At 42.2% G+C, this 288,358-nt stretch overlaps 1 protein-coding gene, 1 long non-coding RNA gene, 1 other non-coding gene and 2 pseudogenes across 7 annotated transcripts; 3 read left to right on the top strand and 2 right to left on the bottom strand.

The window, feature by feature from the left end:
- Positions 1 to 9,252: 9,252 nt before the first annotated feature.
- LOC134735613 (uncharacterized) lies at positions 9,253 to 13,420 on the bottom strand. Its single transcript, XR_010118886.1, has 2 exons — positions 13,302 to 13,420; positions 9,253 to 12,783 (listed from the first exon to the last, which is right to left on the bottom strand). It is a non-coding gene; the product is annotated as an uncharacterized lncRNA (long non-coding RNA).
- A 60,077-nt stretch (positions 13,421 to 73,497) lies between these two features.
- On the top strand, positions 73,498 to 224,604 carry SGK1 (serum/glucocorticoid regulated kinase 1). Of its 5 annotated transcripts, XM_055264593.2 has the most exons (14): positions 73,498 to 74,223; positions 130,738 to 130,953; positions 183,380 to 183,455; positions 218,959 to 219,034; positions 219,444 to 219,519; positions 219,966 to 220,070; positions 220,180 to 220,263; positions 220,383 to 220,514; positions 220,763 to 220,875; positions 221,530 to 221,653; positions 222,112 to 222,207; positions 222,674 to 222,829; positions 222,937 to 223,026; positions 223,415 to 224,604. In XM_055264593.2, exons 1-14 carry the CDS (start codon positions 74,155 to 74,157, stop codon positions 223,580 to 223,582), a joined length of 1,581 nt encoding a protein of 526 aa, XP_055120568.1. In that variant the 5' UTR covers positions 73,498 to 74,154; the 3' UTR covers positions 223,583 to 224,604. The 5 variants fall into 5 exon arrangements, with proteins under 5 accessions (XP_055120568.1, XP_055120574.1, XP_055120583.1 ...); XM_055264599.2 differs by lacking the exons at positions 73,498 to 74,223; positions 130,738 to 130,953; positions 183,380 to 183,455 and adding an exon at positions 212,908 to 215,565; XM_055264608.2 differs by lacking the exons at positions 73,498 to 74,223; positions 130,738 to 130,953; positions 183,380 to 183,455 and adding an exon at positions 217,458 to 217,999.
- Positions 91,746 to 95,227, top strand: LOC129473757 (keratin, type II cytoskeletal 8-like; annotated as a pseudogene).
- LOC129477384 (uncharacterized) lies at positions 134,875 to 134,983 on the bottom strand (annotated as a pseudogene).
- Positions 184,306 to 184,409, top strand: LOC129478185 (small nucleolar RNA U13). Its single transcript, XR_008656339.1, has one exon. It is a non-coding gene; the product is annotated as a small nucleolar RNA U13 (small nucleolar RNA).
- Positions 224,605 to 288,358: the final 63,754 nt, after the last annotated feature.

Below are 288,358 nucleotides of genomic sequence, written 5' to 3'. Positions count from 1 at the left end.
GCATTTGGTTAAAGTGACTCTGCTTTTGAATTAATTTTTACTTCTAGCCTATTGAAATCAATCAGAACTGACTGAGTATACAGTTTACCAGTGCCTCACCTAGTCTGTGCTTGGCAACAGCTTCATCCTTAAGATGAAGATGAGATGTGGGCAATAACAGCCTAGTCTTATTCTAGATACTTAGTTCCCATACACATAAACTTACAAGCATAGCCCAAAACACTCAGAAGCATCTGGAAAGCGCAGTTCCTATGTCTGCATCACCTGTTGGAGTATTGTTTTTCCTGGCCTTTTTTTCAGAAAATAGCTTCGATGTAACAGAGATTCAAGAGGACAAGTGACTATATCTGCTTCTGACCAAAGTCTCTTTGGGCAGTGCAGTGTCTGATTTTGATTCTGATAATGCAGCAATTTCTCAAGTATGGCAGAGCATGTAAAAGGCTCTAGATATTTAAGCTTGAAATGCTGAAAAGAAATATATGAAACTAGCCCAGGTTGAATAGTATATGGGAAGAGAAAATTAGTGGGCACACCAGCAATATATTACTTTTTTAGAGACAGGTCTTTCCGTGTTGCTCAGGTTGGATGCAGTGGCTATTCAAAGGCAAAATCACAGGAAGAAGATCTTTTTCCTCAAGTCAGGTCAGTTAAAGCCACTCTCAGTAGAAACACTGCAGTCCCAAAAAAGGCACTGATGTCAGAGAGTAAATAGAGTCCTTGGAGGGATAATGACACTCCTGACCTAAGCCTTCATTGGCTATTGTGGAAGCCATCAATATTACTGCTGATTTTATTTTATTATTTTATTTTATTTTTGAGACAGAGTCTAGCTCTGTTGGCCAGGCTGGAGTTCAGCGGCACTAACTTGGCTCACTGTAACATCTGCCTCCCAGGTTCAAGCAGTCCTCACACATCAGCCTCCTGAGTAGCTGGGATTACAGGTGTGCACGACCATGCCCAGCTAATTTTCTGCATTTTTATAGAGACGGGGTTTCACTATGTTGGTTAGACTGGTCTCAAACTCCTGTCCTCAAATCATCCACCTGCCTCGGCCTCCCAAAGTGCTGGGTTTACAGGTGTGAGCCACTGCACACGGTCTACTGCTGATTTTAAAAAGCAAACATTCACAGTAGAACTGTTCCATTATGACATGGCTGATTGATACTTACAGGTATCTACTCTAAGACCAAACAATTGTCTGTGTGTGTTTGTATTACTGGTTTTAAGCCATATTTTTCAAACTGCAGGTCACCACCTATTAGTGGGTCATAAATCAATTTTGTGAATTACAGCCATCACTTGAAAAAAAAAATAGAGGAGTTTTTTTTTAAGTGTCAGAGCACATTACACACACATAGTAAGAAAAAATATTTTTAGTGAAACTTTTATTCAGATACACACACACATATATTCTGGATCACAATGAGAAACACATATTCCTTACTATGGGTCATGGCAAAAGACATTTGAAAAACCCTGGATCATAAGGTAAATTGATATTCCTGTTCCTACTAAAAGCCAGTTGTAAAGGGGAGTTTTCAGGTGGTTTTTTTATCAAGAGATGATCTATGCATTCTTTCAATTTGATCTACCCCAGTGTTTATGTTTGTTAGGATCAGTGTTGTATTTTTGAAGATGGACACTTGGCAACATTTACTCAGAAAAATACACATATATTTAGTACATAATAACTGTATTTAGTGAAAGGCAACACCCAAATTAAAAAAAAAAAAAAAGAAAGCAAAAACAAAAATACAATAAACAAAAGAAAATCAACTGGAAGAATAAATCCAACAAAGGAGATGAACCAGTGGCTTAAAAGGATCTATCACCAAATTTTACTTTCTCTATGTCAGTAACCCAGACAACTGGCATAAATTCAAAGGCCTGACCTGCCATTGCTCCACCTGAGCAATGGTTTCTAAGTAATATCCTGATGACAGTCAATTTGGTTTTGAAAAAAAAGAAAACAAATGCATATTCTGTTAAATAATCTTGTCCATCCACCCCAACCATTCCTTATCTAAATGACTCTTTAAAACACACACACATACACATTCATACACACACATATACACACACACACAGAGCCTACAGGTATACATATATGATTAGGTGAAGCAAAGGGAAACTTGATACAGCCAATCCTCTCTGGGATCCAATTTATTTATCAGCCCACCAAGGTCATAATAGTTATCAAAATTCTGTTTGGTAATTAGAATAAATACTATGTAGTTAATTAACAAAGCTACCATTAGAAGACATTTCTCACTGCTTTTCATGTTTATTGCATCATGACAGAGTAAGAACATGGTGATGGTACTGTTTCAAGAGTCCAGTTTGCTAAGGCATACCTGAGATGAGCCTGATATTTATTTTTCTAATGTGGCGTACCCACAGGCAATACAGTGTAGAGCTTAGGGCTGTAAGGGACCCACAGGTCATACAGCTCGAACTCTTCATCTTTCTGATGAGAAAAGTATGTGGTAAAGTGGGCTGGGCGCGGTGGCTCACACCTGCAATCCCAGCACTTTGGGAGGCTGAGGCGGGCAGATCAAGAGGTCAGGAGTTCAAGGGCAGCCTGGCCAACATGGTGAAGCCCCATCTCTACTAAAGATACAAAAACTTAGCCAGGTGTGGTGGTGGGTGCCTGTAATTTCAGCTACTTGGGAGGCTGAGGCAGGAGAATCACTTGAACCCAGGAGGCGGAGGTTGCGGTGAGCTGAAATAGCACCACTGCACTCCAGCCTGGGGGACAGGGCAAGACTCTGCCTCAAAGAAAAAAAAAAATTACATGGTAAAGTGACCCACTGCATCCATCAGTCGTGCATTTGCTGTTGCTCTGTAATAACACCCATGTTTGTGTGAGCCTGAACCCCTGTGTTCCAGAGAGTCTGCAATTCTACTTTTTGGAGAGAGAGAATGGGCAAAATCTAAGCAGCTGGGACTGCCTTTCACCAGACCCGCTGTGTCCAGCCTGGGGAACTGAGCAGCCATCTTGATGCTTCATGCAGCACATGCTCTGTTGTACAAGCAAAACCGAACGCAGCGAGGCAGGTGAACCACATAGATGGTCTTCTGATACACTTCACTTTCTACATTAATCCAAGGACAGCCTGAATCTCCACTCCTGCATCTTAAAGATAAGCTATATAAGTACTGTGTGTGCCTAAATAGGCACATGCTTGCTTTTATACATGAAACATTTATGATGTACTGTGCACACGCTATGCACCAGGCACAGTGCCAGACCATTCAGAGATAACAATAGCAGTGAAAAACAGTAGATTGTTGTAAGTGACACCCTTAAGGTACACACATACCATAGTAACTTAAGGGTGTTAGTACAGTATAAAATAGTATAAAATACTGTTTCACGATTTTGCTATTTTAGCATTTAGGATTTTAGTATAAAAATTTATAAAATACATAACATAAACAGTATAAATATAGAATATAATCATACATAGATAAAATTAAATTATATTTATTGTATCTATGTACGTAGGTCTTGAAGTAGGATTCAAAGACTTCAGATTCACACCACAATTATTGCCAGCCACCTGAATTTTCACCAGCTTGTCCCATATTTTCCAGTCACAAAAAAAAAAAAAAAAAAAAATGTCACTAGAAGCAACTTGGAAGAATTTAGAAATCTAAACCAGGCTTTGTGCCCCAGTTTTACTGTCTACTAGCTGAGTGACCTTGGGTACATCCCTCAATCTCCCTGATCAGCAATTGCTCTTCTCTTAAGCAAGCAGCAGATGGTATCTACCTTATATGCTTGTCAAGAGGACTAAGAGGATGCTTGAGTGCAGAATGGCAGCATAGCTAAAAAGCAGGTTACTTCATCTCTCTGTGCTTCACTGCCTTTCTTGTAAAATTAGGGTAATAGTAGAATCCGTGAATCCATGTCATCCAATTGCTGTGCAAATTAAATGAGATAATGACACCTCTAATACCAAATAAATTGTAGTCATTACACGAAAGTGTTATGTTAACTATAAAATGCTAGATAAAAGTGAAATACTACTATTAAAGTTGAGCTCAGTCAAAAGAAGAATAGGAACAAAAATCATTCCAAGGTGCTACATATCCATGTGGTGCCTCAAATCTCAAGTTTTCAGGCTCAGCACTATTTTGGAGGTTTAAATACAGTAGCTGGTTTTGCTCCGGTTGTAATGTCATACAGCTCCCTGCTGAAGGTATCTTCCTTTTTGTAGCCTCTCCCCTCATCTTCTCTATTTCTTTCTAAATCACTTCTCAAAGCATAATTCCTTAAGGCTCAGTGTAACTATTTATGTTAGTCCTGCGCATATACAGAAAGAGCAGGTGAGGTAATGACACAAGGCTGTCCATCTTAGAAGATGGATGATGTTTATTCTTCCTATTCTTTAAAGCAGTAACTTTTTCATCTTTAAAATGTTGCATCCTCAAAATGAGTTAGGGCAGCATGAGAATACTTTGGAAACTGAAAGCTTATCTGGGTAGAAGGGATGCAATTACCTACAGAATTTCAAATTACAAAAAGAAGGCTCCATATTTTTTTCTTGGATTTGTGTTTGTTTGTTTATTTCTGAGCACTAGAGAATTCGTGCTCTAGTGGGCATTGAAAATTGAGTGTTAGGCTATCTTTAAATTCATTTTTTAAAAATTGTTCAATTTAGGTAAATAATTCATTGGTGGCTGGACAAGTGGCTCACGCCTGTAATCCTAGCACTTTGGAAGGCTGAGGCAGGCAGATTGCTTGAGGCCAAGAGTTCGAGTCCAGCTTGGCAACATGGCGAAACCTCGTCTCTACAAAAAATACAAAAAAATTAGCCTGGTGTTGTGGTGAACGCCCACAGTCCCAGCTACCCAGAGGCGCTGAGGTAGGAAGATCATCTGAGCCCAGGAAGTTGATGCTGCAGTGAGCCGAGATCACGACACTGCACTCCAGCCTAGGTGTCAGAGTGAGACCCTGGCTCAAATAAATAAATAAATAAATAAATAATCCATTGGCTATTTTATTTTATTTTACCCATTCAAATCATCATTTTAAAAATAACCAGTTTTTTTTTTTTTTTTGCTAGAATTCGTTTTGTTTCTGTTTATACAATAGTTTGTATATGTAGACAAAACTTAATACCTTGTTTGGTAGAAGAAAATGGGCATAACTAGAACATTAGCGTTCCTCAATTCCAAACTTGTTCAGTCAATAGTAAGCAAGAGTGTATGAAGATGCATAGGTATTTAGCTTAAACTTGCATAAAGAAAAAGACTACCCATGCTTTAAATTACTGGCCTTATGATTTTTGAAATACAAGAAGAAAAAAAGACAAAAAAGAAGAAGAGAAGGAGGAGGAGGAGAAGGAAGAATAAAAAGGTTGTTTCAAATCATGGAAAGAAGCAAATGAGAGTCAGGTAAAAAATTTCAACTTCAGTAATCCTAATATGCACTTCTGTGCCTGTTGCATATTTGGAAGACAATTACTTTGACTTTCACACTTTCTAGTGAAAAGAGCTATTCTGACTTAGCTGTCCTGGAAACACCTGCATTTGTTGTGTAATATTAATGAACTTGAATTTGGAGTGCTAGCACTGTACCTCTCTCTATGAATAATAGGGCACACATAAATGATTAAAACAAGGGAACCAGAAACCTCCCTAGGATCAAATTCATTTATCAGCCCACCAAGGTCACTGACCTCAATAACCCAGGGCCTAGCTACTAAAATGATTAATTGATCTATTCTTTCATTTCACTTATTTAATTTGAAGAGAGCTGAAGTGAAAATATTTTCAATGAATTGACCTGTAAGCAATTGTATTCAGCTTGCTGCATCATCCAAAACACATATTAGTGGCAGTGAGAAGCATGAATACATGCTATTAAACAGATAAAGGTGAACAAAGAAACCACAGTGAGGCAGGAGAATAGGGTGTGGAGGCGGGGAAACTGAGGCCAATTTGTGCTGACTTCCTATAACTGAATCAAAAGGAAAACCCCACCTCTACACACTGAAGTAACAAAAGGATCAGAGGCTACTCCCTTTGCACTGTGTGGCAGATGATAAATGGAAAGTGCCTCTGATTGGCCCCCTCGCATAACCAATCAGACTGGTTGTGGGCCTAGTCTTCATTTGCGTAAGAGTGTAACTTTGTTACTTCACTTCAGCCTCTGATTGGTCACCTTCTGCAACCAATCAGACTGGTTGTGGGCCACTCCTTGATTCACATGGGGTGTAACCAAGTAACCAATGGGGAAATTCTAGAGGGTATTTTTAAACCCCAGAAAATTCTGTAACAAGCGCTCATCAGCTGCTTGCTTCTGCAGCTCCCTCTCTGTGGAATGTACTTTTGTTTCAATAAATCTGTGCTTTCGCTGCTTCATTCTTTCATTTCTTTGTGCATTTTGTCCAATTATTTGTTCAAAATGTCAAGATCCTGGAATACTTGTAGTCAAGACCCTCCATCAGTAACAATTGCTTTTCTTATACATCTTCCTGTTACTTAACTTGTTATCCCTAGTTTAGAACTCTCCTTATAATTCTCCATATTATTATAACCTCAAAAGGTGTACTCATAAATGAATTGAAAGAATATACTGGTAGATACAGAGATTAAATTGGATTTCTATAAAGAAAATATTTAAGAAACTTTAAAAATGTGTTTATATTTACAGTCATTGTGGGGTGGAGGGTGGGGGTAGTGAACTTGAGCAGAAGGTCATTTTGTTTTTGTATATAGCTGACAACTTTCATCAGATATTGGTATGGCAAAGATAAGCCTGGGATTCTGTTTAGAGTAACGGTAAAAAACCTGCAGTGATCAACAAAGTCATAAAATTAGGAACATGTAGGCTTATGGTTAGGGAGAAGACATGATTAAGATAAGCTTTAGAGAAGAGGCTATGAGGAGGAAGCAAATTTACTTAATTTTTAAAATTTCATAAATAAGTAAATTGATAACTAAACAAATAAAAAAGATGTCCTTCACTTTAGTCAACTAGTATGCTCAAAAGGACTTTCAAAATCAATTTTCTTTTTGACATTTGAGACATTCCTATTTCATGGAAAAACCTTGAATTATCATCCCATATATTCAAGTATTTTGTATCAAGTTGAGTTTTATTTTGGGTTTTCTTCAAGTGAGGAACCCCTAATACAAGTTATATTTTACATTATAAATGTTTGTATATTCTAGTTTAATTTGCAGTGAACATTTGCCCTAAATGAGAACATAAAATTTATACTAAAAGTAACATTAAAAACATTTGTTTGCATTTTATGTCACAGCCCATCCTTGACAAAGGTATCTGCATGAAAAGCAGCAAATTTGGATAGCAATACCAGTAACCAGCTATAAAGTTCTGTAAGTTAGTTCCTTTTGTGAATTCTCTGATTGACTGATTGATTGATTTTGAAACAGAGTCTCGCTCTGTAGCCCAGGCTGGAGTGCAGTGGGGCAATCTCAGCTCACCGCAAGCTCCGCCTCCCAGGTTCAAGTGATTCTCCTGCCTCAGCCTCCTGAGTAGCTGGGATTACAGGGGTATACCACCATGCCTGGCTAATTTTTGTATTTTTTAGTAGAGACAGGGTTTCCCCATGTTGGTCAGGCTGGTCTTGAACTCCTGACCTCAGGTCATCCACCCGCCTCGGCCTCCCAAAATGTTGGGATTACAGGCGTGAGCCACTGTGCCCAGCCCCCTCATCTATATTAGAAAATTATATCACAGGCTGGGCGTGGTGGCTCACACCTGTAATCCCAGCATTTTGGGAGGCCAAGGTGGGAGGATCACAAGGTCAAGAGATTGAGACCATCCTGGCCAACATGGTGAAACCCCGTCTCTACTAAAAATATAAAAAGTAGCCAGGTGTGGTGGCACGTGCCTGTAATCTCAGCTACTCAGGGGGCTGAGGCAGGAGAATCACTTGAACGCAGGAGGGGAGGTTGCAGTGAGCTGGGATTACGCCACTGCACTCCAGCCTGGCAACGGAGTAAGACTCTGTCTCAAAAAAAAGAAAAGAAAATTATATCACAAATAGGAATCGTTACTGAAAACATTTGAAGTCTCGTCTATTAATTTAAACAGTAACTCAGTAAAATATTTCTATAGGGTCTTTAAAATTGCTTATAAACTTTATTTACTTTTTAAATTGAGTTTTTATTATACCAGAAAGTTGTTATATTATTGAAAGTAATTGAACTGAGGAGAATTAAATTATTTCACTAGTATAACAGAGTCTTAAAAGCTTCTTCTAACTACTTGATTTAACTGGTATTGATTAGCTCAAAGGAACAATCTAAAATTATTATTAAAGATTGCATCATTTGTCAAACTCTCTATTACCTAGGATGCTAAGTGATCAAAATTAATCCTCCTAGGGTTTACTTTTATAAGATAAAATTGAATTTATTTCCATTTTCTCAGTGAAATTGAAATAATTGTGCCAAATAGAAATGCAAAATTAATTCAAAACTTCAAGTAAATGTTTCATGGAAGGTGTGAAGGAAATAAAATGGTAAAAATACAAGAGAAAAGCAAAAAGATATTATTATATTCGGGACATTCTCTCACAAATACAGTATTATTGTTGTTGCTGTTATTTGCTGCCACTAATTTTCATCTAAACCTACGAAAGAGCATTTACTATCAGGCAACAAAGAAAATAATGAAAATGTAACCAAATCATAACCAAGAAGCCCAAGTTCACCAACCAGCTGCGTGATTTTGACAAGCTTGCCTCTCTGGGTCTGTTGCTTCCCCTCACTTCCTTTCTAAAATTCTAAGATTCCTACTTAAAACTCCTGTGATGCTGAACTCAGACATCCAAGCAGAAGAGTCAATGCCTTAAATGACTCAGCAACTTGCATGCATGAAGGATGCTGAGTGACAAGATTCAGCAGCTCTTTTTCACTTTTGTTTCATAAAACGAAAACTTCATTATTTTTTTCTCCAATAAGAGCTTTATAAGAAATCAGAATATTAACAAATGTTAATTCTTGTTCTGAGTCCCTTCTGGCAAAAGAAAAAAAAAGTTAATTTAATAGGGTTGTTAGGGGAAAGTGTTCCATATTTATGAGAAACTTATCACCATTTCCATTTTAATACCAGAGCGATGGATTTGTTATCCAGTCACAAACACTTTGCAACAATTTAACCCTTTGATTTTAAAAATAATATGTTAATTAAAACATATGCAAGGGGGTATGTAGTTTTTCAAAATTACTTCGGGGAGCGTACCAGAAAAAAAATTGAAGATTGCTGCTTGGAAGAGTCTTGTTCAGTGCTTTATTCCTAATGCCAAGCATAATGCCAGGTACACAGTAAGCCCTTAATAAATTTATTAAAATAAAATTGGTAGAGTTTCTGATGTGTCTGAATGACTTGAGAGATGTTAACAATGACAGACAGTTCGTGGTTGGATTAATAATTAGTATAACACATAGCCAGGTACAGTGGTATGCACCTGTAGTCCCTGTTACTTGGCAGGCTGAGGTGGGAGGATCCCTTGAGTCCAGGAGTTCAAGGCAAGTTGGGCAACAAATTAAAAATAAGAATTAGTATATAGAATAGAAAATTAAGCAAATAAAAAATAAGACATTTACTTATGAAGGAACAGAAAGTAGTGTAGGTACATAAAATTAGTAATAACCAATAAATTATATAATTTTCAAAAAAAGAATATGCATGGCATATTATAGAAGTGTTGAGAAAAATACAATAATAAGGCATTTTAGGACATAATGAAAATATGGTTAATTTAGATTTTTAGATCTAATAAAACAAAAGCAGATGGTAGGGTATGATTCCAAAAAATGCTTCTCTTTCAAGTAGTTACACCTGTGGATACAATGTCTATCACCATAACTTCCACTCCTGAGCAAAATGAGAGCAATCGTAAGTGGGATCCCTAGTAGGTGTATCAATCAGGGTCCCAACAGGAAGCAAGTGGCATACTCCAGGAGGGCTGAGTAAAGGGACTGTTGATAGGGTATAGGCAGATGTGGGAAAACCACAAACAGTGACACGCTGGGGCTAGTCACAGCAGATGTTACCACCCTGAGGTCTAAAGGAGCAAGAGGAGAGAGTGTGAAAAGGGTCACCTTGAAAGGAGTTATGGTCTTTGCTCATGATCATGCAGCCAGCCCAAGCCAACTCAGTAGGCAGGAAGCAGGGGAATGTGGGACTAGACCTCACTGTGATCTTCCTTCTGACCTCCTGCAGGGGCTCCCCATTGGACAAAGCCAACCAGAAACCAGAGGGCAAGTGAGATTATTAAAGTAATTACACAAGTCTGCCTCCAAGACAGACAACTTTGGTCCAGAAGGCAGCAAAGAGGCAAGGGTGGAAGGGTGGAAATACAAGCTATTTGGCACCATGAACACGGCATGTACTAGTCCATATAATGTCTTTTATCCCACTTTTACTGCTAATTATCACATTAAAAAAAAAACCTTGGCCTGGCATAGTGGCTTATGCCTGTAATACCAGCATTTTGCAGGGCCAAGGGAGGAGGACTGCTTGAAGCCAGGAGTTTGAGACCATCCTGGGCAACATAGTGAGACTTTCCATCATCATAGAAAATTGTCCACTTTAATTTGCTTCAGATATAATGAAGCCTAATAATAATAATAATAATAATAATAATAATAATGTCAAACTTCCTCAAAAACATTGCAATGAAGAATTCTTTGGGCACATTCTGATCACATTTGGAAATAAAGAAAAATACTTATGAAGATAATTAGTTCATTGCCTTTTGGATGTGACTACAGGCAGAGAAGACAACATAGCATAGAGAAGGAGCATGGACAAGAGAAGCTTTTGAAATGCATTTGAAGGACTTGAATTGAATATCATTTGGAAAGGAAAAGAAGTTGTTTGATTTGGTTTTGCAATTGGACTGAATGGATGGAAGAAACCCTCATCATATGTGATAGGTAATGCTACCAACGTTACCTGCAATAGGACAGCTTCACTACTTCCTGATCCTGAAACACAACAGAAATCTGATCCTAGCTTTGTAAATATCTTTACCACAAGTAGGTTACCATTCATAGACAGCAACACTCAGTGCCAGGCACCATTCTAGGAGCCATTGATACCATAACCAATAAGATAGACACTGTCAAAGCCTTGGTATAAGCTTTGTTCAGACAAATCCTATGCAGAAATTCACTATATTTACATAAAAGATAGAAAGTGGATAATGATAGGCTGGGCGCGGTGGCTCACACCTGTAATCCCAGCACTTTGGGAGGCTGAGGTGGGCAGATCGCCTGAGGTCAGGAGTTCGAAACCTGCCTGACCAACATGGAGAAACCCCATCTCTACTAAAATTACAAAATTAGCTTGGCGTGGTGGCACATGCCTGTAATCCCAGCTACTCAGGAGGCTGAGGGAGGAGAATCGCTTGAACTCGGGAGACAGAGGTTGCGGTGAGCCAAGATTGCACCATTGCACTACAGCGTGGGCAACTAGAGTGAAACTCCATCTCAAAAAAAAAAAAAAAAAAAGGGAAGAAAGAAAGAAAGTGAATAATGATAAAAGTCTAGCAAGTAGAGTTGCTATGGTTTCATTAGTTGCATGGAGCCTGGAGCCCTCTTGGCTTCCCCATTCCTTCTGCCCTTTAGACCTAGTACAGTAGTATGACATCACTGTCATGAGCTTCCCATGACACATCATCCTGAGGGTTCCGGGATCTCAGTGTCTCCTGGAAGGACTAGGCTCAAATAATCTCAGAAAAATGTTTGCCTATAATTCTCATTTAAAGCTTTTAGAGAATTATTTATGTCACTAAGCTTTAGAATACTTTAGCTTTATCATTCATCCATTCAATCATTGAGTGCCTTCTATATGAAAACACTAAGAATGTAGTGGCGAAAAAGACAAGAGTCCCTGCCCTTTTGGAATGTCCATGCTGGCCGGGAATATAGACTTTAGACATGTAATAACACAATTAGTTATTTAATTGCTGTTGTGATGAGTGCTATGAAGGGAAAGTACAGGATTTTTTGTGGGGCTGTGAAAGCTTTTGTGAGGAGGTGGCATTTGTGCCTTACTGGTTGATTAGTAGAAATTAATTAGTCCAGAGATTGCAAACTCAAATTCCTTTAAGAGATCAGGCAAGTAACACAAATGTGTGCATCTGGCAGGGGTAAGACAACAAGAAATATTAGAACTGAAGGCCCACTGGAGGAAGTCTGCTGGCCTTAAGGCATTCAAGTTCAAACTTCAGTCATCTCTTGGCTGGCCAAACAAAAGAAGTGTGCAGCCAAAGACAGCAGAAGGGCTGGCAGTCTGCTGCGATGATTCAGGCAGGAGGACAGCAGGAGCAATGGCCCTGAGGCAGGAAGAAGCCCATCTGTTTTGATGAATTAAGAGAGCAACTACAGGTGAAGTCTGGAGCCCTCCGGAGAGAGAGTGGCTTCCACAGGCAGGTGAGAGGAGGAGAGCCATGTCACTCAAGGCCTCCAGGGCAGGTGAGGGCTTTGGTCTTTATCTCAAGTCCCCTCGGATGCACTGAAGGGTTTTAAGCAGAAAAGTGAATTACTTAGACTGGCATTTTTGAAAGCTCACTGAGCAGCAATGTTGGAAAAGTTGGAAGCAAATAAATCGATTGGGAAGCTGTGATGGCTCTTCATCTCTTCTTCAGTTTTTCACCTACATTATTTACATGACTGTGTTTGTCTTGATGCAGTCTCAACCCTGTATTTCTCACTCCAGAAAACCAAGCTGAATATTTTCCTCTTAGTTCCTGACTCTAAGGAAGGAAGTAGAGTCCGGGGGTCTGTGGCCTGGAATGAAAAGAAGTGCAGTGCAAACTCAGTACCCCACACACAGAACCTTCTATCTCCTGGCTACGATTAAGTGCTGTAGTGTCAGCAATGATCATGTAAATCCTAAGTATTACGGGAGCATCGAGAACAGTTTCCAACCTGCTGGAGGTAGGAAGTCACCTACAAACCTAAAAACTTGTGGACTTTATCATTTGGTTTAGCATTTTAAAAAGCAATTCTTGCTTAAAATAATTCTTAATTAGCTGGGTGTGGTGGCGTGTGAGCCTGTAAGTCCCAGCTACTCGGGAGGCAGAGGTAGGAGAATCACTTGAACCTGGGAGATGGAGGTTGCAGTGAGTCAAGATCGAGCCACTGCGCTTCAGCCTGGGTAACAGAGTGAGACTCCATCTCAAAAATAAATAAATAAATAAAATAAAATAAAATCATTCTTATTGTTTAGGGATTATCTTGTTCAGACTTTTGTCAATTAACATAAATGTACACGATTATATTACTTGTGTGTATAAAGAACTTACATGGTTAGCTTGTCCGCTTTCCTGGGTAGCACCATACTTGTTTCTTCAAGAACTAAAGAAAACGGAAGTGCTGCCCCAGAGGCTGACTGTGAGTCAGCACGTCTCCCTGATGGTTATATAAACATGAAAGTTGAAGTTAGGAAAAAATTGAGTAAGCTAGACACATTTGCTTCTCCTTTTAAAAATGGAAATGACAAGCTCTTGCCACTTTCATATGCAGCCGGACATGGTGTATTTGTGTTTCTGAGGTTATTGTACAAGATGAATTGGGTGAGTGATTTGAAGTTAAAATTAGCTCATTTTTGTCAACTTATTTATTCACTGGTATATTTAGGCTCGAAATTAATCTCTTCCCTTTTTTTGTCTCCCTACAACTTTGTATAAAACAGGTTCATATGACATTAATCCTACAAATAAACCATTTGGATTAGAAGTCATTTCCTTCATGAAAATTACCTTCCTTGACATAGTAATCATTACTTTTTATGATCTCTAAATCTAGATTAAAAATTCTCTAGGCTGGAAATAAGATTTAATTTTAGAGCTATCTTGTCCTTGATTATTGACACAGAATCTTGTGGTGTTGAGCAAGGCAGAGGCTGTGTGCTGCAATCTCTGTTGAGGAGGGAGACTCCCAGTGCTCTGCATAGTGAACTGATCACATAGAAGTTTCTTTAGCACTGGAATGTGCTTCCATGTTTTCCTGAAGAGCGAAGTACAGCGGTAGAATGGCAGATCAGTCCAGAAGTCAGTCAAAAAAGATAGATACCATCATGCTGACTGATTCTTTTTCACAATGTTGCTGTGATACCTCAGACACAAGCCCAAGCATCTGCCAAGCGCTTCTTCCCTCCAAGTGACAAAAAGAAAAGAAAAGAAAATGACAAGTATCATCAGCCCACTTTTTACCCTGATCTATGCAGTCCTTAGCAACCAGAGTATCTACACTGAGGCACGTTGCAGTGGTTGTCATAACTTTGAAGAAAACAAATCTTCAAAGATCTTTTTTATCTTTTCCAGGAAGATGTGTCAATCCTTTGATGGCAAAAAGCATTAAAACTCAAAATTGAGAGGCAAAATATATCATATCCCACTAAAAACTCCTTGAGCCAGATAACTGCCAGCATGTACAGTTAGAAGGGTAATAATAGCTAGTGACTGCTGTGTGGAATGTGTTAAGACTTCTAAATATATTATTTATTTTAATTCTTGCAACTATTTATAGTAAAAAATAACGGGACTGATGTTAAACATGTTAGTTTCACCTGCACTAAAAGCTTAAAAGAATTAATAACGAGATACGGAACTATCATATACAAAGCATTCGATGTATTCATTTTTTCAGAAAAGTATTTGTAAATGAATATCTTAAAGGTGTCTTTCAACTGACATTTCTTCTGATATGGCTACTTAATTGTCTCTAAAGCAAAAAGTACATGTCGAGAGGTACTAAGTAAGATAAGAGTTCTCCTTCCTAGCTCTTGCAGGCCTATATATTTAATTTTACAAACACATTGTTCCAAAAGTAAGCCATGGGAGCTGGGCATCATGGCATACACCTGTAGTCCCAGGTACTCAGGAGGCTGAGGGGGGATGATCCCTTGGGCCCAGGAGTTCGAGGCTGCAGTGAGCCAGGATCATGCCTCTGCACTCCAGCCTGAGTGAAAGAGCAAGACCCTGTCTCTAAAACAAAACAAAACAAAAGTAAGCCATGGGAGGCAGATGTGGTAGAATGGGAAAAAATGGAAATACTAGCTTTGAAGCCTACACTTACCTTCTACTCATGAGTCCCAGACAGCAGCTGGGCATTTGGGTACAGGAGAGAGGGACAAGAATACTTCCCCCAATAAGAGTGAAATGGAATGCTAGAGTCATAGCCTGCTGGGCAGAGATGGAAGGCAGAGCTTCAGGCACCCAGACAGTATATGTGGGTGTATGGCCTTTCAGAATGTGGCTTATAGCAGTCGGGTGTTAGTGGCTCACCGCAGGCACAGCAGGTCCAACCTAGGGAAGGCCAAGGCTGTCAAGGTATTGCCTGCCCTAAAAAGACTTTGCTCAATGTCTCTCTGAACCTAGGCATCTAAACTGGTAAAGTTCAGACTCCTTAGTGCTTGACACTACAGTACTCTTGGGATCTTGCTAAGATGGTGTTGTGAGTTGAATAGTGTGCCCCCAAATGTCATGTCTACCTGAAACCTTAGAATGTAACCTTATTTGGAAAACGGGTTTTTGCAGATGTAATTAGTTAAGATGAGGTCATCTTGGATTAAGGTGGGCCCTACACCCGATTTCACTGGTGTCCTTAGAAAAAGAAGAAAGGACACACCAAGGTACACAGATGTACGGGGAGGAAGGCCCTGTGAAGATAAAGGTGAAGACTGAAGTGATGTAGCTACGAGCCAAGGAGTGCCAAGGATTGTCAGGAGCCACCAGAAGCTGTTGGAGGAGACCAGGGTGGATTCCTCTCTAGAGCCGTCAGAGGGAGCATGGCCCTGACCAGCACCTTGATACCAGGCTTTCAGCCTTCCAGCACCATAAGAGAATATATTTCTGTTATTTTCAGCCACTTTGTTAAAACAGCCCTAGGGAACTAATATAACTGGTGAAATTAAAGAACTTTCAGGATCTCGCTCTAGAACTTACTTCTCACAGCTCCACATCACAGCCAAATAGCCTTTTTAAGGATCCAGATTCCGTATCTTGTCAATCAGTTAAAAAATAATAATAATTTTAAAAAAAGGTCCAGAAAGTGCTCAGCACTTTCCCAGGGGTACTAGCCCACCACCTGGAGTGCCCCATCTCTACCCACCCACCACTACATGTCCAAAGCTCCCTCCTTCTGAGCCCAGTACAGAAGGCATCCCACAAAACACTATCTGATCCCCCAAATCAGACATAATCTTACTGTCTTCAGAAACCTCGCAGCACTTTCTTTGTATTTCACATGGCCCATTTCTACTTTGAATTAGTCATGTGTATCTGTAGCTTAATCTGGGAGAGTGATCAGGTCTTACACATTTTTATATTGACCACAGCACCTGGGATCAGTGCCTTAAATGAAGTTGTTACCTAGTACATGCTATTGAGGCGATCAATGTCTATTTTGCTGGCTTGCCTATTCCTTGAGAATGAATAAGTAACCATAATCTAATTGTTTACATATATATATATACCAGTTTATTAGGGAACAACGGCAAAGTGGAGAAAGCAGACCTTTATACTACAAAGTCTAAATGGAGATACACACACACACCACAAACACACACACACACCCTAAATACACAGTATATGTGTTTAAATTGATATAAAATATGTCCCTAAATAATAAGGTTCTTACTAAAATGTAACAATACATCAATTTTTTATTAACCACAGTACTGCTTTTCTGAAAATCTCAAAGGAATAAGAGGAATGAGGTGAGTAGAAGGTTTGAAGACAGTAATTTCAGACTCCCAGTGGAGTGGGCGTGCTGAGAGGCAAGGCAGCCTGATTCCCTCCTGCAGTGGAAACATGTCCATATCACCCTATCATGAAATTCACTGCTGCATGGCTCCAATCATTCCTGCTCTACTGAGAGCAGCAGAGTGAGAAATCACGAGGAGCCTGCTGCCTACTTCACCCCGTCCTGGGGCCTCCACGGGAGCCACACAGGGACTGCCTCCCTCTCTCATTTCCTTGCCTGACACACTTCTACTTTCTTTTTCTTTTTTTTCTTTCTTCTTTTTTTTTTTTTGAGACAGAGTCTTGTTCTGTCACCCAGGCTGGAGTGCAGTGGCATGATCTCAGCTCACTGCAACCTCCGCCTCCTGGGTTCAAGCAATTCTCCTGCCTCAGCCTCCCGAGTAGCTGGGACTACAGGTGCACACCACCACGCCTGGCTAATTTTTTTTTTGTATTTTAGTAGAGAAAGGGTTTCACCATGTTGCCCAGGCTGGTCTCAAACTCCTGAGCTGAGGCAATCTGCCTGCCTCGGCCTCCCAAAGTGCTGGGATTCCAGGCGTGAGCCACCGCACCAGGCCCGCACTTCTGCTTTTAATGGAGAGAAACATCTAGGCAAAGGGATATTCAGATATAAGTCAGGAGAAACTCACCGCATCATCAGCCTAGCTAATCATCAAGTCTAACTAGTATGCTCAATTAATCTGGTTTCTGTGATTCAAATAAAGTTCCCTGTATGATTGTGCAAGGCGGATTTTCATTCTGGAAATGACAATTTAGTTGTTGCGGGATGTGTTGTCAAAGTCCACCAGCTTTTGCCCTTGGGAGTGTCAGATGCCCTTGAGAAGCTATGGCCTATGGCACAGGTAATGAAGGCTCCTGTAGCTACTCAGAAAGCGGAGCCTACCCTGCTGCTAGGGAGAGGACCAGGGCAGCATGAGAGCTTTAAAAGCCCCCTCAGGTCCTCCTGTTCTATGACTCAACCAACCAATGAAAGAGATTGCCTTCGGAGGGACCTGGGTCAGTTGACCCTGGCTGACGCAGAAGCTCATTTTTACCCTGGCTGATGTAGAAGGCTCTGAAGGAGAAATGAACAGATCTTCATTGCTTCGTACAAGGAAAATTTTGCCTATTGTCTAAAGGCCAGGAAGTCAAAGCATACATGGGAACACAGATAATTTAAATGAGATAATCTAAAGTACAAGTCTAATGAAATTAAATAAACCCGATCCCACGCACTTTCATTCTAAAACTCTATATCCATTAAATCCAATTACTTCCCCCTGTGGCTTTGGCTTTAAATGGATGTTAGCAATGATCACATTGGATACCTGCTCTCTGCCAACCTCCAACAGCTTTTATGGCAAAGGTGCAGTTATTAAGTGATTGCAGCTGCCAAATGCAAGTGCCCGGTTCCACAGGACAAGGTACAGGGGCAGGCTATAGATAAGGACACCATCTAAATGAATGCCTTTTAGAACAGAGTTTCTTTGTTCTTTTTGCACTCTTATTCCCCTTGTCCCTCACCCTCCAGAAAAGGTGTATTCCTTGGGCTCTCCAAGAAGTTCACAACTTTCTCTCATAAATTATTTACATTTATCCTCCACCAACATCAGAATCTAGCAATCGAACTCACACACTCATTACATGAAATTGAAGAGAGACAGCAGTCATCAGACAGAAAGGTCTCACTACAGCTCTCCTCGCAGCTGAAGGTGTTCAATGAACCTGCCCTCCATCAAATGGAACCTGGTGGAATCATTATCCGAGGCAGTCACTGTCCACAAAAGCCAAACCAGTCTCATCCTTGCCTGCTCTCGCTCTCATGAAAGTTATTAACTTAGCCGGGTGTGGTGGCAGGCGCCTGTAATCCCAGCTACTCTGGAGGCTGAGGTAGGAGAATTGTTTGAACCCAGGAGGCAGAGGTTGCAGTGAGCCGAGATTGCCCCACTGCACTCCAGCCTGGACAACGGAGTGAGACTCTGTCTCAAAAAAAAAAAAAAAAAAAAGAAGGAAAGAAGAAAGAAAGAAAGTTATTAGTTTTATCAAGTTATTAGCTTTATTTTATTAAAGGATATAAACATATGTGGCAAGAAAAAGGTTTCACAGCTTCAACTGGTTCTGTGGGCATAGATTTGCTGCAGACTGAAGTCCCCGAAATCAATTAAATGTAACCTAACTGCAAAGATATCACGGCTGATGTTGTTACACTTGTTGGATTTCATAGAGGCCAAATCCTGTAAAGCTTTGAGGTTAGAAATTTTATGAACAAATTGCTTTCTCTAAGCAATTTTGCTGACTGAATTTCCTGTTGAATTCTGCTAGTGAAAAATATGAATATATAAATTTGGGGGCTGGGTACAGTGGTTCATGCCTGTAATCCCAGCACTTTGGAAAGCCGAGGTGGTCAGGAGTTCAAGACCACCCCGGGCAACATGGAGAAACCCCATCTCTACTAAAAATACAAAAATTAGCCAGGCATGGTGATGGGCACCTGTAATCCCAGCTACTCAGAAGGCTGAGGCAGGAGAATCGCTTGAACCTGGGAGGTGGAAATCACAGTGAGCCAAGATCACACCATTGCACTCCAGTCTGGGCAACAGAGCTAGACTTTGTCTCAAAACAAAAACAAAAACAAAAACAAAAACAAGTGTGTGGGGGGGATTGTTATTACTGTGTCACCATAGTGTGAAGGAAAATCTGGAATTTTACTTGTGTCAATTAAGTTGTGGAATGTAGTCAAATCTCCCAAAAATCTCAAGACAAGAATAACGCCTGTACAAGCTCTTCAACTATTTGACAGTATCAACTATTGATACTGTCAAATCAAATAGTTTTCTTTGTTGATGGTGGTGGATGGTTTTGATAGAATTGACTTTTATAAGTCTTATATCATAAAGCAAGCAGTGGTTCTCACTTTTGGCTACACTTTGAATCACCTGGGAGATTTGAAAAATATGATGCCCTGGCCCCACCCCAGACCAATTAATTTGAACTCTCTCTAGGGGTGGGGTCTGGGTGTTGGAATTTCTCAAAGGTCCCCAGATGACTATAATACTCAGCCTGAGTTAAAAACTACCAGTCTGGGCTGGGTGCAGTGGCTCAAGCCTGTAATCGCAGCACTTTGGGAGGCCGAGGCAGGCAGATCATGAGGTCAGGAGATCGAGACCATTTCGGCTAACACGGTGAAACCCCGTCTCTACTAAAAATACAAAAAATTAGCCGGGCATGGTGGCAGACGCCTGTAGTCCCAGCTACTCAGGAGGCTGAGGCAGGAGAGTGGCGTGAACCCAGGAGGCGGAGCTTGCAGTGAGCCGAGGTGGCGCCACTGCACTCCAGCCTGGGCAACAGAGCAAGACTCCATCTCAAAAAAAAAAAAAATTACCAGTCTGTAGCCTGAAATGCAAATTTAAGAGGGGTTATATGTGAAAAACAGGAAAAAAAGCACAATTAACTGAACTGAACTCTATCTTAGGTACTTCAAATAAATTCCTAGATATCCAAGTCCCCAAATCAATATTTTTGGGAACAAAAAGAGAGCCAAAGCATTTCACTTGTGCAGACTATGTGGTGGCAGAGTAAACTCTTTATAGAGCTAAGTGAGGCCTTCTATTCCAAGAAGACAATAGGCATTCCCTTATTCAGTTTTCTCCTTCCAGTGTTTGTTAGAGCTCAACTGATCAGTGGGAATTAGGAATCTGGTGAAGTGGTTAAGATCATCCCTTGACTTGAGATGGTGCCACTTGCAGAAGCTCCACCATTTTGGGCAAGGTCAGAGTTACAAATGAGGGCTTCATCTGCTTCCAGCAAAGGGTTGAATAGCATCCACAGGATTTAGCTAAGGAGTTGCTGTTATTTCATATTTTAAGAGAACTCCTTTTAAAATTAATCTTATTAATAACTACAGTTATAAAAGTTGATTTTGAGAAATGATAAGACAACTAAAAGTTTAAGTAACATTATTGATATATGTGTAACATCTCATTGTAATAGTATAGTCAGCCCTCTGTATCCAGAAGTTTTGCATCCAAAGATTCAACCAACTACAGATCAAAACTATTTTAAAAACAATAACAACAACAATAAAAAGTAACAATACAACAAAAAATACAAATAAAAAATGTGAAAACTATTTACATAGCATTTACATTATATTAGGTATAATCTAGAGACTATCTAAAGTGTATGGGAGGATGGTGTATGTTATATGCAAATACTATGCCATTTTATAGAAGGGACTTGAGCATCTGCAGATCTGGTTTGGGAGGAGGCCCTAGAACCAATTTCCTCACTGATACCAAGGGACTACCGTATTTTCTTGAGCAACTCCAATTTTACTGAATGGCACTCTCAGACAGGGAATAGGCCCTATTCAGGCCCAAACTCCAAAAGGCATTGACTCTCTAACTCTAGGGTGCATCAGAATCACCTGTTGAATTTGAAGCTGCATTTTAGAGGCATACCCCAGGTATTCTTGATGGAGTAGACAGTCCTCAGATTCCTGTTTTAGTAACCCATAAAGGAACATTGGGCATTTTGAGCACAAGGGCAATGACTGCAATATCAGTTACCTCTGCAAATTATCTCCTAAAAATGATTAGAATTATTTGTCAGGACTTTATTATTAATATTAATAATATGGCCAGGTGCGGTGGCTCATGCCTATAATCCCAGCACTTTGGGAGGCAAAGGTGGATAGATCACCTGAGGTCAGGAGTTTGAGACCAGCCTGACCAACTTGGTGAAACCCCGTCTCTACTAAAATAATAATAACAATAATAATAATACATTCCTGAGGCATCATAGCCCAGCTTAAGTCTCTAAGGGAAATAGTAGGAAAACCATTATCTTCAACCGAGGAATGCCTACAAGGCCCTTCCTTCATTACTATAAATTCCTTTCTGTGTTGTCCATCTCCCCATCAATCCCCCAATCAAGTGTTCCATGTCTGCCTCCTTTGGCTATTGGATAAGAAATTTTAACAATAGGCCAGGCGCAGTGGCTCAAGCCTGTAATCCCAGCACTTTGGGAGGCTGAGGCAGGCAGATCATGAGGTCAGGAGATCGAGACCATCCTGGCTAACATGGTGAAACCCTGTCTCTACTAAAAATACAAAAAAATTAGCTGGACATGGTGGCGGGCGCCTGTAGTCCCAGCTACTTGGGAGGCTGAGGCAGGAGAATGGCATGAACCTGGGAGGTGGAGCTTGCAGTGAGCCGAGATCGCGCCACTGCACTCCAGCCTGGGCGACAGAGCGAGATTCCTTCTCAAAAAAAAAAAAAAAAGAAATTATAACAATATGCGGTGTCATTAGAGTTTTCCTTTAACTGTTTCACTAACTGACATGTGAGTCACAAACACATTGTTAGACATTTTGTAATTTGCATTTAAAAACCCATGTCTACATATATAGTAGTTTAATGGAGTTTTTTTTTTAAATTATTATCACAGTTGCCTTGAAGTATTGCTTTTGTGGAGCCAAGTAGGGTGCAGTTTCTGATGGCTTGAACATACGGACACTAATACAAATGTTCGTGCATTGATTGCTTGTCAAGTTAGAGGTTTGACTAAATGTTTCATCTGACATCTGAAGGGACTCTATAGACCAGGAACTGCAGAAGTCCGGGACCTGATTGTAGAAAAGATCAGGAGGTGAAGAAAAGCTCATGGTGTTAAAGAAAGAAGTTACTTGTGAAGTCGAGAGACCTAAACAGGATGCTAAGGTGCTCCAGAAACCAAAAAAGCTGTTTTTCCTAATGAAGAGGGAACAAAATGGGGTTCATGAAAGCCACTCAGGGATCACTAGCAGGACAGGAGGAAGCCTATTTCCCTCAGCACATCCCTGACAAGTGGATCTGAGGGAAATAGGTTTGGAAGATCAAAAAATAAAGAGTTGAGCTACAGATAGAGATGGAGATGTGAGAGAAAGGGAGAGAGAGAGAAGGATAGTTGGTAGATAAAATAAAGATTCTAGAGCAAGACAGCTAAACCGATTACATTTTACTGTGGACACTAACAGTCATATGATGCAGGGACTTGAAATAAGGTGTGAAAAGCTTAAGCAATTTGCCCAAGGTCCTACTGAGCTGCAATTCTAATAAGCCAGGCGATCTGACTCCAGAGACTACTCGCTTAGCCACTCTGCTTTAGGACTGAGGAAAAGATAGCTCACAGAGCAGTAATGCACTACTGTGTGCCATATTATGGTACCCCTGCTATCAAACTTATCATCATACCAGGGCAAAAATAAATGGAGAGGATTTAAAAATAGTGATAGGCTAGTTTTTAAAAAATGTACAGATTGGTAGGATCTAGCAGCTATTAATTAAACAAACAAAATAAAACAAAATAAAAAGCCTTCTTCCTGCATCCCAATAATTTCAAATAAGGGAACAGGCCAAGGTGGTGGCTCATGCCTGTAGTGCCAACACTTTGGGAGGCTGAGGAGGGTGGATCGCTTGAGTTCAGGAGTTGGTGACCAGCCTGGGCAACATGGCGAAACCTTGTTTCTATAAAAAATACAAAAAAAAAAAAAAAATTAGCCTGGCATGGTGGCCCATACCTGCAAGAGTTGCTTGAGCCTAGGAGGTGGAGATTGCAGTGAGCCAAGATCTCACCACTGCACTCCAGCCTGGGCAACAGAGTGAGACCTTGTCTTAAAAAATAAAAAAATAAGGGAACAGATCTCAAACCATGAAGTGACGATGCTTTGTTTACCCAGACATCATCAAGACAGTTAAAACTGGACAGTTAGACATTTATCATATTCTATGATGAATGAATACTAACAGATCATGTTTGTTTATTCTAAATCAGTAACCCATGGAGTTGATTTATATGATTTTTTTCTTAACATTTTATTACAGAAATTTTCAAATATACAGCAAGTTTAAAATAATTTTTCATCAAACCTTTGGCATACTCAGCACCTAGGTTTCTGATGCTGATTTATCCAGCACAGACCTTGGAAACAGCATGATTGATCCTCAGCTTCATCTCTGAGTCATCTCACTGTGCCCAGCATGATGCTTGTTATTAGTTGAGTCATTTGGATGGATGCTGACAATTTACTCTGCCTTAGGCAGAGAGATAAGTGATGAGCAACTGATCAAGTATAGAATCCAAAGAAGCAAAACAAAGAATGCTTTGAATGCTGTGCATGTTATTACTAGTAAGCTCTCTATGCATACTTATGATCAACAATCACCTGGTGGTACAAGTTTTGAAAAGAGATCAAGGTTATAACATTTGCACATCAAGCTAAGATTTCTTAGAACTCTTTTTCTCCCTTACTTTCACTCTTGCTCTTGCTTTTAGGTCACACTGGGTAATGGAATGGATTGGAACTCACATGGTGGATAAAGGGACATTAGCTTACACATGTATTGGCCAAATAATCCCAGTGCACTTGAACTTTTATTTCAATAATACTGTATTAATCCATTCTGACATTGCTATAAAGAAATGCCTGAGACTGGGTAATTTATAAAGAAAAGAGGTTTAATTGGCTCATGTTTCCATAAGCTGTAGAGGAAGCATGGCAGCATCTGCTTGGCTTCTGGGGAGGCCTCAGGAAACTTACAATCAGGGTGGAAAGCAAATGGGGAGCCAGCACTTCATATGGCTGGAGCAAAAGGAAGAGAGAGCGGGGGGAGGTGCCACACACTCTTAAACAACCAGATCTCATGAGAACTCTACCATAAGAACACCATCAAAAGGAGAAATCTGCTCCCATGATTCAATCACCTCCCACCAAGCCCCACCTCCAACACTGGGGATTACAATTTGACATGAGATTTGGGTGGGGACACAGATTCAAACCATATCAAACACTCCCCACTTGCAGCAGCCATTTGAACATAGAGGACATATTTATAGACATCTCAACCTCCTCTCTTTGGAGGTTGACATGATCAACCTCATTGAGTTACTGGATATATTTCCAGGATGACACACACTATGGACCACGGTTCTGAGAGCCGTTGCCTGTCATTCAGTGTGATTATTGGCTAGGCGTAGATAAGGATTGTTATAAGTTGAATTGTGCCCCCTTCACCAAAAATACGTGTTGAAGTCCTAACCCCTGGTTCCTTAGAATATGGCCTTATTTGGAAATAGAGTCTTTGTAGATTTAAACAAGTTAAGATGAGGTCAATTGAGTGGATTCTAATCTGATATGACTGTTATCCTTATAAAAAGGGGAAATTGGGATGCAAACACAGACCCAGCAGATAAGGAGAATGCCATGGGAAGTTAAAGGCAGAGATCGGGGGATGCATCGGCAACTACCAGAAGTTAGGCTTGGAACAGATTCTCCCTTACAGCCTCTGAAGGAACCAACCCAGCTGACACCTAGATCTCAGATTTCTAGCCTCCAGAACTGTGAATCCATACATTTTTCTTGTTTAAACCACCCAATCTGTGATATTTTTTTGTTGTTGTTACAGTAGCTCTAACAAACAAATATGGGGATGTTGGCAGGAGTTGGAAGAAAATCACCTTTGAGGATATCACATCTGAGGCTAAAAGCAGCAGTGAGGAAAATAATCAATTAGAGAAAATCTAATTGTACAAATTTCCTTCCAACTGATGAACCAGCATTCTGAAGATCACCTTTAGAATGAAAAATGTTAAAAATATATTTTAAAGTGAGTTTTAGAGACCATATACAATAAGTGCGTTTTGTTTGTTTGTTTGACCTCTTTAGCATTTGAATGTGGCTTATTTCTGTTTTAGCCGAACATGTGAATATGCAATGTTTTCTCATAAGAATAAAAGACTAAGTCCCGTGAAGTACAGATGTGTAATGGGCAAGTAGATCTGAGTAAGACATTCTGCATTCTTCCAGCTCAGCAATGTCACTCTTTCTTATGGTATACACATTACCACTAGCAGGAAGCAAGGTGCTAGACATTTTTAAAATAGATAATTCTTCACCAAAAAGCTTCAGATGATAGTAGAATTGAATTTCCAGATTTTCCTACCTCTACGCCTAGAAATCAGGTAAAACAGAACAATTCTAATGGCTGGTGCTTCAGAACTGGAAGGCCTTGAGGTCTTTAGTTACTACCAATTATTACAGTGGAATCAGAGTCCCTCTAGAATGGCCCAGATAGTTCAGGTTCTTTCTTCATTCTTTTGGCTAAAACTGTATTTGCTGTTTAGTCTCCGTCCCCCTCCTATGTCCTGTGTGCCCCAGCTGTTAAATACTGGAACTTCATTCAAAGCCATCCAGCTCATGAAACAGCTCTAATTCCATGGGATGCCCTAAGATAATCAGAGTTTGACTGCGGAGAGCCAGTAGTGGAGCCTGGAGCAGGTTACTACAGGCGCTAATGCTGTCCTAGCAGCCATCACAAAGAGGATGTGTCCTGGGAAAGTCAGAGCCCCTGGTCCCGAGAGCCAAGTCTGCATTACACACATAAAGGGAGACACTCCTGCGAACCCCTTCATCCCCAAATGTTACATAAACTGGGTCAGAATTTACTGTTCAGCCTCTGTTGAGTTTTCTACAACAGTGAAGAAAATTTCAGTAATTGATCATTTCAATTATTATTTGCCTTTATGTCTTTTTTCTTTTATTTCTTTTTTTTTTTCTTCTGAAGACAGGGTCTCGCTCTGTTGCCCAGGCTAGAGTGCAGTGGTCCAGTCACAGCTGACTGTAACCTCAGGCAATCCTCCCACCTCAGCCTCCTGAGAAGCTAGGGCTACAGGTGCATGCTAGCATGCCTGGCCAATATTTTAAATTTTATTTTTGTTAAAGACAGGATCTCACTATGTTGCCCAGGCTGGTCTTGAACTCCTGACCTCAAGCAATTCTCCCTCCTTGGCCTTCCAAAGTGCTGGAACTATAGGCATGAGCCACTGTGCCCAAACTGTGTCTATTTTGAGTGAATATAAAATTATATTTCATGGCTGGGCTCAGTGGTTCATGCCTGTAATCCCAGCACTTTGGGAAGCTGAGACAGGTGGATCACTTGGGGTCAGGAGTTTGAGACCAGCCTGGCCAACATGGAAACCCCATCTCTAGTAAAATAGAAAATTAGCCGAGTGTAGTGGTGTGCACCTGTAATCCCAGCTACTCAGGAGGCTGAGGCACAAGAATTGCTTGGACCTGGGAGACAGAGGTTGCAGTGAGCTGAGATCGCACCACTGCACTCCAGCATGGGCAAGAGAGCGAGACTCCCTCTCAAAAAAAAAAAAAAAAAAAAAAATTATATTTTATTTATGTGTGTGTATGCACATACTTTAAAAATAAAAATAAGCTCAACATTTTGCTTTTGATTGTCATGTGATTGTTACCAACAGATATTTACTAAGCCATGTACTCAGCACAAGGCTAGGTGTGGTGGAAGATACAAAAGAAAACTAAAGAACAATTTCTGCCCCAGAAGGGTATTCACACTAATTGAGTAGACAAAACGAATTCTCCTGTCACACTCAAAGTCAAATTATTGCCAGAAGCTATGACAAGAACTATATAGAAGTATTTAGCTATAGATAGAACGGAAGCCAAAAGAAAGAAGTTGGCTTGACTTCAACCGATAGTACGAGTTCTACCAAGGACAAAAGAGAAAATTATAAAGATAGGCTGAGGGAATATTACGTTGTGCAGAATACAGAAGTGAAGACATGGAAATGGGACTGGGCACCATCTGTGCTGGGAGGATTAATCTCTCAGATCTAATAAGGCTCCAGATCTGGATGGAGGCAAGAGGGAACAGGTGTTTCACAGATATTTGTCTCTTTCTTTTATTCTTCACGTTCTTTGTTTCCTTCAACAAATATTGATTGAAGGCTTGTTAAGTGCCTGGCACTTTTCTAGGTACTGGGGATAGGAGGCAACATCCTCTCTCTTACAGCCTACGTTCTGGCCAGGTAGACAAGCAATGACAAATATACAATGTTAGACAGTGGTAAATGCTATGAAGAAGTTAATCAGGGTAAGGTGATGGAGATAGGGTCTGCTCTTTTATAAACAGGATAGTGAGAAATGGCCCCTCAAAAGAGGAGATGTTCAGTGAGAAGAAAACGAGGAAGCAAGCATAGTCAAGAATCTAAAGGAAAAGTATGTTAGTCAGGGGAAATAATACGGAAAGACAACATAATACAGAAGAGAACTTCTGTGATTAGGGAGTAACAGCGAGTCCAGTGTGACTAGAATTGAGTGAGCCGGACAGGGGAGGTAAGAGAGGAAGTCAGAGAAACTGACAGGGGCCTGATCACGCAGGAGTTTGGAATTTGTTCTGAGTATGACGTGAAACCATTAGAGGGTTTTATTTGTTTTACAAGTTTATTTTTATTGAGACAGAGTTTTGCTCTTGTTGCCCACACTGGCGTGCAATGACGCAATCTCGGCTCACTGCAACCTCCGTCTCCCAGGTTCAAGCGATTCTCCTACCTCAGCCTCCCGAGTAGCTGGGATTACAAGTACCCGCCATCGTGCCTGGCTAATTTTTGTATTTTTAGTAGAGACGGGGTTTCACCACGTTGATCAGGCTGGTCTCGAAATACTGACCTCAAGTGATCCACCTGCCTCGGCCTCCCAAAGTGCTGGAATTACAGGCGTGAGCCACCGTGCCTGGCCTGTTTTACAATTTTAAAAGATTGCTCTAGCTGCTTATCCAAATAATTTATTTCAAGTTACAAGATATCAGTTTGGATTTTTTTTCAATATTCTAGGTGAGAGATGATGGATTCTGGCACTAGGGTAGTAGAGGTGTAGGTGGTTGGCTGAAGTCAAGGTAATTTAAAAAGTCGACAGGAGTTGTTTATAAACTGGATGAGGAGAACGATGAGGAAAAGACAAGAGTCAAGGATAACAACTAAGTTTGCGGTTGAGCAACTAGGTGAATAGTGGCGGCATTTACTGACATGGGAAAGCCTGAAGGAGAAGCAGGCCCAGGATAATGGAATTAGGGTTTATTTTGGAAAGAAAGGCTCTAGAAGCTTTCCTGTATTCATGGAAAGCTCCACCCAAGATGCATCTAAAAGGACCAGCACTAGCAAACAGACAGGCTACCCCAAGATACTGGAGCCATGTCCCAAAACTTTCAAGTCTTCTCATTAGCTCCTCCAAGCTTTTTATTTTTTGCTGCTTCTAAATTGCTAAAAGTGGGTAATTATTTGCAAAAGTTAAAGTGCATCCCAGGAATAAGAATTACTCCTCCATACACCAAATTCTTCAAACTACTCATCCATTGGACCATAAACTACATTACCTAAGCATGAGGCCTATACTGAGTAATCTACAAAGCAGTAGAGTCTATTCTTTACAGACTCTCATATGCATTTATCTTATTTAATCATCACAAGAATCCAGTGTGAATAGACAGATGGAGAAACTGAGGCCAGGGAGTTAAGTCACTTCTCAAATTCACACAGACCCACAGATAGATATCCTGCGGAGCTAATGAAAGTCAAACATCAGGGCTGTCTTCTTGCCTGGGCTTCTTCTAAGATCCTGGAAAGGGCAGAGGCCCACCAATGCGTTCATGTCGTCATAAAGTTTTTATAAAATCTGAAAGAGTGAGACATTCTATTCTCAATTTATGACTAAATCACAATTGGTAAATATTACTTTTCTTTCCCCTCCGATTTCCCCCGCATCAGATTTCTCTTCATGTTGATGGCCTTGAGCATTTTAAGGAGCCAGCCAATTAAGTGTTAATTTGAAGGCAATGTAGTTTTATAAGATCCATTTAAGTGGCCCAAAGTCACTTATATGTATAGTTACAAAATTGTAAGCCTTTCTTGTATAGGGCTGGCTTTGAAGAATGTACTTCCCAATACTCTATCCACTCTGACCCTTTCTGTGCCAAGTCCTCTGGCTTCTACACAAGATTGTAGGGCTACAGGTACTCCTATAGCATCTGGCACCAGAAGTGTAAGGATATGGGTAGTGGCAAAGAAAAAAGGTTTTACTGACTTCTCATTCCATGCCATCTCCTGTAAAAAAAACATTACCAAATCATTATCTTTTGAAGAGGCATTAAGGAGTATGCAGCCAAAAATGTCGGGAAAGAGTATTATAGAAGTGTGTCACTGGGCGCAGTGGCTCATGCCTGTAATTCCAGCACTTTAGGAGGCTGAGGTGGGTGGCTCACTTGAGGTCAGGATTTCAAAACCAGCCTGGCCAACACGGTGAAACCCTGTCTCTATTAAAAATACAAAAATTAGCAGGGTGTGGTGGCACATACTTGTAATCCCAGCTACTCAGGTGGCTGAGGCAGGAGGATCACTTGAACCCAGGAGGCAGAGGTTGCAGTGAGCCGAGATAGCACTACTGCACTCTAGCCTGGGCGACAAGAGTGAAACTCCGTCTCAAAAATAAATAATAAATAATAATAATAAATATAAATATAAAAAACCAATTAAAAAAAGTATGTTAGGCAGTTGCCTAATAAAAGTGTTGTGTTGTTTTTATGGATTTTGTGATAAACTTTTAAAAATTGTATTTCTTTTCTCATTTTAAATAGATATTCCATTTCAAATCTAATTTTGTATTTCTAATTTATATTCTTTTTCTTAAAGAAGACCTTCCCCAAGTGGTATAAACCCTCACAATGCTTGCAAAGAAATGAAGTAGTCTACCTCCTACTTGGACAAACCTTGCAGCCTTTCAGATCTACCCAGTCCATTTATACCATGTTAGAACCAGAAATTACAGTGAAGAATCTGAGCGGTAATTTCCACTAAGAGTAGGCCTTTTCTTTTTTTTAATGATTTATCCATGTTGAATACTTTGATGCCATAAAACGATTGAGAAATTCTCCCTTCCTTACCCGCAAACCACTACCCCAGTAGTTTTCCCTTTCACAAACGCCTCTTCATTTCCTGATTCTGGCCTGGACTTGAAGCAAAGGTACCTGAGTCCAGCCAGAAACACTGTTATTACAATAGTTTTGGCCTAATAGGGGCAGGAAATACCAACAGCCTTACGTGAGCTCTTCCCCAATGGAGAGCCAACCTAAATGCATACACTTAGGGCCCTTGCATAATTCAGACGATGCTCAGATAAGAGCTGGACATTTGGAAACACTTTTCCTCCTAAGCGTCTGAGGTCACTGGATAGATAAGGAATTCTCATGATGAAATTATGAAATAAGAGACTGTAGTAACATTTTTTAAAATGTGAGTCTCTGAAGAACAACACAACAAATATTTCTCCTAGGAATATTGTTCCAAATACTGACTTTGTCAAATATATAGAAAAAAAATTAAGGTATTCAGCAAAAACAGAAAAGATTCAGGTCGTCTTACTTAAGAAAAAGCATCAGATTTATGGCCAGGTGCAGTGGCTCATGCCTGTAATCCCAGCACTTTGGGAGGCTGAGGCGGGCGGATCATGAGGTCAGGAGATTAAGACCATCCTAGCTAACACGGTGAAACCCTGTCTCTACTAAAAATACAAAACATTAGCCGGGCATGGTAGCAGGTGGCTGTAGTCCCAGCTACTCGGGAGGCTGAGGCAGGAGAATGGCGTGAACCCGGGAGGCGGAGCTTGCAGTGAGCCGAGATCGCGCCACTACACTCCAGCCTGGGCGACAGAGCGAGACTCCGTCTCAAAAAAAAATAAAAAATAAAAAGCATCAGATTTATTATCCAGTCCTTACATAATTATGTTTACTTCAGTCCCTGTCTCCCAAGTAAAACAAAATAGAGTTCCTTTTTCTGGTTATTATTATAAAGAAGAAATCAAAAAAGGGGGAGAGAGAGAGAGAGAGAAATTACCCATGCAAACTACCTGATCCCCCCTCAAAGACCATGAGCCAATTCATAAAGTACATACAACATCCCGAAATGCTATGCACCTTTCTTTCAGTTAACCATGTTAATGACAAACTGAAGTCCCCAGTATCTGTGTTATAAAGTCTGAAACTTAATTCTGCTTTTCAACATTACCTTAAATACCCAACGACGCAGGTGTTTATGATAAGCTCCCTCTTACTTCCACCTTAGGCAATTTTGAAATCTTGATTGTCCTTTGCACTATTTGACATAGTTGTTTTGTAGTTCTGTTTACTGTACTAGTAAATATCATTCTGGTGAAACAAACATTTCAGAATTTGAATTGGCCTTGTTGTGACCTGCCTAATGAATCACGCTGGGTTCCCAGCATTGACACACGGCTATTTCCCTCATTAATTGGGGAACCCTGTTTACACAAATTCAAGTACATGCCTGGGCTGGGCTGTTGGAACTGCTTCAGGGAGGAGCACTAAGGCAAGACTTGTAGGTAGTTTAGACTCCCTCCTAGAAGTCTAAATGGTAGTGGTGGGAAGGAGTATGGTACGGGATTTTCAAAACCACTCCCTCCACAGGAAGCCAGTGCCTTTTCTCCTTGTATGATTAGTTCTGAGTATAATTCCATGACTTCTACTTGCTTAACTCCCAAATATTTTGGAGTTGATGTATCTACCATTGGGGATGGTCACAGAGCAGACAGTGGGATTGGCCAGAGGGATGCCTGGTGACTGGAGGTGGCCCAGCTATTGTCCCTCTCCTGCAAAGTTCCTTGTGCAGAGTAAGAATCCAGCTCCATGTCTGTGAATAGATGATTGATTGAATAAATGAAGGAACACACTAAAGAATGAGCAGAAATAGAATAAGGAGTTGAACTTCGTGGGCAATGAGGCTCTACCAATTCCAGAGGCTCACTTAGACAAGAGCCTGCTAATCCTAATGGCATCTTGGTGTGTGATCAGGCCCCAACAAATAAGCCAGGTCAGAAGTAAGGAAGGGCATTTCTCTTCTTGATTATATTTTGGTTAAATCAATATGACTATCATTGACCATCAGTTCTGCTGAACATTATATGATTCATTTCATAATTTATGGCCCCTGGCTGCTGTTCCTCCACCTTCCCACTACCTACCTTTCATCCTTTTGACGATTCATTCCAATCTCCTCCCAAGTTAAAAGGGTTAGGGAGGGGTTTTTAAACCAGTTTTTATCTTCATTAGAAACTCTTATGAAAATGAGAACAGGAAATGGAGGGGGTAGGGTATCAGGGGGAAATTCAGCCAGATATCGGGCAAAATTCACCCCCGGTATTTCACATAGGTTCTTTTCTATTTTCCCTAAGCAACGGCCGGTTTGAGAAATAAAGGAACAGAGTACAAAAGAGAGAAATTTTAAAGCTGGGCAGATATCGGGGGAAATTCAGCCAGATATCAGGCAAAATTCACCCCCGGTATTTCACATATGTTCTTTTCTATTTTCCCTAAGCGTCGGTGGTTTGAGAAATAAAGGGACAGAGTACAGAAGAGAGAAATTTTAAAGCTGGGCGTCCGGAGGAGACATCACATGTCAGTAGGTTCCGTGATGCCCCCTGAGCCATAAAACCAGCAAGTTTTTATTAGTGATTTTCAAAAGGGGAGGGAGTGTACGAATAGGGTGTGGGTCACAGAGATCACGTGCTTCACAAGGTAATAGAATATCACAAGGCAAATGGAGGTAGGGCGAGATCACAGGACCACAGGACCAGGGCAAAATTAAAATAGCTAATGAAGTTTCGGGTGCCATTGTCATTGATAACATCTTATCAGGAGACAGGGTTTGAGAACAACTGGTCTGACCAAAATTTATTAGGCGGGAATTTCCTCGTCCTAATAAGCCTGGGAGCACTATGGGAGACTGGGGCTTATTTCATCCCTACAGTCTTGATCATAGAAAACGGCCACACCCAAGGGGGCCATTTTAGAGACCCACCCTCAGGGGTGCATTCTCTTTCTCAGGGATGTTCCTTGCTAAGAAAAAGAATTCAGCGATATTTCTCCCATTTGCTTTTGAAAGAAGAGAAATATGGGTCTGTTCCGCCCCGCTCACCAGCAGTCAGAGTTTAAGGTTATCTCTCTTATTCCCTGAACATTGCTGTTATCCTGTTCTTTTTTCAAGGTGCCCAGATTTCATATTGTTCAAACACACATGCTGTACAATTTGTACAGTTAACGCAATTATCACAGGGTCCTGAGGCAACATACATCCTCCTCAGCTGACAGGATTAAGAGATTAAAGACAGACATAGGAAATCACAAGGGTATTGATTGGGGAAGTGATAAGTGTCCATGAAATCTTCACAATTTATGTTTAGAGATTGCAGTAAAGACAGGCATAAGAAATTATAAAAGTATTAATTGGGGAACTAATAAATGTCCATGAAATCTTCACAATCCACGTTCTTCTGCCATGGCTTCAGCCAGTCCCTCCGTTTGGGGTCCCTGACTTCCTGCAACAGTAGGGAAAGGCAGTGGTAAAGAAAAGAGGTTGTAAAGCAATTTTGATGTAGCTGTGAATTTCAGGTTGTCATAGGGCAACTTCTCTCTAGATGCCAAGTTAATTTAAAATGGAAGAAGTGGCCAGGTATGATGGCTCATGCCTGAACTCCCAGCAATTTGGGAGGCAGAAGAATACTTGAGGTCAGGAGTTCAAGACCAGCTTAGGTAACATGGCAAAAGCCCATCTCTACAAAAAATACAAAAATTAGCCAGCTGTAGTGTCATGCACCTGTAGTCCCAGCTACTCCGGGAGGTTGAAGTATAAGGATTGCTTGAGCCCAGGAGGCAGAGGTTCCATCAAGCCATGACTGTGCCACTGTGCTCCTGCCTGGGTGATAGAGCAAGACCCTGTCTCAAAAAAAAAAAAAAAGAAAGAAAGAAAGAAAAAGAAAATAGAAGAAGTAAGGAATATACAATTCATTTACCTTCTTTAATAAACCTAGAGTTTATCCATCAGTCAGGCTCAACTTGGCTATAATCTCAATCCTACTAAACCTGTTGGTGGGATGGGGTGGGAGGATGATGGGAGGAAAATGGAACTCACTTTATTACAAATGAATAACAAAACCACACCAAAGAGGTGGGGAAGAAAAGAATTAACCTGAATTAGGAAATAGAATTTTGTCTATATACTAAATGGTTAAAGACAAAAGAACTGTACATAAACATTATACTCGGCCGGGCATGGTGGCTCATGCCTGTAATCCCAGCACTTTGGGAGGCTGAGGTGGGCAGATCACTTGAGGTCAGGAGTTCGAGACCAGCCTGACCAACATGAGGAAACTCCGTCTCTACAAAGAATACAAAATTAGCTGGGTGTGGTGGTGGGCGCCTGTAATCCCAGCTACTTGGGAGGCTGAGGCAGGAGAATCACCTGAACCTGGGAGGCAGAGGTTACAGTGAGCTGAGATCGAGCCATTGCACTCCAGCCTGGATGACAAGAGTGAAACTCCATCTCAAAAATTAAATAAATAAATACTATACTCAGGTAAATTTGTGTCTTTCATGGGTATGAGTTAGCAGTTCTGAAACTATTTTATGTGTATACTAGGATTGAACAAAAGTAAACCTATTATAGATAAAGAAGACCAGGTTTCTCACTGTGACACGAAGGAGTTACAAATTAGGAAAGAGGAGAGGAGGCTAGAATGAACCCTGTAGATCAGAAACAGGTATCAGGATCAGGATGAACGGGTGGATTTTAGCGTGTGTGAGTATGCACAGATGGACTATTGTAGCAGCGATGACCTACGGCCCAACTCCCTTACTCCACATCCTTTTTGGAGGACTCATCTAGAATCCTCAGACAGAGAAGAAAAACCTATTTTGTCAATTTTTTAAAGGAAGTAGATACCAGGCTCACACTGAGAAATGCTATTCCAGGTGGGGCCGGCGAGGCACAGGGACTGGAACAGAATGGCACAAAGGAAGAGGGAAGCTGGAAAATACCAATCACAGATAGGAAGCACTCTGTTCCCAAGATATCTTCATCCAGCAATCATGATCTAGGCACTACAAGCTGCATTTACTGCATTTCAACTCTCACAAACTGTCATAAGTTTAGAGACTACAGCTTAATTTTAGGACATACTCTTGGTCTGTCAAACTTGTGTAAAGAGAAAAGGTCTCCTATTTAAAATTTGTGGGAGAAGAGCAAACCTCAACGTTTAGGTCACATTTAAGCCATTTTTGAATTAATGAATGAGCAAGATGAAAAGCACAGCTATTCGAAGCAGATCTCAAAAAAGGAAAGGTCTCCTGTTTAAAATTTGTGGGAGAAGGGCAAATCTCAATGTTTAGGCCACATTTAAGCCATTTTGAATTAATGAATGATCAAGATGAAAAGCACAGCTATTCAGAAGCAGATCTCAGAGATTCCTCACACAGAAACTCACAAGCAAGCAAGTTACTTTCTCCAGGGAACTTTCCCATCTATTAGCCACTTGAACATCTTAAATGAGAGATTAGTCAAACAATACCTCAATACCACATGGAGTGACTCACTCCTGGTTCCACGGAGTCTCTGAGGGGCTGACAAGCAATCCACTCCTCTGTTCCAAAGAAGAACTTATTCATGTGTGAGTTCAAGAAGGGAAGATAACTTCACATCAAACTGAGACTTGAATTAGAGAATGGGCAGATACCCAAAGACCTATGTTGATGGAGAGTGTGATGGCAGCTACTCCCTGCAACTGGAGCACCATTATTTCTCTGACCTAGGATTTTCTCATTTCTGACTTACCAATGTGAGAAGTTCCTACTTTACAAAGTCTCCCTGTCCTGTAACTTCTCAATCTGACTTACAGCTCCAAAAGACCACAAGGGTTTAAATCAGACTTCAATGTGTTTCTTCCCTTTGCCTGATTGTGGTTAAGCTGCCTGAGAGATTGACAATAGAAATATAATGGGAATTCAAAAGATATAATCACATCTAAATTGCAGAGTCAAAGACTTAGCCAGGAGCTAAAGTGATTGTGCACAGCCCTGTTTTAGATCTTTTTTTTTTTTTTTTTGAGACGGAGTCTTGCTCTGTCCCCCAGGCTGGAGTGCAGTGGCGCGATCTCGGCTCACTGCAAGCTCCACCTCCCGGGTTCACGCCATTCTCCTGCCTCAGCCTCCCGAGTAGCTGGGACTACAGGCGCCCGCCAACACGCTCGGCTAATTTTTTATATTTTTAGTAGAGACAGGGTTTCACCGTGTTAGCCAGGATGGACTCGATCTCCTGACCTCGTGATCCGCCTGCCTCGGCCTCCCAAAGTGCTGGGATTACACGCTTGAGCCACCGCGCCCGGCCCCTGTTTTAGATCTTAAAGCTACAGACCTAGGGAGAGCATCACTACTTAAAAAGTTTACCCTACAGTACAGCTGGGAGTTCAGATTTTTGAAATGTATTGATGAATTAATTTCAATGAAATACATGGAAATTTATTGAGTATAGAATAATTGCTAAACTTAAAATCTAGGATTCATTCACCCAAAAATATTGACTGATTATAAAGTATCAGACTCTGTCTAGTTGCTAGGGAGAGACAAATCAAAAGGTGTGCCTTGTTTCCAACAAGCTTACGAATTGGAAGAGGACACATAAATAAAATGAACCAATGATCTGATACAACACAACATGTGAGAAGGACGCACAGCAGCTTAAAGGGAGAGCTTTTAATCCTGGGGGTGTCAGGAGTGGTAAAGGGAGGGCCCTGCAGAAACTGACATCTGAGCTGGTTCTCAGGGAGAAATAGCAGTCACCAGGCAGCCTTTGGGGGAGGGAGAGTGGAGGCAGGGGAAGCCACAGGGCTTTCTTGGAAGCAAAGAAAACAGCAGGTGCAAAAGAGGCATGAAATAGTATCTTGTCCTATAAACTTGCAGTCAGTGTTACTGACGAGTTGGATGGGAAAGCAACAACAGGCAGCAAAGAGATGCCTGGGATAATGGTGAGAGGTGACAGCGTGCTGGCAGTCCTCACAGCCCTCCCTCGCTCTCGGCACCTCCTCTGCCTGGGCTCCCACTTTGGTGGCACTTGAGCCCCTCAGCCCACCGCTGCACTGTGGGAGCCCCTCTCTGGGCTGGCCAAGGCGGGAGCCGGCTCCCTCGGCTTGCAGGGAGGTGTGGAGGGAGAGGCGCGAGCCGGAACCGGGGCTGCGCGTGGGGCTTGCTGGCCAGCTGGAGTTCCGGGTGGGCATGGGCTTGGCGGGCCCCGCACTCGGAGCAGCCGGCCGGCCCTGCCGGCCCCGGGCGATGAGGGGCTTAGCACCCAGGCCAGAGGCTGCGGAGGGTGTACTGGGTCCCCCAGTAGTGCCAGCCCACCGGCGCTGCGCTCGATTTCTCGCCAGGCCTTAGCTGCCTTCCCGTGGGGCAGGGCTCGGGACCTGCAGCCCGCCATGCCTGAGCCTCCCTCCCCCTCCATGGGCTCCTGTGCGGCCCGAGCCCCCTTGACGAGCACCACCCCCTGCTCCACGGCACCCAGTCCCATCGACCACCCAAGGGCTGAGGAGTGCGGGTGCATGGCACAGGACTGGCAGGCAGCTCCACCTGCAGCCCCGGTGCGGGATCCACTGGGTGAAGCCAGCTGGGCTCCTGAGTCTGGTGGGGACGTGGAGAACCTTTATGTCTAGCTCAGGGATTGTAAATACACCAATCAGCACCCTGTGTCTAGCTCAGGGTTTGTAAACACACCAATCAGCACCCTGTGTCTAGCTCGAGGTGTGTGAATGCACCAATCAACACTCTATCTAGCTACTCTGGTGGGGCCTTGAAGAACCTTTATGTCTAGCTCAAGGATTGTAAATACACCAATCGGCACTCTGTATCTAGCTCAACGTTTGTAAACACACCAATCAGCACCCTGTGTCTAGCTCAAGGTTTGTGAATGCACCAATCGACACTCTGTATCTAGCTACTCTGGTGGGGACTTGGAGAACCTTTGTGTGGATACTTTGTATCTAGCTAATTTAGTGGGGACGTGGAGAACCTTAGTGTCTAGCTCAGGGACTGTAAACGCACCAGTCAGCGCCCTGTCAAAACAGACCACTCGGCTCTACCAATCAGCAGGATGTGGGTGGGGCCAGATAAGAGAATAAAAGCAGGCTGCCAGAGCCAGCAGTGGCAACCCGCTCAGGTCCCATTCCATACTGTGGAAGCTTTGTTCTTTTGCTCTTTGCAATAAATCTTGCTACTGCTGACTCTGGGTCCAGACTGCTTTTATGAGCTGTAACACTCACGGCGAAGGTCTGCAGCTTTACTCCTGAAGCCAGCGAGACCACGAGCCCACCGGGAAGAACGAACAACTCCAGATGCACCGCCTTAAGAGCTGTTAACACTCACCGCGAAGGTCTGCAGCTTTACTCCTGAAGCCAGCGAGACCACGAGCCCACCAGGAGGAACGAACAACTCCAGATGCACCGCCTTAAGAGCTGTAACACTCACCGCGAAGGTCTGCAGCTTCACTCCTGAGCCAGCGAGACCATGAATCCACCAGAAGGAAGAAACTCCAAACACATCTGAACATCAGAAGGAACAAACTCCGGACACGCCGTCTTTAAGAACTGTAACACTCGCCGAGAGGGTCCGCGGCTTCATTCTTGAAGTTAGTGAGACCAAGAACCCACCAATTCCGGACACAATGGGAGTAGGTGCAGCTGGAGAGCTAGGAGCTGGCCAGGGCCCCCATGTCACACCAACTCTCATGCTCAACCTTGATTCAGCAGGCAGTGGGAGGCCAGGAAGAGGCTTTCAGAAGAGCTATGATCAGACTTGCATTTTGGAGGGATGTCTCTGGGTGAAAAAGCGAAAGAAACTATGATGATAGCGTGTAGCTTTTATAGTCTGGTTAGAAATGTCTCTCACCAGTATTTTTCTAGTCCTCTAAGTCATATTTAAGAGCATTAGCCTGTCTTCTGATCCTTCATGCCTTATGCCAATTGCTATATGATGTCTTTTATTCCCCCAAACACAATCAGCACTGACATGGAGTAGAAAGGGGAGGTTTTAGGCTGCCACCAGCTCCAACCTCTTTTTACTTGCTTCTTCAGCTACCCCAAGTAATCATTTCTTCTAAATAAAGCTATTATGCTTGCTCTTCAGGGGCAGCTTCAAGACAAAGTTCTGAGCCCCCTTTCCAGCCATGAGCAGCTCTAAGTCCCTTCAGCAGAGTATACAAATCCGGGAGCATCCACTGAATATCAGCAAATGACTCTTAGACTTACAGGTAATTGTTAGGTTCTTCAAGAAAGCAGAGGTTTCATAATGTTCTTGTGTAAGGCTCTAAGGGAAACTTCTCATCAGAACCCCACTAGTCTACAGTGATTGGGAGAGGCCTCTGCAGGTAGAGCCTATGAAGAACGTCTCCATTTCTTCAACAATTAGGACCATTACTCCTGAAATTGGCAACAAATGGTTTGGCCACTGGCTACATCCTCAGCTGAATTCCACCAGAGTCATTTCAGGTATGAGCTGCCACATAAATCATATTCTATCTGAAAAGCCAAAAGTATAAAACACAGTGTTGATGATTAACTGAAAAACTAGAATGAATTTCCTGTAGTGCTTTCAAAACATAAAACTAATAGCTATTCATAAATGCCTTTCTTTGTTATATACCTTTATTTTATTTATTTATTTTTGAGACAGAGTCTCACTCTGTCACCCAGGCTGGAGTGCAGTGGCAAGGTCTCTGCTCACTGTGACCTCTGCCCCCTGGGTTCAAGTGATTCTCCTGCCTCAGCCTCCCAAGTAGCTAGGATTACAGATGTGAGCCCCCAAACTTGGCTAATTTTTGTATTTTTAGTAGAGATGGGGTTTTACCATGTTGGCCAGGCTGGTCTCCAACTCCTGACCTCAAGTGATCCACCCCCCCTTAACCTCCCAAAGTGCGAGGATTACAGGCATGAGCCACCATGCCCAGCCTGTTATATACCTTTAAAATAATTTTGGTTAGCTATAATATCACTTCTATTTATTTTGTGAGACTGTAAATACCTTATGTCTGTTTACCTTTTGTTTCCTTCTTATTTATTTTTTCGCTTTTATTTTCTGCTTAGCTGTTACCAAATGGTAGATTATTAATAAAAAGTTAAGATGACTTTCTTTTTTGAAAAAATTAGTAACAATTAGGCAAAGTAAACAGGTCCCCTGCCTTTTTCTCATTTCACTCATAGGGTTGCAGATTTAGCAAATAAAAATACAGGCCCAGTTAAATTTTAATTTCAGACAAATGACAAATAATATTTTGGTATAAAATATGTATCCCATGCAATGTTTAGGACATACTTACATTTTTTTAAATTCTTGTTATTTACCTGAAATTCAAATTTAACTGGAGATTCTATATTTTATTTGGTAACTCATTGAAAAGGACCTTAGCTTTATTATTATTTTCATTTTTTATTCTCAATGACTCTATGTATAAAATGGAAAAAGACCTTTGTTTTATTTCACAATATTTTGGTTAGAATATCTGGCCAGAAAAAAAATTTCTACTCAGCTTTATAGAATAAAGTATGGAAATTTTTTATTAAAAATAATGACAGTGGAATATTTGGCCATTGCAAAAGATATTAAAATAGAAAAATGCACATTAAGTAAACAGAGGAGAATGCACATATATAATATGTGCTATTATTGTATATAATAGTATATAGACTATATATATAGTACTATTACTACTGTATATGTTGTTATAATTATATACTATATTATGCTATATAGTAATACTATTATTATTCCTAGTATAAAGATGTAAATATTAAAGCCCCAAGCAGATTTTTGTGCCTGCTAAATATTATATATTTATACATATAAACAGTATGTTACCAAAAAGCACCACGAAGAAAAAAGACTAGAAGAAAATATAAGCTGTAACACTTATTATTTTGTATAGGCATATAATGATTTTCAAAATCTTTTTATGTTTTCTATATTTTCCATAAGGCATCCATTGCTTTTCAAATATAACAATAATACAATATAAATGGAAAAATTGTCTAATTGGAAAACTCATTTCCCATATTTTAATGCCATGGTGCCTGCCCACACCACACATTATGAAGATAGTTTCCTGGGGTTGTGTCATTCCAACTTGTTTCTTTTTTTTTTTTGAGATGGAGTCTCATTCTGTTGCCCAAGCTGGAGTGCAGTGACTTGATTTCAGCCACTGCAACCTCTGTCTCCTGGGTTCAAGAGATTCTCCTGCCTCAGCTTCCCAAGTAGCTGGGATTACAGGTGACTGCCACCAGGCCTGGCTAAGTTTTGTATTTTTAATAGAGACTGGGTTTCACCTTGTTGCCCAGGCTGGTCTCGAACTACTGACCTCAAGTGATCCACTCGGCCTCTCAAAGTGCTGGGATTACAGGCGTGAGCCACTGCGCCCAGCCTCATTCCAAGTTTTGACCCCACCAGATCTTCACTGAGCAGATACAGACCTCTGTCTTACTTTTTTTTTTTTTTTTTTTTTTTTTTTTTTTTGACAGGGTCTCACTCTGTCGCTTAGGCTAGATGCAGTGGGCATGATTACAGCTCACTGCAGCTTCAACTTTCTGGACTCGAGTGATCCTCCCACCTCAGCCTCCCAAGTAGATAGGACCACACGCATGTGCCACCATGCCCAGGTAATTTTTTGATCTTTGGTAGAGATAAGGTCTCACTGTGTTGTCCAGGCTGGTCTCAAACTTCTGGGCCCAAATCCTCCTGTCTCAGCCTCCCAAAGTGCTGGGATTACAGGAATGATCCACTTTGCCCAGTCTGGGCCTCTATCTTTTAAATTGAGGCTCTCCCTTTGTAATTAATCAGCTAATTCAATTCCATGCTCTTAGTGGTCACTACACATTCCAAAGTTCTCTCAAACAAGACCTGCTGCAGGAGATGAAATAGAAAACCTATCAGCCTAAAAAGAAAAACAACAACAACAACAATGGAGTTCTTGTGGCTTTTTGTAGACATTCCATTAGACAGAGCAATGCTGGCTTTACAGCCAGCAAGGAAAAGTACAAGCAATTTATACATGCCTCTAGCTCATCCCCTCAGCATGTTCTGAAGAATCAGTCAGCCTTCAGAGACTCATAGACTCATCCACGGTGAGGTCATTATGTTGATGTTGGCGCACAGGGAGCCGATTTTGTCAGCATGTATTGGAGAAAGGGCCTCAGAAGGGCATGGGGCAGGCTCCAAGCTAACCATGAGCAGAGATGGTTTCAGTGGCTCTTATGTCATCACTAATAAGAGAGTTATTTTTACAGGAGACTGTCACTAGCAAAACGTAAGCTGCCTTTAAAGGAAAGGTGCCAGCTTCTAAGCTCATCCTTTAATTGCCTTGTACGCAACAGAAGAGGTTGTTAGTGTAGTGAACACGCCAGAACAGGGATGTGGAAGCCAAGTGTTCTCTATTCCAGCTATGGAAAGTTCAATGGGAGGTGTGGTCTGAAGCCAACCAGAGGATGCAGGAGATTGGAGAAAGGCTCTCCTTCCGTTCAGGCTCACGGCAAAGTACGTTGCCTTCTTTCTTTTGCAAAATAACCACCAGATACTTCTCAGAGAGATGCTACGGAGATGCTTCAGCCTTGAACACCAATGAGTCATGGTTTGTACAACTCAAGGGTGCTGCCAGCCCGCCTCTGCTCCCCCTCACGGTTTTTGTTTTCTTGGTATGATAATTAGTTGTTGGCTCCATGAATGTGTCTCCCGAGGAAGAAAAATGTGGGCACCTGTTATTTCTGGAATGAGTGTTCTATGCGTTCTATTGAGGTGAGCTATTCACTCAGTCCAAGAGGCGGCTGGCATATGGTCACCTAACGCAGAGCTCCACTGTGCTCACACTACGTGTTCACCAGACCAAGAGGAGGGAATGTGATTTTCACCTCCCACCTCCTGTCTTCTGTTGAGTTAAACAGAGCACAAGCTCTCTGGGTGGGTTGGGGGAGACTGGGGGAAGGACTTGTAGAGTTAGCAAAACCTTTAAAAAAAAAATACCAATGCCTGGGCCTTACTCCAGAGCCATGAGGCCAGCTAGGGCATTGGTGTTCTAAGTTCCCTAAGTACTTTCAATGAACAGCCAAGGTTGAGAAGCACTGAAGTTGTCCATCAAGGTCCTTCCAGATGAAACAGAGCCTGGAGAGGCTGACAAATTGCCCCAGGGCCCCATGGCTTGTTAGCTAGTGTGCGTTTATCTGTGTGTCTGTCTTCTCACAGACTATGAAATCCTTGAGCACCTGAACCATGATGTTGATATTTAAATTCACAGTGCCTCCAGCTATAAATGTTTGATGAGGGCAAAAAGCTAGGAAGGAAAGGAGAACTAACATCTCTTTTTCCCTTGCTCCACAAAATCTCCCCGAGGACAATTATTGCTAACATAAACTTACTGTGAACTTTTTAACTCCAAAACTAGTCATTAAATATCAGATTCCCAAAACATATGACCCATTCATTTCTGGAAAAAGTGCATGAGTCAGAAAGCCCCCCAAATCCCAAGCCCAAAGACTTTACCCTAATTAATCCAGCTGTTTTAAGCTAAGCGCTTGACCTTGTTCACTACCTCATGCCTCACTAAACTCTCATTTTGAGGAGTCTCATTTATTTCCCTAGTTAAACTTGACACTTTCAAATTAATAGGCTGCTCAAAATGGCATGTCTTCCTTTGGTATCAAGACTCCGAAGTGAAGGAAAGAATTATGGGAAGTGCATGCTGTGACTAAGGAGACATAGGCCTAGAACCTGAGGTATTGCTGGGGCCTCAGCACAGAGTTCTAGAATGTTATGTGACTTTTCTGGTTCTATCCACCACCAAGTAAGCATCTTTCACCTGCTAGTCAGGTGGAATTCAAGTCAAATCCAGACAGTGTAGTGTGGTGTAGGGGCTCCGAATCAGGGCCATAGAACTGTGCAGCAGATAACTCAGTGCCCGGCCCTTGTCCCCTCGCACTGGCCACTCAGTGCATGCAGATCACCATTCCAAATGCCCAACTCTCCACATCTGCATTCCTTCACCTGAAAACTGTCTCTGGACCCTGTGTGCCCACCCAGGCAGCAGACTGGAAGTGCCAGAGAATGAATATCCCTACCCCACCCCTACCGTGGCCTTCAACCCAGAACTAAACAGGAACTAGGTTTCCTGTGCCCTTACTGGCATTTCGTAAGCTAATCCCCCAAATAATTGAATCCTTGTGTCATGATCTGCTCTGGGGAAACCCAAGGAAGACACAGTGGCCCGTCAATGTATAGACATTTGATTTTTGATATTTCATTGATTTTTGAGACAGAGTCTCACTCTGTTGCCCCACGCTGGAATGCAGTGGTGCAATTATAGCTCACTGCAGCCTTAACCACCCAGCCTCAAGTGATCCTCCCACCTCAGCCTCCTGAGCAGCTGGGACTACACCTGTGTGTCACTATACCCGGCTAATTTTTTTATTTTTTGTAGACATAGGACCTCCCTAGGTTACAAGGGCTGTTCTCAAACTCCTGGCCTCAAGCTATCCTCCTGCCTCAGCCTCCCAAAGTGTTGGGATTACAGACATTACAGGGATGAGCCACAATGCCCAGCCTGATAGTTGATTTTAGGAAAGCCAGTTAACCTCTCTGACAGTGGCTGTCCTAGAGTATAAAATAAGGAAAGAATTTTGAAGTCCCACGTCGTCTTAACAGCACGCAAAGGGCTGCGTCATGTGGCTGCCAGTGCCCTCCCTCACTGACCCGCCTTTTCTCCCTGGCCTCGCCTCCAAGTGTGCCTCTCCCCTACACTCCTCTCCAGCCACAGGAGTTCCTTTGAATTCTTGGAACATGCCCCATTCCCACTTGCCTTTGGGACTCACTCACGCTGTCCGTCTGCCTGGAACACACTTCCTCCTTCTGCTTGCTTGGCTCAGTCTTACATATCCTCCAGCTCTCAGCTTAAATATCAGTTCCTGTAGGGAAGCCTTTTCTGACACCCAGTCTAGGATTGCACTCATTATATGCTCCCAAATATAGTGCTCCCCTCATGGTGCTTGGTATGCCTAGTGCAATTCCCGTTTACTTTCCTGAGTCCACCTCATTCTCCAAGCATTGTCACCACTGGTCTTTATACTCCTGGAAGGCATGAACCCAATTTATTGTCTTGCTGTCTGCTGCATCTCGATACCCAGCCCAATGCCTTGCCATAATTGTTGAAATGCATGCTTATCTATTGAAAAAAAAAAAATTTTTTTTTTTTAGATGGAGTTTCGCTCTTGTTGCCCAGGCTGGAGTGCAATGGCGCCATCTCGGTTCACCACAACCTCCACTTCCCGGGTTCAAGGGATTCTCCTGCCTCAGCCTCCTGAGTAGCTGGGATTACAGGCATGTGCCACCATGCCCAGCTAATTTTGTATTTTTAGTAGAGACAGGATTTCACCACGTTGGTCAGGCTGGTCTTGAACTCCCAACCTCAGGTGATCCTTCTGCCTCAGCCTCCCAAAGTGCTGAGATTACAGGTGTGAGCCACCTCGCCCAGCCTATTGAAAATTAGAGTTGGAGAATAAGAGGATTTTGGAATAAAAATTAAAACAAAGCTTCCCATCATAGGCTCTGCCTTATGTAGCTTGTACCTGTGGCAAAATACGGAGTTGTCTTCCATCATTTCTTCTGCTTGAAGCCCAGGGAAAAGAGTGTATGTAAAAAATGTGCTTCCCTGTGGCTGAGAGCAGCTTTATCTTTTTATCCTAGTCTGGGCTATCATTTTTATTATTATTTTTATTAGAGATGGAGTTTCACTACATTAATGTTGTCCAGGTTGGCCTCGAACTCCTGGCTCAAGTAATCCTCCTGCCTCAGCCTCCTGTGTAGCTGGGACTACAGGGATGTGCCACCACACCTGGCTTATCATTTCTAACATGAAAATTTAAAAGTCAGACAGCACTGCATTAAAGTAATCTAACCCAGTAACATAAAAATGTGAAGCTGGGCTGGGCACAGTGGCTTATGCCTGCAATCCCAGCACTTTGGAAGGCTGAGGCGAGCAGATAGCAAGAGCCTGGCAGTTCAAGACCAGCCTGAGCAACATGGCAAAACCCTGTCTCTACCAAAAAAAAAAAATATATATGCAAAAATTAGCCTGGCGTGGTGATGCACACCTGTGTGTTAGGTAACATGGGCACAGTAAGATGGCGCCAGTTCCGGGTTCTTCACCCCCGGTTACGGGTTCTTCACCCCCGGTTCCCGGTTCTCCACCCCACGAGCCCGCCAAGAGAAGGCCAATCAGGGAAGAACACCTCCTGCCTTTTACTCAAACCCCACCCCTAAGCCAATCACCAATGCCCATGTAGCCCCACTGAGTATAAAAACCCAGCACCTAAGCAGCTCGCCCCTTCTTCCTTCCTTCTCCTCCTCCATGTGGTGTCGCCTTGGTGCCTCCAATAAAATCTCTTGACCGCGACCAGCATGTCTTTGGTTTGAGCCCGATCGTGTCCCACTCTTTGAGTCAGTCCGACTCCTTCACTGTGGTCCTAACTACTCCGGAGGCCAAAGTGGGAGTATCACTTGAGCACTGGAGACAGAGGTTGTAGTGAGCCAGATTGCACCACTGCACTCCAGCCTGGGTGACAGAATGAGACCTTGTCTTAAAAATTGAAAAAAAAAAAAAATGTGGAGTTGGAATTTGGAAAAGAAAGGTTAGTAGTTAGCCAAGCACAGTGGCTAATGCCTGTAATCCCAGCACTTTAGGAAGCTGAGGCAGGAGGATCACCTGAGGCCAAGAGTTTGAGACAAGCCTGGGCAACATAGCAAGACCCTATCTCTACAAAAAATTTTAAAAATTAGCCAGATGTGGTGGTGTGCACCTGTAGTCCTAGCTGCTCAGGAGCCTAGCAGGTCAAGACTGCGGTGGGCCATAATTTCACCACTGCACTCCAGCCTGAGTGGCAGTGCCCAAGACCCCATCCCTCATAAATAAAAATTAAAACTTTAAATTAAATTTAAAGCCTGGGTGCTGTGGCTCACATCCATAATCCCAGCACTTTGGGAGGCTGAGGTGGGCGGATCATTTAAGGTCAGGAGTTCAAGACCAGCCTGGCCAACATGGTGAAACCCTGTCTCTACTAAAAATACAAAAAAATGAGCCAGGCATGGTGGCACGTGCCTGTAATCTCAGCTACTTGGGAGGCTGAGGCAGGAGAATCACTTGAACCCAGAAGGTGGAGGTTGCTGTGAGCAGAGATCGCACCACTGCACTCCAGCCTGGGTAACAGAGTGAGACCCTGTCTCAAAATAAATAAAAGGGAAAAAATATATTTTTAAACATTTTAATGAACAGTTACTAGCAAACATTGTATGTAAGCAATGTTTGCAAGCAGAAGCTACCATTTGTCAGCTGTTAAGGTCAATGCAGCCTTCCTAGGTGTTGGCCTTTCTGACATTCACTCCTTTACACTTAAGGGCCTAATGGGCTTTATCTCAATAATCCCTAGATCCTCTGGGGATAGGGCTATGTTCATTTTTAAATTTTTTTATGTTTATTTTTATAATTTTTTAAAATTTTGAGGTGGGAGTCTTGCTACATTGCCCAGGCTGGTCTCGAACTCCTGGCCTGAAGTGATCTGTCCTTCTTGGCCTCCCAAAGTGCTGGGATTACAGGCGTGAGCCACCATGCCCAGCCAACGGATGAGGCTATGTTCAAAGTCACTCTCTCAGCCTTTTCCAACCACCAACAGACCCGAAGTCCACAGTTCTTAGCATGGCGTAGAGGCCTTCTGGGGCCTAATTTTGCCTACCTTTCTCCCCTAGCTTGTCTTCCTCCATAGTCTGCCTCAGACTTTCCTTGTGTATTTATTTGCAGGCATAATGTTATTTCACGTCTCTGTGACATTGTCCTTCCTATTCACCCAACCACAGAACTCTTCCCCACCCTTCCGTCAATTTTGCTTGCCAACTCCCATTCATCCTCTGAGACTCAACCCAAGCCCCAGGGCAGGCTTCTCTGAACTTCCAGATTTGGAAGCTCCTCTCTGGTTCCCACTGCTTCTGCTTTTTCATCAGCACAACATTTATGTGTTGAAAACATTCATTTGCTATGCCCCGCCTACTCCATCCTGAACCACTCTCTAAGCTTTTAGAGGACAGGATCCATGTCTTCGTCTCATTAATGCCAAGCACAGTGCCTGTTACAATTCAATAAATGTTTGCTCAAATATACTTATTTTGGTATAATCTAGTCCTTGCTTGACTACCAGCAGACACACTTTCAATAAGTAACTGATGATTAATTTACTAAGAGATAATAAAAAAGTTTTTGCCGAATGCTCTTTAAGTGTGTTCAATAAATTTGCACAGATTGGAAAAAGGAAATGTCTTGGCTTAAAAAATTTTCTCTATGAAGTGCACTGGTCTTTCATTTTGAATGCCGTTTTCGCAGACAGCAGGCCTGATATGGAACACCTGGGCGAAGGGCACACTTTCCAGGCATTGCACTACAAATCCTAACTTCTTTCTCACGTATGCGAATGTGTGGCAAGTATGTATGTTGATAATTCCTAAGAAGTCTGTATTCTATTTTAATCAAACTGAATAGGAGTAGTCCTTTGTTAAGATGAATGAAATCTGCAGTTAGGCACTGGAATTCATTTCCAAGGGAGGGGTTCTCCAAGAAGGCTTGCTCCAGCTCCACCCTGGCGCCTGCCCTAAGAGCGCCTGCCCAAGGCCGATGTGTCCACACCCCGGCCAGGAAAGGGTTGGGTCCCCTTCAAGGTTCAGCTGCAGCCCCTGGGGACAGGAGGCTACAACACCATTGGGCTAGTCCCAGGCTCCCTGCACAGCTTGAGGTTGGGTTTCTGGATCTCTGACGTTTTCAAACCTGGCACACTCTCCACATCCCCTGTAAACCATAATACTACTATTTAGTGAGCTGTGATCAGACAGTTGCTGCACATTTGCATAATACCTACCCTCCTTGCACAGGTGGAGTAACTGAAACAATTTTTGAAATGATTTTCCCAAAGGTGGTGCATAGCCATCCTGGGGTAACACCTGGAGGAGCTGATTCCAGAACTGCACAGGTGATGAGCAATGTATTAAAGCTGTGCTAATCATTATAGCTTTTAAGTTTTTCATATGTATCAGCTCATTTTATCCCCACAAAACCCCTATTAAGAAAAAGGCGTCCTTCTCTTACTGATGAGCAAATTGAGACAGAGAGACAAAGTGAAGGCTGGAGAGGGGCATGGTCAGTAACCATGTAGTGGGGTGGAGGCAGAAACCCATGTCTTGATTCAAAACTCTGTCTACCCCTTTTCTCTCTCTCTCTCTCTCTCTCTCTCACACACACACACACACACACACACACTCTCACTCTCTCTCACGCACATGTGCAGACACACACATAGAAATGCTTCGCTCCTGAGGAAAAAGGGAAAGGACAGGTAGGAAGAGAATCTGTGAAGAACCAGAAGTGCGATTTACATAAGACAAGTTTTTCATAAATATGCCAGGCACCATAAGAAATAAATTATAAAATCAGGCCAGATGCAGCAGTTCATGCCTGTAATCCCAGCACTTTGGGAGGCCAAGGCGTGCAGATCAATTGAGGCCAGGATTTTGAGACCAGCCTGGCCAACATGGTGAAACCCTGTCTCTGCTAAAAATAGAAAAATCAGGCCAGGTGTGGTGGCTCATGCCTGTAATTCCAGCTACTCAGTAGGCTGAGGCAGGAGAATTGCTTGAACTTGGGAGGCAGAGGTTGCAGTGAGCTGAAATGGTGCCACTGCACTTCAGCCTGTGGGACAGAGCAAGACTCTGTCTCAAAAAAGAAAAGAAAAGAAATTATAAAATCACTCACTGATGTTTGCACTACCAAGTGAAAAGTCTGATAGGCCCCTAAATTGGCTCACCGTAAAGATGGCTGAGTTTTGCCTTCGTTTCTATCCTAGTTTGCTCTAAAGTGCAGACTACAAATATGATAAGACAAATGTGTTTGCAACTTTAAGCCAGGCACAATGGTTTGCACCCATAATCCCAGCTACGTGGGGGTCCAGGAGTTCCAGGCTATGTGAGCTATGATCCTGCCACTGCACTCCAGCCTGGGTGACAGAGCAAGACCCTGTCTCTTAATAAATAAAATATGTTTGCAATTTTAGCTCCATGAATAAAAGCATTCAAATCGAATTCTCCACTAACACCAGAAATTTGGCCTTAAATGAAGACTTACTGTCTCTTGCTGTGAAGTATGATATAATGTCTTAGATATATGAAGATCTCAAATGTCCACTTAGTTGAAGGCCCAACTGTTATTGTACTGTAGTAATAAGAGTGAGGCTGAGGAAAGAGTTTGAAGATAGCTCTTGTGAAATGAGCTACTGGTCTCGAGACCTTTGCAGGAAGTGAAGTGCATAAGGAATGACAAAACCGTGCGTAGAAAATGTCACCTTCATCCATGAAACAACATGGTTGGTTCCGATCGCTCCCCCTAATGTGGTAGCTGTTCGTCCTGGGTTAACATCACGTTGATTAGTGGTGCCAGTTGAAAGTCGAGGCATGCTGAGTGTTGACCCCATGGAAGATTGCAAAGCTATGTATATTTAATAAGGGGCATTAGAAAGGGCACAGGACACTGAAAAGAGTTTTCTTGACACTCTTGGTAATTAAGGATTTACATCAGCAGGAGGTCAGGTGATGACAATTTCAGTCTTAATTTGTCAATAGGCAATCACAAATTGCAGTCACTGACTGCTTCACCACCAACTTCCTAGGTGCCAGTTGGCACATCCCTTTTCAGTATTAGAGAAACTGCCAATCAGGCTGGAATGACGTAATACTCTATTTTCAAAGAAGAACATAAACATAGAAAAAAATTAGGTCAATATTTAGCTTAAGCATCTTCTGGCAGAAAATAAACATAGAGGGGATGTATATTTACCTTAACCAAAGGCTCGTCATGTGTCATTTGCTGTTACAAATTGATCAGCCTTTATGTGCCATAAAGTAGCTCAGGGTCTTTGTCCCTGCCATCACCCTGTGGGAGCTTTTCCCCAGTTATCCACATGGCTCATGCCATGGTCCTTCAGGCCTTCACTCAAAGTCACCTTTCCAGAGGAGCCTTCTCTCCACCAACTCTAGCACTACCCATGCTACTTTCTCATTTTCTTTTCTCCATAACCTACTCTGCTTATTTTATTTCTTATCTTGCTCTCCTCACTAAACCATAAGCACCATGAGAGCAGGGATTTTTATCTTTGTTCCCCACTACTAAATTTCTGCTCATAGATGAATTCCTAATACATAGTAGTCATTCAGTAAATATGTATTGGACAGATGGATGGAATGGATGGATGGATGGATGGATGGATGGATGGATGATCACTGAAGCCAGGAACACTCTCATTTGGCTGGAATCCGACACTACAGATCCAGCAGCAAATAAAGGACAAGCATATTTCTCAATTCTTCTTTGTCTGCTTGTTGGCAGCTATTAAACCATCCTGTGCACAAGCCAATCCTACCATTTCAATCCTGAATCCCTGTGTTGTTCATATCACTACATGGTAATTTCTTCACTTACCTGGGACAGCCATATGGTGATGATCCTTTGGGGAAATCCTTAAAGAACAGCATTATCTGATTCGGTAAAAGAGATTAAAGTGGTTACCAAAGATGTGTCTACATGCAATCTTAAGCCTTTACATGTGGTTGAACATAGTATCTGCCCTGCTGGGCCAAACTCTGCAGATGGGTTAACAGTTCAATTATCAGTGGCACTTTTTATGTACTTAAGAACTATTCAAATTGGGCCATTCTGGCCAGGTGTGGTGACTCATGCCTGTAATCCCAGCATTTTGGGAGGCTGAGGTGGGTGGATCACTTGAGGTCAGGAGTTCGAGACCAGCCTGGCTAACATGGCAAAACCCCATCTCTACTAAACAAAAATTAGCTGGGTGTGGTGGTGCGTGCCTATAGTCCCAGCTACTCAGGAGGCTGAGGCATGAGAATCACTTGAACCTGGGAGGAAGGGGTTGCAGTGAGCCAAAATTGCACCACCACACTCCAGCCTGGGCTACAGAGCAAGATTCTGTCAAAAAAAAAAAAAAAAAGGCCCATTCTAAATATATTTGATACTAGTTCTTTCTGTATATACTTACATAAGGACAGTGTGGCCACCAATGTCCTCATTCAAAGGGGAATTCCCAATTGGTTGTATTGGGTCTTACTTTGAACAGAGGTTCCTGCAGGACACTACTCGTCCTCATAAGATATTCTTGACTCCCTCACTCTATTGGAGGTGAGGTAGACTATGGACTTGCAGGAGTTTAGCACCCAAACATGGTGAGCAATCACAGGCAATGAGTAGGTGGGGAAAGAATGAGCCATTATTCAAAGGTTGTCAGAGAGTGGCTCCTGTAGGCCCTTTATAGACAAAAACCTGTGCCAAATCTGCTTCTGCTCAGCTCCCTGGTTCTGGAGGTGGAGCATCCCTCTTTGCTCCCCATCTCTTTCCGGCTCTGCCCTCTGCAGTCCCAGTGACCCACCAGCCCTCTCCTCTCCCTTCTCCAGACCCAGTTTTTTGTTTGTTTTTGTTTTTGTTTTTTCTCTTTTGAGACGGAGTTTCACTCTTGTTGCCCAAGCTAGAGTGCAATGGCGCGATCTCGGCTCACTGCAACCTCCGCCTCCCGGGTTCAAGCGATTCTCCTGCCTCAGCCTCCCAAAGTAGCTGGGATTACAGGCATGTGCCACCATGCCTGGCTAATTTTTTGTATTTTTATTAGAGACAGGGTTTCTCTGTGTTGGGCAGGCTGGTCTTGAATTCCTGACCTTAGGCGATCTGCCCGCCTTGGCCTCCCAAAGTGCTGGGATTACAAGCATGAGCCACCGTGCCTGGCCAGGCCCAATTTTATTTAAACTATGAGGTAAATTCTGCTCCATGAACCCTAAATGTTCCCGATTAGGATGGTGTTTTCTTCTTCTTCTTTTTTTTAATTATTTTATTAAGGAGCAACCCAATTAGCTGATAGGACAGTGTTTTCTATGAGCCTTTGTTTCTGCTTCACTGTAGCTGCAGAAAGAGGAAATGGCACACCTAGAAAATGCACAAATTAATATTTCAAAATATAGTTATTCCCCACTATTTAATAAAATCATCCACATCCTTTACTCTGAGACCCATTTCTTCCTTGAGTTCTGCTCACTCTGCTCCAATACGTGCCAGTCATTTCCTCCACAGAATCACTTTGTCTACAACATTCATTTGTCTCCATGTACCCCTGGCCTTGCTATAGTTTTTGTTTATTCCTTTTTAATATATTTTTAATTAAGGTTTTGTTTAGTGTTTCTAACTATGTTATCAGCTCCTTAAGAACAAAGAACATCTCTAAAAATACTTTAGAAGCTACTGTGCCTTATACACAGCAAAAATATGCTGACTGATTGAGTCCCATTCTGGAAGAATCTGTGAGGTACACCTGACTAAGGGATGAGAAAAACTAATCAAAATGGAATACACGGTGGTTAATTTTATGTGTCACGCGACTGGGCCACAGGGTGCCAGATATCTGATCGAATATTACTCTGAGTGTGTACATGAAGGTGTCTCTGATTGAATAAGGTATATTACCCTCTCCTGCGTGGGTGGGCCTCATCCAATCAGCTGAAAGCCTGAAAAGTACAAAAAATGCTGAAGCGCTTGCAAGTAAGAGGGAAGTTCCTCCTGCCTGCCTGTTTTCGGAACTGAACTGAGGCCGGGTGCAGTGGCTCACACCCATAATCCCAGCAATTTGGGAGGCCTAGGCAGGCATATCACTTGAGCCCAGGAGTTCAAGACCAGCCTGGCCAACATGTGAAACCCTATCTCTATATAAAAAGAAAATTTTAAAAAGAACTGAACTGGAACAGTCTTTTCCTGGGTCTTGAGCCTGCCGGCATTCAGACTGGGACTCCACCATCAGCTCTCCTAGGTCTGCAGTTTTGCCAACTGTAGATCTAGAGTCTTGTCAGCCTCCATAATTGGGTGAGCCAATTCCATATAATAAATCTGTATCTATGTCTATGTCCATATCTGTATCTACATTTTTCTCCTATTAGTTCTCTTTCTCTGGAGAACTCTAACTTACACAAAAGTTTATATTTAGAAGAACTTTCCTATCCTGAGTATTATCTTTGTTGCTTTTTTTAACATTTATATGTTATTCTTTTTTTTCTTTCGAGCACACCTTGATATTATTTTTTTTATTTTGTAATGTTTTTATTATTTTTTTAAATTGTTCTGGGTGCATAACAGGTGTATATATTTATGGGGTACATTAGATGTTTTGATACAGGCATGCAATGTGAAGTAAGCCTGAGTATTATCTTTGGAGGTCCAGATACAAAATGTAAGGTGGGAATTACACAACCTAAAGAAACAAAGAGGCAAAGTTCAAGAAGAAAGTTTACATTGATGATGATTTTGTTTTTTTGTGACGGGGTTTCATTCCTGTCACCCAGGCTGAAGTGCAGTGGCATGATCTTGGCTCAATGCAACCTCCGCCTCCTGGGTTCAAGTGATTCTCCTGCCTCAGCCTCCTGAGTAGCTGGGATAGCAGGCATGCACCACCACACTCAGCTAATTTTTGTATTTTTGGTAGAGATGGGGTTTCACTATAGTAACCAGGCTGGTCTCCAACTCTTGGCCTCAAGTGATCCTCCCACCTCGGCCTCCCAAAGTGCTGGGATTACAGGTGTGAGCCACCGTGTCGAGCCTGATGATGATGATAATAAAGATTTGACAATTCACTATGTTCCAGATATTGTTCTAAATCCTTTGCACGTTTGAGCTCATTTAATCCATTCAATAAATAGTCTATATGATCTACATTCATGTTGAGAACGTTCATGTGTAGCATAACTGAATGTACTTACTATGAATAATGTTGAGCAAAATAAAAATTGAAAGATAAACTTTTCAAGTGTAATTTTCCTATTGAAGGCCTTAATACTCACCTGGGGGAAACAGCATATTGCATGATATTAAAGGCATTTGCATTTTGTTGTAGTGCTCTGAAGCTCTCCATTACTGAAGAAAAGGATTTCCACTCAATTAAATCATGAAGCAGAAGATTATGCAGTTTGAGTCTCAAGATGTAAAAGGTTTGAAGAGACTGCATATAGGTAAGAACTAATTGAAAAATAAGAAGAAGGCCTGTGCTATGATATACATTGATACAGTGGCAGTCAGGTTATTTCTTTTCCTTTGTTCCTTTGTGTGTTTGCCCTGAATGGTACAACTTATTTTCAATAGAAATAAATCATGCATCCTCATATTGGATGTGGCTAACTGGGTGTAGAGGGTTTTGGTCCATGAGTAGCACACAGTCTAACATCTGCTGTTACACTTTGTTTACTTAGAATATAAATTAAATTCCTGAGCTGGTACACAAGCCAGTGTATAGACAGCAGGCTAAATTTGTTACGGTTGAAAAAAGTAAAACATGGTATATCTTCAAAAAAGTTATTAAGATGTAAATTTGGGTAGAATAAAGCCTAGTGTATTGATTAGTAAATGTTTTTATTTAATCTGATTTTTTCAGTAAATTTCGGTTGATGCAGTTTAAGGGCTCAATGGAATAAAAAGAAATTGAAGGAAGTAGTATTAAATTCTCAGCCTGTTTCGGTTGTTAATTTCCTTTTAGCTCAGGGAAAATATAATAACTTCTAGGTGGTTCAGTTTATTCTATATTTGAAAAATAGAGGCCCTGCATGGTGGCTCATGCCTATAATCCCAATACTTTGAGAGGCTGAAGCAGGAGGATCACTTGAAGCCAGCAATTCAAGACCAGCCTGGGCAACAACATAGCAAGATCTCATCTCTATTAAAAATTAGAAAACAAAATTCTCTAACAATTCAAGAATTTTTAAAAAGTTAAAAATGAAAGAAACAAACAAAAAAATTAGCTTTGTGTGGTGGCACACATTTATGGTCCCAGCTACACCAGAGGCTGAGGAGAGAGGGTAGCAGGAACCCAGGAGTTTGAGGCTGCAGTGAGCTAGGATCGTGCCACTGCCCTTCAGCCTGGGCAACAGAACGAGACTCTGTCTTTTTCTTTTTTTTTTTTTTTTTGAGACGGAGTTTCGCTCTTTTAGCCTGGGCTGGAGTGCAATGATGTGATCTTGGCTCACTGCAACCTCTGCCTCTGGGGCTTAAGCGATTCTTGTGCCTCAGCCTCCTGAGTAAGTAGGACTACAGGCTTGCGCCACCACACCTGGCTAATTTTTTGTATTTTTAGTAGATACGGGGTTTCACCACATTGTCCAGGCTGGTCTCGAACTCCTGACCTCAGGTGATCCACCCACCTAGGCCTCCCGAAGTGCTGGGATTACAGGCGTGAGCCACCTTGCCCGGCCTACCCTGTCTTATAGTAATAGCATTATGGTGAATTACAGTGTTTCATTTTCCAAGTGAGGTTTTGGTGGTTAGATCATTTGATAAAGCCATGGAGTTCATTAGGATGAGTGTATCTCCAAAACCCATCTAAGCCCCTTTGCCTTCACTGAGTATGTACCCCAACATATTCATACTGATCGTCACAAGGTGGGCTGATAAAAGAGCATAAACAGAGCAGCATGTGGTTGATGCTCATAAAATAGTTGTTGAATAACTTAGTTCATTTTATTTTTTGAGACAGGCTCTCACTTTGTCGCCCAGGCTGAGTGCAGTGGTGTAATCATAGCTTACTGCAGCCTTGATCTCCTGGGCTCAAGCAATCCTGCTTCCTCGGCCTTCCAAGTAGCTAGGACTATAGGCACACACTACCCAACTAATTCTGTTTCTTTGTTTTGTAGAGACAGGATGTTGTCATGTTGCCCAGGCTGGTCTCCAACTCCTGGCCTTAAGTAATGGCCCTGCCTTGGCCTCCCAAAGTGCTGGAATTTCAGGGGTAAACCAACACGTCCATGAATGTTGGTTAAAATTACAATCTCAAATGTCACATTTTTAGCTGAGTGTGGTGGCACGCACCCTTAGTCCCAGCTCCTCGGGAGGCTGAGACAGGAGAATCACTTGAACCCGGGAAGCGGAGGTTGCATTGAGCTGAAATCATGCCACTGTGCTCCAGCCTGGGCAACAGAGCAAGACCCTGTCTCAAAAAGAAAAAAAATTAACATTACATTTGGCAATAGTTAGTGATAACCGTCATTGCTTTTTAGCTAAATTTGGTTCTTTTACGTTATAGAATATATCTGAGTATAAAACAATAGGAATCTGAATGAAACTAAAAATAGTCATTTAACATGTGTAGCTGATCTGAATGGTTCCATGACACTTGAAGTGTGATAAATGCTGTTCAATTACCAGACACACACACACACACACACACACGCGCACACACAGGCTTCCAGGCCTAGAGGGAACCCACATCCAGGCTTCACTACATAGCAGAGCTGCCCATTTTGCAACACCTGGGACCTAGACTTGAGAAAACCACAGCCTGTTTGAAATTGGCTCCTGAGAGCCTAACAATTTCTTTCTTTCTGCTCTCTTTTTGGTGGGGAACTTAAAAGAAAAACCTGTTAGATATCCCTGGAGCCAATGGAGAGCCTAGAAGAGGACTCAAAAGGCTCCATCCAGCCCACAGATGACTTTTTTATAGCTTTTAAAGTTTTAAAAATTGGGACATTTTACGCAAATATATGGTTTTGCAACTTCTCTTGAAATGTCAGAGAATCTGGCATCCCTGGACCAATATTCCATTAGGCAATACTTGGTTGGAGCTGTTTTGCAGCCACCATTTTCAAAAGTCCCCATTTACCTCGGTTTCTTATAGCGCCTGTCTCATTCATTTCCTTTACTCATCCGGCCCTTAAAAAGTTTTTTGTTTTGATTTGTTTTGTTTTGTTTTGTTTTTGAAACGGAGTCTCACTCTGTCTCCCAGGCTGGAGTGCAGTTGCGTGAGCTCGGCTCACTGCAACCTCCGCCTCCCAGGTTCAAGTGATTCCACTGCCTCAGCCTCCTGAGTAGCTGGGATTACAGGCACCTGACACCACACCCGGCTAATTTTTGTATTTTTAGTAGAGATGGGGTTTCACCATGTTGGTCAGGCTGGACAAGTTTTAAATTGCTGACCCAGCCTAGACACTGGCAGTAAGAGTGGGAGTTCCATAACAGTGAGAAAAACCTCAAAAGTGTCAATTAATTTATCAGGCTGATTGTAGCATCAGTTCCTACAATGTCTAGTATATTTGCACTCACAACTGCCCTCTCTTTCAATTTCCCATAGCAAGAAGCAAATAACTGCATATAATTTATTATGGGTTTGGCATTGTTTCAAGATTCATATATTAACTCATTTCAGTCTCCAGAACAACCCTATAAAGTAGGTACTTTTTTAATCTCCATTTTCAGATGAGGAAACTCAGGGGCAAAAGTTAAGTAACTTGACCAAGATCACATTGCTAGTAAGTAGCAGGGCCAGGAATTGATTCTGTGTAGTCTGACTCTAGAGTCTTGGCTTTTAGCCACAACAGTATGCTTCAATGTTACATATGCATTCAGGGTTAAAAATTCAATTATTGGCCAGGCATGGTAACCCATGCCTGTAATCCCAGTACTTTCCGAGGCCGAGGTGGGAGGATCACTTAAACCCTGGAGTTTGAGACCAGTCTGGGCAACATAGTGAGACTCTGACTCTACCAAAAAAAAAAATTAATTTAATTCTTCAAAATATCTCTCCATGTCTATGAAAAGTGCTCCAGATACCCAAAACTGAACTGGTTTTTCCTCCCCAGGGCTCCCAGACACTCTGTGCTTACTGCCACAACACTCATCACATAGCCCTGAAATTGCCAGCCAGACTTGTAGTCTAACTCTTAAGCAAGGAGAATATCTTATTCACCAGCATGTGGTATGTAGCACACATCCAGTGTTTATTGAATGACAAAGTAAAGTGTGTGCTTTTTCACTTTTGTATTGCTACCCTCTTGGACCAAATGGTCATCATGTCAAAATTGGACCAATTAGCAGGATATTGAATGGTCTCTTTGCCTCTGGACTTCCATCTTTCCAAAGCAAATTCTCCGCAAATGCAGATACTAATAGCTTGTTCTCAAAGATGTTGTAAAAATGTAATGAAAAAATGCTTATAGAGTGCCTAACCCAGGTGAGTGCCTGGCACTTAAAAGTAATTAGCAATATAGTGCTTACTCTTGTAGGTAATACTGGAATATTTCATTCAATATCTTTTTTATGGAGTCACCCCCAGACCTAACTTATACTCCTGCCTGCAGCCCTGTACATGTGACTCCTTTCTCATCTTCAACCTGTATTCCTCCATCTGGCATAAATGAGAGAGTGCCAAAAGCCACAGAATAAGTAGGTTTTGGCTCCCCAGGAGGAGAAGTTATACTTAAGGACTTGGGATGCACTGTGAAGGGGGAACATTATTCTATGTTAATGCTTATGAGCATACATTATGCAGTCTACTGCAAAATTTCCAAGAATTTTTCAAAAGATAAAACATAAGACTTAAAGCATTCTTACTTGCAGATGACTGCTCCAGGTTAATACCCTCAGACTCCTCTGGAAACTAGGTCAACTGCCCTATGAAAGTACTGTCTGGCACCCAACAGATGCTCAAAACCCTTACTGCCTGCCAAGCTCTGCTTCACTGGTTTCAATGAGAACTTCCTCTACGCATGTTTTCAAGTAAGAACAAGAAAAATAATAATAGCAATAGCCAACCCTTACTGATCTTCTCCAGTGTACCATGCTCCCTGCTAGGCAACTTTTATATATGTTATGTCTTAATTTTCTAACAACTCAGAGACATAGGTAGAACTATTATCTCCTCTTTATAGATGGAAGACAGGCTTGGAAGGCTCAGATAACATCCCAATTCACATAGTGTAGCTGTCTTCTGGTGAAGAAAGATTCAGACCCCAGACATCATCACTTGTTTGCCATTAGGACACATTGCCTCTAGTCCTATAACCCACTGTTTCATTATTATTTTTTTATTAAAAAAATTTTTGTCTCTGCCATGAGGAAAGGATATTTCACTATTATTCTCCTGTTTATTTAAATATACATGTTGAATCCTTGAGATAAAGAGGTGAAACCCTCGTGTCCTTAATTTAGATTATTTCTCCTTCCTCACCCACACATTGATGGTATACAGCTAGTAGACTAAGTAAATATGGCTTAGCATATATACCATTAAAAACAGAAGAAAGTTTTAGTTCAGATCCTTCCTTTTTCCTGAAGACTTCATGTTTGTGCACTATCTAGAATGCCTTGCAAGAAAACCTAAATTTCTTTAATTAATTACTTTATTTATTTACTTTTTGAGACAGGGTCTTGCTCTGTTGCCTAGGCTGAAATACAGTGGCACCATCTCAGCTTACTGCAACCTCTGCCTCTGGCGTTCAAGTAATTCTCCTGGTTCAGCCTCCCAAGTAGCTGGGACTACAGCCATGCACAACCACACCTGGCTAATTTTTTGTATTTTTAGTAAAGACAGGGTTTCGCCAGGTTAGCCATGCTGGTCACGAACTTCTGACCTCGTAATCCGCCTGGCTCGGCCTCCCAAAATGCTGAGATTACCGGCGTGAGTCACCATGCCTAGCCCAAAACATAAATTTATATTACATTTTAAAAGCCTTTCAATAGTCCATTTCATTATAAAAATGGTACACACTGGGTAAAAATAAGAGTATTCCAGCATAAATACACTTTAAGTCCTTTCAGAAAGGCTGAAATATTGGCACTCTGTTCCACTAAAGCTGACAAGGAATATTAAGCAGCACTCTCTAGCAAAACCCTATACTAAATATTTAAAAAGCATTATAGCCGGGCGCGGTGGCTCACGCTTGTAATCCCAGCACTTTGGGAGGCCGAGGCGGGCGGATCACGAGGTCAGGAGATCGAGACCACGGTGAAACCCCGTCTCTACTAAAAATACAAAAAATTAGCCGGGCGTGGTGGCGGGCGCCTGTAATCCCAGCTACTCGGAGAGGCTGAGGCAGGAGAATGGCGTGAACCCGGGAGGCGGAGCTTGCAGTGAGCCGAGATTGCGCCACTGCACTCCAGCCTGGGTGACAGAGCGAGACTCCGTCTCAAAAAAAAAAAAAAAAAAAAAAAAAAGCATTATAAAGTGATAGGCTAGATAAGCAATAAGTATGTTTAAGTATAGATAAATAAATAAAATAATTTTATAAGAACATTTGATCTTCACCCACCCCATTCAATAGCTTCTGTCCAATTGTGAAGTCTGTACCTCAGTGACAGGAGACTGTGAAAAGTGAAGCGAAATCAAATAGGAAACCCTGTCACTTCAATGGGCTTAACTATTTATAATATCTGACTTTTCACAATTCAAACAATTCTGGGTTTCCTACAACTTTCCAGAGTAACCAGCTTCTATTCAGAATGTGCTATTTTATATATTTTTTTCTTTTTTTTTTTTTTTGAGGTGGAGTCTTGCTTTGTCTCCCAGGCTGGAGTGCAGTGGTGCAATCTCGGCTCACTGCAACCTCCATCTCCCCGGTTCAAGTGATTCTCCTGCCTCAGCCTCCTGAGTAGCTGGGATTACAGGTGTGTGCCACCACGCCCAGCTAATTTTTGTATTTTTAGTAGAGACAGGGTTTCACCATGTTGGCCAGGATGGTCTTGAACTCCTGACCTCGTGATCCACCTGCCTTGGCCTCCCAAAGTGCTGGGATTACAGGCGTGAGCCACCGTGCCCAGCCAGAATATGCTGAATATGGAATTATTTTTCTGGTTCCATATGGAAAAGTTTAAATTTTTTATTCAATTTTTTGTAGATCTCTTTACTTTAGTAACTGATGGAAAGTTTCATGAAAATCTTATGGTGCAACGTCAAATTTTTCTAATCATTAGCAGATCCTTTTTAGATAAGTTTATTTCTTGATTAAGAAGGTTACTTTATAGGGAGAGGTTACTTGACTGATATTGCAATCAGTAATGGAAAAGAAAAAGTAAAAGAACAGTCACAAAAAAGAGTAGCTACAATCTCTTATGCAGATTTTGTATCTAGACTACTATAAAAATAAGCACTGAAAAATTAGTCAGAACTTAAAGAAGTGTGATAGACACTTAGTCCTGAACTCAGTGCCTAAGGAATAATTGAATTCCCAACAAATACTGGTGGTTCTATGGATTCATGAGTACATTTTACCATATTTTCTATTTTATTTTGTGTAGATTTCATGTATATCTGTGATTGGCTAAATTCAGAATGGAAACGTCGTTCACTATGATGTAACCTCAAGCAAGTCAGTCTCTCTCTGTGGGCCTCAATTCCACCATCTATAGAATGAAGGATTTGGGTGAGAATATCTTCAAGTTCCTTCCAGCTCTGCTACATTCTACAATTCTAGATACTGGCTGTGGTCAAATACTGCTCTTTGTAAATTTCCTAGCACAAGGCATGGTGCCTAAAATTTATGAAATATGCAATCAAGGATAAATGAATAGAAGCTTTCAAAGGAGGAAATAAAATACCCGGTGAAAATGAGACGGTTTGGGTGCCTAGCTAAGCTATAGGATGTTAAATGTTTTTCAACTTTACTGTAAGACATACTTGTGATAAATGCATCATAGAAACTTAGAAAAAGAATGAGGCTGGACATGGTGGCTCGCGTCTGTAACCCCAGTACTTTGGGAGGCTGAGGTGGGAGGATCACTTGCACCCAAGACTTTGAGACCAGCCTAGGCAACATAGGAAGATTCTGTCTCTACAAAAATTTGTGTTTTTTTAATCAACCCAACATAGTGTCTGTAGTCCCAGCTACTCAGGAGGTTGAGGTGGGAGGATCTTTTGAGCCCAGGAGGTTGAGGCTGGAGTGAGCCATAATTGCACCACTGCACTCCAGCCTGGGAAACAGAGTGAGGTGCTGTCTAAAAAAAGGGAGAAAGAGAGATAGAGATAGAGATAGAGATAGAGATAGAGACACACAGAGAGAGAGAGAGAAAGAAAAGAAAGAAGAAAAGAAATAGACTTCCCCATCTACCTCCTCCTGAAGTAACCAGTTTTATATTTGGTGATATATAACCTTCCATTTCTTTCTCTATGCTCATACAAAATAAAATGTTGTGGGTTTTTTTTGGGGGGTGGGGGTGTTTTTTGTTTGTTTGGTTTAGTTTGGTTTTTGTTTTGTTTTTTTGAGACAGGGTCTGGCTGTGTTGCCCAGGCTGGAGTGCAGTGGTGCAATTACAGCTCACTGCAACCTTGGTCTCCCGGGCTCAAGTGAGCCTCCCACCTCAGCCTCCTGAATAGCTGGCACCACAAGCGCACTCTACCATGACTAGCTAATTTTTGCATTTGGTGTAAAGATGGGGTTTCACCATGTGGCCCAGGCTACTCTGAAACCCCTGGGCTCAAGTGATCCACCCACCTCAGCCTCCCAGAGTGCTAGGATCATAGGCGTGAGCCACTGTGCCCGGCCATAAAATGTTTTTTCTTTAGAAAACATTAGGATATGTTTTTAAGTTGACAACATATTATGAAAATGTTTAAATTCATACTTTTTAATAGCTGCAAGATATTCTTTAGTATAGTTATACAATGTGTTAAACCTTGACCTTATTTTCCCAAATTCTTGCTGTTCCAACCAATGCTATAGTAAGTATTCCTATACTATATTATTCCTAGTATTTCTATAGAGTCATGCATACTGGTGTTTATATTTTCAGTTTATTCTTGAAAGTAAAATTACCAGGTCAGTGGATAGGCACATTGTAATTTTATATAATATTGCTTGATTATTTTCAAAAATATTTCTACTACCTCCAACTATATGCAGAAATACTGCAGAGTTTTGCATGTTTTGAATGCATAACTATTTAATATTTTCCAGTCCAATAAGTGAAAAATGGTATCTCACCATTTTAAATTGCATTTTCCTAAACACCAGAAATTTTAGTATCTCTGTATACATTTATTTGCATACATTTTTGTTATTCTGCATTATGCCTTTACTGATTTACTTTTTATATCCTAAGCATATTTTCTATTAAGCTAGCTGTCTTTTTCTTATACATTTATAGGAGTTTTTTTGTATAGTATTTATATCAACCCTATGTCCCATGGGTTGACAGAGATTTTGAAAACTTTTCCCAATTATTACTTACTGAAAAAGCAATATAACAATATTCACTTTTGACGTGGAAATTAAGACTGCCTTAGTACCAGAAATAGTTCCACATGATAAAATGACTGCTATGGACTGAATTATGTCCCCTAAAATTCATATGTTAAAGCCCTAACCCCGAAATGTGGTGGTACTTAGAAATGAGGACTTTGAGAATTAGGCTTAGATGAGGTCCTGAAGGTGGGGTCTTTAGGCTAGGATTAGTGCCCTTATAAGAAGAAACACTCTCTCTCCCTCCCTGCCATGTGAGGACACAGTGAGAAGACAGCCATATACAAGCCAGGAAGAAAGCCCTTACCAGAAGCCAGCCATGTTGACACCTTGAAATTGGACTTCAGTCTCCAAAAACTGTAAGAAAATAAATTTCTGCTCTTTAAACCCTCCAGGCTATAGTATTTTGTTATGGTAGCACAAGCTTACTAAGACAATAATAAGATACAAAACTCAATTATTATATTGCCTACAAGAGAGCAGCACCTCTCAGCTTCTTCGCCAATTATTTATTTCAATTTGAATGCTTTCAATCTAAACTATTAGCCATTTACTAACCCAGTATGTCTTTTGGCGTCCTCCTACTCTCATGCGTTGAGCATAAACCATGTTCCCAGGAATGAGGAATGGGGCATGGGGGAGATATAGATGAGTGGATAGGTAGATAGATAGATAGATAGATAGATGATAGATAGATAGATAGATAGGATAGGATAGATATAATCTGCGTAATGAACTACCTTAAACTTTTTTTTTTTCTTTTTGAGACGGAATCTCTCTCTGTCACCCAGGCTGGAGTGCAGTGGCCCAATCTTGGCTCACTGCAACCTCCACCTCCCAGGTTCAAGCGATTCTCCTGCCTCAGTCTCCCAAGTAGCTGTGATTACTGGTGCCTGCCACCACGCCCTGCTAATTTTTGTATTTTTAGTAGAGATAGGGTTTCACCATGTTCTCCAGGCTGGTCTTGAACTCCTGACCTCAGGTGATCCACATGCCTCGGCCTCCCAAAGTGCTGGGATTACAGGCGTGAGCCACCATGCCCAGCCTCAAACTTGGTAACATAAAACAACACCATGTTATTAGGCTCACAGAATCTATTTCTACTTCACAAAGTCTGGAACTCCAGGTGAAAAATCTCAAACAGTTGGGATGACTCAAATATTTCAAGGCTAGAATCATTGGAAGGTTTTCTACTCATATATCTGGTGCCTGGGCTGGCATGTCTCAAAAGTTGGATTCAGCAGAGACTGCCAACCCATCAACCAAATGCCTACTCCTGACCTCTTCATGTGACTTGGGCTTCCTCACATCATGGTGGTTTCTGGATAGCCAAACTTCTTACATAGTAACTCAAGACTCTAAGTGAGAATGTTTTAGTGAATAAGGCACAAACAACACGGCATTTTGTAACCTAGCCTCAGAAGTCACACAGCATCACTTCCACTGTACTGGATTAGTTGAAGTGGATAAACCCACACAGATTCAAGGGGAGAAGACACAAACTTCTGTCAATGGGAGCAGAATTGAAGAATTTACAGCCATGTTTTAAAACTGTCACATATAAATATGTGAATAGACATAGATATATGTTCACATATGTGTGTATATTAAATCCCTTTGAAATTCCCTTTAATTTTCACAACAAACTATTAAGAAGTATTTTGTGATTTTGTTCATTTTAGCTTGCTCGGGATCACATAGCTAGCAAGCAGGAGAGGTAGGATTCAAATCCATTTATACTAAACAATATTGACTTGAGGGGAGAGACCCCATTAGTTCTAATGCTCTTTATTGCCACTCTAATAATTTTGAGTTCATACTATATTTAGGGTATCTAATCTCCCTTGAAAACAAAGTGGGCCAGATGAGATGAAATTGTGCTCAATTTAAATAAGCTTATTTTACAAAACAGATAAACCTCAGGTAGACTTTGAGAGAGTTTCAAATTGAAGCCAATCATGTTCAGGAACCAATTCACCTTAAGGCGCAGCATTTTCTAGAATAACAGCATGTGAGGCTCCTGGGTGGGTTCTTTGTCTCTTTGCTGGGGTGGCTGCTGCTACTGGACATATCTGCCCAGCTCATGCTCCCTTCTCTGCAAGCCTCAGCTGATTTGAATTATCAGAGAAATTGACTCAGCTCTTTGTTTCATGGTGCACATGGAGAGATAGCCAAAGACCATGGCTGTAGAGTGGAGAAAACAGGATTCCAGCTACTAATTTCTCCCTAGCTTCTTTCAATCAATACCAATCACAATAGCCTATTCCATCATGTACATAGCCTGGTGAGACGGATGACAGGAACAGCCCGCCCACGTCATGGTTCATTTGTGCTGTACATAGAGAAGTAATTGACGAACACCTTTTGGACAAGTCGAGTTAAAAATATAACCTTCTGCCCTATCAGTTAAGAGATCATTTGAACCTAATCTCAAAGGTTGAATGTTGAAAGAAAAAAGAGAGGAGTAACTAATAACACCCCCAAAAATGCATCTTACAAAAAGGCTATAAAATCCACTCCATCTGTAGTTTCTACTTCATTTCTCAAGGTCGTTCACAAGGCAGTCCAATTCATAGATGATAATGACCTTAGCAGAATGTTCTTCTGACCTACTCTATTCAAACTGCATGTGTACCTATATGTGTGTGTTTCTGCATGAGAATGCATGTCCGTATGTTTTCTAGGTCTCTAGCAGTGAGATTCACACAATGACAAAGTCTTGCTGCAACACTGAAAATTCCCTGACTGACGAGACAAGAGATCACTATAATAAGGAAGGTCAGATCAAAAGGAAGTTCAAAGGAATAGATTTTCTTTAAAATAAACAATCCTTGCAGGTTCTAAATCCTTTGTATGATTTAAGCAAGGGAATAGAAATAACTGTGCAGATGTGAAATCTGGGAAAGCTGTAAAATTCGTTGTTGATGTTGAATGAATTATCACTAATATTCAAATGAGCAATTACTAACAAATTGATTTGTCCCCTTGGGCTACATGTTGTCACATTGCCATAAGAAAGAGAGGATTTCTTTATAGCTTTGTGTCAGAAAAGGTTATGGCATAAACATCTTTGACACCATTTTACCATATAGAGCCAAGGAGGGAAAAAAGAGAGAGAGTGTGTGTGGGTGCCTGCGTGGGTGAGCGGGCCCAGGTAAAAAGCAAGTAACAGAGATATAGGGAGGTGGCATGCATTTTTAATCAGCTGCTACAGTTTCTCTTGAACTGAGGAACTAAATTTTCTAATTACATCAAAAATGTTTCAGGTAAGAGAGATAAATAAAATCCAGTTTTAGATGATCTGGCTAAAACCATATTTCTGGAAAAAATGGAATGCCTTACACATGGATTAAATAGTATCATTAGATGAAATTTGCCAAGACAAATGCAGTTCGTTTCATTGGTTTGTTCTTTTTCTTGTAAGTGTAATGACCAGAACATACCTCATATTCAATAAAGTGTCAAATCAATTAACACTGGAAATATTGCCTGACCTTTTTGCCAATTAAGATAATAAAATAGTTGATAAATGCTGACTCTGTAAGAAAACTGTATAACTATAAATTGCCCTGTTTTTGCTAACATAGTGAAAATGGAAACAAACCACAAGTATGGAACACTTTAAGTCTTATTTAGTCTCTTATAGACAAAAAGGAACATAATCCTCTGCTTCTTGAACCTTTTTGCAAAATTCCATGAATCAATTCTGGTATTGATTTTTTTTTTTTTTTTTTTAACAGATGGAGTCTCCAGGGTGGAGTTCAGTTCAGTGACACAATCACAGCTCACTGCATCCTTGAACTCCTGGGGCTCAACTGATCCTCCTGCTTTAGCTGCCTAAGTAGCTAGCAAGGCAGGTACGCATCATTATGTCTTGCTAATTTTTAAAAATTTTGTAGAGATAGGGTCTCGCTATGTTGCCTAGGCTGGTCTTGAAACTCCTGATCTCAAGCAATCTTCCCACCTCAGCCTCCCAAAGTGCTGGGATTATAGGCATGAGCCACCATATCTCGCCTTTTGATTATTTTTGTTTTTATATAATTATTTCTGTCAAAGAAAACTATATAATGAACCGTTTTAGGGTTTTCATAATGTAACATTTCCTCTGATATATGCATACATTAAGTGAAAAGAGATCTAACTTGGTAAAACCAAAAAATTTCAAATTTTTTTAAAAAGGGACTTTGGCCAGGCTTGGTGGCTCACACCTATAATGCCGGAACTTTAGGGGGCCAAGGTGGGCAGATCGCTTGAGCTCAGGAGTTTGAGACCAGCCTGGGCAACATGGTGAAACCCCATCTCTACAAAAACTACAAAAATTAGCTGGGCATGGTGACACACACCTGTAGTCCCAGCTACTCAGGAGGCAGAGGTGGAAGGATTGCTTGAGCCCAGGAGGTTGAGGCTGCAGTGAGTCGTGATCACACCACTGCACTCCAGCCTGGGTGACAGAGAGAGACCCTTTCTCAAAAAAGCAAATAAAATAAAATAAAAAAGGGTCTTTTGCATGTACAAAAAACAAACCCATAATCCCCAGCAGGGTTTCCTAATTCTTCATTAAATACATCACTACCACTGTGGCTGGAGTTTTAAGCATATGATCAAGTCACTCAGGCCAAAAAGGAATGTAAAACATTTCTCATGAGGTGATGTATTTTTATCCCTTTCTCCTTAGGGACATTTGTCACTAAACAGATACTTTATTGTTTGTTATCTTTTGTGTATTCTGGGGTGCTATAGAAAAAAATAACATTCCACTCAACTACTAAATGTATCACACAAAAACACTTTAATCTGTGGGAAGATAGACTTTCTAAAAAGTATTACAGTGGCATGTGCCTCTTGCTTTAGTGAAACAAAAAAATGTAGAGTTATTTATTATTTTGCAAAACCCTTTCAAATATAATTTGGTACTGACAATTCCTTTAGGAGGTAGGTGAAGAATCATTTTATTATTATTATTTTACAGATGAAGAAACTGAGGCTTAGTGCGTTGAGGGAACTTGTTGAAGGTTGCACAATTAGGGAATGGAAGTGAGGTAGAAGACGTTCCAAATCAATACAGCAGTCTCTCCACCCCAGGTACATATTGGTAATTAGTCCTACCTAGCTACTTTACTTTATTCTTTGTATGACAGCCTAAACAATATTGTTGGGAGGAAAAGTAGGTATACCACAAAAAAAATCAAATAGAGGTTCAAGGGATTCTTTTTATTTGTTTGTTTGTTTATTTATTTATTTATTTTGAGACAGTCTTGCTCTGTTGCCCAGGCTAAAGTGCAGTGGAGCAACCACGGCTCACTGCAGCCTCAACTTCCCAGGGTCAAGCAATCCTTCCACCTCAGCCTCCTGAACAGCTGGACCACAGGCATGCATCACCACACCACCTAATTTTTTTTTTCTTTTTGTAGAAATGGGGCCTTGCTATGTTGCCAGGCTGGTTTCAAACTCTTGGGCTCAAGTTATCCTCCTGCCTCCGCCTCCCAAAGTGTTAGCATTATAGGCAGGAGGGAGCCACTGTGCCTGGCCCAAGGGATTCTTTTTAACATTGGGATTTTCCATCAAAAAGAAGTGTCGTCCCAGGGCTACAATGTCATTGAGGCTTAAAGAGGAAATGGTGAGGAGTGAGGTCGTTTGCTCTCACTGGAGCTCAGCATATTGGCTGTCATGGGAGAGAGCTTAATGACTGAAGAATCTTAAAGGTATTTAATGATTCCTGCAAATGGTCTGGTGCCAGGGTCACTGATGTCAGCTCTACTTACTTTTTTATTTAATTCATTTGAAAACCATTTGTTGAGTGCTAGCATGGCCCAGGCACTCCACTGTGTGCTGGTGCTACAAAAATAAATAAGCATGTTTTATGGGAACAAGAAGTAAGTTAATTAATTAAATTAAGTTTGATTTATAAACAGGATGTTGCACGAGTCTAGAGTTATTTTTTTTTATTATAAGCAGGAGCCTGTGCTCCTTTATAAGTATCAACAATGGACCTGTCAAAGGAAACATTTGGTAAATAGTAGTCACTCTGGGCTTACCTGAGAGCAGCTTTATTTGTGAAAATAGAGGTCAAAGTGAGATGAAAGATGCCTTCTTTCCCTGAGTAACCAACACAGTGCAGTTAATGCCTTTCTCTATTATTGCACCAACCAAAAGATAGTCCAAAATAATTGGCTGTCGGATATAGCCAGAATCCCTGCCCTATACTTCTCTTCCTTCATCTGGCTGACCTACTCATTCTTTAAGGCCATGCACTAACATCATCCCTTTAGGTAAATTTCCTGGACCTTTCTTACCCATCCAAGACCCACCCTTTCCCCCTCCAAATTAAGGCAGGGTTGATGCATACACACACCACACACACACACACACACACACACAGAATAGTACCCTCTTATCCATGGGGGTACATTCCAAGACCCCCTGTGGATGCCTGAAACTTTAGATAGTACCAAACTCCATATACATTATGTTTTTTCCTGTACATACATACCTATAATAAAGTTTAATTTATAAATCAAGCACAGTAAGAAATTAACAACAATAATAGAAAAATTTTAACAATGTACGATAATAAAAATGATGTGACTGTGGTCTCTCTCTCTCTGTCTCTAAAAATATCGTATTGTATTGTACTCAGTAATTTTCAGACCATGGTTGACCTTAGGTAACTGAAACTGTGGAAAGTAAAACCTCAGATAAGGGAGGACTACTGTATATATTATTCTTACCACACTGTATATTTCTCTACTAGGCTGTGAGTTCCTTGGTGACAAAAACCAGTGACACTTACCTGCACTGGACCTTCCATAGGATCTAGCATAGACCAAGTGACAGTGGCAGCATCTTCAAGAGGTGGCATGGAGTGAGGGGAAGAGATAGCATTTAGCTTGTCTTCACCTCCTCCCTCATAATCTCTATTAGCTATTTGCCTGCACCCCAAATGAACATACATCCTACATGAAACCAGGGTATTAGTCCATTCTCATACTGCTAATAACGACATACTGAGATGGGTAATTTATACAGGAAAGAGGTTTAATTGACTCACAGTTCAGCATGGCTGGGGAGGCCTCAGGAAACTTACAATCAGAGCAGAAGGGGAAGCAAGCACGTTCTTCTTCACACGGCATCAGGAAGGGGAAGTGCTGAGCAAAAGGGAGAAAAGCCTCTTATAAAACCATCAGATCTCGTGAGAAATCACTCACTGTGGGAACTACAATTCAAGATGAGATTTGGGTGAGGACACAGCCAAATGATATCAACCAGTATGCATGCTAGGCCAGTGTGGGATTAAGCAAAGCCCCAGCACCTCCTTCTTAGCAGAGTGCTTAAAGGTCCCCTCCTGTATATTACCCAAATTCAATAAATGTCTGTTAAAACACTTCTGGGGGAGTGGCAATGGGAGGAACAAGAAAGAACTTGAATGACCACCACTTTTTAAAATGAGGTCCATTGAGGTATAATTTACGTGCAGCAGAAGTTTCCCTTTTCCCATATAAAGTTTGATGAGTTCTGACAAATGCATAGTTACGTAACCACCACCATCATCATGATAGAGAACACTTCCATCGTCTCAAAATAATTCCCTTTGAACTACCATAATTTTAAATGAACTCTTTAGAAGAACCACAAAAACTTATCAATGTTGTAGATTACATAACATATACTTGCATATTGGACAACTTAACATATCTCTCCAAAATGAATAGTTTGTTTTCCCTTGGTTATCATGCCATCATTTAGTTGTATTGCATTTTCTTTTTGGAAACCTCAAGGCATTTAGCAAACAGGATTTCATGTTTATTCCCAAAAACTCTGGCCCAACTGTAGAGACTTATAGTCCAATTCAGTCAAACCCATGCATTTCTTTCCCAGTTTAACCTGATGTTTCTCTTCTTACCAGAGACTTCCGTGTAAATACTTTAACAATGTTAGGTGTGTTATATATAATGAGGTCATAATCAGTTTCAAATTAGCGTTGTGCCTTTCATTTATTTATCAATTATATTCCCTTGTGATGATTATGAAAAGGCTCCACATCCTGAGGACACTTGTCAGAGTTAGATTTATTAATGGAATGAAATAGCAAATAATGAATGACTAAATAAATGAATGAGTGAATGAATGAATGAGTGGCTGCCTCCATTTTATGGATGAGGCAGTGTCCGAAAGGCACAGTGAGGTCAGGTGATGGCAGAAAGCCACATGCCGATGTTGGTGGCTTTCTGACAGGTCAGATGCCAAGTTTATTTTCTTTGCTTTCTTGCTTTAGCTATAAACTAATCTTTAAAATCATTCCCATAAAATATCAACATTAAAGAATAAAAATGGAAAAATAAGCCACATACAATTAAATGGCTTTTTTAAAAGGAGCTTGGTGTGCAAAGGATAACATGAGTAAGGATTTTTTGGGAAATTTTTCACCTAATAGGAAGAATGCTTTACTCTTTTATTTATCAAACCTTCCTCATCATTAAATGGATTCAGTAATACTTTTTGGTAATAACCCGTGTGTGTGTGTGTGTGTGTGTGTGTGTGTGTGTGTGTAATAAAATAGTTTGTATATGTTGTGTTCTTTTTTTAATAAGCTTTTTTAGTGAAAAAGACACAATTACCGTCACCATTGCCCACTATATAATGACAAGTAGGGGAGGGTAGGCTAGAAGAGCTTCTACATAGTGAGAGATCTTCCATTGTTATACCTACGCTTGCACTTTATTTCATTTTCTTCCACGTTTGGACAGGTCGAGATTAAATGTGATTGCATTTCCGTTGAGAGGCTTTTATTCAGAAACAGGATTCAAAAGAATGTCATTGAGCATAAATAAAAACGGTGTGCAATTTATATAAAACTCTGATTTAAATGGTCCTAACAGAAAAAAAAAAGAAAGAAAAGAAGCTATTTAAAGTAGCCCTCCCAAGGGGAGTAAACTGCTCTTCAGTGCGTCCTGAACCGGCTGTGCCTTCTCTCCATCCGCTGCTCAGATATTCATGAATCGTTGTTTCTTCCAGCCTCGCCTTCTCTCTCCCTCTGCCTTTCTGGCGCGGTTCTCCCTCCCTCCCTCTGGCTTCTGCTCTTTCTTACTCCTTCTCTCAGCTGCTTAACTACAGCTCCCACTGGAACTTGCACAATCAAAAACAACTCTCCTCTCTCAAGCCGCCTCCAGGAGCGCATCACCTGGAGAAGAGCGACTCGCTCCCCGCGCCGGCCGCCGAAGAGCAGCCAGGTAGCTGGGGGCGGGGAGGCGTACCCTTCTCCCGCTCGGTAAGAGCCACAGCATCTACCCGGAGATTGGCCGTATCCCACCGTCCGGCCCCCAGGGTCCTGCATCGGTGATGCATATGTTTCGGAGCAATGATGGAAGGAGAAAAGCCGCTGTCGGTGGCAACTGAAAGTGGGAAGAGGTTGCTGCAGTAGCTGGTGCTGCAGAATGCGCGAGTGAAGAACTGAGCCCCGCTAGATTCTCCATCCCGCTCAGTCTTGATTAACTGTCTCCAGGAGGTAAACCGGGGAAACAGATATGCACTAACCAGGCGAGTGCTAACCTGGATCTATAACTGTGAATTCCCCACGGTGGAAAATGGTAAACAAAGACATGAATGGATTCCCAGTCAAGAAATGCTCAGCCTTCCAATTTTTTAAGAAGCGGGTAAGGACAGGTTTTGCTTATTTCTTTTGTTTTCTGTGATTCTCTTAAATGCTTTTGAATGTTTGCCTGAAGTAAGCCTGAGGTTTTGTTGCTAAACCCTTAATGTAAGCTGTGCTTCTGATAGCAGTGGTAAAGCTGAGAACTATACCTGACTTGATTCGAATTTGTTGGAGGAGGGGCAGGAGGCTGTGAAGAGTTGCATTGGGAGGAGGGGGTTGGGCTGAGATGCCTTAAACGGGTTTGAGCTGGGAATGGGGATTTTTCTCTCTCAAGCCACAACAAAGATTACAAGGCAGTCGCAAAGAGAATTGGCTTGAGTACAATTATGGCTAGTAATTTAGTCAGGGGCTAATTTAGCGGCTTCCTCTCTCTTATCTTTGAAGGGTTCAACTTTTCTACACCTTTCATCCACTCAGTCTCAAGTGATGCATTATCATCTTCATTCGTCAGAAGCAGCAGCTTCTGGCTTCCCAAATCCATTCAGCCAATAATTTGCTATGTCTCTATCTGTGGTATAAATAGCAAAGGACTAGAATGACCTTTTACAGAAATGATGGAATCCAGCATTTAAAATTGTCTATTTTAAGTTGCCTCAATTTTTGCTTTTGCTTGGAATAACTGCTTTTTTTTGGGGGGGGGGGAGACAGCAGTGGGAGGTCTGTATTTGAGTGATAATTCAGGGTTATGTTGCTGTATGCATTTATTTCTTAAACTCCTGATTCTTCAACTCAAAGTATGAATAATGTTGCATTGGTTGTAGGTGAGAAAAAAGGATTTTTTGCATGTATATTTCACAATAAACTCAGTTCACTGGGATGGCTACACTGGTGGTCTGTGTAAATCTGCAAATTTATACACAAGTGGAAGGTAAGAAATGAATGATTGTTAAAGGAATGACGACTGACACTCTTAAGGACAGTGTTTCCTAAGCAATGTAAGAGAAGAAACATCCTCCAGTCCCCAGTTGCCCCATCCTATTTAATACCCTAGGGCAATTCCACCGAAATGGTTCTCTCCATTCATTCCTCCTTCTCTTCATTCAGGTCCTTTCTGTGCCACTCCTGAAACACAGCCCTTCAGTTAACTCATCCGCAGAACACAGTGAATTTCAGGGTGGGCTGGACTATCTCCCTGCACCAAATGGGCAAGCTGGGAAGGCAAGACTAGAAATGCAGGCAACATGTCAGGCCCAGCTAGAGGGCCAGCAAAGGCTCACAAGCACCCTTGACTGAGTTCTCATCAGTAAAGCAAAATCTTTCTCAAAATCTGTGGGCCAAAGCATATGCATTAAAACCAAAATGAAACCAACCTGTCCTGGCCCCTGCTCTTGGAGTGGGAGTACCATGTGAAATCTCACTAGTGAGCTGCAAGCTGAATGAAAGCAAGTCAGTACAACTTCACAGAGCTCCACACGGCTTCTTAGTTTTTCCCTGTAGCCAAAATATTTCTTTCCAAGGGAAGGGCCCTTTATGAAAATTAATTTTCTTTCTTTTTTTTTTTTTTAGAGATGGGGTCTTGCTATATTGCCCAGGGTGGTCTTGACCTTTTGGGCTCAAGTGGTTCTCCTGCCTCAGCCTCCCAAATCGCTGGGATTACAGATGTCCACCACCAGGCCCAGCCCTAATTTTCAATAATAAACAAATGTTTTGCTAATTTTAAAAATGCCATAGCCCATTATCCAGTACTTAAACTCTACTGCCTTTTAATTACTGTATTTATTTCATGGTATTGGGGATATTCTAAAACTCCTCAGTCAGATGTTCTTAAGCAATGTAGATTTAAGTTACATAAATTTTAAATTGTCTTTTATTTTCTTTGTTATCAAAATGTACTAATAGAAATACTAATTTGCCATTTGGTTTTGTTTTGCTTAAAAGCAAATTTACCAATAGGCTTCAGTTGGTGACTCTGCAGACCTTGAATTTTGCAAAGAACCACCCAGGGTACTGATGTCTTATCTGAGTACATGTAGAAAGAAGTTTCTACCAAGATAACTGGCAGGCAGCTTCATCTGCCTTCTAACCTGGGTCTATCAGTTGCTGGAGACAGGATCAGACATCTCTCCTGCCCCCGCACTCTCCTTACTCCTCAAGGACAGTTAACTAAGTAGAAGGTGACCTTGTATCAAGTCATTGAATGCCCCAGGGATAAATTCTTTGATTCTTGTCTACTTTGGTTTATTCCACAAATTCTGTATTCTAAATGTTTATTTCAGCTTGTACATGACTTTGCTTTTGGTTTGCTTTTTTTGTTTGTTTTTAATTAAACAATATGTAAATAAATCTATAAAACAAAACATTAAAACAATAATAAGGTATATCCCACCTCCTCTCCAATCTTTCTCCCTTCCCCAGATGTAGTAACTGTTACCATACTGATGTTTATACTTTCCAAACTTTTACTTCACATACACATTCATATACTATAATGCCTTTGTTTGCAGTTAAGAATAATTCATTTTCTTATATTCTATTGTTGAAGTTTCACACATTTCTGCATATTTTGTTTTTAACCTAGCTAGACAGTCTTACAAAGTGAACCTTTGTCCATAGCCCACATTAAACTATGACTAGATTTTGGAAAAACAAAAAAAAACCCATAGGGTCTATTAGGGCTAATTAAAAAGAATGAGTTTTGATTGCAGGAGACTTAAACAGTGCTTCCTATGCTTCTGAGACATTCCAGAGGGAGCATAAGAAACTAAAGGAGAATATAGGTTTTCTGCCCTTGTAGCTGTCAGTCACTATTTATTAGAGCTGACTATGTTCTAGGTAGGAATGCTTTACATTTATTAGCTCATTTAATCTTCACAGTAACCCTATAAGGTAAGCAACATTATTAAATGTGCAAAGTGTGACTTAGAGAGATTAAACCACTCGCCCAAGTTCACATAACTAAAAAGTAGCAGAGCTAAAATTTAAACCTTGTTCAACTCAAAGCTTGTATACGTAATCCAGGCTTTTTGATTTCAGACCACTCTCCCCTTCTTTTCTTTTAGTTTCCACAACAGACTCTTCTATCCCCCTACCACCCTCCCCCGACCAAGCGAAATCTTTATGCCACTACCAAAAACCTATAAAGGCAGCCAAGCCTCTTCCAGCTCCTTTCTATTCCTTAATACTGACAGTAATGAGAGGCAGCCCTGGGGAACTCAGATTCTAGGAACATAATCTGAAGAAAGACAGTCCGGATGCTAGTTCTACAAAATCCTTTGGATTTATGCTTTTCATCCTCATATTTTAAAAGCTCAACTAAAGCAGCTTAATTTCATTTAGCAGAGAGTTGCTGAACTAAACTAGACAAGAGTTCTACTTTTATTCTTTAAGTGTTCATGATAAATTAGCATTAGATGTGTATGGATTATATTTTACTCTTAAGAGTCTCCAAAAATTCATTTAAGATGAATGGAAAAATGTCCTTATCAGTTTTATTCTCTCAATCCAAGAGTTTTAAAAGTTATCTGTCCAGCTAAAGGTAATCCATTTTCATGGATTTAAACATTTGTTCTGTTTGTGGCTCAGATTCTTTTTTTTTTTTTTTTTTTGAGACGGAGTCTCTCTCTGTCCCCCAGGCTGGAGTGCAGTGGCGCGATCTTGGCTCACCGCAACCTCCACCTCCTGGGTTCACACCATTCTCCTGCCTCAGCCTCCCGAGTAGCTGGGAATACAGGCGCCCGCCAACACGCCCGGCTAATTTTTTGTGTTTTTAATAGAGACGGGGTTTCACCGTGTTAGCCAGGATGGTCTCAATCTCCTGACCTCGTGATCCGCCCGCCTCAGCCTCCCAAAGTGCTGGGATTACAGGCTTGAGCCACCGTGCCCGGCTGTGGCTCAGATTCTTACATAATGATTTAGAAAACACAAACAAATGACATTGTCTCCAACTCGATAATCCTTTTTGGAAATACACAAGGTATATGAAAAAAACTTCCACAGCCATGATTACATTACCTTTTGTAAAATTCGAAAGGCTATCTAACGCTGCAGAATTTTGGACGTGGAATGAACCTCAGAAATTCTCCCTCTGACTTCCCTCTTTCAAAGATGAGGAAACTGAGTACCTGTGGTAAATCACCTGTCAAATTAGAATGAGGTTAAGCCAGGACTCATGTTTTGGGTTTTCACTTCCAGATCTCGTGTGCTTTCCTCTTCGTTAAGTTCTCAACATCAAACTAGTCAAGTCTTTCATGCCTCATTCATTCATTTTTCAACAAATAGAGTAGGAACAAAATAACCACGTTTTATCTTCGTGAAACTAACTGCATAGTGACTACCAACTTTGACAAGACCCTTCCATTTTGACTCTGTATTTTTGTTGTTGTTATTTTTGTTTGTTTGGTTGGTTGGTTGTTTGCAGAGACAAGGTCTCACTATGTTGCCCTGGCTGGTCTCGCGTTCCTGGGCTCAAGGGAGCTTCCCAAAGTGTTGAGATTTCAGGCGTGAGCCATCCACCGTGCCCAGCCTTGACTCCATATTTTATGATTATATGCATTTGAACAATTCCTTGGGTTATGCTTTAATAACAGTAGCTTTTCTAATAACTATGACTTAAATGGCATTAATATTGCTGGGCATGGTTCTAAGAGCTTTAAGTACATTACACATTTAAATCATCATACACAGGCTGGCCGCGTTGGCTCACGCCTGTAATGCTAGAACTTTGGGAGGGTTAGGCAGGCAGATCACTTAAAGTCAGGAGTTCAAGACCAACCTGGCCAACGTGGTAAAACCCTGTCTCTACTAAAAATACGAAAATGAGCCAGGTGTGATGGCAGGCGCCTATAATCCCAGCTACTCAGGAGGCTGAGGCAGGAGAATCGCTTGAACCAGGGAGGCAGAGGTTGCAGTGAGCCGAGATCTCACCATTGCACTCCAGCCGGGATGACAGAGTGAGACTCCATCTCAAGGAAAAAAAAAATATATATATATCATATATAAAAATACCTGAGATAGGTACTTTGATTATTGTGATTTCATAGATGAAGAAACTGAGGTATACAGAAGTTGAAGAACTTGCCCCAAGTCACATAGCTAGTTAGTGACAGGATCAGGGTTTGGATCCCAGCACCAGGCTCCAGAGTCTGTGTCCTTAATCTCTATACATCCTGAATGCCTGTCAACATTAAATAATCCAGGGTGAAGTTCAGAGAAGTGAAATGCTATGTCTTCTCCGGCCTCCTCCTTTCTCTAATAACTACGGGAACAAATGAAAGGTTTTTAGCCTGGTTACAATATTTACTCTAGCAGAGCTGAAAAATTAAATTAAGCTCCTCTGAAGTGCTTATTCTTCACAACTGTTCCATAAACAGCATCCCTTTACATTTGGTTTCCTTTTACTGTTCTATTTTGCCTGCTTAAAGTAGTCAAATTGGAATAACAAAGGCCCTTTTCTTATGGGAAACTCGATGTCTTCTCAGAGGGTAACATTATTGAGCAGCACCATTCAAAGCACTTTCCTCAGGTAACTCTCACAATCCTTCATTATGCCCATTTTATAGCCAAGGAAACTGAGGGTCAGAGGTTAACTAATTTGTTAAAGATCGTAGACCTAGGAAGAGGTATAGCCAGAATTCAAATTCAGGTAGTTGGTTTACCAGCAGCAGTCTTTTCATTTGCGTCACTGGAGTGCACTGCGATGATGCCAATACTGTTGCAGGATTGGCTCTACCGAATTGGAAACTACTTGTGAAGACAACCCAAAGAGGTGTTTTGTTGTTGTTGTTGTTGTTGATGTTGTTATGGCCTTAGCTATGAAGAGGTAGATTCTCCAAGTGACTACTGAGAGCGGTAGGAATGCTTTCTAACAAATCTGAAGTCTGCTTTAGATTTTTTCAAGATATTTTTTATCATACTTCCCGGCACATGGCGGAGACTCCAGGGGCTCCTACTGTGCTTTCTTCGGAATGGCTAAAATCTAAGCTATTTGAGTTCCTCTTGAGCCTGCACCCACAACACAGCACATGGTCCCAGTGACACTGCACTGTCACATTAGTACTGCTTATTCCTCTGTAGCTCCCACAGGGCAGGAAGGTTTTCTGTTTTGTTTTGTTTTTCAGACAGAGTCTCACTCTGTCACCCGGGCTGGAGTGCAGTGGCACCATCTTATCTCACTGCAACCTCTGCCTCCTAGTTTCAGGCAATTCTCCTGCCTCAGCCTCCTGAGTAGCAGGGATTACAGGTGTGTACCACCATGCCCAGCTGATTTTTTTGTATTTGTTTTTAGTAGAGACGGGGTTTCACCATGTTGGCCAGGCTGGTCTCGAACTCCTGATCTCAGGTGATCCCCAAGACTTGGCCTCCCAAAGTGCTGGGATTATAAGCATGAGCCACCACAACTGGCTGGAAGGTCTTTAAGGACAGAAAACCGGTCACCTTGTTCACTATATCCCCTACTTGTCAAAACATATTTGTTGAATAAAAGAATGCATAAAATAAAACAACAAATCCTTCTATTACTTGCCCCTAAGTCATTGCCCTCGTCTCCTTCCTCCTCCTTCTTCCTTTAAACAGGCTTTGGTGGCTCAGAAATCTAATGTATTTTATTTCTCTCTATGTTTGGATATGGATTAGATATAAATTAAGACTGAAATGTAACCTAAATCCGGCTCAAAGACAAGCTGTCACTTCCCCTTCAGAGCTGGTGGGTACTTAGGGAAGCTTGACCTCAGCTTATTTGCTGATCCAGTGCCCATAACACACCTTCTCTTCTATGATACTTTTCTTGTCGGGCCAAACAAGACAGACATAGCAGTGATTCACTAATCTCCTTTTATTTTGCATTAATATGAATTACTAACTTCAATAATATATAGTAGGCTGGGCACAGTGGCTCACACCTTTAATCCCAGCACTTTGGGAGGCCAAAGCAGGCGGATCACCTGAGGTCAGGAGTTTGAGACCAGCCTGGCCAACATGGTGAAATCCCGTCTCTACTAAAAATACAAAAATTAGCTGGGAGTGGTGGTGGGCACCTGTAATCCCAGCTTCTCAGGAGGCCTAGGCAGGAGAGTCACTTGAACCTGGGAGGCGGAGGTGGCAGTGAGCCAAGATCACGCCATTGCACTCCAGGCTGGGTGACATGAGTGAAACTCTGTCTCAAAAAAAAAAACCAACAACAAAAAAAACTATATAGTATCTTAGTATCTGCATTATGTATCCTCCCAACTAGAATCCTAAAAATGTCTTTCAATTATTATTTATCCTCACTTTTCAGCGTGGTCTTAGGAGCCACAGAGTGTGAGTAAGACGGATGCCTTTGGCACTTTGACCACTAAGCCTTAGAGAGTTGGGATGAGGGAGTTCAGCAGACTGAGTTTGGCAGTGCTGGGGAATTAGTCTCAGTACTGCAGAATGTGGATGATGAGCCATTTTCGTTAAATAGATATTTTGCCTCCCCAGCAGCTCTCAAGAAAATCCTGAGATAGGCTCTTAGCTACAGTGCTTGGGAGGGATTTTGAATGGAAAGTGTAGCTGAGTTCCTTGAAATTCTGCACCATTTTTTAAAGGGCTGGTGCTGAAATGCGGGTGCCATATGCAACACTGGAGTAAGAGATATTCTGAGCTCACCCATATTTTATGATCTGTAAGTGCTTAACAAGGTAAAGCAAAACCAAAATGAGGGGGTGGGAGTGAGGAACGTGGGGGGCGGAGCCATCAAAATGCATGTTGGAGATTTCCGAATATGAAAGCATGAAGGCAAGAACAGTAACGTAATGGGAATTGGATCAATAGAAAAGTTTAATTAGTAATTTAGGTCAAGCTAAAGATAGTTCGCTAGAGCAAATATTGTAGAAGCATATTTTTAAAGTGTGATTTTTTTTTTTTTACATACTAGTTAATTTTTTTTAGAAATAAGTCCAAAAATAAAGGTAAATATCAACATTCCTAACATTGGCAGAAAAGACTCCTGACTTATGAGTGGGATGCTGTTTCCTGCCTGCTAAGGAAAACTAGGATTCCTAGCTTGTCAGCTTGTTTGAGCGTGAAATCATTGGCTCCTCACCAACCTGGGGATGAAGATTTTTATCCATTCTATGGGGCTCAAGAAAGTTCAGCTCGCAGGATAAACAGAGTCTTTGAAGAGCTTTAACTAAAGGGATATGCAGTGTCTCTATAGAGATCCACATCCTCTGTAATGGGAAAGCAGGTGGTTCTGGACCTCACTCTCAGTGAATCCTCCTGGCCCAGAAATGAGGACAGCAGCAGTGACCTACCCTGGTCCTTGGTCTAAGAGCAGGCTTTCCCAGCAAGTGGCCAAGTTTCTCTGGCAAACTGCACAGTGATGCTGGCAAATTTATAAAAGACCATGTGTGGAAAGTGGAGGAGAAGGAGGTGAAGGAGGTGGAGGAGGAGGAGGACAGGAAAAGCAGACAGTTAGGCAAGTTCGGTGCTGCGTTGGCATCCTCCTGCAGCTGCCATGGCATGTGGAGAAAGGATTATTATTATAGTTTATTTACTCTCACATCTATTTCTTCAGCATTCTGAAATGACATTGTATTTACAACAAAGGGAAATGAAAATCAAAGATGTAACTGGCGCAGTAGAGGAGTCTTCTATTTGGTAGTTCGAGGTGCCAAAATATGACTCTAATTGCTTTCTAGAGCCTGCTGTGACATTTTTCTGAGAAGAATTCACTTAGCTACTTCTGTAACATTAGGGTAACCTTGGCCTCTTTTTCCTTCCTAGGTCAGGGCATTCACCCAAAATGGCATTTGCTTCGGGAAATGACTGGTCATGTGGTTCTTCCACTTTCTCTCTCTCTGTCTCTCTCTGTCTCTCTGTCTCTCTGTCTCTCTCTGTCTCTCTGTCTCTGTCTCTCTCTCTGTCTCTCTCTTTGTTGTCTCTGGAGGATAAGCTCACAGCAAGGCAAAAGAGAAAAGCATGAAGTGAAATATTCCTAGGCTTGCCAGGCACGGTAGCAAACGCCTGTAATCCTAGCACTTTGGAAGGCTGAGGCGGATGGATCACCTGAGGTCAGGAGTTTGAGACCAGCCTGGCCAACATGGTGAAATCTTGTCTCCACTAAAAATACAAAAATTAGCAGGGTGTGGTGGTGTGCACCTGTAATCCCAGCTACTCAGGAGGCTGAGGCAGGAGGATCACTTGAACCCCGGGGGGGTGGAGGTTGCAGTGAGCTGAGAGGGCACCACTTCACTCCAGCCTGGGTGACAGAGAGAGACTCTGTCTCAAAAAAAAAGAAAAGAAACATTCCTAGGATTGTGCCCATAGAAAACAAAGGATTCTTGTTCTAACCCAGTGGTTTAAGGAACATCTTGCTATCTCTGAGTTTGTTAGAGTGACATCAGCCAGTTTGAAAGACCTTGGTAGCTCAAAGATTTTAGTCTCTAGAAATAGCAAGGTGAAAAAAAAGTCCCCCAAATTGTTAAAACATATTTAGACTCAAGTCCCTGTAGGACCAAAATTAAAATATGCCAGAGAAGGGAAAAAAATGAAAGTTAATAGTTTGAGAATTAAAAATAAATCGGAATATGTATTTATAATGCTTATTACTCAGAAATGTGATCTTTCCTATAGAATGATCTTTCTGAAAGCAGCTGAATTTTCTTTGAACCCTGAATCTTTCTGGGCCAGTATTTATTTAGGTTGTATTGTAAAAAAAAAATTACAGGAAAAAAAACGATGAGTACATAGCTTCTGGTGTGGTTTAAAAGATTGGGGTAAGGCTGTGGAGGGGTAGTATAAAAATAAAGATATTAAAAAAGAATCCTCTTCGCAGCCTCATATAGCTTCTCTGAAACCTAGAATATACACTTGCTGGGTGCAGGACCTTGTCTGTCTTGTTCACAGCTCTGTCTGTGTGCCTGGTGCATAGTAGACACTCAGTAATATATGCTTGATGAATCAATAAAAACAATTTAATCAAGGGGCTTGGGGAAGAGCTACCATGTGTAATTATGATATCATTACTTGGTTGAATAGAGAGAGTATTGATGAAGAGAAGAATTTAAAGAAAATCTTGGAGTGATTTTAACTGCTTCCAGGTATCCATGGGTTCCACACCTGTGGATTCAACCAACTGCAGGTCAAATATTTGGGGAAAAAAAAAGGATGCTTTCGTCTGTACTGAACACGTACAGACCTTTCTTCTCGTCATTATTCCCTAAGCAATATAGTATAACAACTATTTACATAGCATTTATATTGTATTTGCTATTATAAGCAATCTAGAGATCATTTTAAATGTTAGGGAGGGTATGCATTGGCTATATGCAAATGCTATGCCATTTTATATCAGGGGCTTGAGCATCTATGGATTTTGGGATCTGCAGGAGTCCTGGAATCAATCTCCCACAGAGACTGAGGGACAATTGTAGTAACAATCTGTAAATGAATTTCTACAATGAACGTCAATATAATTGCTTTCTCCTTCAACCACTTGCCTGCAAAGATTAAATGTTACGCAGAAACAACCAGGACTTGGCACTCATTGTATACAGGGCCTTAGTTATCAGCTTTGGCGAAACAGTCGTATCTAATTTATTTGTCTATTAGTCAGCTTTTACGTAAAAGAGCCCACACCTTCTCTACATTGTCACTAATAAGTTGCTGAAGCCATTGCTAATTATTATTCATCTGGTGCAAAGCAAACACATTAAATCAGGCAATTGAGATTAACCCTTCAGAATTGATCTCTATCAGATGGAATTTCAGAATGTATAATTTTTTTTTCATCTAGTACCTTGGCAGTTACGTCTTGCATTATACATTTCATTCTTTTACAAAAATCAGAGCAATGCAAATTTCTAATGTGTCTTCATTTCTAAAGTTAATATCCTTTGAAATAACAGATTCAGAATTTATTTCAGAATTAGTGTCGAAATTCCCCCCCCCCTTTTATTTCTTTGTATTCTCATCATCAACAGCCAACATGAATTGAGCACTTTGATGTGTCAGGTTTTAAGGTGGGAAAGAGAAAATAAGAAATCATAAGCTTCCAGGTCAAGCTCAGTGGCTAACATCTGTAATCCCAGCACTTTGGGAGGCCGAGGTGAGCGGATTCGAGACCAGCTGGGGAACATGGCAAAACCCCATCTCTACAAAAAATTAAAAAATTAGCCAGGTGTGGTGGTGAGTGACTGTAGTCCCAGCTACTCAGGAGGCTGAGGTGCCAGGATCACTTGAACCCAGAAGGTGGAGGTTGCAGTGAGCCGTGATGCCACCACTGTACTCCAGCCTGGGAGATAGAGTGAGAGACCCTGTCTCAAAAGGAAAAAAGAAATCACAAGCTTCCTTCACTCCCCCACTCCCTTCCCCAGAAACTTGTATTGTGTCCCCCATGACACGCTCATTATAGCCTCTGTGTGTTTTTTCTTTCTTTTTCTTTCTTTTTTTTTTGAGACGGAGTCTCACTCTGTTGCCCAGGCTGGAGTGCAGTGTTGCGATCTCGGCTCACTGCAACCTCCGCCTCCCGGGTTCAAGCGATTCTTCTGCCTCAGCCTCCTGAGTAGCTGGCATTACAGGCATGCACCACCATGCCCAGCTAATTTTTGTATTTTTAGTAGAGACGGAGTTTCACCATGTTGGCCAGGCAGGTCTCAAACTCTTGACCTCAGGTGATCCACCCACCTCGGCCTCCCAAAGTGCTGAGATTACAGGCACTTTGAGCCACCGCGCCCGGCCTTGTGCTATTTTTTATGGCACCCGTCAGTTTGCAATTGCGTATTGGTAAAGCTTTTTAATGAATGTCTTCAGCATTAATTAATGTCCTCCTGGACTATGAGCTCTATGAAGACAAGGACCTTCCTTCTCTTTTACATACAATTAAACCCTCAGGACCTGGCCCCTGGGGGGTTATCAATAAGTATATGTTGAAACAGAAAGCCAAAAGATTGTGAAATGCCTAAGGTCTATGGAGGAGAAAGAGGGGAGTTAATCTGAAAACCCATATAGAAATCAAAAGTTCTTTGCATTTTATTCTGTTTGGTTTATGTTGAAGTTCCATCATGTGCTAGACATGATGGCTCATCCCTGTAATTCCAGCACTTTGGGAGGCTGAGTTGGGAGGATCACTTGAGTCCAGGAGGTGGAGGCTGCAGTGAGCCATGGTCACACCACTGCACTCTAGCCTGGGCAACAGAACAAAACCCCATCTCTGAAAAAACAGTAAAATACATTGAATAAATTTTTTTTAAATTCCATCATCTGAGACACATCTGTATTGTAAATAACATTTTTTTTTTTTTTTGAGACAGGGTCTCACTCTGTCACCCAGACTGGGGTGCAGTGGTGCGATCACGGCTCACTGCAATCTCTGCTTCCTGGGTTCAAGTGATTCTCTTGCCTCAGCCATCCAAGTAGCTGGGACTATAAACACACACCACCACGCTGGGCTAATTTTTGTATTTTTAGTAGAAACCGGGTTTTCTTTTCCTTTTTTTTTTTTTTTTTTTGAGATGAAGTCTCACTCTGTTGCCCAGGCTGGCTGGATTGGGCTGCAGTGGGCGTGATTTTGGTTCACTGCAACCTCCGTCTCTGGGGTTCAAGTGATTCTTGTGCCTCAGCCTCCAGAGTAGGTGGGCCTACAAGCACTAGCCACCATGCCCAGCTAATTTTTGTATTTTTAGTGGAGACGGGGGTTTCACCATATTGACCAGGCTGGACTCAAACTCCTGACCTCAGGCGAGCCACCCGTCTTGGCCTCCCAAAGTGTTTTGGGATTACAGGTGTGAGCAACCGTGCCTGGTTATATAACATCTCTTTTGAAGTCATTGTCTTCTCTATCATTCACTGTTCCCTGTAAAGGGATCCATGTAGTAAAGTGCTCTTATAATTTAGTAGTAGGTTAAAGATTTTTCTTTTCTGAAGGAAATCACATTTAGCATGATATAATCTCTTAGGTTTGCCTCAGTTGCCAGGAAACTCAAAGGTAAATTTAAATATAAATTTCAGTGAACAGATTGGACAAATCTTTAGAAATAACTTCTTAGTCACTGAATTTGGTTTTAATCTTGTGTTTTTATTTTCACTCTCCTCTTATGTGTTTTTCATTGTAAACTGCCTTGTTTTTTTTTTCTCATTGTTCTTTCCTTTTCTTTCTCTCTCTCTCTCTCTCTCTCTCTCTCTCCCTCTTTGAGACAGGATCTTGCTCTGTCCCCCAGACTGGAGAGTAGTGGTGCGATGATAACTCACTTTAACCTTGAACTTCAAGACTCAAGTGATCCTCCCTATTGCCCAGGCTGGAATGCAGTGGTGCAATCTCCACTCACTGCAACCTTCACCTCCCAGGTTCAAGCCATTCTCCTGCCTCAGTCTGCCACCACACCCGGCTAACTTTTATATCTTTAGTAGAGACGTGTTTTCACCTTGCTGGCCTTGCTGGTCTCAAACTCCTGACCTCGAGTGATCCGCCCACCTCAGCCTCCCAAAGTGCTGGGATTACAAGCGTGAGCATCCGCACCCAGCCCGTATTTCTTTCAAATTGTGTCCAACTCTACTAAATTTATGTTACTATTATTGCAAAGCAAACTACCCAGAATTTGATGAGCAAAAGCCACTGTCATTTATTTGCTCACGATTCTGTGGATTAGGAATTCAGTTTCACTCATTTGGAGGCTTCTGCTCCCTGTGACGTTGGCTGAGTCTTTCCTTGGCTGCCTTCAGCTGGTGGTTGAGCTGAGCCAGAAAATCCAAGAAAGCTTCATGTTTGGTGTCTTAGTGCATCTCTATTGGCCTCTTTCTCTCTCCACATAGCTTGGGCATCCTCACAGTAACATGTTCTTAAGATAGACTTAGATGGCTGCTGGCTTCTAACAGGGAGTGCTTCAAGAGAGCCTGTGGAAGCTGACGATCTCATAAGGCCGAGTCCTGGATGTCTCATAGTGTGACTTCTGCTGCATTTTATTAATCCAAAACAAAACGTCATAGGGCCAGCCCAGATTCAAGGGAAAGGAAAGTAAACTTCACCTCTCAATATGAAGAGTGGCAAAAAGAAACTGTGTCAAAGTTTCTTCTCTTTTCTTTTTTTTTCCTTAGAGACAGAATCTTGCTGTGTCGCTCAGGCTGGAGTCCAGTGGCTGGATCATAGCTCACTGCAGCCTCAACTTCCTTGGCTCAATCATGGTCCCACCTCAGCCTCTCGAGTAGCTATGACAACAGGCACCCAGCACTACACCTGGCTAAAACTTTCTATTTCACTAAAATATAAAATAATTTTTCAAACTGTATCCAACTGTACTGAATTTATCTATGATCTGTTTTTTAAATCTGAACATTTACAGGAGAAGAATATTAAGGACTCCTAATATGAGATCAGACAAACAGTGTTGGCCTCTCAACTAAATTGTTTCCGAGCATGGTAACATTGGGCAAGGCATTTAATATTCTAAGCCTTAACTATCTTTTTTTTTTCTTTTTTCTTTTTGAGACAGAGTCTTGCTCTGTCGCCCAGGCTGGAGTGCAGTGGTGCGATCTTGGCTCACTGCAAGCTCCGCCTCCCAGGTTCACGCCATTCTCCTGCCTCAGCCTCCCGAGTAGCTGGGATTACAGGCGCCCGCCACCACGCCAGGCTAATTTTTTGTATTTTCAGTAGAGATGGGGTTTCACCGTGTTAGCCAGCATGGACTGGATCTCCTGACCTTGTGATCCGCCCACCTCAGCCTCCCAAAGTGCTGGGATTACAGGGATGAGCCACCACGCCCGGCCTCTAAGCCTTAACTTTCTAAGGCTTATCTGTAAAATGGATTTAATAATAACACCTCAGGCTGGGCACGACGGCTCATGCCTGTAATCCTAGCACTTTGGGAGGCTGAAGTGGGTGGATCACTTAAGAGTAGGAGTTCGAGATCAGCCTGGTCAACATGGTGAAACCCTTTCTCTACTAAAAACATAAAAATTAGCCAGGCATGATGGCGCACACCTATCGTCTCAGCTAGTGGGGAGGCTGAGGCAGGAGAATCACTTGAACCCAGGAGGTGGAGATTGCAGTAAGCCAAGATCACCCCACTACACTCCAGCCTGGGTGACAGAGTGAGACTCTGTCTCAAAATAATAAAATAATAATAATAATAACAATAATACCTCAAAGAACTGTTATGAGGATTAAATGACCTAACGCATGTAAAGTATTTAGCCCCAATGTCTGGTACGCACTAAGCACTCAAAATGTGTTAGATATTATCAAGACAGACCTCAAAATTATGACCTACCTCTATAGCTTACTTTTCTGAACTTTTAGTTGTGGTATAAGTCGTGATTTTACTGATGAGTTGGCCTGAAGACAAGCTGCTATGAAACCTCTGTGCTCTGGGATTTTATTGATTAAAGGTCATTTCTCAAAAGACCTGCACATCATCAACAGGTTGATTCTCTCATTTAGTTATTTAGTTGTTTCTGTAGGCTTAGGAAGTAGTGAACATAATTAATTTATCTTCTATAGATAGTTGTCCCTGGAGCACTGCAATGGTCTAGCTTCAGTGTTAAAAAGGTATTTCATTTGCGCAAGATCTCATTAAATCAAATGACACCAAATTACTCTGCTTTTTTAGTTACATATGCACAAGGCACTGAGGGACAAAGAGATATCGAAATATTTATGTCCAATGTATAATTTGTTATTGATGAGTTTTGACCGAATTTAATCAATTTAATATGAAATTTTGTTTTCTAGTCTGTCTTACATAAAGAATTAAAATCCATTTGAAATTCAAAATCATAATCCATGTAACTCATCAACACTCTGAATGATCTTTAGAATCTATTATTCCCCATTCACTAATATATTTCTCATTAAAGCCTCAAAAACTTGGAGGGCATTCCATCCTTCTGTTTTCTTTAATATCCAGCTCTTTTGTTTTGTATTTCTTTTGCCTTGCGGACACTTATCCATCCATATCTTAACTTTCCCTTTCAGTTTACTAGAGCGGTGGTGGCTCATGCCAATAATCCCAGTGCTTTGGGAGGTAAAGATGGGAGGATTGCTTGAGCCCAAGAGTTCAAGACCAGCCTGGGCAACATAGCAAGACCCTCAGATCTCCAGGAAATAAAAAAAAAAAAAAATAGCCAGGCTGGTGGCACACGCCTGTATTCCCAGTTACTCGGGAGGCTGTGGTGGGAAGATCACTTGAGCCCAGAAGGTTGAGGTTGCAGTGAGCCATGATCACACCACTACACTCCAGCCTGGACAACAGAGTAAGACCCTGTCTCAAAAAGAGGAGAGGAGGGGAGGGGAGGGGAGAGAAGGGGAGAGGAGAGGAGGGGAAGGGAGGAGAGGAGAGGAGAGGAGAGGAGAGGAGAGGAGAGGAGAGGAGAGGAGAGGAGAGGAGAGGAGAGAAGGTGGTCCTTCCTGTGGATCGCTCCTCCTTGGAATACTCAGTTGTGGCTTCTGTGGCCCAGCACTCCAGTCTCTCCTCCTACTTGTGGGTGATTTCTTAATTTCCTTTTAGGCCTTCCTGCTCTGTCCTACCAATAATGTGGGGATGGCTCAAACTCAGTCCTTGGCTCACCGGCCTCTCACCATCTCTTTGCCCTTTCCCTCTTACTGTAGTTCTCCATCTTTCTCACTTTCCCATCCACTCTCCCTCCTCCTCCTCCACATGCAGATTCATTCATTCTTGTGCTTCAAATGTAATCTGTTATTCAGAAACTTAGTTCCCTGAATGCCAGACCTCTGTTCCCAATTGTTTACTAAACATTACCATTGAAGTGTCTCACACACATCTTGAGCTAGTCCTGTTCAAAACCCAACTCTTGATTTTTCGTCCCATTTTTCTCTATTTCAGTAAATGATACTACTACGTAACTCATTTGTGAGAGAGAGAAATCTAGAAATTATTTCTCTTTCTTTTCTCCCAACGTCAGTGCAATTCATCAGCATATTCTATTGCATTTACTTCCAAAATACATTTCTTGGCCAGGCGCGGTGGCTCACGCCTGTAATCCCCACACTTTGGGAGGCCGAGGCGGGTGGATCACCCGAGGTCAGGAGTTCAAGACCAGCCTAGCCAAGATGGTGAAACCCCCTCTCTACTAAAAATACAAAAATTAGCTGGGCGTGGTGGCGCATGCCTGTACTCCCAGCTACTCCGGAGGCTGAGGCAGGAGAATTGCTTGAACCCAGGAGGTGGAGGTTGCAGTGAGCCGAGATCATGCCATTGCACTCCAGCCTGGGCAACAGAGTGAGACTCCATCTCAAAAAAAAAAAAAAAAAAAAAAAACCAAACATTTATTTTTAACTCCCTTCTCTTTATCTCCAGGGCCTATCCCTTGGTGCAAGCCACCACCATCTTTCTTTTTTTTTTTTCTTTTTTTGAAACGGTGTCTTGCTCTGTCACCCAGGCTGGAGTGCAGTGGCTCAATCTCAGCTCACTGCAACCTCCGCCTCCCGGGTTCACGCCATTCTCCTGCCTCAGCCTCCCGAGTAGCTGGGACTACAGGTGCCCGCCACCACGCCCCGCTAATTTTTTTGAATTTTTAGTAGAGTTGGGGTTTCACCGTGTTAGCCAGGATGGTCTTAATCTCCTGACCTCGTGATCTGCCCGTCTCGGCCTCCCAAAGTGCTGGGATTACAAGCATGAGCCACCACGCCCAGCCCGCCACCACCATCTTTCACTTGGACTCCTTAGTAAAATCTCTTAACTCATCTCTCCCCATCTTCTTTCTCCCTGCCTTCTCCCTCCTTAACATCCCCATGAAAAAATTACAGCACTTTAGACAAATTAACATCTTTCTCATAGTAATAAGGTTTTCCTGAGGGAAGAAGGCATTGAGAGAGAAAAGTACTTCCCTAGAGTCACATAGAGAAATGGCAAATGTGATGTTAGAAGCCAGGTTCCTTTTTTAGTGGCAATAAACTCTCGTATTTTCTCAGTTATCTGCTGTGTGTTTTTTTTTTCTCTCTCTCTCTCTTTTTGACTTGCTTTCTTTTTTTGAATTAAAAAAGCATTTTATTTTGTGAAGAATTGAGTTATTTGGACCTTCTTGAGTATAGGTGATGCTAACATGCTTTAGTTTAAATTTCATTATCCAACTACACCAAACTCAGGGCAAAAGAAAAAAAAAAAAAAAGTCACAAGGATTGGAAAAGCTACTAGAGGCTCTAAAACCCTGTCAGAAGGAAATGCCTAAACTAGAATGAACAGGCATATCCAAACATTGAGTATTTCCACCTTGGAAATCTTTTTTTTTAAGTGGTTTACTAAGCCAGAGTTTAATAATTATGCTAATGAGCATACTTGTTATGAGTTTTACTGTATGTCAGCCAACCACTTTGCATAGTTTTCAAAGTCCTCCCTGTTCTGCACACATCAGCATACCTTGCCTCAACTTCCCTCACTCCTTGGCATAACTCCCCATCTCTGATCTCTCAGGAAGTTTGTTTTGCTCACAATTTCACCCTTACTCCATACTTAGCTAAATTCTACATATGTTTCCAGAGCCAGCTTTAGTTCCGTGGAATCTATGACACTTACCCAGCTACTATTTTTTTGTTTTGTTTGTTTTGTTTTGTTTGAGATAAAATCTAGCTGTGCTGCCCAGACGAGAAGGCAGTGGCACAATCACAGCTCACTGCATCCTCGACCTCACTGGCTCAAGCGATCCTTGCACCTCAGCCTCCAGAGTAGCTGGAACTATAGGCATGAGCTGCCATGCCTGGCTTTTTCTTTCTTTCTTTTTTTTTTTTTTGTAATTTTTTTGTAGAGATGAGGTCACCCTGTGTTACCCTGGCTGCCAGCTACTGTGAATTGCACAGATTGCTTTCTTTAAATGCAATTAAATTAAGAGCTGAGAGCCGGGCGCTGTGGCTCACACCTGTAATCCCAGCACTTTGGGAGGCTGAGGCAGGTGGATCATGAGGTCAAGAGATTGAGACCATTCTGGCCAGCATGGTGAAACCCCGTCTCTACTAAAAATACAAAAATTAGCTGGGCATGGTGGTGTATGCCTGTAATCCCAGCTACTCAGGAGGCTGAAGCAGGAGAATCACTTGAACCCAGGAGGTAGAGGTTGCAGTGAGCCGAGATCACACCATTGCACTCCAGCCTGGGTGACAGAGAGAGACTCTGTCTAAAAAAAAAAAAAAAAAAAGAGGTGAATGCTACCAAGAAGCAGCTTCTCCACTCCTTCTGGAATCTCCGCCTGGTTCAGCCCACCTGCCTCCACCATGTCCATCAGGGTGACCCAGAAGTCCTACAAAGTGTCCATCTCTGGCCCCCGGGCCTTCAGCAGCTGCTTCTACACGAGTGGGCCCAGTGCCTGCATCAGCTCCTCAAGCTCCTCCTGAGTGGGCAGCAGCAGCTTCCGGGGTAGCCTGGGTGGAGGCTATGGTGGGGCCAGCGGCATGGGCGGCATCACCGCCGTCACAGTCAACCAGAGCCTGCTGAGCCCGCTTAATCTGGAGGTGGATCCCAACATCCAGGCCTTGCACACCCAAGAGAAGGGGCAGATCAAGACCCTCAACAACAAGTTTGCCTCCTTCATAGACAAGGTACGGTTCCTGGAGCAGCAGAACAAGATGCTGGAGACCAAGTGGAGCCTTCTGCAGCAGCAGAAGACAGCTCGGAGCAACATGGACAACATGTTTGAGAGCTACTTCAGCAACCTTAGGCGGCAGCTAGAGACTCGGGGCCAGGAGAAGCTGAAGCTGGAGGCAGAGCTTGGGAACACACAGGGGCTGGTGAGGATGAGATCAACAAGCTTACAGAGATGGAGAATGAATCTGTCCTCATCAAGAAGGATGTGGATGAAGCTTACATGAAGAGGGTAGAGCTGGAGTCTCGCCTGGAAGGGCTGACTAACGAGATCAACTTCCGGAGGCAGCTGTATGAAGAGGAGATCGGGAGCTGCAGTCCTAGATCTCGGATACGTCTGTGATGCTGTCCATGGACAACAGCCGCTCCCCGGACATGGACGGCATCATCGCTGAGGTCAAGGCGCAGTACAAGGAGATCGCCAACCGCAGCCGGACTGAGGCTGACAGCATGTACCAGATCAAGTATGAGGAGCTGCAGATGCTGGCTGGGAAACACGGGGATGACCTGCAGCATACAAAGACTGAGATCTAGGCCGGGCGCAGTGGCTCACGCCTGTAATCCCAGCACGTTGGGAGGCCAAGGCGGGCTGATCACGAGGTCAGGAGTTCAAAACCAGCCTGACCAACATGGTGAAACCCTGTCTCTACTAAAAATACAAAAATTAGCCTGGGGTGGTGGCGCATGCCTGTAATTGCATCTACTCAGGAGACTGAGGCAGGAGAATCGCTTGAACCCGGGAGGCGGAGCTTGCAGTGAGCCCAGATCGTGCCACTGCACTCCAGCCTGGGCGACAGAGCGAGACTCTGTCTCAAAAAAAAAAAAAAAAAAAAAAAGATAGAGATCTCCAAGATGAACCAGAACATCAACTGGCTCCAGGCTGAGATTGAGGCTCTCAAAGGCCAGAGGGCTTCCCTGGAGACTGCCATCGCAGATGCCGAGCAGCATGGGGAGCTGGCTGTTAAGGATGCCAACGCCAAGCTGTCTGAGCTGGAGGCCACCCTGCAGTGGGCCTAGCAGGCCATGGCGCGACAGCTGCGTGCGTACCAGGAGCTGATGAACGTCAAGCTGGCCCTGGACATCGAGATCGCAACCTACAGGAAGCTGCTGAAGGGCTAGAAGAGCCGGCTGGAGTCTGGGATGCAGAACATGAGTATCCATATGAAGACCACCAGCGGCTATGCAGGTGGTCTGAGCTCAGCCTATGGGGGTCTCATAAGTTCCAGCCTCAGCTGCGGCCTGGACTCTAGCTCCTTCAGCCACATCAGCTCCACCAGGGCTGTGGTTGTGAAGAAGATCGAGACCCACAATGGGAAGCTGGTGTCCAAGTCCTCTGATGTTCTGCCTGAGTGAACAGCCAAGGCAGCCCCTCCCAGCCTGCCCCTCTTGTGGCTGCCCCAGAGCCCAGGAGGGAGGCCCCTGTGCAGGGTAGCACAAGGAACAGGAGACCCACCTGAGGCTCAGCCCTAGCCCTCAGCCCACCTGCGGGGGAGTTTACTGCTTGGGGATCCCCCCTTGCCCATGCCTCCAGCTACAAAACAATTCAACTGCTTTTTTTTTTTTTTTTTTTTTTTTGGTCCAAAATAAAACCTCAGCTAGCTCTGCCAAAAAAAAAAAAAAAAAAAAAAAAAAAAAGAGCTGAATGCTTCTTCAACTCTTAGTAAATACTGATTTCTATAATAATTATCCTTTACTGATTGATTATAATGAACAAGTAGCATTTCCAAAACACTTAATTGACAAAATGGGCCAGGCATGGTGGTTCATGCCTGTAATCTCAGCACTTTAGGAGGCTGAGGCAAGAGGATTGCTTGAGTCCGGGAGTTCAAGACCAGCTTGGGCAACAAAGTGAGATCCTGGTGTTGGCGGTGTAGTGGTGAGCATAGCTGCCTTCCAAAGTGAGATCCTGTCTCTACAAAAAATGAAAAAGTTAGCTGAGCACAGCGGCATATGCCTGTAGTCCTAACTACTTGGAAGGCTGAAGTGAGAGGATCGCTTGAACCCAGAAGTTGGATGCTGCAGTGAGCTAAAATTGCCCCACTGCACTCCAGCCCGGCCAACAGAGCAATATCTCGCCTATAAAAATAATAATATGATAAACAAAATGAAAAATTTACAAAATGTCCAATGATCATCTCTCCCTTGTGACTCACAACTCAGAAATGCTGGTGTCCTTAGCCTTGCCTCACCAATGAGGACACTGGTCATGAGGAAGCATAAGTAACTTCCCCATGGTCACACAGATAAGAAGACTCACGTCCACTGATGACATTTGAGATTCTATTCCCATTACATCACATGACTTCTCTGGCAACTACTGTGGTTTTTCGCTGAGCATTCTATGCTGACCATCTGTTACAGCACGAACTTGAGAAAATTGAAATGAACTTCTTTGTTCTCATGCTTACATTTCAGATTCTTCAGCCTAGGATTCGAAGAGAATCCACTTTTAATTCTACCTTCTAAATTGCCACGGGTTCCCACTCCCACATCCTTACTGACTGTCTGCATTGCCATTTCGCGAGCTCAGGTCACCTTGAACCTTACCTGGAGAACTGCCACCATCTTTTTAATGGCCTCTTACTACTGTCCTGCTCCTGGCCTCCTGCTACTATTCCCCATAGAATCCTCCAGGTTGCCATCTATAAGGGCTTTTTTTTTTTTTTTTTTTTTTTTTCTGAGACAGAGTCTCACTCTGTTGTCTAGGCTAGAGTGCAGTGGCACAATCTCAGCTCACTGCAACCTCTGCGTCCCAGGTTCAAGCGATCCTCCTGCCTCAGTCCCCCTAGTAGCTGGGATTACAGGCACGCGCCACCATGCCCAGCTAATTTTTGTATTTTTAGTAGAGATGAGGTTTCGCCATGATGGCCAGGCTGGTCTCGAACTCCTGACCTCAGGTTATCCACCTGCCTTGGCGTCCCAAAGTGCTGGGATTACAGGTGTGAGTCACTGCACCTGGTCCTAGAAGGGCTTTCTAAAATACAAGTGGGACCTTGATATCCCTGTGCTTAAAATATGTCAGTGGTTTATCGTGACTCTCAAAACAGAGCCCTAATTCCTTACCCTTATATTTATATAGCTGAGATGGGGCCCTGGCTCAGCTCTCTACCCCCTCATCTCTTTTTCTTTCTCCTGCTTCTCCTTCCTCATCCACTGGACTCCATTCTCCAACCATGCAGAATAGCTTACTCTTCCCCAACTGCACTATCCAGCTACCCAGCCAAGGGCTCTTCACCCAGCATCCACACATCCCCTGGGGGGCAGGAGGATGTCAATGGAGGAAATTCAGAACTTGGATGAAAAAAAAAATTACACATTCATTTTCACTAATCTCTAGCTGAAATCTAGTCTCTCCGATTATAAATGTAGCCAAAAACCACAGTCATTTTACCAGGACCTGCAATTTTGTCACTAATAAAAATCACAGATATTTTCATGTCACATGACAGTTGTTCAAGGCACCATATCGTTTATGCTCATCATTACTGAGAAATTTACAGTAATTATTAGCTTTCCTCTAGACTTTGTTATCTAACACATTAATAAAGATTCACTGGCTGGGCGTGGTAGCTCACGTCTGTATTCCCAGAACTTTGGGAGGCCAAGCGGGGAGGATCAGTAGTTGGAGACCAGCCTGGTCAACATGGTGAAACCCCATCTCTACTAAAAATACAAAAATTAGCTGGGGGTGGTGGTGCACATCTGTAATCCCAGCTACTCAGGAGGCTGAGCCAGGAGAATCACTTGAACCTGGGAGGCGAGGGTTGCAGTGAGCCGAGATAATGCCATTGCACACCAGCCTGGGTGACAAAGTGAGCCTCTATTTCAAAAATAAGATAAAATAAACACAAATGTATAAGTAAAATACTTGGTCACAAAAGGACAAATGCTGTATAATTAAATTTACATGAGGTACTTAGAGTAGTCCCATTTATAGACAGAAAGTAGAATGGTCCTTGCCAGGGACTAGGGAAGAAGGCAGATGAGGAATTACTATTTCATGGGTATGGAGCTTCAGTTTGGGAAGATGAAAACAGTTTTGGAGATTGGATAGCGGTGATGGTTGCCCAACAATGTGATTGTACTAATACGACCAAACTGCACACTTAAAAATGGCTAAAGTGGTAAATTTTATGTGATGTATATTTCATCACAATGAAAAAAAAAAATACAGCACAGTATATTAGATGGGAAATGTGCTGAAGAAAAATAAAGACAGGAAGGTGAGTAGGAAGGACCAAGGGGTCAGAGGCCAAGATAGACTTCACTGCCAGAGGGTTCTTCGCTGTTGTTTTTGCTCAGGACCTGAGCTATCTGCACAGCCACGTGTTCAGAAAAACTTGCAACATGACCTGAATCTTTCATCTGATTGTCAGTGGGTGCAAAAGTGAAGCTTTTCTCATGTGTGTTGCTAAAATCCTGAAAACCGAATGCCTTTCATTCCCCTAGCACCTTCTGGATGTACACAGGTGAAATCCTCAAAAGGAATAATGGGATGTCAAATTGTTACTGGGATGGGGCCATTTATCTTACCATTTGTCTGCATTTTAGTTTGACATGAGCACTTTTCTGCCATGTGTCATCAAGGAATTATGAGGCCATTCGAGGAGGTGAAGTGACTAGTTTTTGAAAATCAGATAATTATATCTGATTTATGTCTTCAGTGTCTCCATAAATCATCTTAATATTCAGGCTTCCTTGAGTTTGGCTTTATACTTACTAACTTTTTCCTAACTCACAAAAGATAACCAATGTGGATTCCAAGTCTGCTTGCTTTTAGTAAGTGGTCTGATTTCTGTTCTTTTTGACATTTAGTAGAAGGTAGAAGTTCTTATTAAAGTAAATATTATCAAATCTTGAGGTTTAAAGGTTTGATATCAAAGTTTGATCTACACAATGTCAAAACCTGTTTGTAGGGCCGGGCGCGGTGGCTCAAGCCTGTAATCCCAGCACTTTGGGAGGCCAAGGCGGGCGGATCACGAGGTCAGGAGATCGAGACCATCCTGGCTAACACGGTGAAACCCTGTCTCTACTAAAAATACAAAAAATTAGCCGGGCGTGTTGGCGGGCGCCTGTAGTCCCAGCTCCTCGGGAGGCTGAGGCAGGAGAATGGCCTGAACCCGGGAGGCGGAGCTTGCAGTGAGCCGAGATCGCGCCACTGCACTCCAGCCTGGGTGACACAGCAAGACTCCGTCTCAAAAAAAAAAAAAAAAAAAAAAAAAAACCTGTTTGTAAAGTGAAACTTCTATCTAATCAAGGCTGTATGAATGTCAATCCTACAGCCTAGGTGTTTTTGCTTGTTTTTCTTTTTAATAGTAGTTTGGCAAATAAATAAACACAGATCTAATTGTCTCATTTGCCTCTAACCTAAAGTTTTTACCATTTGGGGACATTGACCAGCAAAGCCTCTTGAAATATTAAGTCTAATACTCCTTTGCAATGTTATCTTGGTAAGTTATAACTATTTAAGACTTTTTTTGAAGTATACAAATTGTTTCCAATGGAATAGTGAGATTTGTACAGCTTATTAGAAACTGGCAAATTATGAGCCATTTTACATTATCTAGATCCTAAAGTACAGATTGCAGGAGCTTAATTCTTCAGACCTTAAAAATATTCTCTCCCTCTTCTTGTCTTTTATGGCACACAGATGAAAACAGGGAGTTTATCTGAAAGCACAGTCTGGAAACAAGAGAGTTATCCAATTATGAAGATGATAAACGACTTAGGGAATCACCTTCCGTGCCCATGGTGCTGTCATTTAATTTCCCTCTTTTGTCTTTTTTTATTCTGTCAAATGAGAACTCTGACATTTTGATCATTGGGAAGATGTATCAGTAGTACTTCCAACCTTCTTTAAAAGATGGAAATATTTAAGTGACTGTTCAATCAGAATCCTTGATAGAGTAAGTGACTAGCTTAAGTGTTTTAAGGTCAGTCCTGTCTACTGCCAAAAGCTTTTTACAGCCATTTCTTTCCTATTCGAATGCATTTTGGATCCTTTTCATCTTTTGCTCTCACTTTTCTATATCTACTTAATCTAATGTTTGTAAAATAATTCCTTCTCCTAGAACATGTAACCTATTCCTGGGCTTCATTTTCTTTTTTTTTGAGACAGAGTCTCCCTTTGTCACCCAGGCTAGAGTGCAGAAGCACAATCTTGGCTCACTACAGCCTCTACCTCCCGGGTTCAAGCTATTCTCCTGCGTCAGCCTCCCGAGTAGCTGGGATTACAGGCACCAGCCACCACGCCCAGCTAGTTTTTGTATTTTTATCAGAGACGGGGTTTCACCATGTTGGCCAGGCTGGTGTTGAACTCCTGACTTCACGTGATCCGCCCACCTCTGCCTCCCAGAGTTTTGGGATTACAGGCATGAGCCACCACACCCGGCCCCCTGGGCTTCATTTCAAAACAAATTCCATTTGTGCAGAGTAATGAAGTCTTTAAGGTTTCACTAAAGGAACTTCTCTGGGTGTCACTTTCCTCATCTGTAAAACGAGTCTCACTTTCTTTGTCTATAAAATGGCAAAAGTTTGCTTCACCTCTAAGAGTGTACAATTTCTGCAAAATGATTTGCTCTCTTGCCGTAATATGTGTCAAAAAACAAAATTTCAAAAAATCTAGTTTTTTTTTTGAGAGACAGCCTTGCTCTGTCACCCAGGTTGGAGTGCAATGGTGCGATCTTGGCTCACTGTAACCTCCGCCTCCTGGGTTCAAGTGATTCTTGTCCCTCAGCCTCCTGAATAGCTGGGATTAAAGGCACGTGCCACCACGCCTGGCTATTTTTCGTGTGTATTTTTAGTAGAGACGGAGTTTCACCGTGTTGGTCAAGCTGGTCTCGAACTCCTGATCTCAAGTGATCTGCCCATCTTGGCCTCCCAAAGTTGTTGGATTACAGGCGTGATCCATCGCGCCTGGCCACAAATGTAGTTTATAGATTTCAATTGGCTTTATTGCAATTTTAGAATCAGGCAACAGTTCATCCCATAAAATAGAATAAGTGTTCCAATGAGCTAAGCAAAGGGGATTAGCTTTATATAGACAGAGGAGGCCTGAAGAAAGAAACAAAGAACAAAAAGTTATTCGTCATTTTAAGGCTACTTTCCTTGTTAGGCAGAACAGGGAGACAGAACAATAGAAAAACAACTGATGAACATCAGGTGTCTTTAGGCCACCTTTCTTGCATAAGGATCAAAGCAAAGAAGGCTTTATTATCATGCCAACTGAAGACTGAAACTGGGCTGTGTGGGATATTGGCTGTTATCTCTCTTTGGATTTCTCGTAAGGTCAGATAACAACTTAGTGTGGGTTTGCTGACGTGGAACTGTAGCATGGGTGACTCCATTTTGATTTTTAGTCCGGTCTGTTGGGGCCTAGTGCAGGAGCTTAGTTCAACAGCCTCCTGTAATTTTTATTTTAAGTGTGTAACTAATGGCTACATCCACCACTCTCCTACAGTAAGGGGGCCTGATTGATTCTCCTCTGGACTCCTTCAGAGGGCTCCTAACAGGGCGCTTTACTGCCTACCTTTCACTCCAAATCATCCCACACATGGCTGAGCTGCAGCTCAGTATCTAATATGCAAGTCCTATTAAGATGTAGATTAGAGGCATGGACCTGGTTGCTCACTGAATTCATTGCAAACCCTTAATGTGGCACCCAAGACCCTCAGCAACAAGCCCTCAAGCAACCTTTCCTGCCTTCTCATCTTCTTCTTCCCTACCTGCCTCTCAGATCACTCATCCATTCACTTCAATATATTTTTTGAGGACTGAATATGTGCTGAGCCCTCTGCTAGGTGCTAGAAACAATGATGGGCCAAACCAGGTAAGTTCCAGGCAGGGCCCTGCACATGTAAAGCCCTGGGTGGGAAGACATGAGTAGTTTATAGGAGGTGGCCCAGAGACCTCTGTGGCTCAAGCAGAGAGCCTGAAAATAGGGAATATGTTTGAACAGCAAAGTAGAAAATAAACTAGCTAGGACTTCGCAGGCCTCCTTAAGAAGTTCTGTCATTATCTGAGGCACAATGAGAAGCTCCAGGTATTGAACAGAGCTGCAGCGCCCTGCCATTTTCCTCCCCTAAGTTATTGCTTCTACGGGTCCTTCACTGTGAACTACACTCTTCATTTTTTCTGTCTCTGCTTGCTCAACTCACAACCATTATTTGGAACATTAATTTCAAGTGCCATCTCTTCCATGGAAAATGTCCTCCTCATCCTAAACCAAATGGAGCTTGTATTGCTGTCATTTGTCTTTTTTTTTTTTTTTTGACAGAAAATCACAGATTTATTGAAACAAAAGTACACTCCACAGAGTGGGAGTGGACGCCAACAATTCTTATTCTTTTCTTTTCTTTTTTTTTCTTTTTAGAGGCAGGGTCTTGCTCTGTCACTCAGCCTGGAGTGTAGTGGCAAGATCATATAGCTCAGTGCAGCCTCAAACTCCTGTGCTCAAACAATCCTCCCACCTCAGCCTCTGAGTAGCTAGGACGACAGGTGTATGCAAACGTGCATAGCTAATTTTTTTTTTTTTTTTGAGATGGAGCTTCGCTCTTGTTACCCAGCCTGGAGTGCAATGGCGTGGTCTTGGCTCACTGCAACCTCCCCCTTACAGGTTCAAACAATCCTCCTGCCTCAGCCTCCTGAGTAGTGGGATTACAAGTGCCTGCCACCACCCCCAGCTAATTTTTGTATTTTTTTAGTAGAGAGGGGGTTTCACCATGTTGGTAAGGCTGGTCTTGAACTCTTGACCATATGTGATCCACCTACCTCAGCCTCCCAAAGTGCTGGGATTACAAGCATGAACCACTGCACCCGGCCACATAGCTACTTTTTTATTTTTTGTAGAGACAGAGGTCTCACTGTGTTGCCCAGGCTGGTTTTGAACTCCTGTGCTCAAGTGATCCGCTTGCCTCAGCCTCTGTATGTCTTTTTCTCTGCTACATATGAGACCTATAGGGTCTGATGTGGTAGCCACCAGCTACATGTGACTATTGAGCACCTGAACTGTGGCTAGTCTGAATCGAGATGTACTTTAGATGTAAAATACACACCAGATTTTAAACACTCAGTATGGAAAAAAAAGAGAATATAAAATATTTCATTAATAATTTTATATTAAGTACACTTTAGAATGATAATGTTGGGGGGTACATTGGGTTAAATAAAGTATATGATTGAAATTAATTTCATATTTCTTTTTACTTCACTTAATGTGTCCATTAGAATATTTACAATTGTGTCTGTGGTTTATATTCTATTCCTATTGGACTGCACTCCTCTAGACTATACACTTCCTGAGTAGTAAAGGTTTATCCAATTATTCATCTGTTTATCCCCCAGGGAACACTAGCTTGTTCATAGTGGAAGAATCAATGAACATTGTTTAAATTCATTGCCAATTAAAAGAAATATTTTGCAATTTTAGTACACTACCTCCTTTCCACCTGAAATGTGCAGCCGAACTCCACAGTGAAAATGGGTGGACAAGGGAGACAGAGGTTTTTCCAGCCCCTATAAAGGGTAAAGGTATGGAACATGTGGTGTGGTCATGGAGGACACAGCAAGCCAAGACTGCTGATTCAGACAGGTTTCTCTATTTCCAAAACAAGAACTTTTATTGCAGAGTACGGAGGGAGCATTAGGACAAGAGGATCTTTGTGGTTTCTCACTGTATCTGCAGAAAAAATCTGAGGTTAAGGTTTAAATTAAACTGACATTTAAAAGAGCCTTTGTAGGCGCTTACTATGTGTGTGTTAGCATCTGTTGCTATAGCTAAACTGACACTGATTATTATGAATGATGCTTTATGAGTGATGGAATAAAATGTGGTTTCCTGCTTATGGACATTTCCTGGTGTTGGTTTCATCCTCTTTAATGATGAGATCAAGACCAGGGAAAATTACTGAGAGTATAGAAAACAGATCACAAAGAAAATATTATTAGGATACCAAGCATTTCTGTGATGGAAAAAAAAAAGTATTTAGAACTTCCCAATACCGCCCCTGTAATTTTATGAATTGTTTTGTTTCTGCTGGCTCCTGGTTTTGCAATCAGTTCTCCTTATGATTCACAGAGGCTCCCTCATGACTACTTCATATGTGTTCCCCTTTTTGTTCAGAGACCTCTGAGCATGAACAAATGTATTTCTCATCATAAAATGGTTGAAGACATCTCTTTGCCCATTAGAAAACCTAATTTCAAGGAAAAGATGTTTAGTTTTAAACAGGTTTTTTCTCTAGGCATATTTTCTACTGATCTCACAAAAGAGCTTCTGCTTCAACCAGACCTGTCTCCTCACTGTTCCTTGAAATGCCTGCTATTTCTCTGTGTTTATCGCAACCTCTATCCTGCTACTGACCAAGGGTTCTCTCTGAATGTTTTACAGTCAGACTCCACTTAAAAACTTGTCAGATTGCTACTGAAGATTAAGAATGAAGAATTATTGTAGTAGCCCTTCCCATAGGGCAATAGTTCTTTTTACCATAACCAAGGTGATCCTGTTGTAGCTTAGGCTAAACTTAATTTGCCTTCATTTTCCCCAGCTGTAAGAAGGGTCTTGGTAAACACTAACCTTCCGGTCTGAGTCATGTTTAGCCCTCATGATCTGAAGACATCCCAAGAGATCTCTTGTCTTAGTTTATGTTCCTTATCATTTTATCTATTAGAGTCACATCTTTAGGTTAGGTAAGGAGATGGCATCTTTGTGTAAGACAAAATAACAAACATGAAAAGCTATGTTTACTCATTTCTGCTTGCCAACAAAGTAATTTCACAAAGCTCCTGACTCTGTGACAACATACAGCTCTCCGAAAGATACTTTAACAACAAAACAAAATAGAGCACAGGGTCCCCTATGTCTCTTGCCTAGTACAAAATTACTTTCCATAAAAAAACTCTAACACATGTAAATACAAAAATATACAATTAATCTCAAAATATACAAATTGATATTCTAACTTTATTGTCATTATCACATTTTCCAATCTACAACTCACTTTAATACTATTAAATATATACTATTATACATAAGCTATACTATGCTTATAGTAGTCTTATTAAAATATTATATTAAATATAAAAAACCAAATCACAGTAAATAAAAAATAAATACAATCCAAAACATATTTTCCAATAAATAGACAAATATACACACTAGGCCCATACTCATTCCTTACTCCTACACACCAATCTTCCTTAAAAAAAAAAAAAAAGCCTTCCTAACTATATAAACAATCATTAATCTTATAAATACAACCAGACAATTAATTTATAACAAAAAACTTTACAGGACAAAATAACAAACATAAAAACACCATATTTATTCATTTCTACTTGCCAACATAATTTTACAAAACCCCTGACTCTATAACATATAATTCTCCAAGGCCGGGAGTGGTAGCTCATGCCTGTAATCCCAGCTATTTGGGAGCCCGAGGCAGGCGGATCATTTGAGGTCAGAAATTTGAGACCAGTCTGGCCAACATGGTGAAACCCCGTCTCTACTAAAAACACAAAAATTAGCTGGGCATGGTGGCATGTGCCTGTAGTCCCAGCTACTCGGGAGGCTGAGGCTAGAAAATTGCTTGAACCCAGAAGGTGGGGGTAGCAGTGAGCCAAGACGGTACCACTGTGAGACTCCGTCTCAAATAAACAAAACAAAAAAATACCTCTCCAAGAAAATACTGTAAAGACAAAACAAAATAAGACATACAACTCCCAAATGCCCCCAACATCTCTTACCTAAATCACTATATTCCTTAAAAAATGAAAAGCCCTAGCCCTTGTCTTTTCCTACACACAAAATCACGTCTAGCAAAATTAATAATTATTCTTCTACAACCTATAACCAGATAACTAAATATACCCTTTTTTAAAAAATTGTGTTTTGAGGCCAGGCGCAGTGGCTCACGCCTGTAATCCCAGTACTTTGGAAGGCTGAGGCGGGCGGATCACGAGGTCAGGCGACTGAGACCATCCTGGCTAACACGGTGAAACCCCGTCTCTACTAAAAAATACAAAAAAATTAGCCGGGCGTCGTGTCCCGTGCCTGTAGTCCCAGCTAATCCGGAGGCTGAGGCCGGAGAATGGCGTGAAATCGGGAGGCGGAGCTTGCAGTGAGCCGAGATCGTGCCACTGCACTCAGCGAGACTCCATCTCAAAAAAAAAAAAAAAATTGTGTTTTTAGACAAGGTCTTGCTCTGTGCTCTGTCACCCAAGCTGGAGTGCAGCGGCAATCACGACTTACTGCAGCCTTAATCTCCCAAGCTTAGGAGGTCCTCCCACAGCAGCCTCCCAAGCAGCTGGGACTACAGGTGTGCACCACCATGCCCAGCTAATTATTTTATTTTTTGTAGAGACAGGCCTCCCAAAGTGTTGGGATTACAGGCACGAGCCACGAGGCGCAGCCCAAACATACTCTTACATTTAAACCTTAATATAATTCTACTTTAATATAACTTCTAAACAAATCTAATACAATTTTATACATACTAAACCTCCACCACCTGTATATAAATAGATTAAAATATTAGCCAAAACAGGTTACTAACGAAACCTCTCTACAAACTACTTCCAGACTATAGTTATCAGTCTATAGCCTGCAATAAGACTGCTAAAGAAAACTAACTTTAATTCTTTAAAAACTTATTTTTGTTTGGTTTGGTTTTAGTCAACACTTTTCACAAGAAAATTACTGGTGAAGTGGGACAGTTCACCTTGGAAGGCAAACTCTTCAGCAACTCCTTCCTCTCAGCCAGTACCAGTCAGTTGTTCCTGACATTTGTTTCCCAGCAAATTTTATCTTTTTATCCCTTGAAAAAATACTGACCTTTTTTTTATCCCTTAAAAAAATACTGACAATGTTTTGTCTTTAGTACAAGTTAATTGTCTCTTATTTTACAGACATCTTTATCCTTAGAGAATAGAGGTGTTACAAGGAAATGAAACCGAAAGAAAAAAAAAAACCCATCAAAAAGTCAACAAAAGACATGAACAGACAATTCTCGAAAGGAGATATACAAACAGCCAGCAAACATCTGAAAAAAATGCTCAACATCACTAATTATCAGGGAAATGCAAATTAAAACCACAATTAGATACCACTTTACTCCTACAAGAATAGCCATTATGGAAAAAGTAAAAAAAACAAACAAACAAACAAAAAACAATTGATGGTGTGGATGTAGTGAAAAGGGACCACTTTTTTTTTTTTTTCAGGCAGAGTCTCACTCTGTCACCCAGGCTGGAGTGCAGTGGCGGGATCTCACCTCACTGCAACTTCTGCCTCCCTGGTTCAAGTGATTCTCCTGCCTCAGCCTCCTGAGTAGCTGGGACTACAGGCAAGCACCACCATGCCTGGCTAATTTTTTGTATTTTTAGTAAAGATGGGGTTTCAACATGTTAGCCAGGCTGGTCTCAAACTCCTGACCTCAGGCAATCCACCTGCCTCGGCCTCCCAAAGTGCTGGGATTACAGGCATGAGCCACAGAGCCTGGCCAAAAGGGAGCACTTTTACACTGCTGGTGGGAATGTAAACTAGTGCAACCACTATGGAAAACAGTAGAGAAATTCCTTAAAGAACTGTAAGTAGAACTACCATTTGATTCAGCAATCCCACTACTGGGTCTCTACCCAAAAGAAAAGAAGTCATTACACAAAAAAGACACATGAACATGCACATTTATAGCAGCACAATTCGCAGTTGTAAAGATACAGAACCATCCTAACTGCCCATCAACCAATGAGTAGATAAAGAAAATGTGATATATACACACCAAGGAATACTACTCAGCCATAACAAAGAACAAAATAATGTCCTTTGCCACAACTTGGGTGTAGCTGGAGGCCATTATTCTAAGTGAAATAACTCAGGAATGGAAAACCAAATATTGGCTGGGTATGGTGGCTCAACGCCTGTAATCTCAGAACTTTGGGAGGCCAAGGTAGGCAGATCACCTGAGGTCAGGAGTTCAAGACCAACCTGGCCTGTTGGTGAAACCCTGTCTCAACTAAAAATGCAAAAATTAACCAGGGGTAGTGGTGTGCACCTGTAGTCCCAGCTACTTAGGAGGCTGAGGCAAGAGAATCGCTTGAACCTAGGAGGTGGGGTGGCAGTGAACTGAGATCATGCCATTGTACTCCAGCCTGGGCGATAGAGTGAGACTATCTCAAAAAAAAAAAAAAAGAAAGAAAGAAAAAAAAAGCCAAATATCATATGTTCTCACTTCTAAGTGTAAGCTAAGCTCTGAGTATGTAAAAGCATAAGACTGATGTGATGGGCCGGCTGCAGTGGCTCAGGCCTTTAATCCCAGCACTTTGAGAGGCCAAGGAGGTGGGCAGATGGCTTGAGGTCTGGAGTTCGAGACCACCCTGTTCAACATGGTGAAACCCTGTCTCTACTAAAAATACAAAAATTAGCCAGGCGTGGTGGTGTGCACCTGTAGTCCCAGCTACCTGGGAGGCTAAGACAGGAGAATTGCTTGAACCTGGGAAGCAGAGGTTGCAGTGAGCCGAGATTGAGCCATTGCACTGCAGCCTGGGCGACAGAGTGAGACTCCGTCTCGAAAACAAACAAATAAACAAAAAGAATATTTGAACATATAAAGGAATGGATTGGCACTGATAAAATAGCACACTACCCCAGATGAACACCAAACTGGAAATAAAATTGTGAAGAGATAAAGAGCTATAAGGAAGGGACTCATTTAATGCCTGAAATCCAAAATGCATTATTTTGGCACTTAAAAGAGTGAAAGATTGGTCAGGCTTTTTTTTTTTTTTTTTTTTTTTTTTTTTTTTTTTTTTTTTTTTTTTTTTTGATGGTGTCGGGGAACAGAATCTTGTTCTGTTGCCCAGGCTGGAGTGCAGTGCTGCAATCATGGCTCATTGCAGCCTCAACTTCACTGCAGCCTTGACCTTCTGGGCTCAAGAGATCCTCCCACCTCAGCCTCCTGGGTAGCTGGGACTACAGGTGTTTGCCACCATGCCTGGCTAATTTTTATTTTTTGTAGAGACAAGCTTTCACTGTATTGCCCAAGCTGATCTCAAACTCCTGGGATCAAGTGATCCTCCCACCTTGGCCTCCCAAAATGCTGGGATTACAGGCATGAGTCACTGTGCCCGGCCAGACTTTTTTGATGTGCCCTCTGTAGGGCAGCTGCCTTCTTCACATGTATATGTATTTACGTATTTTTTTCTTTTTAAGGCAGAGTCTCACTCTGCCACTGAGGCTGCAGTCCAGCAGCATGATCTTTGCTCACTGCAACCTCCACCCTCTGGGTTCAAGCAATTCTCTCATCTCAGCCTCCTGAGTAACTGGGATTATAGGCACATGCCACCATGCCCAGCTAATTTTTGTATTTTTAGTAGAGACGGGGTTTCACCATGTTGGCTAGGCTGATCTTGAATTCCTGACCTCAAGTGATCTGCCCACCTCAGCCTCCCAAAGTGCTAGGATTACAGGTGTGAGCCACCACACCCAGCCTGTATGTATGTATTTTTAAGGCTAGTTAGGTGAAGCAGTGGGAGTGGAGAAGGAACAAAGAAATCTGTAATTGGTTGTGATCAATCAGTTGTAAACACCATTGCACTTGGATTGGCTCAGCTGCCTTCTTTAAACAAAAGCCCCATTTAACTTTCGGTACATGGGAAGCCCAAATATGTCTTCCCGTTATCTCCATCCATTGGCTCATCTTTCACATAACGGCTATTCAAATATTCAAAAACTGTTGTCCTGGCCTTTCTGAGTTTTTATCCCTATCTTTCTTGTGTGATCTCTGTATCAGTTAGGGTTCTCCAGAGAAATAGAATCATTAGATGATATATATGAAGAGATTTATTTCAATGAATTGGCTCATACAACTGTAGAGGTGGCAAGTCTGAAATCTGTAGGGCAGGCCAGAAGTCTTAGGCTGCAGTCTTGAGGCATAATTTATTATTCCTCAGGAAAACCTCACCTTTTGCTCTTAACGCTTTTCAATTGATTAGATAAGGACCACTCAAATTACCAAAGATAAACTCTTTTATTTATTTATTTATTTATTTTTGAGATGGAGTCTCACTCTGTGGCCCAGGCTGGAGTGCAGTGGTGTGATCTCAGCTCACTGCAACCTCTGCCTCCCAGGTTCAAGTGATTCTCCTGCTTCAGCCTCCCAAGTAGCTGGAATTACAGGTGCATGCCACCATGCCCGGCTAATTTTTTGTATTTTTAGTAGAGACAGGGTTTCACCATGTTGGCCAGCCTGGTCTCAAACTCCTGACCTCAAGTGATCCGCCCTCCTCGGCCTCCCAAGTGCTGGGACTACAGGCGTGAGCCAGCGTGCTCAGTGATAAACTCTTTTAAAGTTAACTGATTGTAAAGCTGACACACAAACTAACTGTTTCAATCTCCTTCACTGTTCTATCTGCTCTTAATTAGAGCATTCCTAGTTTGTCAATACCCCTATTAAAATCAGAAGAACACATGCCACTGCACTCCAGCTTGGGTGACAGAGCAAGACCGTCTCTCAAAATAAATAAATAAATAAAATTAAATTAAATCAGAACAAGTCTAGAGCCAGTACTCCAGATCTGACTCAACACGACAGAGGTCAGGGTACTACCTCTGTTTTTCTGGCCTCAATGCTTCTACTGATATAACCTACCCACGTAGTCCAGAAAATAGATTATACATTTCCTATAAGGCTTAGAGGGAATTTAAATCTCCAGAAATTTTCTACTTGAACTGCTTTTAAGCCAGTCTCTCTTATCCCACAAGGAGAAAATTGAGTGGGCCTGTCATGGCTCAAATGCAAACAAACATAAGTATATAGTTAAACCTTATTAGGCACGTGGGCAACTCTCCTAGTCTGATTCTGGTTATAGCATATCACAATTGGACCAGGCTTGGTGGCTTGCGCCTAATCCCAGAGGCCGAGACGGGAGGTTCACTTAAGACCACAAATTTGAAACCACCCTGGGCAACATAGTGAGACCCCTATCTCTACAAAAAATGTAAAAGGTAGCTGGGTGTGGTGGTGTACCTGTAGTCCCAGCTACTCAGTAGGCTAAGATGGGAGGGTCATTTGAGTCATGGAGTTTGAGGCTGCAGTGAGCTATGATTACGCCACTGCACTCCTGCCTGGGAGACCAAGTGAGACTCTGCCTCTAAAAAAAAAAAAAAACAAAAAAAAAAACAAATTGGTAGCCAGTTTTATCTTTGGAAAGCTAACTGTGAATAATTACAACATTAAGTAACTCTTATATATGTATTTTTCTTTTAAATGCTTTCAGAGGATTCAGATGCCTCTCTTTTACTACCACCTACTCATCCTTACCACTTGTTACATAGATATACTCAGTACTCTTAATGGATGAGAAAATAGATTTAGAGATTAAGTTAGTTGCTCAAGACCACACATCTAATAGGTGGTAGAAACAACACTTGAAGTCAGATCTTCTAACAGTACTAAAATACTAAGATAAACACCAAAATGACCAAAAACTAAGCTATGAACGGGTAGGTGGATAAGAAAGTTGGAACGGGGACTTTAAAACATGGTTATAATCCAGATTCCAGGAAGCTTGAACAGATGAGGGTGTGAAATTTCCAAAGATTGGATCTGCTATTTTGTTTCTGGTTTTTTTGGAGATAGAGTTTTGCTCTTGTCACCCAGGCTGGAGTGCAATGGCGCGATCTTGGCTCACTGCAACCTCTGCCTCCTGGGTTTAAGTGATTCTCCTGCCTCAGCCCTCAAGTAGCTGGGGTTACTGGTGCACACCACCATGCCCAGCTAATTTCTTTGTATTTTTAGTAGAGAGGGGGTTTCACCATGTTGGCCAGGCTGGCCTTGAACTCCTGACCTAAGGTGATCCGCCTGCCTTGGCCTCCCAAAGTGCTGGGATTACAGGTGTGAGCCACTGCACCTGACCTGGATCTGCTATTTCATTCAGACCTCGCAGGGTGACAGGCACACACTTTCAATTAATTCAACAAATATGTGTTGAACAGTGTCATGCATGCAAGATACTGTGCTTGGCATTACAAGCAACATAAAGATGTCCAGTGAAATATTTATCCATAAAGAATCCATAAAGAATTTACAATCTAGTGAGGAACACAAATGAAGAAGCTAAACTGGCTAGGCAAGGTGGCTCACTCCTGTAATCTCATTATATTGGGAAGCCGAGGTGGGAGAATCCCTTGAGCCCGGTAGTTTGAGGCTAGAGTGGGCAATATAGTGAGACCTTGGCTCTATAAAAAAATTAAAATATATATATATATATTTTAAAAATAAGCTAAATTACCACCACAAAGCATCTATTCACTCCTTTACTCATCTGTTTATTCAACAAATACTTAGGAATTTCTGTTTGCCTTCAAGACAGCCATGAGTAAGATAGGTAATCAAATGGTACTAGGAAGTATACCCTATGTGGAAGATATGTCCTTATACAGAGAAAAGGCATTTTGAAGATGGAATGGGTCAGGAAGAAACAACTTTTTTTTTTTTTTTTTTTTTTTTTTTTTGAGACAGTGTCTCATTCTGCCTGTTGCCCAGGCTGGAGTGCAATGGCATGATCCTGGCTCACTGCAGCCTCATCCTCCTGGGCTCAAGCAATCCTTCCACCTCAGCCTTCTGAGTATCTGGGACTACAGGTGTGCATCACTATTCTCAACTATATTTTTTTTATCTTATTGTAGAGATGAGATCTCACTATGTTGCCCAGGCTGGTCTCGAAATCTTGGCCTCAAGAAATCCCTCCACCTCAACCTCCCAAAGTACTGGGATTAGATTACAGGCATAAACCACCACACCCAGCTTTTCCCAACAGTAGGCTTTCTAAGCAAAGCTAAGTGTTTATATTTTACTTATCAGACTGTAGTATAGTGCTTACTGCACACCTGCTCATTTCAAATTCATATGTAGAACCAATACCTGACTATTTTTGAGTGCTGGTTTTATAATAAAAGAATGGCAAAAAGCATAATAATCAGAAGTTCCTATAAATCACCTATCCATGTAAAATTTCATATATGAAATTCTCCCATATAGCAGAATGACTTGCTATTTTTTGGGGGGGAGATCAATGAGGACCATATTAATGTAATGCATTAAATGCATATTTTGGGGTTATATACTACATTTCCACCTTCTTTCTTTAACAAGTCAGTTCATTGGTATCTATTAAAAGAATACAGCATATCTGTAGGGTGTGGTATCACCAAGGATAATGTTGCAGAATGTTTCTTTGATTTTTACTCTTGGCTTTATTTTATTTATTTATTTATTTATTTTGAGACAGGATCTCACTCTACTGCCCACGTTGGAGTGCAGTGGCGCCATCTCAGCTCACTGCAATCTCTACCTTCCAGGTTCAAGTGATTATTGTGCCTCAGCCTCCCGAGTAGCTGGAACTACAGGCACGCACCACCACGTCCAGCTAATTTTTGTATTTTTAATAAAGATGGGGTTTCACCATGTTGGCCAGGCTAGTCTTGAACTCCTGACCTCAAGTGATCTGCCCATGTAGGCTTCCCGAAGTGCTGAGATTACATGCATGAGCCACTGCTCCCAGACAGTAACCTTGAACTTCTGAGTTTAAGTGATCTTCCTGCCTCAACCTCCTTAGTAGCTAGGACTCCAGGTGCATGCCACCACATCCAGTTAATTTTTTCTGTAGAAAGGAAGTCTCACTACCTTGCCTGCACTTTTTAAATTATTTTGATTATTTAAATGTAGCTGTCCTGAAATGCATCTTTTTTCCCTCTCCATTTACACAGATTCATGTTAACAGTCATTTTCCTCTGTCTCAATTGTATGGAGGTCACAGCCAGTTTTCTTTTCCTCTCTGGTTTTTTTTTCTTGTGCTTCTGATTCTGTGGTTGAAAACTGAGCCTTTTTTAATTCCAGCAATTTCCATAGGATCTTTGAACATTTGCAATTTATTCTCAATCCATTCTTTTATCTTCCATAATTTCAGAACCTCACACAATCCTTGGACATAATAGGTACTTCATAAATATCTTTTTGTTAGCTTCGACTCTCTTCCTGTTTTCAGGGAGCAATTAAACCTTAACATTTTCTTCATTTATAAAACATGAAGTGAGAAAAAAAAAATAGAATACAGAAATAGAAACCATTACCAATACAGCACAAGCATAATTTGGAGGAAAGCTGTTTTGTATAAAACTGAAATTGAGTGTACTGTGCAATTTCTTTTATAAGAGGACTCGACGAACAAGCAGTAACATCAGAGAGTGGTAATAAGACCCCAGTTTGGATGTTAATCATCTTACCTTTCATTTACCCCTTTCAATTTAATCAAGCAATGTACAGCACTCTAATAATGAGACTTTCATTCAGTCTTTATCTTTGTTTTAAATAGATTTTTAAACAACTGTCCTTAAGAACATAAAATTATTTTAAAAGCCTTGTGGATTTTTTGTGTTTGTTTATTTATCTAATGGAAGAAATGCAAAGTTATGGAAGAATGTAATTGGAATGTCTGGCAGGGAAGGGCAAGTGTCATTTGATTATTTGTTCATTCAACAAACTTGTGCTGAGTACTGCACACCATAGAAACAGCGAGTTCCAAGTCACAGTGGCAGGACTTCAGTGAACAAAGAGCTTTGAATCTGTGACACGGCCAGAAAGGACTTCTTGGATGCTCCAAGATCATCATTTTACAGATAAGCGCCTTCAAATTCACATGAATTCAGTGTCTTGCTCAAGGTAGTTACGAAGCTAGAACTGGAATCCAATTCTCTTAATTCAGTTTATTATTCATTTCTGTAGAAAAGCTTTTTATATCTTAGATTTTCTTCTTTGTTCAGTAAATTGTGAGGAAATCCAAATCACTTGTAAATTGACTGCTTAACCGCAGAATAATAGAAAAAACAATATTATACTTGCTGTTTAGTAACCCTTTCTGCTCCACACTTAACCTTATTCTTACCCATAGAAACCTATTTAATTCATAATATACCTAGGTTATTATGGAGTTTAAGAGTTATATGGTGTTATTTTAGATGTGGGAGACTTAGGGGAGTGGAGAAAGGAAGAAAGGAAGATGTCTTTGAGGAACAATACTGTAGAGAGCTCCAAGTAAGGCTGTAGGATGGCATTTCCACTCTGTTTTATTTTATAGTGATACCTCCTCCCGTTGCCCACGCCTGGGTCTGCCCACCTCTCACACCTCCAGGGCCCTGGTCATTTCGTGCTCCATTTAGCCTTCCCTGCCCTTCATCCAGGTCACACAGAGCTTGAAAATTAAATTTAAAAATGTTAAAAGCCACTGGTAAGACTGCATTTTAATTTTTATTTCCTTTTTTTGTTGGTTCGGTTTTTGTTTGTTGGTTGGTTTGTTTTCCGAGATGGAATCTTGCTCTGTCACCCAGGCTGGAGTGCAGTGGTGCGATCTGAGCTCGCCACAACTTCCATCTCCCAGGTTCAAGCAACTCTTCTGCCTCAGCCTCCCGAGTAGCTGGGATTAAAGGCACCCGCCACCACACCAGCTAATTTTTGTAGTTTTAGTAGAGATGCCTGCCTTGGCCTCCCAAAGTGCTGGGGTTACAGGCGTGAGCCACTGCACCTCGCCCTGGGTTTTTCGGTTTTTGTTTTGGTTTTTGTGTGTTTTTTTTGAGACAGAGTCTCTTCCCAGGCTGGAGTGCAATGGCACAATCACAGTTCACTGCAGCCTCCACCTCCTGGGCTCAAGCACTCCTCCCACCTCAGCGTCCTGAGTAGCTGGGATTATAGGCACACACCACCACGCTTGGCTAATTTGTATTTTTTGTAGTGATGGGGTTTTACCGTGTTGCACAGGCTAGTCTAGAACACCTGAGCTCAAACTATCCGCCCACCTCAGCCTTCCAAAGTGCTGGGATGATAGGTATGAGCCACCATGTACAGGTGAGCCTGCATTTTTAAAGCTGTCCTGTGTTACCCGGGTTTGGAGACCGCTGGAATAAGCACTGTCGCCAGAGGGGGCCTCAGTCTGCGGGGTCCATCTAATCTGTGGACAGTGCTTATTCCTCTAACCTAGGATGCTTTTCCCCTGGGCCCAATTCATTTAGAAGATAGCAATTCTGATCAGATCACGCTAACATTTAGAATCCTTCAGCGTATCCTCCCTGTGAGTTAAGGATGACGTTTCAGTATCCAAACATTCAAGTCATTTGATGTCTGACCCACTTCGCTTTTTGGCTTTCTGGCCTGCCATACATACTCACCCCAAGGTTGGCCCTCTCTGCGAGCATGCTTTGAAACATGCTTTCCTCTCTCTCAAAAACGCTGCATCTCACCTATCCCCATCACAGCCCAGTCCTACTTGTCCCCAGAGATGAACTCATGCTGGCTTTAACACTGTCTTCCAACAGTTGATTTCCTTGTTGGGCTTTCCCGCAAGGCTCTGAGTTCCTAAAGACAGAATTACCTCTTATCTGTCATTCCCTGTGCCTTGAAAAATACCTAACATGGAGCCGATCAGCAAACATTTCTTCAGCATTGCCTGTATGTTGGGAGTTGTGCTAAGCTCTGAGGATGTAATAGTGAGTCTCTTTCCTTGCGAGCTTCAACTCAAAGTGAACGCAGACAGAAAATAGGGTGGGAATAGGCTAGGAAGAGGGAACACACAGAAGAAACTATAAATGTCCCACTACTGAATACATGAGAGAAAATAAGATCTCAGTCCTTGTGAAACTCACATTCTAATAAGGGAAATAGACAAGCAAAGCAATGAATGTGTGCTCCCATTTAAACAAATTAACACCCAAATGGATGAAAGAATGGGTAAGAAGCCAGACAATGGCTTTCCCAAGTTTGTGACTTAGAGTAGGAGTTTCCAGGTGGACAAGGCTGGTCAAGGGAATCAAAGACTCAGGAGACCAATCTTTAAGAGAACTGCAAAGTAAATGATATAATGGAGGTCTGGATGCATTCCGGGCACAACAGAAGATAAACGTCTAGACCCTAGGAGACTTGGTCTCCCAGACCAAGCTATTTAGATTTTACCATTTAGATGAACGTTTTTCAATTTGTGTGGCACCCATTAGTGGGTCATGAAATCAGTTCAATAGATTGCAATCAGCATTTCGAAAGAATAGAATAGGAGATGTCAGTGCATTTCATGTAAAAAGGATAGGTTTTAGTGGGGAACCAATTGTTTCAGTCATATGGGCTTTCTAATAGTACATCAATCCTGATGAAACAGGTTTGAAAGCCACTGCTGCTAGAGATGAGGAGCCAAACTGAAGAGTTTAAAGCTAGGTAGCAACAAGACAGCTTTTGCATTTGGAAGGATGCTGTGGTATCAGTGAGGTTAAGATTAAAAAGGCAGGCTGGACACAGTGGGTCACACCTATAATCCCAACACTTTGTGAGGCCAAGGTGGGCAGATCACTTGAGGCCAGGAGTTTAAGACCAGTGTGGGCAACATAGTGACACTCCACCTCTACAATCAACTGATCAATCAATTTAAATAACAAATTACTTTGTTTTATTTTATTTTATTTTATTTTATTATTTTTTAGAGATGGGGTGAGCCAATGCACCCAGCCACAGTTATTTTTATTTTTTAAAAAAAGATGGCCAGGCGCCATGGCTCACACCTGTAATCCCAGCACTTTGGGAGGCCAAGGTGGGTGGACACCTGGAACCTTGAACCTGAGTTCAAGACTAACTTGGCCAACATGGTGAAACCCCATCTCTACTAAAATACAAAAATTAGCAGGGCATGGTGGTGTGGGCCTGTAATCCCAGTTACTTGGAGGCTGAGGTGAAAGATTCACTTGAACCTGGGAGGCAGAGGCTGCAGTGAGCCAAGATTGTGCCACTGCACTCCAGCCTGGGTGACAGAGCGAGACTCCATCTCAAAAGAAAAGAAAAGAAAAGAAAAGACTAAAAGGGCAATACCATTTAAGGAATGGCTTTAGGAATCGAGAAGAAACAAGCTGAGTATCCCTTATCCAAAATGCTTGGAACCAGAAGTATTTCAGATTTGGGTTTTTTTTTTTTTCAGATTTTGGAATACTTGCATTGTAATTACTGGTTGAGCATCTTTAATCTGAAAATCCAAAAAGCTCCAATGAATATTTTCTTTGAACATCTTGTCCACACTCAAAGAGCTTCAGATGTCGAAGCATTTCAGATTTTGGATTTTCAGATTTAGGATGCTCAACCTGTACTTGGATGGAGAAAAGATATAGTCTAGAGAGCTAAATGTAGATTTGATTATTGGTTCCTCCTTTCCATTCCCAAAGCTACTATTCTTCTTTGGCCCTTAACATTTCTTTTCTAATTCATTCCTGACTCTCATCTAGCTCCTTTGGTCTTGACCATCTTAAATCCATCCTTCATACTGCATTGAAAATCACATTTGAGGCTGGGCACGGTGGCTCACGCCTGTAATCCTAGCACTTTGGGAGGCTGAGGCGGTGGATCACCTGAGATCAGGAGTTCAAGATCAGCCTGGATAACATGGTGAAACCCCATCTCTACTAAAAATACAAAAAATTAGCCAGGCGTGGTGGTGGGCACCTGTAATCCCAGCTACTTGGGAGGCTGAGGCAGGAGAATCTCTTGAACCTGGGAGGCGGAGGTTGCAGTGAGCCAAGATCGCACCACTGCACTCCAGCCTGGGTTACAGAGTGAGACTCTGTCTCAAAAAAAAGAAAATGAAAAACACATTTGACCATCCCACTCTCCTGCTTAAAATACTTCAGTGAGCTAGGTGCAGCGGCTCATGCTTGTAACCCCAGCTCTTCAGAAGGCTAAGGCAGGAGAATCACTGGAGCCCAGGAGGTCAAGACCAGCCTGGGCAACATAGCAAGACCCCATCCCTAAATAGTAAGTAAATAAATAAATAAAAATACTTCAGGGGCCCCTCATTGCCCCATGACCTAAACTTTCTATCCAGCTTTAGTTCTTGCCTCTCCTTTTTGGAGCTTGTTTTCTACTCATCTCAGCAGATTCTTGCCTCTGTATTTAGGCTTCTGCCATCCCCTCTACTAGAAATATCTTTCCCATTTCTCTTCACCTGGCTTCCTTTAACTGAGCTTTTAAGATTCATTTAAACCATCACTTCCCACCAGAAAGCCTTCACTGATTTTTCCCGACTGGACCAAGTACCCTCCATCTTTTCTCCAATGGCCCTTTGTATAAAACTCTTTCCATGGAATGAAGCCATAACTATAATAGCAAATATTTACGGAGGATTCACCTGTTGTCAAGCACTGGGCTTACCTGCATCATCTCATTTAGTCCTCACAAAACCCTAGTGAAGTAGGCATAATTATGATCTCCATTTTACAAGGGCAGAAACTGAGCTCTGGGGAGGGTAGACATGCTGTGATAAACCACAGTCTCATGTATCAGCCCCTCTGAAATGCAAGCATCCTCTCTCGATGGTCAACATTAAATTTCTTTGTGTCCCAACCACATAATGCCAGGCAAATAGTTGTTGAACCTTTGTGAAAGCTTTTAAATGCTGCAGAATAAATGCAAATGAAGTAAGCACAGGGAAATGTCTATTGGATTTGGCAATGAGGTTTATTGGCATCTTTGTGCAAACTTCATTTTATGAAATGAGACTTTTGTTATTATGTTCTTCGCTTTAGTCCTTGCAAATATTAAGCAATCCATAAATACCATTTAATGAATAAATTGCAATGGGTTGAGGAGAAAATGTGAGATGAGGAAATGGAGATTATTTTTTCATGAAGCTTGGCTAAGAGAGAAGAGGGGTGGTGGTGAAAGGTGGCTGTGGGAAAAAGGAAGAGTTTGTGGGTGTAAAGAGGATGTTTTGCTTGCAGTCTGTTCGCTAGCTTTTAGAGATATTGCAAGAACAAGGTGTTTAATATGCTGAGAGACAGTAGCCTAGAGAGAGAGAGAGAGAGAGAGAGACAGTTAAAAAAAAAAAAAACAACGAAACACCGGAATGAGGCCAGGCGCAGTGGCTCACGCCTCTAATCCCAGCACTCTGGGAGGCCATGGTGGGCAGGTAACCTGAGGTCAGAAGTTTAAGACCAGCCTGGTCAACATGGTGAAACCCTATCTCTACTAAAAATACAAAAAAAAAAATTAGCTGGGCATGGTGGTGCACGCTTGTGATCCCAGCTACTCAGGAGGCGGAGGCAGGACGATTCCTTGAACCCAGGAAGGGGAGGTTGCAGTGAGCTGAGATTATGCTACTGCACTCCAGCCTGGGCAACAGAGCAAGAGCCGGTCTCAAGAAAAAAAAAAAAGGCTGGGCGCTGTGGCTTATGCCTGTAATCCCAGCACTTTGGGAGGTCAAGGCAGGCAGATTGCCTGAGGTCAGGAGTTTGAGACCAGCCTGATCAACATGGTGAAACCCTGTCTCTACTAAAAATACAAAACTCAGCTGGGAGTGGTGGTGTGTGCCCGTAGTCCCAGCCACTCGGGAGGCTGAGGCAGGAGAATTGCTTGAACCTGGGAGGTGGAGGTTGCAGTGAGCCAAGATCGCACAACTGCACTCCAGCCTGGGCAACAGAGCAAGACTCCGTCTCAAAAAAACAAACAAACAGAAAAACACTGGAATGAGAACTTATATGAATACAAAGAAGGAAACAACAGATACTGGGGTCTACTGGAGGGTGAAGAGTGGGAGGAGGGGGAAGAGCACAAAAGATAACTATTGGGTACTAGGCTTAATTCCTTGGTGATGAAGTAATCTGTACAACAAATTCCTGTGTCATGAGCTTACCTGGGTAACAAACCTTCACATGTACCCTTGAACCTAAAATAAACAAACAAAAAACACTGGAAAAGGGGATTTCTTGGAGGAAAGAGGGGAGGAAGTTTCCAAAGCTCAGTGGACTTTGATGGACAGGATGGCCAGGTTCTTCCCCACTGATTAGACCAGCATTTCTATTTTCCCTGAGTCTTAATTTCCAAAAGCAAATAACATACACTGTCCCCGCCGGGCCCGGTGGCTCACGCCTGTAATCCCAGCACTTTGGGAGGCCGAGATGGGCGGATCACGAGGTCAGGAGATCGAGACCATCCTGGCTAACACGGTGAAACCCCATTTCCACTAAAAATACAAAAAAAATTAGCCAGGCGTGGTGGCGGGCGCCTGTAGTCCCAGCTACTCCTCGGGAGGCTGAGGCAGGAGAATGGCGTGAACCCGGGAGGCGGAGCTCGCAGTGAGCCGAGATTGTGCCACTGCACTCCAGCCTGGGCAACAGGGCGAGACTCCGTCTCAAAAAAAAAAAAAAAAAAAAAAAAAAAAAACATACACTGTCCCGTAGAGATAGTACCTAAAATAATTTTCCTACTTTCTCTTTTTAAAACAAATGTATATATCGAGGAATGTATATATCGAGGAAAGACTAATTCAAACTAAAAGGATGAGTCCCACAATTTTTTTTTTTTTTTGAGACAGAATTTCGCTCTGCAGACTGAAGTCTAGTGGTACAATCTCGGCTCACTGCAACCTCCGCCACCTAGGTTCAAGTGATTCTCCTGCCTCAGTCTCCCAAGTAGCTGGGATTACAGGCATGTGCCCCCACGCCCGGCTAATTTTTGTATTTTTAGTAGAGATGGAGTTTCACTATATGTCGGCCAGGCTGGTCTCAAACTCCTGACCTTAGGTGATCTGCCTGCCTCGGCCTCCCAAAGCACTGGGATGACAGGCATGAGCCACCGCACCTGGCCGAGCCCCACAATTTAAAGAAATGAGAAAAACTTCACCTCTTTTCCAAAGAAAAACGTATGTTGATGAATTCCTGCACTTTATCTATTTAACACTTGGCAGTGTAGGGTGGGGTGGGGTGGGACAGGGTGGGGTGGGGTGGGGTGGGGTGGGGTGGGACAGGGTGGGGTGGGGTGGGACAGGGTGGGGTAGATTCCTCAATGGGGAGGATGAGGAGGGAGACTTTATACTTACTGAGCTAGAAGAACAGGCAAACACTGTCCTCTGAAGAGACGGAGCTGGGGTGCTGCCTGCCGTGAGCAGCAACATTAAACGGGGTACATGGACGCATCGCCTCTCTGTTTTCCCACTTCCCCAGAGTCCTCCCCACCACTCCATCCTCCCAACTAGGCCTGGAGACACAGGTTGAGCCCTGAGAATCTAGAAGAGGATGCAACTAGGTCAAGGTGAGAAGAAAGGACTGAGAGATCCCAAGGACAACAGCACAGAAAGTCAGGGAATTCTAAAAGCCACTCCATCTTCTCAGGGTGCCTGCCCCGGGATAGGTCTTGCAGTGTTAAAGAGAAATATTTAAATAGAAAGTGTGTATTACCTTGATGGAGGATGTTAGCAAAACTTGTTGAGATCTATAAGTAAATATTAAAAGCAATCAAAATATTCCTATTTTTATTACCTAGCTTATTTGTAAGACCATACACTAGCCTCTGGAAATTTTTTTTTTTTTCCCTAAGGCCTAAGAAGCTATTCTCACACATTAATATCAAGACCAGTTAGCATAAAAGTCCTGTTGTTTTATACAAGCAATAAACACTACAAACACTAGAGAAAAGACAGTAATAGGCCTGGTGCGGTGGCTCACGCCTGTAATCCCAACACTTTGGGAGGCCGAGGCGGGCGGATCACCTGAAGTTGGGAGCTCGAGATCAGCCTGATGAACAGGGAGAAACCCTGTCTCTACTAAAAATACAAAACTAGGCCGGGCGCGGTGGCTCACGCTTGTAATCCCAGCACTTTGGGAGGCCGAGGCAGGCGGATCACGAGGTCAGGAGATCGAGACCACGGTGAAACCCCATCTCTACTAAAAATACAAAAAAAATTAGCCGGGCGTGGTGGCGGGCGCCTGTAGTCCCAGCTACTCGGAGAGGCTGAGGCAGGAGAATGGCGTGAACCCAGGAGGCGGAGCCGAGATCGTGCCACTGCACTCCAGCCTGGGTGACAGAGCGAGACTCCGTCTCAAAAAACAAAACAAAACAAAACAAAACTAGCCGGATGTGGTGGCGCACGTCTGTAATCCCAGCTACTCGAGAGGCTGAAGCAGGAGAATTGCTTGAACCTGGGAGGCGGAAGTTGCAGTGAGCTGAGATCGCACCATTGCACTCCAGCCTGGTCAACAAGAGTGAAACCCTGTCTCAAAAAAAAAAAGAGAGAGAAAAGACAGCTACATGATGGCGACATATAGCTGGGGTGAAGATATCTGATTAATATTACTGAATATTACAGCACAGTTATATTTTAGGAGACATGTTATGAAGCAGCTTCAGGCTCCAGTGTCAGTGTGAGATGAATTTGCTTCCAGGAGCCTTCTCCTAAATTACACTCATGCCATAACTAACCTGCTAGCATGCACCCTCTGGGAGAGGAATAGGCATGCAGGTCTCTTGCTTTCTCTCTCTCTGTTTTTTTTTTTTTTTTGAGACAGAGTCTCACTCTTTCACCCAGGCTGGAGTGCAGTGGCACGATCTTGGCTCACTGCCACCTCTGGCTCCCAGGTTCAAGCAATTCTCCTGCCTCAGCCTCCCTAATAGCTGGGATTAAAGGTGGATGCCACCATGGTGGCTAATTTTTGTGTTTTCAGTAGAGACAGCGTTTCACCATGTTGGCCAGCCTGGTCTTGAACACCTGACCTCAAATGATCCACCTGCCTCGGCCTCCATCTCACCTGACCTCCCTTTTTATAATCTATTGAATTATCCAAGTAATTTCACTAGAAAACTGGGCTGACTCTCTCGAAATTGAAAGTTATTGAGGTGTCAAGTAAGCAAAGTCAGTTCTCTGTAATTTAAAAAAAAAAAATGCCTGTTTGGAAGTTACAGAAGTTGCGTCCAACTTCAAGCGTTCTTGGCTTTTTAAGAGAGTCATCTCTTCCCCCTAAAAGGACAGGGGCCAATGAGAGTAGGTGTTGCCATCTGAGTTCACACCTAAGTACCTAAACACTCTATAATTTTCCTGTATCGGTTGATATCATTGTTAGGTAACAGGGGTACCTTAATGGTGCTGGTTCCGGGTTCTTCTTCCTCCTCGATACAGACCCGCCAAAGAAAAACCAATCAGAAAGAGACGCCTTCCTGCCTTGGTCTGAGCCCAGCCCCCCAACCAACCATTGACCTCCACGTAACGTCTCAGAGTATAAAAAGCGGAAGCCCCGACGTCCCCTCTCTCTCTCTGCTTCCTCTTCGGCTCCCTACCTGACGCCTCCAATAAAGATCTCTTGACCGTAACTGGTGTAGCGTGGTCTTAGCGTGAGTCTGTAGAGTCACTCTTTCAATCATTATCAGCTAAACTATTTTAAATTAATAGTAATATCTGTTTGCTCTTAGATAATAGGAAAAAACCACGAGTGGAAAATCCCTAGAAGCCAGCTAATCTCTTTAATCACATCTGGCAATTTTCTAGACTGAGGGATTATTGCTTTTGGATGGCTTTTTTTTTTTTTTTTCCAAATAAAGACATTAATAAAACCAAGGTGGAGTGGATTTAGCAAAGAATTTGGTTGAATATTTTGTTTACCCACTGTTCACTCAGTTTCTGTCTTGTTAAATGAAGGGACTTACTGGTTCACCGCAGTATCTGTAGAGGTAGTTGCTTCTAAAAGTCTGGTGTGGTTTGGAGAACAGTCCCCTATAAACCCCAAGTGAGGGAATTTTTTTTTTTTTTTTTTTTTTTTGAGACAGAGTCTCGCTCTGTCGCCAAGGCTGGAGGGCAGTGGCGCGATCTCAGCTCACTGCAAGCTCCGCCTCCCGGGTTCACGCCATTCTCCTGCCTCAGCCTCCCGAGTAGCTGGAGACTACAGGCACCAGCCACTACGCCTGGCTAATTTTTTTGTATTTTTAGTAGAGACAGTGTTAGCCAGGATGGTCTCGATCTCCTGACCTAGTGATCCGCCCGCCTCCTCCCAAAGTGCTGGGATTACAGGCGTGAGCCACAGCGCCCCGCCTGGGAATTCTTGATTTATTCAGGATAAGGAGGATGTCTCACCCCGTCTATGTTTGTTTACAATGCGCTTCACAAACAGTTGTGTAGCTCTGAATAAAACTGGGGCCCAGGAGGCCCAGGAGCCCCGGCTGCCGCTCGCATCCGGGCATTCATGTTTCTCGCACACACAGCTGCTGCAGCCCTCCTCCAGCCATTGTTATGAGGGCCTCCCAAAGCCACTCAGAGTCAGCTACTCCCTCCAGCAAAGCAATCCGCAGCCTGAGGAAGCACAATGGGCCAGTTGTAGCTGGAATTCCCCGAGGGGCCGTGGGAGGGTTTCTCTACTCAGCAGTTTTGAAGGGCACCTTGCCTAACTCCCGTGCATTAACTCGGTCCAGCCACTCTCTCAAGAACAAGCAAACATCGTAAACTCTGTCCTTAATTGGGCCTGTAAAAATCACTTGTGAGGCTGCAAAGCTGGTGAAAAGTGTCAAGGAGTCACAAAGAAGGGACACACTGAAGCCAGTATAAGGACTAAGCCAATGGAGATAAAACCTTTTTAAGACAAAGCATGCAATAAAATTCAGCAACAGTCCGGTTAGAAATGTGTTGCTGGGTTCATTTTTGTAAGTAACACGTTTTCTTTGATGCTTCTGGAGAAAGAGAATATTTCTCCACATCCCTTGCTACATTCTCTGTGGACAGAGAGGGAGTATCCTGGCTCATACTGTTTAAAATTGAGCCCTCCACCAGCAATGATCCTGATGATCCATATGCTTTATTTTCCTTCTTACTTATAGTTTACTTATTTTATTAAATAAATAATATGTCCCTTTAATAATTTTATTCTGGCCAAGTGTAGTGGCTCATGTCTGTAACCCCAGAGCTTTGGGAGGCCAAGGCAGGAGGATCACTTGAGGCCAGGAGTTCAAAACCAGCCTGGGCAACATAATGAGACATCATCTCTCCAAAAAATAAATAGCCGAACGTGGTGGTGCGCATCTGTAGTCCCAGCTACTTGGGAGACTGAGGTGAGAGGATAGCTTGAGCCTAGGAGCTCTTGGTTGAAGTGAGCTATGATCGTGCCGCAGCCCTCCAACAAAGAGAATAGAGTGAGACTGTATCTCTGTAAAAAAACCAAACGAACAGAAAAGTCACTATGAACATATTCAGACTGTAACATATTAAAAAAAGAAAAAGAAAAAATAAAAATAAAAAACAGAAATAAAAATAACATGAAAAAAGAATATTAAAAAAAAATTTATTTTGTTGGCCATAACTCAAGCTCTAGAGTGCAGGTGTTTAGGGGTTCAGGGGAGATATACATTTCAAGATACAAGGATTCTTAGTCCAGACATATAACTTATAAATATATTTGAATAGATTTATCATCTGTTTAAATCCTGTTCACAGTAACCCCAAAGTTAAATCTACTTGGCAAAAGAGACATTGAAAGTAAGCCAGAGTAAAAAGATTGATTTTAAACTACAACGTTGGAAACAAAGCAGGAACAGTTACCAGACTTCAAGCCCAAAACTATCTGAATAAGAATAATAAAAAACATTATCCATCTCTAATGAAATTGAATACTTTTTAGACTGATCAAAAACACATTTAGTACTAACATTAAGAAGATACATTCTAATGGAGTCTCAAACTTTTAAAGTTTCATTTAGACTTCCATTAATGAATCAGCGAAACATTTCTTAATATACCTACTAATATGCTTAAGGGGCCCTACAGTGACAGAAATACTTAAGGAAACCCAAAATTTTAACTTTAGGATAGTAAACTTTTTGAGTTTTATTTATTTATTTATTTATTTTTTTGAGACAGAGTGTTCTTCTTTCACCCAGGCTGGAATGCAGTGGCATGATCTTAGGCTCACTGCAACCTCTGTCTCCCAGGTTCAAGCGGTTCTCCTGCTTCAGCCTCTGGAGCAGCTGGGGTTACAGGCATGCACCACCACGCCCAGCTAATTTTTGTATTTTTAGGAGAGTCGGGGTTTCACCATGTTGGTCAGGCTGGTCTTGAACACCTGAGATCAGGTGATCCACCCGCCTCAGCCTCCCAAACCCAAAGTGCTGGGATTACAGGTGTGAGCCACCACAACCAGCCTCACAAAGATATTTTAAATGGCTATTGAAAAGAGTACATATAGGCCAGGCGCAGTGGCTCACGCCTGTATTCCCAGCCCTTTGGGAGGCTGAGGTGGGTGGATCACCTGAGATCAGGAGTTCAAGACCCGCCTGGCCAACATAGCAAAACCCCGTCACTACTAAAAATACAAAAATTAGCTGGGCGTGGTGGCAAGTGCCTGTAATTCCAGCCACTCAGGAGGCTGAGGGAGGAGAATCACTTGAACCAGGGAGGAGGAGGCTGCAGTGAGCCGAGATCGCGCTGCTGCACTCCAGCCTGGGTGACAATGGGAGACTCCATCTCAATAAATATAAATGAATAAATAAATAAATAAATAAATAAATAAATAAATAAATAAAGCAATTAAAAGACACTTGTGGCTGGATGTGGTAGCTCACGCCTGTAATCCCAGCATTTTGGGAGGCTGAGCTGGGAGGGGATCACTTGAGCCCAGGAGTTCTAACCAGCTTGGCTTGACCAACATGGTGAGACTCTATTTTTTAAAGAAATGTATATATATATATATATATAAAATAATTCTCATACAGTATTATTCTTTTAAAAGTTAAAGTATGGAGAGTTGTAAAAACAGATAAAACACCCATGACACTAACAATGAACACAGCAGTTTCTATTTTGCCTCTTAACTTTCCTACTTTATAGTGTTTGTATGTGTGTATATATATATATATATATATTTTTTTTTTTTTTTTGAGACAGAGTTTTCACTCTTGTTGCCCAGGCTGGAGTGCAATGGCACGATCTTGGTTCACCACAACCTCCACCTCCAGGGGTCAAGCAATTCTCCTGCCTTGGCCTCCCAAGTAGCTGGGATTACAGATGCCCAACACTACACCCAGCTAATTTTTGTAGTTTTTGTAGAGATGGGGTTTTGTCACGTTGACCAGGCTGGTGTTGAACTCCTGGGCTCAGGTGATCTGCCTGCCTCGACCTCCCAAAGTGCTGGGATTATAGGCATGAGCCACCGCACCCGGCCTATAGTTAGTACATATTTTTTTACATTTGTAATTATAGCAATTAAACAGTTTTATATTTGGCTTTTCTCATATAATTATGTTCTAAATATTTTTCATATTTTCACAGTCTTCATAATACTTATTTTTCGTGATAGCAAAATATTCTATCAAGTAATATAACAAGTTGCTTAAACATTATTGCTATTGCAATTTTAGTTTATCCTCAGTGTTTTTTAAAAGTTAATCGCAGGCTGGGCATGGTGGCTCACACCTGTAATCCCAACACTTTGGGAAGCTAAAGCAGGAGGATCGCCTAAGGCCAGGAGTTTAAGACCAGTCTGGGCAATATAGCAAGACTCTGTCTCTACAAAACAATTTTAAAATAATTAGCCAGTCATGGTGGTGCATGCCTGTAGTCCCAGCTACTTGGGAGGGCTGAAGTGGGAGGATCGCTTGAGCCCAGGAGGTTGAGGCTGCAGTGAGCTGTCATCGTGCCACTGCACTCCAATCTGGGGAACAAAACAAGACCCTTTATCAAAAATAATAATTATAGCATCACTAACTAAAATTCAGTACTGTGATTTTATTTCTTTGTCCTTTTGCTATAGGCTAATTTCACTAATTGGTTGAATATAAAAGAATCCTCAGGAGTTTTGAAGAGCATGAAAGTGACATAGTAAATCAAAATAAATTTCAAGCACCAGTGACCATAAGTCTTAACAACACTTCAGTGCTTCTTAGAAAATTGCATACTTATGGCCAGGCGCGGTGGCTCAAGCCTGTAATACCAGCACTTTGGGAGGCCAAGGTGGGTGGATCATGAGGTCAGGAGATCGAGACCATCCTGGCTAACACGATGAAACCCGGTATCTACTAAAAATACAAAAAATTATTCAGGTATGGTGGTGGGCGCCTGTAGTCCCAGCTACTCGGGCGGCTGAGGCAGGAGAATGCTGTGAACCCAGGAGGCAGAGCTTGCAGTGAGCTGAGATCGCGCCACTGCACTCCAGCCTGGGGCAACAGAGCGAGACTGTCTCAAAAAAAAAAAAAAAAAAAAGAAAGAAAAGAAAATTGCATGCTTGTAAACTCTGGATTCAAGGTGCCTGGATCCCACCTTTACTCCATAACAACACTGTGCCCTGGGGAAATTTGCTTCACATCTCTATGCCTTTGTTTTTCCATCTGTATAATGGGATTGAAAATAGTACCTTTCTTGTAAAACTTTTCTGAGGACTAATTAATTAATTTTTTATTCTTTATTTACTTATTTATTTTCTTTTGTAGAGATGGGGTTTTGCTATGTTGGCTAGGCTGGTCCCAAAATCCTGGCCTCAAGTGACCTGCCTGCCTTGGCCTCCCAAAGTTTAAAGTCCTGGGATTACAGGTGTGAGCCACCTCACCCTGCCTTTTCTGAGGATTAAAAACTATACACATCAAACACTTTAAAAAGTGCCTTGCATTTTTGAAATGCTGTATAAATACTACGCCTATTAATATTAGAATAGCTTTATATTTTTTTCTGTATCTTATAAGGATTTTACAAGCAAGGAAGACAAGTGGTGAGTTTTAGAACTTTAAAAACAAACTTGAGCTAATTTCTTAGCCAGAAGCAATTTCTTTTATAATCAAAGTTTTGCAGTAGTATATATGGGCCGGATTCAGTGGCTCATGCCTGTAATCCCAACACTTTGGGAGGCGGGAGGATCGCTTGAGCCCAGGAGTTTGATACCAGCCTGCGCAACTTAGTGAGACCTCATCTCTACAAAAAAAAAAAAAAAAAAAAAAAAAAAATTAGTAGTGTGATGGTGCAAGCCTGTGGTCTCAGCTACTCCAGAGGCTGAGGTGAGAGGATTGCTTGAGCCCAGCAGTTCAAGGCTGCAGTGAGCCATGATTAGGCCACTGCATTCCATCCTGGGTGACAGAGGAAGATCCTGTCTCAATAACAATAATAATAGTGAATATGTATTTGCTTAGCAATGGATTAGATTGTAAACTATGAGATTAGTATTTTCCCTTGTAAGAATAACTAGCAATTCACCTTAGAAATGTGTGAACTAAATTTCTGTTACCATAATCATAATAATAAGGGTCAAAGTAAAATAGTCACTATCTATTGGGCACCAAACCTGTGCCAGGCAAAATACTTGAACATTGTAAAACATGGTAGCATTTTCACAGCTTGGGAGGAAATATTATTACCTGAATCTTACAAATGAGGAGACAGGCTGGGCACAGTGACTTACACCTGTAATCCCAACACTTTAAGAGGCAAAAGGATCTTTTTTCTTTAAAAAAAAAAATAAAGTTATTTTTTTCATAGAGGCAAAGTTTCACTATATTGCCCAGACTGGTCTCAAACTCCTGGGCTAAAGCAATCCTCCTGCCTTGGCCTCCCAAAGTGCTTTTCAGTTATAAACCATCTCGCCTGGCAAGGGTAATTATTTTTGTCTGTTTTTGGGTTTTGAGGGTTTGTTGTTGTTGTTGTTGTTGTTGTTACTGTGGTTGGAGACAGTCTTGCTGTGTCACCCAGGCTGGAGTGCAGCAGGACGATCTCAGCTCACTGAAACCTCCGCTTCCCAGGTTCAAGCAATTCTCCCAAGCAGCTGAGATTATAGGCGTGTACCACCAGGCCTGGCTAATTTTTGTATTTTTAGTAGAGATGGGGTTTCACCATGTTGACCAGGCTGGTCCAGGAGGATCTTTTAACGCCAAGACCAGCCTGGGCAACATAGTGAAACCCCCCCATCTCTAAAAAGAAAAAAATTCTAACCCCACTGGAAGCAGGAGGAAAAAGAAAAGAAAAAAAAAATGTGAAAAAAAAATGTGGAAAAAAAAAATGCAGAGACAGACTCAGCAAGATGAAATGACCAGCCATGTAATGCATAGTCTAGGAAAGAGACTGAACAGCATTGACCAATTCGAATTATGTTGCGTTTGAAAGATAGAGAGGTTGTGAGACTGAGTTCTCCTTTCATGAGCTCCCGTCCCACCAAATTTCCCACCAAATCCCCAATAAACATCAAAGGGAGTCAAACACATTTGTTTTTTCTTTCCTTTTGCATTTTGCAGGTACGAAGATGGATCAAGAGCCCAATGGTCAGTGTGGACAAGCATCAGAGTCCCAGCCTGAAGTACACTGGCTCCTCGATGGTGCACATCCCTCCAGGGGAGCCAGACTTCGAGCCTTCCTTGTGTCAAACATGCCTGGGTGAACATGCTTTCCAAAGAGGGGTTCTCCCTCAGGAGAAGGAGTCATGTTCATGGGAAACTCAATCCGGGTGTGAAGTAAGTTCATGTTCGCTCTGGATCTATTCTCCTGGAAAAATTCTGGGCCTTTGTTTTTCTTGTATTTCTGCCATAGTATACCCCAAAAATAATTTTTTAGTGCACATTTATAAAGCTTCTGAGGAGGACCTAGAATTGTGGTCTTTGTTAGCTCATTATATTATTTTTTAAAAGTAGGCTTAATATTTTAGAGCAGTTTTAAGTTCACAGCAACATTGAGCAGAAGGTACAGAGATTACCCATATACCCTTGTCCCTATGCACGTATAACCTACTTTGCCATCAACATTCCCTAGCAGAATGGCACATTTGTTATAACTGAGGAACCTACCTTGACATGTCATTATCACCCAAGTCCTTAATTTTTGTTAGAGTTCACTCTCGGTGTTATACATTCTATGCGTTTGGACTAATGCATAATAACATACATCCACCATTACAGTATCATACAGTTAAGTTTCACTGCCCTAAAAATCCTCTGCCCTCCACTATTCATCCCCTCCTTACCCTGGCCCCTAGCAACCACTGATCTTTTTACTGTCTCCATAGATTTGCCTTTTCTAGAAAGTCATCTAGCTGAATCATGCAGTATGTTGTATTAATGTTTTACGTGGGTCCAAGACTGATACAGCAATCTGTTGGTAAACTGGCAATTCCTCAGAAGTGGTCTAACCACTGTGATCTATCACACAGGAGATCAAGTCTTAGATGATACAACAATTGTAATAGTCATCTACAGGTTTGTAGCTTCCATTGAAATATTTAGTTCAACATGATTTGATCCATTTACAGAGCACTATATATACTTTTCATTATTTTTCTCAAGCTCATATATACTCACATTTTTACTAAGACTTATTTTCCCTGCTACTCCAAGAGTTGTTTTTTAAAAATTTTGTTAATCCAAGAAAACCAGATAACTGATTCATCTTGCAGTTTCTAAGATTTCAAAAATTTAAGATTATATTTTTAACTTATAACTTAATTAGGCCCATATTTATTTTGATATTTAAAACCATTGTATAAAATGCTTATATTATTTTTACCATCATACTGACATAAAAATACAATATTTAGAAGATAGAACATGTTATTACAAAAAAAAAAAAAAAAAAAAAAAAAATTTTATTTTTTTTGAGACGGAGTCTCGCTCTGTCGCCCAGGCTGGAGTGCAGTGGCACAATCTCGGCTCACTGCAAGCTCCGCCTCCCGGGTTCACGCCATTCTCCTGCCTCAGCCTCTCCGAGTAGCTGGGACTACAGGCGCCCGCCACCACGCCCGGCTAATTTTTTGTATTTTTAGTAGAGACGGGGTTTCACCGTGGTCTCGATCTCCTGACCTCGTGATCCGCCCGCCTCGGCCTCCCAAAGTGCTAGGATTACAAGCGTGAGCCACCGCGCCCGGCCAGAACATGTTATTACAAAGTACAGTTAATTGTAAGTGATCTTCCAAGTCAGTGCATCAAAAAATGATAAATGTTAATAACCGCTCACCTTTTTTTTTTTTTTAGCAAGGTAAGCATTTTCCAGAGATAATATAATCATTTAGCTCCTAAAAGACTGAAGACATTGAATCTGAGTTCCTTTTCACTCTGAGTTATCATGCAATGTTGCTGAATCTGTTTCATATTTATTTGTCTACTTTCTTTCTTTCTTTTTTTTTTTTTTTTTTGAGTTTCACTCTTGTTGCCCAGACTGGAGTGCAATGGCACGATCTCGGCTCACTGCAACCTCTGCTTCCTGAGTTCAAATAATTCTTCTGCCTCAGCCTCCTGAGTAGCTGGGATTATTGACACCCAACACCACGCCTGGCTAATTTTTATATTTTTAGTAGAAACAGGGTTTCTCCATGTTGGTCAGGCTGGTGTCAAACTCCCAACCTCAGGTAATCCACCTGCCTTGGCTTCCGAAAGTGCTGGGATTACAGGCATGAGCCACTACTCTGGCCCTTTTCTTGGGGGGGGTGGGGGTTGGGGACAGGGAGACAGGGGGACAGAGTCTTGCTCTGTAACCCTGACTTGAGTGCAGTAGTGCAATCATAACTCACTGTTATCTCAAACTCCTAGGTTCAAATGATCCTCCCACCTCAGCCCCCTCTCCAAGTAAATGAGACCACAGGCACACGCCAACAAACCTGGCTAATTAAAAAAAAAAAAATTTGTAGAGGCAGGGTCTTGTTATACTGACCAGGCTGGTCATGAACTCCTGGCCTCAAGTGATCCTCCCAAAATGCTGGAATTATAGGTATGAGCCACCATGCCCAGCCTACCTGTCTACTTTCTACGGTTATTGGAAAAATCAAATGAGATTGATATGAAATGTTTCATAATCTACAGAATGCCATGCAAATATAAATCATTATTGCTCATGTTTGCTGATTTACATATTAGCTAAGCCTGTGACTCTGTAACACTATATTAGACTTCCATAACTGGGTTAGCACTTTGCTGATCCATGAACATTTGTCATGGTGCATTTGCATTTTAGCCAGATGCTTGTTCAACTCTAGATTTGTCATGAAAAGCAATAAAGATGCTAAATGCAAGAGCATCTATTTATCGCTCCTGATGCAAGGGTTAGAGTCAACTTTTTATCTAAAAGGCCAGATAGTAAATATTTTAGCCTTTGCCTAAAATATAGTCTCTAACTTCTATTTAGCTCTGCCCTTCTAGGGAAAGCAGCCATAGATAATATGTAAATGAATGGACACAGCTCTCCCAGGTTGGAGTGCAGTGGCGATATCTCAGCTCACTGCAACTTCCACCTCCCAGGTTCAAGCGATTCTCCTGCCTCAGCCTCCTGAGTAGCCGAGATTACAGGCATCTGACACCACATCCGGGTAATTTTTCTTTCTTTTTTTTTTTTTTTTTTAGTAGAGATGTAGTTTCACCATGTTGGCCAGGCTGGTCTTGAACTCCGGACCTCAAGTGATCTGCCTGCCTCAGCCTCCCAAAATGCTGGTATTACAGGCCTGAGCCACTGCGTCCAGCCTGAGTTTGCCAATTTCTTAGACTCTAAAGAACTATTTATGACTTAGAAGCAGAGAGAGGGTTCTACATATCCTATACAGAGCACACATGCCTAGTGCTAAATGTTTACTTGAGGGCCTACCCTATGTCCCATTTGATAGGAGCTGGGTTTAAATCAATGCACAGTGAAATTCCACACAAAAGGAAACAATAAACAAAGAGCTGGAAGGAATTTAAAGCAACATTGTGATTTATCCTTTTCCTTTATCTCAGACAGCAGGTAAATCATTCTCCAATTTGCAATCGATTACCTGGTTCTCAGACTTTGCTGGCTTGTTCCTAAGGTTATCACAAATCAAAATGACACATACTTTATTTTATTATTTTTTTTTTTCAGACAAAGTTTTGCTCTGCTGCCCAGGCTGGAGTGCAGTGGTGCAATCATGGCTCACTGCAGCCTCGACCTCTAGGGCTCAAGCAGTGCTCCCACCTCAGCCTCCCAAGTAGATGGGACTACACACCCCATGCACCACCATGCCTAGCTAATTTTATTTTATTTTATTTTTTGTGGAGATGGGTTGGTATCAAATTCCTGGACTCAAGAGATCTGCTCCCACTTGGGTGCTGGGATTACAAGCCTAAGCCTTTTTATTTATTTTATTTTATTTTTGAGATGAAGTCTTGCCCGTCACCCAGGCTGGAAAGTGCAGTGGCACAATCTCGGCTCACTAGAACCTCCGCCTCCCGGGTTCAAGTGATTCTCCTAAGTAGCCTCCTAAGTAGCTGGGATTACAGGCACCCACCACCACACCTGGCGAATTTTTGTATTTTTAGTAGAGACAGAGTTTCACCGTGTTGGCAAGGCCTATTCTCCAACTCCTGACCTCAGGTGATCCGCCTGCCTCGGCCTCCCAAAGTGCTGGGATTACAGGCGTGAGCCACCGCGCCTGGTGAAGCCTACAGCACCCGGTATTCCCAGGCGGTCTCCCATCTAAGTACCAGCCAGGTCCGATCCTGCTTAGCTTCCGAGATCAGGCGTGTTCAGGGTGATATGGCCGTAGACATGTGCTGTGGGTGGTTTCGTTGTTGTTGTTTTCAACTTTAAAACTAGCACGTTATAAATGCTATGTTTAATGGTCACAAATTGCTAAGAGTTACATTGCACTTAGTTTGTGCCAGGCCTTGCCAATAGCCCTGTTAGTGGCCTTTAAACATGTTTTACCCATGGAAGAAACAAGGGTACTCATAATGCCCACGAATCACCCAGAAGAACAGCAATATTGTGATATCCCGAGGAGTGCTGTCTGAAATGGACTGCTTATAAATTAAACAAATCTTCCTGGGAATGAGATGGGAAAGATGATAACTTAGAGCTGTGTAAGCTGTTACTAAATAATGCATGCTAGTGGAACACAAGTTGTAGTATTCAGCCTGAAACCAACTTGTAGGCCACAAAGAGATGGAGACCAAAAGTAGTTTTTCGAGAGGTGTATGCTGACTAAATGTGTTCACAAACTCTACTCTGTATTGTATCTCTCATAGCACCTTCAATATCTAGATTAACCAAGCTGGAAGGAAAGGAAAGGAATGTTTTGAAGTGGAGGCAGAGAAGGAAATGTGGTGTTAAGGAAAACATAGGATCGTATCAAGATGGCAGCCTGACTATGTAATGTCATCTCTACTTTCTGTCTTAAATGACACACACACACATACACACACACGCACAAACACACACACACACACTTTAGCTTATAATTGTGCTAGAAGACAAAGTATACCATTGTGTAGATAAGGGATAATTAAGTATCTCTGAAAAAGAGAAGGCAGGTAGGATGATCAGGTTGATATGGAAACCATAGTCCAAAATGATCATAGCAAAAGCTAGGGACATTGTAAACTATGTTTGTAAAAGGATCTGGCAATTTGGAAAATAATAATGTTCCAGGTAAAGTCTAATACAAGGAAAGTAGTTTTAGCAATATAAATATCAGAAAAAATACAAAAAAATTAAAAAGGACCAAAGAGGAATATTCATGTTGAAGAAAAATATCTACCAAGAAGATAAAACATTCACAAATCTTTATGCACTAAACATAGCATGGAAATGTTTAAAGAAATAACTAACAGAAATAGAAAGAAAAATGGGCAAATTCGGTCAGAGAGGGACATTTTTCTCATACTTCCAAGTAATAGCCAACTCAAGAAGACTGAAGACAGGGCACAGTGGCTCACGCCTGTAATCCCAGCACTTTTGGAGGTCGAGGAGGGCGGATCACCTGAGGTCAGGAGTTCAAGACCAGCCTGGTCAACATGGTAAAACCCTGTCTCTACTAAAAATACAAAAATTAGCCAGGTGTGGTGGCGGGCACCTGTAATCCCAGCTACTTGGAAGACTGAGGCAGGAGAATCGCTTGAACCCGGGAGGTGGTGGAGGTTGTAGTGACCCCGGATCATGCCATTGTACTCCAGCCTAGGTGATAAGAGCGAGGCTCTGTCTCGAAAAAAAAAAAAAAATCAAAATCTCTTGCCTTTGTTTGTTTTTGAGACAGAGTCTCACTCTGTTGCCCAGGCTGGAGTGCAGTGTGCAGTGACGTGATGTTGGCTCACTGCAACTTGAACTCCTGGCCTTAACTGATCCACCCACCTCAGCCTCCCAAAGTGCTGGGATTATAGGCATGAACCACTGAGCCCGGCTGGGAATCTCTTACCTTTTAATTTAGCAAATCCATGTCTCCACATCTACCCTAGATAAATACTTGCTTATGTGATGACTGAGATAGGTACAATAATATCCATTGCAATGTTGGAAATGGTGAAAAAATGGAAACATCAGGAGACAACAAAATTATAAACTCATACAGCGTTATTAATTATGACATATCCATACCATAGAACACTATACGGTGATTAAAAACAATGAGATTTGTAGCTGGGCGCGGTGGTTCACGCCTGTAATCCCAGCACTTTGGGAGGCCGAGGCAGGCGGATCACCTAAGGTCAGAGTTTCAGACCAGCCTGGCCAACATGGTGAAACGCTGTCTCTACTAAAAATACAAAAATTTAGCCAGGCGTGGTGGCGCATGCCTGTAATCTCAGCTACTCGGGAGGTTGAGGCTGGGGAATCGCTTGAACCCGGGAGGCGGCGGAGGTTGCAGTGAGCCGAGATCGCGCTACTGAACTCTAACCTGGGCAACAAGAGCAAAACTCTGTCTCAAAAAAGAAAAAAAAATCAGATTTGTATATATTGACATATCCTAAGGTATATTATGCTAGAAAAGCAAGTTGAAGATGAACATGTATATACCATTATCACATTTTTTAACTTTGTATTTCTTTCTTCTTGTCTGTATATATGCGTGTTTATCTGTGAGTGTGAATATATCTGTGTGGGTAAATGTAAATTGAAAGACGTGGAAGTATATATATCAAATGACAATGGTGATTACCACCTTCCAGGGATTAGAATTGGCCAGTGATTAGGTGGAGGAGATGAGTCAAGGAAGATATTAGCTTTGTTTATATTGTTTAAATGTTTCAATCCCATATTAATCTATTACTTGTACATCAGGAGCCTCACTTGTAGAAAGTGAACAGGTACAACTTCACCCTATTGATAGGAAGCCAGGCAGCATCATAAATAGGATTTTGCACCATTCCATTGCTACAAATAAAGGCACTTGGAGGAAAATGGAAAACACACAATATTTATGCTCCCACAGCACTTTGTACTTCTGCCTGTCAATCAGTTTGCTCTGCCCTGTGTGATATGTGTGTGCATGTCCATGTATTCTCTAAGCTCCTTGCAGCTGTGAATCTAATGTGTTCATTTTCTTATCTCCTCCCAGGACCTTGCATACATGTGCTAAAGTTAGTGTGCTCTTTTTTCTTTTTGCCTTTATTAGCTAAAATTGATACTTTGTTGATGCATTTTTTTTAAAAAAAAAAAAAAAAAAAAAAAGGAGAGACTAGGACAGAAAAGGAGAGACTGGGACAGAAAATTCTGCAGCCCATGCTGGCTGTAAATCACGCACATTCCAGAGGCGCTGCATACCAGGGACTGATTCTCATTAAGTTTGCCCTCTCATATGGGATACATTTGGCTGAGCAAGGATTTCCTCAGAGTCTGCTGTCTTTCGATTGAAGGCAGCTTGAAAGGTGCTTAGTCAGCGACCAAATACTGAAGCCAAGGCACTGTGTGCTGTTTTAAAGGCCTAGTGAAGCCAGAGTCCTCTGGAAGGATCCATGCGATTTGAAGTTATTAGCCACGTTACTACAAACAGAAGAATTAACACTGAGTTTTTGACATGATTAAACATAAGGTTACTGCCTCTTCTTCCTCCTTTACAAAGGAGGAAGACAATAAATTACAAAGACAATAATAGAGGGGCACTGTAGAAAAAAATTTTTTATTTTTTTGAGACAAGGTCTCGCTCTGTTGCCCAGGCTGGAGTGCAGTGGCACAATCAGGGCTCACTACAGCCTCGATTTCCTGGGCTCAAGCAATCCTCAAGGCCCTCCGAGTAGCTGGGACTACAGGCTTTCACCACCATGCCCAGCTAATTGTTTTTTTTCTTTTTTAAATTTTAGTAGAGACAAGGTCTCGCTGTTGTCCAGTCTGGTTTCGAACTCCTGAGCTCAGCCGGGCACAGTGGCTCACGTCTGTAATCCCAGCTCTCAGGGAGGCAAGAGGTGGGAGGATAGCTCGAGCCCAGGAGTTCGAGACCTGCCTGGGCAATATAGCGAGACCCTGTTCTCCACAAAAAGGAAAAAAAAACAAAAAACAAAAGACGAACTCCTGAACTCAAGTGATGGTCTGCTTCAGCCTAGAAAGCACTTTTAATTAAGCTGGCTTCATACAATTCTGGGATGGATTCTGACCCATGTCGCTTGTTCAGCATTTCAAGTGTCTTACTCCATCTGTTAGGCTCAAGAAGGTGTATCGTTACCTTTACATTTCTTCTCAAAATTGTTGAGCTGTCCCTTTGAAGCCCAGAAGGCTTGGAAGTAAAATGATCAGCTAGGAATAGTTTCCATACTGACATACTTTTATATTGTCTTGAGTTTTTCTGATCTTTCTTAAAAAGATGCTATAAAAAATATACTTAAGTCAGCCAGATGGCTTTATAGATTTCTGGTTTCTTTTAATTTATATCAAAAAAATTTTATATAGGCTTGTGGGGATTAAAATAACAGTACTTCAAATTGCTCATTTCTCCCAGGTTTTTGCTCTCGGCATGATGTATTATGGTCTCTGGAGAGAGGTGTCTGGTGATTCCTAAGCTTATCACCCACAAATAGTCCTTATTTTTCACTGAATTTTCAACCATGTTATCCTTGAGATAGCACATAAAACAAATGATCAGACTAAATAAACATATGAATTATTTCTATGTAGATTTAAATTCCCTTTCAATCCTGTCTGTGGCAATTTTTTTTTTTTTTTGAGGTGGAATCTCACTCTGTTGCCCAGGCTGGAGAGCAGTGGCGCAATCAATTTTTTTTTTTAATCTGAGTCTCGGTTGTTAAATTTACAAAAATGAACCAGATTTGTTTCTTGTGCTAACAAAGAGAGAATATCTACGTTAGCTGAAAGCTAAAATCAACACACTCTTTCTCCCAAAAAGATCCTGATCAAGCCCTTGCTCCCAAGAGAAGAATTTCATGTGAAAGGGCTTGAAGGGTTGGAATATAACTGGCTTACTGTCTGTGCAACGTGCACATTGTGTGAGCAGCCAGAGAGCCTGATAACCAGGAAGCTAAATCCTTCTCCTCCAAGAGTACTTCCATGTTTCCAATCCTGTTTCCTGGGGCTCCTAGAGCCAGGAGGTGACCTCCATTCGAGTCAGTGCTGCCCTCTCTTCCAGGGGTGAGGATCAGGATTCTAAAGATTTATATCTCAGGATTTAGAGTGTGGAAAGAGACAGCATGGACTCCCTTTCTCTTCTCTAAGTATCAACCAAACAATAGCTTTACCTACCATGAAGTACATACTTCTGCTGTATTTAGAAACATAATTTAGCTGCGCATGGTGGCTCATGCCTGTTATCGCAACACTTTGGGAGACTGAGGTGGGAGGATCGCTTGAGCACAGAAGTTCAAGACCAGCCTGGGTCACATAGAAAGACTCCCATCACTGCAGAAAATTTTAAAAATTAGCCAGGCGTGGTGGCACCCGCCTGTAGTCCCAGCTACTTGGGAGGCTGAGATGGGAGGATTGCTTGAGCCTGGGAGATTGAGGATGCAGTGAATAATGATTGCACCACTGCACTCCAGCCTGGGTGACAGAGTGAGACCTCATCTCTAAATAAATAAAATTTAAACAGAGAGACATAATTCAAGTCACAAAAATTAAGTTTCAGGGTCAGGACTTGGGGGTAAAGCAAGTTTCTGGCTGCACTCGTAGCTCACTTGGTTTTTATTTCATAAGCTCTCCAGGGAATTATAGCCCACCAGTGTGCCACGTTCCCAGTGATGAGTCTGGAAGGGAATAAGGGACTCCATCCAGGCTATTTAGGACATAAAATATTCTAGGAAAACTACTCCCTGTCCTCTCCTGGAAATCTCTAGCCAGCAGTTACACTTACCCTTGGGGTTGAGCATATTTTGTTGGCTTTTGTTGTATGTAACCAAATCTTTCCTGCTTCTAATTAAATTTATTCCTTTAGTAAAATCCTTCCCAGAAACCATATGGCTATTTTCCACTAAAATAATATCCTGTTTTAGTAGTTTTGAGACTTTTAAAATTTTAAAAGAAGACTTTGTACGAACTACTAAAAATCTATAAGCAGGAACAAAATTTAAGGGATAAGCAAAGTTTAACTGCATGCTAATTCTTTTTTTTTGCAATTATTTCTCTTTTTCCTCAAAGTTTATCATTATACATATATTTTTCTTGGGTTGTTAATTGAAATGATAGAATTTAATTTACCAAGTAACATCCCTGTAGTGAAAACTACTCTATAAAGAACAAATTAAACAAAAATATGAAGATTCTAAGGGCTGGGTGCAATGGCTCACACCTGTAATCCCAGCACTTTGGGAGCCTAAGACAGGATGATTTCTTGAGCCCAGGAACCCAAAACTAGCCTGGGCAACATAGTGAGACCCTGTCTCTACAAAAAATAAGATGAAATAAATTAGCCGTATATAGTAGTGCACACCTACAGTCCCAGCTACCTGAGAGGCTGAGGCAGGACAGCTTGAGCCCAGGAGGTCAAGCCTGCAGTGAGCCATGATCTTGCCATTGCACTGCAGCCTGGGCAACAGAGTGAGACCCTGTTTCAAACAAAATTTTTTAAAGGTTAAAAAAATGGGGGAAAGATTTAGTGATAATTTCTTAAAACTGTATAATTTAATCCTAAAGTTTACCTTTGGGGACCTGAAAAAGACTCCTTACAAATCTTCTACAGAAAAGGGAAATAAAAATCATTAATATCACCTTGATATTTCTTATTCACATATAGTAAATTGCTTCTGGTTCATTCTACTTACGCAAAGAGCCTTGGATAAACACCTAAATGTGCTGAGACACACATTTGTCTATAGTGTTCAGGATAAATAAATCTTTCTATTTTTACTTGTCATTGATGTTAGATCCCCTTGTCTTTTTGACCTAGTAAATAAATCAAACTATTTTTAGGCAAGATTCAAGCAAAACTCAATTTGTGTGACATCATCTCTTGAAAGAATCATCACAATCAACCGAAATGCACTGGTATTATATAAGTGACTCAGCTCTGTTCCATAAGAAAACCAAGCTTTTCTTATCGACCTTGAGTAGCAGACAGTGATATAAGAGCATATTAAAACCCTCTTTATAGTCAAGCCAAATTCCACAGCTTGCTATCTATCATTTTAGTTTGCTTTTCCAATGTTCATTGGCCTTGAGAGTTGTAAATACACAAGTCTGTCCTCGATTCACTTTTCTCTTTTACTCTGGTGAGTATTTCCTGTTGTTTTCCTTTTGACTTGATTTTAAAATGACCATTTCAGGGGATTCATCTAGATTTCTATGTGAGAAAAGAAAATGCAAGAACTCGGCACCTCTGGCTGGGTTTGATGAGTAGCAGATAGGCAGCTCTCTAGTTAAGTAACACAGGGAGCAGAGGTTATAGGTCTTTGTAGATTAGAAAACGTTAAATGCATTAACCTGGTGGTAACAAAAAAGAAAGAAAGAAACTGATGATCATTAGGGTTCTCTCCTTGGCTTAGAATTGCATGTATCAGCAGCCGTGAGTTATTTTTAAAACAAGAAAATCTGACACCAGCATGAAAGCAGACCTTTCAGGTAGTGACCACCTGTGTAACAGGGTTACCGATACCAGAATGCTGAATCCTCTCCCAGCACACAGCAAAGCCTTGGTTTATTCTCTCAGCTGGTGTTTATTGAGTTTCTATCATAAGCTTGGCAGTAAGCACCCTAGGCTGTGATTCCAGGACAGAGGGAAAATCCAAGCAACCAGGCAGTTACAACACACTGTGACAAGTGCTAGAAGAGAGGGAGATAGAGACTGCACATAAGAGGGTTCCCATAGCCGACAATGTGGGGGCCAGTGAAGGCTTCTCAGCAGAAGAGAAATCTAAGCTAAGAAGTGAAGGATGAGTAAGTTAGTAAGGTAAGGAAGGGCGGGGAAGAGAAGCCCAGACAGATGGGACAAATAACCAAAGACCTGGAGGCCTGGAATGACATGGTAAATTTGGAGCAAGGAAAATATAGCTCAACTGGGAAACAGAATTCGGGGTATTAAGGGTTTTCACAAGGCATTTAAAACAATTTCTATATATCATCTTCAGGAGATGAGGATCTGTTTCATGTTTCAATCACAAAAGTGGTGTCAGTAGGAATAAAGAATAGATGAGAGAGAGTTGAATTCCAGAGATTTTTTCCATGGGAGATTTATGGTTTTGGATTAAGGTTTATGGCTCTGACCTTGTTAAGGATAAATATGCTTGAGATTTCATACAATTCACTTGATTCTTCTTCTGCAAAAAAGACGAGGATTCCAGGTTTGGGAAAGCATAATATTAACTCAGGAGCTCTCATTACCAACATGGGAAAAATGATTAAAAAGAGGAGCCTGAAACCACGAACAATCTTGGTTATTTACCAAGTTTGTTCTTGTTGAGGAAAAAAATAAAATTAAGATTTGAGAGAACTGAAAAGCTTCAGAGAATAGTAGTTGAAGGGAGAGGGGGATACAAAGAAAGGGAGAGGAAGCACTTTGGATGTGCGGCAATGGATTACAAGCTGTAGTTCATTTTGTAGTTCATTTAACTTCAGAACTTTTAATCTCTTGATGAGGCAGAACCTACCTGGATCAGAGTTAGGGAGTTCTCTCTGTTGAGATTGGTTGTGTATGCGGAAACAAAACCTGTAAATAAGGCCAAAGCAGGTAGTTTGAGACCAGCCTGGCCAACATGGTGAAACCCCGTCTCTACTAAAAATATAAAAACTGGGCGTCGTGGTGCATGACTGTAATCCCAGCTACTGGAGAGGCTGAGGCAGGAGAACCACTTGAACCCGGGAGGCCCAGGTTGCAGTGAGCTGGGATTTCACCACTGTACTCCAGCCTGGGCGACAGAGGGACTCTCGGTCTGAAAAAAAAAAAAAAAAGGCGGAGAAGAGCAGATGTTTCTTAGATTCTTCTGCATGTGTATCATCTGTCATGTATGAGAAGATGACATTATTGACCTTGTATCAATGTTAACTGTGGTTTGAGCTACATTTTGCTAGCATGAAAGACTGGATTTGTACTGATCTGTTTGTACTCCCTTGCCTAATTTGGCTGAAGACTACTAATAGAACAGATTTTCAGTAGACTTGGGAAGTTAATCTAACTGACCTTCCTTGGGCTTTAACAAGGGCCCTTTGCCTTTTGGCACATTGCTTTAATCAACTACACTAATCAGACCCAAGGCTCATGATACACACGAGGGAAAAAAATAGCTTATGTGAACAAGTGTTTTTTTCTGAGTGATTTTTAGCCACTGAAGAATGCAAAAGTTCCAATTTTCTTCATAATTGAAATCATAACAGCTGTGAGAACTTGGCCGTTTATCAAAGATGCAAGCAGAAGTCATAGGCTTTATTTCATGGATTAAATCTAAAAGCTGTATATATTTTCATGATGTTGCATAATGGATTGGTAATGGTTATTATGAATGATAATACTTATTTAGACAAGTCAGAGAGACCAAGTACAAAAGATGTTTAAAGCAAAAATGGCATAGACTGTTTTGCAAAGGCACAGGCTGAAATTATCTATAATTTTAGTGAATGGCATAAATTGTATGACATAGAGTTGGCTCTGGCTTCCATTTTCATGGCAAGGCCAGCTTGTAAATCAGTGACAATGACTCATGGGTCTCAGGCATGGTACATCAATCTAGCACCTGCTTTCCCAATCAGTCGAGTTACATTCATATCCAAACACGAATAACCGTATTATTAACCTCAGCCACCAAAATTAATCTTTCAGTATTGAGAGGATGTGCAAGTTCAAACTCATAGGGTTTATTTCCTCCTTGTGACATATACTGTGCACTTAATTTGTAAAAACAGTGCTATTCCTTCCTGTTCAGCATTTCAGAAGTGGTGAATGCCATTTTGAGTTCTGTGTTTGTGGCTTTGTGGAGGGCCATATATAGGTAAATTTTACGGGAGGCCCCCGCAGGTGTGACTTTGAACTGAGGCCATGTGACAAGCAGCAGCCTGCTACTCTAACCTCATCCTGGGGAAATCCAGGCTTCACAGTTGCTACACAGGATGTTTCATCAAAAGAGGGATTTTCCCCCTCTGCTCTGGAAGACTTTGTTTCCTTCCCCTTCCTCAACTTTACCAAAGTATTCTGAAAACAGTTAACAATTTATCCTGTCTTGGGTGACTTTATTGGGGGTGGAATTGGGGGGGGATAGGAATGGGTTAGGGGGAAGTTGAGCACTGGGGCATAGAAGGGACAGTAAGAACAAGACACCTCAATACTTTGTCAGCCCATCATGTCTCTGGGCATATTACTTGCTATTACCCAATATTAAAAAAAATAAATAAATCACTGGCCCTACTATGCATTAAGCATGGTTTTGGTGTTAGATCTTAGTTCAAAGTCCAGCTTTGACATTTGCCAGCTGTGTCTTTAAGTTTCCCATTTATAAAATGAATCATAATACAAACTTGGCCAGGCACAGTGGCTCACGCCTGTAATCCCAGCACTCAGGGAGTTGGAGGCGAGTGGGTCACCTGAGGTCAGGAGCTTGAGACCAGCCTAGCCAACATGGCAAAACCCCATCTCTACTAAAAATACAAAAATTAGCCGGGTATGGTGGCAGGCACCTGAAATCCCAGCTACTCAGGAAGCTGAGGCAGGAGAATTGCTTGAACCCGGTAGGTGGAGTTTGCAGTGAGCCGAGATCACACCACTGCACTCCAGCCTGGGGTATAGAGCGAGACTCTGTCCAAAAAAAAAATAAATAAAAATAAAAATACAAACTTAACAGGGTTGCTGAGAGGTTCAAGCGAGAGAATGTATGAACATTTACTTCGTTTATCTCTGCTTCTGTCCTCCCCCATCTTCACCCTTTTTTCCCAAGCCTAAAAGGAATCAAACAAGGGCCAGGTGTGGTGGCTCACACCTGTAATCCCAGCACTTTGGGAGGCTGAGGTGGGCAGATCACCTGAGGTCAGGAGTTCGAGACCAGCCTGAACAACATGGTGAAACCACTTCTCTACTAAAAATACAAAAATTAGCTGGGCAGGGTGGCACATGCCTGTAATCCCAGCTACTTGGGAGGCTGAGGCAGGAGAATCACTCGAACCTGGGAGGCAGAGGTTGCAGTGAGCCGAGATAGTGCCATTGTACTACAGCCTGGGCAACAAGAGTGAAACTCTATCTCAAAAAAAAAAAAGAAACAAGCCTCCACCATGAAAGTCATATGATGATTCTGAACTATGTATAAGGTGTCCAATCTACTACTACCCTTTATGTGGTCATTTGCGTTCATTGGACACCATCACCAAACTTATTAATCCAAGCCTATTCATTAAATATTTTTGTTTAGCAAAAAGAAGTAGAGATTGCAAAGCAAGTACATCATTAGATGAGCTTGTGCCAGTGTAACTCTTGTAGAACAAGTGAGAACAAGTCAAGGTACTTATTTCTTTGCTTAGTTGTTATGACTGTTTTTGTATTTCTTTTACTTTCTTTTTTTCTTTTTCTTTTTTTTTGGTACAGATGAGGTCTCACTATGTTGCCTGGGCTGGTCTGGAACTCCTGGGCTCAAGCTATCCACTTGCCTCAACCTCCCAAAGTTCTGGGATTATAGGCATGAGCCACTAGTCCCAGCCATTTTTTAATATTTTTTGTAGAGACGAGGTCTACACTATGTTGCCCAGGCTGGTCCCAAATTCCTGGGCTCAATAATCCACCCACTTTGGCCTCCCAAAGCACTGGGATAACAGGCATGAGCCACCATGCCCAGCCCATTTTCATATTTCTTTAGCTAAACCAGCAGGAAAAGTGAAGTAAAAATCTTCAAGTTTGCCCTTCTCTAGGACAAAATTTTTAGATTTTTAGCCCTGATTCTGAAGGTTTTATTTCCCCTGAATATCTATTGTTGACAAAACCTTAAAGATACTATTTGTCTAATCCAGACTGTAACCTGAAATATTCTCACAGAAAAATAATTCTGGCATTTTCTCCCATTGAACTGCAGCCCTCTCTAAGGCATCTCAAGCAAGTGTGTCTTTATCTTTAATTCTAAGACATAGTCACTGCCTGGAAAGCTAAACTATTACAGCCTACAGTATAAATAAACCACAGGGCTTGGCATGGTGCCTCACACCTTTAGTCCAAGATATTCTGAGGCAAGAGGATCCCTTGGGTACAGGAGTTCCAGACCAGCATGGGTGACATAGCAAGACCTCATCTCTAAACAAAAAACAAACTACAGGTCCTAGAGTTTTTTAAAACTATTGTTTAAGGCAGGGCATGGTGGCTCCTGCCTGTAATCCCAGCGCTTTGGGAGGCCGAGGCGAGTGGATCACCTGAGGTCAGGAGTTCAAGACCAGCCTGGCCAACATGGCGAAACCCCGTCTCTACTAAAAATACAAAAATTAGCTGGGCACGGTGATGGGTGCCTGTAATCCCAGCCACTCAGGAGGCTGAGGCAGGAGAATCACTTGAACCTGGGAGGCAGAAGTTGCAGTGAGCCAAGATTGCGCCATTGCACTCCAGCCTGGGCGACAAGAGTGAAACTCTGTCTCAAAAAAATAAATAAGATTCCTGGGCAAGATGGCCGAATAGGAACAGCTCTGGTCTGCAGCTCCCAGCAAGACCAATGCAGAAGGCGAGTGATTTCTGCATTTCCAACTGAGGTACCTGGTTCATCTCACTGGTACTGGTTAGACAGTGGATGCAGCCCATGGAGGGCGAGCAGAGAAGCAGATAGGGGGCGTCACCTCACCCAGGAAGTGCAAGGGGGTCGGGGAACTCTTTCCCACAGCCAAGGGAAGCCGTGAGGGACTGTGTTGTGAGGAACAGTGCTATCCAGCCCAGATACTATGCTTTTCCCAATCCTTTATACCCAAAGGATTATAAATCATTCTACTACAAAGACACATGCACACATATGTTTACTGCAGCACTACTCACAATAGCAAAGACTTGGAACCAACCCAAACGTCCATCAATGTTAGACTGGATAAAGAAAATGTGGCACATATACATCATGGAATACTATGCAGCCATAAAAAAGAATGAGTTCTTATCCTTTGCAGGGACATGGATGAAGCTAGAAATGATCATTCTCAGCAAACTAACACAGGAAGAGAAAACCAAACACCACATGTTCTCACTCATAAATGATAGTTGAACAATGAGAACATATGGGTACAGGGAGAGGAACATCACACACCAGGGCCTGTCAGGGGGTGGGGTGGGAGGGATAGCATTAGGAGAAATACCTAATGTAGATGATGGGTTGATGGGTGCAGCAAACCACCATAGCACGTGTAACAAACCTGCATGTTCTGCACATGTATCCCAGAACTTGAAGTATAATTTTAAAAATAAATAAAATAAATAAATAAATATTATTAAAATAAATAAATAAAACTATTGCTTAGAGTTTTCTGAACTTTGGTTTTATTATTTTTCAATTTTATCACATCAAGACTTAATTCTCCATCTATATAGATAAAAATGCAATGGAGCTTAAAAACCATAAACAACAATTATCCATAGATTGATGAGCAACATCTAGAGCTTCCTGGAAATAAGTCAGGCAGTGCAATTCATTAGTGCAGAGTTAATGAATAATGCAGGTTGGAAAATCGGTAACAATTTAATTTCATCAAGAATAATACTTAAAAACTGCAAGTTATGGCCGGGCACAGTGGCTCGCGCCTGTAATCCCAGCACTTTGGGAGGCCAAGGCAAGCAGATCACCTGAGGTCAGGAGTTCGAGACCAGCCTGACCAACATGGAGAAACCCCATCTCTACTGAAAATACAAACTTAGCCAAGCGTGTTGGCCCATGCCTGTAATCCCAGCTACTTAGCAGGCTGAGGCAGGAGAATCGCTTGAACCCAGGAGGCGGAGGTTGCGGTGAACCGAGATCGTGCCATTGCACTCCAGCCTGGGCAACAAGAGAGAAACTCCATCTAAAAAAAATAATAATAAATAAATAAATAAATAAATAATAAATAAATACAACTGGAATTTACAATGAAAAATGTTTCTGAAGGATATAATGAATTGTCCCCATTATACTTTCACCATTTATGTTTAATATACTTCCATCTCAGACAATTTAGAAATAAAACTGAACCATCAGTATATTAAAGATGGAATATATTTTTTATTTTCTTATTAATTCATTATCATTGATTCTATATTTTCTATAACCAAAGGCATAAGCTAAATAGGTAAAAGTATTGACATCATTTTAAAGTATTTTTATTTGGAAGACATGAGAATCATTCTAAGATGTGTTTTGGGTGTTTTGTTTATTTGTTTTTTAACCATTAGTTGAAATATCTATTCAGATTATCAGTACAATCTAGTTCACACTCAAGGACAGATTACTGTTTTGAAAATTTAAAAAATTCTAGGATGGGCACAATGGCTCATCCCCAACACTTGGGGAAGCCAAGGAGGGAGGATTGTTTGAGGCCAGGAGTTCAAGACCAGCCTGGGCAACATAGCAAGACCCCATTTCTAAAAAAAAATTAAATTTAAATTTAAAAAATTTAAAATTCTAAATGTCTGAAGGACTATAAAGCAACAGTGGGTAAATTTCACATATTCAAAACAGCTCTGCTACTGGCCCAAGTTGCCTATGTCCCTCACTCTTATTCCTATTTTTTTTTTTTTTTTTGAGATGGAGTCTCACTCTGTTGCCCAAGCTGGAGTGCAATGGCACGATCTCAGCTCACTGCAACCTCTGCCTCCCGGGTTCAAGCGATTCTCCTTCCTCAACCTCCTGAGTAGCTGGGATTACAGGCACATGCCACCACACTCGGCTAATTTTTTGTTTTTTCAGTAGAGACAGGGTTTTGCCATGTTGGCCAGGCTGGTCTCGATCTCCTGACCTCAGGTGATCTGCCCACCTTGGCCTACCAAAGTGCTGGGATTACAGGCGTGAGCCACCGTGCCGAGCCTTATTCCTAATTTCAAAATTCCTAGTTGCTCCCTTTCTTCCCTCTGCGGTTCATGAGCACCAGCACACTGGCCATTGCTTCCACTTGCTCAATCCCTTCATGCAGTTTTAATCTCACTTGTCTCTGGCCTATCCTGTTTCTCACTTAGCCACATTAATCCCCTTCTCTTCCTTTCCTCTGGGACTCTTGACAGTAAACACCATTCAGTCATTAAGCTTTCCTCAAAATCCTCCCTCTGCCCTCCCATCTTGTGACACAGGATTGTAACTTCATATAATAAAACAAGGCTGGGCGCGGTGGCTCATGCCTGTAATCCCAGCACTTTGGGAGGCCGAGGCGGGTGGATCATGAGGTCAGGAGATCGAGATCATCCTGGCTAACGCGGTGAAACGCCGTCTCTACTAAAAATACAAAAAATTAGCCGGGTGTGGTGGCGGGCACCTGTAGTCCCAGCTACGCGAGAGGCTGAGGCAGGAGAATGGCGTGAACCCGGGAGGCAGAGCTTGCAGTGAGCCGAGATCGACCCACTGCACTCCAGCCTGGGCGACAGAGTGAGACTCCATCTCAAACAATAAATAAATAAATAAAACAAGTTTGTTGGCTACATGTGCTTTCAATCTAGGAAGATAGACTTCGGAGAGCCTGCATTTGGGTGTGCACTCTACAAATTCCCAGGAGGGAGAGGCTCAGCATTCCCCAGTTAGATCGGACCAAAAGCATCTTTGGGCTGGGCAGAGTGGTTCACTCCAGCATTTTGGGAGGCCGAGGTGGGAGGATCGCCTGAGGCCAAGAGTTTGAGACCAGCCTGGAAAACAAGCGAGACTCCATCTCTAAAAAGAAAACAACATCTTCAGAGCCTGGGTCCATTGACTCACACCTGCAATCCCAGCACTTTGGGAGGCCAAGGCAGCAGTTCACTTGAGCTCAGGAGTTCAAGAGAAGCCTGGGCAACATGGTGAAACTCTATATCTACAGAAAATATAAAAAATAGCCGGATGTGGTAGTGGATGCCTGTAGTCTCAGCAACTCAGGAGGCTTAGGTGGTCGAATCGCTTGAGCCAGGGAGTCTGAGACTGCAGTGAGCTGAGATCGTGCCACTGCACTCCAGCCTGGGTGACAGAACTGGACCCTGTCTCAAAAAAAAAAAAAAGAAAAAAGAAAAGAAACATCTTCAGGAAAGTGCTGCCTTAATTGAGATTTGATTTTCTACTAAAGATGAAACATTTTCTCTGATGCCCTCAAGCAGAAATGGCTTCTTCTCCAGTCTTGTCTGGCTCAGAGCCAAGAGTTCGGCGGGCCCTAACTTGACTTTCAAGTCAAGTTTCAATCCCAAGTTGCTGGGATTACAGGTGTGAGCCACTGCGCCCGGCCTGCAGTTCCCTCTTGACTAGGGCTTTCTGTCCCCTGATGTCCTCGCTTCCCATCCCTGTCATGCTCTCATCCCTCTCATGACCTTCAAAGTTGGTTGAGCCAACTTTGCTCAACCACACCCGCCCTTCCTCTGCCCTCACTGTCATCATCTACTAACCTCCAAGACACTTCCTTTAACCTCCTTGGTGCCTGATGTAATTGTTTTTCTCTCTACTTGTTCACAAACAACCATTCTGGGGAATTTCAATATTCATTCTCATTATTCAGTTAAAGAAAATAACAGTACTAGGAATAATGACAACTAATATATCATTTTTGAATGTCTACTGTGCACCAATAAGTATCTTCAGCACTTGACATGCATTATCTCATTTAATTTCCACAAATACTGTAAGATATAGCATTATTTCCAATTTGCTGATGAGGAAAATACAATATTTAACAAGTCCAGGAATATACAGGATATTCAGCAGCAGAGCTAGGATTCGGAACAATATTTAACTGGCCAAAATGCCTTTCCCCACATTATATTTTTAGACTCTTTCATTATACATCTCTAGCTCCATTCTTCCATAAATCTACTGACATGGTTATTTATTGGCTTTTACAATTATCCTAAATTCCTCCTCCTGCAGGTGTTCAAACTCTCCAGTTCCCTCCTTTTTTTTTCCTTTTTTTTTTCTTTTTTTTTTTTGAGATGGAGTCTCACTCTGTCGCCCAGGCTGGAGTGCAGTGGCGTGATCTCAGCTCACTGCAATCTCTGCCTCCCAGGTTCAATCGATTCTCCTGCCTCAGCCTCCCCAGTAGCTGGGACTATACGCGCCAGTCACCACCCCATCTAATTTTTGTATTTTTGGTAAAGACAGGGTTTCACCATGTTGGCCAGGCTGGTCTTGAACTCCTGGCCTCAAGTGATCCGCACACCATGGCCTTCCAACGTGCTGGGATTACAGGTGTGAGCCACTGCGCCCGGCCTGCAGTTCCCTCTTGACTAGGGCTTTCTGTCCCCTGATGTCCTCGCTTCCCATCCCTGTCATGCTCTCATCCCTCTCATGACCTTCAATCATTTCTCTTATCCACTGCCTCACCATCATGGTCTGCTGAAGCTGCATGTCTTCCCTTCATCTACTTGAGAGTCCTGCAGTGTGTTTAATGTGGGGCAGACCCAACATGCTGTGCATAATTTGCAGATAGCTTAGAGCAAAGATAACACTGGCTTAATTTGCTCGCACGATGATAAAACACATTTACAATCATTTGAGAGGTCATCTTTGAGTGCAGCCTTCTCCCCTCAATGATCCAATGCCATCAAGCAACATGCAGGGGCCACCTTCAAATGTCTGCTGTCATCCCTTGTTCTTTGGTCGTCCCTTCTTTCGGTGCTACAGTATTTTCTGTAAAATCACAAGCTGATGGGATGTTAGAACTAAAAAGGGCCATCAAATATGTGTAGCCCAATCTCTTAATTTTACAGATAAAGAATTGAGGCCTGGAAGAGCCCATAGGCTGATACTATCTACATCAATTGCTGAAAGGTTAGACAGAGGTAGAAGAATTTGCTGACGCCCTTTCAAAAAGGGATTTATTTCATAAATATATCTCTGACTGCGTCTTATCTGCCAGGTTGTCATGGTTTTAGATGCAGGTCAGCTAGTGAGCACTTTGTGCACATAGTGGATTTCTCTTGATCACTCACCAGTTGAGAAGCTGGTGTATTATCAGAGGGAAATGGGGCCAGCTGCTTTTCATAGCAGCACAATGAGGTTCTTTCTGTTGGGTGGGACACTTTGTCCAGACTTCCTTTGCACCAGATGGCTGTCCTTCAAATGCCCAAAAGCTCCTGGGATCATTAGGATTCCAGATGTGCTTGCTACTGTTGGTCCGAGGTAACGGGACAGCAGCTCTCTTCTTGCCAAGTAGGCGTTCAGCTGTTAGACTGTTCTGAAATGCTGTTTAGCATGCTTCTAATATATTTGACCATTTTCGTCTTCAATTCTGATCCACAAAATAGGCATTATGAAGTATTTCAGAATATTAACAGTTTAATAGTTAAACCCTACGATATGGATAGTGTGTTCTAAAAAATAGATTGGTGGACGTCTGAGACGATCTAATTCCCAAGTCCCACAGTTCATGGCATCTCCTTTCTTAATACATTGAACTTGTTCTGAATCCGATTTTACTCTCCACTCATTTTCTGTTAGTCAGTAGAATGCACTTTGATATTATGAAAAAAATGTTTTTACTTTAATGTGTTCCACACTGGAGACCCTTATTAAGGCTGGTATGCCTTATTTCCCAGTTGTACTAATTAAAAGCACTAATTATTTCCATGCTTCTATGTCAGGACCATCTTTTGATGCATGAAAGTTTTGAGAGAATTTAAAAAAAAAAAACACTGACTTTGGGAATCATGTGAGAGAATTAATATTCTTTAGTTCCAATTAAAAAAAGAATTTTATGTCAGTTCATTAGACTTTAGCCCCTACTTCTTTGATTTCAAGTCTGTCCTGGATTTCTGCCATGTGGAGAGCAGTTGCCAGAATCCCCTTTCTTTATACAGCAGTTACTGTAATTAATGCTGAAAAGGGACTTACCTCATTCCTGATGCTAATAGGCCTCTTAAAAGCAGTTTTTATATCTAATCCTTGTCATTTATGAGGGAGTTAAACTAGATTTCCAAGATCCTTCCTACATCTACAGTCATTGATTTTCCACGACCTTATGGTCACTTTTCTAATGCATAAATCAACCCACTTCTTGCTCTCTTGAGAAATAATCCAGGTGTATTTAGGCAGGAAATCGGTTGTTTACTTTTCTGATGCAAAAGGTGGGAAAATGGAAGAAAAGATTATCTTTCCAGCTGGAAGTCAATCTTTTCCCAGAGATATAGATAATCTCTTTTAAAAATTTCTGAACTCTGGAACAATTATACTCTAAAAAAAGAATTATTAAGTCATACAAACTGAGGGAATCATAATATTGGGGAATAAGACATTTTTTACACACTTTTTCTGGTATAAAATTTTGTGACTCATATGAATTATTTAGAGTATATTGTTCTCAAGGACAAGTTTATTCTAATTTAAATCCTATGGGCTTGCAAATAAATAACTTACTTGTTCTCTTCAGTAAACTATTGCTTGAGACAAGAGAATATTTTGGTGGAAAGCTATTTCAGTGAAGCCAGACTATGCAATAGGACGGAAAAAACAAAGCTACAAAAGAAAAGCACTTTCCTAAAAAACTATATATAACTGAAATTGAGTTTATTTTATGAAAATATTATTTATTTATTTATTTTTGAGACAGAGTCTCACTGTCACTCAGGCTGGAGTGCAGTGGCACAATCTTGGCTCACTGCAACCTCTGCCTTCCTAGGTTCAAGCGATTCTCCTGCCTCTGCCTCCTGAGTAGCTGGAATCACAGGCGCATGCCTCCACGCCTGGCTAATTTTTTGTATTTTTCATAGAGATGGGGTTTCACCATGTTGGCCAGGCTGGTCTCGAACTCATGACCTCAAGTGATCTGCCCGCCTTGGCCTCCCAAAGTGCTGGGATTACAGGCATGAGCCACTGTGTCCAGCGTTATTTTATGAAAATAAACCAGTGAAAATTAATTTCAGGCCAGGCACAGTGGCACATGACTGTAATCTTAGCACTTTGGGAGGCCAGAGTGGGTAGATCACCCGGGCTCAGGAGTTTGAGACCAGCCTGGGTAACATGGTGAAATCCTGTCTCTACCAAAAATACAAAAAAATTAGCCAGGCATGGTGGCCTGCGCCAGTAGTCCTAGCTGTTTGGGAGGCTGAGGTAGGAGGATCGCTTGAGCCCCAGCCGCAGAGGTTGCAGTGAGCTGAGATCGTGCTACTGCATTCCAAACTGGGTGACAGAGTGAGACCCCCATCTCAAAAAAAAAAGAAAAAGAAAAAGAAAAGAAAATTAATTTCAAAAGTGGAATGTATTCACCCAACAATGTGTTCATTTATAAATAATACAGCAGCAGCCTTGGGGATGATTGTTGTGGATGTTTTGATGTTTGGATGTAATGTTAGTGGGAGACATAGGAAAATTTAAAATAGCAGTGATGGCTTCTATCTGAATCCCATTAGCACCTGCGAGTTCATAGCCTACTGATTTTTTGAGAAGGGGAGAATTGGAGCTCAACAGGTAGCAAACCATTTCATTCTGCAATTAGTCTGTCTAAAGAAAAAGGCTTTAACATTCAATGCTAGAATAAGGCTATTTTAGACATTTGAATTGCTGGCAGGACACCTCAAATTAGTCATCCCTTAATGGTTGTGTGTGTGTCTGTGTGTGTGTGTGTGTGTGTGTGTATGTGTTTAAAATTCATTATTTATTTATTTATTTTTGAGATAGAGTCTCGGTCTGTCATCCAGGCTGGAGTGCAGTGGGGCGATTGTGGTTCTTTGCAGCCTCAACCTCACAGACTCAGGTGATCCTCCCATCTCAGCCTCCCGAGTAGCTGGGGCTACAGGCACGTGTCACCATGCCCAGCTAATTTTTGTAGTTTTTGTAGAGACGTAGTTTCGCCATCTTGCCCAGGCTAGTCTTGAACTCCTGGGCTCAAGCAATTTGCCCACCTCAGCTTCCCAAAAGTGCTTACAGGCATGATCTACCAGCCTCCCTTAATGTTTTTTAAAACTACTTATTTAGGGCTATTGGTGAAAACAACAAATGAAGCATAGAAGCAATTACAGGAAGAGAAAGTACCCAATATCATGTAAAATGTGTTAGTACTGAGTCATATGTAAATTTGCGTTTAACTTCCTCACTCTTAAATTCTAGTTCCTGGAATCCCCCTCCTTCATAACTGACTCACAGTCTATTTTGGGACAAACCTGCCAATACTACGATCCCTTTACTGTACATTAAAATGTATACAGAAAAGTCAAGAACTAATAGAATCATCAAACAATACCAACTAAGGGACCTCACCCACATGTGCTCACAGTGGAGCATGTGGCCTCAAAATCAGGGCTGACCTAAACTCTCCATGTGTTGGAGTCATGTTTCCTAAGGCTGTGTTTGAAAAAAAAATTAGTTAATTAGAAATACCTTGTTCACAGTTTAATGCTTGATCTTGTTCCTTATCTAAAATATCTATGGCCGGGTGCAGTGGCTCACACCTATAATCCCAGCACTTTGGGAGACTGAGGAGGGAGGATCACCTGAGGTCAGGAGTTTGAGACCAGCCTGGCCAAAATGGTGAAACCCCTTCTCTAATAAAAATACAAAAAAAAGTAGCCAGGCATAGTGGTGCACACCTGTAGTCCCAGCTACTCTAGAGGCTGAGGCAGGAGAATCACTTGAACCCTGGAGGTGGAGGTTGCAGTGAGCCGAGATCGTGCCGTTGCACTGCAGCCTGGGCAACAAGAGGGAAACTGTCTCAAAAATAAATAAATAAATAATAAAATATCTATTTTTTCCACTTCCTCCTTGTGAAAACTTCTCTCAATTTTTAATAATAAATTTTATTCTTTTAAAGTAATCTCATTTTTTTTCTAAACAGGGTTTGAAGTTACATTTTCATCTTGATTCTAGTTGCTTCTTCCCCCCACTTTCTTTACTATGTTCCAGTAATTTGATTTCAGAGTTGGCATTAACTCCCTGAATTCAGGAAGATATTCCCCAAGGACCTGAATCTTAGCCCTGGAAGCGATGTGAAAGCTTACATAGCACATCTCTCACCTTCAGTCAGAGCCATACAAAGAAGCTGCTACCTTATGACTCATGGCTTTAGAAAAGACTGCTGAACTTCCACCTGCATCTTATTTTGACATTTAGTTAGCTTTACTGTGTCCAACAAAGCCGTTATGCTACACACCAAGCCTGTTTCCCTTGTTTTATACTCAGCGATGATAACTAACCCTGTCTGTATATAAAGCTCTCTATAAATTCATAGAATGTCTTCTTCAATTGTCATTTGGTCTTCTCTTCAAGAAAATTAATTATGTCTTGTTTACCTCTCCTCATTGGTCTTTTTTTCCAATACTTGACTCATTTTGCCATCCTTGGAGCTGTCTTCTAAATAATTTCCAAGTTTTCCAGTTAGTCTTATTTATTTATTTATTTATTTATAAGACGGAGTTTCACTCTTGTTGCCCAGAATGGAGTGCAATGGCGTGATCTCAACTCACTGCAACTTCCACCTCCCAGGTTCAAGCGATTCTCCTGCCTCAGCCTCCTGAGTAGCTGGGATTACAGGCATGCATCACCACACCTGGCTAATTTTGTATTTTTAGTGGAGATGGGGTTTCACCATGTTGGCCAGACTGGTCTCAAGCTCTTGACCTCAGGTGATCCACCCACCCCAGCCTCCCAAATACGGGGATTACAGGCATGAGCCACCACACCCGGCCCTCCAATTAGTCTTTAAACATGAATTCCAGAAGTTCACATTTCTGAGCACCATTAATTTGAGATCACTTAACAGCTCCTTCATGCCATACTGTCATTACACTTACTATTTTTAAGTTGGTCTTTTTGTCTCTCCTTCTAGTTACAAGCTAGAAATGTATTGGTTTTTTATTTGTATTTTATTTTATTTTCTCTTTTTTGAAATAGAGCCTTGCTCTCTTGCCCAGCTGGAGTGCAGTGGCACGATTGTGGCTCACTGCAGCCTCTGTCTCTGGGGTTCAAGCAATTCTCCTGCCTCAGACTCCTGAGTAGTTGGAATTACAGGCACATGCCACCACACCTGGCTAATTTTTTGTATTTTTGGTAGAGATGGGATTTCACCATGTTGGCCAGGCTAATCTTGAACTTCTGTTCACTCAGGTGATCTGCCTGCCTCTGCCTCCCAGACTGATGGAATCACAGGCGTGAGCCACCACTCTTGGCCAGAAAGACATTGGTTTTTTAAAATGTTCTATTATTAAAACAATTTTTTCTTGCTTAAATTTGGACTTGTTTTGAATGCAACTGCTTGGTTTCAGAAAAGGGTGCCTATAAAGAATAAAGGTTATTTTACTATGACACTGATCTATTTCTCTAAATTCAAAGATGAATTTATAGAAATTTATAACTACAACTAAAATAGGTTTTTGTTCCTCTATTTAGTATTTTTTTCTAATATTTTTCCTCTGTTTAATCTTGGATGGATCTTCCAGTTCTGTGTTTTTCCAGCAAATTTCTGGCCAAAAAAAAAAAATCAGAATCTAGTAGAATAACCATGCCAATTTAGTTTGGCATCAGTGTGATTAGGAACAAATTTAGAGTCTTTTAGGAATGTTTTGGCCTATTTCTGCATGAATTATATTTAAATCCCATATTTATTGCTTTTTTCTTCTTTTTCTTTTTGGAAAGCAGGGTGAAAATGATTACAACATATGCAAGTATGCAATTTCGAGTTCGTTAATACCTCTGTGAGGGTTCAGGCCTTCAAAATGGTAGCTGAAGATAACCGTGCCTGGCATATTCAGTATTGGTCTTTGAGAAGTTCAACATAGTGCTGCCCTGGCATGTGGATTTTCATTTACTTTGGGAGAAAGTCATTGGGGAAACTAGTCAATAGAAATAATGATTGATGCTCATGGGACCTAAAGGAGAATCCTCAGAAGGGAACTTTGACACTCCCTGTTCCTCTTTACCCAGTGACATAACATGAACCATCTCTTGAACTAGTATGAGAGAGCTTTATTTCTGCAAAAGTCCAGAGAAACTCTACCAGAACACCAAATTAGAATTGAAGACTATAAGTGGGATACAAATGCATTCAAGTTCATCAATAGTTTTACACTGAAAGAAGTATGAGAAAGCAGCCTCAAATGCATCTTTCTTTTTTAATAATAATACGATGTTTTCTAATCATGAAACTCATCTCCCTACTCCATTTCCTAAACATTCACAAAACTATTCTTTTTATACTGAAGTATAGAGATAGAGGGTTAAAAAATGAAAACATGAAGTATGTAGACAGATAAACTTAGAGATACAGATGCTAGATAAATTTTAAATTATGAATATAATATTAAAATATTATTAAAAACTGAAGAAATAGAAAACAAGAGCATCCGTACTCCCACTACATGAACACAATAAACATTGTTTCCTACATTGACTTATCTGTTTTATACACAGCTGAATGCATATTTTTTTTTTGAGGTGGAGTCTCACTCTGTCGCCCAGGCTGGAGTGCAGTGGCGCAATCTCGGCTCACTCCAACCTCTGCCTCCTGGGTTCAAGTAATTTTCCCTGCCTCATTCTCCCAAGTAGCTTGGATTACCGGCCCCCACAACCACACCCAGCTAATTTTTGTATTTTTAGCAGAGATGGGTTTTCACCATGTTGGCCAGGCTGGTCTCGAACTCCTGGACTCAAGTGATCTGCCCACCTCGGCCTCCCAAAGTGCTGGGATTATGGGTGTCAGCCACCGCACCCAGCCTGAAATACAATTTTTATTGTGATTTCTCTTTCTTTCCTTCTTTCTTTCTTTCTTTCTTTCTTTCTTTCTTTCTTCTCCCTTTCTTTCTTTCTTTCTCCTTCCTTCCTTCCTTCCTTCCTTCCTTCCTTCCTTCCTTCCTTCCTTCCTTCCTTCCTCTTTCCTTTGCCCAGGCTAGGGTACAGTGGTGAGATCTTGGCTCACTGCAACCTCTGCCTCCCGGGTTCAAGCGATTCTCCTGCCTCAGCCTCCTGAATAGCTGGGATTACAGGCGCTTGCCACCATGCCTGACTAATTTTTGTAATTTACTAGAGATGGGGTTTCACCATCTTGGCCAGGCTGGTCCGAACTCTCGACCTCGTGATCCACCTGCCTCAGCCTCCCAAAGTGCTGGGATTACAGGCGTGAGCCACCGAGCCCAGCTCTATTGTGATTTCTTTTATTTAACTTAATATAGGTAGTGTTTCTCCATAGTATTTTTTTTTTTTTTTTTGAGATGAAGTCTCGCTCTGTCACCCAGGCTGGAGTGCAGTGGCAAAATCTTGGCTCACTGCAACCTCCACCTCCCAGGTTCAAGCAATTCTCCTGCCTCAACCTCCTGAGTAGCTGGATTACAGGCTCCCGCCACCACGCCTGGCTAATTTTTGTATTTTTAGTAGAGACAGGGTTTCACCATGTTGGCCAGGCTGGTCTTCAACTCCTGACCTCAGGTGATCTACCTGCCTTGGCCTCCCAAAGTGCTGGGATTACAGGTGTGAGCCACCACACCCGGCCCTCCATACTATTAAAAATATTTTATAGATACCATGTAAATAGCGGATATGCCATACTTAACCATTTCTGCATTAAGTACCAGTGTTTTGCAATTATAAATAGTGTCAAGATGGCTTTGTGCATATAGATTTATGAATTATTTATTTGAGATAAATTACCTAAAGTGAGACAAATGGGATAAAAATATTGAGCATTTAGAGCTCCTAAAATATTTTGTGATAGCTTTCAGAAAATGTTTTAAAAATTAAAATGCAATGAGCAACCTATGAGAATACCAGCATTACCAAACTCTTGCCAGCATTGAATATTGCCATTTAAAAAATTAGTTCTGTGTAATTATTATGAATATCATTTTATTTTCACACATGCATATTCTAACTAAATAGCATTATTGCTAACTCTCTTTTTACAGGGTGGAGAAAGAAATATATGTATTATTTAATATAGGTGGACAAAGCATTTTCCACTTTAGGTTTTCAATGAGTAGCTTGGATCATTGAGGAATGTAGTAATAAGCCACTACACAGTCCCAAGTTATTTTTTGGGGTTTTGGATTTTTTTTTTTTTATACAGATTCTCACTGTGTCACGGAGACTGGCATGCAGTAATGCAATCAGTTTACTGCAGCCTCAACCTCCCCAGCTCAAGCAATCCTTCCACCTTAACCTCTTGAGTAGCTGGGACCACAGGCCTGTACCACCACTCCTGGCTAATTTATTTCATTTCATTTCATTTTTTTGAGTCAAGACTCTTTCTCTGTTCCCCAGGCTGCAGTGCAGTGGTGTGATCTTGGCTCACTACAGCCTCTGCCTCCCAGGTTCAAGCGATTCCCCTGCCTTAGCCTCCCGAGTAGCTGGAATTACAAGCACGTGCCACCACGCCTAGCTAATTTTTGTATTTTTAGTAGAGACAGGGTTTCACCATGTTGGCCAGGCTGGTCTGGAACTCCTGACTTCAAGTGATTCACCCGCCTCGGCCTCCCAAAGTGCTGGGATTACAGGCATGAGCCACTGCTCTCAGCCTAATTTATTTTATTTGTAGAGATGGATGATATGATTAGGCTTTTTGTTCCCACCTGAACAGAAAGCCTAATCTCATCCTGAATTGTAATCACCATAATCCCCATAATCCCCACATGGCACGAAGAGACCAGGTGGAGGTAACTGAATCATGGGGGGCGGTTTTCCCTCTGCTCTGTTCATGATAATGAGTGAATTCTCACCAGAGCTGTTGGTTGTATAAGAGGCTCTTCCCCCTTTCTCGGCACTTCTTCTGGCTGCCTTGTGAGGAAGGCACCTTGCTTCCCATTCGCCCCCTGACATGATTGTGAATTTCCTGAGGCTTCCCCAGCCATGATGAACTGTAAGTCAATTAAAACTCTTTCCTTTATAAATTACCCAGTCTTAGGCAGTTCTTTATAGCAGTATGAAAGCTGACTAACACAATGGGGTCTGACTATGTTGCCCAGACTGGTCTCAAACTCTTGGGCTCACGTAATCCTACTGCTTCAGCCTCCCAAAATGCTGGAATTACAGGTGTGAGGTGCCGTGCGTGGCTCTAAATTTTGATCTGCCTCAATAATCTTTGAGGCTGATTTTTCATAGCATCAAGGGGTAAAGCCTAACTCTTCTCCAGGAGAGTTACAGAAACTGCTGTGTTCTGAGCTGTTGTGCTCCAGTCTTTCTCAGCATCTAATTATTGTAAGGTCAAGTCCTGTTAATTACCACCCAGCTGTATATCAAATTCTTATGCCATGAGCTGATTTATTTTATTTTTTGCATATAGGCTTTTTAGTGGCTTTAAGTTGAGAACAAAGTGTTAATAAAAGACTAAGCTTAGAAAGAAATTCCAAAAATTCTAAACAAGATGTTTTCTTTCTAAGGAAAAAAAAAAAAAGATGTTTTGTTTTCTTTTTACCTGATTTTTCCATTCCTGACCCTGGGGCCTCATTCTGGCTATTCTCTACAGAAAGTAAAGTTCGGAGATGTACATGTGAGCACCTGGGCACACACACAAAGAGGAACTCACTGCAGATATATTCATGTATATGCTTGCGCTTTTTCTGAAAGAACCCACCTGAAACTGCTGGTGGTGGTTAATGAAGCATGGGGGCAGATCTTTTCTTCCCTGGCCACTTCTTTGATAATCAGGAATTACCTTTCCCCTCAAAAATTGATTTTGTATAAAAATGGATCACTTCCATGAGTGTTCAGAAAATATATTCATTCATTTCCTTTAAGACACTAAGCACATGTGACCAATCTAAATGGAATTGTCACGTTTGTGTGGTTATGGAGTAAATGAAACAAGGATGAGATGACTTTAGCAGCTGTTTAAGTAATAAACTGTTTAGATCCATTTTCCTTTATGCATTTGGGTGCTACAGGCTTATTCTTTTTTAATTTCTTAAAATTCTTTATTTTTATTTCAAATACCTTTGCCACTTAATCCAGGATACAGGCTTATTCTTGTTAAGTTTAACGGGAAGGGAAAGGGACGTTTACAGACCAAGTCAAGATGACTAACAAGAACAATATATGTGCGACAAAGCCTTGCTGTAAATCTCCTCACTAGTATCTCTCTTCTGCAGGCCCAGTAATTTGTAGCAAGAACAACTATAAGACCTGAATTTTCTTTCCTTTTATAAACAGCATTTGAAATTCTCCATGGGGCATCTTGGGGTACATTAAAAATAAGGTATCATAAGCAAACACCCGTATCTGTTTATATAGGATCCACTTCTGCCTTTGCGCGGAGCCCGGTAATAAATTGATATACAAGTAAAAAGCGTGTTTATCATTCACTCACTTAACAAATCTCCACTGATCCACTACTATGGCCAATATTCCTATACTGTTATGCTAAGGCACAAAAAATTGGCTTCTGAATAATTCAGGACACAGTCCCTTCTTCTACAGAGTTTACAGTCTGGGGATATCTAAGTTATAAATAATAAGCATTAGAAATACTTGTTTATTCAAGAAGTATATTCTTTTGCCTTCTCTATGCCCCTCTTACCTTTTTTAAATTTTATGTTCTAGAAATGAAAATTTACTTCTAACTAATATTAACCATAGCTTTGTGGAAAGGTTTCCTATTTTATCATCTTTATTTTCCCACAAAAAAATTCATAATAAAAACAGTACAATGTACTATCTGGGAAGAAAGCAAATACTGATGCTATCAAGAATGAATTCCGGTCAGGTGCAGTGGCTTATGCCAGTAATCCCAGCACTTTGGGAGGCTGAGGCGGGCGGATCACCTGAGGTCAGGAGTTCGAGACCAGCCTGGCCAAACTGGTGAAACCCCCTCTCTACAAAAATACAAAAATTATCCGGGCATGGTGGTGGGCACCTGTAATCCCAGCTACTCGGGAGGCTGAGGCAGGGAGAACTGCTTGAGCCCCGGAGGTGCAGGTTGCAGTGAGCTGAGATTGTGCCACTGCATTCTAGCCTGGGTGACAGACCAAGACTCTCCATCTCCAAAAAAAAAAAAAAAAAAAGAATGAATTCCATTTAGTCTTCTATTTCAAAAAAGTTACTAAGGCAGTAATAAATACTAGAGTTAAAAGAAATATATATATATATATATATATATATATATATATATTTTTTTTTTTTTTTTTTTGAGACGGAGTCTCGCTCTGTCACCCAGGCTGGAGTGCAGTGGCGCGATCTCGGCTCACTGCAAGCTCCACTTCCCAGGTTCACGCCATTCTCCTGCCTCAGCCTCCCGAGTAGCTGGGACTACAGGCGCCCGCTACCACGCCCGGCTAATTTTTTGTATTTTTAGTAGAGATGGGGTTTCACTGTGTTAGCCAGGATGGTCTCGATCTCCTGACCTCGTGATCCGCCCGCCTCAGCCTCCCAAAGTGCTGGGATTACAGGCGTGAGCCACCGCGCCCGGCCAAAAGAAATATATTTAAAGTATAATTTTCAAATAAGATTTATTACTCATTTACTATATGTGTATTAGTTGTTACCTGGTTCATTTTGCTTTTAGTACGTGCGTATTTGGAGTCAATGTGATGAAGTGATTAAAAGCTAACTGCATTTACTTTTCCCAGTTATTTCAGTTTCCTCAACTGTAAAATGGGGATGGTGGCAATTATACGTCCTCATAGGGATGTTGTGAGCATAAAGTGAGCAAGTAAATGTATAGCACTTTAGGACAACATGCTTTTCCTTCTTGGCTTTAGGTGTAATCTTTCGTCCCAGCCAGCTTCAGTTTGTATATCTGCCTTAAAAGCTTTTCCAGCAATGCTCTCCACTTTTCTGTCCTGAGTGAGTGACAGGCACCTTGCATTAGTCCTTCAGATAGCTCCAGATAGTTTAGAAAAGACATACATGCCACAGCCAGGCATGGTGGCCCACGCCTGTCATCCCAGCACTTTGGGAGGCCAAGGCGGGCAGATCACCTGAGGTCGGGAGTTCAAGACTAGCCTGGCCAACATGGCGAAACTCTATCTCTACTAAAAATACAAAAATTAGCCAGGCGTGATAGTGGACGAATGTAATCCCAGCTACTCAGGAGGCTGAGGCAGGAGAATCACTTGAACCTGGGAGGCGGAGGTTGCAGTGAGTCGAGATTGTGCCACTGCACTCCAGCCTGGGTGACAGAGTGAGTGAGACTCCATCTTAAAAAAATAAATAAATACATACATGCCAGAGCCAGGGACCAGGGACCAGCCATGGAGGCTAACTCCTAAGACTACCACTAAGCTGGGAAGGAGGTGGGGAAAGAGCAAGTGAAAACACCACAATGCTTTCCTACTTGTTTTAAAATGTCTTCTTAGGGGCTGAGCGAGGTGGCTCCCACCTGTAATCCCAGCATTCTGGGAGGCCAAAGTGTGAGGATGGCTTGAGGCCAGGAGTTCAAGGCCAGCCTGGGCAACATAGCAAGACCCCATCTCTACAAAAAATAAAAACAAATTAGCCAAGCACGGTGGTATGAGCCTGCAGTCCCAGCTACTCAGGAGGCTGAAGTGGGAGGATCACTTGAGCCCAGGAGCTGGAGTCTAGGCTGGGCAACATAACAAGACCTCATCTCTTATTTTTTATTTATTTTTATTTTTTTGAGACAGGGTCTCACTCTGTCACCCAGGCTTGAGTGCAGTGGCACGATCACGGCTCACCGCAGCCTCAACTTCCCAGGCTCAGGCGATCCTCCCACCTCAGCTTCCCAGGTAGCTGGGACTACAGGTGCTTACCACCACACCTAGCTAATTATTTGTACTTTTTTTGTAGAGACAAGGTTTCACCATGTTGCCCAGACTGGTCTCAAACTCCAGGCAATCCACAGCCTTGGCCTCCCAAAGCGTTAGGATTATAGGCATGCGCCACTGCACTCAGCCCCATCTCTATTTAAAAAACAAAACAAAAACAAAATAAAAATCTCTAAAAGTAAAAGAAAAAAAAACACCTTTTTGGATGGGGGGCAGGATTCAGCATTTGCTTGGTTGCTATAAACTTTTGACCGTTTTCCAGAGTTTTAACAGATTTGGTTTAACAGTTTATGTTTACTTCCTGATGTTTTGGTTGGGGGATAGGAGCTTGGAGCTTCCTATTGCACCATTTTGTTGATATCGCCTCCCTTGATAAGATTGTTCTCTTTTTTCTTTTTCCTTCCTTCCTTCCTTCCTTCCTTCCTTCCTTCCTTCCTTCCTTCCTTCCTTCTCTCCTTACTTTCTTCCTTCCTTCCTTTCTTTTTGAGACAGGGTCTCGCTCTGTCACCCAGGCTAGAGTGCAGTGGCAAGTGGCAGGATATCGGCTCACTGCAGCCTCAGCCTCCCCAGGCTTAGGTGATTGATCATCCCACTTCAGCCTCCCAAGTAATTGGGACTACAGGCATGTGCCACTGTGCACAGCTAATTTGGGTGTGTTTTTTTTGTTTTTTGTTTTTGTTTTTTTTGGTAGAGATGGAGTTTTGTCATGTTGCCCAGCCTGGTCTCAAACTCCTGGGCTCAAGCCATCCTCCCACCTCAGCCTCCCAAAGTACTGGGATTACAGATCACCATGCCTGGCCCACTTTCTTTCTACTTATTTATTTTTTTCTTTTACTCCTGGCAAGCAGGAATAAAAGAAAGACTGGATAAGATTTTAAAGGCTAACTTGTCCATGACTCCCCTTCCCCACAGAAATGGGACTACTGAGAGCACTCAGTCCTTCTGAGGATCAACTGAGATAATGACATAATAAATGTGCCTGCATTGTAAATACTCCATTAAAAATATTATTAGTAATTACTATTCTGAACTTTAGTGTGAATTGAAATGCTTGATATTCCAGATCCAGGGAAACCTCAATAGCAGATTGCAGTGGCATTTACTTCCTCTTTTTAGAGACACCTAAAGGTAGCATCATTCTTCCTCAGTGGCACCCTCCTGCCCTCAAATATCTTAAATGTCTGTTTGATCCTTGGCCAGAGTCTGGATCCACAATTATATTTCTTTTTTTTTTTTTGAGATGGAGTCTCGCTCTGTCACCCAGGCTGGAGTGCAGGAGTCCGATCTCAGCTCACTGCAGCCTTTGCCTCCCACGTTCCAGGCGTTTCTTTTCTTTTCTTTTCTTTTCTTTTCTTTTCTTTTCTTTTCTTTTCTTTTCTTTTCTTTTCTTTTCTTTTCTTTTCTTTCCTTTTTGAGATGGAGTCTCCAGGCTGGAGTGCAGTGTCACGATCTTGGCTCGCTGCAGCCTCCACCTCCCAGGTTCAAGCAATTCTCCTGCCTCAGCCCCCAGTAGCTGGGATTACAGGCATGTGCTACCACGCCTGGCTAATTTTTTGTATTTTTATAGAGACGGGGTTTCACCATGTTAGCCAGGATGGTCTCGATCTCCTGAACTCGTGATCCACCTGCCTCGACCTGCCAAAGTGCTGGGATTACAGGCATGAGACACTGCGCCTGGCCATATTATAAGATTTCTAAGGCTAGACCTGGAAAAAGAAACAATAAAATACAAATTCAATTCAGGTAAAGAGAAAGGACACTTGCAGTATATTGCAGTATTTCCCATTGCCCTGTAAAAATAAATAGAATAGAAAATAAAGACTGAAAGAAAAGGCAAAAATAAAGCTGCATATGATGCCCTGCCAGAGCACCTAGAGAAAACAAATGGAAATGCCGTGGAAAATGCTTGCAAAGGGAAGCAACTAATTCAGGATCTTCTTGAAACACTCAAAGACTCACATTGTTATTCTTAACTTCCCAGAAGTTAAGAACTCAAGTGATCTGGCTGGGATCAGAACCTGCACCTCTTAAAGTTGAATACTTAGTAAATCTATCCACTTCTCCACATGTTATATAGATGTTTTTCATTCCCTGGACATTCTCCCACTTATTTCTTCATAGCCCTAATGACCTGCCCACTGAATACCAAAGAGATGTTGGATAAAAAATCATTGTCGAGATGTATGATTAACTTGCCTAAATGCTAACCCAGTTTTGCAATGAAAATCCTGTATCTCTGCCATCCAAAACTTTGTAAAAGCTGTATTCATACTGTTTTCGCTTATGCAGAAAAATGCATTTCATATTTGTCAGGTATTGTTTTTCACATGTGTTTCATATCAAATACAAGAAAAGCCAAATGTAATCTTAAAAAAAATATTGGCAAGGTCTGCTAAGAGTGAGTCTTCCAACACATCTGGGAACCTCCGTAAAAAATTAACTCAACATTCTGGACCCTTGGGATGGCCAGATTATTAACTGGTTTAGCAGAAGCACTTTTTGTGGAAGCCAAGGCATATAAGAAATATTTTAGACCTGTAGACCATTAAATACTGTACGGTTAGCCTGCTGCATGAGAAAAACAGCAAATGTGTTAGTGGAGATGTCTAGTTCCATTCATAACAAAGAAAAGAAACCATGCGTTTGTTAACAATTGCACGTGGCAGTCCAGATTCTATGGCTAAAGTGTTAATGGAAGATTGAGTATCAGACTTTCTTGCTAAAACAAAGTTAAACATTACAAATTATAGCACAAAGCAAATTATAATCCCATTGGCCTTGAATTTGACTTAGTTCCTATAAACGAAAGAATAGGAACATTTTTCCTAGAACCTCGCATAAAATCCAAATCCCGATTTCTGTTTTGTCCCTCTCATGTCAAGTACCTTTTTGGAGGTAAGTCCAAGGAGAAAAACACTAAGGAATATAGTGTCATTTGCAATGAGAGATATTTACATTTCTCTTTTCCCCATACAGCCTAGGAGTGGATGTTTGTTCATTGTTTAACCTAGGCCTAAGAATCATTGCTTATACTATCCTTATACAACACAATGACCCTAAAATAGCTATATTTGGGTTCTTGCCTGTACCCAGTGGATAAACACTGCTCAATGTGTATTACTTTCATTTGGCAGAAGTTGGTTTAAGCAAATTAGAGATTACTGGGGAGCTTGAAAATACATTGATAACCCAGTCTCCCTACTCCCTTTGGATAGGAACTTAGCACTGTTATTTCATTTTTTAAGTTCCTAATTATAACGGATAGCTATGATTGAGACATATCAAAATATGCTTTTGATGAGGGCAAGAAAACCTGGTCATAGTTTTTGAACAAATCCAAATATTGTATTGAATAGAACTTGAATCTTTGAAAAGAGTTTTCAAGATTATTTTTTCCCAGCCCGATACTATGTTATAGCCATAGACAATAATCTAAAAGATGAAAACAGCCAGTTATTAGAAATTTTTTCTAAAACCGGGTACAGTGGCTCACACCTGTAATCCCAGCACTTTGCGAGGATGAGGCGGGTGGATCACCTGAGGTCAGGAGTTTGAGACTAGCCTGGCCAACATGACAAAACCCCATCTCTACTAAAAATACAAAAATTAGCCGGGCATGGTGGTGGGTGCCTATAATCCCAGCTACTTGGGAGGCTGAGGCAGGAGAATCACTTGAACCTGGGAGGCAGAGGTTGCAGTGAGCTGAGATTGCTCCATTGCACTCCAGCCTGGACAACAAGAGTGAAACTCCGTCTCAAAAAATAAAAAGAAGAAATCTTTTCTAATGAGTACATTTGGTAGTAGACCACAGCCTAAACAGGTTTCCACATCTTTGTGCAAAGAAAAAAATGGCATTGAATTGCAATGTCAGAAGTCACAGCCTTGCTGCTGGGTTGGCAATAGCTTCTTTCATTCACCTCCAGGCATTTAGAGGCACCCCCTACTCTGAGGTAACCTCACCGTGGCATGTTATTGCCCCAACACCAGGAATTCAGGAGGATTAAAGCACTAGAAGAAATGAAGACACATGTGTTAAAACAACATTTTGGCAGAATAATTACCTCCTTTAGTTCTAGTAGCTCAAGTAGAGTGGTATTTATGATTCACTTTTTTATTATTTAGGGATAAGTAACAAAAATTTATTGAATGCCAGCCGGGTGTGGTAGCTCACACCTGTAATCCTAGCACTTTGGGAGGCCAAGCTGGGCGGATCACTTGAGGCCAGGAGATTGAGACCAACCTGGCCGACATGGTGAAACCCTGTCTCTACACAAGCACAAAAATTAGCCAGGTGTGGTGGCCCACACCTGTAATCCCAGCTACTCAGGAGGCTGAGGTATGAGAATTACTTGAACCCAAGAGTCAGAGGCTGCAGTGAGCACAGATTGTGCCTCTGCACTCCAGCCTTGGCAAGAGAGTGAGACTCCCTCTCAAGAAAAAAAAATATATATATTATATGTGCCAAGCACCCATTTAGGACTCATGAAATTTACAAGAGATCATAAACAAAGCAAATAAGAAAATTACTTATTAGGAGGTAAGTGTCATAGAGAAAAATAAAGCAGGAAATGGGAACGAAGTTTCCATTTAAACAAAATGTCAAGCAAGGCTTCACTGAGAAGAAGGTGCCAGCTGAGCAGATACCTGAAAGAGATGAGAACTGTGTGGAAGGCTGGGCAAAGAACATTCCAGGGTGAGGGCTCAGTGAGTACAATCCCAGGAAAGAAGTCTTTTTATTTTTGCCATAATTATTTGCATATAGATTATTCAATTGATAGAGCAAACTTTTTCTTTTTTCTTTTTCTTTTTTTTTTTTTTTTTTTTTTGGAGACAGAGTCTCACTCTGTTGATCAGGCTGGAGTGCTGTGGCATGATCTCGGCTCACTGCAGCCTCTGCCTCCCGGGTTCGAGTGACTCTCCTGCCTCAGCCTCCCGAGTAGCTAAAACTACAGGCGTGGGCCACCATGCCCGATTAATTTTTGTATTTTTAGTAGAGACGGTGTTTTGCCATGTTGGCCAGGTTTCTATCAAAAAATTATATCTCTCCCAAGAGGAGTATATGACTCCATCTAAGTCATTATACTCCTGTTGACATGTTTGATGGTACAAAATGGATAATAATAACTTTAACCAATTATTAAAACTTAGAGACCCTAACCCTAAACTTAACTCTAACTTTGCCAATTTTTCCAATAAGGAGACTACAGCTAAAAGATATGAACTAATATCCCAGGGGCACATACATAGTCAAGTAAATTTTAAGTTTTACTGAAATTTTCTCTAGGTCTGTCTGACACCAAAGCTCATGCTCTAAACTGCTATATCTAACTATTTCTACCAACTCCGCTCTAAAATAAATGCAAGGAGATCTCTCTTAACCACATTAGATGTACTGTAAATAACATATATAACTTCTATCTGTGTAACCTTCTGTAAGCCACTTGGCCTCCCTCAGAGTCTGTTTTCCCATCTATTAAATAAGGGAGCTGAACTAAGTCATCTGTTAAATATCTTCTAGCCACAAAATACTATGATTCTGTGATAGATTAACTTTGGCTACTTTAACATGATTTGACTCCTACAAATCAACGATGTGGTCAATAAACATGCATTGATTACCTTTTCTCTGGATCAGGCAAAATCTACAAAACACCATGTCACAAATAATTTTTACTTAATAATTTAATTATATGTGTTTTTCTTTTTTTCTTTTTTTTTTTTTTTTTTTGAGACGGAGTTTCGATCTTGTCCAGGCTGGAGTGCAATGACGCAATGTCAGCTCCCCGCAACCTCTGCCTCCCTCATTCAAGCGATTCTTCTGCCTCAGCCTCCCGATTAGTTGGGATTACAGGCATGAGCCACTACGCCCAGCTATTTTTGTATTTTTAGTAGAGACAGGATTTCTCCATGTTGGTCAGGCTGGCCTCGAACTCCCAAACCTCAGGTGATCTGCCCGCCTCAGCCTCCCAAAGCGCTGGGATTACAGGCTTGAGATACCGTGCCTGGCCAATTATATGTTTTGATATAGAATGCAAACAATCTAGATATCTTGGCCTGGCATAGAATCTTAGGTCAAAACTCCAACGCCTGCAGAGCCAGGCGGGAAATTTAAATAGGTGAAGTGGAAACAGGTGTTCGGACATGGCTCTGTGTCAACTCAAAACAGCCATTTTAGGGCCAGGCACAATGGCTCACGCCTGTAATCTCAGCACTTTGGGACGCTGAGGCGGGCAGATCACTTGAGGTCAGGTGTTCAAGACCAGCCTGGCCAACATGATGAAACACCATCTCTACTAAAAATGCAAAACAAAATAAAAAAAAAAAAAAAAAAAGAAAAGAAAATTAGCTGGGCATGGTGACACGCACCTGTAATCTCAGCTACTCAGGAGGCTAAGGCACAAGAATTGCTTGAACCTGGGAGACCGAGGCTGCAGTGAGCTGAGACCATGCCACTGCACTCCAGCCTGGGCGACAGAGCAAGACTCTGTCTCAAGAACAAAAACAAAAAAACAAAAAAACAGCCATTTTGGTACATTGAAAAGCTGTGTTCCATTGTAACCTAAATGTGTTACGTGTTTTAACTGCAAATGCAGATGTGCCATCCTTGATTCTGGTGATATTATTGAAAAAATTAGGTAAGATGGACTCCCTTAAAGAATCTAAAATTACCACTTATCGCCTCACTCCTTACTCATGTGTCAGTACTTATTGCCTCCATAGCACCCACCTCAACTACCAGCATCAGAAAACAAGTTCCGGCCAGGTGCAGTGGCTCACACCTGTAATCCCGGCACTTTGGGAGGCCGAGGTGGGTGGATCATTTCAGGTTGGAAGTTCGAGACCAGCCTGGCCAACATGGTGAAACCCTGTCTCTACTAAAAATACAAAAATTAGCCAGGAGCGGTGGTGGGTGCCTGTAATCCCAGTTACTTGGAAGGCTGAGGCAGGAGAATCGCTTGAACCTGGGAGGCAGAGGTTGCAGTGAGCCAAGATCACACCACTGCACTCCAGCCTGGGCAACAGAGCCAGACTCTCTCAAAAAACAAAAAACAAAAAACAAAAAAAAAAAAGAAAAAAAGAAAGAAAAGAAAACAAGTTCCATGTGGGCAAGATCTGTCTGTCTGTTCACACCTATGCCCATGGCTCCTAGCACTGTGCCTATTGTATAATAAGTTATCCACAAATATTTATTAAATGAATAACAATAAATTTCAAGATTGAGGATAAATTTGAGCTTTAAGAAACCAGTATCAGTTCTCAACTGACATCTTAAAATATAACTCAAGACATGGACTCTAGCCCTTAATTGGTCCCTAACACAAGTTACGTTACCCTCTAGACCTCAATTGTCTCAACCATAATGCAAGGGAGGAGGTAATAAAAGACCCCCTTCGGGTCCCCAAATCGCTGATCCTCTGAACTCTACTAGTTGTGTAGAATATAGAAAACATTTGATTTAATAGACATTTGACCTGAATATCTTGACCTTGTGTAGACCAGAGTTTAAATTCAAGTGCTTGCTGGGCCAGGCAGGAAACATAAATAAGTGAAGTGGGTTGGGTGGTGAATTGCCTTAAGCTATTTCCAATTACAAAGGCCAAATTGAAAAATATCGAAATAAAAAAGAATGCAAATGAAATAAAACCACAAAAGGAGGAACATCTGACTAGTTGTTTGGAATCACAATCTCTCGAGGGGTCAAGTATTGTTCCTAGGCCTCATGTTATATAAATGTGATTAATGTTAAGCAATTGAAGAAGGATAAATCATTAGCTTGCAGAGATCAAGATGATAAGACTCCTGATCTCTGACCCTGCATTAATCTCTTGACCAGACTCCTGCTATCCTTGTCCAAACCATCATCTTTATGAGCGTGGCGGCTGATGATACCAAATTTGCAAACTATGGGCATGTTTGCTGCAGTGAGATAATGTGGCCACATTCCATCCTGACGGGTGTGGTGTGAAGTGGAGGACTGTAGCCCAGGGACAAAGGCATGAGAAACCCACTCGACTGTGTGAGTGAAGCCCACCACCCAGGATCCAAAGGCAGTCATGGTCCGGTGGGTCAGAGATGGAGCAACTGCTCTCAGGAAGCCCTCAGCCAAGCACAGGAACAAGGGCCCACACGCATTCTGCAGGCCTGCCACACTAGTCTGAGCACAGAATGCTGTGCTTCCTCTGGTTGCTGGAGCTTGTGGACAGCTTTGACCCTCTGTGACCATCTGCCTGGTCACCAAATTCCAAAGCCATGAAATATTTTGGATTCCCCCATCTTCCCTAGTTTTCAGTCATTCTTCAAGTCTTGCAAAGCATTCTTCTAGCTGCCCTCCACACCCATCCCTGCCTTTTCACTTTCAGAGCCCCCATCTGAGTTCACGCTCTGTCAACTCCCTGTTGTTATAGCAGCCCCCCGATCCTCTCAGCTCCTGTATTCGTCAACTCTGGTCTTTCCTGCAAACTGCCAAGCCTTCTGAATTTCCATGGCATGAAGGACACATTGACATTTAAAGCTTTCCACCATGTGGCTTCCAATGATTTCACCCATGAGTCTTGCACTCCCATGGAATTGTTCAACCAAGTGTTGCCCAAATGTGCCTTGTTGAGTTTTGTTCCCACACCTTTGTTTGTGCTGTCCCACCCAGAGAGGACACCCTTCTACCGCCTCCTCGCCAGTCTAAATGGTGCCAGTGTTTTTCAAGGCCTGTTCAGGTTCTACTTCCTCCCTGAAGCCTTGCTCAACAACTTTGCCCATATCATTGCTTCCTTCTTTAAACTCTGACAAAACATTAGCTCTACCGCATACTTCACATTTAGAGGTAGATGATATCGGGTTTCAGATCTGTTTTGTTGATGTCTATGTTCTGTTCCTCAATCCAAATACAACGTCTAGGGAGCAATGAGTTAGCAACGAGGGTAGTAGTTTCTTAAAACAAATGCTCAGTAAATACTGTTGAATGTGATAAGCCCATCTAAGAGAGTCAATGGAAAAGGACTTTTTTTCTCATAGATACAAAGAACTGAATGCAAAATTACTATTTGCAAGACGGTATTATATCCTATGATACCAACCAGGGGCCATTTCCTAAAGCCTCACTAAAGCAGTTTGAGATGCAAGCTTTCACTTCCCTAGAGATAAAGTATTTTTGCTACTTTTGGTCATGCAACTCGAGATATGAGAAAAACAACTTCCCTGGCTAATAGGAAACAAGCATTTTGAGAATTTCTTTTGTGTCTTAGGAAGAACTAATGACTTTAGCACAAACTGCTGAAGTGATCCATGGAAAGTCATATGCAAATTATTATAAACCAAAAAGGAATCAGAGACAAACCTATATTTTATATTTTAGTTCTTCTCTATCATCATCAGAGGTGATTTTAACATTTCAACCTGAGAAAACTGATTTTTTTATACAAAGGAAAAAATGTTTAAAAAAATTAATGAATACGTGAATATATTTATTTTGTTGAAGAAATGTTCTTTTTTTGTTTTTTGAGATAGAGTCTTGCTCTGTCACCCAGGCTGGAGTGCAGTGGTGCGATCTCGGCTCACTGCAACCTCCGCCTCCCGGGTTCAAGCGATTCTCCTGCCTCATCCTCCCAAGTAGCCGGGATTACAGACATGCGCCACCAAGCCTGGCTAATTTTGTATTTTTAGTAGAGATGTAGTTTCTCCATGTTGGTCAGGATGGTCTCGAACTCCCAGCTTCAGGTGATCCACCTGCCTCAGCCTCCCAAAGTGCTGGGATTACAGGCGTGAGCCACCACACCCCACCTAATTTTTATATTTTTAGTAAAGACAGGGTTTTGCCATTTTGGCCAGGCTGGTCTGGAACTCCTGACCTCAGGTGATCCACCCGCCTCGGCCTCCCACAGTGCTGGGATTACAGGCATGAGCCACTGTGCACATGTGCTCGCTGCCTGAAGTAATATTCTTTAAATAAGGATGAACTAGAGTGGAGACAGATGACCATAACCGCTTTTTTTCCCTAGCAATTCCACCACTATTCAACTTTCCATTAACTGGAAGCAATTCAAAGAATTAAGACGATATCTTATTTCTGACATCAGTAGAACTATTAATAACTTACTCTCGGCCAGGCGCCGTGGCTCATGCCTGTAATCTCAGCACTTTAGGAGGCTGAGGTGAGCAGATCTCTTGAGGTCAGGTGTTCGAGACCAGCCTGGCCAACATGGTGAAACCCTGTCTCTACTAAAAATACAAAAATTAGCCAGGCATGGTGGCAGGCGTCTATAATCCCAGCTACTCAGGAGGCTGAGGCACGAGAATCACTTGAACCCAGGAGGCGGAGGTTGTAGCCAGCCAGCCACTGCACTCCAGCCTGGGCAATAGAGCTGTCAAAAAAAAAAAAGAAAGAAGAAAGAGAGAAAGAAAGAAAGAAAAAGAAAGAAAAAGAAAGAGAAAGAAAGAGAAAGAAAGAGAAAGAAAGAAAGAAAGAAAGAAAGAAAGAAAGAAAGAAAGAAAGAAAGAAAGAAAGAAAACTTACTCTCAGGTTTATTTTCCAGATTCTCTGCAAAACTTCTGGACAACTGACATCTCCCTAAATGTGATAGTCTGATATATCCCATCTTCTGATGTTTAAATTGCAACCTGTGACAATACTTCTAGATGTCAAAACAATAGTGATTAAACATTCAACAGTTACCTTCTAAATATGATCTTTCTTCCACTTACCTAACCCAATACTTTCAAGTCTATCAGACAAGAAAAATCTCTTTCTACCTCCTAGGACTCATAGAAAATAAGTTGAAAGATAGACTTCTGTTAGAAAAATAATTTTTAAAGATGTACCCCCACCCAAAACAGAAGCCATGAGGATTTAAACAAGTGAAGCCAAGGTCCACTGATTTTTCGGGGGCTTACAGTTTGAAACGGTGTCTTTTAAATTCAAATTTTCTTCAAATTATTCTGTCTGCAGAATACTACATGTACTCATTCTGTTTTTCAGAATGTACATGTTGTCATTTATTAAATAACTAAACTTTAATAACTTTCATTAATTTTTTTTTTTTGAGACAGAGTATCCCTCTGTCACCCAGGCTAGAGTGCGGTGGCTCACTGCAACCTCCGCCTCCCAGGTTCAAGGGATTCTCCTGCCTCAGCCTCCTGAGTAGCTGGGATTATAGGCATGCGCCACCATGCCCAGCTAATTTTTGTATATTTAGTAGAGACAGGGTTTCACCGTGCTGGCTAGGCTGGTCTCGAATGCCTGACCTCAGTTGATCTGCCTGCCTCGGCCTCCCAAAGTGCTGAGATTACAGGCGTGAGCCTTAATTTTAATAAACATAATTATTGTTGAAATTGTTAGTTGTGATAATGGCATGATGGTTAGACAAAAAAAAGTCGTCAGAAACACATTCTGAAGAAATTATAAACCTTGAGTGGTGGCTCCCACCTAATCTTAGCACTTTAGGAGGCCGAGGTGGGAGGATTGCTTGAAGCTGGGAGTGTGAAACCAGCCTGGGCAAACAAGTGAGACCCCGTCTCTACAAAAAAAAAATTTTTTTAATAACTTATAGATAATTGTTATGATGTCTGAGACTTGATTTAAAATATTCCAGCCAAAAATAAGGCAAGATAGGTAAAAATAAGATTAGCAAAATACTGATAATTGTTAAAGTTGGATGATAGGTACATAGAGGTTTATTATATGGTTTACTGTTGTGTATGCTTTAAGTTTTCTACAATAAAATATTTTAAAATTGCATATTGTTATTTTGCTCTTCTTATTATATCATCACGTTTTTGCCCCTCTTCAATCACACTCCCATGGCATATATCCTATTGGAGAAATTCTCCTTGAATCCTTATTCCAGGGAGAGAAAGAAAGAACCAAAGAGCTCATGTGGATTCAGCCAGGTGCCAAACTCCAGGTGCTGGTCACTTCTTTAGTTTCCAACTTCCTGCTAAGCCACAGGTGTTTCATGAGGATATTTTATTTATTTATTTATTTAATATTTATTTATTTATTTATTTACTTATTTTGAGACAGTTTTGCTCTTGTCACCCAGGCTGGAGTGCAATGGCGTGATCTCAGCTCATTGCAACCTCCGCCTCCCAGGTTCAAGTGATTCTTCGGCCTCAGCCTTCAGAGTAGCTAGGATTACAGGTGTGCGCCACCACACCCAGCTAATTTTGTATTTTTAGGAGAGACAGGGTTTCACCATGTTGGCCAGGCTGATCTCAAACTCCTGACCTCAGGAGATCTGCCTGCCTCAGCCTCCTAAAGTGCTGGGATTATAGGCTTGAACCCCCATACCCGGCCAAGACTTTATCTGATAATAAATTTTCTCGCTTCTGAAAAGTACCTAAAGCTATAGGAGTTATAGAGCATTGCCTGCAAACAGTTGCAGTATATATAGTTCAAGGGTTTCCATAAACTTGTGCTTAAAATTTACTATATGAGCTCTCCAGGTAATTTGCTATGGATGCTTTGGTTCTTGAGAACCGTAAAGAATGGTGTGATACATGTATGATAATGACACAGAGAACAAGAATTCTTGAAGACCCTGACTTCATCAGGAGCAGCTTCAATGTGGGGAAGATGTTTTTGAACAAATAGTGATAAAGAATCATTCACAAGTAAATGAGATCTGTAAGAATGGCATTTGCTTCATACAAAAGCCTCAAGGAAACAAGGTAACTGGAGCTTAATGCAGAAAGAAAGCTCGCATATGGCAATTTTCCCAAATAGGTATATAGTTACTGTAGAAAATCAATTAAAACTTTTTGGCATTAAAAAGTATTAAAAGTGGCTAAGTCATAAAGCATTCTTTACTTTCACGGTATATTAGATTTATAGGTGCTTGGGAACATTTTAATTACTCATATGTGGAAATAATGCTGGCTGTCCTCCCTGAAAGCTGTCCCTCAAAACCAACTCCTTAGTTTTGTGACTGTTATCTAACCCTAGCTCCTTGAGGACTAGTTCACTTACTGGAAAGGATGTCTTCTGGGGCAGAGTAACCTCAATAAAAAGACTTAAAATAATCTCATCGAGAGCAGTGAAAGGGAAGAGGGCTGGTTAACTTGGAAATGGAAAGCTAAGGTGAGACATAATAGCTACTTTCAAATATTTGATATATTATTTCATAAAAGAGAGAGTAGACCTGTTCTTTGTAATTTAAGAGTGAGTTAAAACCAGGAATCACCGGGCGCGGTGGCTCACGCCTGTAATCCCAGCACTTTGAGAGGCGGAAGCTGGTGGATCACGAAGTCAGGAGATCCAGACCAGCCTGGCTAACACGGTGAAACCCCGTCTCTATTAAAAATACAAAAAATTAGCCGGGCGTGGTGGCGGGCCCCTGTAGTCCCAGCTACTCGGGAGGCTGAGGCAGGAGAATGGCGTGAACCCGGGAGGCGGAGCTTGCAGTGAGCCGAGATCACACCACTGCACTCCAGCCTGGGCGACAGAATGAGACTCCATCCCCAAAAAACAAAAACAAAAACAGGAACCAAAGTTTCAAGGACCCAGATTTCAATTCAACCTGTGAAGAGCTTTCTAATAATTGAAGTAGTACTTCAGTGGAGTAGATAAATCCTGGGAAGGGATTCATACTGAGGCAGCTTAGTCAGGTAGGAGGGATTTTTTTTTTTTCTTGTAGACGGAATCTCGCTCTCTCGCCAGGCTGGAGTGCAGTGGAGCGATCTCAGCTCACCGCAACCTCAGTCTCCCGCGTTCAAGTGATTCGGTAGGAGGGATGTTTTACAGTGGTGCTCAAAATGTAGTCCAGGAAATGTTACTGCTCCACACATTCTTTTTCTTGTTCTTCTTCTTTCTTTTATTTTCTTTTTAATTTATTTTACGTACAAAGATCTAGCATGGTTTCTTTCACTGGGTGGATGACTTTGGTAATCTATTCAAGGAAGATCACTTAGCCCAACGTAATGAAGTCTACCTCTTACTTTGCATACTGATGGAAAAATTGGCTGCACATAATCTAGGTCAAACCATGCTGGTTGGAGCAGAAGCAACAAGAGCGAGAACCCTGGCCAAATTTTCACGAATGGCTCTTGTAGAACTGCTATTGATGTATCGTGCTTTCAAGATTTCAATGAGGCAAAGAGGCGTGTCCTTTTTTCTTGAGATTTAAATTTTAATGGCATTTTTTCCTTCAGTCTTACATCTACAATCATGTTTCCTATAAATGAAAAATGTATTACAATTACAAAAAAAATTCCACTTATAAAATATAGACCACCTACATATTTATGTATCAAATATCTTCTGTTCCTTTCAGATATACTGACAAACATAGGATGGCAATCTATTCTAGATTTTGTGTTATTGTGGAAAGAACACATAACATGAGATCTATCCTTTTAACAATTTTTTTTTTTTTTTTTCTTTTGAGACAGAGTCTCCCTCTGTCACCCAGGCTGGAGTGCAGTGGTGCAATCTTGGCTCACTACAACCTCTGCCTCCCAGGTTCAAGCGATTCTCCTGCCTCAGCCTCCTGAGTAGCTGGGATTACAGGCGTGTGCCCCCACACCTGGCTAATTTTTGTATTCTTAGTAGAGATGGGGTTTCACCATGTTGGCCAGGCTGGTCTCGAACTCCTGACCTCAGGCAATCCACCCGCCTTAGCCTCCCAAAGTATGGGATTGCAGGCATGAGCCACCATGTCTGGCCCTTTAAAAGAAAATTTTTTTTTTTTTTTTTTTTTTGAGACGGAGTCTCGCTCTATCGCCCAGGCAGGAGTGCTGTGACACAATCTCAGCTCACCTCAACCTCCACCTCCCGGGTTTTGCCTCAGCCTCCCGAGTAGCTGGGATTATAGGCGCCTGCCACCATGCCTGGCTAATTTTTTTATTTTTAATAGAGATGGGGTTTCACCATATTTGCCAGGCTGGTCTCGAACTCCTGACCTCGTGATCCACCCGCCTTGGCCTCCCAAAGTGCTGGGATTACAGGTGTGAGCCACCACACCCAGCCTTAACAATTTTTTAAGTGCACAATATAGTAATGTTCTCTAGGCACATGTTGTAGAGCAGATCTCTAGAAATTAGTCGTCTTGCCTAAATGAAATTTTATACCCATTGAATAGCAACTCATGCATTTTCCCATTTGCCCCTCCCTGCAGCCCCTGGAAACCGCCATGCTACTCTCTGCTTCTATGTGTTTAGCTGTTTTACATACCTTATGTAAGTGGGATCGTTCAATATTTGTTCTTCTGTGACTGGCTAATTTCACTTAGCATAACATCTTCCAGTTTCATCCACATTGTCACATATGGCGTGATTTCTTTCTTTTTTAAGGCCAAATAATATTCCATTGTATGTATTTACCACATTTCTTTATCAATTTATCCATCAGTAGACATTTAGGTTGCTTCCTCATCTTGGCTGTTGTGAATAACGTTGCAATGAACATGGAAGTGAAAATACCTCTTTGAGATCCCAGTTTCTCTGATTTCCACATATTCTTTGATACTGGTCCACAAGAGAAGGAGCTTGTACCAGATCGTAAATTCATGCACTGCTTCCTTCGTCAATAGAGCTTCACAGGCCTGGCACGGTGGCTCATGCCTGTAATCCTAGCACTTTGGGAGGACAAAGTGGGTGGATCACCTGAGGTCAGAAGTTCAAGATCAGTCTGACTAACATGGCAAAACCCCATCTCTACTAAAAATACAAAAATTAGCCAGGCGTGGTGGAGCACGTCTGTAATCCCAGCTACTATTGAGGCTGAAGCAGGAGAATCACTTGAACCCTGGAGGCAGAGGTTGCAGTGAGCCAAGATCACACCATTGCACTCTAGCCTGGGCAACAAAGCGAGACTCCATATCAACAAAGAAAAACAAAAGCCTTGTTATAAAGAGAAAATGTCAGTGAAACTAAACAATGACCTTAGCGTCATTCTTGAGTATTTTGATTATTGTTGTAATGGAAGGAATTTATCCACTAAGTAGTTGATGAAACTATAGAATATTTGCAGTAATCGAATGACCACATTACAAAATATATATAAACGGAAAAGCAGTTTTAACACGAAGGTCTCTGTAACTTCATGAGAATACATTTGATTGATTGTTTGTTTGAGACAGAGTCTTGCTTTGTCGCCCAGGCTAGAGTGCAGTGGCACGATCTCAGCTCACTGCAGCCTCCGCCTCCCGGGTTCAAGCGATTCTCCTGCCTCAGGTTCCTGAGTAGCTGGGATTACAGGCGTGCACTGCCATGCCTGACTAATTTTTGTATTTTTAGTAGAGATGGGGTTTCACCATGTTGGCCAGGTTGGTCTCGAACTCCTGACCTCAGCTGATCCGCCCACCTCGGCCTCCCAAAGTGCTGGGATTACAGGGGTGAGCCACCACGCCCAGCCTGAGAATATATTTGAAAGCTAGTATCACAGTAGTATAAAGTTGTCAAAAACATGGATCACTGCTGCTCTGTGGAACTTGTTATATGAAATCTATTAATTGTATCTGAGTACAACCACTATGGAAAACAGTGTGGAGATTCCTTAAAGAACTAAAAGTAGATCTACCATTTGACCCACCAATTCCACTACTGTGTATCTGTCGAGAGGAAAAGAGGTCATATACGAAAAAAACACGTGTGTGTGTGTGTATATATATACACATACATGTGTGCATATGCATATATACACACATGTATGTGTATGCATACACACATATACATATATATACACATGCATGTATGTGTGTGTGTATATATATATATACACACACACATACATGGAATACTACTCAGCCAAAAACGAACAAAATAATGGCATTTGCAGCAACCTGGATGGAACTGGAGACCATTATAATAAGTGAAGTAACTCAGGAATGGAAAACCAAATATCATATGTTCTCACTCAAGTGGGAGCTAAGCCATGAGGACGCAAAGGCATAAAGAGGATACAGTGGACTCTGGGGACTCAAGGGGAAGGGCGACAGTGGGGCAAGGGATAAAAGACTACACACTGGATACAGTGTACACTGCTTGGGTGTTGGGTGCACCAAAATCTCAGAGATCACCACTAAAGAACTTATCCATGTAACTATACACCAGCTGTTCCCCAAAAATCTATTGAAATTTTTTTAAAAATGAAAAAAGCACCTGACAGAAAATGCTCAATGAATATTATTTATCATTAAAAAAATGTGTCTGCACTAAGAAGAGCCTCTAAGTGGACTAAATAATATATATTGCATATGTACATGTGCTATTTGAGAATACAAAGATCCTGTTATGATTATAAAATAAGAATACAGGCCGGGTACAGTGGTTCACGCCTATAATCCCAGCACTTTGAGAGGCCGAGGTGGGCGGATCATTTGAGGTCAGGAGTTCGAGACCAGCCTGGGCAACATGGTGAAACCCTGCCTCTGCTAAAAATACAAAAATTAGCCAGGCGTGATGGCACACGCCTGTAATCCCAGCTACTCAGGAGGCTGAGGCAGGAGAATCACTTGAACCTAGGTGGCAGAAGTTGCAGTGAGCTGAGATTGCGCCACTGCACTCCAACCTGAGCAACAGAATGAGACTATGTCTCAAACAAACAAACAAACAAAAAAAGCATTTAAAGTGCCACTGAATTAAAAGTAGCTTTTAATTAATATGTATTTTCCCAAGCAATATGTACTAAAAGTATCATTTCTGTTACGTGGAGATTCAAACACTTTTTATGTATTGAGTGTCTACAGTGATAAATTTGCTAATAATCCAGGGCCTCTTCATACGGCTGTGCAGTTTGTGCACTGCAGATAGCGCTGGGTGAGCTCCAGTGCCCATGTGCTAACCCAGCCATCAGCCTAGTGAAACTGCATCATGTGTAAGGGGACCAACTGCCCCGGTTTGCCCAGGACTAAAAGGCTTCCCAGGATATGGGACTTTCAGTGCTATACCCAGCACGGTCCTGAGAAAGCCACCCTAATTAGAGCACAGACATGCCATATGTACTAGCTTCAGCCTTGGAATCCTTTCTCTAGAACTATAAGCCTAAAATAGCTGAAATGATGAAGCCATTTTTATATCACTTCTTTTCTCTTTATGTTTTAAAGGTGAGAGAGCCATGTAATCATGCCAACATCCTGACCAAGCCCGATCCAAGAACCTTCTGGACTAATGATGATCCAGGTATTATTGGAAAAATACAACCTGTTTCCTGCTATGTACAGGATGCATTCTGTAGTAAAGCTCTACACAAAGGCAAGGTTTGGGGGGAAATATTATTTTTGTTTGTTTGTTTTTTGTTTTGTTTTTTTTTTTGAGATGGAGTCTTGCTGTGTCACCCAGGCTGGAGTGCAGTGATGAAATCTCAGCTCACTGCAAGCTCCGCCTCCCAGGTTCACACCATTCTCCTGCCTCAGCCTCCCGAGTAGCTGGGACTACAGGCGCCCGCCACCACGTGCAGCTAATTTTTTTGTATTTATAGTAGAGATGGTGTTTCACGGTGTCAGCCAGATGGTCTTGATCTCCTGACCTTGTGATCCGCCCGCCTTGGCCTCACAAAGTGCTGGGATTACAGGCATGAGCCACCGCGCCCAGCCTTGTTTGTTTATTCTTACCTAACCCAACACTCGAATACACTTCGCAATTAATTTTTTTTTGTTTTTTGTTTTTTGTTTTTTTTTGGAGACGGAGTCTTGCTCTGTCACCCAGGCTGGAGTGCAGTGGTGTGATCTCGGCTCACTGCAACCTCCACCTCCAGGGTTCAAGCGATTCTCCTGCTTCAGCCTCCCAAGTAGCTGGGACTACAGGGGTGAGCCACCATGCCTGGATAATTTTTGTATTTTTAATGGAGACAGGGTTTTACCATGTTAGCCAGACTAGTCTCGAACTCCTGACCTCAGGCAATCTGCTGAGCTTGGCCTCCCAAAGTGCTGGGATTACAGGTGTGAGCCACCATACCTAGCCTTGCAATCAATTTTATCCTAAAAGTCCTTTTGTTATATCTTCTTTTCAGTATCTAAAACGTATACACTAGATCCCTTTGTTGTTTATAAGTATGATGATTGGGTGTTCATGTTCCTGTGTGAGATATGCCTCCTTCAAGCCTTGTTATGATGTCCGCACATTACCTGCCTATCATTAAAAAATATATATATTATATATATAACATATATATATATATCTCTATGTATATCATCAGGCACAGCTTTGTGGATTGTGAAGCATATTTAAGTGTTGGGAGGAATGAGGAATGAGTCTATTTGCTGAAGTAGAAAACAGGAGTCAAATAAAGTGAGCAAACACATGAGTCCAAGTTTGTTTTCTAGGGCAAGGAAGAGATTTGAAAACCCAGGATGAATTATACTTCAGAATACTTATGGGAGGGCATGTATACTTGCACTATGATATTAGGGCTATACATCCAATCAGAATCAGAAGAATGCCACTTTAGGAGATCGGAGAATATGCTTCAGGTTATATGATTAGAAATTACGCTTAGACAAAGAGTAGGGTATGTTCTCATAGCAAATAGAAGACATTTAAAAATTCTTTTTCACAAACACACATGAGCCATGAGACCTAATTGCACAAAGTAGACACTAGAAATAAAAGGGGAGGTGAAGCAAAAAGGAGCTAAAACAATTAAGAGAGTGATAATAGAGCTTTCACCTTTTCTAATGAAATAGGTCTAATGAAATAGAAAACTCACGCTGATATCTGATATTTGTATTATGCCTCATGCTTTTACAAGGGGTATTCACAGAAATCTAATGTAGTGTTTGCCACAATCCCTTGAAATAGGAGGGACAGCCCTTTCCTTGTTATGCCTCTATTAGAAATGAAATAATAAGCTGAATAGGTTAGCTGACATATCTAGAGCTCGCAGCCAGAAAATACCAAGGCTGGGAGAATGGAGAGTGGACTGCCCAGTTCTATAGCACGCTTCTTAGGAAGAAGCAGCTCTCCTAGCAGAAACAGCTTGGGCTAAATCTGTGCTATAATCTGTTCTTCATAAAAGGGAGTCAGAGGCTGTGCCTATTAGCAGAAACAGAAGGACTTGAGAAGGAAAGTGAGAAACTCTCTGATGGCTTTTTTTTTTTTTTTCAAAGACCAGACTTACGGTCTAAACATTACCAATTTCATCTGTCAAAATTTTTTTTTCTGTCTTGTTTTATTATATCTTTTGAAGAAAGAAGAAAAAACATAAAAGTGAATTAGCCTATTTATGCCATCATTTCAGCCCATTAGCAGTATACCACCACAATAAACAAGCCATCTGCTGGCTAATACTGCTATTAAGATCTACAGCACATGTGTTATGAAGAAGCAATGTAGACTGAAACATTACCAAAGAAACATAAATGATTCTTGATGTTATGTAAAGAAAATGGAAAGGGAGGGAAATCTGTACAGGACAGGTCTAGAAAATGGTGCTTGACCAGCAGCCCTCAGGACTGCTCTATCTATGAAGTAGCTATTCTTTATTCATTCACTTTCTTAATAAACTTGCTTTCACTGAAAGAAAGAAAGAAAGAAAGAAAGAAAGAAAGAAAGAAAGAAAGAAAGAAAGAAAGAAAGGAGGGAGGGAGGGAGGGAGGGAGGGAGGGGAGGGAGGGAGGGAAGGAAGGAAGGAAGGAAGGAAGGAAGGAGAAAGAAAAGAAAGAAAGAAAAAGAAAATGTTGGTTGCTTGGACACTTTTTGAAGCCTAAAGAAATTATGTTACGGGATGGGCGTGGTGGCTCATGCCTGTAATCCCAGCACTTTGGGGGGCCAAGGTGGGTGGATCACCTGAGGTCAGGAGTTAGAGACCAACCTGGCCAACATGGTGAAACCCCATCTCTACTAAAAATACAAAACTCAGCTGGGCGAGGTGGCACATGCCTGTAATCCCAGCTACTTGGGAGACTGAGGTGGGAGAATCACTTGAACCCAGGAGGCAGAGGTTGCAGTAAGCCAAGATTGTGCCATTGCGTTCCAGCCTGGGCAAAAAGAGTGAAATTCCATCTCAAAAAAAAGAAAAAAAAAAAGTTACAAGAAAAACAAATGCAGAACACATAGAGAAACAGGAATAGAAATATTTCAGACCTACTCTTTTTTTTTTTTTTTTTCCTGAGATGGAGTCTTGCTCTGTCCTCCAGGCTGGAGTGCAGTGGTGCAATAGACATACTCATTTTTAAAACATTTTTATTACTTTTCCTTCATCAGTAGTGTTACAAAGAATGGAGTGTCCCTCCTACAAGAGCTCATCTCATGAAGATCCTTCCCAGTCATCAACCAACTCATAAAGTAGGATCTATGTCTAGAGTAAATATTTATTTATTTATTGCCTAGTTGGTCAGTCCATTACTAAGAGTTTTTTAAAATCTCCACCTCTAGTGGTAGAATTGTCTTTTGGTTCTTTTAATTCAGTCAATTTTTTTTTTTTTTTTTTATGGAGCTGGAGTTTCGCTCTTGTTGCCCAGGCTGGAGTGCAATGGCGCAATCTCGGCTCACTGCAACCTCCGCCTCCCAGGTTCAAGCAATTCTCCTACCTCAGCCTCCCGAATAGCTGGGATTACAGGCATGCAACACCACACCCAGCTAATTTTGTATTTTTAGTAGAGACGGGGTTTCTCCATGTTGAGGCTGGTCTCGAACTCTTGACCTCAGGTGATCCGCCCACCTCGGCCTCCCAAAGTGCTGGGATTACAGGCGTGAGCCACTGCGCCCGGCCTAATTCAGTCAATTTTTGCTTTATATATTTTGAACGTCTGTTATTAGGCACATATACCTTTTTTTTTTTTTTTTTCTAAGGCGGAGTTTTGCTCTTGTTGCCCAGGCTGGAGTGCAATGGCATGATCTCAGCTTGGCTCACTGCAACCTCTGCCTCCTGGGTTCAAGTGATTCTCCTGCCTCAGCCTCCTGAGTAGCCGGGATTACAGGCACATGCCATCACTCCCAGCTAATTTTTGTATTTTTAGTAGAGACGGGGTTTTGCCATGTTGGTCAGGCTGGTCTGTAACTCCTGACCTCAGATGATCCATCCACCTCAGCCTCCCAAAGTGCTGGGATTACAGGTGTGAGCCACCGTGCCCAACCACACATACATCTTTATGATTATTATTATTTCCTAATGAACTGAACATTTTATCATTAGGAAATTTCCTTCTTTATCTCTGGTAAAAGTCTTTGTTTGAAGTCTATTTCTTCTGATAGATACAGCCAGTCCAATCTTCTAAAGCCTACTTTTCACATGGCATATTTTTCTTTCCATTTTCTTTCAATCTGTGCCTTATAGTTAAGGTGCTTATCTTATAAACATCATGTGGTTAGATTTTCCTTTTAAAATCCTATCTAACAATCTCTGTTTTTTACTTGGGATGTTTAGCCCCTTTATACTTAATGTAATGACACAGTTAGATTTAACTTTACTGTTTTGCTATTTGTTTTCTGTATGTCCCTTCTCTTCTTTGTTTGCTTATTTTTCCTTTCCTGACTTCTCTAGGATTATTTGAATAGGTTTTAGAATTTAATATTAATTTACCTGTTGACTTTCTAGTTATCCTCTTTGCATCATATTTTCAGTGGTGCTCTGAAGATTACAATAAATGACTTTATTTTTATTTTTATTTTTTTGAGACAGAGTCTCACTCTGTTGCCCAGGCTGGAGTGCAGTGGCACAATCTTGGCTTTCTGCGACCTCCACCTTCTGAGTTCAAGTAATTCTCCTGTGTCAGCCTCCCAGGTAGTGGGATTACAGGCATGTGCCACCACGCCTGGCTAATTTTTGTATTTTTAGTAGAGACGGGGTTTCAGTATGTTGGCCAGGCTGGCCTTGATCTCCTGACCTCAAGTGATCTGCCCACCTCGGCCCCCCAAAGTGCTGGCATTACAGGCATGAGCCACTGTACCCGGCCTACAATAAATGACTTTAAATTTTCATAGACCATCACCAAAATTTGCAAACAATGTAGGTGCATCTACCCCACTCTACCCTCATCTTTTATATTATAGCTGTCATATATATTATCTATATATGTACTAAACCCTATAGTACAGTGCATTTTTAAAAAAATAAGGGGAAAATTAGGCCGGGTGTGGTGGCTCACGCCTGTAATCCCAGCACTTTGGGAGGCCAAGGTGGGCGGATCATGAGGTCAGGAGATCGATACCATCTTGGCTAACACAGTGAAACCCCGTCTCTACTAAAAATACAGAAAATTAGCCGGGTGTGTTGGCGGGCACCTGTAGTCCCAGCTACTCGGGAGGCTGAGGCAGGAGAATGGCGTGAACCCGGGAGGCGGAGCTTGCAGTGAGCCGAGATCCTGCCACTGCACTCCAGCCTGGGCAACAGAGCAAGACTCCACCTCAAAAAAAAAAAAAAAAAAAAAAGTAGGGGGGGAATTATCTTTTGTATTTATCCAGATATTTGCCATTTCTGATGTTCTTCATTTCTTCCTGAAAATCTGTTTCTCTCTGATATCATTTCCCTTTAGCCTGGAAATTTTCCTTCAGGATTTCTTTTTTTTTAATGTTTTTATTATTTTTTTGAGATAGAATCTTGCTCTGCCACCCAGGCTGGAGTGCAGTGGCAAGACCTCAGCTCACTGCACCTTCCACCTCCCGGGTATAAGCAATTCTCCTGTCTCCTGTCTCAGCCTCCCAAGTAGCTGGGATTACAGGTGCATGCCACCATGCCCGGCTAATTTTTGTATTTTTCATAGAGACAGGGTTTCACCATGTTGACCAGGCTGGTCTTGAACTCCTGACCTCAAGTGATCCACTCACCTCAGCCTCCCAAAGTGCTGGGATTACAGGAGTGAGCCACCATGCTTGGCCAGGATTTCTTATAAGTCTTCTGGCAGTGAAATAGCTTAGCTTTCTTTTATCTACATGATGTGTCTGTATAAATGGAAATACCTTTCTTTGTTTCATTCCTGAAGGATATTTTTGCTAGATACGGAATTCTGGGTGGCTACTTTGTTTTTCTTTCTTTCATAACTTTAAAGATGTTGGTTCTTGTCTTCTGGTCTGTAGAGTTTCTGATGAGAAGTCAACAATGTTTACATTATTGCTATGCTGAATGTAACATGTAGTCTTTTACTGGCTGCTCTAATTTTATTTTTATTTTTATTTTTATTTTTTATCAGTTTGACTATGATGTGCCTAGAGTAGAATCTATATTCTTTAAGATGTAGATCTCTCAGGTTTAGGAAGTTAAATATTCTTCTAGTTCGCTAGTAGTTTTCTCACAGTTTGAATCTAGGTGATGCAATTGTTTCTCCTGCGGTTTCTACACTGCAGCATGCGCTTTCTTCTCCAGCACATCAGCACTCAGAAACCCTTTCTGTCTTGAATTCTGATAAGTGCAAACACAAGCTTGAGCAGCTCCACAGCCATCCATCCACAACACCAAATCTTATGAGCCTGTAAATGGATTCTTTACAAAGGCCATGTTCTAGTCATTGTTGCAGTCCGAGTTTTATTATTGTAACTTTTACAAATTCCTGAAATGATTTTAATAATACAAGAAATAATAGGTCGGGTGCGGTGGCTCACACCTGTAATCTCAGCACTTTGGGAGGCTGAGGCAGGTGGATCACCTGAGATCAGGAGTTCAAGACAGCCTGTCCAACATGGCGAAACCCCATCTCTACTAAAAATACAAAAATTAGCTAGGCCTGGTGGTGTCTGCCTGTAGTCCCAGCTACTCAGGAGGCTGAGGCAGGAGAATTGCTTGAACCCGGGAGGTGGAGGTTGCAATGAGCCGAGATTGGGCCACTGTACTCCAGCCTGGGCAACAGAGCGAGACTCTATCTCCAAAAAAGAAAAAGAAATAAGGCTGGGTGCGGTGGCTCACGCCTGTAATCCCAGCGCTTTGGGAGGCCGAGGTGAGTGGATCATGAGGTCAGGAGATCGAGACCATCCTGGCTAACACGGTGAAACCCCGTCTCTACTAAAAATACAAAAAATTAGCTGGGCATGGTGGCGGGCGCCTGTAGTCCCAGTTACGCAGGAGGCTGAGGCAGGAGAATGGCATGAATCCAGGAGGCAGAGGTTGCAGTGAGCTGAGATCACGCCACTGCACTCCAGCCTGGGGGACAGAGTGAGACTCCATCTCAAAAAAAAAAAAGAGAAGAAAAAGAAAAGAAAAATAAATAATACAAAAAATGACAATGTTTTTGTCATTTTTTATGGAAAATATATTCCAGTGAATGGAGTATTTTCATTCAAAATCAGTCATCATCAGAGAGTATTTTATTTATTTAATGTAGTGTGTAATCTGTTTTTTGTTTTGTTTTGTTTTTGAGACAAGGTCTCACTCTGTCACCTAGGCTGAAGTGCAGTGGCATGATCTCAGCTCACTGTAGCCTCAGCCTACTGGGCTCAAGCGATCCTCCTGCCTCAGCCCCACAAGAAGCTGGGACTATAAGCACATGCCACCACACATGGGTAATTTCTTGTATTCTTGTAGAGACGGGGTTTCTCCACGTTGCCCAGACTGGTCTTGAACTCCTGAGCCCAAGTGATCCACCTGCCTTGGCCTCCCAAAGTGCTTGGATTACAGGTGTGAGCCAGCATCTGGCCTGATACACAATTTAAATAGAGTTAAATATTAGGGGTAGTTAGTCCACATTGCTTGACAGAAATAGAAGTTAAATAAAAACATGATTTTGTGAAGAATTGAGGAATTACTCAAAGTAGTTTCATTACGTGAAATCTGGTAGAATTGCCTAGATTTTGACATTCACTCTCTTTTTGTGTGAGTGCCAGACGACAGGACTAGCGTGCTCAGTTGCTATGTGTAGATAGATATTGGTATACAGTTGGGAAAACAAAAGTCATTTTTTAAGTCTTTCTTTTTTATGATTATGGCATAAAAGTGGCATATGCTCATCATAGGGAAAAAATGAAAAATAGAGAAAGGAAGAAAATTGATCACCCGTCATCTTACTGCTCACACTTTTGTTCACCGGGCTTAGAATTTCTCATGCATTCCCAGCATTTGTTCAGACAGTAAGCAAACAGGCTGCACAAGTTTAGGTTCTTTCCTGTTATCTTTGTTTTTAGGCTTTGAAACCTGAGTTGTTTGTTTTTGTACACCTTTGTTTTTCAATCGCTGGTCCTGCAGTGGCCTGTAATTTCCTCTTGAATGAGAATTTCAAGGTAGAATGAGTTTCTTCATACTTTCAAAATGTGTGTTTTTCCCCAGTACTGTTACTGGCAACACAGACAATGTTCTTTGCTTAGAGAAAACCAGATAATGAAGTGGTTAAACAACAAGATTGATTTGCAAGGCCATTATTTTAGCTAGACACTGGTTTTGCCAGGTAAGAAACATAACTCTTTGATGTTCCCCTGGACTTTTACTTGATGTCCCTTTTTAACACGACAATTCTACCACTGGGGTTTTTTAAATGTCTAGATTTCTTTCAAGCAAAAATTAAAGAGCAAGAATCATTACTGTATAAATTTTTCCCAGTGGAGAAAATTGAATTTTTCTTTATATTTCGAGGATTATGCATTGTTAATATATATATATTTTTTTCTACATTTATTTTTCTTTCTTTTTTTAACTTTTGTTTTAGGTTTGGGGGTACATGTGAAGGTTTGTACATAAGTAAACTCTCTTTCTTTTTTTTTTGAGAGAGTCTTGCTCTGTTGCCCAGTATGGAGTGCAGTGATGCAATCTCAGCTCACTGCAACCTCTGCCTTTCAGGTTCAAGCCATTCTTCTGCCTCAGCCTCCTGAGTAGCTGGGATTACAGGCACCTGGCTAATTTTTGTATTTTTAGTAGAGACTGGGTTTCACCATGTTGACCAGACTGGTCTAGAACTCCTGAGTTCAAGTGATCTGCCTGCCTCGGCCTCCCAAAGTGCTGAGATTACAGGCGTGAGCCAGCATAGGTAAGCTCTTGTCACAGGGGTTTGTTGTGCAGATTGTTTCATCACCCAGGTATTAAGTCTATTACCCAATAGTTATCTTTTCTGCTCCTCTTCACCCTCCCATCCTCTATCATTTAGTAAACCCTAGTGTCTGTTGTTTCCGTCTTTGTGTTTCTAAGTTCTCATCATTTAGCTCCTATATGTTTTCTAATAGTTCATCACATTAAAAAAGTCAGCTCAAGCTGGGTGTGGTGGCATGTATGGTCCCAGCTACTAAGGAAGATGAGGCAGAAGGATGGCTTGAGCCCAAGAGTTGGAGGCTGCGGTGAGCCATGATTGTGCCATTGCACTCCAGCCTGGGTGACAGAGCGATACCTGGTCTTAAAAATAAGTAAATACAAGAATGAATAAATAAATAAAAATTAGCTCAAATTTCTGGGGACTTAGGAATCACTACTGGTAGCTCATGCCTATAATTCCGGCTACTCAAGAGGCTGAGACAGGAGGATCACTTGAGGCCAGGAGTAAGACCCTGTTTTCGAAAAAAAAAAAAAAAGAGAAAAAGAAGAAAAAAAATCAGTATAAAGTGGTATATCCATATTTACTCAGGAGCAGTAATAGTTTATGTACCAAATGTAGAAATAAAATGATTCATAATTTGAAAACATACGGACTACAGAAATATTTTAGTATTTCAGAGAATATATAAAATGATATCATTGGATTAATACAAGCAGAGGAAGGACTTCACTACATGAATTTTTTAAAGTAAAGAAAACAATTTCTAGATTTTTTCTCTTGAAAAGCAAAACACTCATATTTATAGCGAGAAAACAGTTGCTTGTCTGCCGAAGTATGGCACTATCTAACAAAAGAGAAAAATATGATAAAAGGTAAACATCATCTGTTTACACAAGAATTTTCCATTTGATACTGTTGGCCAGTATATTCATGGTAGACTTTGCCTCCTGATATTACAGATAAATTATCTAGTAAAAATCTGTGGACACATGAAAATCCTGTAGGTTGACTAACCTTGTTTACTCGGGTCATAACTACAAAGTGGTAGCTATCTCAGTAATAAAATCATCTTACACACAGTGAAGAATTCCAAAGTCTCATAGTGTCATCAGTGGGAGCAGAGATGAAGCTAGGATTTGAAAAGAACAAGGACACAGTCATAAGAACCAAAGATTGGCTTCCCTAGCGGCCACTTATGTTTCTTGTGGATGTTCACCCAAAAATTTGGTCCTCCTGTTAACTGACATTTGGACTATTTTTGCATTTTATTTTATTTATTTATTTATTTATTTATTTTTATTTTATCTTTTGAGATGGAAGCTTGCTTTGTCACCCAGGCAGTGGCTCTTAGTGGCGTGATCTCAGCTCACTGCAACCTCCACCTCCCGGGTTCGAGCAATTCTCCTGCCTCTGCCTCCCAAGTAGCTGGTATTACAGGCATCCGCCACCATGCCTGGCTAATTTTTTTTTTTTTTTTTTTGAGACGGAGTCTTGCTCTGTCTCCCAGGCTGGAGTGCAGTGGCGCGATCTCGGCTCACTGCAACCTCCGCCTCCCGGGTTCATGCCTTTCTCCTGCCTCAGCCTCCTGAGTAGCTGGGACTACAGGTGCCCACCACCACGCCTGGCTAATTTTTTGTATTTTTTTTTTTGGTAGAGATAGGGTTTCACAGTGTTAGCCAGGATGGTCTCGATCTCCTGACCTCGTGATCCACCCGCCTCAGCCTCCCAAAGTGCTGGGATTACAGGCGTGAGCCACCGCGCCCAGCCATGCCTGGCTAATTTTTGTATTTTTAGTAGAGATTAAGTTTCACCATGTTGGCCAGGCTGGTCTTGAACTCCTGACCTCAAGTGATCCACCGGCCTCAGCCTCCCAAAGTGCTGGGATTACAGGTATGAGCCACCACGCCCGGCTTATTTTTGCTTTTTATGTTTTGAAGCTTGATAAATAATGACCTCAACATAACAATAGCTGCTGATATTCTTGACCTATAAACTGAACTAGAGATGGCTGGTCATAACTTTTTACGCCATCAAATGAAGGGCCCCCTTAAGAGAAGACAATAAAAACATAACACCTTTGGGTAGAGAGAAATGAGAAAAAAAATATACAGACAAGTAGTACCACATCTCAAGTTAGAGTCTCCAACTTGCTAGCTATCTTCCACTACTCCCCAAAATAATTTCCTGTACATTAGGGTTTTTGTTGTTGTTGTTGTTGTTGTTGTTGGTTGTTTGAGACAGGGTCTTATTTTGTCACCCAGGCTGGAGTGCAGTGGTGCGATCACAGCTTACTGTAGCCTTGACCTCCCAGGTTCAAGCGATCCTCTTATCTCAGCCCCCCAAGTAGCTGGGACTACAGGCGTAAGCCACCATGCCCAGCTAATTTTTTTGTTTTTTGTAGAGACGGGGTTTCACCATGTTGTCCAGGCTGGTCCCATACTCCTAAGCTCAAGTGATCTGTCCACCTCAGCCTCCCAAAGTGCTGGGATTATAGGCGGGAGTCACTGCACCCGGCCTTATACATTCAGTTTTTAACAAATTTCCTTGTCCGTGGTATATGCACAATCAAATGTGTAGAAAAAATGAATACAATTAACACTGCCCAAAATTAAGGTAGATAGAGATTCGTTCTGAAAGTCTTTTTGAAGACTTAATCCATCAGAAAGAGACCCACTCATTCTGTCACTCATATGTGGTTTTTGGCATCCCGTACTTCAACTCAAAGTTTTTAAAATCAATTTCTCTATCTTAGAACAGGTAACCATAATCATTCTCAGCTTCCTGAACCACATCTCTTTTAGTCAACTGACCTCACATCAGAGTTGGCCAGCAGGCCATGCACAGAGCAGCAGGAAACTGCCCAGTAGTGTACAATCTGTTGTGGTTGTGTCATGAACTCTTGAGTCAGGCCTTCTGAGTTTGCCACAGATTTCAATGCTTACTACCTGTGTGACTTTGGGCAAATTATTATTATTTTATTATTTTTTTATATTTTTTTTAGGGTAAATTATTTTTTCTTTGTTTTCTTTGTTTGAGACAGAGTCTCACTCTGATGCCCAGGCTGGACCTGAACTCCTGGGCTCAAGTGATCCTCGTGGCCAGGCACGGTGGCTCATACCTGTAATCCCAGCACTTTGGGAGGCCAAGGCATGTAGCTCACTTGAGCTCAGGAGTTCAAGACCAGCCTGGATAATATAGTGGGACCCCATCTCTTTTTAAATTAAAAAAAAAAAGTGATCCTCCCGCCTCACCGTCCAAAGTAGCTGGGATTACAGTCACGTGCCTGGCTGGGCAAATTATTTAGCCCTCTGTCCTTTCATTTCTTATACATGCAAAAATGAAATAGTAATAATAGATTAAAGAATTTTGCAGGGATTAAAAAAGATAATGCAGTAAAGGTATTTATAACTGCGTTAACATATAATTAGTGGTCCATTTATGTTAGCTCTTTTTACTTGGAGAAAGAATTATGTCATTTACATGAGATTACATTTATCTAGGATTACACTTTCATGGGATTTACTAACTATGGTTTGAAAGAAGAATGCATTTTGTTTTATCATTACTGTTACTATTTTATACATTACTGGACCCCAAACTCGTTTTTTCTGCTGAACCATGAAGCTTATAATTTGCTGTATTCCATTATCTGGAGCCCCAGACACAAAACTGATAAGCTTCCTGGAAATAGACATATGGCTAGACTTAAAATCCTCAAATTGGAGAGAACCTTAGTTGCCTAGTCATTTAGATAAAATATTGCATTCTTAAGCTAAGATCTAGAAAGCAAAAAGCACTTTGTTTTGCATGACTTAAACCATCTACAATGGTTTAGAGGGTTCCAAGTTCAAGGATGGGTTATTTATTCCAGTGAGTAGGGAAATGTTATTTCTAAACTCCTCTGTGTAAAGATACTTAGAGTCATGCTCATCTAGCATCTGAGTTATGTTTGGCAGTGAAAAGTTTGTCAGATTCTATCCTCACAACTGTCCTAGTGCCAAATGTGTGAATGTGTGACTATAGGCTCAGTTTAGCTCAACACAGAGAGGCCCCTCACTCTGCCTTGGATTATGGAAATGAAGGGTTTAGCTTTCTGAAGCTTTCCAATTGGAGCAAAATCTGTTTCTGCCTTTGTGGAACTTACAATTTTCTCTTTCTCTTTGTTCTGACCAAAATTGCTTGTTATTTCTGCTGTTTTACTAAAGGCTAAACTAACAGTGTTTCACAATAGCTCGTTTTTCTAATTCCTCAGGATTCTTTTAAAACTATTTTCACACAGTATTTTCATGTGCTCATTTTATCCAAATCATTTATGTCCAAGATCTTTCATTTCCATAGTCCTAAAAGGCATTTTATTGTAGCTAAAATGATACCAGGAAATTTTCTCACTTAAAAAATACAAGGAAAATAGGTGAAATGCAACTTCATATTTTAATAAATCTGTTCTCATTATTTTAAATCAAACTAATATGGCAGCAGATCAAAAAAATCTAGTGGATTTTAACCGTAGCAAAAGTTAAAATGTCCTAAATTTTATTAAGTTAGGCGTGCTGAAATATTCAGCCTTTAATGGCTTGCTTTTTGCCCAAGAAGTTTATCTCATAATACAGGATATATAATACTGTGAAAAGAAAAACTTCTAGGCCGGGTGCAGTGGTTCACGCCTGTAATCCCAGCACTTTGGGAGGCCGAGGCGGGCGCATCACTTGAGGTAAGGAGTTCAAGACCAGCCTGGCCAACATGGTGAAACCTCGTCTCTACCAATAAGTATAAAAATTAGCCAGGTATAGTGGTGTGCGCCTGTAATCCCAGCTACTCAGGAGACTGAGGCAGGAGAATCACTTGAACCCAGGAGGCGGAGGTTGCAGTGAGCCGAGATTGTGCCACTGCACTCCAGCCTGGGTAACAGCGAGACTTCGTCTCAAAAAAAAAAAAGAAAAATTTTTGACAAATTGAATTTAACGGCTTATTTGAACAAAGAATGATTCTCCAATCAAGCAGCCCTCAGAACCAAAGGAGGCTCAGAGAGTTCCACTGGGCAAATAGGTGGACAGGGAGCATTTATAGACAGAACTGGAAGTGAGGTACAGAAACAGCTTGACTGGTTAAAACTCCAAATTTGCCTTATTTGGGCATCGTCTGATCAGTTGGCATCCTGTGATTGGCTGAAGCTCAGTTGCTGTGATTAGCTGAAGTTTGGTTGCTGTGATTGGCTGAGACTCAGCTAGTTGTAACAAAAATATATATAGCATGTCGTTATAACGTTGATGAGGAAAAAAAAAGATTTCCAGCTGGGGCCACAGTCTGTGTAAAGTTCACACTTTTTCCTCATGTCTTCGTAGGTTTTCTCCATGTAACTCCACTTTCTTCCCACATCCCAAAGATACGCATGTGAGGTTCATTGGCGTGTTCACGTTGTCCCAGTCTGAGTGAGCATGAGTGTGGGTGTGAGTGTGAGTGTGCCTTGAGGATGGGACGGACTTCCTGTCCAAGGTTGGTGTCACCTTGTTCCCTGAGCTGCCAGGATAAGCTCGGGTTGTCTACCACCCTCAAGTGGAATCATTGGATAAATAGTTATCTTCGTTGTTTTTATTAATTTTTCCCCTCCCCTCTCCTCCCCTCCCCTCCCCTCCCCTCACCTCCCCTCACCTCCCCTCCCCTCCCCTGTCCTCCCCTCCCCTCCCCTCTCCTCCCCTCCCCCCCCTCCCCCACCTCTCCTCCCCTCCCCTCCCCTCCCCTCCCTTCTCCTCTCCTCTCCTCTCCTCTCCTCTCCTTTCTTTTCTTTTTTAACTGTTCCTTGCAAAGCAAGGCTAACTTAGGCACTGTACCCAGTGTTAGCTATTAATGGCTCCAGCCAGGGTGTGACTGAGTGAGAAGACCTTACTCAAAAAAAAAGAAAATCTAAAACAACAGCAACTTCACTGTGCAGGAAGGAACATAAGAAAATAAAGAGACAACAGAACAAAGAAGAAAAACAACAGCAACTCACTCTAAGTACTGTGGAAACAAACTGGAAGTGGGGCTAGAAAAAAAACAAAGGGAGAAGATCCCTGTAGTCCCAGCTGCTTGGGAGGCTGAGATGAGATCGCTTGGGCAAGACCGGGAATTTATTTCAATGTTCAGTATTTGAAGTGTTTTGGTCTTTATTTAGAAGTTATGTGATGTTTTTATGTCCATAAGTATGCCATAAGAAGTTAATTCCTCATTATATCAATTAGCTTGTGGTGAAATTGGTTTCCTTATACTTTATTTCACTTAAAGTTACAATATCTAAGAACCTAGCTACCATTTTTAGTGAGGACTTATAACGTACTTCTAAATTAGGTTTTCAGTTTGGAGACATACTAAGCTAAGCTGCAATCAGGTAGAGATTCAAGGAACAGAGGTGACTTCAGGTCAAATTTAGTTTAAAATATGTAAGACATGATATCAGCTTATATGCCTGACTTAGAGAAAATAAATGGAAAAGAAGGTTTTTGAACATATGCCCTTAATAACAAGTGTTTTATTTGGTTAAATGTAAACACAATTTTTAACATTTGAAGAAAAATTATTTTATGACTTTAAAATTGTACACAGTAAGGAAAATAGGCCCATAACTAATAATGAAAACAGGCTATTCCAGGAATGAAATGGCCCTCAAAGAGGTGCAGGTGAAGGGTAGGAAATAAGGGGTTAATAGTGGGTGGACCAGGAGGGCGCAGTGGCTCCCGCCTGTAATCCCAGCACTTTGGGAGGCCAAGGCGGGCGGGTCATTTGAGGTCGAGTTTCAGACCAGCCTGGCCAACATGGTGAAAATACAAAAGTACAAAAATTAGCCAGGCATGGTGGTGCATGCCTGTAATCCCAGCTACTCAGGAGGCTGAGGTGGGGGAATCGCTTGAACCCGGGAGGCAGAGTTTGCAGTGAGCCAAGATCGTGCCACTGCACTCAAAAGAACGGGGGAGCGGGGATGGATGGAGGTGGGAGGGAGGTAGGGAGACGAAGGTAAAACCAGGGATGCCAGAGGCAAGAATAGTACTATATTTTAGAGCAGAGGGCCCCCAGCAAATTCATGAGAGTTGATTGAAGTTGATTCTATCTTACTCTAAAACTCCTTTATTTTGTTAAGGTGTAAATTGACAGTAAAAAGAAAATGCAAAGGATTTAGGAAAAGATTAGCTCAGGGTGGGCTGGAGTCATTAAAGTAGATGTCAATGAACGACGCAGCTCACGAAATCCTGACCTTTCCTCTTAAATGAGCGTAGCAGTCAGCATTTCCCACTGATTAAACTTTTGGCTCTTAGGCCGGGCGTGGTGACCCACCACGCCTGTAATCCCAGCACTTTGGGAGGCTGAGGCGGGTGGATCACTTGAGGTCAGGAGTTGGAGACCAGCCTGGCCAACATGGCAAAACCCCATCTCTATAAAAATACAAAAATCTGGGCCGGGCGCGATGGCTCACGCCTGTAACCCCAGCACTTTAGGATGCCAAGGCGGGCGGATCACGAGGTCAGGAGATTGAGACCATTCTGGCCAACATGGTGAAACCCCGTCTCTACTAAAAATACAAAAATTAGCTGGGCATGGTGGTGGGCCCCGTCCCAGCTACTCGGGAGGCTGAGGCAGGAGAATCCCTTGAAACCGGGAGGTGGAGGTTTCAGTGAGCGGAGGTCGCACCACTGCACTGCAGCCTGGCGACAGACACAGCGGGACTCTGTCTCAAAAAAAAAAAAAAAAAATCAGCCGGGCGTGGTGGCGCATGCCTGTAGTCCCAGCTACTCTGGAGGCTGAGGCAGGAGAATCGCTTTAACCCAGGAGGCGGAGGTTATAGTGAGCCAAGATAGTGCCACTGCATTCTAGCCTGGGGGACAAAGCGAGGCCCTGTCTCCAAAAAAAAAAAAAAAAAAAAAAAAAAAAAAAAATGTGTCTTTTAGAGGAAATTTTTGTATTAATAGTTAGGCTGTGATGTCTTGTGGGTATTAAATTACATAACGCACTTGAGTTTTCAAACTGTTCTCCCAGAAGTAATTTCATCTGATCTTTCCAATCACCCTGTGAAATTAGCGAAATAGGTGTTAACCCTGAGGATACTTGAAAAAGTTAAGTACTTTGCCGAAAACTAAATGTTGAATCATAAGTGCTGAAACAGAACTCATAAGTTAACTCTCTTGCAAACTTTTCCAATTCTTTTTTCAATGCTTCAAAAAGACAAGAGTGGAACTATGCCATGAAAATTCACTAGCTTAAATGTGGACACAAGTGTTTGAGGAAGTGCAGTTAGTAGAAGATGAGATTCAAACTGCCATGTGATCTTGCCAGTGGGCAGAGAATGCTGAGAGAGGAAGGAAATTAGACAAATACAAGGTTTGTTTTACAGGAGTGAGATACATTGTCTCCCTTTCAGCCCAGCACTTTGCTAGGTTCTATGGAGAAGGAGGCAAGTTTTCACCCATGAGAGCTCAGGTAGGTAAATTGGATAGATGCAGGTAGAATACAAATAAAAAGTGTAAATACAAGTTAAAATAATGGCAGTTAGCCAGGTGCAATAGCTCATGCCTGTAATCCCAGCACTTTGGGAGGCCGAAGCAGACGGATTGCTTAAACTCAAGAGTTCAACACCAGCCTGGGCAACCTGGTGATACCCCATTTCTACAAAAAATACACAAATTAGCATTAGGTGCACGCCGGTGGTCCCAGCTACTTGGGAGGCTGAGGTGGAAGGAGTGCTTGAGCCCAGGAAGTCCAGGCTGCAGTGAGCTGTGATTGTGCCACTGTACTCCAGCCTGGGTGACAGAGTGAGACCCTTGTCTCAAAAAATAAAAATAAAAAAAAATAGTAGTTGCCTACAAATATGTGATGAGCTGTTACTTAGAACAGGTAAGGATGAAGATTATTTCACTGATTAAAAGCAGAATTTTTGGCCGGGGGTGGTCACGCCTGTAATCCCAGCACTTTGGGAGGCCAAAGCAGGCAGATCACGAGTTCAGGAGTTCGAGACCAGCCTGGCCAATATGGTGAAACCCCTTCTCTACTAAAAAAATACAAAAATTAACTGGGCTTGGTGGCACACGCCTGTAGTCTCAGCTACTCAGGAGGCTGAGGCAGAAGAATCCCTTGAACCCGGGAGGCAGAGGTTGCAGTGAGCTGAGATCACGCCACTGCACTCCAGCCTAGGCGACAGAGTGAGACTTCATCTCAAAAAAACAAAACAAAACAAAACAAAACACCAAACACTAGGCATAGTGTCTGCCACTTAGTATAATCGTTCAAGAAATGTCAGCTATTATACTAGGTGGACTTAACTGTGGAACTTAAAGAGAACATGTTCATTTCACTGATAAGTATGTCCTTAGCACCACTGTGGCACCCGCCTTGAGAATGTGTAGAAGAGCTATTCCTTAAAAAACCTTCATGAGGATATTTGATCACAGCCTAACGAAGAACTTTAACGATTGATGCTAGTTGACAGTGGTAGAGATTGTTTGGGAAGTAGAGGTGATTCCAGTGAAAGATTAGAGAAAGACCTTAATAAATGGTTGTCAGGAATGTTGTATGGGGGAAGGGGGATGTTCCTGTTTCTTAAGATTTTTTTGCCCTTGGTAAAAAGTCTGCTTATGATTTTACGAATAGCATAAAATGAGGCTAGTGGTGAAATACCCCAACTTTCGTATAGACAATAACTTTGAACTTTAAAACAAAGAGGGAGAAAAGCATTGAATGTGCTGACTATGAACTGTCCTTTATACACGTGAACACATGAATACGATAGTGCTAAGGTGAGAGGTGCACAGCATAGTTGTTGGGTTATTTTTAGAAATGGCAAAAATAAAGCCACATGCTTTTACCCAGTCTCTTTGTGAGACAAATAATCAGAAAGCAGTCTGCGAAAATCAGAAAGGATTGCTCTTCGACAAAAACATAATTGGCACATATGAGGAAGATAAGCACTCAGATTCAGTAGTATCATGTGCTAACAAGGCAACCTATTTAAGACACTATTATTCCTAGAAGTAATCTAGCTAAGTCTAGTGTGTCTGTTACCATCGTGTGCCTCTTTCACATCTTATGTAAATGTACTTTCTAATATTTGAAATGTATGTAATATTAATTTTAATTCTTTAATATTATTTTTAAGAGGAGATAGAAAAGGAATAGCAGTCCTGAGGGATTTTGCAAGGTCCCTTTCAACCTTTTAAAAACCTATAATCCTCAAGAAAATCAAAGTCCTAAGAAAAGATAATGGGAGGTGGGAAGAGAACAGTGACAAGTGGGGGTTACAAACTGTGTATGCCAGGAAGCTGGGCGTGGTGGCTCATGCCTATAATCCCAGTACTTTAGGAGGCTGAGGTGGGTGGATTACTTGAGGCCAGAAGTTCAAGACCAGTGTAGCCAATATGGCAAAACCCCATCTCTACTGAAAATAACAAAAATTAAGCCATGCCTGGTGGTGTGCACCTGTAATCCCAGCTACTTGGGAGGCTGAGGCAGGAGAATCGCTTGAACCCAGGAGGCGGAGGTTGCAGTGAGCCGAGATCATGCCACTGCACTCCAGCCTGGGTGATAGAGCCAGACTCTATCTCAAAAAAAAAAAAAAAAGAAAGGAAGGAAGGAAGCAAGGAACTATGTATGACAGGGCCCCATTTCTGCTCTTTGATTGTTGTTTTCCCACTATAGAAGGAAAAGTCAAAAGGCCATCAGTTATGAATATAGGAGCAGATTGTAGATATAAAAACAGTACTTAGGGCCAGGTGCAGTGGCTCACGCCTGTAATTCCAGAACTTTGGGAGGCCAAGGCGGGCCGATCACTTGAGGTCAGGAGTTTAAGACCAGCCTGGCCAAGATGGTGAAACCATGTCTCTACTAAAAATACAAAAATTAGCCATGCATGGTGGCGCGTGCTTGTAATCCCAGCTACTCAGGAGGCTGAAGCAAGAGAATCACTTGAATCCGGGAGGCGGAGGTTGCAGTGAGCTGAGATGGTGCCATTGTACTCCATCCTGGGTGACAGAGTGAAACTCCGTCTCAAAACAAACAAACAAACAAAAAAAAACCAAAAAAAACAGTACTTACAATGTGGTAAAGAGAGAAAAGATAATATTTCTGCTTTTAAAAAGTAAAGTCAGGGCTTATTAAATACCTTGCTAAACTGGATTTATGTTAGTATATAATAAGGCATATAAACAACATGATTTGAAGAATGAAATTTAACTAGGTCTATTGTGATGATCTGTGCTTGTGTTCTAAGGAATTAGATTTTTAAGCAACACTTTGTGAGTTGTGAAATAGAATAATTGTAGATACTAATTGATGGAAATAGTCTTATCTGTTTGGCACAATCATTTGCTCTAAGTAGAGAGTACAATGTAATTTTAAGCAAAATTGTATAAACAAATAATAAGTAATATTATAGTAGTAGCTTCTTGAAATAACCATGTTTATGTAGTTTATAAGGTCAGACATTATGTATGATCCCCATCTTTTGCTCACATCTGTTTCATTTCTTCTCTGTAATTTTCTTGTGGTCTTATACAAAAGCTTATTTTCATTCTTTTAGATTCCATTTGTATCTTCTGTGAAATGATGATTAGGGAACAAAGTTGGTGTTATCAGACACACAAAAATATATGCGTATATTTATATATACACACATGCACACACACACACACACACACACACACCTGTATAACAGAGGTAGTTAATATGCAGTATCTGAAATGCTTGGCCCCAAACCATCAAACAATCCTTTGGGGGATAACTAATCTTATTTGTTAAAGGGATTCTATAATCACAACTCAGAAACAAATAGTTTTATAAAAAGTGTCTGTAAAAAAAAATTGTCTGAGTTGCGTGAGTGGCTCACACCTGTGTCCCAGCACTTTGGGAGACCAAGGTGGGAGGATCGCTTGAGCCCAGGAGCTTGAGACCAGCCTGGGCAACATAAGGAGTCCTTGTCTCAAAAAAAAAAAAAAAAAAATAGCTAGGCATGGTGGCATGTGCCTGTAGCCCCAGATGCTCAGGAGGCTGAAGTGGGAGGATGACTTGAGCCCGGGAGGTTGAGGCTGCAGTGAGCCATGATCACTCCATGGCTGGGTGACAAAGCAAGACCCTGACTCAAAAAAAAAAGTTGGCCAGGCGTGGTGGCTCTGAAATCTACTGTGTGCCAAGAAAACAGAAAATGAAGGCGTGGAATCCTCAGGAAATAAAAATCTTAGTGTTTATTGCTTAGTATGAAGTTGGTGGATTATTGTTTTCATGTCTCTGTGTGAGGTGAAGCCTGTGTGTCATACCCTCATGCTATGGGTAACACCTCTGAGTTACTGATGCTATCATACATGTATATATCTCTATATATAAAATTGCAAAATCACACAAGTGGACAGCTGCAGCACTGTGGTCTCTTTCTGGCAGGTCCCTGAAGGACAGTGCTGAAAAACATCCGCACAGTGAGCAGAACCTCGAGCACCTGGTTGTTCATTTTGCTTGTAAGGAGAAATGGCCAGATATGCGATTATATACCAAATTATGGGCTGTGGCCAATAGTTTGGCTGGATGGTCAGAGACTTGGAAGGAACATGACTGGAAAATTGGTGACAAAGGAATTTGGGGAAGTGATCTGTGAATAGACCTCTCTGAATGAGCCAAAAAAAAAAAAAAAGGTAAAGATATTTGTGTCCACATGAATTCTCAGCAAAGGGTGACCTCAGTAGAGGGGCATTTTAACAATCAAGTGGATAAGATGACCCATTCTGTGGATACCAGACAGCCCCTTTCCCCAACTACCCTTGCATCCAGTGAGCTCATAAACAAAGTAGCCATGGTGGCAAGGATGGAGGTTATGCATGGACTCGGCAACATGGATGTCCACTCACTAAGGCCAACCTGGCTACAGCCACTGCTGAGTGCCCAATCTGCCAGCAACAGAAATGAACACTGAGCCTCTGATATGGCACCTTTCCTCGGGGTGATCTGCCAGCCACCTGGTCACAGGTTGATTATATTGGACAGCTTCCATCATGGAAGAAGCAGTGTTTTGTCCTTACTGCAATAGACACTTATTCTGAATATGAATTTGCCTTCCTTGAACACAATGCTTCTGCCACAACTACCATCCATGGACTCCCAGAATGCCCTATCCCCTGTCATGGTATTCCACACAGACACAGCACTGCTTCTGATCAAGGAATACATTTTATAGCCAAAGAGATGCCGCAGTGGGCCCATGCTCCTGGAATTCACTGGTCTTAACCATGTTTCCCATCATCCTGGAGCAGCTGGGTTAATAGAATGAATGGTGTAATGGCCTTTTGAAGTTACAGTGATGATTTTGGTGCAAGGTTCTCCAGAAAGTTGTCTATGCTCTGAATCAACATCCAGTATATGGTGCTGCTTCTCCCATAGCCAGGATCCACAGTTCCAGAAATGGAAGGGGTGGAAGGGGTGGAAATGGGAGTGGCACCACTCACCATTCCCCCTAGTGACCCATTGGAAACATTTTTGCTTTCTGTTCCCATGACTTTATGATCTGCAGGCCTGGAGGTCTTAGTTCCAGAGGGAGGAGTGCTTCCGGAGACACAACAATGATTCCATTGAACTGAAAGTTAAGACTACCACACAGCCACTTTGGGATCCTCATGCCTCTGAATCAAAAAGCTAAGAAACAAGTTATGATGTTGGCTGGAGTAACTGATTCAAAATAATAGGGAGAAATTGGACTACTATTCCACAATGGAGATAAAGAAGTGTATATCTGCCAGGCGCGGTGGCTGACACTTGTAATCCCAGAACTTTGGGAGGCCGAGGCGAGTGGATCATTTGAGGTTAGGAGTTCGAGACCAGCTTGACCTACATACTGAAACCCCATCTCTACTAAAATACAAAAATTAGCCAGGCATAGTGGTGGGTGCCTGTAATCCCAGCTACTCAGGAGGCTGAGGCAGGAGAATTGCTTGAACCCGGGAGGCAGAGGTAGCAATTAGCTGAGACCGTGCGCCACTGCACTCCAGCCTGGGTGACAGAGTGAGACTCCGTCTCGGAAAACAAACAAACAAAAAAACCAGAAGTGTGTCTGAAATACAGGAGATCCCTTAGGATGTCTCTTAGTATTACCATGTCCTGTGATTAAGGTCAATGAGAAATTACAACAACTCAATCCAAGTAAGTCTGTGAATGGCCCAGACTCTTCAGAAATGTAGGTTTGGGGCTGGGCGCGGTGGCTCACGCTTGTAATCCCAGCACTTTGGGAGGCCGAGGCGGGCGGATCACGAGGTCAGGAGATCGAGACCACGGTGAAACCCTGTCTCTACTAAAAAAAAAAAAAAAAAACAAAAAAATTAGCCGGGCGTGGTGGCAGGCACCTGTAGTCCCATCTACTCGGAGAGGCTGAGGCAGGAGAATGGCGTGAACCCGGGAGGCGGAGCTTGCAGTGAGCTGAGATCGCGCCACTGCCCTCCAGCCTGGGTGACAGAGCAAGACTCCATCTCAAAAAAAAAAAAAAAAAAAAGAAATGTAGGTTTGGGTCACCTGCCACATAAAGAACCACAATCAACTGAGGTTCTTGTTGAAGGTAAAGGAAATACAGAATGGGTGGTAAAGGAAGGTAGTTATAAATACCAGCTATGATCACATGACCAGTTACAGAAACAAGCACTGTAACTGTGATGAGTATTTCCTCCCTGTTTTGTTAAGAATATGTTGTGCGTCTATGTACATATATTAATATCTTTGTTTTCATTCTCTTATTTCTTTATCATGTGACACAACATTTATTGACTTTATATCGGTATTTATAAGATTTATTGACTTTATGTCAGTATTTAAGTATTGTTAATTTCATATCACAGTATTTAAGTTATGGGATATCAGCAGAAGAGTAAACATCACCCAAGGACTTTACCTTGTCTTCTGGGGAAGGGACTAGTATGCTGTCTGTTGTACACAGGTGCATTATATTAGGTGGAATTATCGCTTTGCTATTGTCTTTATTTGGAGATTAAGTGTGATACAGAGAGATGTGTATGGCTGCCAAGTTGAAAGGTGAGAACTTGTGATGGTTAATTTTAAGTGTCAACTTGACTGGATTAAGGAATATGTAGAGAACTGGCAAAGCATTATTTTGGGGTGTGGCCTTGAGGGTGCCTCTAAAGGAGATTGATGTGTGAGTCTGGGTAGACTAAGTAGAAAAGACCCACCCCCACTAATGCAGGGACAGGGGTGTGTGGGGGGTAGTGTCCAATCGCCTGGGGGCCTAGATAGAACCGTGGGTAAGTCACTCACTCTCCCGGAACTGGGATACATGCTTCTTCTCCGGCCTTTGGACATCAGGTTCTCCAGCCTTTGGCCTTTGGACGCTAGGACTTACATCAGCAGCCCCCGGATTCTCAGTTCTTCAGATTTGGACTGAGCCACGCTAGTGGCATCCCAGGGTCTCCAGCTTGCAGACAGCCTGCCATAGGATTTCTCAGTTTTCATAATTGTATGAGCCAATTCCCCTAATAAATCTCCTCTCTTCTCTTTCTCTATCTCTTTCTCTGTCTCTCTCTGGATATATCCTATTGGTTTTGTCTCTCTGGAAAACAGTAATACACACACACACATATAATCATAGAGATATGAAAGTGTAGTTTCTTATCTTAACTTGGCACTAAGCATTTGTACCACTTGCACATGTGCTGTGGCTTTTGTCATTTCTGACAACCTGATGGCCATTCTGCTATGGCTTTAAAACTACTTTGTCCAGGCCGGGACTGCACAATAGGGGCCCTTTTATCAAGTCCTTATCGTTGTGTAGAGAAGGCTATTTTGAGAGGATAGAAAGGGATATAAAGTAGAAGGGGGTTGTGCTAAATGTTCATTCAGGCTTTCTGGCAATGCAAAAATTATGGAGAACTTCATGGCTGCAAGACAGGAAGAAAACACTCTATGAGGTGACTGTGTCATCCCCTGGCAGGAGGAAAGGTTCTAAAGTTCTTGAGGAAAGTTGGTTGGATGACAAGAGTAAAACAGGTTACAATGGCATACTTTCCTATAAGCCAAATTCATATGATATCATACATAGAGGGGGTTTAATGCAAACCATTATGAAAGCATTTTATTTCTCAAGCACTTCCTGTGGGCTAGGCCCTCTCCTGGACACCAGGGATGATGTGGCAAATAATATAGATAATTATTCCGGCCAGGGGCCGGGCGCGGTGGCTCACGCCTATAATCCCAGCACTTTGGGAGGCTTAGGTGTGCAGATCACTGGAGCCCAGGAGTTTGAGACCAGCCTGGCTAACACAGCAAGACCTCATCTCTACAAATAATACAAAATATGAGCCAGGCATGGTGGCACACACCTGTGGTCCCAACTACTAGAGAGGCTGAGGTGGGAAGATTGCTTGAGCCCGGGAGGCGGAGGTTGTGGTGAGCCGCGATTACACCCCTGCACTCCAGACTGAGCGACAGAACAAGACCGTGTCTTAAACAAACAAACATGATATGCCTATCTCATAGAGACTACTTTCTAGTTGGGTAAATCAACAATAAACCCAGAAAAAGTCACATAATAAAACTAATATGCAGATAATTGAAATAGAGCAAATGACGAAGAATGGTCAGCTGCTGGCTACTTTTGGTCCACTGTGTCACTGTGATTTTTTTTTTTTTTTTGAGATGGAGTCTCACTCTGTCACCCAGGCTGGAGTGCAGTGATGTGATCTCGGCTCACTGTAGCCTCTGCCTCCTGCGTTCAAGCAATTTTCCTGCCTCAGCCTCCCAAGTAGCTGGGACCACAGGCGCGCACCGCCACGCCCATCTAATTTTTGTATTTTTTTTTTTTTTTTAAGCAGAGACGGGGTTTCACCATGTTGGCCAGGATGGTCTTGATCTCCTGACCTCTTGATCTGCCCGCCTCAGCCTCCCAAAGTTCTGATATTACAGGCGTGAGCTACTGCTCCCGGCCTGTAAGCGATATTTACTGGGAGATCCGAATGACAAGAAGGAGCCAGCCATGTGAGCATGAGGAGGAAAGCATTCCAGGTGAAGGGCACAGCAAAGACAAAGTCCCTCGGGCAGACACTAGCTTGGCCTGCAAAGGGAACAGAGAGCACCAGCAAACCTGGAGGGACGGGGAAGGTAGGAGGAGAGGTCAGAGGGGCAGGCAGCGACCTGATTAGAGAATGTTAGGCAGGTGAGAGACACAAATTGTGCTGCCTGGCCTTCAAGGAACTCAAGGTCCAGAGAAACACCTGAGATTTAAATAACTAAGCACACAAATTCCTGACCTAAGGATCCAATGCCTGGGGGTGGGGGGTGGGGGTGGGGTGGGGACAGGTTCTTCTAAAGGATCAGCTGGGTGTGGGGCATTATTATAGGAAACCATGCCAGGAGAGTAGTTCTGGGCCTCCAGAAGTTCCTTCTGGGTTTATTTTTTTTCCCAGACATTATAGAACTGTACAACATCAGAGCTGCAGAAGACTTTCCAGCACATTCCTCACTTGAAAAACTAGATAATCTAAACGATCAAACATGCCCAAGGCTGTACTTTAATCACATTAAGGCATAGCTGGGCCTGAGGAAAATCAGAAATGTCTATAAGCTCACCTTTGCTTTTGGGAACGTGCAGTTCCGTTTTACAAAATACAGACCACACCATCCCTGAGTACAGCAACGCCGCCCATCATGACATCCTTGGTAGATTCAGGGCTTAACACAGTGCCTGTCAAGAACCCATTCACATTAATGGGTACAAAATACAGCTAGATAGATGGAATAAGTTCTAGCATTTGATATGGCAGTAGGGAAATCAGAGTTAACAATAAGTTATTGTATATTGCCAAACAGTTAAAAGGGAAGAATTGGCATGTTCTCAACACAAAGAAAAAATAAATGTTTGAGATGACGGATATCCTAATTATCCTAATTTCATCATTACACATTGTATACATGTTTCAAAATACCATGTTACCCCAAAATATGTTCATCAACATATATCAATACAATAAATCAATAAATGAAAGAGGTGCACCACAGAGATCTGAATGATTAAAACTAACAGAGGCCAGGTTCAGTTGGATCTTGTTCCTCTTCTCATTCCTGCAGGATAAGCTTATTGACCTAGAAAAAGCACGATAAGCACTGACTGGCCTCTGATCTTCTTTCAGTGACTCCAGCCTCTCAATAGGTCTATATTTGCCTTCTGTTGTTTCCTCGAGCAAGTACAAACTTTCTTGAGTTAGTTTTGGTTTGCTCTCCACTTTTTCACACTAAACTTCAGTCTGCTGCAAACACTTGGTAAACAAGTCTTTATTCAGTAATCATGGCATTTCGTTTCTTGATACAGCACATTCAGGAGCACCGTCTGTGAGGGAGACTGAATGGAGGAGGGGGAGTTTGGATAATCGTTCAGGCCTTTCACGGAATTCCTGTCACATAGGCCTCCCAAGTGCCTTACTCACAGCCCATAATTACTTGATGTATTGTTTTGATTTGTTGGAACCCTTTGCACTGTGCGACAGTATTGTTTGTACTTGTGATGTGCGTAGGGTGGGGCTGGCAAATATACACAGATCATATTTTCTACTTAAAACTCCAACATGAGAGAGGCGCTTACTAAATTCTTTATTTCCATTTTTTTTGTTTGTTTGTTTAGATGGAGTCTCACTCTGTTTCCCGGGCTGGAGTGCATTGGCATGATCCCGGCTCACTGCAACCTCTGCCTTCCAGGTTCAAGTGATTTCTGGCTAATTTTTGTATTTTTAGTAGAGACAGGGTTTCACCATGTTGGCCTGCTGGTTTCGAACTCTTGACCTCAAATGATCCAACCACCTTGGCCTCCCAAAGTGCTAGGATTACAGGCATAAGCCATCACACCTGGCCTATTTCCATTATTTTTCACAACTTATATGAGGCAAGTATAATTCTCCCCGCTATACAGATGACAAGATTAAGGGTTAGAGAATACCTTGTCTAAAATCTCACAGGTACGGCTAGGCACGGTGGCTCATGCCTGTAATCCTAGCACTTTGGGAGGCTGAGGAGGGCAGATCACTTGAGCTCAGGAGTTCAAGATCAGCCTGACCAACATGGTAAAACCCTGTCTCTACTAAAAATACAAAAATTAGTTGGGCGTGGTGGCAGGTGCCTCTAATCCCAGCTACTTGAGAGGCTGAGGCATGAGAATCACTTGAACCTGGGAGGCGGAGGTTGTAGTAAGCCGAGATTGCGCCACTGCACTTCAGCCTGGGTGATGAAGTGAAACTCCATATCAAAAAAAAAAAAAAACAAAAAAACCTCACAGGTAGCAAGCCTCAGCTGTCGCCAACTAGACATCTCCATAACTGGTTTTTCCATTGCTGGTTACTATTACGTGTATCTTTTGTTGTTACAATTGGCACACAGAGTTTACAGGAAACAGTCCTTAAGTCCTTAGGGGTGGCCCGAGCTTCTGTTGCCTCCTAGATTGATTATAGGCTCAGAAATGGGAGAGACTTGGGCCAGGCATGGTGGCTTATGCCTGTAATCCCAGCACTTTGGGAGGCTGAGGCAGGTGGATCACTTGAGGTCAGGAATTCGAGACCAGTCTGATCAACATGGTGAATCCCCATCTCTACTAAAAGTACTAAAATTAACTGGGAGTAGTGGCAGGTGCCTGTAATCCCAGCTACTCAGGAGGCTGAGGCAGGAGAATTGTTTGAACCAGGGAAGCAGAGGCTGCAGTGAGCTGAGATCACGCCACTGCACTCTAGCCTGGGTGACAGAGTAAGACTCCTCTGTCTCAAAAAAAAAAAAGAAAGAAAGAAAGAAAAGAAATGGGAGAGACTTGGAGAGAGATTTATACTGAGCAAATTAAAGCTTTCAGGTTTCACTTTAGTTTGACAAAAGATGTCCACCAGAAATCCAGACTCCTTATTTATTATTGGCCCTTTGTAAATAAAGTGGGGGTGAAAGAGAGTCCTTTAGATTGTCTTCGTGTCAGTTATACCTTTAATGTGTGTCTTAGGAAGGATTCTGGCTGCTGGACTTGTGGGGGAAGTAGATGTCCATGTAGGTTCACCTTGGAGAGAATGGAGAGGAGGCCGACCAGGCCAGATACTGTGGGAGGCCTCACCCCAAAGCTCTCAGACCTGTTTCTTGTTTGAATGCTTGACATTTTATCATTGCAAATTAAATTTTTTGAGTTGACAAGTGGCCTTTTAAAATGCAAATACCTAACAGTAAAGGCATGCCAATAATATATGGCTTTCAGTAAGCCCAGAGTCCTTTTTTTTTTTTTTTTTTTTTTGAGATAGCATCTCACTTTGTTGACCCGGCAAGAGTGCAGTGGCAAGATCTTGGCTCACTGAAACCTTCAACACCCTGGGCTCAAGCGATTCTCCCACCTTAGCCTCCCAAGTAGCTGGGACTACAGGCGTGCCACCATGTATGGATAATTTTTGTATATTTTTTAGAGACAGGGTCTCACTATGTTGCCCAGGCTGGTCTCAAACTCCTGAGCTCAACTGATCCTCCTGCTTCAACCTCCCAAAGTGCTGGGATTAGAGGCGTGAGCCCCTGCACCTGGCCACCACAGTCCTCTCGAGTTTACCAATAGTATTAAATATTGACTTACAAATTTTTCCAATTTACTCTTCTGTCCAGACCAATGTATCATTTTCCATAATCTTATGTAAAGTTCTGTGGACACCATTTTCCAGGTCAATCCTGAGAACCAAAAATAAAGTTGTCACATACATACGATTCCTTACCTATCATATTGCATTCTAGCTGGTGTTTTTTTTTTTTTTTAATCATTGATTGGATTATACTAAATCAGACATTGACAACATTGCCAAGATGGAGATGGGTAAGTTTTCAGCCTGAGAAAGATCTGTTGGTTTCTTGCTATGTAGATTCGCATTCCTCAGGTGAGGCGCAGTGGCTTACACTTACAATCCCAGCACTTTGGGAAGCTGAGGCAGGAGGATCATTTGAAGCCAGGAGTTTGAGACCAGCCTGGGCAACACAGTGAGACCATGTGTCTACAAAAGATAAAAACATTAACCAGGCATGGTGGCTTGTGCCTGTGGCCCCAGCTACTCAGGAGTCCGAGGTGGGAGGATCACCTGAACCCAGGAGGTTGAGGATGCAGTGAGCTGTGACTGTACCACTGTACTCTAGCCTGGACAACAGAGTGAAACTCTATCTCAAAAAAAAAAAAAAAAAAGCTTCTCATTCCTCCCATGTCAAGTGTTCCCACTGGCTTCTCTTTAATTTATCCCCTGAATGACATAAAAAATTTACTACCAAATCATGTTCCTACCCTCCCATCAATTTTCCTATGGGCTCACTTTTTAGAAGGAATGGGTGTAGAATATTATCACCTCTGTCTTGGAAAAAAATAAGCCCTGCAATAAATGAAATAATTAGTTTTGTGGGTTTTAATAACTTTTAACACTATGATTAGAGATAGTGTTCTCTTAGTTATCTACTGTATCACATTCTTATCTTTTTGCATGTCAATTTTGACAGTTATGAATATGGAAGGTAATAATTACTATACAACCTGTGTCTATAAATAGACATTTAAATAACCACCATTGCCAGTGACTTGTCTACAATAGCTATAATGAATAAACTCATTTGTCATCATCATTTTCTGTAAAAAAAAAAAAGACATGCCTTTGCTGACAAACCTTCAACAAAAACTGATCCATTCAGTTTCTCTCTAGAGTAATAATTATGTTTTCTATAATTATAATGTTTTCTGGTATTTCTATGAGCTTTTCTGAGGGTGTTCCAGGAAAGGTTTCTATGAGCATCAAACAATGAATCAAAAAGTATGGGAACTTAAACTCTGCATAGGATTGTTCTAAAATTGATGGTACTTTGAACAGTATGAAACAATTATATTGCCTTGTTATCAATGGAAGATAACATACCCGGGAAATCATGACCATTACAGCTGATACATTTAAGAAGTGTCTTAAGAGTGAATATGGTTAAGTCCTTATAAAAATATTTTTCAAAATATTTTCTCTAATATGTTGAGAAATATCAGTAATTTATAAGCCTTTTAAAATTAAATGGAAAAAAGTCATATCTTTGTGAAGCTCTCAGGTTTTAGCATTTATAGTCCATCAGACTATAGAGAAATAAAATAGAAGAGTGAAAAAATTTTTTCTGAAGCATTAAAATGCACACGCACTGGGAAACATTTAGTTTCAGTGCAAACTTTTCATCCTGGTCAGTCATTCCCACTTGAGGGTTTTGACTGCAATTTTCCCAGCACCGAGACATAAATGTGAGACAATTCGCTTGGAGGAGTGGGGAGGTAATTAGCCTATCTCATATCAAGCCGTCTATATTTTCTATGACTGCACAAGGTGGTGTAGAGAAATTCCCTGGACCAATAGAACCTCAGGAGACAAGTGGGGGAAGTCGCGTATATGGTGCAAGTTCTCCCAGATAACTCGATCGCCCTCTAGGTTGCATTTACAAACAGTTCGGGAGGCTACTCTGACCGCTTCGCCACCAGGGAGTATGAGGAAAGGGGCCGGATTCCTCCCAGTAGGAGGACTATCTGGACCAAAGAAAGAGGCTGGCGACAGGAAGGAAGGATAGATCAAGCGTTTGAATAGCAGCTACAGGGCAACCTAATGCCTGTGCAGTGTTAACAGGCGCGCGTCACACACAGCTCCCCCGTCGCCCCTTCCCCCCAAGCACCCCTCCGCCGTGTGTCACCTTCCTGTTCGGAAGTCTTAGTAGGTTGCTGGGACAGAACAGGGGGCGCCTGCTCCACCCATCAGGTATCCGGTTGGAAGAAAAGCCAGTCTCAACAACTTGATTCTCTCGGTTAAATTATAAGTTTAGCCGACCATCCGTCTCCAAGTGCTGAACATTAGGGTAGGGGAGGAAGGAGTACATCAGACGTTCCTTTCTTTTCCAACCACAAATCATACGGTTGCATCTATTCTCTATTCCGCGTAGAGCCCTCCGACTTGAATGCCACGTTCCTCCCGGAATGCATGCCACAGAGCCTCTGAGAAAATGAACCCTGTGCATGTGTTTTGAATTTTTTCCGGACTGATTTGTGAGGATCATCAGTTAAGTTACATTTCTTGTGTGCGTGCTGGGGGTGTAATAAAGCTAGGACGCTGATGACTGTAATTTTCTGAGTGATGTCGCAATGGGGAGAATAAATGGCCCAGTGTTGAACTTTGCAGCTTGCTCCCTTCCTGTATTTAAATTGCCTTGATATAAAGTGGGGCTCATAACAGAACAGGGATAGCCGTTTCTGGCTCGTGCTCTCATGTCATCTCAGAGTTCCAGCTTATCAGAGGCATGTAGCAGGCAGGCTTATTCCAGCCATAACTGGGCTCTACCTCCAGCCTCCAGAAGTAATCCCCAACCTGCATATCCTTGGGCAACCCGCAGAATGAAAGAAGAAGCTATAAAACCCCCTTTGAAAGGTTCGTACTTACCGTACTGTATTTTGCAGATGCCTCAGCGGATTTGGGGTTACTTGGCATGGGGAAGGCACATAAGGTGGGGTGTAGGAGAGGGTCTCTGGTTGTAGGTTTCTTAATGTTTGAAAACAAACATGAAAAGTCTGTGTGCAGGTTGATGTTTCTCGGCAGCCTGGGCAAAATCTGCTCTCTCTTGGGCCGGGCGCGGTGGCTCAAGCCTGTAATCCCAGCACTTTGGGAGGCCGAGGCGGGTGGATCACGAGGTCAGGAGATCGAGACCATCCTGGCTAACACGGTGAAACCCCGTCTCTACTAAAAAAATACAAAAAAATTAGCCGGGCGTGTTGGCGGGCGCCTGTGGTCCCAGCTACTCGGGAGGCTGAGGCAGGAGAATGGCGTGAACCCAGGAGGTGGAGGTTGCGGTGAGCCGAGATCGCGCCACCGCACTCCAGCCTGGGGGACAGAGAAAGACTCCGTCTCAAAAAAAAAAAAAAAAAAAAAAAAAAAAATCTGCTCTCTCAAGAGGGGAAGGAACCAGGTGGGAGCAGAGCTAGGCTGGCCTAGGCTAGTTGAAAGGTGGGACATGACATATGGGTGGCATTGGCAATAACAAAGTCATATTCCATGAAGATTCCGTACAAAAGGAAGCAGACATGGGCCAGTTACTGTGATTTGAAATTGCCTAAACATTGCTTTAGGTTAGCATGTCAATTTCAGGTACTAGTAAGTGATTTTTTTTTTTTTTTTTTTTTTTTTTTTTTTTTTTTTTGAGACGGAGTCTCGCTCTGTTGCCAGGCTGCAGTGCAGTGGCACGATCTCAGCTCACTGCAACCTCCGCCTCCCGGGTTCAAGCGATTCTCCTGCCTCAGCCTCCCGAGTAGCTGGGACTACAGGCACGCGCCACCACGCCTGGCTAGTTTTTCTATTTTCAGTAGAGACGGGGTTTCACCGTGTTAGCCAGGATGGTCTAGATCTCTTGACCTCGTGATCCGCCCGCCTGGGCCTCCCAAAGTGCTGGGATTACAGGCGTGAGCCACTGCGCCCGGCCCCAGTAAATGCTTTTTATAAGTGTGGGCACTGAGCAAACTTTCCCAGCCAGACTCCAGGAGAGAGAATGTGTGTTTCCCTTCTCTCGGTTTGGGACTGTTGCAACAAAGCAAACCAAGGAGTTGAGACTAGAGCTCACTTTAGGGCAAGTGGGGGTGGTTTTGCCTGCAAAACAAACCCCTGCCCAAGACCAAGGAAAAGGCGTTTCACATGCTATTCCTGGTTTGACAGCTGGTATTTCGGGACTGTGCCAGATCCAGTAGGCAACTTTAAAATGGCAGAGCCCTTGGCAGCAAGAGGTCATGGCAGGGCAGCCACCGCAGACAGCAACAGCGAGCGCCAGGTACCTGGCCCTATGAATAGTGGTAACTTGTAACTGCCAGCTCCGGGCCCAGTCGCTGTGCTCGCGGCTTCCCGGCCAGCACTGGCTCACGTCCCCTCGCCGGCGGTCAGGCTGCGGCTCCCAGACATCCCCCAGCCGCGGGGTTACTGGAAGGCACCGGCATCGCTGCTCTGCAGAGTCCGGGCCGCCGCCTCCAGCTTCCCTCTCTTCCCTGCCTTCTGCAGCGGAGTCACCCGGCTAATCTTTCAGGATAAAGTCACAGTTTATGTGGGATTCACATAAAGAGCGAGCGAGGTGGCAAAACTAAGAAGTCCTGGGCAGCCTTGAGTTAAACCCAGGGTGGGTAGGGACGATTTTAAGACCATGTATCATGACCTGCAGGGTTTTCAGATGGGACAGCGGGAGAGGAGCAGGCCCCATAGAGGAATCGAGGATGCCCGGGTCACGCCAGGTCGGCCCCCGGGCAAAGCTACCCCTCCCTTCGCTTGTTACCTCCTCACGTGTTCTTGGCATGGCAGAGATTAAAAATGCAAGGAAAAAAATTACATGCGGAACGGACAAAATGTTCTCAGAGATTACTTCGAAAAAAAAAGTGAAATGCAGATTGTACTTTTTCCTTTAGTGCAGAGACGACTTTTATTTCCGCCCCCTCCCCTCCACATTCCTGACCTCTCCCTCCCCCCTTTCCCTCTTTCTTTCCTTCCTTCCTCCTCTTCCAAGTTCTGGGATTTTTCAGCCTTGCTTGGTTTTGGCCAAAAGCACAAAAAAGGCGTTTTCGGAAGCGACCCGACCGTGCACAAGGGCCATTTGTTTGTTTTGGGACTCGGGGCAGGAAATCTTGCCCGGCCTGAGTCACGGCGGCTCCTTCAAGGAAACGTCAGTGCTCGCCGGTCGCTCTCGTCTGCCGCGCGCCCCGCCGCCCGCTGCCTATGGGGGAGATGCAGGGCGCGCTGGCCAGGGCCCGGCTCGAGTCCCTGCTGCGGCCCCGCCACAAAAAGAGGGCCGAGGCGCAGAAGAGGAGCGAGTCCTTCCTACTGAGCGGACTGGGTAAGCGCCGCCGCCTGCCCCGCTGGGGACTTGGCTCACTTCCCCAGAGCGGCTCGGCGGCAGGGGCCGGCTTTCGTCGGAGTTCTCGGGGCCGGGGTCCCGGCGGCGGGAACTGGAGGACCTGGCAAGGCGAGGTCGCGCGCGCAGCCCTGCGCCCCAGGGATATACCCCGGAGGGTGGCGCGCACCGCCAGCTCCGGCTAGGGAGGACGGTGGGGGTCCCGCCGCAGGACGGCGCCAGGCCGGGGAGAAGGAATCTGCAGGGAGAGTGAGCGAAGCCACCGTGGCCGCCGCGCACCCGCCGGGAAGCGCTTCGGCGCTGCGAACCCGGCTTTCTCGGGAGGCGGAATAAATGAGAGGTGGAAAACTACCCCGGGCTCTCCGGCCCTCCCCGCGCCCTCCGCCGGCGCGTTCCCTCTCTCCTGCCCCAGGAGCCGATGGAGACTGATAACGGCCCCGCGCCAGGCCGTCCCCGGGCGGTCCTCGCGCCCCCGCCCGGGGCTCGCCCTCTCAATGGGGACAGAACCGCCCGCCGCAGGCAGCGTAGCCGCCAACAAACCGCGAGGCGGTCGGGGCGGGGCGAGGGGCGAGGCGAAGGGCGGGGCCACTTCTCATTGTCCGGCAGGCCCCGCCCCCGCGGCGGTGCCTTGTTTATAAGGCCGAGCGCGCGGCCCGGCGCAGCATACGCCGATCCGGTCTTCGAGCGCTGACGTCTTTCTGTCTCCCCGTGGTGGTGATGACGGTTAAAACCGAGGCTGCTAAGGGCACCCTCACTTACTCCAGGATGAGGGGCATGGTGGCAATTCTCATCGGTGAGTGCGGGAAAAATCTTGCGGGACCTCTGCTCCAGGGGACGCAAAGTGGAAATCTTTTGAAAGTCCCGGATCAGATCAGTGTATGTCGCGCCGGACGTTATGAAGCCGTCTAAACGTTTCTTTATTTCTCCTCCTTCATCCACAGCTTTCATGAAGCAGAGGAGGATGGGTCTGAACGACTTTATTCAGAAGATTGCCAATAACTCCTATGCATGCAAACAGTAAGTTTGACCGGATTTGAGGAAATAATAACTAGTATAGTTTGAATTTGCCAGCGGTAAATATTCTCATCACGGCGAAGACTTCTGGGGTGGGGATCTCATTTTTCCTTAAATTCTAATATATTTGACACATTTTAAACATTAATTTGCTGATTTGGCTTGAACTGGAGATGTAAGATAAATGGTTCGTGTCGGCCGAATTCACGGCCTTTCTCCATGAGCAACAATCCTTATTTCTGTATTTAATGGGGTTTACTATTTTCTTTAAGTGACTAATGTATTGGGGTATTTACAGTTTAAACAGTGAATTATCCAGGTAGAAGTCGGTAGAGCCAGAAACTCACTTTTGATGTTGGTATGCCCCCTAGTGGCGAGCTGGATTCTAAATCGTGCCCTTTATTCCCTGCAGCCCTGAAGTTCAGTCCATCTTGAAAATCTCCCAACCTCAGGAGCCTGAGCTTATGAATGCCAACCCTTCTCCTCCAGTAAGTTTTTCTATGTGCCGTGCATCTGTGGAGAACTGTAAGGGAGTCAGTTAGTATTCCTACATTAATGGATTAAAATAGCATTTCTAGAAATTAGTATCAAGGCAGGAATGCTTCATTACTTTAGGGCATAACAAGTGATACAAATATTTAAGTATTGAGTCAGAATATTATTTTATTTTTTCCTGGGCATATTTTACCTCCAAAGTGGTTATTTTAAAAGGCATATTTCATAAAAAGGTTTTCTCTGTCTGAAACAACATGATTGTGTGCAGTTTTCATACTCATTTGAAATGACTTGTCATGAAATGTAGTTTTGAATGTTTATAGATGTATGGGCATTTGCCTTAGTCGTTTGTAGATGTAACATCTTCTACATCGTTTGTATTATAGATGTCTTCCTTTGAAACAATGATACTAAAAGAAATTCTTTTTTTTTTTTTTAGCCAAGTCCTTCTCAGCAAATCAACCTTGGCCCGTCGTCCAATCCTCATGCTAAACCATCTGACTTTCACTTCTTGAAAGTGATCGGGAAGGGCAGTTTTGGAAAGGTAATTTCAAATCTGAAGATCTTTTGGTACACTTCCTTTGTGTCCTCTTTTACATTCTCCCTGGATGAGGATAGAAAAATGATATGATTTTTTTAAATTGAAATTTCAGGTTCTTCTAGCAAGACACAAGGCAGAAGAAGTGTTCTATGCAGTCAAAGTTTTACAGAAGAAAGCAATCCTGAAAAAGAAAGAGGTATGAGATGTGCTTGATGGGGCTGGCATCGGAGGTAGACACTCCTTGAATAATCTTGATCTTGGAATGTTGGTGCCAAGTTGAAACTTGCCACTAAATCTGAATCGTCATTTTCCTAGGAGAAGCATATTATGTCGGAGCGGAATGTTCTGTTGAAGAATGTGAAGCACCCTTTCCTGGTGGGCCTTCACTTCTCTTTCCAGACTGCTGACAAATTGTACTTTGTCCTAGACTACATTAATGGTGGAGAGGTGAGCAGGAGGAATACAAGTCAACTCTTAGTGTCTCTGCACAGCCTGCTTTGTTTTAGTTTGAGAAGAAAGTTTTCAGAGATACTTGGTGGGGAGAATGTTACCAGAATTAGCATTTCCTTCAACCTGTCAGGTTTATAGTTAATAGATTACTTGGGGCCACTTCCTGCAGTTGTTCTTTTGCTGTATATGTCAAAACTAATTAAATTCATTTGCAACCCAGACTGACTTTGTTCTGTCTCCTGCAGTTGTTCTACCATCTCCAGAGGGAACGCTGCTTCCTGGAACCACGGGCTCGTTTCTATGCTGCTGAAATAGCCAGTGCCTTGGGCTACCTGCATTCACTGAACATCGTTTATAGGTAAGACTGAGAGCTCTTTTTTTTTTTTTTTTTTTTTTTGAGACGGAGTCTCGCTCTGTCACCCAGGCTGGAGTGCAGTGGCGCAATCTCGGCTCACTGCAAGCTCCGCCTCCCGGGTTCCTGCCGTTCTCCTGCCTCAGCCTCTCCGAGTAGCTGGGACTACAGGTGCCCGCCACCATGCCCGGCTAATTTTTTTGTACTTTCTTAGTAGAGACGGGGTTTCACCATGGTCTCGATCTCCTGACCTCGTGATCCGCCCACCTCGGCTTCCCAAAATGCTGGGATTACAAGCGTGAGCCGCCGTGCCCGGCCAAGACTGAGAGCTCTTAAGGCTACCTGTCTGGGTATAAAGGAGATGCAGCACTGGCTCCTTCATAGGGCCTTAAAATAATTTGTGTTTATGTGCAACTTGGTTGCCTAAAACCAGATCCTCTAGCACGTGAGCTGGCTTGACTAAGTGCCAAGGGGGAACCAGCCAAGTAGGATTGTGCCTAATCCAGAATAGATGAGCAGAACAAGGGCTCCCTTTTTTCTTCACTACACAACTACGGTGAACCTAAAATGCCTCTAATACCTTTAGCAATTATCTTTAAGAGGATATCTTATGAAGTGAAATTAACTTGTGCAACTACTTTTCTATTCACTTTTTTACAGAGACTTAAAACCAGAGAATATTTTGCTAGATTCACAGGGACACATTGTCCTTACTGACTTCGGACTCTGCAAGGAGAACATTGAACACAACAGCACGACATCCACCTTCTGTGGCACGCCGGAGGTAGGCGCTGTCTTGGTTTGGGGCCTGGTTTACCCCTGCCTTCCAGGAGAGAGATGGACAATCATGCATTTAACTACCAAAAAGAGTAAACTCCTCTCAGAGATATCTTAGTACAATACAGTGCAAATAAAATACATTTGCTGTTTGATGTAGCATGAGAAATCTCAAGTCCTTCTGTTCCTTTACTGAAAAGTAGCTGTTTGTAAGATCTGCATCATAAAAACTTTCTAAATCCCTAAGTAAGAGATATCAAGTGCCCAGCAGTTTCCTAAATGTCAGTACACATAGGTAGCCAGTCACCCTCAAAAAGTCCAGCAGTTTTATCAGGAAGGAATCTAAAGATAATCTATCTTCCAAGCTGGCTCTGGGTCACTCAGCTTTTTCAAACTAAATGTGTGGTCGTGGGATTGCCTGCTTTCGCAGGTTCTAAACTCTTGTTTCCCTGGTCTGTGTTTCAGTATCTCGCACCTGAGGTGCTTCATAAGCAGCCTTATGACAGGACCGTGGACTGGTGGTGCCTGGGAGCCGTCTTATATGAGATGCTGTATGGCCTGGTGAGTGGCACCTTGGGAACCATGGAACACTGCCTGCTCCCTACAATATTGTCTTCACACAGCCCATGCTTGGCCATTGTGTCTTGCCCTTATCAGTACGCTTATCAAAAGCAGCTAAGAGGCATATTATTTTATATTTCATAAGAATAATCACTTAGTTCTTTTGTGCATTTCACATTTTGCTAGATAGGACCACATTTAACCTGTGCAGTGGTGAAAAACTACCACTTATTAACATATCTATCCCCTCACCCTCCACACACACACACACACACACACACACACACAAACATACACGGGTTGCAAGGTAGACAGACACTTAAATAGCAAGGGAAAAGAAAGCATTGAGGTGGGGAGAGTTTCTCAAATCAAGCCTAATATTGCAGTTTATATCTTTTTCTCTACTGGTAATATATGCCGTATGAAACTTCCAATTAAGTCTAAAGTAATTTTCCCCTTCTTTCAGCCTCCTTTTTATAGCCGAAACACAGCTGAAATGTATGACAACATTCTGAACAAGCCCCTCCAGTTGAAACCAAATATTACAAATTCCGCAAGACATCTCCTGGAGGGCCTCCTGCAGAAGGACAGGACAAAGCGGCTCGGGGCCAAGGATGACTTTGTGAGTGATGTTTTCCTGTTCTCCTGGGCCAGCTGGGACGTGCACTAGACCTCCCTGCCCTTATTGAATGCACCTGTCTAAATTAATCTTCGGTTTCTTATCAACAGATGGAGATTAAGAGTCATGTCTTCTTCTCCCTAATTAACTGGGATGATCTCATTAATAAGAAGATTACTCCCCCTTTTAACCCAAATGTGGTGAGTATCTGTCTCTCTTCTAAGTATAGAGAAGCCCAAAGGGCATTTATTTTAATTCAGAATTGTCTGGGGGAGGGTTGGAAGGAATACATTGGCAGATGTTTTCTCCATAAACCCATTATTTTACCTACATAAAAAGTACATTTTTGTGTCCCAACAAGGCTCCCATAATTTTTAAACACATTTATCAATTAGAAACATCAAAAGGCAACAAGTGAACATTATTATGTTTAAACTGTGCGTAGCCTTTTGAGATTTTGTGCTTGAAGTGGGTGATTATGGAAGTTGATGTAAGACTTAAACTTGGTATTTAAAGCCTGGGCAAGATTTCCCTGTCCTGTGTCCAGTGTGATTTCTTGACAAGAGTGTTTTTCCCTTCCCATCACAGAGTGGGCCCAACGACCTGCGGCACTTTGACCCTGAGTTTACCGAAGAGCCTGTCCCCAACTCCATCGGCAAGTCCCCTGACAGCGTCCTTGTCACAGCCAGCGTCAAGGAAGCTGCCGAGGCTTTCCTAGGCTTCTCCTATGCGCCTCCCACGGACTCTTTCCTCTGAACACTGTTAGAGCTTGGTTTTAAAGGATTTTATGTGTGTTTCTGAATGTTTTAGTTAGCCTTTTGGTGGAGCCGCCAGCTGACAGGACATCTTACAAGAGAATTTGCACATCTCTGGAAGCTTAGCAATCTTATTGCACACTGTTTGCTGGAAGCTTTTTGAAGAGCACATCCTCCTCAGTGAGCTCATGAGGTTTTCATTTTGATTCTTCCTTCCAACGTGGTGCTATCTCTGAAACGAGCGTTAGAGTGCCGCCTTAGACAGAGGCAGGAGTTTTTAGAAAGCGGACGCTGTTCTAAAAAAGGTCTCCTGCAGTTCTCTCTGGGCTGTGATGACGAATATTATGAAATGTGCCTTTTCTGAAGAGATTGTGTTAGCTCCAAAGCTTTTCCTATTGCAGTGTTTCAGTTCTTTATTTTCCCTTGTGGATATGCTGTGTGAACAGTCGTGTGAGTGTGGTATGCCTGATCACAGATGGATTTTGTTATAAGCATCAATGTGACACTTGCAGGACACTACAACGTGGGACATTGTTTGTTTCTTCCATATTTGGAAGATAAATTTATGTGTAGACTTTTTTGTAAGATATGGTTAATAACTAAAATTCATTGAAATGGTCTTGCAATGACTCGTATTCAGATGCTTAAAGAAAGCATTGCTGCTACAAATATTTCTATTTTTAGAAAGGGTTTTTATGGACCAATGCCCCAGTTGTCAGTCAGAGCCGTTGGTGTTTTTCATTGTTTAAAATGTCACCTGTAAAATGGGCATTATTTATGTTGTTTTTTTTTTTTTTGCATTCCTGATAATTGTATGTATTGTATAAAGAACGTCTGTACATTGGGTTATAACACTAGTATATTTAAACTTACAGGCTTATTTGTAATGTAAACCACCATTTTAATGTACTGTAATTAACATGGTTATAATATGTACAATCCTTCCCTCATCCCATCACACAACTTTTTTTGTGTGTGATAAACTGATTTTGGTTTGCAATAAAACCTTGAAAAATATTTACATATATTGTGTCATGTGTTATTTTGTATATTTTGGTTAAGGGGGTAATCATGGGTTAGTTTAAAATTGAAAACCATGAAAATCCTGCTGTAATTTCCTGCTTAGTGGTTTGCTCCCAACAGCAGTGGTTTCTGACTCCAGGGCAGTATAGGATGGTCTTAAAGCCAACCTAGATTCCAGGCCTTTTTAGCAGCAGTTTATGGTGTCTGTCATTCATAAATCCATCCAAAGAAATCCTTTGCAATTTACTCATCTTGCAAGGATTGCTGTGAAGTAATGCTTCCTGTATTTATTGCCTGTCTTGTGAAGTTGGACTATTTGTCTTGACATTTGGCTTGTCTTCAGTTACAGGTAATTCTTTCTAGGAATATTTGAAAGCCTACTCCAGGCTGGGCTGTATTGCGAGTGCTCAGGATATCGTAGTGGACAAAGCAGACAACTCTGCCCTTCCAGAGCCTGATGAAGAAGGCAGACTTAAAGCAGTTAGTTGAGATGGAAATTGAGAAATAGTCTGTGAAGTTTAGGAGAATGCCACTCAAGAGGGTGAGAATTTTTTTTTTTTTTTTTTGAGACGCGGTCTTACTCTGTTGCCCAGGCTGGAGTGCAGTGGTGTGATCTTGGTTCACTGCAGCCTCTGCCTCCTGGGCTCATGTGATTCCCCCACCTCAGCCTCCTGAGTAGCTGGGACTACAGGCGTGCACCACCATGCCTGGCTAATTTTTGTATTTTAGTAGAGACGGGATTTCACCATGTGGGCCAGGCTGGTCTTGAATCCCTGGCCTCAAATTATCTGTCTGCCTTGGCTTCCCAAAGTGCTGGGGAGAATGTTTTAAATAAGTGGATATGTTCCCAAAAAGCTGACTTGGCTGGACATCTGGTTTCTGACAGTACCTGGAGTTGATCTAGGTCTAGAGTGAGCTCAGTAAAGGGAGCCTGAAGGAGCTCATCCCTGGCTTGGACTGAAGCCTCTTGAGCCAATGTCTTCCTAGCACCCTAAGGGCCCAGCAGGCTCTGGGGCTGCATGGTAGAGCCCACTCCTAGAGCTCACCCCACTGTGATATGTTCTGCGGGAGAAAGCAAGGTGGTACCATCCTAGGAGATCTTAAGTCCAAAGCGTTTGGACTTTTTGACTCTTCTAGGCCTTCCACACAAATACCTAACAAGTAATCAGGGAATCCCCAAACAGTTGATGTTGCTGCTGCCTTAATTGCACAAGCACCCTGTAGGTCTGCTGCACCCCGGCTACCCTGACCTTCCAGTTTGCACAGGGATTTCCCCAAGGGAAAGCTGTGAGCTTTTTTTCCTCTTATCCTTGCTCTTGGGTCTCACCTCACTTTGCCTCAGTCCCCCTCTCCTACCCCACAAGATTTCCAAGCGCCAAACAGGTGTTCAGAGATAACCGAGTTCTTCTCCCTCATAATCTAATGAAGGAAGAAGATGAAAGCAAGTAGATAGCTTTTTGCTCAAGGTGGGCCACAGGTCATGCTCTGCAGTTGACTTACTACTGCTCTACAGGCATTAGCTACGTGTTCAATTCCCTACTGGGCCCAGTTGACCAATAAGAGTCCAAAGCAAGGCCAGGCGCGGTGGCTCACGCTTGTAATCCCAGCACTTTGGGAGGCCGAGGTGGGCGGATCACGAGGTCAGGAGATCGAGGCCATCCTGGCTAACACGGTGAAACCCCGTCTCTACTAAAAATACAAAAAATTAGCCAGGCGTGGTGGTGGGCGCCTGTAGTCCCAGCTACTCGAGAGGCTGAGGCAGGAGAATGGCGTGAACCCGGGAGGTGGAGCTTGCAGTGAGCCGAGATCAGGCCACTGCACTCGAGCCTGGGCAACAGAGTGAGGCTCTGTCTCAAAAAAAAAAAAAAAAAAAAAAAGAAAAGAAAAGAAAAAGAAAAGAAAAAAAGTCCAAAGCATGTATTTTCCTAGTAAAGATTGATGCCAGCTCTAACATAGAGACTCATTGCATATTCCCCCTCATTCTCATTCTCAATAACAGTTATGAATTCCTCCTTGAACAAAAAGTGCTTAAATCTCATTTTGATCTGAACACAGTTCAAGTGGGCTTAGGAATCTGCAATCTAATTATAGATAACTCAGATGGGCCAGTCACGAGTTACAAAGATTTTTATGTTTTGAAGGTAGAAATCTAGTTTATTGGATTGTAGTCCATCACTTCACATAGAAGATCTGAATTGTGTTTCTCCAGAATCAAAAGGTGCCAGAGGAGACCCAAACATTGTCACCCAGTTGGGAGATAAGATCAAGCACAAGTGGGTGGGAAGAGAACAAGGCAAGAACAGGGAAGTCAAGAAAGAACAAGAGATCAATAAACAAATGACAAATATTTACTAAGTACTGTACTGTCAAATAATGTGTGTGCAGAGGTATCTTTTACCTAAGGGAGCAGGGCATATCCCTGCCAGCACATTCCCTGAGCCCCAGCCAGCCTGCCTTTGAGCACGACAATTGATTGGAAAAGGGATAATTGTCTTCTCCATAGCTCTCCAGCTGTAGGTCTACTCAAATATGGGTTTGGGGGAACCAATTCAGCTAAGATTCTAATAAGCTAAAATGTGACTCTAAAACCACTGCTACCAAAAAGAATAAGTCAATCACTGCCCTTACAGAATTTGCCATCCACCTGGGGAGACAGGGCACTACCCTTAACATGTGACAGGAAGTGAACAAGGGGTAAAGGGAACTCCAGAAGTCCAGAGGCTCTCTGTGGGGTCGGGTGCCTAGAGCAGGCTTCATAGAAGGGAAGCTCTAAGATTCTTCCTAACTAATTCTAGGAACTCTAATAGGATACAGGCCCTGAGAACTGGATTATAATCGTAATAGCTAATTCTACTGAGCTCTTATTATGTGTCAGACATTGTTCTAAGTTGGATTTTTTGGTTTGTTTTTGAGGCACGATCTCTATTGTCTGGGCTGGAGAACAGTGGTACAATCATGGCTCACTGCAGCCTCAACCTCCTGGACTCAGGTGATCCTCCCACTTCAGCCAACCAAGTAAACAACGTTTTGTTTCTTAATAAGTCTTTTGCGGAGAGGTGGTTTCACCATGTTGCCCAGGCTGGTCCCGAGCTCCCTAAGTGCTGGGATAACAGGCGTGAGCCACCATGCCTGGCTGTTCTAAGTATTCTGTACTCAAGGTGTTTGCTCTTCATAACAATGCTGTGATGTCAAAATGGCCAGAACGGTCATTAGCTGGTCAGTAAGTGGTGAGATCAAAAGTCAAATCATGTCAGGCCGGGTGCGGTGGCTCACGCCTGTAATCCCAGCACTTTGGGAGGCCGAGACGGGCGGGTCACGAGGTCAGGAGATCGAGACCATCCTGGCTAACACGATGAAACCCCGTCTCTACTAAAAATACAGAAAAATTAGCCGGGCGTAGTGGGGGGCGCCTGTAGTCCCAGCTACTTGGGAGGCTGAGGCAGGAGAATGGCATGAACCCAGGAGGCAGAGCTTGCAGTGAGCCGAGATTGCACCACTGCACTCCAGCCTGGGCAACAGAGCGAGACTCCGTCTCAAAAAAAAAAAAAAAAAAAGTCAAATCATGTCAATCTGGCCCCAAAGCCTGTGCTTCTAGCCATTACTATATCCTGCCTGAGAGGTGACAGAAGAGTATAAAAGCAAACAGCTGTGTACTTGTTAGTCATCCATTTGTTAATTCACCAGACTTTTACAAAGATACCTTCTAGATGTCATGCTAGGCAAAAAGAGGGGGATGGAGAGGGAGAGGGAGAGAGAGGGAAAATTTATAATTACAGACACTATCAGTGATTGATGAAGATGAGAAGCAGCTGCAAAAATATACATTGCAGTGGGAGTATAACTTAGTGCACCATTTTGGAAAACTGCTCGGCAGTATCTACTAAAGGTGAAGATATGTATAACTTGTGGCCCAGTAGTTGTCTTCCACGGTGTAGACCCCAAAGACTGCACATATATGCAATAAAAAATTTGCAATAGTGCTCACAGTAATACCATTTATGACAGCCCCCAAATAGGAACCATTCAAAATGTCCACCTATAGGAAAATGAATAAAGAATTTAGTGTGGTTTCATATACTGAAATACTACACAATGAAAATGAGTGAATAATTGCTATATACAACAAGGAATAAATCTCGTAAACAAAACTCAGACTGTATGATTTGATTTATATAAAATGTAAGAGCAGGCAAACAGCATGAATTGATTTGGAAGTTAAGATGTGATTACCTTTGGGGAGGAAGGCAGAGCTCATAGCTGAGAGGGTGCATAAGGGAGACATCCTGCCAGGTGCTGTTAATTTCTTGATCTGATCTTGAGCTTGATCTTGATTTCATCAAGCTATACACTTATGATACATGCATTTTTCTCTGTATGTGTTACATAACAAAAATGTGCATTACAAATATGTGGTATGATGAAAACAGGTGTTTGTGTACATAGGAGTGACACCTTACCCAACTTGCGGGGCAGGAAATGGGAGTACGTTTTTAGGTAGTTTAGGAAAAAGGTGCTTAGGGAGATCTGGAGAATCCAGGTAGGCTGTCTTAGAGAACTGGATCTTGAAAATGAGGCAGAGAGGCCATTCCACATTCAGGCTTCTAGTGGGAGCTGGAGGGGAGGACTTGCATAAGGACAATGAATGGGACATTGATGATAGAAAGGGACCAGACAGACCTAGGGCAGAATCTCAGCTCTATTGATGAGCTTTCTTTCTTTTCTTTTCCTTTTTTTTTTGAGATGGTATTTTTTTTTTTTTTTTTTTTTTTGAGACGGAGTCTCGCTCTGTCGCCCAGGCTGGAGTGCAGTGGTGCAATCTCGGCTCACTGCAAGCTCCACCTCCCAGGTTCACGCCATTCTCCTGCCTCAGCCTCTCCGAGCAGCTGGGACTACAGGCGCCTGCCGCCACGCCCAGCTAATTTTTTTGTGTTTTTAGTAGAGACAGGGTTTCACCGTGGTCTCAATCTCCTGACCTCGTGATCCGCCCGCCTCGGCCTCCCAAAGTTCTGGGATTACAAGCGTGAGCCACCGCGCCCGGCCATTGAGATGGTATTTTTTAGTAGAGGCGGGGTTTCGCCATATTGGCCAGGCTGGTCTCAAACTCCTGACCTCAGGTGATCCACTCGCCTCGGCCTCCCAAAGTGCTGAGATTACAGGCATGAACTACCGTGCCCGGCTGAATATAATTTTAAGTAGGGAGATGGACCATGTCTTTCATGTTCTTGATAATCCCATGGGGGAGACGTTTAGATTTCGTAAGATAGCAAAGAGAAGCATTTGAAGGTTTTCCATGAGGAAAGTGAAGTGATTCAAAGAGTGTTTTACTGGCTATCACTAAGAGGTGTGAGAGCAGAGAAAGCTTTGAAATTAATATAAAAGAAGTCCCTTAGGAGACTTCTGACAGTCATCCCAGTGGTGGTGGTGAGTAAAGGACAGAGAAGAGATGTTTCTACATTCCCACGTCAATGAGACTTAGTGAGTTACTGACAATGGTGGAAGACGGATGAATGCAAAGCAAAGCACCTTTCATGTAATTTACTTCTTTAATGTACTTGACAACTTATTGAAGCAGTTGTCACAGCTGCAATAATAGTTTCTCGGACAAAGGCCGCCCACCAGTTTCTTCAACATCCCCAGTATATAACTAATCAGCCAGTCAATAATCAGTCAATCTAATTGGCAAGGCAAGACGTTATACCCCATAGTCAATCTCTAACGTATCCTGTTAAGAAATTTCTCTCCTCATCCTTCAAAAAGCCCCTAAAATCCAGCCTGGGCAACAAGATCAAAACTCCATCTCAAAAAAAAAAAAAAAAAAAAAAGAAAGAAAAAAAAAAGGCCTCTAAAATCCTATGTAACATTCCTCGAGCCTTGTACTAGGGGCATAGCAATGTTAACAGTTTTCCTGGTATTAATCAGAACAACACTTCTACTAACAAAAACAACAAACCTGCACATATATTCCCTGAATCTAAAATAAAAATTGAAAAAAAAAAACTACAAAAAACAAAACAGAAAATAAAAATGCAATCATCCAAATAAATTAAGCCAAATTTGAAAGTATTTAAATGTTTTTCTCATATTGCATGAAAAGTGTTAATTATTCCAACCAAAAAAGTTTATTGCTTACACCTCATTGTGGCTTGCAAGTGATCTTTTCTAGTCTTTTTTTTTTCTTCTTTACATTTTTAATAATTTTTGGTACTGCTGCTCCTTTTGAAGCAGGGTTAATTCATAGGCAGTGTGCCTGCAATCAGCCCTTTCCTAGTCTAATTTGGCCACTGCAAACAAATGTACATAAGAACACATTTAAGTTTACTTATGTTTTCTCTGCTTTCCACATGTTTTCTGTGAAAGACCTTATCGGCAAAACTATGAGCAATCATTAAAGGGTTTTGTTTGTTTTTGTTTTGAGACAGGGTCACCCAGGCTGGAGTGCAGTGATGCAATTACAGCTCCCTGCATCCTCTGCCTCCCTGGCTTAAAAAATCCTCCCACCTCAGCCTCCGGGAGTAGTTAGGACTGCAGGCATCCACCACCATGCCCCGCTAATTGCTTTTTATTATTTGTAGAGATGGGGTCTTGCTATGTTGCCCAGGCTAATCTCACACTCCTGGGCTCAAGTAGTCCACCCACCTTGGACTCCCAAAGTCCTGGGATTACAGGCGTGAGCCACCTCGGCTGGCCACTCCTTAAAGTTTACTCTGTGTGTGCCTATAACACTGTGTTCAGACAGATATCTTTGTGTATTTGGATGCCTTGGAAACCGTGGACTCTGACGGGCAGGGTTCTGTGTTTCTTCTCTTCTGGGTCCTCTGTCCTGTGCTCCACCTAGCAGTGTATCACAGGCGGCATGATGGCAGTGTTATAATGACAACATGCCAAGTACAGACTGTTCACAAGGAAATATACAAGTAGACAAGCACTTCGTGGCGACAGTAGACCAAGGGTCATCAGCATAAGGATGCAAGTCACTTGACATACACATACATAAAATAGATGAGTGACTGCCAATTTGTTCACAACACCTAGATGATTCCAACACTGTTCTGCTCACTCTTCTTTTCTTGCTACTTTTGGCAGACTCTTTTTCTTTTTTTTTAGATGGTGTCTCACTCTGTTGCCCAGGCTTGAGTACAATCTCAGCTCACTGCAACCTCCACCCCCCAGGTTCAAGCAATTCTCCTGCCTCAGCCTCCCGAGTAGCTGGGATTACAGGTGTGTGCCACCACACTTGGCTAATTTTTGTATTTTTAGTAGAGATAGGGTTTCGCCAGTTTCACCAGGCTAGTCTTCAACTCCTGACCTCAGGTGATCAAACCATCTCGGCCTCCCAAAGTAGTAGGATTACAGACATGAGCCACCGCGCCCGGCCTGATAGTCATAGACTCTTAATGTAGCATTCCACAGGCCAAAGTCATTGCCCTCCCTAACCCGAATGAACCCATTTGATCCCAAGTGTGTTACAGTGTTGCCAGCAAAGCTCAGCACATATCTGTCTGTTTCAGCAATAATTAGATAAGTTTATTTAATTAAATCAATTAAAATTTGGCTCAAAATGATCTGGGGTCCAAACCGAAAACTGTGATTATATTTTCCTCTGAAAGATTATCAAAAAAAGAGACATACAGAAATGATACGATATTTGAATTAAATCACATGCTACCTAACAATGAACACTTTGGGGTAAATTTAGAGAAAATACAATATTTCAAATCAAACCTATATGACAGTTATTTTAAAATAAGGTAAATAAAACAATAATGAAATAAGGAAAAATAAAGAATGTGAATAAAATAATGTTTCTTTAAATTTTTCTTTTATTTATGTATGGATAACATGCTCACGTTTAAAATAAATAAACCAAAATATAACAGGAAAAAAATGGGTAATAATTTTACAATCGCCCCTTTCAGCCATTCCCAGCTCAATTTCTTCTGGCTGGAGATAATCAATATTAAGCTTTTCTGGTATAAACTTTCAGAAATTTGGTATGCAAGTACAAGCACGAAGGCTTCCAGTAACACAGATGTTTCTAAATTAGAATTTAAGGGAATCACTTCTCAGGCTTTTGGCTGAGATTAAGGTAAAAATTTGAAAGGAGGGAGAACAGGAGGGGTCTGGCTGATTTTTTTTTTTTTTAAGTTATCCCCATTGTTCATATTTTTTAAAAGTCCAAAAGCTCACTTGTGTGATTCCAGTGCTTAAAGATTTTTGGAGCAATATTACCCTTACAATGCACGCTGAGTTTTTCATCTGCTGCTGAATGCAGACCCAGTGATTTGCTTTCCTGCTACAGGAAAACAACAATAACAACAACAAAAAACAAACAAACAAAAACAAAGCAAACAACAACAACAAAATAAAATTGGTAGATGCATTGAGACACAGCATTGACTTTCAAGGTTGCCCTTTACAACTACGTGCAATTTTTGCCTTGCCCACACAGTCTTTAGAATCTGACATCTCACCTTTCAAAATGCAACTTCACCTTCACCGTAGCTACAATCTTTGTAAAACAGAGTGGAAACCATCTTGATTTTCCTGTTACTAAATAGTTCTTCTATGCCTAGGGCATACCTGAATGTTTTCCTAAAACCTTCCTGATTAGGGGGTACTTTCCCTTCCAGCCATTCCTGTGAGTCACTCTCACTATGAACTATCCTGTCCTTCCAATTTCATAGAGTCATAAAAACGCCAGAATAGGAAAGATCTCTAAGTCCAGGGGTCATAAACTTAATGACTTCAGGAGCCAGTCCTATAAATCACATTAGAATATGGTAATCAGAGCCATGGGCAATGCGTTTTCTCTTAAATGCACTGAAATTAAAATAATAATGAAAACTGAAAACAAAACCGCTGTCTGGCCAAGTAAAATGAGTCTGTAGCCAGAAACAGCTGCAAAATTTCTAATCTCATCTCATATGCAATTATGTAAAATTCAGTGAGCCCCCCTCCCTCGCCACCCCAGGTTTTGCATTCTCATTCTTTCCTTATCTTTTGGGCAGTAATTTTGGCATTGGATGTCGCAAAGTCTATCCCTCCAAGATGATGGTCAATAAAGACTGTCCCCAGCTTCTAACCATATCCACACACCTGGTGGGCCCGACTTCCATCAGAATCCCATTACCACTTTTGGAAAGAAAGCAGACAGGCTCTTAGTCATTAACGAGGAGCATTTGATAGGCTCCTTTTTTTTTTTTTTTTGAGACGGAGTCTCGCTCTGTCACCCAGGCTGGAGTGCAGTGGCGCAATCTCGGCTCACTGCAAGCTCCGCCTCCCGGGTTCACGCCATTCTCCTGCCTCAGCCTCTCCGAGCAGCTGGGACTACAGGCGCCCGACACCACGCCCGGCTAATTTTTTTTGTATTTTTAGTAGAGACGGGGTTTCACCGTGGTCTCGATCTCCTGACCTCGTGATCCACCCGCCTCGGCCTCCCAAAGTGCTGGGATAGGCCCCTTTTAAATAGACCATTCACTCACTCACAAGGGAAAATGGATCACACATTGTTTATAATAATCTGAAGAATTTTCTGTCTTTCTGTAAAAGGACAAGGCATCAGCTTGGCTAATTATCCAGAGTTACAATGAACAGGACACCAAGGAAAGGTATGGTGAGGGAGGCAGCATGGTGAATAAGGAGAACCTCTGACTTTTGAAAACTGGCTCCACTTCTTAGTCTCTTCTTTCCCAAATTGGGACTAAAAGCACTTGCTTTGTACTGTTGAGGATCTGAGGTAACTTACATGCCAGGGACTCAGAAACAATGTTTTGTAACTTAATAAGTAAGAAAGTAACAATGCTTTTAGCACTTGACCCCAGAGCTGGAGTCTGGGACTACTGGGACCTTCTTTGTGCTTCATGACTTAAAATATTGTTTCCTGTGAATTTCTCCTGTTGGGCATCTTTAAAAGTACTGAGAACAGCCATGTACCCTCAGACCCCTGGACATGCATACCTTTCCAGCTTCCACAGGCAGATCAAGAAGGTTAAGATATTTAAGAAAATAATCCCCTGTCCCTGTTTTATAGCACTTAAGACATGAAGCCCAAAGGAATCTTTTTTTTTTTTTTTTTTTTTGAGACAGAGTCTTGCTCTGTCGCCCAGGCTGGAGTGCAGTGGCATGATCTTGGCTCACTGCAAGCTCCGCCTCCTGGGTTCACGCCAGGAGTTCACGTGGGTTCACATGGGTTCATGCCAGGAGTTCACGCCTGGGTTCACGCCTGCCTCAGCCTCCCGAGTAGCTGGGACTACAGGCGGCTGCCACCATGCCCGGCTAATTTTTTGTATTTTTAGTAGAGACGGGGTTTCACCATGTTAGCCAGGATGGTCTCGATCTCCTGACCTCGTGATCCACCCGCCTCGGCCTCCCAAAGTGCTGGGATTACAGGCGATGAGCCACCGCGCCCGGCCAGGAATCTTTTAAAACTTTTTCTAACAGTATCCTTTTGAGAGTTTTGTTATTTGAGAGAAATGAGTTTTTGTACACATCTCAAGGTGCTCAACTGTCCCTTGGTACCTGGGGGGCAGGATTGGTTCCAGGGTCCTCGCAGATACCAAACCCTATGAATGCTCAAGTCCCTTATATAAAATGGCTTAGTAGGCCAGGAGCGGTGGCTCACGCCTGTAATCCCAGCACTTTGGGAGGCCAAGGTGGGTGGATCACGAGGTCAGGAGTTTGAGACCAGCCTGACCAACATGGTGAAACTCCGTCTCTACTAAAAATACAAAAATTAGCCGGGTGTGGTGGCGCATGCCTATAATCCCAGCTACTCAGGAGGCTGAGGCAGGAGAATCGCTTGAACCTGGGGGAGCGGAGATTGCAGTGAGCCGAGATCGAGCGACTGCACTCCAGTCTGGGTGACACAAGGAGACCCCATCTCAAAAAAAAAAAAAAAAAAAAAGGCTTAGTATTTGTGTATAACCTATGTACACCCTCTCGTATACTTTAAGTCATCTCTAGGTTATTTATAATACATAATACAATGTAAATGCTATGTAAATAGTTGTTCTACTGTATTTTACAATTTGTATTATTTTTTACTGTTGTATTTTTTTTTATTGCCTTTGGGTTTCTTGTTTTTGTTTTTGTTTTTCTTTTTGTTTTGAGATGGAGTCTTGCTCTGTTGCCCAGGCTGGAGTGCAGTGGCATGATCTCAACCCACTGCAAGCTCCGCCTCCCGGGTTCACGCCATTCTCCTGCCTCAGCCTCCTGAGCAGCTGGGACTACAGGCGTCCACCACCACGTCCGGATAATTTTTTGTATTTTTAGTAGAGACAAGGTTTCACTGTGTTAGCCAGGATGGCCTCAATCTCCTGACCTCGTGATCTGCCCACCTCAGCCTCCCAAAGTGCTGGGATTACAGGCATGAGCCACTGTGCCCGGCCTTTGGGTTTTCAATAAATCTTTCTTTCTTTCTTTCTTTCTTTCTTTCTTTCTTTCTTTCTTTCTTTCTTTCTTTCTTTCTTTCTTTCTTTCCTTCCTTCCTTCCTTCCTTCCTTCCTCCCTCCCTTCCTCTCTCTCTTTCTTTCTTTCTTTTTGATGGAGTCTTGCTTTGCCACCCAGGCTGGAGTGGCGTCATCTTGGCTCACTGCAACCTCTGCCTCCCAGGTTCAAGCAATTCTCCTGCTTCAGCCTCCCGAGTAGCTGGGATTACAGGCACCTGACACCATGCCCAGCTAATTTTTGTATTTTTGGTAGAGATGGGGTTTCTACTAAAATAAAAAATAGCCTAAAAGCACATTTGATTTTTGTGCCAGGTAGGTCTCAAAATCCTGACTTCACATGATCCACCCCCCTTGGCCTCCCAAAGTGCTGGGATTACAAGCACCTCGAGATGTGAGCCAACATGTCCGGCCTCAGAAAATATTTTCAATTCATGGTTGGTTGAATCCATGGATGTGGACCCTGTGGATACAGAGGGAGATGACTGTATCCGTTTATTTAAATTGACTTTGAAAATGTTTCACACTGGCTGGTTGTGGTGGCTCCCGCCTGGAATCCCAGCATTTTGGGAGGCCGAGGCAGGAGGATAGCTTGAGCTTGGGAGTTTGAGACCAGCCTGAGCAACATGGTGAAATCCCATCTCTACCAAAAATACAAAAATTAGCCAGGCTGGCGATGTGCCCTTGTGTTCCCAGCTACTCAGGAGGCTGAGGTAAGAGGATCACTTGAGCCTCGGGTGTTGAGGCTGCAGTGACCCTATCTCAATAAATAAATAAGTGAATAAATAAATAACCTACATTCATAGAACACTTCTCACATGTTGACTCATTTTATCTTCTTATCAGACTAGTAAGACAAAGAGGGTAAAATATTTCTATTCAATATGTTAATACCGAGGTTCTGAAAAGTTCAAATGACTCCACACCTATGGAGAGAACGGAAGGGCCAGAGTTGGAATCCACTGTTTCTGACACCAGAGCCTTCTCTTCTTCCCAGGCCTCCTTTGAACATCATGGCATATTTACTGAGTGTGAGCAAAGGAGCCACTGCCAGGAATATATAGGCCAGCTATTTTAGTCTCCCTTCCACAGGGATTGCTTTTTTTTTTTTTTTTTTTTTTTTTTGAGATGGAATCTCACTCTGTCGCCCAGGCTGGAGTGCAATGGCACGATCTCTGCTCACTGCAACCTCCGCCTCCCGGGTTCAAGCGGTTCTTGTGCCTCAGCCTCTTGAGTAGCTGGGATTACAGGCGAGCGCCACCACGCCCGCCTAATTTTTGTATTTTTAGTAGAGATGGGGTTTCACCATGTTGGCCAGGCTGGTCTCGAATGCCTGACCTTGTGATCCACCCGCCTCGGCCTCCCAAAGTGCTGGCATTATAGGCTTGAGCCACTGCGCCCGGCAAGGGATTGCTTTTTTATGAGGCAAAATCTTGAAACTGTAGAAAAGAACCAAAGGTTACCATTTAATAACTTTGGAACATTTAGTTCAAATATGAATGGGCTGTTTAAAGTGAATATTTGATTAAAATTTATTACAAATCTGAGAGGCAGCGTCTTATATTTAATGGTATCTAAGTCCTGTGTTTAAGGGATAATAATACATATTGTACATTCCTCACAGAGCTATTGTGAGAATTAAATGAAAAAAAAGGAACTTTTACATATAAAGAATTACTGTCTAACTTGTTTTATTGTCTGACATCAGGGTAGCAATTTGTGGAATATCAACCTCAGTCTGCAGCGCCACCCAGTGGACACAATGATACATGATACTGCATTTTCTCATTTTCAGATATAAATATTACCTGTATTATTTACCTGTCTGGTACACACACTCAGTATACTATTTCTTTCAGGATTTTTATTTATAAAACTTTTTTGTATGAAGTTTTGCTGATAAGTTTTATTTTCACAAGTCATGACAAAAAAAGGCCAAATTTTAGGGCAAGAACCCATATTTTACCTAGAATGATCTATCCTACACAGATGTCCTTGTCAGAATTTTAACCTGGGTGTTTATTTTGTAAACCAGCAGTGATGTTAACACAGGAGAAAAAGCTGAGGGACTTTGTTGGCGAGCTATTTCCTTCTTGATTTCCCCATAACTTGTACTTAAAATTCAGCCTATACCTGAAACTTGTTATAGTTCACTCATTCATATACATATCATTGATTCAATAAAAACCTATTGAGTATTTCTCAATGTCAGGCGTCATGCTTAGTGCTAGGGATACAATGATGAACAAAAAGAAATGTGGTCCTTGTCTTCACGAGGTTTGCAAACCAGGCAGATAGATTAAAAAAAAAATTAAGTGACTATACAAATGTTGGTGCCTCACTTAGCTCAGAAAATGAGAATATTTTATTTTTTGCAACTCAACAAGATTAGAGTTTGTCCTAATGTATATCTGAGCATTTGGAGGCAGTGGGTTTACAATGTAAAATTTTGAAGCTCTTTTGTTTATTTTGTTTACTCTTTGAGACAGGGTCTCCTTCTTTCACCCAGACTGGGGTACAGTGGCATGGCTATAGCTCGCTGCAGCCTCCATCTCATGGAATCAAGTGATCCTCCCACCTCAGCCACCTAAGTAGCTGGGACTATAGGTGCATGCCACCATATTAGGCTAATTTTTAAAATGTTTTGTAGAGACAAGATTTTTTTTGTTTTTTTGAGATGGAGTCTCGCTCTGTCGCCCAGGCTGGAGTGCAGTGGCGCAATCTCGGCTCACTGCAAGCTCCACCTCCCGGGTTCAGGCCATTCTCCTGTGTCAGCCTCTCCGAGTAGCTGGGACTACAGGCGCCCGCCACCACGCCCGGCTAATTTTTTGTATTTTTTAGTAGAGACAGGGTTTCACCGTGGTCTCGATCTCCTGACCTCGTGATCCGCCCGCCTCGGCCTCCCAAAGTGCTGGGATTACAAGCGTGAGCCACCGCGCCCGGCCGACAAGATTTCACTATTTTGCCCAGGCTGGTCTTGAACTCCTGAGCTCAAGTGATCCTCCTACCTTGGCTTCTCAAAATGCTAGGATTCCAGGTGTGAGCCACCGCAGCCAGCCTGAAACTCTTTTGTTTAAACCTGAAAACATGAAGAAGAAAGACTTCTTCCATGTTACAGCATAACCATATGAAACTGTGAAATTTAGAGTCAGAAACAACAGGATTTGAATTTCACAGTCCCTTACTGCTCTCGTGACCTTCAGCAAATGATTGTATCTCCCTGATACAGTTATTTGTATCAGGTGCAAATGTAGAAAGTGCAAATATAATTGTAGTTTCCAAAAAATCAAATGTGCTGTTAGGCTGACTGTTTTTTATTTTCTGTAAAACAGAAATAATATCTAACTTAAAGAGGGAAAGCCTTGACTATTTCAATGTGTGATATACAAGTGATTAATAAATAGTTTGCCTAAATGATCAAAGGCCACTATTTTAAATATATTACTCATGTTACACTGACTCCCTGAAATGATACTTAAAGTTTAAAGCATGAGAAAAACACATAAAAGTGGACAAAAAAATAAATAGTAGTTTTGAGAACATAGCACATAATACTATTATGTTTGGAGTCCAATACAAAGTATTCACATTTCAAGGACAAGCAGTGACTATCTAAACTCTCATTTAATAGCCCAAAGCATTGGGCTAAGGCAGATGTTATAAATCCAATTGGCTAAATAACGGTGGTTTTTTTTTTTTTTTTTTTTTTTTTTGGCAGGGTCTCACTCTGTCACCCAGGCTGGAGTGCAGTGGCACAATCATGGCTCTCTGCAGCCTTGACCTCCCAGGCTCAAGTGAACCCCCTGCCTCCGCCCACCAAGAAACTGGGACTTCAGGTGCATGCCACCACTCTGGAAAATTTTTGTATTTTTTTTGGAGATGGGGTTCCTCCATGTTGCCCAGGCTGGTCTTGAACTCCTGGGCTCAAGTGATCCGCCTGCCTCGGCCCCCAAAGAGCTGGGATTACAGGCATGAGCCATCATGCCTGGCCAGAAGTAAAGATTAATTGGCTATGTTAGGTCTCATGACTAGTTAACAGGACAAATGGAGCTAAAACCCATGACTCTTAATCCTCTGAGGTGTGTCTTTTCAGTTAGACACCATCTAAAAGAAAGGATATTTCTGATTATCTAAGTGATATTAACAGAAGAGTTTCATCAGTACTGTTGGAAGTCTTGCCATGCAGTCTTTCAGATAATTCCCCTATTACATGTATGCAGAGGGAATGTATCAAATGGTGTGCCACTTTTCTGTTCTATTAAACACATACACATTTGTAACCACAACTCAAAATATCTCAGAAGGGAGGGAAAGAATAAACAGCTAGTGTTTGTGGAAACCTGAGTATGTTTAGGCACTGTGGATACATTACATTATTTAATCAGGTAAGTATTGTTGTCTAGGAGCTGTAGAAGGGACACTGAGACTAGCAAGGATAAATAATTTTTCCATGGGGCTAGTGAATGTCACAGACAGGATTCAATTCAGGTCTTACTGACCCTGGAGGCCCTCATATTTCCATCACTTCCCAGGCAGAAGCATGATTGATGGAATGGAACATGCTCCTCCCAGACCTGAATATATGTCATTCTTTACAATATCCAGTCAACTGGGAGTAATAAACTTTATCTGGCATCAGAAAATTGAAGGCTGCTAATGTCAATCTCTTTATTTTTACAGAGGAAGTTAGGAAGGTTAAGATCCTTCTCAGGATATTACTAGAATCAAAGCAAGCCTGTTAATTTTTTTTTTTTTTTTTTTTTTTGAGACAGAGTCTCGCTGTCTCCCAGGCTGGAATGCAGTGGTATGATCTTGGCTCACTGCAACCTCTGCCTCACAGGTTCCAGCAATTCTCCTGCCTCAGCCTTCCAAGTAAGTGGGATTACAGGTGCGCGCCACCACGCCCAGCTAATTTTTTGTATTTTTAGTACAGACAGGGTTTCACCATGTTGGCCAAGCTGGTCTTGAACTCCTGACCTCAAGTGATCCACCCACCTCGGCCTCCCAAAGTGCTGGGATTACAGGCATGAGCTATTGTGCCTGGCCAAAGCAGGTCTGTTAGACTAAGTGCACATTATTTTACACTGTCTGCTTTGAGGGAAATACATGTTTACTAAGCTTTTATTACTATTTCTGTATTTTAAAGCTTATTGTGACCAAGTCATTTTTCTCTCTGCATCAAAGACTTCTGAGAAGGGCCCACTGGGCATTTCCTTCTTGGCTCATGTTCTCATTGTTTCATATGATCTGGAAAGAATGAACATTGGAAGGCAAAGCTAATCTGGGCAAGAGGTGTCACTCAACCTGGAGATTAATTTTCCAGATGACTTTGCAGCTGAGCTGGCATTCCTATGTGACAGTAGAAGATTGAAAGCAGGTAATAAGGTTAGTGCAAGGACCACGGCTGCACGAACACAGGCACACTGTAAAGCAGGAATAGTGCATAGCACTTGCATTCACACACGTGCACATCCTGAGCTCTAACAGCAACTGGGACTTGTCAAAAGGAGCTGCTCTGCATCGTTTCTGCGCCTGCTCAGCCTGTAATTCCTGAGTCTCTGTGCCCTTTCAAATGAAAATGCTGTGAAACGGCCCATAAAAGACCACCAGTCCCTGAATTTGCTAGGTGAGGCCTGGTGGGGGCCAGGTTGATTGGCCAGGGTTCTGCAATCAGGGCTGTGTTCTGGGAGAAACTTCTCACTGCATGTGCTATGTGAAGCTGGGAGCAAACCCAAGAAGCCCTGTGCTGGGGCCAAGGTCAGAGTCAGAACCAGATAGACAGAAACAACCTTGATCCTGAACATATTGGTTAAGCTCTTTCCTGTCTCAACGATTTTCCACATGCTGTTCTCTGTTCCTGAGAGGGTGCCTCACCTACTCTTCATGTTTTTGGTGATGATGTGCCCCCTTTCACCCTATTGTGTTAGTCCGTTTTCACACTGCTGATAAAGACATACCCAAGACTGGGAAGAAAAAGAGGTTTAATTGGACTTACAGTTACACATGGCTGGGGAGGCCTCAGAATCATGGTGGGAGGCAAAAGGCATTTCTTACATGGCGGTGGCAAGAGAAAATAAGGAAGAAGCAAAAGTGGAAACCCCTGATAAACCCATCAGATCTTGTGAGACTCATTCACTATCACGAGGATAGCACGAGAAAGATCGGCCCCCATAATTCAATTACCTCCCCCTAGGTCTCTCCCACAACAAGTGGGAACTCTGGGAGATAAAATTGGAGTTGAGATTTGAATGGGGACACAGCCAAACCATATCATTCTGCCCTTGGCGCCCTTCAAATCTCATGTCCTCACACTTCAAAATCAATCATGCCTTCCCAACAGTCCCCCAAAGTCTTAACTCATTTCAGCATTAACCCCAAAGTCCACAATCCAAAGTCTCATCTGAGACAATGCAAGTCCCTTCCACTTATGAGCCTGTAAAATAAAAAAACAAACTAGTTACTTCCTAGATACAATAGGAATACAGATATTTGGCAAATACAGCCATTTTAAATGAGAGAAATTTGCCAAAAAAAGGGGTTACAGGGCACATGCAAATCCAAAATCCAGCAGGGCAGTCAAATTTTAAAGCTCCAAAATGATCTCCTTTGACTCCAGGTCTCATATCCAGGTCATGCTAATGCAAGAGGTGGGTTCCCATGGTCTTGGGCAGCTCCGTCCCTGTGGCTTTGCAGGGTGCAGCTTCCCTCCTGGTTACTTTCACTGGTTGGTGTTGAATGCTTGTGGTTTTTCCAGGTGCACAGTGCAAGCTGTTGGTGGATCTACCATTCTGGGGTCTGGAGAAGAGGTGGCCCTCTTCTCAGAGATCCACTAGGCAGTGCCCCAGTAGGGACTCTGTGTGGGGGCTCTGACTCTACATTTTCTTTCTGCACTGCCCTAGCAGAGGTTCTCTGTGAGGGCCCCGCCCCTACAGCAAACTTCTGCGTGGGCATCCAGGTGTTTCCATACATGTTCTGAAACCTAGGTGGAGGTTCCCAAACCTCAATTCTTGACCTCTGTGCATCAGCAGGCTTACCACCATGTGGAAGCTGCCAAGGCTTGGGGCTTTCACCCTCTAAAGCCACAGCCCAATCTGTACGTTGGCCCCTTTCAGCCATGGCTGGAGTGGCCAAGACACAGGACACCAAGTCCCTAGGCTGCACACAGCACAGAGATCTTGGGCTCAGCCCACAAAACCACTTTTTCCTCCTGGGCCTCTAGGCCTGTGATGGGAGGGGCTGTTGTGAAGGTTTCTGACATGGCCTGGAGACATTTTCCCCATGGTCTTGGGGATTAACATTAGGCGCCTTGCTACTTATGCAAATTTCTGCAGTCGGCTTGAATTTCTCCACAGAAAATAGGTTTTTCTTTTCTATCACATAGTCAGATTGCAAATTTTCCAAACTTTTATGCTTTGCTTCCCTTATAAAACTGAATGCCCTTAACAGCACCCAAGTCACATCATGAATGCTTTACTGCTTAGAAATTTCTTCTGCCAGACACCCTAAATCATCTCTCTCAAGTTCAAAGTTCCACAAATCTTTAGGGCAGGGGCAAAATGCTGCCAGTCTTTTTGCTAAAACATAACAAGAGTCACCTTTACTCCAATTCCCAACAAGTTCCTCATCTCCATCTGAGACCACGTCAGCCTGGATTTTATTGTCCATGTCACTGTCAGCATTTTGGCCAAAGTCATTCAACAAGTCTCTAGGACATTCCAAACTTTCCCACATATTCCTGTCTTCTTCTGAGCCCTTTGAACTGTTCCAATCTCTGCCTGTTACCTAGTTCCAAAGTCACTTCCACATTTTCAGGTATCTTTTCAGCAATGTCCTACTCTACTGGTACCAATTTATTGTATTAGTCTGTTTTCACACTGCTGATAAAACATACTGGAGACTGGGAAGAAAAAGAGGTTTAATTAAACTTACAGTTCCACATGGCTGGGGAGGCCCCAGAATCATGGCAAGAGGTGAAAGGCACTTCTTACATGGTGGCAGCAAGAGAAAATGAGGAAGAAGCAAAAGCGGAAACCCCTGATAAACCCATCAGATCTTATGAAACTTATTCACTATCACGAGAACAGCACAAGAAAGACCAGCCCCCATGATTCAATTACCTCCCCCTAGGTCTCTCCCACAACACATTCTGGGAGATTCAATTCAAGTTGAGATTTGAATGGGGACACAGCCAAACCATATCACCTACCTAAAGTAGCTCCCTTATAAATCATTCTGTCTTTCCAACATGTTTGTTTCTTTTATCACATTACACTCTGCAATTATTCACTTATTATTTATCTCATCTTAGAATATCAGCTCCATGCAGGCAGAGTCCTTATCTGTTCTCTCTCTAGCACCTATATGCCTAGCATATAGTAAGTACTCAATGCATGTTTGTTGAATGCACAAATAACTAATTCACTTATACAATACATTCTAGACATTTTATTTTATTTATCTTTTTGAGACAGAGTCTCCTTGTGTCACCCAGGCTAGAGTGTGGTGGCAGGATCTCAGCTCACTGCAACCTCTGCCTCCTGGATTCAAGCAATTCTTGAGTGTCAGCCTCCCAAGTAGCTGGGATTACAGGCACCAGCCACAACACCTGGCTAATTTTTGTATTTTAAGTACAGACGAGGTTTCCCCATGGTGGCCAAGCTGGTCTTGAACTCCTGACCTCAAGTGATCCACCCACTTCAGCCTCCCAAAGTGCCGGGATTACAGGTGTGAGCCACCGCACCCACCCAATTCCAGATATTTTAAAAATCATCTCTGCACTTGAAAGGAGAGATGCTAATACCTGGTTCTATGTCAGCTGATCAGGTAGTCAAAACAAACAAACAAACAAACAGACAAACAAAAAACATTGATCACCTGACATTAAACCTGACATTAAAACTTAAGACTAGGCCGGGTGTGGTGGCTCACACTTGTAATCCCAGCACCTTTGGAGGCCGAGGCAAGCGGATCACTTGAGGTCAGGAGTTCAAGACCAGCCTGGCCAACATGGTGAAATCTTGTCTCTACTAAAAATATAAAAATTAGCTAGATGTGGTGGCAGGTGCCTGTAGTCCCAGCTATTTGGGAGGCTGAGGCAGAAGAATGGCTTGAACCTGGGAGATAGAGGTTGCAGTGAGCTGAGATAGCGCCATTGTACTGCAGCCTGGGTGACAGAGCGAGACTTTGTCTCAATAAATAAATAAATAAATAAATAAATAAATAAATAAATAAATAAAATTTAAAAAGAGCTATAACATGTATACAACGGAGTCGGAATTCAAAAAGATTTTTGAAAGAATGAAACCAGATGAAAACTGACAATAAAGTTTCAGGTCAAAGTCCAAAGAGTCAACTTCACCACTATAGAATTGCAAAGGTTGAGCTTAACAGCACATGCAAACATTATACCACTTAATTGATTGCAAACTCAATGTGAGTCAAGTGCAAATGTAGTTTTCAAAAATCACATTTAAGAGCACATTTCCAAAAATGTGCTCTTAGGCTGACTAGTAGAAGTACTGTGTCCAAAAGAAAAACAGCTCCATCCTTTATTGATGAAGCAATGCCAGGAGAACAAGATTTAGTTTCTGGCAGGATCTTTGAAGAAAGCCATTCCAGTTAACTTGAGTAGAATGAGAAAGGTATTGATCAAGTTCCATAAGCAAAAACTGTGGATGTCTAGCCTGAGAAAGAGGACTTTTGGGGTGAAATTTAGCTTGAGAGAGGAATGAAGAGGGTATGCAGGAACAGAGCGTGGGGTAGCTGTTCACAAATATTTCATGTGAAAGAGGGATCTGCCTTATCCTGCTGTGTTATGTGGCAGGATGAAACTACAGCTGGGTAGAAATCAAAGCCATGCAGATCTTGAAGCAATTGGAGGAGGAAATCTGTAGCACTCCCAATGTCAAACAAAGGAGTGAGATCTTGACAGCTGGAGTGAGCAGGCTATGGCTCTGTAATGACTCTTGGGGCCAGGTTATACTGGGAATTCCTGTATCAGGTAGTGGCCTGGGCAGGTAACCCCTACATTTTCTTTGAGTTCTAAATATTTTATGCTTTCAAAGATCTCTCAGAGATCTGGGGAATAAAATAAAATTTGCAAGTGTATTTGGGAGTTTATAAAAGTGCTTTACAGGCATAAACTACTATTTTTTTCTTTTGCTTTTGTCTTTTTTTTTTTTTTTTTTTGACATAGGTTCTGGCTCTGTCCTCCAAGCTGCAGTGCAGTATCATAATCTTGGCTCACTGCAACTTCCACCTCCTGGGCTCAAGAGCTCCTCCCTCAGCCTCCTATCTGGGACTACAGGCGTGCACCACCATGCGTGGCTAATTTTTGTATTATTTTGGTAGGGATGGGGTTTGCCATGCCTTGAACTGGTCTTGAACTCCTGAGCTCAAGCAATTCACCTGCCTTGGCTTCTCAAAGTCCTGGGATTACAGGCGTGAGCCACTGCTCCAGGCCATAACCCATTACTTTTATCTACCATTAAAATGTTACCGCATATACTTCATTACTTAAACATGAGTTTTAGTTCTTTGAAATAGCTAAGAAAGATATCTAAAATAGGATTATAATAAGAAAATGGAAAAACTTTTCAATTGACGCTTTTAAATAATCATAGTAAATGATGCCACATTCGTAGTTCACTTGCTTGGAGAGGCTACTTCCAGGGGAGACAAGGAGGCCAAACCCTGCTCTGCTGAAAATCTGACAAGAGTACTGTTCATTTCAGCAGCTGATGTTTCACAGTGGAATCCTCAGGGAAATTAGGACTGAGTTATTTGGGGAAAGCCTCATAACATCCATTTTAAACCAGAATGACAACAACTGGCAGACCAGCCTGGGACGCATCCTGGAAATAGACATTCCCTCAGCCTTCTTCACTCCAGTCCTCCAACCCCACCAAATTCACAAGTGGGAGGGTAGGGGTCTCATTATACAGGAGAACTTTCCAACAGTGTGAATCGTGGGTTAATAAACTCTGGAATGTGTCCTGGGGGATGGATGAAGATAAATTCCTTCCTTAGACGGGATCATTACAATAAGTAGGATAGATTCTCATTTGTCGGGGGTGATTCAAGGCAGGCATGGAGGGCTGGACCACTTAGCACCCAGGACGCTCCTACTACTCACATCCATATCAGGGTTGCTCAGGGAAAAGTTACCAAAACCAAGGATCACCCTGCTGTGATCAAATAAATCACTGCCGACGCAAAGCAGTGCTGATGCTGACATGAGGCAGCTGCTAGACTCAGGTGGAGATCAAGCACTCTGCATTTTATAGCAGGCAAGTATATGGCAAGTACATCACAGTCTTTCTGGAAGCAGTTCATGCCAGGCCTTGCACGATCCTAAAACTCTAGATCAAATGTGCTAAGGTACAACCACATTCTAGCTAGAAAAAATAAAATTAATTGGCTGGTAACTCTTAGCTGATGGGAACTGATATGGTTTGTCTGTGTCCCCGCCCAGATCTCATCTTGAATTGTGGTTCCCATAATCCCCATCCGTTGAGGAGGGAGAGACCTTGTGTGAGGTAGTTGAATCATGGGGGTGGTTACCTCCAGGCTGTTCTCCTGATAGTGAGAAGGTTCTCACAAGATCTGATGGTTTTATAAGGAGTTTTCCCCCTTTAACTCCACACTTCTCCTTCCTGCTGCCATGTGAAGAACGGTGTGTTTGCTTCCCCTTCCGCCATGATTGTAGGTTTCCTGGGGCCTCCCCAGCCCTGCAGAACTGTGAGTCAATTAGACCTCTTCCCTTTACAAATTACCCAGTTTTGGGTATGTCCTTATAGCAGCGTGAGAATGGACTAATACAGGACCCACTCTCCAAATCCAAATCTTCCAAATCCCAGTTTTCTAGGAGTGAACTCCCAGGTATCTAGGATAATCTCTTAGGGTCATGGAGGGGCAGGGCTACCAGATCCTGGACACAGCATTATCATTTCCAGACTCCCTGAAGAGACTGGCCATTGTCCCTCAAGTTCAGTTTTTCTGAGGCCTACTGTGAATGGATTATGTCTGCTTCACACTGAAGGCCCCGGATTTTGGCTTCTTCCACTCTTTCTCCCAGGAGCCCATCAGGAAATCTGGCATCCTCAGTTGTCTGTAATTCTACTCTAACTTGCAACAGTCTTATTTTAAGGCATTCGATTAAATGGATATAAGTCTTGTGTTTTCTTTGACGTCAAACCTTTTAACTTTTTTATGGATATATGGACTTTTACTTCACTTTCCTCCATTTCCAAAAATAGGTAGAGGTTTGATTTTGAACTTTCTGTGGTTTAGAAATACAAATGTAAGCAGCATCTAAAATTGTGTTATCTCCATTACATTTGGCACAAATTTTGAGGTCAAGTAACCAGTAAAAATGTTATTAGTTTAACTTTTTCAAAAGAAGCGTATTATTGGTCCATTATTCCAGTGAGTAATGCAGAGGCATTTGCTAAATTGTTTTTTTTTAATCCAAGAACGCTGAGGCTCAATATGGCATTGGGTTACATTTGTTGGTGCTATTATCATTCCTATTTTACAGCTTGGAAAAGGGAAGGTTAAATGTCCTAGAGATAAAGAGCAAATCATCTTCCAAGCCAGATGAGGCCATTGCTGTGGCTCTCAGCAGCTCTATATTACCAACAAAGGCATGCTTCCCTTTTTCCTGGCTACAAATGAACTCCTGCTATTGGTGCAGAATCTGCAGAATGTCAGCTGCTGGGCACGCCCTTCAAGCAAGAAAAGATCTGAGCTTTAATCCTTCATCACCACAGGTTTGCTCTAATTCTAAAATGCATACTCACACTGCTCTGCCTGTGGAGTAGCCATTCTCTATTCCTTTAGATTCTGGTTTTTTTTTTTTTTTTTTGAGACGGAGTCTCGCTCTGTCGCCCAGGCTGGAGTGCAGTGGCACAATCTCGGCTCACCGCAAGCTCCGCCTCCCGGGTTCACGCCATTCTCCTGCCTCAGCCTCTCCGAGTAGCTGGGACTACAGGCGCCCGCCACCACGCCCGGCTAATTTTTTGTATTTTTAGTAGAGACGAGGTTTCACCGTGGTCTCGATCTCCTGACCTCGTGATCCGCCCACCTCGGCCTCCCAAAGGGCTGGGATTACAAGCGTGAGCCACCGCGCCCGGCTGATTCTTAATAAAAAAAATAAAATAAAATGTGTACTCACAGGGACAAGAAGCAGAGGGGAGGGAAAGCCTAATCTATTCACTTCCAAGAGTCATTTAACACAACCAGCTCTGAAGACAAAACATTTATTAGGTCTGGTGGCTCTGATTGTGACACCGGCAGCAACGAAAAAGAGCAAAGGAAGAAACTGTCTCCTTTCAGGGAAAGCTTGTGGATAATCTACAGCATGTCTTACCACCCCCTGGACTAGGGTCCCTTCCCAGCGGGGCTAGACGTCGGCTGTTGGTGTATGGGTAAGAAATAAAGACAACTTTCATTCTTACTGTCTACGAAACACAGAGCTAGTAATTGACTGGAGAAAAAGTAAATAAGCAAATAACATTTATTATCTCCCAGAGGAAAATATGTTGACATTCATCTCCAGCTCAATGTTTTGGATTGAAGTACTTTGTTCTTTCCGCTTTATGATACAAATCAAAAATTAATTATGTGCTTAAAAGATGTATTGCTAGATTGATTGATTGAGACCGGGTATCACTCTGTTACCCAGGCTAGAATGTAGTGGCACAATCATAGCTCACTGCAGCCTTGAACTCCCAGGCTCAAGTGATCCTTGCTTCTCAGCCTCCCAAGTAGTGGTACTACAGGTGTCACCATGCCCAGCTATTATTTCTTATATTTGTAAAGATGGGGTTGCACCATGTTGCCCAGGCTGGTCTTGAACTCCAGGCCTCAGACGATCCTCCTGCCTCAACCTCCCAAAGTGCTGGGATTACAAGCATGAGCCACCATGCCCGGCCTAGAAAATTTATATCTATAGCATAAAAATACTTTAATGTGATTTTTCACTACCAGTCTTTAATCATATAGATAACATGCAAACATATTTTTCTTGTAGAAAATTAGGATCACAAGTAAAGCTAAATTCCCTTTGATCGTATCTCTAATCTAGTTTCTTTTCCCTCAAAGTAACAAATGGTTATCAATTTTTTGTTAATGTTGGCTGCAGTGGCTCATGCTTGCAATCCCAGCATTTAGGGAGGCAGAGGCAGGAGGACTGCTTGAACCCAGGAGTTTAAGAGCTGCCTGGACAATTTAAGGAGACCCCATTCTCCACAAAAAGGAAAAACAAAAACAAAAAAAAGTGTAATTTTTTCTTTATGCTTTCAGATATTTTTCTAAGCACTACATCTATTTATGTAGAGTCAAAAAAATATACAGTATTATTTCATGTATTTTTCCACATAAATATTATAGCATGTATATCAATTTGCTTTTTACTTCACAATGTGACATGAAGCTTACTCTTTACAATTTCAGTATAGACAATCACATAAGTGTCTTGGTTTGTTTTGCACTGCTATAACAGAATACCACAGACTGGGTAATTTACAAAGAAAATTGATGTACATCTTATAGTTCTAGCAGCCAGAAAGTCCAAGAGTATGCTAACGGCCTTCTGGTTATATTATAACATGATGGGAGGCGTCGCACAGTAAGACAGAATATGTGTGTCAGCTCAGCTCCCTCTTCTTCTTTTTTTTTTTTTTTTTAATTTATTTTTTTGAGATGGAGTCTCGCTCTGTTGCCCAGGCTGGAGTACAATGGTGCAATCTCAGCTCACCGCAACCTCCACCTCCCAGGTTCAAGCAATTCTCCTGCCTCAGTCTCCCAAGTAGCTGGGATTACAGGTGCATGCCACCACACCTGACTAATTTTTGTATTTTAGTAGAGACGGGGTTTCGCCACGTTGGCCAGACTGGTCTCAAATTCCTGACCTCAGGTGATCCACCAGCCTCGGCCTCCCAAAGTGCTGGGATTATAGGCGTGAGCCACCACGCCTGGCCCCCTCTTCCTCTTTTCATAAGGCATAGTCCCATCATGGGACTCCCACCCTGATGACCTTATCTAATCCTGATTACCTCCTAAAGGCCCTGCCTCTAACCAACATATGAATATTGGAATCAAGTTTTCAATACTTGAAATTTGAGGGACCCATTCAAACCATAGCAGTAGGGAATATGTCATTGTGTTTTAGCTAAACTTTGATTTATAGACATTTAAGCTGTTACATTTTTCTGTATTATAAACATTGCTGCAAAGGACATCCTTGTACACAGGTGTTCCTCTGTTTCTCTGAGGTGAAGGTTAGAGAGGGAACTACTAAATCGTAAGGTATGAATATTCAAAATGTTAATAGTAATAATAATAGTAGTTAATAGTTACTGAGGACATACTACCTACTAGTGATTCTAAGTGCTTTACATTCACAAACTCTATTAGGAGAGTATTTTATCTTAGACCATTTTACAGATGAGAATACTGAGACACAGTGAGGGTGAGTACCTCACTCCAGGTCACATAACTAGCAACTGGCAGAGGCAGTATTTAGGCCCCAGGCAATTCTAAGACTCGGCTCTTTCTTACCCACAACACTACGGCCTACAGTCCTCATTCTCTTCTAACTGATTCATATTTGCTACTTACAAGTGGAAATCTACTTACTTGGGGGCTAATCAATCTTATAAAGTTGTATGTGCATTTTAAAAATTTTTAGTTTGAAAAGTTGTTTTCATACTAATGATTGATCATAGCCTGGCCTTAGCAGAACAATTCGTACAGCTTGGCAAAAGAAGACAAATTGTTCTATTGTCACCCATGTGAAATAGAATGAGGTAAAAATATGAAAACTTCAAAAACTTTTCAGAGAAGGGAACCCAAGGCCAGTTGGGCTCTGAGCAAGTCTTTTCTCACTAGAGAGCTTGATCCCCAGTCTTTTTTTTTTTTTTTTTTTTTTTTTTTTTTTGAGACCGAGTCTTGCTCTGTCGCCCAGGCTGGAGTGCAGTGGCGCGATCTCGGCTCACTGCAAGCTCCGCCTCCCGGGTTCACGCCATTCTCCTGCCTCAGCCTCTCCGAGTAGCTGGGACTACAGGCGCCCGCCACCACGCCCGGCTAATTTTTTTTTGTATTTTTAGTAGAGACGGCGTTTCACCGTGGTCTCGATCTCCTGACCTCGTGATCCGCCCGCCTCGGCCTCCCAAAGTGCTGGGATTACAAGCGTGAGCCACCGCGCCCGGCGATCCCCAGTCTTTAAAACCAGGTACTCAATCTATAATATCTGCTCAAACCCATTTTAATCAAGCTATTCTGCTTATCCTCTGGGCAGTCCTTGGGAAACTGAGGAAGAATCCTCTTTGTATGGCTGTTATGTGCACCATTCTGCTTTATTTTATTTAACATTTTTGAAACAATCTCAAACTTAAAGAAAAGTTGCAAGTCAGTACCAAAAATTTTTTTTTGGAATTACTTGAGAGTGAGTGACTGGCATGTTGGCCCATCTCCACCAAATACTTTAGTGTATGTTTCCTACAAACAAAGCAATTCTCCTTCATAACCATGATAGAACATCAAAATCAGAAAATACCAATACATTACTATCATCTAATCTTAAGACCTCAAGCAAGTTTTGCCATTTGTCCCAATGTCTTTTTTTTTTTTTTGAGACGGTGTCTCACTCTGTCACCAGGCTTGAGTGCAGTGACGCGATCTCGGCTCACTGCAACCTCTGCCTTGCGGGTTCAAGCGATTCTCCTGCTTCAGCTTCCCGAGTAGCTGGGACTACAAGCACGCACCACCACGCCCAGCTAATTTTTGTATTTTTAGTAGAGACTGGGTTTCACCACGTTGGCTAGGATGGTCTCGATCTCTTGACCTCGTGATCCACCCACCTCGGCCTCCCAAAGTGCTGGGATTACAGGCGTAAGCCACCGCACCTGGCCGCTGTCCCAATGTCTTTTACAGCAAAAGGATCTGGTTCAGAAAAATGTCTTGGATTTAGTTGTCAGTGTCTTGAGTATCCTTCAATCTGGAACAGTTCCTCAGACTTTCCTTGCTTTTCATGACTTTGATGTATAAGATTTCAGGCCAAATTATTTTTTTATTTTTTGGCTTCCTTTTTTGTGGGGTGAGAGGTCAGTTGTTTTGTAAATATGTGCGAGTTTGTCTGATGCTTTTTCTTTTTTTTTTTTTTTTTTTTTGAGATGGAGTCTTGCTCTGTCTCCCAGGCTGGAGTGCAGTGGCACGATCTCAGCTCACTGCAACCTCTGCCTCCTGGGTTCAAGCGATTCTCCTGCCTCAGCCTCTTGAGTAGCTGTGCGCCACCATGCCGGGCTAATTTTTGTATTTTTATTAGAGATGGGGTTTCACCATGTTGGTTAGGCTTGTCTCAAACTCCTGAACTCGTAATCCGCCTGCCTCAACTTCTCAAAGTGCTGGGATTACAGGTGTGAGCCACTGTGCCCAGCCCAAGTCTGATGCTTTTTCTTAATTAAATTCAGATTATACCTCTTTGGCAGAAATATCATATAAATGATATTATATCTCATCATATTCTATTAGGTGACACACAATTTCAAATAGTTCCATTACTAATAATGTCATCTTTGCTCACTTATTAAGGTAGGTCTGCTAGGGTTCTCCACTATAAAGTTATTATTTTGTATTCCCTATAATTGATAAGTACTGGGGGTGCAGAGTTTGAGATTATGTAAACATCCCATTCTTCATCATACTTTCAATTTATTCTTTCTTCGCTCCTTTGTTTCAGTTTGTAATTATTGTTTTATTTTATTTAGTATGTTATAGCCTTTCATTATCGTTATTTATTCCTTTTTTTTTTTTTTTTTTTTGAGAAGGAGTCTGGCTCTGTCACCTAGACTGGAGTGCAATGATGTGATCTCTGCTCACTGCAACCTCCACCTCCGGGTTCAAGCGATTCTCCTGCCTCAGCCTCCTGAGTAGCTGAGACTACAGGCATGCACCACCACGCCTGGCTAATTTTTTGTATTTTTAATAGAGATGGGGTTTCACTATGTTGCCCAGGCAGGTCTCGAATGATCCGCCCGCCTTGGCCTCCCAAAGTGCTGGGATTACAGGCGTGAGCCACCACACCCGGCCATCATTATTTATTCTGATGCTCACGTTGTCTCAAATTTGATATGCGTGAGTCCCTTGAATCTGATTTCTAGGTACTTTTGATAGGTCTCCATATTCTCTGAGCTTGTTTTGCTTTCTGGCAAAGAAAAAAAAAAAAAAGATATCTTGATCTGGAATCCACCATTTTTCCAAGTAGTACTGGTTCCTTTTAGTGGAGAGTGGTACCTAGACACTAAGATTGAGTGCTAGGGGTGCTCATTCCTTCGCTGGGTCTTAGGATGTCAGTGCTCCCAGGATGACTGTCTCTCTTTCCCTCTCTCTCTCTCCCTGTCTCTCTATATATATACATATTTTGAGACGGAGTCTCGCTCTGTCACCCAGGCTGGAGTGCAGTGGCGCACGGTCTCAGCTAATTGCTACCTCTGCCTCCCAGGTTCAAGCAATTCTCCTGCCTCAACCTCCTGAGTAGCTGGGATTACAGGCATGTGCCACCACGCCTGGCTAATTTTTGTATTTTTAGTAGAGACGAGGTTTCACCATGTTGGTCAGGCTGGTCTCAAACACCTGACCTCGTGATCTGCCTGCCTCGGCCCCCCAAAGTGCTGGAATTACAGGCGTGAGACACTGCGCCCAGCTCCTCTATATTTTATTTATCTATCTACATGAAAATTTTGAATTTACACCGACATTTCTAATGCCAGTTGAATTCATTCTTGCTTTCTCCCAGTCCATAATTATAACTGCTTTTCCAGCAGTGAGAAACCTGCTCTCTTTACCTCTCCCGAATTTATTCATTTGCCAACTCCCTGGATGTAACCTAGGTCCTGTTGCTCCTGCTGTCACCGTCCCAGGACACCTTCTAATCTCACACAGGCCCCAACACACATACCAAGTGGCCACTTGCTCATAGGGACACCCTGCACACATGGTCACACCCTGGGCACATAGGCTCTGACACCCTGTTGTGCATCCCTCCCCCAACCTGTGTAGACATCTACCTTTTTTAACCTCACCTGATAGCTTTAGACCAAATTATTGGCCTAAATAATTGGACCAATTTGACCAGAGAAGAGAAGGAGGAAGAGGAAGAGGAAGAGTGTGTCATGTTAAGAATAACTTGGTTTGTCTATTTTGATTTTTGATTATTCTTTCTCTTTAAATTTTTTTTTGGCTATATGAAAAAAGCTGCATTGATTGATTGATTGATTATTTTTTAAGACAGAGTTTTACTCTGTCAACCCAGGCTGGAGTGCCATGGCATGAACTTGGCTCACTGCAACCTCCACATTCCAATGTAGCTGGGATTACAGGCGTGTGCCACCACGCCAGGCTAATTTTTGTATTCTTAGTAGAGACGGAGTTTCACCATGTTGGCCAGGCTGGTCTCGAACTACTGATCTCAGGTGATCCACCCGCCTCAGCCTCCCAAAGTGTTGGCATTACAGGCGTGAGCCACCGAACCCGGCCAAAAAGCTGCATTTAAATTAGCCACAGGAGCAAATGATCTCTGATAGTTTGAATTAATTCAGTTACATAAATTAATTCTTACATTTTTTGGAGTCGTGGATGTTTTTTATTTTTGAGATGGAGTTTCGCTCTTCTTGCCCAGGCTGGAGGACAGTGTCACAATCTCAGCTCACTGCAACTTCCACCTCCTAGGTTCAAGTGATTCTCCTGCCTCAGCCTCCCAAGTAGCTGGGATTACAGGTGCCTGCCACCATGCCCGGTTAATTTTTGTATTTTTAGTAGAGATGGGGTTTCGCCACGTTGGCCAGGCTGGTCTCGAACTCCTGACCTCACTGCCCGCCTTGGCCTCCCAAAGTTTTGGGATTACAGGCGTGAGCCAATGTGCCCAGCCCAACCTTTTAAAATAGTAATAATAATAACAGTCCCAGGCAGTCCAAACAATCAGAATTCAGTCTATTTTTATCACTGTGGGTTTTCAGAATCTTGCTTCCTAATGTCTTATCCTAAACACTTTAGTTTTCCCATGGCGGTAACTTCATCTCCCTTCACCCTGCTCGGTTCCCAGCATTTCCAGGCTTCATTCCGCTCCAAGTATTTATACGTGCCACCCCCAGCTTGTTTTCCAGAACTCTGCCTTTGCGTCCCACTGCATAAATACTCTTATGAAGCCATGAATCTCAGAACGTACAGTTGGAATGGTTTATGGAGTGTCTGAGAAATTTAGGTCACTCAAGTCCATGATTCACTAGGGAAAGCCAGTAATTCACAGTTTATAAGCTAGAGAGAGTCTATGACATACTGGTTGCCTTTTGCTCCTCACAGAGAGGCTGTTTTATTAGCTCAAACTAATATATGCCCATGATCCCCTGGTACAAAGACATCTGGTCTCTCTGGAGGGTTGCCTGCATCACGGAGGAGAGCTGTGGCCTGGCAGTTCCCCATTCCCAACATAATGTCCTTGTTATCTTTCAATGGAAAAAAAAAAAAAAAAGAAAACCTTCCAGAAAACCAAAAAGAACAAAAATTCCAATCAAGAGCATCATATGAACTGAGTCTATGCCAAAACTGAGAAAAGAAATTAGAATTGTTACTCTAAGTCACCAGCAACTGAATGTTCAGCTTGAGAGGATGTGGCAATCAGTTCAGTTAGGGCTGCTCATCACTGCGATCTCTCAGGTTTATAACTCTAATAGCCGGTTGCAGATGCAAAAATGGAATTAGTTTTTTTTTTGTTTTTTTTTTTTTTGAGACTGAATCTTGCTCTGTTGCCTAGGCTGAGGTGCAGTGGCATGATCTCGGCTCACTGCAACTTCCGCCTCCTGGGTTCAAGCCATTCTTCTGCCTCAGCCTCCTGAGTAGCTGGGATTACAGGCACCTGCCACGATTCCTGGCTAATTTTTGTATTTTTACTAGAGATGAGGTTTCACTATGTTGGCCAGGCTAGTCTTGAACTCCTGGCCTCAAGTGATCTGCCTGCCTTGGCCTCCCAAAGTGCTAGGATTACAGGTGTGAGCCACCATGCCTGGCCTTTTTTTTTTTTTTTTTTTTTTTTTGAGACGGAATCTCACTTTGTCACCCAAGCTGGAGTGCAGTGGGGTTGTCTTGGCTGGAATTAACATTTTTCTTCCATTATGGAGATATTTCTTTCTGCTGGAAAACACTAAGTGGGTAGAATCACATATATTTTCAAAGAACTTGCTGATAAATTTTCTTCAAATGCAAAGTGCTTAGAGGAGGAATGATTCCAATGAAAATAACTGGAGCATACACAAGCTGTGGACGTGTGGCATCTGAGCACGGCAAAGGCGTGCAGTTCTTTGCTGAATTTGCTCTACGAGGCCAGTAGATAGGTCTAGGCAAGGATAAATGTGGGTGCTCTGTGTTGTTCAGTAGAACTGCAAAGCACTGGGTAAGAGAAGACCTTTCAGAGAATGTACTTTGGAAACATTTACTTTGATCAACAATTACTGTATGAAGGGATGAGAAAGAATGTATTAGTTCATTTTCACGCTGCTGATAAAGACATACTCAAGACTGGGCATGTATAAAAAAAAGAGGTTTGCATAAGTCTTCTTTTGAGTAGTGTGTATGCATATCCTTCGTCCACTTTTTGATGGGGTTTTTTTTTTTCTTGTAAATATATTTGAGTTCTTTGTAGATTCTGGATATTAGCCCTTTGTCAGATGGGTAGATTGCAAAAATTTTCTCCCATTCTGTAGGTTGTGTGTTCACTCTGATGGTAGTTTATTTTGCTGTGCAGAAGCTCTTTAATTAGATCCCATTTGTTGATTTTGGCTTTTGTTGCTATTGCTTTTGGTGTTTTAGACATGAAGTCCTTGCCCATGCAACAGACACATGAAAAAATGCTTATCATCACTGGCCATCAGAGAAATGCAAATCAAAACCACACTGAGATATCATCTCATATCAGTTAGAATGGCGATCATTAAAAAGTCAGGAAACAACAGGTGCTGGAGAGGATGTGGAGAAATAGGAACACGTTTACACTGTTGGTGGGACTGTAAACTAGTTCAACCATTGTGGAAGACAGTGTGGCGATTCCTCAGGGATCTAGAACTAGAAATACCATTTGACCCAGCCATCCCGTTACTGGGTATATATCCAAAGGAAATATAAATCATGCTGCTATAAAGACACATGCACACATATGTTTATTGCGGCACTACTCACAATAGCAAAGACTTGGAACCAACCCAAATGTCCAACAATGATAGACTGGATTAAGAAAATGTGGCACATATACGCCATGGAATACTATGCAGCCATAAAAAACAATGAGTTCATGTCCTTTGTAGGGACATGGCTGAAGCTGGAAACCATCATTCTCAGCAAACTATCTTAAGGACAAAAAACCAAACACCGCATGTTCTCACTCATAGGTGGGAATTGAACAATGAGAACACTGGGACACAGGAAGGGGAACATCACACACCAGGGCCTTTTGTGGGGTGGGGGGAGGGGGGAGGGATAGCATTAGGAGATATACCTAATGTAAATGACGAGTTACTGGGTGCAGCACACCAACATGGCACATGAATAGATATGTAACAAACCTGCACGTTGTTCACATGTACCCTAGAACTTAAAGTGTAATAATAAAAAAAATATATATAACAAATTAGAGCCATTGGCATATAGAATATACACATCAAATAACAAAAAAGTGTAACTTAGGCAGGATATTTTAAAAAATTGTTTTAAGCAGTGGAATTTACCACACATGAATAAAGACCAAAATATGAAATTTAAAAAACAAATCATAATAAAAAGTATATTTTTGTTTCACATAATGGGTTGATTAAACAAGAATACATTTGAAATAAAAAAAAAAGGGGTTTAATGGACTCACAGTTCCACATGGATGGGTAGGCCTCATGATCATGGCGGAAAGTGAAAGACACATCTTACATTGGCGGCAGGCAAAAGAGAGAATGAGAACCAAGTGAAAGAGGTCTCCCCTTATAAAACCATCAGATCTCGTGAGACTTGTTCACTACCAGTAGAACAGGATGGGGGAAACTGCCCCCATGGTTCAGCTATCTCCCATTGGGTTCCTTCCACAACATGTGGGAATTATGGGAGCTACAATTCAAGATGGGATTTGGGTGGGGACACAGCCAAACCATATCAAAGAGTGTCCCTTTCCATGTTTTGGGGAGCAAGAAGGAGAAATGGGAAGAAGGGAGCACTGATCAAGTCAGGGCTGGATGAAGGAAATGTCACCCTGGGGTGAGAAAAGTGCCTGGCCCTCAGGGATGTTGAGGGTAATTTTGTGCCACCAAGTAAGAACAGTCACAGGGTCTTTGAGCTAAGATTACTTTTTAAACTGGTTTCTTCACCTCAAAGGGAATTCCATTAAATTCAATTCTTCCAGTGTTTCCTGATGTGAGATATGAGTTCTAAATTTCTCTTCAAAGAATCAATGTCAGTATGTTCAATTCTTTGCCTTCTACTTTTAAACTTAACTTCCTCATAAAGCAACCTTTTTCGATTGCCTGCTCCACCCTGACTCATTCCGATTACCTGCTCTACCCTGACTCATTCCAATTACCTACTGCACCCTGACTCATTCCAATTATCTGCTCTGTCATAACCATTTTTCCCACCAAATCACTCACTCTGTCACTGTCTTTAAATTAGTCAATCAGAATTAGTTTAGCCTGTGCGGTCTAACCCTAGCCAATAGGGGAACGACACAGCAGCAGGGGCCACGTGCGTCAGGGATAAGAACCCCTTCCCCTCCCTTGTCCAAGTGTGTGCTCACTATTGCTCCATCTGTAAAGGCGCACCCTTCTATAGAAGTACATTGCCTTGCTGAGAATTAAAATGAAACTTTTATATTCGAGTGCTATTTAGTTTGTGGCACCGAAACTTTAGTTATAACACTGAGTATCTGCTCCCCTTAGGAGACCCTAAAAGACTATTTACTGTTTCCATGGCTTCCTTCTGTAACAGGCCAGTGCATTTTCGTGATCCTCCCTCTACTTGCAGCTTCTGAGGACTTTTCTTCAATCCCTTTGACAAGTTTTTAGTATTACTGCAGTAACAAAGTAGGCAGCTAATTTCCCACGAGATTATTTAACTGTTCTAAGAGGATTTCACTCCTTGCATTTTGATGAGACCACATAATTCGTGTAAATCCTCTTAGATTTCCCTTTTAGGCCATTGCTGTTGTACTACCAGCCAGGACAGGAGGCAGCCTCTATGTGCAGGAGATAAACAGCAAGAGATTGAACTCGGAATGTCTGCCAAGATGGCTCCTGAAATGGCATTTGCCTCCTTCTGTAAACAGTGCTAGGTATTTTGTACATAGTAAGTCCACAGAAATGATTTTTAGTTTATTTATTGAAGAATACTGTCTTTAAATTGGACCAAAGGTAAAATTGAGAACTTGCTGATAAATTTTCTTCAAATTTATCCACAATTAAATACAGGTGTGGTGAAGGAGATCATTAAAGCCAGTCTCCTGATTTCATGTGTACAAGGCTGTTCGTCAAAACCTAAACATTTATAGAACCCTTGCATCTTGCCTTGAGACACAATGATGTAGCTCTGGCATATCACAAATATTCTTTAACTTTCTTTTCATTGATTAATGAAGTGCCATAGGTCAATGAATATCTCATCAAAACTAAGGATTCAAGCAAACAGTTTTTGGCAAGACCAAAATAATTTTCTTCTCTGTTCCAAATGTGTTGTTTACAAGACTTATCCTTTTTTGTTTATAAATGGATCCCTTGACTTTCACATTTTCATTTTCTGATGAGTTTATAAAATAATAAGGTTGGATGTGATAAAATATTTCAGAAATTTAATCCACCCTACTGCACACACAGATTGCAAGGAGTCTAATCCTACCAACTGGCTGGCAGGCAGTGACCCAGTGCAAGAGCTCAAAATGTTTGTTGCTCAGCTGAGTCTACCACAGTCTAAAATCAGCATTAGTATGCCTGGACTGGGGAGGAGTTGGATGTTGCCTTTATACAAAAAGGTGTCAGCATAGTATCCCAGCTGGGACAAGGGGAAGAAAACAAATGTTTATTGCCTGTTATATACTAGGCATTGTTATAGTGTTAAGACATTTCAACTCACAAAAACCTTGAAGGACATGCTTTCTATTTATTTTTATTTATTTTTTTCAGTGATGGGGTTGTTTTGTTGCCCAGGCTGGAGTGCAGTGGCTATTCACAGGCACAATCTCACTACTGATCAGCATGGGAATTTTGACCTGCTCCATTTATGATCTGGGCCGGTTCACCCCTCCCTAGGCAAGCTGGTGGTCCCTTGCTCCCAGAAGGTCACCAAATTGATGCTGACCTTAGTGCAGACACCAGTTGGCATAGCGCACTACAGCCCAGAACTCCTTGTCTCAAGCGATCCTCCCACTTCAGCCTCCTGAGTATCTGGGACTACAGGCTCGCACCACCACACCTGGCTGCTTCCTCTATTTTATAGATGAGAAAATGTAGGCTAAGATAAGTTAAGTAACTTGCCCAAGGTCGCATAACTAATAAATACATGACTTATCTAGGACTGAAACCCAGAAATATTTAGGTTTAGAAATTGTGCTCCTCCCAAGCAGAAACAAAGTACTCCAAAGCAACCCCCCTTTCCTCCTTACATGACACTCCTATTCTAGAATTTGTTGCTAAAGTGATTATTATTATTTGGACAGTTACACTGAGCAACTTAGGATAGACCTGTTTCTCTGAGGCTCTACATATTAAAACAAAATCTCTGGCAGCTCTAAGACAGAATATAAGCTATGCAGAAGCATTACATAAAAGATTAGCCATCTAGGTCTTTCTAATACTTTTTTGACTGAGTTCATTGGTATCAAATCTGATCTCCTTTAATAAATCGCCAGACGCTACAACAACATGAAGTACATCTAAAAGAGAAAAATGAAGGCAAGAGATGAGGTATTCGATTAAAAAGGCAATTTTTAGAAACCTGTAAATTAAGAAACACAAACCAACCAAGCTCTTTCTCTTAAGCAGTTGTTTAGTCTTGTGATAGCAGTTGGCTGATGAATGATCTTAGTAATGTTTTTAAAGAATCAGAAATGTGCTGAGCTAGCTTTATAGGTGAACTAGATATGGCCAAACACGGTTCTAATTCTTAGCTGACTCAGGGAGATTCTACATTGGACCAGTTGTTATAAATGAGATCACTTTATATTATCGCTTAGTGCAAATCTTCATACTCCAAGCTTCCTAGCTTTTTCTTGGAGTTCTCATCTCCAAACATTTTTGAAGAATTCCCAGGTCTTGTGTGTATCTGTGAGTCAAGCCAGGAATTCTTTGCCTACTGCTGTGAAATGGACAATTACGATTTCCTATTAAGGCCAGACTCCTTAAAGCAGATGCAAGCTGTGGGAAACTTCCTATTGTCCTCAGCTTTTTTTTTTTTTTTTTTTGCTAGGCATGGTGGCTCAGGCCTGTAATCCTGGCTACTCAGGAGTCTGAGGTAGGGGGATCACTTATACTCAGGAGTTTGAGGCTACAGTGAGCTCTAATTGCACCACTGCTCTTGGACAAGACTGTCTCTTAAAAAATTTTTTGTTTTCAACTTACATACAGTAAATTGCATGCGTCACACATACAAACACACGCACACGCATACATACTTACATGTTTCTCTCAATCTAGATCTAGAGGGACCTATTGGTAGAGAGATAGATGGGAATGTATGTATGTATGAATCTGTAAAACCACAACAAAGATCAAGATATGTAATGTTTCAGTGCCTTTGAAGCCTCACTGGGTTCCTCCCATTCTCTGTGAGCCTGAGTTTAGGTCACCTAGACTGGATCTGCCCCACACACTTGCCGCCTCCCACCTAATGTCCTTATTTGTATTGTTCCACATAGGGCACTCATGATTTCCAACTTGGTCAATGAAAATCAGTATTTGCTGTGTCAGACAGCCCCTCCTTTCTTCATTCTTCTTTTTCACTGTATCAGCAATAATTGTCATTATAGTTTTAAGCACATTTACGAAAGAAATGTTATTCAATTTAGAGTATTTAAAATATTATTTGAATTCTATACAACTTCTGATAAAGGGAGTCCTGTATAAACAGGATACATGTATCCTGACCTTTGCTGTGATCATGGTGGGTGCCTTGCGATGAGAATTACACTGTGAACTGAGTACAGATTGCTCTTGCGGACCATGGAGGTGTCTCAGGCCAGGGGCTGATGGCTCAGGCCCTGTCTCAGGATGGGACCATGGGTGAGTCACCAGAGCTTAGAGCTAGGCTCTCAGTCTCATGGGCTCCTTTTCCAAATTCAAGTAACTACCTTAGGTTGAAACATTTTTGGTTAATTAGACTGATGTTCTGTCAAGCTACTGGCATCTCTCTCTTTTTGAAACTGTAACTGTATTAGTCCATTCTCTTACTGCTATAAAGAACTACCTGAAATTGGATAATTTATAAAGAAAAGAGGTTTAATTGAGTTACAATCCCACAGGCTGTACAGGAGGCATGGCTGGGGAGGCCTCAGGAAACTTACAATTATGACAGAAGGGTGAAGGGGAAGCAAGCATGTCTTCACATGGTGGCAGGAGAGACAGAGCGAAGGGGGAAGTGCCACACACTTTGAAACAACCAGATCTCATGAGAACTCACTCACTATCACAAAAACAGCAAGGAGGAAATCCATCTCCACGATCCAATCACTTCCCACCAGACCCCTCCCCCAGCATTGGGAATTACAATTCAACGTGAGATTTGGGTGGGGACACAGAGCCAAACCATATCAATAACCTTTAGTTTTTTTGGTTGGAATTTGGTTAATTTAGCCATTCATGACATAGTATTGCTTCAGATAGGGATTTCTCAAACTCTGCACTGTGAACATTTGGGGCTGGATGATTGTTATAGGAGGTATCTTGTGCATTGTGGGATATTTGGCAGCATCCCTGGCCTCTATCCATTAGATGCCAGTAACATCTCCAGCTGCAACAAACAAAAATGTCTCCAAACTTGCCAAATATTTCTTGGGAGACAAAATTCCCTCCAGCTTGAGATCACTGCTTTACATGGCTAGCTTTGACCAGTTCTCCATCCACACAGTTTCATTTTGGACAGTCTATACCTTTTAGTCTGAGAGGCGGAAATGAGGGCTGTCCTCTTATGCTCTGTGAACTGGTCTCTTACTATTTGCCACTTGAATTCAAGGTGGAAAAGAACATTGAGTGACCACCAACAACAAAAACATAGATCCTTTAAGTGTTTGTATCTGGATCTGTGATATACACCCAGATATTACAGATCCTTTGTCCATTTTGTGTTGCTATAATTACCTGAGGCTGGACAATGTATAAGGAAAAGAGGTTTATCTGGCTCAAAGAAGCATGGCACCAGCATCCGCTTCTGGTGTAGGTCTCAAGTTGCTTCCACTCATGGTGGAAGGTGAAGGGGAGCTGGCCCGTGCAGAGATCACATGGGGAGACAGGAAGCAAGACAGGGAGAAGGTGCCAGGCTCTTTTTAACACCCAACCCTCTTGGGAACTAACAGAGCAAGAACTCGCTCACCTCTTCCCGCAGAGGAAGCATTAATCTGTCCATGAAGGAGCCACCCCCCAGCACTTTGGGAGGCCGAGGCGGGTGGATCACGAGGTCAGGAGATCGAGACCATCCTGGCTAACACAGTGAAACCCCATCTCTACTAAAAAATACAAAAAATTAGCTGGGCGTAGTGGCAAGTGCCTGTAGTCCCAGCTGATCAGGAGGCTGAGGCAGGAGAATTACTTGAACCTGAGAGGCGGAGCTTGCAGTAAGCCACGATCGCACCACTGCACTCCAGCCTGGGCGACAGAGCGAGACTCCGTCTCAAAAATAAATAAATAAATAAAATAAAAATAAAATGGAGGAGCCACCCTCATGACCCAAATGCCTCCCATTATGACCCACTTCAAACATTGGGGATCACATTTCAAAATGAGATTTAGAGGGGATAAATAGCCAAACTCTAGCAACCTTATAAATGAAAAACAATAATAAATAATTATATGTGATTTCCTTTAAACACACACACACACACACACTGCTTTAATAAAAAGTAAATCAACCAAATATTTCTTAAATTGAGAATCATTTCCAAATGACAAATATTACTAGTAGCGACAGTAATCCTTGTTTAGCTTCTTGTACTTTCAACACTCAACAAAGTGATACTGTTTTTTGAGGTCACTTTGACTTTAAACTTCGTAACAAACTGAACTAAAATTTATGTGTAAGTTTTCATCTGCTCCTAAAAATACAGCACTTAGACATTTCTGTTGGATTTTGACTCCTCATAGAACAAGTAAAAGAAGCATCAAGACCACTGCATGGTAGGAAGAACCAATTTTACAGACAAGTTATCTCCTCTGCATAATTTGAGCTGGCAGAGGAGGCATCTCTACTCTAATAGTTTTCCTCTAGCTGCCTAAAATTAAATCTTTCCTGCTTTGTTCCTGTAGGTTAACCAGAGAACTCTTTTAAAATATAAATACTACTTAGAGAAATAAAAATGTAAGAGATAAGGCCAGGTGCAGTGGCTCATGCCTGTAATCCCAGCACTTTGGGAGGCCAAGGCAGGCAGATCACTTGAAGCCAGGAGTTCAAGACCAGCCTGGCCAAAATTGCAAAACCCCGTCTTTACTAAAAATACAGAAGTTAGCCAGGTGTGGTGGCACACACCTGTAGTCTCAGCTACTCAAGAGGCCGAAGCAGGAGAAGTGCTTGAACCTGGGAGGCGGAGGTTGCAGTGAGCTGAGATGGCACTACTGCACTCCAGTCTGGGCGACAGAGTGAGACTCTGTCTTAAAAAAAAAAAAAAAAAAAAAAAAAAAGACATTGAAGATCATTTATCTCCCTTTTGGTTTTGGTAAACATGGTTTATAAGCAAGCATCCTCTTTGACAAACTTGGAATAGTTTTACTTCAGTGCATCTAGCTTTGTGTTTTATTGGATTTACCTTTGTATCGTAATATATTTTTACATTGATTCTTCAAGCCCAAGGTGCTAAAAAAAAAGCAAAAACAAAAAATATGTTTGAATTGGTCTCTGAGGAAACTATTTGCAATGATAGATAGAGCCCATTTCTCATGGCAGAGTTCAGAAGCCTAATTTTCTGTCCCCATATATATATAGAGATTCCATCATCTGAAATACATAGTTTCAAAAATATTTACATAATGAAATTTAATATCTAGGTTGTTTTGTGTTATGTGTGGACATTTTTACAGCTTTATAAAGATATATCTCACATACCATAAAACTCCATAAAACTTATGGTTTTAAAGTGTATAATTCAAAGGTTTTCAATGTATTCACAGAGGCATGAATAAATTGATGCCAGTATCACCACAATCTAATTTTAGAAAATGTTTATCACTGCAAAAAGGAACCTTGTACTCTATAGCAGTCACTCCTCATCCCCACCCCCACAGCCTCTGACAACCACTAATCTAATTTTTGTCTTCATGGATTTACTTATTCTGGGCATCTCCAATAAATGAAATTAAGCAATATGTGGGCTTCTTTTACTTAATATGTTTTCAAGGTTCATCCATGTTGTATAATACAACAGTACTTCATTCCTTTGTGGCAAAATAATATTCCATTGTGGAATATGGTATGAAACCACATTTTTGTTTTTGTTTTTTTGAGATGAGGACTCTGTTGCCCAGGCTAGAGTGCAGTAGTGTGATCTTGGCTCACCTCAGCATCTGTCTCCTGGGTTCAAGTGATTCTCCTGCCTCAGCCTCCTGAGTACCTGGGATTACAGGCCTGCACCACCACACCCAGCTAATTTTTGTATTTTTAGTAGAGACGGGGTTTCACCATGTTGGTCAGGCTTGTCTCGAACTCCTGACCTTAGGTGATCCACCCACCTCGGCCTCCCAAAGTGCTGGGATTACAGGCATGAGCCACCACGCCCGGCCAGCTGTGAATTTTTAATAGATTTATGTGTCTGTTTTAAATTAAAATAAGAATAATCAATTAAAGTTTTAATTGTATTAAATGACCTCACCAGCAATTACTTTAAACTATTCGTTTATTTTGAACCTTTCCAATGCACTTTTACTGGGGCATGTGGATGTTTTGGAATGTAAGAAGGCTCATCCGAAGCATTTGAAAAATGCTGTCAATTATATTTATTATAAAGTAGTACTGCTTTAAGTCTCTTGAAGGAATCTCAAGAAGATTCTTATTCACATTGAAATAATAAATATACATTCTACAGCTTCCTCAAACTCCCCCTATCTTAAAGACTGAAAAACTAAGGAAATATGTAGAATTTGCAAAATAACTGTCTTCCATTTATAGTGATCACAGATAATATAATAATATCTTAGCAAATTTTATGACTTAACATATAAATGAGTTTTAAACAACCTTGACAGTCAATAAGATGAAGGTCATTTATAAATATGGAAGGTAGACCCTCTATAATTTGATGAAGAGGGTTCTAAAAATCTCTCTTCTCTTGTATATATTTCACACTGACTTTCCTAAAATGGTCACCATTCATCTTTTCTTTAAAACAATGTACCAAGGTCTGGCACGGTGGCTCACACCTATAATTCCAGTATTTTAGGAGGCCAAAGTAGGAAGATCGCTTTACTTGAAGCCAGAAATTCAATCAAGACTAGGCTGGGCGACACAGGGAGATCCTGTCTCAACAAAATAAATACATAAATTTAAAAAATAATGTATTAAAGATTCCTGGTAAAAGTAAACAATTTATCTGTGAGATATAATATGCAACACTATTATCATAATTTATAGGGAATTAATTTATCATATTAGGTAAATCACCTGAAGAACTGGCTCAAAGAATAGGTAAACTTTGATGAGGTTTAGAAGATTGGAGAGTTTAGAAAGTCGTAGTGAAGAACCTGGGATAAGCAGATGTCAACAAGAGAATCCTCGGCAATGCAGAAGGAGTAGAGGGGAAGCAAGGGAAGACAGATGGAGGAGCCGTGCTGTACCCACATTTGACCCGATCTAGTCTCAAGAATGCAGTCAGTCTCTTTAGAAGCTAAATGAAAACCCACATTCAGTACTTTCTTTTTAATTATTTATTTTCAAGTATATAAGCACTAAATGAATATATTTTCATTATAAAAAGTCAAGCAGTTCAGATGAATTTAAAATTATTCTTAATGATTATCCCTAATCCTTTTTTTTTTTTTTTTTTTTTTTTAATTTATATTTTTTTGAGACGGAGTCTCGCTCTGTCGCCCAGGCTGGAGTGCAGTGGCGCAATCTCGGCTCACTGCAAGCTCCGCCTCCCGGGTTCACGCCATTCTCCTGCCTCAGCCTCTCCGAGTAGCTGGGACTACAGGCGCCCGCCACCACGCCCGGCTAATTTTTTTTGTATTTTTTTAGTAGAGACGGGGTTTCACCGTGGTCTCGATCTCCTGACCTCGTGATCCACCCGCCTCGGCCTCCCAAAGTGCTGGGATTACAAGCGTGAGCCACCGCGCCCGGCGATTATCCCTAATCCTAATCTCTTATCAGAGATGGTTACTACTAGCTTGGTGTTTATCATTTACGGTGCATCACATTTATGTTTATATTTCTATCATCTGTAGTATATTATGTTTATCTATAGTTACATGTATATGTAGTTTTTGTTTGTTTTGTTTTGAGACAGTCGCACTCTGTCACCCAGGCTGGAGTGCAGTGACACCATCTCGGCTCCTCACGGGTTCAAGCAATTCTCCTGCCTCAGTCTCCCTAGTAGCTGACATTACAGGCGCCTGCCACCACGCCCAGCTAATTTTTTTTTTTTTATTTGTATTTTTAGTAGAGGCAGGGTTTCATCATGTTGGCCAGACTGATCTCAAACTCCTGACCTCAGGTGATCCACCCACTTGAGCCTTCCAAAATGCTGGAATTACAGGCATGAGCCACCATGCCAGGCCAAGTACTACATTTTGAAATTGCACTCTATAATGTTATGAAATTTTTACTACCACCAATAGTGTATGAGAAAGTCCCTTTACAAGTATACTTTCTAACAATTAATGTTATCAAATTTTGAATTTTTTTTAATATTATGGGTGACACAGGCATGGTATTTTATTTCATTTCATAGAACTTTTCATAAAAATTTATGTTTGGTATCACTCTGATAAGTGGCAAGGTTGAGCATCTTTTATATGTTTGTTCAGGATTTATACCACCTCTTCTGTGAATTGTCTATTCTTATTCTTGTTTTTCTCTTATTTATGGATTGTGAGTTCTTTGCTGATTTTGATATTAATCCATTGCCATGCATGGTGGTTCACACCTGTAATCTCAGCACTTTGGAAGGCCAAGGTGGGAGTCCAGGAGTTCGAGACAAGCCTGAGCAACATAACAAGACCCTATGTCTACAAAAATTAGCCAGATATGGTGGCATACACCTGTTGTCCCAGCTACTCCAGAGGCTGAGGTTAGGAGGGTCACTTGAGCCTTGGAGGTCAAGGCTGCAGTGAATCATAACTGCACTGCTGCACTGCAGCCTGGGTGACAGAGGGAGACCCTGTCTCTAAATAAATAAACAAATAAATAAATAAATAAATAACATTGATTGTTATATATGTTGGAAATATTTCCTCCCAGTCTTCTAGTTGTCTTTTAAACTTATTTGCAATGATATTATGTACAAGTTCAGAAATTTGATAAAATGGCATTTATTCACCGTTTTTTAAGGCGTTGGCATTTTTATAATGTTTTAGAAGGTCTACTTTTAACTTAAGTATATTTTCTTCTTTGTTTTCTTTTAATAGGTTTGTTAAGTCTTTTGATTCATTTGGAATTTTTGTAAACAGTGTGAAATATAGATCTATTTTTTTCAACATGGATTGGCAAATATCTGTTTTTAGAAAATTTATTTAATTTCATTTTGCTTAATTTTCCTTAAAGGAGAGGAAGGACTTTTTCCTCCCAATATCAGATCAATTAATCTTGAGGAAGTGCTGAACCTGGCCTGGCTGGATCACATGTCCACCTGGGTGGCCAGGACAGCACAATGCCATGATTGGCAGCTGCCCCAAAGCTCATAGAATCAGTGTATGGGAGAAGTCCTCAAAATAAGGAACAATACTGTTCCCAAAGTCAGAGAGGAAAAAACACTGAGTGGGGCTGGGCACAATGGCACATGCCTGTAATCCCAGAACTTTAGGAGGCCAAGGCAAGAGGCTCAGTTGAGGCCAGGAGTTCAAGACCAGCCTTGGCAAACATACCAAGACCCCATCTGTACAAGAAAAAAAAAAAAAAAGTTGGTCAGATAAAAATAATAAATGCTCACCATAGCCCTAAACAATCTCTTTTATCTTCTTGATTTCTTTCTAATCTTTTTGTTTGCTTCCATATAGATAAAGATAGTAATAATTTTAATAGGTAGTACTTACAGAGCACTTCTCTGTGCTGGGCTGTGCTCACTGTTTTATAGTTCTTTTTAAAGATATGTCTTTGATGAAAAAAACTTCATCAAGCATTCTGAATACAGTTTAGATGTGAGAGAGAAGCTTGGGTTTTAAATTTTTTAAGTTCAATCATCCATTTTTCTAGTTAAAAAGAATGTACCAATCTAATATGCATGAGATGCTAATCAGAAAACGTGAAGGGCACAAGCCCATTCTTTGAGGTTTTCATTGAAGAAAGTGAACATGTTAGAAACATTCACTGTATTATTAATTTGCAAAACATATTATTAGTGATAAGCAAACATTGGCACCCAGGTTAAAAATTTAGCAAAATGATGTTTACAAAAACTGTGTAATGAAACAGAAAAAACCTTAATGACAACATGCTAAAATTGTTAAAATTCTCAAGTTTGAATTCTGATTCTGTCACCTTGCAGCTGTGAGATTTTTGATTAAGTTACTTAATGTTCCTCAGTTTCCTCAACAGTAAGATAGGAGTAATAAGAGTTCCTACCTCACAGAGGTGCTATAGGAATCTCAAGTGAGAAAACACACATGAAGCGCTTAGCCCTGCATCCAGCACGTTGTCAGCCATTGTGATTACCACCACCATCACCTGTGAGTACAGCAAGCAAAACACTGCTTGGAAAAAAAATCAGAAGGAAATGAACCCATTGGAGACTAGCCAAAGAAGTACTCCTAAAAGCATAGCAAAAGGAATTCCAGAAGTTTACAATAACACAAGGAAGAAATTTACAGTTTGCAAATATAAATATCAGTTTAAGAGTTAAGCTAAGTTTTAAATGTAATGCCTTATTTATTAAAGCCTTAAGTTTAAGCCTGAAAGTTAGCGACATCTGCTGGAAGAAAGGTGAATTATTCAACTCATATACTAAGCACCTGTCCTAATTCATTCAATTCAATACTTTATTGAGCAGGAATTTGGTATCAAATTCCTGTGCTTTCCTAGATTCTGTGGACAAAGTGACTAATTCCCATGCTCAAGGAATTTAGTCCTTCAGCTCAGGTATAAGCCACCTGTGCTTAAGAAGAAAAAAAGTGGACATTATCACCATGGACCTTTCAATTCTGTTTAAAAAATTAGATCTTTCGGCTGGGTGCAGTGGCTAACACCTGTAATCCCAGCACTTTGGGAGGCTAAGGCGGGTGGATCACGAGGTCAGGAGTTCGAGACCAGCCTGGCCAACATGGTGAAATCCCATTTCTACTAAAAATACAAATATTAGCCAGGCATGGTGGCAGGCTCCTGTAATCCCAGCTGCTCGGGAGGCTGAGGCAGAAGAATCACTTGAAACCAGAAAGTGGAGGTTGCAGTGAGCTGAGATCACGCCACTGCACTCCAGCCTGGGCAACAAGAGTGAAACTCCATCTCAAAAAAAAATTAGATCTATAACCAAGAATAAATTAAGTAGCAATACAAAGCTGGTATATGACCAAATGCTAAAATAAAAACTATCAATAGTAGAGCCATAAGAGTTTAGGGAGAGACAGGATACAGCAACTAAGGTAACACCTGGAAAGTCATTCAAAGTTGTGATTCCAGAATTTCTTTTAATGACCTGGGGGAGCTCTGAATGTTTTTGAGCAGAGAAGTGATGATAGAACTAGTACAGTCATGTCTCGCTTAACCAAAGGAATATGTTTTGAGAAATGTGTCATTAGGTGATTTCATAGTTGTTTGAACACTGTAGAGCACACTTACACAGATTGATGGTATGGCCTGTTACACACCTGGATTATATGGTATAGCCTGTTCCTCCTAGGCTACAAACCTGTACAGCATGTTTCTGTACTGAATACTGTAGGCAATTGTAACACAGTGGTAAGTATCTGTGTATCTACACATATCTAAACATAGAAAAAGTACAGCAAAAATATAGAAGAAAAGATAAAAATAATGGTACACTATATAGGGCCCTTACATGAATGGAGCTGGCAGGACTGGAAGTTGCTCTGGGTGAATCAGTGAGTGAGTGGTGAGTGAAGGTGAAGGCCTAGGGCATTACCATGCACTAATGTAGACGTTATAAACACTGTACACTTAGGCTATGCTACATTTATAAAAATATATTTTTCTTCTTCTTCTTTTTTTTTTTGAGACAGCATCTTATTCTGTTGCCCAGGCCAGAGTGCAGTGGCTCTATCTCAGCTTATTGCAAACTCCACCTCCTGGGTTCAAGCAATTCTTGTGCCTCAGTCTCCCGAGTAGCTGGGATTACAGATGTGCACCACCACACCCGGCTAATTTTTGTATTTTTATTTATTTATTTACTTATTTTGAGACAGAGTCTTGCACTGTCACCCGGGCTGGAGTGCAATGGCACAATCTCAGTTCACTGCAATCTCCGCCTCCCAGGTTCAAGCAATTCGCCTGCCTCAGCCTCTTGAGTAGCTGGGATTACAGGCGCTAATTTTTTTTGTATTTTTAGTAGAGATGGGGTTTCACTATGTTGGCCAGGCTAGTCTCGAACTCCTGACCTTGTGATCCACCCACCTTGGCCTCCCAAAGTGCTGGGATTACAGGCGTGAGTCACTGCACCTGGCCAATTTTTGTATTTTTAGTAGAGATGGGGTTTCACTATGTTGGCCAGTCTGGTCTCAAACTCCTGACCTGAGGTGATCCACCTGCTTGGCCTCCCAAAGTGCTGGGATTACAGGTATAAGCCACTGCACCTGGCCAGAATATATTTTTCTTTATTCAATTATTTATTATTATTATTATTTCTTCAGTAATAAGTTAACGTTAGCTTACTCATTTTTATTTTATAAAAGTTTGAGATGCTTTTGTAGGTAACACAGCATAAAACACAAACACATTGTATAGTAGTATAAAAATTGTTTCTTTCTTTGTATTCTTATTCTATAGGCTTTTTCTGTTTTGAAATTGTTTTATTTTTATTTTTTACTCTTTAAACATTTTATTAAGAACTAAGACATGAACATACACAATAGCCTAGGCCTAGACGGGGTCAGGATCATTGATGTCACTGTCTTTTATCTCCACATCTTGTCCTACTCGAAGGTCTTCAGGAGCAATAATATGCATGGAGCTACCATTTTTTTTTTTTTTTTGAGACAGAGTCTTGCTGTGTTGCCCAGGCTGGAGTACAACGGCAAGATCTTGGCTCACTGCAACCTCCACCTCCCGGGTTCAAGCAATTCTCCTGCCTCAGCCTCCCAAGTAGCTGGGATTACAGGCGTGTGTCACCACACCCAGCTAAATTTTTATATTTTTAGTAGAGATGGGGTTTCACCATGTTGGCCAGGCTGGTCTCAAACTCCTGACCTCAGGTCATCCGCCCACCTCAGCCTCCCAAAGTGCTGGGATTACAGGCATGAGCCACTGCACCCGGCCTGGAGCTGCCATTTCTTATACCAGTGCCTTCTTCTATAATACCTCCTAAAGGACTTGCCTGAAGCTGTTTTATAGTTAACTTTTTTTAAAAGTAAGAGTACATTCTAAAATAACAATAAAAGTATAGTATAATAAATGCATAAACCAGTAACATAGTCATTCGTTATCCTTATCAATCATTATGTACTGAATGTACATAATTGTAGGTACTGTATTTCTATATGACTGACAGCCCAGTAGGTGTGTTTCTTTTCTTTTCTTTTTTTTTTTTGAGATGGAGTCTCACTCTGTCGCCCAGGCTAGAGTGTAGTGGCGCGATCTTGACTCACTGCAAGCTCCGCCTCCCGGGTTCATGCCATTCTCCTGCCCCAGCCTCCTGGGTAGCTGGGACCACAGGAGCCTGCCACCACGCCCGGCTAATTTTTTGTATTTTTAGTAGAGACGGGGTTTCACCGTGTTAGCCAGGATGGTCTCGATCTCCTGACCTCGTGATCTGCCTGCCTTGGCTTCCCAAAGTGCTGGGATTACAGGTGTGAGCCACTGTGCCCGGCCTCAGTAGGCATGTTTATACTAGCATAACCACAAATATGTGAGTAATGTGTTGTGCTACAACGTCACTAGGTAATAGGAATTGTTCAGCTCCATTATAGTCTTAGGGAACCACTGTTGCATATGAGGTCTGTCATTGACCAAAACAATGCAATATGGCACATGACGGTATTCTAGGACAATTAGCCTTCTGGCAATCTATAGGATGGATTAGTTGGGGATAGACTGGAGAAGAGAGACTGATTGGGATGCTGTAATTATAAACAGCTGTGATGATAAGGACCTGGACGTAACTGACTCCAAAGTAGTCAGGGTCAAAAGTTAACTTGGCAAAAGATATTCTATCAGACTTCTACTTTGTGACATCCACATGAAGATAACAATACATGTTTCTGTAAAATGGACAAATGAGTATGTGTGCCCACAACCAACATTTGCTCCTGCTCTCTGGCAATCTCAGTCACTTCTTTGTGTTTAACTTAGGATGTTATGAAATCACACTTTAAAATATTTGATTTCCACCTGTTGAAAAACTGTCCTTCTAAATATGAAATGAGTTCAAGATATCATAAATATTTGACAAATAACAAGCACTTGTATCTAGTTCCAATCTCATATGGAAGAGAGGTTCAGAAGAGAATTTTGATCCCTGTTATGGATTGAATATTTTTTCCCCTCAAAATTCACATGTTGAAATCTAATCTCCAGTGTGATGGTACTTGGAGGTGGGACTTTGGGAGGTAATTAGGTCACAAGAGTGGAGCCCTCATGAATGGGATTAGTGACTTTATAAGGAAAGGCCAATGACCTACCTTGTTTCTTTCCATAATTTGATGATACAGGAAGTCAGTGTCTGCAACCAGGAGGAAGATCCTCGCTAGAACCCTCATCTGCTGGCACTCTGATCTTGAACTTCCAGTCACCAGAACTGTGAGAAAGAAACATCTGTTGTTTATAGGTCATCCAGCTGATGGCATTTTGTCATAGCAGCTTGAGTGGCTAAGACAACACCCATGCCACAAATGCAATGGACTCATTTAGTCAGTCTGCAGAAACATGAACTGAAATGCTCAAGGAATGTAGTTGTTCTAATTGGTTCAACAGTCTGCTTAAATGTGAGCCAAATCTTTTACTTTTTAAATTTATATCATTAATAATTTTCCAAAAGATATTTTTCTAAATATAGTTTTTTGCCCTTGTTATAAAGAAAAGTATACTTTTCTCTTCCCTCAATTTGTTAACTAGCAATACCTCAGGTTATAATAGAGTTGACCATATAACCTATTGTGATGGTTAATTTTAGGTGTTAACTTGACTGGATTAAGGAATGCCTAGAAACTTGCTAAAGTATTATTTATGGGTGTGTCTGTGAGGGAGTTTCCAGAGTAGATTAGCAAGTGAGTCTGAGTGCACTAGGTGGGGAAGATCCACCTTCCATGTGGGCTGGCACCATCCAATCTACTGGGGGCCCAGAGAGAACAAAACAGGGAAAGGTGAGTATGTCCATCCACTCCATCTGCTGCTGGAGTTGGGGTACGCTCTTCTTTTCTCCTGTCCTTGGACAACAGCTCCAGGTTCTCCAGCCTTTGGATTCCAGGACTTACACTTGGATTCCAGTGACCCCCACGATCCTCAGGTTCTCAGGCCTTTGGCCTTGGACAGAAAGCTACACTATCAGCTTCTTATTTTTGAGGTCTTTGAACTTGGACTGAGCCATATTACTGGCATCCCAGAGTCTCCACATTGCAGACGGCCTGCAGTCGGACTTAAACTCCAGAATCGCATGCACCAATCTCCCCAATAAATCCCCTCTGATAGATCTATATTTTTATTTATTTTTATTTTATTTTTATTTTCAAAATAAGGTCTCACTTTGTAGCCCAGGCTGGAGTTCAGTGGCACCATCTTGGCTCACTGCAACTTCTGCCTCCCGGGTTGGAGCGATTCTCCTGTCTCAGCCTCCCAAGAAGCTGGGATTAAAGGTGTGCACCACCCCGCCTGGCTAATTTTTGTATTTTTAGTAGATAAGGGGTTTCACCATGTTGGCCAGGCTGGTCTCAAACTCCTGACCTGAAGTGATCCACCCGTCTGGGCCTCCCAACGTGCTGGGACGATAGGTGTGAGCCACTGTGCCTGGCCATACATCTATCTATATCATTAGTCTACATCTATAACTATATATCTACATCCTATTGGTTCCATCCCTCTTGGAGAATCCTAACACACCTATTGTTCAAATTGGGACAATTTTGAGAGTGAAAGGAGGTGGGACAAACGGATGAACTGCAAGAGTCCTCAGACCAGTGGGCAATTGTAATTGTCCTGGTCATGACAGGATTCCCTTGGGCCTCCTCTGATTACATCCACTATAAAGTGCCATATGGGCAACACATCCTCCGTTGGTTTGGTTTCTCCTTCCGTTCAATTTGGCCCACTCTTCTTCTAACTGCTTTCCTCTGGCTTTGAGGATTTGCTATAATACGCAACTTCCTGAGCTTAGAAATCTCAAACTGGCCCCTTGACTTTGTATACATCATCAAATCTATGTCAACCATAGAAGAGGAATCTGTTCCTTGCTCTGCTGCCTCAAAAAAAAAAATCATCATGGGAATCAAATGAGATAACGATAACATGAAAGTGTTTGAAACCATAAAGTGTTATACAAACAAAGATGCTGGTAAGGGCAGTAGAGAAAACATGAGGGTAGGTATGGTTTTCTTGAGTTGCTGTTTAGGTGAGGCAGTTCAGCCTGTTTGTAGGGTGATAGGAGGGAGCTTCACATTATTCAAGCCAGTGGTGCTCTTAGGATAGTGCATTAATTATACACTTCCGATTTGCCAGAGGCAGAGGCATATTCAGGCTCAGTTCACAGAGTCTGTTGTAAGGATGCATTGAGAAGCAAGGGAGATGGGAGGCCTATGGGCAGCTGCACAGCCAGATTTCCCGGAGAAAGAAGTCATCATGGAGCACACAACAGAGCTCTAGAGGTCTGCCAGCCTCTCTGGAGCCAGATGCAACCCCAGGAGACGTCCCTGTGGAAGCCGGTGTCAGTTGCTTCCTTCCCCAGCATTTTGCTTCAGCCCTCACTCCTCAGCCACTTCCACTGCTCCTGTGGTTAGTGACCGCCTCTGCCTCCTCCACTACGCATGAGTCTTGTTTATTCACAGATTCTATGCCTCTTGGTCTCTGCTTACAGCAATTCTTTGTGTGCTCAACTTCTGTGTCACTGTGACATTTCTAAATGTCTCTCATTCAGGCGCCTCAAAGGAAGGGCTCTGGTGGGTTATGTCGCCATCTATTATAGAATACTCCTTGGCTAGAGCTCTGGTACCAAATACTTTTAGAGATTATTGGCTAGATAACAGATAGCTGACTCCTGGTATGTCAGTCATACAAAAAAGAAGGGTTACTTATGTGTTAAAAATCTTCAGCTATTTGCTTTAAGGGTGGTCTTGCACAATGGAACTCTAAGCAGTACTATTTCATGTTACATTAATTCATTTTTCTTTAAGACTCTAGTTATATTACTTTATCTCATTATTTTAAACTTGTAAGCCTTTCATATTTTTAGGTCTTAGCAATTTCACACTCTCAACGTGCACCTAAAAAGATCAGTGTATCATCTTTGAATATGACTATCCTTTCTTTGTAAAAAAAAAATCTAATTATAATTGATTTTCTACTAAACATTTTATTTATATTCAACTCTCATTTAATTTTCACAACCTAAGTAGAAGGTAGGTATCATTAACCTCATATTGCAGATGAAGAAAGTGAGTCTTACAAAAATTAAATAACTTAAGATTATAGAGTTAGGATTTCAACTCAATTCTGATTCCACAGCTCATGACATTTCCTTTTTTATCATGGTAACTTTCAGGTTTTATATCCCAGTCTCTTTTTTGTTTTTGTTTCTGTTTTTCTTTTATTTTTTATTTTTATTTTATTTTTTTGAGATGGAGTTTCCCTCTTGTTGCCCAGGCTGAAGTGCAGTGGTGCAATCTCAGCTCACCGCAACCTCTGCCTCCTGTCTCAGCCTCCCGAGTAGCTGGGATTACAGGCATGTGCTGCCATGCCCGGCTAATTTTTTGTATTTTTAGTAGAGACGGGGTTTCTCTATGCTGGTCAGGCTGGTCTCGGACTCCCGACCTCAGGTGACCCGACTGTCTCGGCTCCCCAAAGTGCTGGGATTACAGGCGTGATCCAATCCACCGTGCCCGGCCTCCAGTCTCTTTTATCTTTTTTTTTTTTCTCTCATGTCTCCTGAGATCTGTGTTTTGTTTTGTTTGGTATTATGATGTCAGAATATATGCAGTGCTGTGATTCTATACAAAAAGTTTCTGAGGTCGGGCACATGTGGCTCATGCCTGTAATCTCAGTACTTTGAGAGGCTGAGGCCGGAGGATCACTTGAGGCCTCAAGTTTGAGACCAGCCTGGACAACATAGCATATAAATAACAACAACAGCAAAGTAACCTGAGATCTTGTCTCAGTTTCATACTGTGATAGTTAATCTATATGATTTTGGCATTTCACTTTTATTTCTCAATTACAATTTTAGTGCAAAAATATAAATTATTCATCTATTTTATCTCCTCCTGTACCACAACCTTTAGCTTATTTCCTCTTTACCCTATAGGGACAGCTGGGTGAATACTTCCAGGGAAAATTCTGCTTGAATTCCGCTGGTGGCATGCCCATAACCATTTCCAGATCTGAAGGCGCCTGCGCTTTTCCTAGTACTCTACTGTCCACAGGGCCACGAGAGTCTCAACTGCTGGATATTGTCCAAGTCCTCATCATTGCAGCTGTGATGGCCACACTGCCAGGCCTGGCTCGGAGGCACAAAGCCGGTTTTCTGTTTGACCACAGAAAGGTCATTCCAACACTGAATTTTATCACCCCTTGGGGAGATGCTAACATAGGAGTCAAAACAGCGGAGGTTTAAGGTGAGAGGCGCGCTCCCGGTTAACAGGTGTCCGTGATCATTCTTCTAAATCTCTAGAAATCGGACTCAGGCGCTCCTCTCATTGGGGCTCCCCGCAGGCGACTGCAGCCAGGGGTCCTTAGCGCCGGCACCGTCGCCCTCGGCATCCCACAGCGCGCAGCGCAGCCACCGCTCTTCTCTCCCACCTGCTCGGTGCAGAAGGGAAGAGGAGCCAGTCGAGCTGGAAGTCCAGCCAGCCCTCGGCCTCCAAGCAGGAAAAGGACGGCACTGAGAAGCGAGGTGGGGGTAGCTCCACGTCCGAAGGAGCCCAGCACGTGCCAACACCTAAGACCCTGGGCGACCGAAAGGAAGCAAACCCCAGATGCTGCCGCGACCCGGAAAACCACCACAGCTCCAGGAGGGAAACCAAGGGGCCGGCCCAAAACACTAGGAAGGAGGAAGAGGGGGCATCTCACGGGTGTCCTCACGGGAGGAGCCGCTTTCTTCTGGGACCGGACAGCTTTGCTCACCCCCATTGCCCCTGTCCTTCCCCCAGGCCATCGTCACCTGCACGGCCCACCTGCGTCCTCACAACCGCGGCAGGGCCCCTGTGGGCCCAGTGACAGCAGTGCTCCTCTGGCCGCAGTTCCCAGCCACCCCTCTCAGCCACGCACACACTTGCCCTCCTGAACAAGGCTAACAGCCCACTTCACGCTGCTGCACCTGCTGCGGCCCCACTCCCTTGTTGGTGGCGACGTTGCTTTCTGGGTTTCTGCTTTGGGGGCTCCTTCTCGGCTCCTCCACTGTTTCCTCTGGCTTCCCGGAGGGCTCCCCGGCCATAAAAGAGGCCCAAGCCCCATCTCATTCTGGCATGTCCCACTCCACTGTCCTGGAGGCAGCACCTGTGACCACTGGAGGGGGGTGTGTGGCTCCCAGAATGCCCCCAGCCAACCTGTGTCTTTGTCACCACGTGGGGCTCACACATCCATCTTTCATCTTCCCCCACCTTTCCTAGTTCCTGCACCAGGTTGGACAGCTCCCTTTGTAGTACAGGAAGGCAGGCAAGGTTTGAGACCCCTACCCCATTTTCACAGGGGCCCCAGCTCCCTTGCCCTCAGCCTGGGCTCTGAGTACACTTTGCAGTGATGGAGATGTAGAGTCACGGGTTGTCCAGGTGAGGCCCAGGTTCCCTGCAGCAGCCACCTGAGGTGGCCTGGGGCTGCTCACCCAACCCTACCTGTTTCCACCACTCAGTCTATTTCCCCCTCCTCAGACAGGACACTAATAACAAGGAGCTTGCCCTGCCGGCTCCCAACCCTCCCGCTCCTCCCTACCCCACAGGGTTCTGGTTCCATCATTTCCTCTGTTCACAAACTACCACTGGACAGTTGTGTTGTCTCTTGTTCAATGTTCCATTCTTCAACATCCATCATTGCTGCTGCTCCCAGCACCAAATGTTCATCCTCTGCCTCCTGCTGTGCACACATTCCCCTCCCTCAAGATGGCCTCCATGAGACGGGGGTCTGCGGCTTGGCAGGCTGGCTGTGTTATTGACTATCCCAGTCCCAGGGAAGATAGGTCCCTGTCTCTAGGATGCTGCAGCAGAGTGAGGACGGGTGCTCAAATTGACCCTAAAGGGTGGAGGGGCCACCTTCTCCCCCTGTTTGGTTGGGGAATGGGTAGTTACTATTGGTCTCAGCCTGGGGCTCTGCCTCTAGCTTCCTACTTGCAGTTACTTAAGTTAAAAAAGAAAATCCTTTTCTAAAAAAAAAAAAAAAAGAAAGAAAAAGAAATCTAATTCAAACTGGCCTGAATGGGACAAAAAACAGAATAAAAAGAGAATTTTTGCTCATGTAATAAAGAAGCCATCAGATGGCTTTGCATCAGAGGCTTAAAGAATGTTCTAAAGTCAGTCTCTCTGTAACACTCAGCTCTGCTTCTGGCAGTGTGGGCTTCATTCTTTTTTTTTGAGACAGAGTCTTGCTCTGTCACTCCGGCTGGAGTGCAGTGCGGTGGTGCGATCTTGGTTCACTGAAGCCTCCTCCTCCCAGGTTCAAGCAATTCTCGTGCCTCAGCCTCCCGAATAGCTGGGATTACAGGCGCACACCACCATGCCCAGCTAATTTTCGTATTTTTAGTAGAGATGGGGTTTCAACATTTTGGCCAGGCTGGTCTCGAACTCCTGACCTCAGGTGATCCACCTGCCTCGGCCTCCCAAAGTGCTGGGATTACAGGCATGAGCCACTGTGCCTGGCTTGGGCTTCACTCTTAAGCAAAGTATCTCCATGTGTGATGAGATTCAGGCTCAGATATTCTTGGCTGTAGGTCCAGAGAAAGGAGATAACTTCTCTTCTTCAAAATTGAAACAAAAGTCTGGTTTTGATTGGTCTGAATCACTTGCCTACCAGTGAGAAAACTGCTGCAGTTAGATGTTTGGGCTGTTCTGATGGGTGCATTCTGGCACTTCTCTATGTCTCTCTTCTTGTTTTGGAGCATGTTTTAAAGGGAGAAATGTGCCAAAGAAAACCAGGGGCTTTCTGAAAAGAGGGGAAAAATTCTGCAGCTTTTTCTATTTGAGACTTTATCTCTCAGGGTGGACACAAGGCCTTTGTACACATGGCCCCCACATGGGAATAAATCTTGAGGGGAAATTATGACCTGGCTCACATGTAGGACCTGGAGATTTGTGGCTAAGCATTGGCAGCCCCTCTGGACTTCAGGATACATTGAGGGACAGTGGCTGAGCTGGGGGTTTTATGTTGGAGCCTGTAATAGGTTGAATTGTGTCCCTTTGTCTTAGTCCATTTTCTGCTGCTGGAACAGAATACCACAGACTGAGTAAATTGTAAAGAAAATGTATTCAGCTCACAGTCCTGGAAGCTGGGAAGTCCACAGCATGGCACTGGCATTTGGCAAGGGTCATCTCCTGGTGGAGCGGTGGAAGGCAGAAGCAAGCACAGGAGAGACAGAAGGGAAACTGGGCAGCAATCATTCTATCAGGAGCTCCCTCTCGCCCATCAAAACAGCCCAAACATCTAACTGCAGCCATTAACTAACTCGCTCCTGTGATAGCAGCATTACTGCATTCATGAGGTATATTAGTCCGTTCTCACACTGCTATAAGGAACTGCCTGAGACTGGGTAATTTATAAAGGAAAGAGGGTTAATTGACTTACAGTTCAGCATGGTTTGGGGAGGCCTCAGGAAACTTACAGTCATGGCAGGAAGCGAAGGGGAAGCAAGTCACCTTTTCACGAGGTGGCAGGAAGGAGAAGTGCTGAGTGAGTGGGGAAGAGTCCCTGATAAAACCATCAGATCTGGGGAGAACTCACTCACTATCACAAGAACAGCATGGGGGAAGCCACCCCTATGATTCAATGACCTCTACCTGGTCTCTCCCTTGACATATGGGGATTATGGGGATTATAATTCAAGATGAGATTTGGGTGGTGACACGAAGCCTCACCATGTCATGAGAACAGGGCCCTCATAACTTAATCACTTCTTAAAGCTGCCATGTCTTGATACTGTCATAATGAAAATTAAGCTACCAACACATAAACTTTGAGGGACATATTTCAACCATAGTACCCTTCCCCAGAATTCACATGTTTAAATCCTAACCCCAGTACCCCAGAATGTGACGTTATTTAGAATAGGGCAGTTGCAGATGTCATTAGTTGAAGTCATACTGGAGTAGGGGAGACCTCTAACCCAATCTGACTGGTATTCTCATGAAAAGAGAAATGCTTTTGGTGTTTTAGACATGAAGTCCTTGCCCACGCCTATGTCCTGAATGGTATTGCCTAGGTTTTCTTCTAGGGTTTTTATGGTTTTAGGTCTAACATGTAAGTCTTTAATCCATCTTGAATTAATTTTTATATAAGGTGTAAGGAAGGGATCCAGTTTCAGCTTTCTACATATGGCTAGCCAGTTTTCCCAGCACCATTTATTAAATAGGGAATCCTTTTCCCATTGCTTGTTTTTGTCAGGTTTGTCAAAGATCAGATAGTTGTAGATATGTGGCATTATTTCTGAGGGCTCTGTTCTGTTCCATTGATCTATATCTCTGTTGTGGTACCAGTACCATGCTGTTTGGGTTACTGTAGCCTTGTAGTATAGTTTGAAGTCAGGTAGCGAGATGCCTCCAGCTTTGTTCTTTTGGCTTAGGATTGACTTGGTGATTCAGGCTCTTTTATGGTTCCATATGAACTTTAAAGTAGTTTTTTCCAATTCTGTGAAGAAAGTCATTGGTAGCTTGATGGGGATGGCATTGAATCTATAAATTACCTTGGGCAGTACGGCCATTTTCACGATATTGATTCTTCCACCTCATGAGCATGGAATGTTCTTCCATTTGTTTGTATCCTCTTTTATTTCACTGAGCAGTGGTTTGTAGTTCTCCTTGAAGAGGTCCTTCACATCCCTTGTAAGTCGGATTCCTAGGTATTTTATTCTCTTTGAAGCAATTGTGAATGGGAGTTCACTCATGATTTGGCTCTCTGTTTGTCTGTGATTGGGGTACAAGAATGCTTGTGATTTTTGTACATTGATTTTGTATCCTGAGACTTTGCTGAAGTTGCTAATCAGCTTAAGGAGATTTTGGGCTGAGACAATGGGGTTTTCTAGATATACAATCATATCATCTGCAAACAGGGACAATTTGACTTCCTCTTTTCCTAATTGAATACCCTTTATTTCCTTCTCCTGCCTGATTGCCCTGGCCAGAACTTCCAGCACTATGTTGAATAGGAGTGGTGAGAGAGGGAATCCCTGTCTTGTGCCAGTTTTCAAAGGGAATGCTTCCAGTTTTTGCCCATTCAGTATATTGGCTGTGGGTTTGTCATAGATAGCTCTTATTATTTTGAGATACGTCCCATCAATACCTAATTTATTGAGAGTTTTTAGCTTGAAGGGTTGTTGAATTTTGTCAAAGGCCTTTTCTGCATCTATTGAGATAATCATGTCTAAAACACCAAAAGCAATGGCAACAAAAGCCAAAATTGACAAATGGGATCTAATTAAACTAAAGAGCTTCTGCACACCAAAAGAAACTATCATCAGAGTGAACAGGCAACCTACAAATTGGGAGAAAATTTTCGCAACCTACTCATCTGACAAAGGGCTAATATCCAGAATCTACAATGAACGCAAACAAATTTACAAGAAAAAAACAAACAACCCCATCAAAAAGTGGGCAAAGGACATGAACAGACACTTCTCAAAAGAAGACATTTATGCAGCCAAAAAACACATGAAAAAATGCTCATCATCACTGGCCATCAGAGAAATGCAAATCAAAACCACAATGAGATACCATCTCACACCAGTTAGAATGGCCATCATTAAAAAGTCAGGAAACAACAGGTGCTGGAGAGGATGTGGAGAAATAGGAACACTTTTACACTGGTGGTGGGACTGTAAACTAGTTCAACCATTGTGGAAGTCAGTGTGGTGATTCCTCAGGGATCTAGAACTAGAAATACCATTTGACCCAGCCATCCCATTACTGGGTATATACCCAAAGGACTATAAATCATGCTGCTATAAAGACACATGCACACGTATGTTTGTTGCGGCACTATTCACAATAGCAAAGAGTTGGAACCAACCCAAATGTCCAACAACGATAGACTGGATTAAGAAAATGTGGCACATATACACCATGGAATACTATGCAGTCATAAAAAATGATGAGTTCATGTCCTTTGTAGGGACATGGATGAAACTGGAAACCATCATTCTCAGTAAACCATCGCAAGGACAAAAAACCAAACACTGCATGTTCTCACTCATAGGTGGGAAATGAACAATAAGAACACATGGACACAGGAAGGGGAACATCACACTCCGGGTACTGTTGTGGGGTCGGGGGAGGGGGAGGGACAGCATTAGGAGATATACCTAATGCTAAATGACGAGTTAATGGGTGTAGCACACCAACATGGCACATGGATACATATGTAACAAACCTGCACATTGTGCACATGTACCCTAAAACTTAAAGTATAATATTAACAATAATAATAATAAAAAAAAAGAGAAATGCGGAATGAGATATGCACACAGGAAGACTGCCATGTGAATACTGTAATTATGCAGTCATAAGCCAGGGAGCTACCAGGCCTGTAACAGATCCTTCCCTAGAGCATGCAGAAGGAACACGGCCCTGCTAACACCTTGATTTCTGACTCCTGACCTCCAAAACGATGAGACAATAAATTTCTGTTGTTCTAAGCCATGCAGTTTGTGGTAATTTGTTATGGGAGTCCCGAAAAACTAATACAGAATCTAGAGTTGGTATGTGACTGTGACCTGTGAGAGACTGAGATTTAGCATCAGTAGGCATCATCGCATTGGGAGATAAAAGTCCTGTGACTAAATGTAAGATAGGCTGGGCATAGTGGCTCACACTTGTAATCTTAGCACTCTGGGAAGCTGAGGCCAAGGCAGGAGGATCTTTTGAGGCCAGGAGTTCAAGACAAGCCTGGATAACATAGTGAGACTCCCGTCTCTACAAAAAAAAAAAAACAAAAACAAAAAAAGAAATTAGCTAGGCATGGTGGTGTGTGCCTATAGTCCCAGCTACTCAGGAGGCTGAGGTGAGAGAATCACTTAAGCCCAGGAGTTTGAGTCTGCAGTCAGTGAGCTATGTTCACTCCACTGCACTTCAGCCTGGGCGACAGAGCAAGAATCTGTCTTGAATGAATGAATGAATGAATGAATGCAGGATTGGTGCTCAACAGGGACACCATGTGGCAGTTTTAAAAGAGCCTTTAGTGCCTGTGGGCTGACCAGCACCACCTAGTGTTTGAAAGATGGATGACTTATAATTTAGGAGGAAAGGAGGGGAGGTGATTATTTAGGATTGTATGGATCTCAAATCGCTAATTGGAGAATTATATATCTTTATTAAATAATTTTTTTGAGGAAATGTCTCGCTCTGTTGTCCAGGCTGGAGTGCAATGGCATGATCTCTGCTCACTGCAACCTCCACCTCCCGGGTTCAAGCGATCCTCCTGCCTCAGCCTCCTGAGTAGCTGGGATTACAGGTGCGTACCACCACACCTGGCTAATTTTTGTATTTTTAGTAGAGACGGGGTTTCACCACACTGGCCAGGCTGGTCTCGAACTGCTGACCTCAAGTAATCCACCTGCCTCAGCCTCCCAAAGTGCTGGGATTACAGGCATGAGCCATTGCACCCGACCTCTTTATCAAATAAATTTTAAATATCCAATATGAAACACTGTTCAAGGTTCTGAGAATACATCTTTGAATAAGATAGATGAAGTTTCTGCTCTGGTGGAGCTTGAGCAATAGGACCCTGTTTCCCCAGTAAGCTGTATAGTAGGTCATGTGCCACATGAGCCCTTCCAACTCCGTATAGACCATGGGCCAAGGGAATTGTAACAGGCTAGAAAGCCTGAATCAGATTTGAATTTGTTGCTGTTTCTAAAAGTAAAGTCATCGATGTAATGTTTGTCATTTCTCATTGTAGGATGAAGTAAGGAGTTTTCATTACTGGTTCACACCTTATTATTATTATAATCAATAAACTTTTTAAAGTTTTTGAACCGATTAGGTTATCTCTAATTAGTCTAGGCTAGTGGTTCTCAGCAAGAAGCAGCAAAATTTTCTGTGGTCTTTTTTTTTTTTTTGAGACGGAGTCTCACTCTGTATCCCAGGCTGGAGTGCAGTGGCATGATCTCGGCTCACTGCAACCTCTGCCTCTCAGGTTCAAGGGATTCTTCCAAGTAGCAGGGATTATAGACGGTCACTGCCATGCCCAGCTAATTTTGCATTTTTAGTAGAGACAGGGTTTTGCCATGTTGGCCACGCTCGTCTCAAACTCCCGACCTCAGGTGATTGGCCCACCTCGGCCTCCCAAAGTGCTACTAAAAATACAAAAATTAGCTGCACGTGGTGGCAGGCATGGTGGCATGCGCCTGTAGTCCTAACTACTTGGGAGACTGAGGCAGGAGAATCTCTTTAGCTCAGAAGGTGGAGGTTGCAGTGACCTGAGATCACACCACTGCACCCCAGCCTGGGTGACAGAGTGAGACTCTGTCTCCAAATAAAAAATCTTTTATACCATATTTTTATTGTACCTTTTCTATGTTTAGATATGTGTAGATGCACAAATACTTACCTTTATGTTACAATTGCCTGCAGTATTCATTACAGTAACATGCTGTACAAGTTGTAGCTGTGGAGCAATAGACTACCACACACATCTAGTACACCATCTAGGTTTGTTTAAGTACATTCTATGATGTTTGCACAATGATGAAATCGCCTAATGACACATTTCTCTTAACACATCCTGTCATTAAGCAATGCATGACTGTATTAAAAACTACCAATGCCTTGGTGGCGCATGCCTGCAATCCCAGCTACTCAGGAGGCTGAGGTAGGGATAATTGCTTGAACTGGTACCTGGGAGGTGGAGGTTGCAGTGAGCCAAGATCATGCCACTGCACTCCAGCCTGGGCTACAGAGCGAGACACCGTCTCAAAAAAAAAAAAAAAAAAACAAACCTACTGATGCCTAGCTCTCATTCCTGCCCCCCACTTCACTCCATCCCAAGGTTCTCATTTAGTTAGATTGGAGTGTGGCTTGTGCATCAGACTTTTGAAAGCTCTCCAGCTGATGCTAACTTTTAGCGACATTTGAGAACCATTGTTCCAAGCCATGAAAATTCATTAAGTATTTTTCAGTTGTGGTTGACGAGATCAGAATTTGACAACAATATAAAGAGTGGACTGAAGCCCAAAGAAGTCTCAGAGAGAAGTCATATAGGAGACTAATGCAGTGAATAAAGTGAGATAATAAGGGCCGAAGGAGAAGATATGAGAATGCAGATGTATTATATAAGTAACAGAACTTCAGTGCTGATTTCAGAGAAGAAACAAGTTTGATCATCTAATGACCTTGTTGACCAAACAATACTAAATATAACCTGTACATCTAAATAATGAGCTGCCT

The sequence above is a fragment of the Symphalangus syndactylus genome, chromosome 2, assembly GCF_028878055.3.
Source record: "Symphalangus syndactylus isolate Jambi chromosome 2, NHGRI_mSymSyn1-v2.1_pri, whole genome shotgun sequence".
Taxonomy (NCBI): Eukaryota; Metazoa; Chordata; class Mammalia; order Primates; family Hylobatidae; genus Symphalangus; species Symphalangus syndactylus.
This window is presented reverse-complemented; position numbering and strand designations above follow the sequence as displayed.

Coding starts and splice junctions, on each gene's coding strand:
- SGK1 (XM_055264593.2), top strand. CDS start 74,155: ATGGTAAACAAAGACATGAATGGATTCCCAGTCAAGAAATGCTCAGCC. Junction 130,954..183,379: donor AAACTCAATCCGGGTGTGAA/GTAAGTTCATGT, acceptor TATGTTTTAAAG/GTGAGAGAGCCATGTAATCA. Junction 222,830..222,936: donor TCGGGGCCAAGGATGACTTT/GTGAGTGATGTT, acceptor TCTTATCAACAG/ATGGAGATTAAGAGTCATGT.